The following is a 288,358-nucleotide window of genomic DNA, read 5'->3' as shown; positions in this document are numbered from 1 at the left end:
ACACACTCATCTCCCCGCTACCTTCAGGTAGAAGGTACAGGAGCCTGAAGACTGCTACGACCAGGTTCAAGAATAACTACTTCCCCACAGCCATCAGGCTATTAAACCTGGCTCGGACAAAACTCTGAACATTAATAACCCATTATCTGTTATTTGCACTTTATCAGTTTATTTATTCATGTGTGTATATATATAATCTTTCAAAACTCTTTAGATTCTGGAGTAGTTCCTGAGGATTGGCGGGTAGCAAACGTAACCCCACTTTTTAAGAAGGGAGGGAGAGAGAAAACGGGGAATTACAGACCAGTTAGTCTAACATCGGTAGTGGGGAAACTACTAGAGTCAGTTATTAAAGATGGGATAGCAGCACATTTGGAAAGTGGTGAAATCATTGGACAAAGTCAACATGGATTTACAACAGGTAAATCATGTCTGACGAATCTTATAGAATTTTTCGCGGATGTAACTAGTAGCGTGGATAGGGGAGAACCAGTGGATGTGGTGTATCTGGACTTCCAGAAGGCTTTCGACAAGGTCCCACATAAGAGATTAGTATACAAACTTAAAGCACACGGCATTGGGGGTTCAGTATTGATGTGGATAGAGAACTGGCTGGCAAACAGGAAGCAAAGAGTAGGAGTAAACGGGTCCTTTTCACAATGGCAGGCAGTGACTATTGGGGTACCGCAATGATCTGGATGAGGGAATTGAAGGCAATATCTCCAAGTTTGCGGATGACACTAAGCTGGGGGGCAGTGTTAGCTGTGAGGAGGATGCTAGGAGACTGCAAGGTGACTTGGATAGGCTGGGTGAGTGGGCAAATGTTTGGCAGATGCAGTATAATGTGGATAAATGTGAGGTTATCCATTTTGGTGGCAAAAACAGGAAAGCAGACTATTATCTAAATGGTGGCCGACTAGGAAAAGGGGAGATGCAGCGAGACCTGGGTGTCATGGTACACCAGTCATTGAAAGTAGGCATGCAGGTGCAGCAGGCAGTGAAGAAAGCGAATGGTATGTTAGCTTTCATAGCAAAAGGATTTGAGTATAGGAGCAGGGAGGTTCTACTGCAGTTGTACAGGGTCTTGGTGAGACCACACCTGGAGTATTGCGTACAGTTTTGGTCTCCAAATCTGAGGAAGGACATTATTGCCATAGAGGGAGTGCAGAGAAGGTTCACCAGACTGATTCCAGGTATGTCAGGACTGTCTTATGAAGAAAGACTGGATAGACTTGGTTTATACTCTCTAGAATTTAGGAGATTGAGAGGGGATCTTATAGAAACTTATAAAATTCTTAAGTGGTTGGACAGGCTAGATGCAGGAAGATTGTTCCCGATGTTGGGGAAGTCCAGAACAAGGGGTCACAGTTTAAGGATAAGGGGGAAATCATTTAGGACCGAGATGAGAAAAACATTTTTCACACAGAGAGTGGTGAATCTCTGGAATTCTGGAGTTTAGAAAAATGAGGGGGGATCAGAGGGTATGGAGAGAAGGCAGGTACGGGATACTGAGTTGGATGATTAGCCATGATCATATTGAATGGCGGAGCAGGCTCGAAGGGCCGAATGGCCTACTCCTGCACCTAATTTCTATGTTTCTATGTTTCTATGTTTCTATATAACGGTATATGGACACACTGATCTGTTCTGTAGTCATGCCTACTATGTTCTGTTATGCAGAAGCAAAGCAAGAATTTCATTGTCCTATCAGGGACACATGACAATAAACTCTCTTGAATCTTGAATCATAATGACACCTTTTCCTTTAAATGTCAGTTGTATTAAATATTGGAGCCTGGTCAAAACTTATTTCTCAATCTGCACTATTCTGAGCAACTCAATAAAATGTCTGAAGAAGGGTTCCAACACAAAACATCAGCAATCCATGTTCTCCAGGAATGCTGCCTGACCCGCTGAGTTACTCCAGCATTTTGTGTCTATCTTTGGTATAATCCAGCAGCTGCAGTTCCTTATTATTACTATTGAGAGCAACTTATCTAGTTATTATCACATTGCTATTGTTGGGAGCTTGCTCTGCACAATTGGCAAACATACTCTAAACCTTGACAGTGTTTTGTCAGCTGGAGACCACTTTGGGTTATTGAGGTTGTAAAAGGTATTATATAAACGGAACTCTTTACTTTTTCGGGAAGAGGATGTGGTTGCATTCCAGCTGTCTCAACCAGGATTCAGGGACAGATAGCACGCAGGAATCTTTCGTTGGTATAAAAGATGCCCAAAGTGATTTTTTCCTTTTCTCAGCACAAGCTGACTTGATTCTGCTAGTTGGTGACACGGCATGCAGTTAATACAGAGAAAGTACACAAAGGCATTGCGCTCATCACCACTGGTTAATGAACAGCCTTGTGTTACAAACACCCCACCTTCTATTTTCAGTGAGACCTCTTTGTCATGGTGACTTTCTGCTCCTGATCAGTGTTTACGAACCCAGCTACAGGGGAAAGAGCATCAAGGAGAAGAGACAGAGAAAGTCGTGACACCTATACTGTATAACAGAACCACAGAATAGATTCTCCACATGGAGTTTTGTTGCAAGGTCTCCTTGATCTTTCCACAATGTGAAAGGGTGATTGTGAGAAAAAAAGTAAACATGATATTTGTGGCCAATATTATGTCCACTCTCTATCATTATCCATAGAGGAATCTTCACTGGATCGTGTTGCACCTCAGTTAACGATTACACTTGCATAAATAACTTTAAATGATTTGTTGTGTTTTCCCACCTACAAATATTAATTAAGTCTTTTTTCTATGAAGCGTGTTTGTAAAGTTTAATTCTAGCAGTGATTTTGAAGAAATCAATAGGTTGCCTTGTCCTTGACAATGTCACAGTCATGATTTGTGTCTTATAAGTGATGGTGAGGCTTTGAGGAATCAGGAGAAAACCTTTTCACTGCCGAATGCCGTGCCTCTGTAATGTCCTTGGTGTCATGTTGTTTATGAGGCTGGTCTTTCATGTACCCAGCAAGATGCTCAAATTAATTTCACTGTCTGCCAATACAACAAAAGCTCTAATGTACTGGTCATGGAGCAAGGACTGGTTACAAGTGCTTTCTCAAGTGCCACACAGAGTCATAGATAGAGTCATAGAGTCATATAGTGTTGAAACAGGCCCTTCGGCCCATACTGACCAACATGCCATGAGTCCCACCTGCCTGCATTTGGCCCATTTCCCTCTAAACCTAGCCTATCCATGTACCTGTCTAAATGTTTCTTAAAAGTCATGATAGTACCTGCCACAACTGCCTCCTCCGACAGTTCGTTCCGTAAACCCACCAGGCTTTGTATAAAAAAGTTACCCCTTGGGTTCCTATTAAATCTTTCCCTCCTCACTTTAAACCTATGTCCTCTGGTTCTCGATTCCCCTACTCTGGACAAGAGACTCTGTGCGTTACCCAATCTATTCCTCTCATGATTTTGTACACCTCGAGAAGATCACCCCCTCATCCTCCTGCGTTCCAAGGAATAGAGTCCTAGTCTGCTCAACTGCTCCCGATACCTCAGGACCTTTCCTGGCAACATGCTCATAAATCTTCTCTGCGCCCTTTCTAGCTTGACAACATCATTCCTATAACACGGTGCCCAAAACTGAACACAATACTCTAAATGTGGACTCACCTACGTCTTATATCACTGCAACATGACCTCCCAACTTCTATACTCGGTACTCTGACTGCTAAAGGCCAATGAGCCAAAAGCCTTTTTGACCACCCCATCTACCTGTGACGTCACTTTCAAGGAACTATGTACCTGCACTCCTAGTTCCCTCTGCGCCACAACACTCCCCATTATTCTGAAGAAGGGTGAAGAAGTCTGAAGAAGGGTTTCGGCCCGAAACGTTGCCTATTTCCTTCGCTCCATTGATGCTTCTGCACCCGCTGAGTTTCTCCAGCATTTTTGTGTACTCCCCATTAATATACTGAATTATTATTAGAAAACGAATAGAGTCATTTTAAACACGGTCACTTTAAAAATGACACATTTGACAGATAAATAGGTAATTGCAGCACCTTTAGTAAAAGAGAAATGAAAGTATATGGACAGAAGGATAAAAGGTTTTGGCCAACAAGCTGCAGCAGGCGAGTTGTGTGGATTTGGTAAGAAACATGGAGTCGGAGAAGGATTGAGAGATGGGCAGAATATTAATGCGTTTTGTGAAGGAATTCGAGTGAGGAAGGCTGAGGCTGCTTAAAGCTTTGGCAGTTGTGATGGGGCCACAAGGAGGGAGTGTCCCAACCAGAAAAGGCAGTGGGATCCAGGGCAGGAAGTGAATTTGGAGGAGGAGATGGCGGTGGAGGAGGAAGGGGGGCGGGGTGAGAGAGGCCCCAAGGGCTCTGAAGCCATATGAGGATTTCAAGGCAGCGAGGACAGGGATATAGTATAGTTAAGCACAATCATGGTGGGAGGGAAAGATGGTTTATTGAGACCTTGCAAGAGGGGAGGTTTAAGAAAAGGTCCACAGCTCTACAAATAAAACTGCTGGCTTTAAGTAATCATATTAATTTCAATGAAAGGAAGTCTATCAAAATCCCTGCCTGCTGTAAATAAGCACAAACTATATGTGCATCAGCAACTGCATTTCTGGGGCCTCCCCCTTTTATATTATCAATGTCTCATTAAGTGAATCCATGATTCATGTTGCTGCCTTCCCTGGCAGAGGCTCATACGGCACACAAAATGTTCTCTCCCACCTCAAGGTCAGACAAGCTATCTCGTCTCTTCTAACAACGGTGACTGCTCAGCCTCAAATAAATCAATCCATGACTCCTTCTGCACAGCATGACGCAAACTTCAAATGTAACAACGGGTCTGAGCTGTCTCACAAATGCGGCAACGATGTACCACCTCTCCCAGTTGTGCTTTAAGGTCTGCTCGTTTCAGGTGCTAAATCACCACAGACAACCTTGCTTCTCAGTTTTATAGGGAACAGTAGTCGTTACTGCATTGTCTCCCTGTGCTCTTCAGAGAAGTGCAGTCGATGACAACATTGTGGAAGTTGCAAAGTGGGGAAGTTGGTGATTTCTGACAATTTGAAGAAAGGGCCTCAACATGAAAGGTCAACTGTCCCTTTTCCAAGTTCAGATGTTGGAATTGAACCAGGATATTAAATGCAATGTGTGTGTGTGTTCGAAGCCATAAAAGAGGATTTGGGTTTAGGAGCAAGGAGGTCCTACTGCAGTTGTACAGGGCCCTGGTGAGACCGCACCTGGAGTATTGTGTGCAGCTTTGGTCCCCTAATTTGAGGAAGGACATTATTGCTATTGAGGGAGTGCAGCGTAGGTTCACCAGGTCAATTCCCGGGATGGCGGGACTGACATATGATGAAAGAATGGGTCGACTGGGCTTGTATTCGCTGGAATTTAGCATGAGAGGGGATCTTATAGAAAGATACAAAATTCTTAGAGGATTGAACAGGGTAGATACAGGAAAAATGTTCCCGATGTTGGGGAAGTCCAGAAGCAGGGGGTCACAGTCTAAGAATAAGGCCATTTGTGACTGAGATGAGGAAAAACCTTTTCACCCAGAGAGTTGTGAATCTGTGGAATTCTCTGCCACAGAAGGCAGAGGAGGCCAATTCACTGGATTTCAAGAGAGAGTTAGATTTGGCTTTTGCACCTATTTTCTATGTTTCTAACACCTGTTTCAGACACCGTTAATTTGCTGCATAGCTCAAGTACTTTTGCCTGCAGATTCCATACACGACCCTGACTTTGGCCACTGTTTGACACTTGCACCACCCCACCACTCTGATATTGGTGACCATTCCTTTGGTTGCTGGACCACAATATGTGGAGTGCCCAGAACCCTTGGCACTATTCAAAAAATATCAACAGGTGTTCTCCCAGTTTTCCAACCAAAATCCACCTCAGGTAATACTACTGAAAATACTTCCTTGCTGTGTATAAGTTGGCTGCCAGTTTACACTGTTCCATTGTAACAGTGACTACATTTCACTGTCTTAATCAATTGCTTGTAAAGTGCTTTTGGGCATTCTGAGATCATGAAAGTTGCTATATAAATGCAAGTTCTCGCTTCCATCCAACCATCAAAATATTTGTGTTGGAAAGGCCACATTCCTACTAATTCCAAAATCAGAGCAACAACACAAAATAATTGTGTACACTTCCTCAAGCTCCATAATCTAACCGAAGAGAAGCAGTGAGTGCAATAATTGGGAACAAAGTGAAGATTGTTTTTGTCTTTAACGGAGTTTGGGTAGTTTCATGCCTTGGGCGTGCATTTCAAGGGAAAAGTCATGATGTGTATCAGTATTCCCAAAATACATTACAGGCTAATCACCAATGATCGTCTGGGTAAAGCATTTGCTGCACCTGGTGCAAGGATCCAAGAGAAAATAATTCAGTGGTGGTCCATCATCAGGGAGAATCCAAGATTATCCAAAGGATCAGAGGATTGAAAAATTCATTATCAAATCTGAAACGAAGGAGATTTAAACTGAAATGGGTGAACAGGCATAAACTATTCAGCCCTTTGTGCCTGTTCTGTCATCCAATTATGCCATGACTAAAATGTAATTCCTTTGCATTCATGACTATGTGTGGTTTAGCTTTCCAAATGTAATTTAAATTTAGTAAACAGTCCTTTTTGCTGTGTGAAGAGAAACAAAAAAAAATGTATAATTAATTGGTTTCTGTCGGGGTGGGGGAACAGTTTCATCCTTGTCATCTGAAGGAAAATAAAGGGGCTGGCATAAAAATGCCAGGTTTGCCTTCAATGTACTCGATGCAAAATGATGCAAGAAGCTGGAGTCAGAACAACATAGGAGATCTTGGAGAATTGTGGGCATTTGTGGATTAGGAGCCAATGTCTTGTTAGCAAGAGCAGTGATGATGAATGAACCATGCATAGCCTGGAACACATAATAATTACAATATTGCAGCCATCTCGCCATATTTTCTGCGCTTTGCATTTGCAATGTCATTTGCCGCTGAGCATCAGAATTCTGCCCCCAAAAAAAGGTGCTTTAAGCCGCATTAGCACTGTTTTGCTGAACGGTTTGATTTACTGAGAATAATTGGCAATTTAGTGTATATTTATTTGCATTTAATGCGCTTGCAAAGCTGCAGCAGGTAAGAACTTGATTGTGCGGTCCTGGTGCCTATGACAATTGAACACTCTTATCTTGAGACCCGAACTTCAATCTATCCCTTGGCACCAAGCCACACGTCGCAGAGGAATAGATTGAAGGTCGGGTCACTCTGAGCAATTAAATTTAAAAGAGAAAATTGTCTAGCAATTCTGAATGGACTTTTTTTTCAAAGCCAGATGTATATGAGACTTGCTTGCCTTGACACCAGCTGAAAAACCAGGACATTCCCTCTAATCAGTTAATTAAAATCAATCCTAGCACTTAACAAATAACAGGGATCATCCTGCTAAGCTGGGTAGTCACTAAATCTTGAAGCAACATGAGATGTACAAGTACTGTGTATTGATATGAGCCAGAGTTGGTAATGGTGTTTGTGTTGATCAGCATCTATGCTTAATATTGTTGTCAAGGCAATGGGCGCATATTGAAAATAAGACGACAGTTCCCAATTTACCACACAGAAAACAAACTTCTGGAAACATGTAACTGGCTGCTGCTAAACAGCTCTGTCCGTTACCATGGAGAGCAGTGCTAACTTATTACGGCAAATCTGTTACCTTGAATGCTTCTCTTGAAAAAGGCCTTGCAGCCTTCGCACGACCAGACTCCATAGTGATAGCCTGAGGCGTAATCACTGCACACTGCGCAGTATCGTGTTTCCTTACTGGATTCCAAGGTGCCCGTTGACGGGCTGCTTTGCTCACTGGTGCTGGAGAGATGGTCGTTAGCTCGGCGCCGATTGTCGCTGTTGATTCTGCAAAATCACAAGAGAATAACAAGGGCGGGATGAGAACCAAGCACTGAGAGGCCTTGTGGGAAGAATGGGGTGCACGTGAATTGTACCTGCGGGGCTTCTTCCTCTAGGAACAGGACACTTTCTTGTGTTCTAATTATTTCAGTCAGGCGATTCTACAGTTTCAAAGGACTTTAATAGTGTACCACTGAGGGGATTAGAGAACATAGGAATAGAATTAGGCCATTCGGACCATTGAGTACTCCACCATTCGATCGTGGCTGATCTATTTCTTCCTCTCAACCTCATTCTTGCCATAGAGGGAATACAGAGAAGGTTCACCAGACTGATTCCAGGGATGTCAGGACTTTCATATGAAGAAAGACTGGATAGACTCGGCTTGTACTCGATAGAATTTAGACGATTGAGGGGGGATCTTATAGAAACGTACAAAATTCTTAAGGGGTTGGACAGGCTAGATGCAGGAAGATTATTCCCGATGTTGGGGAAGTCCAGAACAAGGGGTCACAGTTTAAGGATAAGAGGGTAGTCTTTTAGGATCGAGATGAGAAAATCATTTTTTACACAGAGAGTGGTGAATCTGTGGAATTCTCTGCCACAGAAGGTAGTTGAGGCCAGTTCATTGGCTATATTTAAGAGGGAGTTAGATGTGGCCCTTGTGGCTAAAGGGATCAGGGGGTATGGAGAGAAGGCAGGTACAGGATACTGAGTTGGATGATCAGCCATGATCATATTGAATGGCGGTGCAGGCTCGAAGGGCCGAATGGCCTACTCCTGCACCTATTTTCTATGTTTCTATGTATTCTCCTGCCTCCTCCCCATAACCTTTAACACCCTTATACTAATCAAGATTTTATCAATCATAAGTTCATAAGTTCGAGGAGCAGAATTAAACGATTCGGCCCAACGTCTACTCTGCCATTTAATCATGGCTGACCTCTCATTCCCTCTCAATCCCATTCTCCTGCCTTAACCCCATACCCGCTGACACCCTTACTAATCTTCACTTCAAATGTACCCAATAACTTGGCCTCCACCACCGTCAGTGGCAATAAATTCCACAGATTCATCAGTGTCCAGCTGAAGAATTTCCTCCTTATCTCCAGGTACACCCTTTTATTCTGAGGCCGTGCTAGACTCCCCCACCACTGGAAACATCCTCTCCACATCCTCTCTATCAGGGGTCTTTCATTATTCATTAGGTTTAACTGAGATCCCCCCTCAACCTTCTAAACTCCAGTGAGTACAGGCCCATCAAACTCTCCTCATGCGTTTACCCAATTATTGCTTCTTCTCCTCTGTTACCAATTCCCCCCTGCGGACATTGGACTTTGTCTCTGGAACTGTTGTACTATAATGCTGAAAACTATACTCTGAACTCTATATCTTTCCCTATCGTGCTTGAGTTTGGCTTGATTACATTTATATATAGTATATTATCTGATTTCATTGCATAGCATGCAAAACAAAGCTTGTTGCTGTATCTCAATGCAGGTGACAGTAATAAACCTAAATTTAAGCCAGTGGCCAAGAAACACTCTGCAGACACACCAATAAAACAGTCGGTAAACTACTAAACTGTCAGGTAAAAATGAACATACAGAAATACATGAAAGTTATGAGAGAGAGCCTTTTCAAGTTCAATATGTGTGAGCAGTTTAGTCAGTCCCCACCTCCACTCTTTCCCCGTAAGTTTCCTTTACAAGTTTCTTTTTGAAGGTTACCGATGCACCTTCTTCTGCCATGTTGTCAGACAGCTCACTCCAGAACAATGTCTCAATGACTGCTTTTGTTTGCACCAACTGCATGTTTATCAGCAAGAATAAAACAATGCTTCTTGAACTATTTTTACAACACGGATACAGAAGAGTCTGGAAACACAATGTTAGTCACAAACAGAATCAAGTCAAGTCAAGTCAAGTCAAGTCAAGTTTATTCGTCACATACACATACGAGATGTGCAGTGAAATGAAAAGTGGCAATGCTCGCGGACTTTGTGCAAAAAGACAAACAAACAAACAACCAAACAAACTACAAACAGAATGGAACAGAATCACATTATTTTACATATTAAATATTGTGGGCGGAAGGAAAAAGGGAAAAAAACAGCAATTTAAAAAAAAAGCAGTAGAGTGGTACAGTGAAAGTTAGTCCCTGGTGAGATAGAAGTTTACAGTCCTAATGGCCTCTGGGAAGAAACTCCTTCTCATCCTCTCCGTTCTCACAGCATGGCAACGGAGGCGTTTGCCTGACCGTAGCAGCTGGAACAGTCCGTTGCAGGGGTGGAAGGGGTCTCCCATGATTTCCCATGAATCAATCAAGCTTTGAATCTCAGACGTGAGATTTCAGACTTGTGGCCCTACCAACTCTATGTACACTGTCACAATCCCCTCCACTGTCCTACCCCTTACTCTGACCATGGAACCCATCAATTGTTATAATACTAACGAGGGCGGCACGGTGGCGCAGCGGAAGAGTTGCTCCAACACAGTGCCAGAGACCCAGGTTCAATCCTGACTACAGGTGCTGTCTGTACAGCGTTTGTACCTTCTCCCTGTAACCAAATGGGTTTTCTCCAGGTGCTCCAGTTTCCTCCCACACTCCACATGATCAATGTTCAGCATGGAATCAGTGGGCTGAAGGGCCTCTTTCCACACTGTATCACTAATCCAAACTAAACTAAACTTAAAGTGTTGATCAGAAAGGAAAAGGCAGTAATACTACAATTACAAACCAGAAAACACAAGTTGGGCAGACTCGATCCCTCAAAGGAGCACAGGCCAGGCCATCTTCTGGTGCTTGCTCTGAATTGGAGGATGGATAGCATGTACGGAGGAAGAACAGAAAAGGAAAGAGGAGGAAAGAAGGGGAGCGTCCTATATTGTTTGTGTTATAGTAATGATATGGATGCAAGTGTAGGTGGCAGAAGTCACCAAAATTGGTGGTGTAGTGGATATTGAAGAAGGTTAGTCTAAGGTTACCACGGGGTATATTTCAACTTGGAAAGTGGGCGAGTGAATGATAGATGGAGTGTAACTTGGACAAATGCAAGGTAATGCATTTTAGAAAGTTAAATCAGGCCAGAATGTACATGATGAATGGCAGAATCCTGGGGACTATTGATGAACAGAGAGCCTCGGGGTACAAGTACCTAGTTCTCTGACAATGGGAACACAGTTAGACATAGTGGTGAGGAAGGTGTATGGTGTGCTTGCCTTCATCAACTGAGGCACTGGATATCAAAGTTGGAACGTCATGTTGGTCAAAATGTTGGTTAAGCTGAAATTGGAGTATTGTGTGCAGTTCTGGCCACAGCATTGAAGAAAGGACATGGTCTAACTAGAGAGCCTGCAGAAAAGATTCACAAAGATACCTGGATTAGACGTCTTGAATTATGAGGAGAGATTGGATAAGCTGGGAGGTTGAGAGGTGACATGATAGTGGTATGTAAATTTATGAAAGACATGGCTAGGGTAGATAGCCCATGTCTGTTTCACATGGGAGTGGTATCTAAAACACGAGGGCATAGGTTTATGGTGAAAGGGAAGAGTTTTAAAGATCAGAAGGGTAAATTAGTAGTTGATATATGTAATGAATAGTCAGTGGAGGCAGGAACACTAACAACATTTAAGTAACATCTGGGCAGGGAATTGAATGAGCAGGGATTAGAGAGACATGGACTGAATGCAGGAAAGCAAGAATAGTAGAGATAGGCATAATGGTCAGCATGGGCAAAGTGGATCAAAGGACCTGTTGCTACGTTGTATAACTCTATAACGTCTGCCTACTCGGCACTTATCCAGTCTTTCTTTAAATATATTATACATGCATCTCAACCAAACCACGTGCTAGCAAGTTCTACATTCTCACCATTTCTTGGTGAAGAATTTTCTCCGGAATCTTGCACCAGAATTATTGGTGACTGACTTATATTTTAAGCCACCTTGCAATGAACACATGGGAACAAATCCACATATACTTTAGGTAGACAAAAAGTGCTGGAGAAACTCAGCGGGTGAGGCAGCATCTATGGAGCAACGGAAATAGGCAACGTTTCGGGTCGAAACCCTTCCTCAGACTGATGAGGTGGGGGGGGGAGGGGGGGGGGGGGGGGGGGGGGAGAAAGGAAGATGTGACATACATTTTCCAGCATCTGCAGTTCCTTCTTAACCACATATACTTTATCAAACTTATCCATATTTTTACAAAGAGCTATCAAAACAACTTTCAGACGACTCCTTTCTCGAGGAAAAACTATGGATTTCTAATTGATTAGTTAGACCAAAGAGTTACCGTCAGATAGAAAAGTTAGAAGGGACTTTACAACCTTATGGATTAGGAGGGCCAAGGTTTTCTTTTGGGAATTTGTGAGTGTCTTCCTGGTAGACACATGCAGCATGGAAACAGGTCTCACAACCCATCAAGCCTACGCTGACTATCAACCATCCATTGACTCCAATAACATAGTGAACACATTTCATTCTCTCCACATTCCCTTCAACTCCCTCCCCAGGTTCTATCACTACCCACAAGGGGGCAATTTAAATGACCAATTATCCTGCCAACCTGAACATGTATGGCTTGTGGGAGGTAGCAGGAGCATCTGGAGAATATCCATGCAGTCACAGGAGGAAGATGCACACTCCCCATGGACAACACCGGAGGGCAGGATCGAACCGGGCTCGCTGGATCGCTGGGGCACACTCACTCATTGTTTACAGATTCCCCCACCTTGATTCAAGCGCTGACGTCCATTGAGAAGTACTGCAGGAAATGTTATCCTACCAAATCTACGTCCGGGCTATCACGAGAGACTGAGTCTCACAGCCTGAAAACCAACAGCGTCAGTTTGGAAAATGGCAGCAAGAACTCAGAGTTCAGAAGGCAATAAATCTCAGGCAATGAGAGTAGACATAAAGATGGGAAACAGCTGAGGTGCCTATGGGTACCGCAATATCGCCTTTATCCTCTTTCACATTTTTAGACTGAATTTTTAGGTTATTTTTGGTTAGTGATACAGTGGAAACAGGCCCGATACTGCCCATCGAGCACCCATTCACACTAGTTCTATGTTATCCCATTTAAACATCCACTCCCTATACACTAGGGGCAATTTACAAAGCCTACAAAACTGCACATCTTTGGAAGTAAGAGGAAACTCATGCATCACGGGGAAACATGCAAACTCCACACAGACAGCACCCGAGGTTAGGATCGAACCCGGGTCTCTGGTGCTGTGAGTTAGCAGCTATACCAGATGCACCACTTTGGCAACTGTGTGCCTTGCTGAAGGAAACAATGATTGACGTGTGCTGAACTGGTCGTCAGATATCTATGTATGTGAAGACGATAAATACTTGGCTGAGGAACACGATGTCCCTTCAGAGAATGTTGCATTTGAAAAGTTGGAGCTCATGTAGTTAACAGCAGATCGGACAAAGGTCTTCAATAGAAGAAGGGTTCCATTCTGATAAATCAAATAATATTGGTAGGCACGAGAAGTGAAGAATGTAGTGGAATTAAACGTCGAATGAGTCGGACTTACAACCAGAATGGATAGGATATTATCTGAGAAGTGAACATGACTGGTTCTGGACTCGCCCAATGTTGGGGAGGTCATTTAAGACTGAGGTGAGAAAAAACATTTTCACCCAGAGAGTTGTGAATTTATGGAATTCCCTGCCACAGAGGGCAGTGGAGGCCAAATCACTGGATGGATTTAAGAGAGAGTTAGATAGAGCTCTAGGGGCTAGTGGAGTCAAGGGATATGGGGAGAAGGCAGGCACGGGTTATTAATAGGGGACGATCAGCCATGATCACAATGAATGGCGGTGCTGGCTCGAAGGACCGAATGGTCTCCTCCTGCACCTATTTTCTATGTTTCTATGTTTCAATGTAACATGAAAGTGGTAACGAATATGATATTAAAGGACAAGAGAAAGTAAACAAAGTAGAGTCTTAGTGGGATGCAGCACAGAAACAGGCTCTTTGCATCAACCAAATCCGTGTCACTTTTCTTTCTCTCCACATCCACAACGTTCCCTAAGATGCACACACTCAGATGCACATACAACAAAAATCGTCTCTACAGCAACATCACAGTGACCAACGCACGCTGAGAAAACCCACGTGGTCACAGGGAGAACATGCAAACTCCACAGTCAAGGTCAAGATTGAACCGGGGACCCCAGCTTCAATGTGGCAGCTCTAACAGCTCCGTCACTGTGTCACACATAACGACTAATAAAGGAAAGGGACAGCAACGGGAGTTGGATTGGATACGGAGGAATATTAAAGGGATAGGTGACTGAGCAGGAGAATAGTTTACACTGGACTGCTCAATTGTGGAGAGTGAGCAAGAGGGTGGAATTAGAACTGAATGGAATATTAGAAGCTATGTGATATGAAAAGATGAGTGAAATTGGTTTTGATATGGTATTGAAAGTCTGCAATTTGAATAAGTGGCAGTCTGAGATCACTCGACAAGACGCCTGGGCTTCTGTAAGGAGTGAACAAAGAAGGACTCAAATTACATGGAGTATGGGGTTTAAGTAGGTGACTTGGATTAGAGGAAACCATGTCTGGTTCAAGATACCAGCCACGTTGAAGACAATGGCCAGTTCATGATCTGATACATTATAAATGAACAGGCAAAATGTTTCCCTTCAAATCATTGCTTTAACCTATATAGTAATGAGGTGAAAAATGGAGCAGTGTTCTTTAGTCCTTCTGGTTTGTCGACAATGATCAGCTTATGGACTAGATATTATTCAACATCAGACACTGCCCCTAGCTTCTACCTAGTGCTCCTTCATCACGTAATTGCATTTGCACAACTTTCTTCCATACGTACCTTGAGTTAGTAATAATCTACTGGTCCCAGAACTTAAATTAAACAATTGTCACTTGCTGAAGAAGCGTTCAATTGATTCAATGATCTCAAAACCAAAACACTTGCAGAATCAATTTCTATCTATTCCACCCGCGGCACCTTACTGCTACAAGTGTTGGATGTTGGCCGGTTAATTTATTTTTCTCCCTGGCCTTTTGCCACCTTGCTCTCCTGTCCTGAGGATGTTAACCAGTTGTGGAGGAGGCCCAGGGCCATTTCGCAGTACAGACTTCCATTGCCATTAAGCAGGCTCAAGTTGTCGGAAAATGTTTGAATGTCAGACGCCACTTGGCTTTGCATTTCGTGCTTGGGCCTACACCAAAGTGTTCCCGGGCTATTGACCTACATCAGGCGTCAGGCGTCACAAATCTAGTCTGTTCCCACCCCATCATCACACCAAATCATTCCCAGCAGGAGTTGCTGGCTAAAGATTGGGAGATGCTGATTTGGACGAGTATTCACTCCTCCTTCACCCAGTACAGAGGAACTGCTGAGTACAGTCCTGAGTCCATTCCTGAGAACTGTCCGTCAACCAATTTTTCTGTAAATCAGCAACATCCATTTTGTACGACTCCTGTAATTAATTTCATTGACTATATATTCTATGTTCACTCTAACATCACTCCTAAACAAAGTAATGGAACCATGGAATAAAGCATCCAAAAAAAGGCACAAACTGCTGGAGTAAGTCAGCAGGTCAGGCAGCATCTCTGAAGACATGGATAAGTTGTCAAGTCAAGTCAAGTCAAGTCAAGTTTATTCGTCACATACACATACGAGATGTGCAGTGAAATGAAAAGTGGCAATGCTCGCGGACTTTGTGCAAAAAGACAAACAAACAAACAACCAAACAAACTACAAACAGAATGGAACAGAATCACATATTCTTTTACATATTAAATATTGTGGGCGGAAGGAAAAAGGGAAAAAAACAGCAATTTAAAACAGCAATGTAACGTTTCGGGTCGGGACCCTTCTTCAGTCCCAACCCAAAACACCACATGCCATGTTCTCCAAAGATGCTGCCTGACCCATTGAATTCCTCCAACGCCGTGTGTATTTTTTTTTGTGAACCAGCACCTGCAGTTTCTTTTTTCTGGATACTGCATCTAGTTGTCAATTAATACCGTCAAATGTTTGTATGAATATTACTGTCTGGAAACATTCCTTAAAAATATTTATGGGAGAATTTGTGTGAAATTGGTTTTCCGTGAGTCTGGTCTTCCATAACCCGATAGCCTCCGTACTTCCATCTCAAGATGGAACGCTGATGGATCATCGAGAGAAAGGAGTTTGGAGGCTCCCGTGGCTGACTAGCCACAACCACTGCCTGAAGCAGGGCCAACTATAATTTTGTGGTTCCTCAGAACTGGCCCCTCTCTGTTGGCCGTGGGTTGCAGGACACAGCTCAGAATTGCACACGACTTTGGTATGTGTAGAAAAGGATTCAAGCTGACTGGCCTCAACATAAACTTCGGCAGAAGACGATTTATTGTCCGAGCATATTGGATGCAGCTTTTATGATTATTACTGCTAGGCTCAACTGTTGGCCCTCTAGCATTTCATCTCGGTCAATATTTCAGACATCCGTTGTGTGAAAAGCACTCACCCGAATATTCTAATTTTCACCCATACATGTATAAAACAATCTGGGATCTGTGAATAGTGTTTATGAAGTCGGAAGGGAAAATCAGTTTTAACCCCTGGCTGGAGGACTAGTCACCAGAGGCACGGAATGAAAATAATTGGCAGACCAGTCAGAGGGGAGGACATGATCTAGACACCTGCCATCCAATCTCTGGGAGGGGCAAGAGTTGAGGAGGAACGGCAGCCCGCATGAACAATAGGTATTGAAAAGGAGTGAATTAAAAGCAAATGACAAAGCCACAACTCCTACTGATCATGCAACGTCTTTAGGCCTTGTAAAAGGCTCCTGGACTGCGTGCAGGCAAGCTATTACTCATCCCGCGGCGCGGCCTCTCGCGTCCGTGGGTCACAGTTTCGGTTGTGCATACCTTCTCTCTCTCCTCGAGCCCACAAGGGGACTTTCACCCCACCCTCTAAATCGATGGCAGCGTGACCTGAGCGAAACTGCAGGCGATTGCCACCGCTCCCCTCAGCGGCCACTGATGTCACCGTGCCCACAATAGAGGACGCAAAGTGCAGGAGTAACTCAGCGGGACAGGCAGCATCTCTGGAGAACATGGATAGGCGATGTTTCGGGTCGGGAACCTTCTTCAGAAAAAGGATCCATCACCCACATACGTTCCACAGAGATGCTGCCTAACTCGCTGAGTTGCTCTCGCACTCTGTGTCCCTTTGTGCCGAGCACTTTTTGTAAATCAGCATCTGCGGTTCCTTGTTTGTACTTTCTTCCTACGATAGCCCAGTCTGAACGAACCATGGGGCCAGCTGCACATATACCACCCATATCCGACAGGGCGATCTCATATTCCTCCCCTTCCCCCACAGCTCAGTGGCACTCGCCTTTTCAGATACTTATTTCAGTCCTTTCACAAAATTAATCTGCTTCCAGCACCCTTTCAAACAATGGCAACACAATGTCGACCAAATCCTACCCATTTTCTGATTGAGTCCTGGACCTGAAAATTCAGCCGTTTTCCTTTCCACAAGATGCTGCCTGACCTGCCTGAGTGTGTCTTGCATTTGTTTTGCTTTTATTCCCGCTTTTCACCATCTGCACTTCTTTTGATTTATCTCTCCCCTTTGGTACTTTGCACAGAATTCCCCCTTTCTTCTTTATCAACACCTTTTTGTGCACACGGGATATTTATTAACAGAGAAGAAAAAAAAGAATCGTGGCATTGTGCTGTTCACAGAATTGGTATCCAAAGTATTGATTGCACAATCTAAATGAAACACACAGTGACAACAGAAATCCAAGTGAGTGGAGAATAAAGCCTGCCTCAACATGTCGAGAGAAATAGTCATAATAGAAAAACCTGTACCTAATATACTCAGCCTACAAATCATCTCTTGCTGACATTTATGTGGAGGCCAGTGGGCTTGAATCTTTCCCTACTCATAACAGACCAGTGTACGCTCCTGAAATGCCTCTTCTCAACCAGCACATAGGGCTTAGAAACTTTAAACTGTTTCAAACTCCGGAGTGCTGTTGCAAAAATTTACTCTTGAGACGAGACAATTTGATAACACCACCTAAAGTGGGTTTTAACTGACTTTGCACCGATGTGCCTCCATTTGCAGAGAATAAAAGGGTTTTCCTCCCATTAATCCCCCCACCCCACCCCCACGGGTTGCACCATCTTGTAGCTCGACATCTGGGACTGTCAGGAATTTCATTCTTGAGTGGGTTTAGGTTTGATTCGAGTTAATTTGCAGTATTGATGGCATTAAATCTCCAAGATGAATGGATAGACTGACAACGGAGTTATACTCATTCTCCACTTATCAACACAAGGTCTGTGGAAGGCAGGGAGAGCAGAGGGAATTATCCCAGGGATTTGTTTTGTGTGTGTGTGTGTGTGTGTCCCCCAACCCCATCCCCACTTTTCTTGTTAGGGCTGAACTAATTTTGGCAAGGAACCTGAGGCAGACTGAACTTTCTGACGTCTCCAATAGACTAACTGCACGCCCGGTCTTGATCAGAAACATCACTCAGAAAGCCGAATCGAAAGTTATTCAAAGGTCCTGAGTGCATTATCCAGTTTTCGACCGGGGTGCAATTAAGATAAGACCCAAACTCCCCCCCCCAAAAAACACAACGATATGGCAAACAACTTCATCCATCCACACAGTAAAACCCGGGGCACACCCAAAGCTGGAGCGAGCGCCAGGCAAGCTCCTTCGACGCAGGGGGAGCCTGCATAGCCCACATTAAAACCGAGGCAGGGTTAAACGTGGCAAGCTGTGAATGAAATGACAAACACCTCAAAATCGCATCGGCAACCACAGAAAATAAAGGGTGCCATGTCCTCAGAGCCATATTTCAGCATTGCTCCCGGACACACACAGCAGACTTTCAGGCACCGACACTGAATTGAAGGGTGGGGGGGGGGGGGGGGGGGGGGGGGATCATCACCTTTCTTTCTCCCACCACCCCCCACCCCCCACCACCCCCCACCCTCAGTGTGCAGGGGCTGGCGGCTGCGGGGACGGCAAGGGAAAAGCAGGAGGCTTACCTGTAAAAGGTCGAAGGGGGTCCCTCTCGTAGCCCAAAGCTGCTGCAGCTGCTCTGCTCGTTCTCCATGTAGTACGGGACCTGTTGCCCGTGAGCCACGAAGGAGGAGAGCTGGGGAGCCGTCTGCAAGAAGACCAGCGGGCTCGGGGACATGCTGTTGAGGGAGTGAAGACCTCCAATGTTGCTGGAGCCATGCGAGTCGGTGGAGGCTGCATAGCCCAGGCTGGTTGGGTTGTACAAGGTGGCAGCGGCTGCAAACTCATAACCACCCTCCGGGTAATTCATCGTCCCCGCTCGATTTTTTTCCACGTAGATTTCATTCAGAGGTCCATCGCCACTTATAGGCAACTGCAGAGTTTGCCTGCCGAAAGTGTCCAACTCGCTGGTCTGGATCTTCTGAAGCAGAGCAATCGCAGGTGATTTGTGATGGAGCGGGATTGCCATGACCAGCATCCAGAGGAGGAGAGGACAAACAAATGATCGGCGCTGCTCTGGGTGTCACAGGCTGACACCGTCGCCTCTCGGCTCGCTCTTCATATCAATTGACCAACCTAGAGAGGAAGAAAACCTCACAGTCAGGAGAAGACGAGTACTACAGCGCACAGCACGGATGACAGGGCTTCAGAAACACTACGACTGCTCTGCTGCTGTGCGTGAAGAGGAGGAGGATACGAGTGAGAGAGTGCAGGCAGAGGAACACATTCAAACTTCAGACCAAGTCCTTCTCATCTGAACTAATAAGCATTACAAAGGCATTGGCAGCCAGCCAAAAAAAAAGAAGGTCGTCGTACATTGGCACTCGTTTTACCTCTCACCACAGGCTTACACACTTTAAAAGTAATGCTGCACTGATTTAAGTGTTTCACCAAAGATTAAAGGCTGGTTTACGTGTGTGCCTTGGTCAGGCTGCGTTCTGTCGCGATAGCACGAGGGAAAGAGATTGATTCCAGTTTTATTCCATCGCCTCACCTGAAGGTGCAAAAGCCAGGAAAGATGTTCCAACCCCAGCAACCGGATCCCGCCGGATTTCCCGCGCTCTCGCACACACTTATTGTGCTGTGATTTTTTTCCCCTCCCGAGGCAACCGGCCCCACTCGCTCTCAGCACGCCATCCGAGCTACCAGCCGCCCGGTCTTCATGCTGGAAGCAATCAGAGTCAAATCTTCATTTCATTCTTTTCAGGATGCACCCGCGCTGATGTGTTACTACAGTGCGCGCAGAGTGTGATATCTCCCTGGAATTCCTCCCGTTCCTTCAGTCCGGTATACCTGAGCTTTTCCCCGCTATAGTGCACTGTTGGTCTTAATTGTTTGCTTTCATGTTTAACATCTGGGTCAGCCTTAAAGTGGCCGGGGCTTCAATGGTTGATTTATTAATAATGTAATAGCTTCAATAAATCAGCACCAAGAACTGACTACAGAAGATGCCTGCTGTCTAATTTATGCTATAACCCCCCCACATCCCCACCCCGCACATTGCCAGACACCCGTGTCTCACCTCAGTCGCAGGAGAAACTCACGGCCAGTGCCGCACTCACCAGCCAAAGCCCCACTTCCACCAGGTTTAAGGTAAAAGCATATATATTACTGACAGTCAATTGCCACGTATTAAAATGCTTGCTTCCACTTGTGCGAGAGTCACGAACTAAGGGAGGTAGGAAAGTTGAGGAAGTTGTCTCGACCTGAAACGCCACCTATTCCTTTTCTCCAGAAATGCTGCCTGACCTGCTGAGTTAGTCCAGCTTCTTGTGTCGAGCTGGTCATCAGGTGCATGGAAATTCCTTCCCTCAGAGGTTTGCGAATCTCCAGAGGTGGCTTCGCCTGAGGGTGGTGGGGGCCGGTTCATTCAATGTATTTGAGGTGGAGTTAGATTAATGTTTGAAAAGATCAAGGGATTGAGAGGTGGAGGGAACTGGTAGCGAAGTTGGGTTGAGGCCAGCGTACATCAGCTATGACCATATTGAGTGCTTGGGGCAGGCCTGAGGGGCCGAGTGGCCTGCTCCTATTACTACTTTTTTGCGTTTGAACAGCACTATTTGTGACAGAAATTACGAGGCAAAGAAAAGAGTTGGGCTCTGTCTCCGAGATTAAGGGGACAATCCGTCCTGCACTATGTGTAGGAAAGTACAGCAGATGCTGGTTTAAATCAAACATAGACCCGTTTAGGGTCGAGACCCATTCCTTCTCTCCAGAGATGCTGCCTGACCCGCTGAGTTACACCAGCATTTTGTGTCGACCTTCCTACACTATGTTCATTCTGCATTAAAGCAAACATGCTTCCCTTCCGCTAACCTCCCACCAGCATTAATGGTGGACAATTCCCAGATTGCCAAGTGTAGGGGAAATGGAGCGGTGACAAGCCTGGCATTTGGAAGCTCATTTCTGTAAATCTGACCACCCCTTGCAGCACAATATGTCAATGGCAAACAATGTTCTGACATACAACTAGCATGTGCCTAATACTTTCTCTGTAATGTTTTAAGGCACGTTCTCTGATAAAATATGACAGCCACACACTGGGAGAAAGTTGGCCCAAAACTTGGGTAAGGCAGGAGATTTTACGGAGCATTTTACGGATGAGAAAGACGAGTGTTACAATTAACGGGCAAGGCAGCTGATGAAACTAATGACGGAATGAAAGGAAAAAGGGGGTAGAAAAGTGTTTTGAATTGGAAAGGCGTTCAGAGTTCAGAGTTTTGACCACAGGGTTCAGTAGGGCCAGAGGAAGTTACACAGGGGGAGAGGGCTGAGGCATTGGTGGAGACTGAGGAGTTGAGAACCTGCTAACGTCAAGGTGTTCTTGGATCAGGAGCCAACGTCGGCCAGTTGCGCAGGTGGAAGGATTGATCCGAACTTGATCTCCGTCCAAAGCCGCAGAGGCTGAAATGTGAGTGGGGAATAAAAGCCACGCGGAATGCAGGCAATTTTTTTTTTTTAACATATTGCAATTTTGAGCTGCTCTCAATAATTCTAAGCTTTGCAAAGTTAGTGAAAAACCAGAACATGGTCGTGTTTCATTTGGCACGCCAATGAATTAACCATGTAATCGGGTCAGTCAAAGTGCCCTCCAAAGTTCGATGCAACAAGATCCCGTAAAACAGCAAAAACCTGTCAAAATTATTTCAGCAATCTTAAATGAAGTATTAATATTGGCTGGAACAATTCATTAGATCTCTCTCTCATAGAGCCATGAATTTGTGCATTCTCCAGTTTAGCACCTCAAATATAGCAGCTTCTGTTCCCCCATCAACACGGACCATTGTGGCTCCCACTTTTCTTGAGTCGTTGGTGCCGGCTGTGATTTGTTTTGGACCTTTTCATACCCTCCAGTTTCCCTCTCCCCCGACTCTCAGTCCGAAGATGGTTCTCGACCCCAAACGTCACCCATTCCTTTTCTCCAGAGATGCTGCCTGACCCGGTTAGTTACTCCAGCGTTTTAGTGTCTATCTTCATTGCAGAGCGACCATCAGCCTAGATAACCATGCACCAGGTCTCTGATACAGGAAGTTGAACCCACATCCCCCTGACTGAGAGGATAGTGTGTTTACCACCGAGACAAATTAAAGCTTGGACTCACTGAGAAGGAACTATCACAGTTGTCGAGTGAGAATGAAGCATTAGGTATTTTACTCTCTGATATTGTCAAGCTCAATGATCTGGAAATTGTGAAGTATCAGCAAAGATGAGGGTGGCAGATCCTCTCATACATCTACATGTTGGCCAGAGCTGGGGCCTAGCGTTCAGACTGGGGGAGCAGGAGAAAAATTCAAAAATTATGATTGATTCTAAACCAATTTCAAGAGCCAAACGCCAGCTGTGGGGTACTTTGATCTTTCAGAGTTTGGGTGGGGGGGGGGGGGGGGGGGGGGGGGGGATGTAAGACCTAAGATTCGATTTATTTTGGAAGAAGGGGGCGGACAATTTGGAGGCAAGAAGATTGATTACTGGCACCTTGTTGCTTAAATGTTCCTGCATTTCGGAGGGCGAAACCGCAACTGGCACTCCGAAACTCCTGCCAATTCTCCCTTTGTTGTTTTTTCTGTTGCGCTGAGCAAACAATGAACCATTTTTTGGATGTATAAGGCTTTCCTTCTCGACGCAGTTTAACAAGGCAGTTTAACAAGGCTGACCGACCGCAAGATGCTGTTGATCGGAGACAAGTCCGAGAAGAAATTGTATGAAACACACGCCAGCTTTCTCCTCCGTCGCCCCCTCCCCAAACTCAAAGCATCATTAGGGGTGGCACGATAGTGCAGCGGTAGAGTTGTTGCCTTACAGCGCCAGAGACCTGGGTTTGATTCTGACTACGGATGCTGTCTGTATGGAGTTTGTATGTTCTCTCTGTGACTGCGTGGGTTTTCTCCGGGTGCTCCGGTTTCCCCACATACTCCAAAAAGGTACAGATGTGTAGGTTAATTGGCCTTGGTAAAAATTAGTACATTTTCCCTAGTGTGTAGGATAGTGCCTGTGATTGCTGGTTTTGGATGTGGACTCCGTGGCCTGAAGGGCCTGGTTCCATGCTGTATCTCTAAAATCCAAAAGTCCAAATCACCTAGCCATGTTTTCCAGAGATGCTGCCTGACTTGCCTGACTTATTCCAGAACTTTGTGTCCTTTTGTGTATTAACCAGCATCTGCAGTTCCTTATTTCTTGTTCCTTGTTTCTCCAAGTTCACTGCCCATGGCTTGAGATGGAGTCCGAGGGTGACACTTTAGAAACCAAACCAATTGTTTTTCTATCGAGCACAGAGGCACATGAGGTAGGGCAAGGAATGAATTACCAGAACAGAATGGCTGTAACTAACATGAAGTACAGAGCAGGCTGAGATCTATACTGTAGAAAAGAGACTTCAGAGTGCCTTACAAATCATGAAATAATTTAATCAATAAGACATTGGGAAGGTGTTAACACAGAGTCCAATATTTAGAAAGTAAATATAAGGTTGTCATTAATAAATGTAGTAAAGAGTTTGGGACAAACTTCTTGCCTAAAAGAGTGGTGAGAATGTAGAACCTGCTACCACATATAGTGGTTGAGATGAAGAGAATCAACACACTTAAAGGAAAGCTAATTAAGTGAAAGAGAGAGACTGAGTGGCAGAGTGGCACAGCAAGTGGAGTCCCAGCCACAGCCCCAGCGACTTGGGTTCAATCCTGACCTCAGGTATTGTCTGTGTGGAATTCATCATTCCCTTCACACTCCTCAAAGAGGTGTGGATTGGTAGATTGATTGGCCACCATAAATTGCCCCACGTGTACAGAAGTGGTAGAATCTGTGGGGAAGTTGATGAGGTTATTGATTGGTAACTTGATGCGATTATTGACCTGAGGTTGATAAACATAGTGACTGGGTTGCATCCCGTCCCACTTCGACAACTCAAACTTCCCAGGGATGAAGAAGCTTACAAAAAGTGGCGAACACTGCCTGGTCCATCACGGGTACTGACCTCCCCACCAACGATCTATAGGAGGCGCTGTCTGAAAAAGGAAGCCAACATTATCAAGGACTCAGACCACCCTGGTCACACTACCAATTTAACTATTGCCATCGGGAAGAAGGTATAGGAGTCTGAAAACTGTAACGTCCAGGTTCACGAACAGCCTCTTCCCAACTACCACTACCAAATTGAACGCTACAAACTCCAACTAAACTCCGAACTACAAACTGACTTGGTTGCACCAGGGACTTGGGGATTTGTTTTATTTTGCACTTTATTGAGCATTTTTTATCTATTGAACTTAACTTTTGTTTTTCTATATTATCTGTTGAGTACCAAGTTATCTCTCGCATCCAATACAAACGGAAAATAAATTTGTTTTGAAAGATAGAATTATTTTTTTTTTTAAATCATTCACTTAGACATCTCAGTACAAATAACTTGTCAGATATTTTCTAAAAACCTTTTTTGCAGCAGCATTATTACCTTTACTTTATGTCCTTAGAAACAACAGCAAGGTAGCACCCACTCAGCTGCTGTTAATAGCTGAAATGAACAGAAACAAAATACTCCAAGAAATAGTGTGGTTTCACAGCAGAATCAGTCCCAAACGGCCGTACATTAATCAGAAACCAAATGAACTTACAGGAACTTGGACATCTAGTCAGAACTCAAAATGAAAATCAAAGGAGCCCAGTGTGTACTAGTTTCCTGTCCTCACCTCTGTCATTAACCTCTATAGATTTGAAATCCATTTAGTCACAGAAGGCACTCTCTCTTGATTAAAAAAGAATCAGTAGCTTATGAATGTGTTTTTGCAATCTCCACGCTTCATGAAAGAACAATATGCTTTTCACAACCATTGCAGGACACAAAGAATTCTCTGGAGTTCATGTAATCTAATTAAGGTGGGACTGTAGAAAATGCATTTAGAACAGACAGATCCCATCCAAAAGCAAAAAAAGAATGAGGCAGCGATCAGTTTATGTCCTCAGTGTGTCCTCAGCATTGCAGCCAAGAAGGTTCGGAAAAAGATGTATGGGTCCTTGTCAATGTTTCACCCCAGACAGCTGTGTAAGAGGGGACATTTCGCTATGCGTGTTGTTCCCAGGGATGCACATTGAGACAATCATCAGCTGCTGAAGGAAGATCATCACCTCAGTGAAAGATGTACTTTGGCCTTCCTCTGTAAGGAGATGTTTGCAAGTGAAAGCTGCCATATTCCAGGCTGCAGGAGTATGTGTAGCCTCTGCAAAGGCTCTATGGGGGGAAAAAACAAAGTCTATGGTCCAGCTGCCACTACACACAGAGGGGCTGTGCCCCGTGTAACAGCACCTCAAACACTCCACAGTTAGTTAAGGAAGTGGCAGTGAAAGATTCCAATAAAATGCATTGAATTGATGGTACTAAAGGAAGACGTTCATCGATTGTATTCCCTGTGTAAATTATCAATAGGTACTGTATATTCTTGCAATAAACAAAACTTTGAAAGAAACATGCCTAGTGCTGCAGCTTACGTTAGAAGACAGGCCATCACATAGATCCTGCCTCACACCTTCCTTAAGCTACGCACAGACAGTAAGAGAGGGAACTGACAACAGGCCCTCCATCAAGGAACACAGGTTTCCTGTTTGAAGTAGGATCCCAACCTGAAATGTTGTCTGTCCATTCCCTCCCCAGATGCTGTCTGGCCCATTGAATTCCTCCAGCAGTTCATGTTTTGCTGAAGATTCCAGCATCTGCAGTTCCTTGTGTCTCGTTTCTGTCTTCCTGCCGAGACTCGATATTTCCATATGATAGAGAAGGTGGCCATTTGGCCCATTGAGTTCCATTCCAGCTCATGGAGCAATCACACCGTCCCTATTGCTTTATTCCTATACTTCCCTCTGCTTCCCACATTCCTATCAAAGCCCTGCAGATTCCACAGCCCATCTGCATGAGGAGCAATTTACAACCGGTGGCTAAGTCTTCAACTCTCACTTCTTTGAGACGCGGGAGGAAAGCAGAGCACTGAGTCGGTGAACAAGGCTGGCAACTGATGAAGAGGAAGAACCCCCAAAGAACAAAATGGCTGCCGAGATCTCCAAAACACGCAACAAAAAGCAATAGATGTCACCGTCAGACACCGGCAGCTGCCCTTTATCAGTGGATGAAACAACACAAGGAAATCAGGTCTGCAGGCGAAAGAAGTGGTGGCATAAAATAAATGGAGCCAGTTTTACCTCAGCTCCGGGCATTGAACGGCAATGCGACGCTGAGTGCATCACAGTGCGTGGAATTCGGTAGTGATATATAGCCGAACGCAACCAAGCTCTGGGACACTGGAAGCAGCGACTTGTAACAACAGATTGAGGAGTCAACACTGATTGAGAACCAACCTCTCTCCTGGACAACACCACCAGCCTCAAGGCAGTGGCTTTACCACCCTTATCCCAGGGATTGATCATTGCCACCAGATTCAAGAATCACTTCTTAAATGGTCCACCCCCCCCCTTATGCTAGGGTGTAGTCCCAATCTCCCAACCTACCTCATTACAGCCCTTGCACTTTTTTAAATCTGTGCTTTCAATGTAACTGTAAAACTATAAAGCTGTAACATTATATTCTGCACGCTAGTGTACTCTAGAGTCCACTCCAACCATTGAATATCTGTACACACTGCCACTGTCACCTCTACACACTAGGGTCAATTTACAGAAGCCAATTAATCTACAAACCAGCACCTCTTTGGATTGTGGGGGAGAAACCTCAGCATCCGGAGAAAACCCACGCGGTTACAGGGAGAACGTACATACTCTGCACAGACAGAACCTGCAGTCATGGATCAAACCCAGGTCTCTGACGTCGTATGGCAGCAACCCTACTGCTGCGCCACTGTGCCGCACTTAACGCCATTGTATTTTTCTCTTTTCACTTGCACAGTATTTGGCTCGATTGTACTCCTGCATTGTATGATTTGACTGGATAGCATGCAAACATTTTGACTGTATTTCGGTACATGTGACAATAATAAACCACTACCCACAACGTACCTCAGCTCAGCACGAGTGTAACAGTTTCCATGCACTCTGGGCATGCTGGAACAGAGTTACTGACTGAGGAGACTTGAGACTGTTTATTCACAATACAATGGATTTAAAGGTCACATCTATTAATGTGCACCATGTTAAAATCACACGTGATCCTCGGACCTTGAGATACACAGCCATGGTCAAGGCCACCACTGTTTCCAGAAGTGTGGCTTACTACCTCAGCAACTTCTGACAGTCGTCACAATGGTGACCCCAAGGGCCACGGGTCAGTTCCGGCCAGGGGATCCTGCAGCAGGTAGACAGCATCACCGTCGCTGCAGCCAGAGAGGTGGTCACGCAACTGTGCAGCCAATATCCCGTCTGATCGATCTGTGCTGAAATGCGACTGAGGCGGTGAAAAGTGCCAAGCTGTGCACAGTATTGGTACTGGTGTATTAAGGGCCTGTCCCACGAGCATGCGACTGCATGCGGCAAGCGCGACCAAACCAGAAGTGGGGGCTGCACAGAGGTCGAGTGATCCCGTACGAGTTGACGTTTGAGCGAAGTCCACGGGAAGTTCGCGCTAGGCGTACGCCGTCAAGACGCTGCGTACGGCATCGAGACGGTGTGTATGGCGTCGAAACAGTGCATACGCCCGTCGAGGCGCTGCGTACGGCGTCAATGCGGCTGCGGGCCGGCTGGCCGTTGCTGCGCGGGAATATTTGGACAGTGTCAGTTTTTCGGAGCCCCGCGCTATGTCGGGACCAGCTCCGCACAACTCCATACGGCTCTGGCGATCGAAGTGGGACCGGCCCCGCGAGGCCGTACGGTTCAAGCGACCACGTTAGGTCACGCTTGCCGCATGCAGTCGCATGCTCGTTGGACAGGCCCTTTATGATCATGTGTGCCAAAAAACAGCGGAAAAACTCTGCTCACTACCCAGTCAAATCGTAGAGAAAGAGAAAAATACCAAAGTGCACAATATAGTGTAACATCATTAGAGTGCAATGGATACAATGGGGTAAATTCAGAGATCGGCCTGATGATATCGGCCGGGGAGATTGGAAGCTGAGGGTGAAACTGCTGACCCCAAAAATCTATTGTGGAACTGAACCAGATTTCACAGATTGGAGCAGAGACCAAGGTGAACATCAAGAGCTCTTCATCCTCAAAGGTGTTTGGAAAGTTTAAATGGGCTCGAGAGAAATGAGGCAACTGCAAAAAAGCCTGCAGGATTTGCTGCTGCTGCTGCAGTCGAAGAGGGTGGATGTGGAAGAGGAACTCCAAGAAGCAAGGAACGGGAAAGCCTCTCATTTGGTCTCAGAGCCTCCCAGTATCATCTGATCCAGATGAAATGTGTAGAAAAGAACTGCAGATGCTGGTTCTGCAGATGCGGAGACTCTGAAGTCTCCGGTCTGAAGAAAGGTCTCAATCCGAAACGTCACCTATTCCTTTTCTCCTGGGATGCTGTCTGACCCGCTGAGTTACTCCAGCATTTTGTGTCTGTCATCTTATCCAGAATCAGCTCTGTGAAGCAGGATGAGATAAGCATGCAACTATTCTTCCAGAAGGTTCACAGAGGATGCTTTGTGATCACCCCTGAGTGAAGAGGTCTCGCTAGGTTCAGCAAGATCCTCACAACTGAATCTATAAAAGACTGACAAATCCACCTGTACCCAAAACTTCCTGACCTCGATGGTTGCAAACAGCAGCAGGCAGGTGACTCTAGGCTCTGGATAAGCTGAGCAGATCTCCATATTCTTTGGACACAAGTAAAACTCCAGAAGCGACGGCTTAATAACCATGTGTTCAAAAGGGAACTGCAGATGCTGGAATATCGAAGGTACACAAAATTGCTGGGGAAACTCAGCGGGTGCAGCAGCATCTATGGAGCGAAGGAAATAGGCGACGTTTCGGGCCGAAACCCTTCTTCAGACTTAATAACCATGTCTGACAACCTTCCAAGGATGTTCTTGGCTTCGGTCCATTGGGTTGGACTGTCCCCCACCAGCTGTCTCTTGTAGGAACATCTGTGCAGGATAAACACCTTTGACCATGTCCATCAGGCACAGAATGTCATTAGTTTAATTCAGAGATACTGCGTGGAATCACAAGCTTCAGCCCACCAAGTCCACCCTGACCATCAACCACCAATTCACATGTTCTATGTATCTAGAGTTTGAAGAAGTGTCCTGATCTGAAACGTCACCTAGCCACGTTCTCCAGGAATGCTGCCTGACCTGCTGAGTTACTGCAGCATTTAGTGCCTCTCTATGTTATCCCACTTTGTCCCCCAGCCCCGTCACACTAGGGGGCCATTTTACAGAGGCCAATTAACCCGGACACCCGCACGTCTTTGGGAAGGGGGGAGGAAACCAGAGCACCTGGAGGAAACCCACGTGATCACAGGGAGAAGTTGCAAACTCTACACAGACAGCACCCGAGGTCAGGATTGGACCCGGGTTTCTGGCAGCAGCTCTACCCGGACTGCAGATGAAATGGAGATGGCGGATCATGTTGGATGGTTTTCCAAGCAGGTCGTCAAAATCATTGGCAATAAAACTTTGTTATCAGAAGTCTCAAACGCCCATCAAGACCTTAACTGGCCAGTGATGAGACAGGCCCTCCTTGTTAGATCCTTCATGCACAGCTGATATTTCAGTGGCACAACACACTGCCTTCAGGGTGGCTTCTCCTTCTGGATGGTACATATATTTGCCAGAGGATGTCTGGCTTAAAGTGAGAAATATAACAAATGAAAGAAATCATGGTTCATACCGCTGACATGAAAGCTGGCAAAAACATTTTCTCTAATTTCAAGTAACCCCTGCATTCCCTCTCTTCTCTCCCCCCACCCCCACTCTAGCCATCCCACTAGTTGCACTGTTCGCATCCTGTGTCCCTTCATTATCACCTCTTCCCCAGCCAACAATGGGCCATTATGGGCAGCACCCTGACCTGCTCATCTGTGGCCGGCCCTGGTTTGTTCTGGCCTTTTCCATCTTCCCATTCCCCTCCTCACTCCACCCCCACTTTCAGTTTGAAGAAGGGTTCTGACCCGAAACGTCACCCATCCTTTTTTCCAGAGATGCTGCCTGAACCACTGCGTTACTCCAGCACATTGTGTCTATCTTCGGTGTAAATCAGCATCTGCAGTTCCTTCCTTACACTTATAGTGTGATTTGACTGGCCAGCAAACAACACATGCATTTCACTGTATCTCTGTACACGTGATAATAAAGAGACCTTTAAACTGTTGAAAGAAAGCCAGTGATCTTTGTCAAGGTTCATTCCATGCAGCTGTGCCACAAGGACGTGCTCCATGGCCTGTATCTAGAAACACACGCACCAAGGCAAGTATCAATTGTTGCTGGTAGATCCTTGATTCAGTGAGAGACAAACTTAGGTCTACCTGAAACCTGTTGGTCTTCTAGTGCAGGGAGATGTCCGGAAGGGAATGTTGCCAGCTGGCACATTCCAGGGTGTAGGAATATGTGCTGAGGAATTCACTGGAGCACAGCACAGCCACCGGGGTGGCACAGTGGCACAGCGGTGGAGTTGCTGCCTTACAGTGCCAGAGACCCTGGTTCGATCCTGACCACAGTCTGTGCTGTCTGAATGGAGTTTGTATATTCTCCCCTTGACCTGCAAGGGTTTTCTCTGGGTCCTCCGGTTTCCTCCCACACTCCAAAGACACACCGGTTTGTAGGTTAATTGACTTTGGTAAAATTGTAAATTGTCCCTAGTGCATGTGTACGATAGTGTTGGTGTGCTGGTCGGTGCGGATTCGGTGGGCCGAAGGGCCTGTTTCCATGCTGTAACTGAACTTAACTAAACTAAACTAAACTAAATCACAAAGGCCCGATACGGAAGGGCCAGGCAGCCAGTGGCCACTGAGGGGCAAGATCCAGTGAAACAGCCTCTCAAACCCATTGCTGATTCAAGTTCAAGTTCAAGTTCAAGTTCAAGTGAGTTTATTGTCATGTGTCCCTGATAGGACAATGAAATTCTTGCTTTGCTTCAGCACACAGAACATAGTAGGCATTTACTACAAAACAGATCAGTGTGTCCATATACCACAATATAAATATATACACACATGAATAAATAAACTGATAAAGTGCAAATAGCAGATTTGGGCCACCAATAATCATAGTTTTGTCCGAGCCAGGTTTAATATCCTGATGGCTGTGATTGAACGTTTTGAAATGAAAAATGGATGCATAATGTAAATATTATAGCCGATGTACCGACATATGATAGGTACAGTGAATGAAGGCAGCACGCTGTCCTGTATTGTATACTGATATTTCATGAATAGACTATCTTTTTGGAAAAATGTATTTCCCTCTTGGTCTGAATGAGTAATGTGATGCCACAAAACAGGAATCTATACACACCACAGTGACCTGACGGATTTAGCACTGAGTTACAAACTGATAGACCTCTGCCATGGGGCTTGGAAATTTATAAAGTGTGACTAAATAAATTGAGTGTCACTGTTAATTTTAGTTCTGTTGGTTCATTGTTCCCTTCATTTGGATGTTAAGGTTTCCACAACACTATTTCAAAGAAGAGCTGAGGATTTTACCCCTCAGGCCAAGTTTCTGGTAACTGATTTACTGGAGGGATCACATTGGATATGCATAAATTATCCACATTTTAATAGAAGTTGTACTTAGGATTGGCAACTGTCCCGTATTAGCCGGGACACCCCGTATATCGGGCTACATTGATTTGTCCCATACGGGACTGCCCTTGTCCCGTATTTGACTGCTACTAGTATGTAACTAGGATGTAACTAGTAGAGTGGATAAGGGGGAACCAGTGGATGTGTTATATCTGGACAAAAGTTAACGGGTCCATTTCAGAATGGCAGGCAGTGACTAGTGGGGTACCGCAAGGCTCAGTGCTGGGACCCCAGCTATTTACAATATATATTAATGATCTGGATGAGGGAATTGAATGCAACATCTCCAAGTTTGCGGATGACACGAAGCTGGGGGGCAGTGTTAGCTGTGAGGAGGATGCTAGGAGGCTGCAAGGTGATTTGGATTGGTTGGGTGAGTGGGCAAATGCATGGCAGATGCAGTACAATGTGGATAAATGTGAGGTTATCCACTTTGGTGGCAAAAACAGGAAAGTAGACTATTATCTGAATGGTGGCCGATTAGGAAAAGGGGAGATGCAACGAGACCTGGGTGTCATGGTACACCAGTCATTGAAAGTAGGCATGCAGGTGCAGCAGGCAGTGACGAAAGCAAATTATATGTTAGCATTCATAGCAAAAGGATTTGAGTATAAGAGCAGGGAGGTTCTACTGCAGTTGTACAGGGTCTTGGTGAGACCACACCTGGAGTATTGCGTACAGTTTTGGTGTCCTAATCTGAGGAAAGACATTCTTGCCATAGAGGGAGTACAGAGAAGGTTCACCAGACTGATTCCTGGGATGGCAGCACTTTCATATGAAGAAAGACTGGATAGACCCGGCTTGTACTCGCTAGAATTTAGGAGATTGAGGGGGGATCTTATAGAAACGTACAAAATTCTTACGGGGTTGGACAGGCTAGATGCAGGAAGATTATTCCCGATGTTGGGGAAGTCCAGAACAAGGGGTCACAGTTTAAGGATAAGAGGGAAGTCTTTTAGGACCGAGATGAGAAAACATTTTTTACACAGAGAGTGGTGAATCTGTGGAATTCTCTGCTACAGAAGGTAGTTGAGGCCAGTTCATTGGCTATATTTAAGAGGGAGTTAGATGTGGCCCTTGTGGCTAAAGGGATTAGAGGGTATGGAGACAAGGCAGGTATGGGATACTGAGTTGGATGATCAGCCATGATCATATTGAATGGCGGTGCAGGCTCGAAGGGCCGAATGGCCTACTCCTGCACCTATTTTCTATGTTTCTATGTTTACTACTCGGGTCGAGGGGACTGTCGGGTCAGAGCGCCGCGTATGGCCCCACCTCACCCGTCCCGACGTAGTGCAGCCCATGGAGTGCAGCAGCAACAGCGCCTCACCCGTGGGGCACCGTCGGTCACCAGCCCGGCCAGCTGTCCGACCTTCGCTTACCGCCGACATCACCACCTCTCCTTCTCATGGCCGATCATTGGTTCATGAGTTGGATGGGGTGAAGGGCCAAAACTCCTCAGCTGGCCCACCAACTGATTCACCCAGCCACACCCGGGCCAACTCATCATTCACCCAGCCACACCCGGGCCAACTCATCATTCACCCAGCCACGGCCGAGTTGGTCAACGAATTGCCGTCAAAATTTGTCCCTTATTTTGACCTTTTGTCCCTTATTTGGGAGTGAGAAAGTTGGCAACCCTAGCTGCACTTGGTGAAGGCTATTTGACGGTGTCCTGAGGTCAAGGAAGGTGCTATGTAAATGCAAGATATTCCTTGTCGTTTTCTTCCAAAGCTTTTTTTTTACTGAAGTCACATTCCAGAGGATCACACTACTGTTTCATGGAATATTCACAGACGCATATTCCCAAAAGAGCAAGATTGTATCTGAAGGAGTGTGTGTCTCGACCCGAAACGTCACCCATTCCTTCTCTCCAGAGATGCGGCTTGTCCCTGTCACTATTCACTGACATTCTGGGCCAATATGTTTCTCTCAATCACCATTACTAAAATAGATCATCTCACATAGACCTCCCTGTTTTTGCCTCTAGTCAGAATTGGTTATGGTTCAAAAGTACCTCATTCATTGTAAACTGCTCAATGCACAGTGCACTCCGAAAATATTCAGACCCCTTCACTTTTTCCACAAATTGTTACGTTACAGCCTTATTTTAAATTGGATTAAATTCTTTTTTTTTTATCATCAATCTACACACAATACTCCAGAAAGAAGAAGCAAAAACAGGTGTTTAGAATTTTTTTTGCAACGTAATTAAATAATTAAATAACCAAAATATCATATTTACATAAGTATTCAGACCCTTTGCTATGACACTCAAAATTGAGCTTAGGTTCATCCCGTTTCCATTGATTATCCTTGAGATGTTTCTACAACTTGATTGGAGTCCACCAGTGGTAAATTAAATTGATTGGACGCGATTTAGAAAGGCACACACTTGTCTATATAAGGTCCCACAGTTGACAGTGCATGTCAGAGTAAAAACCAAGCCATGAAGATGAAGGAATTATCCGTAGACCTCCGAGAGAGGATTTTGTTGAGACACAGATCTGGGGAATGGTATAAAACAATTTCTGCAGCATTGCAGGTCCCGAAGAGCACAGTGGCCTCCGTCATTCTTAAATGGAAGAACTTCAAATGGAACCTTCAAATGGACTCTTCATTGAGCCGGCTGATCGGCCAAACTGAGCAATTGGGGGAGAAGGGCCGTGGTCAGGGAGGGACCAAGAATCTGATGGGCACTCTGACAGAGCTCCAGAGTGTGGAGATGGGAGAACCTTCCAAAGGACAACTATATCTGCAGCACTCCACCAATCAGGCCTTTCTGGTTTAGTGGCCAGACGGAAGCCACTCCTCAGTAAAAGGCACATGACAGCTCGCTTGAAGTTTGCCAAAAGGCATGAGAAACAAGATTCTCTGGTCTGCTGAAACCAAGATTGAACTCTTTGGCCTGAATGCCAAGCGTCACGTCTGGAGGAAACCAGGCACCACTCATCACCTGGCCAATACCATACCTACAGTGAAGCATGGTGGTGGCAGCATCATGCTATGGGGATGTTGTTCAGCGGCAGGAACTTGGAGACTAGTCAGGATCGAGGGAAAGATGAACGGAGCAAAGTACAGAGAGATCCTTGATGAAAACCTGCTCCAGAGCGTTCTGGACCTCAGACTGGTGCGGAGGTTCACCTTCCAACAGGACAACAACCCTAAGCACACAGCCAAGACAACACAGGAGTGGCTTTGTGACAAGTCTGTGAATGTCCTTGAGTGGCCCAGCCAGTGACCGGACTTGAACCCGATCGAACATCTCTGGAGGGACCTGAAAATGGCTGTGCATCGACGCTCCCCATCCAACCTGACAGAGCTTGAGAGGATCTGCAGAGAAGAATGGGAGAAATTACCCAAATACAGGTGTGCCAAGCTTGTAGCGTCATACCCAAGAAGACTTGAGGCTGTAATCGCTGCCAAAGGTGCCTCAACAAAGTACTGAGTAAAGGGTCTGAATACTTATGTAAATGTGATATTACAGTTATTTCTTTTTAATTACTTTGCAAAAAATTCTAAACACCTGTTTTCGCTTTTTTATTATGGGGTATTGTGTGTAGATTGATGATGAAAAAAAAGAATTTAATCCATTTTAGAATAAGGCTGTAACGTAACAAAATGTGGAAAAAGTGAAGGGGTCTGAATACTTTCTGTAGTGGGTTTTATCTTTTGTGTTCATTAAAGGACTTAACAGGAGGACATTCCAAATGGCAAAGTTCTCCCTAAATAGACAAGGGTGAAAGTTACAGTTGTGGACAACACAGAAAAGACCATTGGTCCTAACTAGTCAAAGTCAGCCGTTGCATGCCACCCCACCCCACTTTGTTGATCTCTTTCAGGTTTATCCCTCAAAATGTTAGAGTCCAGCAGCATGAAGCAGATATCAGCATGCCCACCTCACTACACCCTTCAATTTCCAGCCATTGGTCCCAGTGGCAAGGAAATCAAAAACATTCCAAATTGATGGCAGTGAGAGGGTCCTCTGAGAGGCAACTCTGTTTACTGGAGGATATGATGGGATTAATCAGAGGTTATAATGTCTAGTCAAACTGCAATTCTGAGGATTTCAGTTTTTGGAACATCAGATGTAGTTGGGATCTTATGAACACTGATGCTATGTGTCTTTGCCACACGTTTTAACTATTAGACTCATCATCGAAACGACTATGACTGTCCTCTCCTCTCCAGAGGGTCGTCCACTTGTGGGTCTGCAGATGTCTGTAGAGGCCAATCCGCGATCCACACACCTTGGTGCAACGTGGGCAGTGTTGCATTTGACTAGCGGATCATGGACACACTTTGACCACATCTGAAGAAGTCTGGGTAAGGAGCTGTTCATTGTATATTTGCACCCAAGAATTAGCTCGATCTCTCGACCTTCCAGAGGTGATTGGCACAGCTGGCCCTCCTGACTCTCGCATCTTTCCCGGGACCATTTCCTTTCCTGTTCCCAGCCCTGAAATCACATCCATCCTGCCATCCCCTCCCCCCACCCCTCCCAGCTCTGAGCAATGGCAATATCAGGTGCTAAAATTCAACCCTCACAGCCTGGCACTGGGTTTGACCAGTGGATATGTCACGTTGGGACTCGATCTCTTTTATCCTTGCCTCCGGTTACATAGAAACATAGAAAATAGGTGCAGGAGGAGGCCATTCAGCCCTTCGAGCCAGCACCGCCATTCATAGTGATCATGGCTGATCATCCCCTATCAATAACCCGTGCCTGCCTTCTCCCCATATCCCTTGACTCCACTAGCCCCTAGAGCTCTATATAACTCTCTCTTAAATCCATCCAGTGATTTGGCCTCCACTGCCCTCTGTGGCAGGGAATTCCATAAATTCACAACGCTCTGGGTGAAAAATTTTTTTCTCACCTCAGTCTTAAATGACCTCCCCTTTATTCTAAGACTGTGGCCCCTGGTTCTGGACTTGCCCAACATTGGGAACATTTTTCCTGCATCTAGCTTGTCCAGTCCTTTTATAATTTTATATGTTTCTAGAAGATCACCCCCTCATCCTTCTAAACTCCAGTGAATACAAACCTAGTCTTTTCAATCTTTCCTCATATGACAGTCCCGCCATCCCAGGGATCAATCTTGTAAACCTACGCTGCACTGCCTCAATCACAAGGATGTCCTTCCTCAAATTAGGCCTCTTGGGTTGCATCTAAGCAAAAGTGTTGGGGACTAGAAGAAGGCCACTCGGCCCCTTTAATTGTGCACAGCCATTTACTAAGATCATGGCCACTTGTAACCTCAAGTTAAAACAGGCCACAAAGTTTAACTTTCATGCTTTGCAAGATTTTAATCTGCATTTAACTTTTGTTCAAAGTACAGCCTGAATGTATATACTTAAGCCTTGATTTATAGCGCATGCCGCACGACAATTTATTGAAACGCTTCCCTCCTCAACAGTCGGTGGGTGCCTCTTTAAACTAGTTTTCTTTGGCCTGTCTTTGATTGACACTGAGCTGGACACTTATAAAGTAAATTCACTTTCCCAAGAGGTACAACTGGGTGCATGGGGTTGGATAAAAGCATGCAACTGATGTGCGTAACTGGATGTTCGCTGAGACACGGTTCTATCAGGTTATAAAAGGCCATGTGGGGGCTGGAACCGTGATGGTCTTGCATTGAATCCCACATGCCGTGGATCTGGGCTCAAATCCTGCCAGAGTTAATGATAATAACATCTTCCTTCCTGTGTCCAATCTAGTCTCCTGTGGAAGGTAGACAAAAATGCTGGAGAAACTCAGCGGGTGAGGCAGCATCTCCTGTGGATATTGATTCAACCTAAAAGCCCTTAAATAAACAGAACCTGACTTATAACACAGACTCAAGGTTTGAGACGGAATTCTTAAAGAATCATCATCTCTGACAATTCATCTTAAAGGGGCAGTCTCAGACATTCCATAAGGATGATAGCTGTAAGAAAACAGATGGTGCAGTGTGGACACAAGTCATTTCCTGTTTGTTCAAGTAGAATGGAACAGATTCAATTGTAACATGCAAAAATATATATGTTTGGAAAGGAGAAATCTGTTGGCCAGGAGGATATGACAAATTATTTAGCATTACTAGCAGGCAGCAGCTTGATCCATCATCCAGGACAAAGAACCCTCCACTATCCCAAATATCCACACACACCACAACCTGCACATGGTAGCTACAGTGTGTACCAACTGCAAGATATGGTGCAGCTAGTCATCTGGGCTACTCCGACACCAACTCCCAAACTCTTATCACAAAGAAGGATAAAGCAGCAGGTGCACAGGATCACTACGGTGTTCCAGCAAGAGTGACGGGCGCACTTTGGGAGGTGCAATGTAAGAGGAAAGTGTACAGTTCATGGCAAGACTCCTAACAGAATTGATGTACAGAGGGATCGTGGGGTCCACGTCCACAGCTCCCAGAGAGTGGCCACACAAGCAGATAGACTGGTAAGGAAGATGTTTGGTAGGAATGGAACTACAGATGCTAGTTTATACCGAAGATAGACACAAAATGGTTCACCAGACTGGTTCCTGGGATGTCAGGACTTTCATATGAAGAAAGACTGGATAGACTCGGCTTGTACTCGCTAGAATTTAGAAGATTGAGGGGGGATCTTATAGAAACTTACAAAATTCTTAAGGGGTTGGACAGGCTAGATGCAGGAAGATTGTTCCCGATGTTGGGGAAGTCCAGAACAAGGGGTCACAGTTTAAGGATAAAGGGGAAATCTTTTAGGACTGAGATGAGAAAAACATTTTTCACACAGAGAGTGGTGAATCTCTGGAATTCTCTGCCACAGAATGTAGTTGAGGCAAGTTCATTGGCTATATTTAAGAGGGAGTTAGATGTGGCCCTTGTGGCTAAAGGGATCAGGGGGTATGTAGAGAAGGCAGGTACAGGATACTGAGTTGGATGATCAGCCATGTTCATATTGAATGGCGGTGCCGGCTCGAAGGGCCGAATGGCCTACTCCTGCACCTATTTTCTATGTTTCTATGCTAGAGTACCTCAGCAGGTCAGGCAGCATCTCTGGAGAAAAGGAATAGGTGACATTTTGGGTCGGAACCCTTCTCCAGGCGTTTGGTATGCTTGCCGTCCTCGGTCGGGGCATTGAGTATAAGAGTTAGGAAATTATGTTGCCTTATAAGACTTTGGTTAAGCTGCATTCAGAGGATCGTGTGCAGTTCTGGTCACAGGAGGGATGTGGAGGTAGAAGGGGTTTACCAGGATGCTGTCTGGAATAGAAGGTATTAGCTATAAGGAGAGGTTGATAGGAGACATGATAGAGTATATAAAATTATGAGAGGAAATGGATGGAAATGTCAAAGATTGGAAGACATCGCTTTAAAGTGAAAGGGGCAAGGTTTAAAGGAGGACGTGTTTTTACACAGAGGTGGTGGGTGCCTCGAACGTGCTGCCAGGGATGGTGGTGGAAGCAGATCCGATAGTGGTACCTAAGAGGCTTTTGGATAGGCACATGGAGTGCAGGGAATGGAGGGATATCGATCACGGGCAAGCAGAAGAGATTTGTTAAACTTGGCATCATGTCCGGCGTGAACATTGTGGGCCGAAGGACCTGTTCCTGTGCTATACTGCACCTAGATGATCACCTTCGTGAAGGCCGGAGTGCAGCTGCCAAAAACCACAGCAGACAGGAATCCGTCAGGAATCCTGGCGACTGCGCAGGACTGGCAGCTTTCCGTAGACCTGGTGAAACAGCTGAAGTTCCCACAGCACATTGCCACGACCACCCTGAGGCCAGATATCCTACTGGTCTCAGAGGCGAACAAAAACATCGTCTTGTTGGAACTGACTGTGCCGTGGGAGGACCGTCTGGAGGAGGCCCACGAAAGGAAGATGGCCAAGTATGATGAGCTGGTCATAGACTGCCACAAGCAGGGCTGGAAGGCAAGGTGTATGCCCATCGAGGTTGGCTGCAGAGGTTTTGCAGGGCAATCGCTCTACAAAGCCTTGAGTGCACTGGGCATAAACGGAGTGGAGGGGAGAAAGGCCATCAAGAACACCACAGAGGCAGCGGAGAAGGCCTCGAGATGGCTCTGGATCAGGAGAGAACATCCATGGGGAGGAGCGAATGCCACCTGAACACAAGTCGTGGTCTGATCAACCACGGCTGGGTCGCCTGGGTGAGGGTGTCTGATGTTGAAAGACCCGAAACACCCAATGACCCCAGGTTACATCACTGATGATGTGTTCAGGAGCATCTATCGATGTATTTGTATCAATATGTACAGCATGCAAAATCCCCCTCCCTGACTTGTAAGTATATCACCTGCCTTCGTTGGTGCTGGGTCTTCTAAATCCTGAAACTCCCTCCCCAACTGCACAGTGGGATATTCTGTACTTGTGAAGGTTCAGGAAGGTACCACATTGCTGCTTTCTTTAGGGGGTGGATAATAAATACTGGCCTTGCCAGTGATGGCCATACCTGAAAATGAATTTAAATTAAACTACTGCACTGATACAATTAACTAAATGGTTTTCCTATGTGCTATAATGATCTATTCAAATTGACCTTAGACTAAGATCTAATAGTGCAATCATATCTTCCGCGTAAGGTCCGTTTGAAGAGGAATGAAAAAAACACCATTTGTTGTGGATTTTAAGATCTTAATCTGCTGCATCAGTAGACCCATGACATTATCCTAGATAATGTCATGACATTTGTCTAACTGTAGTCTTGTAGGTCTGTGTCCAAGATGGCTGCCGTGAAGAGAGAGTGGACGCTGGCACGATTTGGTTGCCGCTGCTCTCTCTTCACACTGTGTTTTTGATTTTCTGTTTTTGGATTGAATTCTGTTTTTAATTTGTGTCATTGTGATGTCTTTAATTACTTGTTTTACTCCGATTATATGTTTTTATTCCGATTACTATGTAAGGTGTCCTTGAGATGTATGAAAGGCGCCCATTAAATAAAATTTATTATTATTATTATTATTATTATCCAATTATGAATCAGCTATGATTCTATCACTGGTTTCAAAAACACTCCCTCCAATTAGCTGCTATTTGCCATGCAGTAGTTTCATGCACAGGGAGTTCTGAAGTCAGTATTTATTGCTCATCCCTAACTGCCCTTCAGAAAGTGGTGGTGAGGTATCTTCTTGATCCATCACTTGTGAAGGTTCACACAGAGTGTAGTTGGGCAGGGAATTCCAGGATATTCAATATGGAACAACAAAGTGGTGTTTATGTAGAGTTCCCATTATGGGGAACTCTTATCTTGGGAATAAAAAGTACCAAGGGACTTCACAGAGCTTTAGTTAGAAAAATCGACATTGGATCAAATAAGGAGATGTTAGGAGACTCTACGAAAAGTTTGGTCAGAGAAAGGGTCTTCAAGGATAACGGAGGTGGTGAGTTTTAGAGAGAGGTTTCAAAAGTGAGTAGAAAGGAACCACAGATGCTGGTTTATACTGAAGATAGACGCAAAGCGCTGGAGTGTAGAGGAGAAAGTGCCACACTCTGAGAGGGGAAATTTCTACGCACCTCAGTTTTTAAACAATAGCCCTATTTTATTCAAGCTATATCCCCAAGTTGTTGACTCTTCCTCTCGTGGAAATTAGAGGGCTGTACAACATGGAAACGGCCCCTTCAGGCCAACACATCCATACTGACCAAGTTGCCCAACCGTGTTAGTCCCACTTGGCTGCATCTGGCTTGTTGTATCCCTCCAAACTCTTCCTATATATGTACTTGCCTCGGTGTCTTTTAAATGTCGTAATTGTACCTGCCTGTATCACTTCCTCTGGCATCCTGTATCATATATGCACCACCTTCTGTGGAAAAGGTTTGCCTCTCAGGTCACTTTTCAATCTCATCCTATTCACCTATGCCCTCTAGTTTTAGACTCTGGGTAATAAAATGGTGGCTGGTCACCTTATCTATGACACTCATAATTTTACAAACCTCCATATGGTCTCCCCTCAGCCTCCTACACTCCTGGGGAAAAAAGACCCAATATTCAACCATTCCTTATAACTCAATCCTCCAGACCTGGGAACATCTTTCTACTCAGACCCTCCTCTACTCCCTCTTCACCTATGACTGCACACCTGTACATGGTACTAACACCATCATCAAGTATGCAGATGATACAACGGTGATTGGCCTCATCAGCAACAACGATGAGTCGGCCTACAGGGAGGAGGTCCAGCACTTAGCAGCATGGTGCGCTGACAACAACCTGGCCCTTAACTCCAAGAAGACCAAGGAGCTCATTGTAGACTTCAGGAAGTCCAGGGGCGGCACGCACACCCCCATCCACATTAACGGGACGGAGGTGGAACGTGTTTCTAGCTTCAGGTTCCTGGGAGTCAACATCTCCGATGACCTCTCTTGGACCCACAATACCTCAACTCTGATCAAGAAGGCTCACCAGCGTCTCTTCTTCCTAAGGAGACTGAAGAAGGTCCATCTGTCTCCTCAGATCCTGGTGAACTTCTACCGCTGCACCATCGAGAGCATCCTTACCAACTGCATCACAGTATGGTATGGCAACTGCTCTGTCTCCGACCGGAAGGCATTGCAGAGGGTGGTGAAAATTGCCCAACGCATCACCGGTTCCTCGCTCCCCTCCATTGAGTCTGTCCAAAGCAAGCGTTGTCTGCGGAGGGCGCTCAGCATCGCCAAGGACTGCTCTCACCCCAACCATGGACTGTTTACCCTCCTACCATCCGGGAGGCGCTATAGGTCTCTCCGTTGCCGAACCAGCAGGTCCAGGAACAGCTTCTTCCCGGCGGCTGTCACTCTACTCAACAACGTACCTCGGTGACTGCCAATCACCCCCCCACCCCCCGGACACTTATTATCACTTATTATTATTTATTCAAATCATTTGCTATGTCGCTCTTCCAGGGAGATGCTAAATGCATTTCGTTGTCTCTGTACTGTACACTGACAATGACAATTAAAATTGAATCTGAATCTGAATCTGATCTTTGTAAATCTTTTTTAAACCCTTTTCAGTTTAATAATACCTTTCCTATATCAGGGCATCCAGTGGTAAATGGTACTCCAAATGTGGCCTTAATAACATATTGTCCAGCAATAATATGACACCCCAACTCCTGTAACAATGTCCAGACCTTTGAAGGCAAGCATGCCAAATACCTTCTTCACCACCTGTTCCGCCACTTTCATGGGCTCTCTCTTGTACACTCTCTTGTGCCTAGTATTTACTGCATAAGTCCAGCCCTGCTTCATCATAGCACAATGCAACACCTTTAGGCAAATGCAATACATTTATCTAAATTATACTCCATCTGGCATTCCTTAGACCATTACCCCAGTTGGTCAAGATCTAATTGAGATCTTGGATAACCTTCTTCACTATCTATACCATCAATTTTAGTGTCACTTGCAAACTTAATAACTATGCCACCTACATTGACATCCAAACTGTTCATATAAATAATCAACAGCCGTAGACCCAGCAGTGAGCTCTGTGGAACACAATTTGTGACTGGCTTCCAATTTGAAAAACAACCCTCTACCACCACCCTCTGTCTCCTACTTTCGAGCCAATTGTGTATACAGTTCACCTTGGACCCCAAGTGATCTAACCTTCCAGACCAGACAACCATGCAGTACCTGGTAAAACCCTTGCTAAAGCCCATGTGGACATGGTCTACCACACAACCCTCATCAATCATTTTGGTCACCTCTTCAAAAAAACTCAATTGGTGAGCCACGATTTCCCACACACACAGCCATGCTGACTATCCCTAATCTGTCCTTGCCATCATAAATGGATGTATGCCCTGCATCTCAGAATCCCTTCCTAGAACTTACCCACCACGGATGTCCTGCTCACCTCACCCACCTGTAGTTCCCAGGCTTTTCCTTGTAGCCGAGAGATAACCATATAACCATATAACAATTACAGCACGGAAACAGGCCATCTCGGCCCTACAAGTCTGTGCCGAACAACTTTTTTCCCTTAGTCCCACCTGCCTGCACTCATACCATAACCCTCCATTCCCTTCTCATCCATATGCCTATCCAATTTATTTTTAAATGATACCAACGAACCTGCCGCCACCACTTCCACTGGAAGCTCATTCCACACTGCTACCACTCTCTGAGTAAAGAAGTTCCCCCTCATGTTACCCCTAAACTTCTGTCCCTTAATTCTGAAGTCATGTCCTCTTGTTTGAATCTTCCCTATTCTCAAAGGGAAAAGCTTGATCACATCAACTCTATCCCTCTCATCATTTTAAAGACCTCTATCAAGTCCCCCCTTAACCTTCTGCGCTCCAGAGAATAAAGACCTAACTTATTCAACCTATCTCTGTAACTTAGTTGTTGAAACCCAGGCAACATTCTAGTAAATCTCCTCTGTACTCTCTCTATTTTGTTGACATCCTTCCTATAATTGGGCGACCAAAATTGTACACCATACTCCAGATTTGGTCTCACCAATGCCTTGTACAATTTTAACATTACATCCCAGCTTCTATACTCAGATGGTACAATAATATTAGCCAACCACCAGTCCTCTGGCATTCTCACCCATGGCTGTCAATGATATAAATATTTCTGCCGGGAGCTCCTTCCTAGCTTCCTACAATGTCCTAGGATACACTTGATCAGGTCCAGGAAATTTAACTATCTTTTTAAGACCTTCAGCGCCTCCTCTTCTGTAAGACATCACTATTAACTCTCCTGAGTTTCCCAGCATCTATCTCTTTCTCCACAGTAATATAGACAAGATATATTAATTGAACTCTTCGGCCATCTTGGCTTCACATTGTTGATTGTTATGGGGCCTTATTCTCTCGGTTGCTCATGATGTACTAATAGAATCTCTGTAGATTCTCCTTTTCCTTAATGGCCACACCTACTTCATGTCCCCCTTTTCGCCCTCCTGATCTCCCTTTTAAGTTTCCTTCTATTTCCCCTCTCCTCCTCAAAGGATTCACTTGATCCCAGCTGCCTAAAACCAAAACACGCCTTTTTTTTTTCTTGACCAGGGCCTCAATGTCTCATGTTATCCAGGGTTTTTTTTTTTCCCCTTTTTTATTCCCTTTTTCCTTCCGCCCACAATATTTAATATGTAAAAGATTATGTGATTCTGTTCCATTCTGTTTGTAGTTTGTTTGTTTATTTGTTTTTTTGCACAAAGTCAGCGAGCATTGCCACTTTTAATTTCTCTGCACATCTCGTATGTGTATGTGATGAATAAACTTGACTTGACTTGACTTCTCTCCTCCTGCAATCCTTGACCTTCACACTAACAGGAACCTGCCGGTCCTGAATAGTCGCTGTCTCATGTTTAAAAGCCTCCCACTTGCCGGATGTCTCTTTATCTGGAAACAGCCTCCCCCAATCAACTTTGGAAAGTTCCTGCCTAATACCATAGAAATATGCCCTGCCCCTACTTAGGACTTCAACTCGAGGGCCAGTCCTATCCTTTTCCTCAACGATATAAAAACTAATAGAATTATGGTCCCAAAATGCTACCTCATTTACACCTCAATCACTGACACGTCAGTCATCGACCCTGCTCTCTGTCCTAAGAGGAGGTCAAGGTTTGGTCCCTTCTCTGGTAGAGACATCTACATATTGATTGTGGAAAATGTTCCTGAACATGCGTTAACAAATCCCACATCATCCAAGCCCTGAGTAGAATGGCAGAACCAGTCGATATTTGGAAAATTAAAATCCCTCAATGTGACTACCCTATCATTCCTGCAACTATCTGTGATCTCCTTACATATTTGGTCATCTAATTCCCAATGGAATTTGAGGTGTCTATAGTACAATCCCATCAAAGTCATCAGCCCCTTCCTATTTCTCAGTTCCACCCATATAAACTCATCTGACGATCCCCCTGGAATATCCTCACTAAATACTGCCGTGATGTTCTTCCTGGTCCAAAGCACAACATCTCCTACTCTCCTACCTCTATATCTATCCCTCTGGTTGTATTTGTACCCCAGAACATTGAGCTGCCAGCCCTGTCCCTCACTCAACCACGCTTATGTAATAGCTACAATATACCGTTCCCATATTCCTATCCATGCCCTGGGTTCATCTACCTTCCTTGCCAGGCCTTAAGGCAACATTTAACAAAGGAAGCTGTTGTCTTTAAGATATTTCTGCGTATCCAATCTTGACCTCTTGCACGCACCGCATTTTAATCACTCCACCATTCCACCTAAGGTGTGGAATTCTATTCATAAATCTGATCCCTCCTTGTAGACCTGCCCTAACATTGACGTATGGCTGCTTTCCCAAGACAGCCTGAGGAGGAGATTTTATTACCGATCTGCACAGGTTGACGTCTGTTGACGAGGAAGTCATGGATCAGCTGCAGAGGGAGGTACAGAGGCTCAGGTGTTGGAGATTGGTGATGAGTATGGAGGGGATGATTGTGTTGAGCGCTGAGCTGTAGTCGATGACCAACATCCTGAACTTAATGTTCCTGTTATCCAATGGTCCGTAGCAGCGGTAGAATTGCTGCTCTACAGCACCAGAGACCCGAGTTCGATCCTGACTATGGGTGCTGTCTGTACGGAGTTTGTAGGTTCTCCCTGTGACCGGGTTCTCCGGTTTCCTCCCACACTCCATGGACGTACAGTTTTGTAGGTTAATTTGGCTTTGATAAAAATTGTAAATTGTCCTTAGTGTGTAGGATAGTGTTAGTGCATGGACATCATTGGTCGGCGCGGCCTGAGTGGGCCGAAGGGCCTGTTTTTGCACTGTATTTTTAAACTAAACTAAACTAAAGCAGAGCGGGGAATCGGTGAGATAGCATCTGCTTTTGACCTGTTGTGGCAAAAGGTGAATTGTGAAGCAGTGGACCACCTCAGCGCAAGATCAAGCAGCGTGGTAAAGGCCCAGGTTGGGATAGCCACAAGGGCTTTGTGCATGTTTATTCTCATTATGTATTATTTCTAATTTCCTTACGACATTAAAGGAGGCCAGCTGTCCCCACATGTTGATGCTGGCTCTGAAAGCATCCCCATCAGTTCCATTCTCCATTCATTCTGTCTCCCGCGAACCATCAACCCTCCCCTGGTTGTCTCACCCCCTGCCTCTAGTGCCGACAATTTCTGCTAGTCACTTAACCTACAAGAATGTCCTGCATTATTTCCTCCGAGTTTGTGCAATAAAAATGCACCTGATTTCAATGTGATTCATCCACATTTGTGAAAAACAAGTTCAGCCTGTTGCATCTCATCCATCATCCTTCCCTGACTATGCCTGTGTGTTTTCCAAAGCAGGTAGTCATAGGCAGTCTGGGCTCAGTTAATAATCAACTCAGCAATTAAAACAGAAAATGCTGGAAGCACTCAGAACGTCAGGCAGCATTTGCAGAAAGACAAACAGTTAACATTTCAGGACTCAAACCTTTCCTAAAAACTACGATTAAGAGAAAATCTGATGGTATCACTTTCCCAGCTAGAAGAAAGTTAATGAAAGCTGACACTGGGTCATAAAATGTCAACTGGGTCACTGATGTGCTTGGTAGATTAATCGGACTGGTTTGCTTCATTGTCTGGTCTATGTGATTCCAGTCCCCATTACATTTCCTCGTTGTATTCATATTATTGAAAGTATGAGAGTATAAGAACATTAAAGCCCACTGCCTCCCCACACCAGATCTAGTGTTGAAATGTAATGTAACAAAGCCTAACATTTACAACAACCCAAAGAAACTTTATCGACTATAGTATAATAACTGGGAAAAAATTAATATTAAGATTTTGGAAAGGTCCTATTAAAATGTGGATTGTGGAAATGTCGGAGACCTTACATTTGGAAAGAATCAGACTTGTCTTAATGGACAAACAAGAACTTTTTTTATCAGAATATGGTCTCCATTTATTGACTACTTGAAGGGGCAGACTGGCTCGGCACGTGATCCTGACTGAAACTCGAATTAAGGATCAGATGAAAAGTTATACTTTATAATTTACGAACTTATCTCCAAAGTTGTATTTTTAGTAAATTATTCCATTCTTCTTTATTATACTTTTTTATTTTTTTATTTCTCTTTCTTATTTTCTATCTATATTAAAAAAAAATACTAGAAGCAGAGTTAATATCAATTGATAATATTAGTAATGTAGGAATGATATACATGAAATGTTTTTAATATGATATGTACCTGCCTCTAATAAAAAGATTATTATAAAAAAAAAAAAAAATGTAATGTCCACAACCCTCCATTGACATCGAATTATCATTCAAATCTTGCCCTTCTCAAACAATTGGATTAAATTTGCACTCTTTATGCTAAATTCATGTGACCAGAGCATAATTAGGCCATTCGACCGATCTAGTCAACTCTGCCATTCAACCCCATTCTCCTGCCTTCTCCCTATAACCCCTGACACTCATAGTAATCAAGAATCTATACATCTCTGCCTTAAAAATATCTATTGACTTGGCCTCCAAGTAATAATCTATTCTATAAAATAATAACTATTAAGTAAATAATCCTTAGATTATATGGCCTAACCACTTGGTTTCACTATATCCCTATATCACTGTCTGCACTGACATTCAGATTGACTCAGTCAGTTCCATTCTCAGAGGTTAACCGTAAAATTGTGAGTTCTAAATTACAACAAGGCCCTCAGCAAAACATTTTTGAAAACTGTAAAAAAATATATCATTGTTGTGATATATGCATTGTAGGCAGGGGTGGAATTTATTACCAACTTGAGTCCTTTTTGCCGATCTGAGGGGCTTGCTAAGCCACTTCAGGATCAGCTATAAGCCATCCATTTTGTTGTGGCATGCCGAGGATGGCAGGTTTCCTTTCCTGAAATAACATTAATGAACCAATTTGACTTCTTTTGAAACCTTGCCTTCCTCAAGGTAATATTTACTGGTCTCTTGTGTCTGGACTTCTAAAGTGATTTAGAAAAATTCCAATATACTGGTTGGGGAATTTGGTATTATCAGAGGTGCTGCCAATGGGATAATGCTTCAGTCTGAGACTCCCATCCATCTGCTTAGTTGGCTGTGAAAGAAAGCACAGCATGATTGCAGGAAGAGCAGTGAAGGTGCTCTAGCCAACATTCATCACCAAGTCTATACAATCATAACAAATTAATTGCCCATTTGCGATTTTCTGTTCGGGGGAATATTGCTCTTTGAAAATTGGCTACCGCGCTTCACTAAGAAAGTGACTAAAGTTCAAAAGTAATTTGTTGGCCGACAAACTGAAATATCCAAGGGAAGTGAAAAACACTTTATAAAAGATTCCTCTTCACACACATGCTATCAAATTCCTTCTGCGATTTTAAAAAAAAATTTCAATCTTGGAACGGGTTTTGCTCGTGCTTCATTTTATTTCTCTCTGCGGTAAGAACAGACCATCAGCTTCCCCAGTAGCTGAGTGATCTACAACTTGTAAGTCTCTTTATCTTGAACCCTTTCCAATGTCGAAATGTCTTTTGGTAAGTTCACTGACCTTATCCGGTCATGATACACCATGGGTGGTCTCCCTTAAGATTTTGAACACCAAGATCCCTACTTGTAATGGTACTTTGAAAGTTTGTTTCTCCCATTCCAATTTAATTAAAACTAGAAATCGTTTAACTATTTTTTGAACCACAGAGTATTATATGTTTCAATGAAGCATTTAATTCCCATTGATCAGCCAATTTGTTCAGTCTCAATCGGACTCTTTGAGTTGAAGCAACTGTCCATCAATATTCTCAATATTTGTTCCAACCTTTCCATGGTCCTCCCAATCAAAAGGGTGTCAGATGAGAAGAGGAGGAGTGGGTGGAAGTGGGTGGAGAAATGTATGTATACTGGGGTGGGGTGGCAAGACAAAGAGACGAGAGTTTGGGGTTATTACTTGAAGTTGGAGAATTCAATGTTCATACCAATAAGTGTTAATTCTGGCCAAATTGGAGATGCCAGGATACTAATATTGAGTAAAGGTTTCTGGGCTGCTAGGCCATTTGGTCAGTTTAAATGTGCCTTCTGCAGGAATGGGACAAGCTGCAGAATGGTGCCAGCTTGTCTAGAGCCTAGATAAGAGTTGCAGGAAGAGAATGGAACATCTGCAGTTTCTGACAATTAGGTGTAAATTGCTTGAAATGGATTGGGTGAATGCAAACCAGACATACACATTGTAAATATTGTTGCAAAGCTTTACTTTGCTAGATGTTGATTGGATTAAGTGTTGAGCATTGTCTGGGTTTCTTGAATATCTGAGCAAATATTGCTAAGTTTGCTTCCTTTTAGAAGCTCCGTTTGAATACATTGTATTAGTCATTGTATTATTGGGTTGGGGAAATGTCTATCATGTACTGTGTTAATCAATATCTGTTATTGGACTGTAAAGAGACCACACCCATGTGGTTCGGCCCCTCAAGGTTCGGGGACCTATAAAAGGCCGCTCCCACGAGGTCCGGTGTCGATCTTCTGGGAGAATGCTTAGAACTGTGTGACCTTCTGGAGTGTCTCTGCTTGCACGAGGCTAGGAGGGCTTGGCCAAGCAGATACAAGGATCGAACCCACGGTGGTTAGGTATAGTAGTGGGGAACTGTTAATGTGTTTTTCCAAAATAAAGTTTAGATGCGCAAGTGCTTGACTCAGTATCTTATTGACTGAAACTAGACTGGGGGGAAGCTTAGAACGAGCTATTTACATTGGGGGCTCGTCCGGGATCTCAACGGACCCCCAAACACAAGTTTGCGATTAAGGGTGTTGAACTGTTTCGATCGCAAGTGCAGAAATTGGCGCCACTGTTGATTTTCGGCACTTCGCTAGTCGGAGCAGATCGATGATTCGCGGGCTTGGGAAAGGGTCCTAACGAGATTGTAGAACAGAGTCTAGCAAGCACGGGGGGGTGGATAGCACTCCTTTGGGTTCGAGGCCCATAAAACAAGGGCGAGAGTGACCCAAAAACTTGGTCGTAGTTGGCAGACTGCAGCTGCTTAACAAGAGCCAAACGTGCTTCCAGGGGTGGCCCACTGTCCCAGATTTGGTATCCAATTGGTGGGGTATTGAAATAAGAGTCTGGTTTACGTGCTAAGCGGTGAAGCATTTGACCTGTCATTGCTGGGAGCGCTAATTGGAAAGGTGCGTTCCGAAAATCGGCATCGTCTGCCAGCGCGAAAAGGCTAGGCGCTGACACCTGGTGCCAAGCAGATGTAAAGGAAATCCTTTTGAAGAGGTAAAACTTAGGTTGGTTAGAGGCCACGCCTGTTTGAAGATACCTGAATCCCTCCCTGAAGTGACGGACGAGGAATCTCGTAAAGGCACTGGGCTCGGTGGCTAGAGTATAGATTGGCTGGGAGTACTCTAGTCCATTCAAGATTTCATTGGGCAGTTTAATTTGAATTCGAGAACCTGCGTATGTGGAGGGATACGCACCAAAACTAGTTGGTCCGAGAACGAGTTTAGATTTGCAGAATCAAATTTCCAAATACAGAATTTCACATTGAAGTTCTGCCCGTATGGTAGAATTCAAATTCTCTGTAAATAGAACTTCGGAGTTTGTGCATGTTTGAGATTGATTTCGAATAGCGGCTGATCAACAGTGAATAGCAACCCTCTGATCGATTGTTGATTAGTACCTGATAGTGAAGAGTAACTGAGCGACGGTAACCTGGTTTACTTGGTGAAAAGTACCGGATGTGAGAGGTGCCCCTAATTCTGTAGAACTTAGAGAGGAGGGATAGAGGTCCCCATATAGAAGGACCTAGAGAGAGAGGAGGGATAGAGGTCCCCATATAGAAGTCCAGTCTTAGCAGGGGAAAGTAACATTTTGGAGGAAAAGTATTCCATTTAAGAATTAGTACCCCTCAGCAAAGAGTATCTTCGGTATCAGAGGGAGATGTTCGCTGTTTGATAACAGCGTGACGCGGCATCGAGTGTTTGTAACTGTGCGCTAGCACGTTAAATTATTATTGTAAATTGTAGAAATCCAGCATCGTCTTTTTTAGCATCTCTATTGGATCCAAATTGTATAAATACTTTGTGTACCTAAAAATATTTCGAGTGTGTTAAGATTTAGAGTGTGTTAAGTTCGCGAACCGCTACTTTTTTCCCTTTTTCCTTCCGCCCACAATATTTAATATGTAAAATAATATGTGATTCTGTACCATTCTGTTTGTAGTTTGTTTGTCTTTTTGCACAAAGTCCGCGAACATTGCCACTTTTCATTTCACTGCACATCTCGTAAGTGTATGTGACGAATAGACTTGACTTGACTTGTATTGTCTGTATGACTGTTTAAGGATTTTTGGGTGTTAGATAATTGGAGTAAAAGTGTGTTGAAATTGAATATTTGTATTTGTTTAAATCGGGATTGTAGTATTGTTAGAATCCGGTTCGTGGTGGTTCGATCAGGGTTCGTATTCTTTCGATCGCTGTGTCGGGGGAGGAGTCATTCCGTTGACCGAGTACGCCACGAGGAGGATTTATTAGAGTGTGATTTACCGTCATAATAAGTGGATGCTTGTAGTTTATATTTGGGTATGTCAGCATTTACTTATAATCGGGGGAATAATTTCTTGTTTGATCGTAGTTTTACTTGCGTGGTTCGGGTTTATTTGTCTGTGTGAACTTAAAGTGTTTTGAGTGAGAAAGATTGCTGCTTGGGAGGGATTGCTATTAAGAGCTGGAGCCTTAGTTTAGGAAACCGGAGATTCTTTGTTTAAAGGCTGAGAGTTGAATGAAGTGATTGTGATCTAGCTGATAAGAAAGTTGAGAGAGAGTTTGAATAAGACTGATTATTTCGAATGATTGAATAGGAGCGATTGAGTGGGTGATTGAATAACGGTTGGGAGAGGCTGAGGGTTAAATGAGCTGCGAGAAGGTGTTTGATTGTACTTGAATGTGTTTGATTGTTCCCTGGCGTACTCTGATCTTTGAATGACTGAGGATTGTGGAAATTGTAAGGTTGAAAGTGTGTGGACCTCTGGGAGATAGAAGAATTTGAATAAGAGAGTAGGATTGGTGGAGCACAGGAGTGCGAGGCTGTGGACACTTTGGAGCCATTAGCCACTGATTAAGAACTAGCTTGATAAATTTAGGGATTAAAAGGAGGAGTGAAGGACAGGAATTCTGTTTTGGTTGGTCGGAGGCATGGGAAACAGCATAGACTGAGATATGACAGAAGAGGAAAGGAGCCCATTGCAAATAATGTGTAATTAGTTCCCTCACAAGGCAGGGAAATTAAGAGATTTGTTAAGAGCGCTAAATATGAAATTAGGAAACAAGCTATGGCCGCCAGGGGGCATTAGAACAGTAAAAGGGATAAAATACATAGAACAAATTGTTTGGCAGCATAGTAATAACGAGAGTGCAAAAGAATTAATAGGGCTATGGAGAAAATATTATGAGGAATGGAATAGCTCTAGGGGCTAGTGGAGTCAAGGGATAAGGGGAGAAGGCAGGCACGGGTTATTGATAGGGCACGATCAGCCATGATCACAATGCATTGCGGTGCTGGCTCGAAGGGCCGAATGGCCTCCTCCTGCACCTATTTTCCATGTTTCTATCTATGTTTCTATGCAAGGCAAATAAAGAGGCTAAGAGGATGGCTAGTTGGGAAAAAGTGATCGTTAAACTTGGAATAGAACTGAAAGAAGGTGAAGTAGATCGACCTCCAGGCAGTAGGAAGGACAGGAGTGGAGATGAAGGGAAACACACGGAACAGGGAAGAGTTAGATATCCTGGAAGGAAACTAGTCCCTGTAGATTTAAAGTTTAGGGATCCGATTGTTAGTGCTGACCTCGAGGGGGAAGGAGATGAATATTTGGAAGAATGGACAAATGTTAACGCTAGTGGATGTTCACAGCTCCCACCATGTTCCTCTTGCATTTCCCAGGCTTCACTAGCACCTTGTATGACTTGTGTCTGTAATAAATATTTTAGGTCTGCAGAATCTATCACAGCTCCTACAGATTCTACATTAGAGCAGATTCTACCGATAGCAGTTACTGAGGTGCCAGATTCTTTGACCCTATCCACTCCACCATTAATAGATCGTCCAGTAGCTTATGGCACCCAGAGATGAACGAAGTTTAAAGAAAATGAAGGTATGTTAGATATACTGCAACAGCCAGAGTATTTCTGTGAGCCACAACCTGGACAGATTATACGAGCAGTGAGAAAGAGGAACGATTTATTTGGACAGTATCGTGAACCTCCTAGCGAACGGGAAGCTTCACCCGAGGGTGAGACAGTGATTGAAGATACCGAGATAGATTTTGATGTAACCAAAAGTCTACAATTTGAACAGACATCCCATAGGCAGTTCCCAGTGAGGGAAGGACTGGGAACAGCTGATTCGACCAGTGCAGTAAGTATGAACAATCCCTGTGCCACAGACGTCCATACTCCGACGAAGCCCCATGAAATAATGGCAGTACTAAACAAAGTCCTGATAGAACCAAAGCCTTTAATCGCTCTTTTTGGGGTCACTGGTGAGGAGGTTAGATTAACTGCAGATACACGCCGCAGTATATCGTTTGCTTCTCTTCTGGCTCGGCGAACAATCCTGCTCAGGTGGACGGAACCTACCCCGCCCACTCATACTCAATGGATGACAGATATTATGTCCTGCCTAATGCTCGAGAAAATCAGATACTCACTTCAACATTCAAATGGAAGGTTTCAGAAAGCTTGGGGACCTTTTTTAAATGCATTCCAGACTTTATAAATGCTTGATCATCAAGCACAGTTTAACAGCTTAACAGTCTACCCATTCATTTATCGTGGATTATTGTTGTGACAGGCTGATATTTCCATATGCTCACTGGCAGTGACTGGGGAGGGATTATTTTTGGTATCTCATTTTTCTTTTATTGTTGTTGTCTTGTTATATGTTAGCATAAGTTGTTTTTTATTTATTCTTTTCGTACACTCTGTCTGTAACAAATAGACAACTTTGCACTTTGTTATGTCCTGAAAACTAAATTAAAAAGATTTTGATTTAAAAAAGAAAGAAGTCACCTGCTGCCTTTATGGATTATTTGAGAACCGCAATGCACGTGTATTATGCAGATTCCCGGGATTTATGGGAGACCATACAACAGATAATTATTCCAGCTGAAAATGTTTACTTCCTTTTAGAAGCTCCGTTTGAATACATTGTATTAGTCACTGTATTATTGGGTTGGGGAAATGTCTATCAAGTACTGTGTTAATCAATATCTGTTATTGGACTGTAAAGAGACCACCCCCATGTGGTTCGTCCCCTCAAGGTTCGGGGACCTATAAAAGACCGCTTCCACGAGGTCCTGTGTCGATCTTCTGGGAGAACGCTTGGGACTGCGTGACCTTTTGGAGTGTCTCTGCTTGCATAAGGCTAGGAGGTCTTGGCCAAGCAGATACAAGGATCGAACCCGCTGTGGTTAGGTATAGTAGTGGGGAACTGTTATTGTGTTTTTCCAAAATAAAGTTTAGATGCACAAGTGCTTGACTCAGTATCTTATTGACTGAAACTAGACTGGGGGGGAAGCTTAGAACAAGCTATTTACATAAATTGTAAGCTACCCTAGCAGAATAAGGGGTAGGCCATTCGGAACTGAGAAATCTTTTTCACCCAGAGAATTGTGAACCTGTGGAATTCTCTGCCTCAGAAGGCAGTGGAGGCCAATTCTCTGGATGCTGTCGAGGGAGAGTTAGAGCTCTAAAAGATAGCGGAGTCAGGGAATATGGTGAGAAGGCAGGAACAGGGTACTGATTGTGGATGGTCAACCATGATCACATAAAATGGCGGTGCTGACTCGAAGGGCCGAATGGCCTACTCCTGCGCCTATTGTCTATTGTCTAATATGAGGTGCTGTTCTTCCAGGTTGCATGTGGCCACAGCCTGGCAATGGAGGAGGCCCAGGAGAGGAAGGTCAGTGTGGGGATGTGAAGGGGAGTTGACAAGGTGACCATTTCGCCGAACACTTGTGCTCAGTCCGCCAAGGCTGCTGAGTCTCCCAGTCACTTACCATTTCAATTCCCCTTCCCATTTCCAATGAGAAAGAATTGATTAGTAATCTGGAAACTTCAAGGAAGATTGATCATAAAATGACAAAATTCAATATGAAAATAGGGTCCAAGAAATGAACAAAGTACTCTACAAAGTTATAAGGTGTAAATTGGCAATTGGAAATTGGAAAACCACATTGAAAGGTCTGAGCCAATGAACCATAGCTGGTATTTAAAGATATAATGCATACACCACAGCAAATATATATCCCTTTAAGGCACAAATGTCCTAATAGAAACATAGAAAATAGGTGCATGACTAGGCCATTCGGCCCTTCGAGCCAGCACCGCCATTCAATATGATTATGGCTGATCATCCAAAATCAGTACCCCATTCTGGCTTTTTCCCCATATCCCTTGATTCCCTTAGCCCGAAGAGCTAAATCTAGCGCTCGCTTGAAAACATCCAATGGATTGGCCTCCACTGTCTTCTGTGTCAGAGAATACCACAGATTCACAACTCTCTGGGTGAAAATGTTTTTCCTCATCTTATTTTATATGTTTCTATAAGATGCCCTCTCATCCTAAATTCCAGCGAATACAAGCCCAGTCGACCCATTCTTTCATCATACGTCAGTCCCGCCATCCCGGGAATTAACCTGGTGAACCTACGCTGCACTCTCTCAATAGCATTAATGTCCTTCCTCAAATTAGGAGACCAAAATTGCACACAGTACCCCAGGTGCAGTCTCACCAGGGCCCTGTACAACTGCAGAAGAGCCTCCTTGTTCCTAAACTCAAATCCTCTTGCGATGAAGACAAATTCAACAAAGGAGGACAAAGGTCATTAAGGAAACTAAAACAAGGGTGGAAGAATAATTTAGCAAGTAGAGAATAAAGACAGAAAGTTTCTACAGACATCTGAAAAAGATATGATTAGCAAAAGTTAATATTATGGAGCCTTGTAAAGTTATAGGCAGGAGAAATTATATTGGGAATGCGAAATTGCAAAGAAATTAAGCAAAAAACTAAGCGATGGAGGAAACGCAGCGATAAAAATACTGCCTTACAGTGCCAGAGACCTGGGTTCGATCCTGGCTACCGGTGCTGACTGTACGGAGTTTGTACGTTCTCCCCGTTGGTTTCCCCTGGGTACTGCCATTTCTTCCCACACTCCATTGATGCACAGGTATGTAGGCTAATTGGCTTTGGTAAAAAATTGTAAATTGTCCCTAGTGTGTAGGGTAGTGCTAGTGTGCGGGGTTGCTGGTCGTCACAGACCAGGTGGGCCGAAGGGCCTGTTTTCACGCTGTATCTCTAAACCAAGCTAAACTAAACGGGTCAGGCAGCATCTATGGAGTGAAATGCATAGAAACATAGAAAATAGGTGCAGGAGTAGGCCATTCGGCCCTTCGAGCCTGCACCGCCATTCAATATGATCATGGCTGATCATCCAACTCAGTATCGACATCCAACTCAGAAATGCGACAGATGATATTTCAGCTTGGGACTATTCTTCCGACTCAGTCATCGCCAGACTGAAGCAGGTGCCTCAAATACAAGCATCATCTGTCCACTTCCCTCCACAGATACTGCCTGGCCTGCCTAATTCCTCCAGCAGCTGCTTTGCTCAGATTCCAGCATCTGTAGTCTCTTGCGTTCCCAGCGAAATGAAGCAAGTATTTTGTATCCGACTTCATGAAAGAATACATGAGTAGCTTCTGGGAAATAATGGGGCTCCAGAGGTCCAGTGCGAATGGGGAACTGAAATCAGCAACAGTGAAAAAATAGTATCGGGGAAATTAATGGGACTGAGAGGCAATAAATCCCCAGGACCTGATGACCTGCAGCTGAGGGTTTAAAAGAATGGCTCTGGAGATTGTGAATGCGTTCATTATCAACAATATTTCCCACAGATTGCACCGTAGTAAATGTAACTTTATTATTTAGGAAAGGATGGGGAAAGCAATCAGGGAGTTAGTGTGGAATGAGAACAGGCATTGTCGACATGGATCTATGAAAGGAAACAATGTTTGTCAAATCTGTTAGAGCTTGGTGAAGTTATATCTAGCAGTGTGGATAAGGGGAACCAGTGGATGTGGTGTATTTTGATTTTAAGAAGGTTTTCAATAAGGATCCGTTCGAGATTATTTAGCAAAATTAAAGAACGTGAGATCGGGGAAATTTACTGCTGTGGGCTGAGGACTGGTAAATGAACAGAAAACAGAGAGCAGGAATAAATGGATCCTTTTCAGTCTGGCTGGCTGTGCATGGGATGTCCATGGTTTGAATAAGACCAAGTGTAATATGGTCAAGTTTCCTGATGACACAGAACATGGGGCAGCATGTCATCGAGTCATAGAATGATACAGTGTGGAAACAGGCCCTTCGGCCCAACTTGCCCACACCTGCTAACATGTCCCACCTGCTTGCGCTTGGTCCATATCCCTCAAAACTTGTGTTGTCCATGTACCTGTCTAACAGTTTCTTAAACTTTGGGATAGTCCCAGCCTCAACTACCACCTTTGGCAGTTTGTTCCATACACCATACTCCATACTGTGTTGTGAAGAGGACATGGAGAGACTTCAGGTGATATCTAAAGTCTAAGCAAATGGGCAAGGGCATTACGGATGAAAAATAATTTAAAAAAATGTCAGCATCACTTTGATAGAACAAAATGTGGAGTACATTGTCAAGAGAGAGATTGAAAGATGTTGGCATTGAGAGGGACCTGGCTGCCTTTGTTTTTTTTTGGAATGTTTTTTTGCACTGATGTTGAGGTTATTAAGTAATTGATTTTCTATGTGTATTGTGTTACAGGCCTGTTTTGCTGCTACGAGTAGGAATGTTATTGTCGGTACATATGACAATTAAACACTTAGACAATAGACAATAAACAATAGGTGCAGGAGTAGGCCATTCAGCCCTTTGAGCCAGCACCGCCATTCAATGTGATCATAGCTGATCATCCACAATCAGTACCCCGTTCCTGCCTTCTCCCCATATCCCTTGACTTCGCAATCTTTAAGAGCTCTCTCTAACTCTCTCTTGAAAGCATCCAGAGAACCGGCTTCCACTGCCCTCTGAGACAGAGAATTCCACACTCACAATTCTCTGTGTGAAAAAGTATTTCCTCATCTCCGTTCTAAATGGCTTGCCCCTTTTTCTTAAACTGTGGCCTCTGGTTCTGGACTCCCCCAACATCGGGAACATGTTTCCTGCCTCTAGCATGTCCAAACCCTTAATAATCTTATATGTGTGAAGCTTGACTGTTAGTAGATGAATCATTGAAAGCTAATATGCAAGCATGGGAAGTCAGGAGGAAAGCAAACATGTTGGCCTCCATCACAAGGCAATTTGAATGCCAGAATAAAGATGCCTTATTGCAATTATGCAGGGCATTGTCAACATGGATCTATGAAAGGGAAAATATGGTTGCCATATCTGGTGGGGCTTTTTGAGAGTAGAACTTGAAGCCTGGACAAGGCAAAAACCACTAGTCAGCCATTTGTACTAATTTTGGTATCACTAAATAGTACAAGTGGCTGACTGTGTGCCAGTGATTTCTACTGGCCAGCATTGAGCAAGACTTGAACTGGGATTCTCCTTAAAGATCTTACTCCACTGCTATAATGTCAATTGAACCATTACAGAAATCCATGTACGCCTTGGTACATGGAATACACACGATATACTTTATTGTCACGTGTAGCGATGTACCTAGGCACAGTGAAAATCTTTGCAAATAATCCATTAAAATCATTCTATAGATATACATAATCATAGATACGTACAAAAGTGCAACGATTGCAGTGTAATAGACTTCGCCGAGACAAAACACAAAGTCACCATGTTTTTGGTGCCCACAGATTTTCAAATTTCTTACGAGTGCAGTGTTATCTTGGCCTCATAGGCCCATTGTCCTGGCGGCACCAATCCTCTCCTCCATCCGCCGCCATCTTGAAAAAGGCCCTTTATCCAGCGTCCGCCACTGTCTCTGACTCTAGAGACACCACAGCAGTTGAGTGGAAATGTAAGCTTACATTTTAGGGCCAGCCATTCTATATAGTTAATGTACTGTAAGTGTGCTTACTTATCTAAAACGTACGTATTCAATTATGAATTAAAGCACTCTTAAAATCACAAATCACTTATACTCTGTAAATTAGCCTGATCACATTGCCGACAAGTATACAAAGTGGTAAGGTTCACATGGCTCAGTGTGAGAATGCACCCGATCTCTAGCACTCACTATAAATCAGAAATGGAATTTTGGTGATCACGTACAGTATGGTTAGCAATTAGTTAGCAAGTGATCAATAGATAGATAGACAATAGATGCAGGAGTAGGCCATTCGGTCCTTCGAGCCAGCACCACCATTCAATGAGATCATGGCGGGAGGCGCTACAGGTCTCTCCATTGCCGGACCAGCAGGTTCAGGAACAGCTTCTTCCCTGCGGCTGTTACACTACTTAACTCTGCACCTTGATGATTGCCAGTCACCCCCTCCCCCGCCCCCGCCCCCGCACACTCCTTCCCCCAGAAAAATTGACCTACTGCTACTGTTTGTACATATATATATATTATTTTACTGTTCATTATTCCATGTTCGCTCTTCTGAGTGAGATGCTAACTGCATTTCATTGTCTCTGTACTGTACACTGCACAATGACAATAAAGATTGAATCTGAATATGATCCCTAATCAGTATCAGTAACCTAATGCCAGAGGATGGCCATAATATAATGTTAGTTCTAGTTATGTTATAATATAATGTTCTTGATGTTGGGCACTGCTGATACATGATGCTGTGAGCGTTGGAAAAGGCAAATGATCCCCTCTGTGGTCTGTGTGCTGCGTTTCCCTCTTGTACTTTGCAGTCTTTGTCCCTTTTACTGGACAGTCCTGCATTCTGAGCATTATTTAAAAAAGGCTCATTATTATAGAAATGTGCAGGTTTTTTTTACATTCATGGAAGAGATGTGGACTTTGCATTTAATCGCCCATCCTCAGTTTCCCTTGAAAGTGGCGATGAGCTGCATCTTCACTGCTGCAGTCCTTGAAGTGCGATCTACAGCCAACCCTGATGAATTGTGTCACGTTGATTTCACCTAGGATTCCCTTCCCATTCCTATACTGATCCTCCTGTCCTGGACCTCCTCCATTGCCAGAGTGTGGCCTTACACAAACTGGAGGAACAACCATTGGGTGGGTGGAAATGCCTAATGCTGGCGGTGAGAAGGGGAGTTTATTTACACAGGGAATGGTGAGGCCTGGAACGCCTTGTCAGGGATAGTGGCGGAGCAGATATGATAGTGGCGTGTAAGAGGCTGTTGGGTAGGCACAAGGAAGTGCAAGTAATAGAGGAATATGGATGATGCACAGGCAGATAAAATCAGTTTAAAAACTTGGCATCTTGACACAAACATAGTAGGCCGAAGGGCCCATTCCTGTGCTGTACAGTTCGATGTTCTGTGTTGACCTCATATTTAGCTTGGTTAGCTTGCAACCCAACGGTATGAACATTGAATTCTCCAATTTTAGGTAACGATATAATCCTCCCCTTCTTTCTTCTTCCCCCATATAACATCCCTTCCCCACCACCTCTTCTCCCTCTCTTCCACTGTTTTTCCACTTGGAGTCCCACCTATTTCTCTCCTCCTCCTTCCCTTCCCCCTACATTTCTTCCTCTAGCTTCACAATTTGCAACTCTTCAATCCTTTTGTCTCGCACCTTCTGTATTTTCATCCCTGGCCTTTATCCAATAATCTGCCTATCAAAAAACCCTCCTCACCTGAGTCATCCTTTTACCTCCAAGGCTTTGTCTTGCTCCTCCACCACCCCCTACCCATCCCACCTCTCCCCAGGGAACATGGATAGGCGATGTTTCGGGTTTAGACCCTTCTTCAGACTGATTGTGGGGGTGGGGGGAATACAATCAGTCTGAAGAAGGGTCTCAATCCGAAACATCACCCATTCATGATGCTCCATTCTCCAGAGATGCTGCCTGATTAGATGCTGATTTACTCCGGCACTTTGTGTCTTCTTGGATGGAAATAATGCATCCCATGGGTAGTGTGAATTTCAAGCAAGGGGTCTATCGTGATAGGATCTGTGCATTAAGTTCTATTCAATGTTCAGATTTTATTGGCAGATTTGGCTCTATATGAGATAAATTCATACGGAAATTTCTGCTAATCGAACATGTGAAGAGAAAGAATCATTTTAGACTTTTAATTGTGTTCTCTCAAAAGATTAGCGATCGCATAATGAGGATTTCTCCGAGATCTTCGGTTTCCTCCCACACTCCAAAGGCGTACAGGTTTGTAGGTTAATTGGCTAGGTAAATGTAAAAAATTGTTCTTAGTGGGTGTAGGATAGTGTTAATGTGCGGGGATCGCTGCCGGCGCGGACCCAGTGGGCCGAAGGGCCTGTTTCCGTGCTGTATCTCTAAACTAAACTAAATTAAACTAAACTTAGAGACCAGTCTTTGAGTCTACTTGCCTTTGAGGTGCAGCATGTCAAGAATGTGTGTGAACTACAGAACAACACAAACCTTTGAACTTTTTGATTTTTTCCACCATGGAGAACCCAGCGCTGAAGACCACATTTAAAGGTGCCTCCTGCCCCCAAAACGACCACAAAGCACCAGTTCCAACAATATCGCAGCAGCGTCCAAGATCAACCCCGCTTACACTCGCCACCTGCAGCCAAGATCACAAACATTCTCTGTCCACCATTATACCTCACGGCAACACTCACCTGTTAGCAGTGATTCCCAACCCATTCGGGTTTGCACTTCAAAGGAGGCTGAGTGGGACTTGGCTTGGCACACGAGACGCTTTTACATTCCAGCTGAACAAACAAAACGTACTGGACCCTAACTTCATACGGTGTTTCAGTGTGGAACATAGCGTACTGTACCGCACTGCCGTTTCCTACACAACGCAGCAGACCAAGACTGAGAAGATGGGAGTTCTTTGTGCAAATTCAGTGCTTGCATCTTAGGGAAGGCGCCAATCCAGGGGCAATAATCAATACTGAGATCTCCTTCTGATTTATCTTACCTGTTAAACAGACAAGCGTGGCAGAGATAATTTATTGTCTCGTACAAAATATTCTGTCTAAAACTGTGGCAAGAGAAAAAACATCAAAAATATGCCAAAGCAGAAATAAAGTAAAAACAGAAACAGTCAGCAGGTCAGGCTGCTTCTGTGGAAAGAGAAACGAGGTTAATGTTTCAGGCCTGACGAATGGTCTCTGAACTGAAATATTCCCCCCCCACCACCACAATGGTGGCGCAGCTGGTAGACCCGCTGCCTCACAGCGCCAGAGACCCGGGTTCGATCCCGACCTCGGGTGCTGTCTTTGTGGAGTTTGCTCATTGTCCCTGTTACTGCTCTGGGTTTCCTCTGGGTACTCTGGTTTCCTCCCACATCCCGAAGACGTGCAGGTTTGTGGATTAATTGGCTTCTGTAAATTGCCCCCTAGTGCGTAGGGAGTGGATGCGAAAGTGGGATAACATAGAACTAGTGTGAACGGGTGATCGATTGTCAGCATGGGTTTGGTGGGCCGAAGGGTCTTTTTCCATGCTGCGTCTTTCAATCAATCAATTGAGTCAGTCAGAATCATCTCCTAGTAACATTCATCTGTCAATACCAGCTCTGCAGCGACTGGGAGAAGTCACCAAACCCTTCTTCAGGGGGATGTGCTCTTTTTATCCCTCTTACTCTGTCGTTCTTTAAACTGACAGCTCAAAATGCTGATTGTTGTAGAAATGTGTAAATGGTTGTGGGGTTGAAATGTGCACACGAGTCCAAGTGCAGCCATTACCTGAATGTCACGATTACAAATTGACCAAGATGCTGGTGAATTCAGATCGATGTATTAAACAGCTACAGGTCACTTGTTAAACAGATTGTTATGTTTAGAGAGTAAGTCTCTTATTTCACACCAGCAGTTTTCCTCAGGGCAACTTTCTTCTTAATGAAATCCAGAAAGGCACGTGTAACGCCTTTCACTTTGAGCGATTTTCTCAGTGAAATTTCAAGGTGCAAATTTACATTTGAGTACTCCAGTACTCAAGGTGCAAATTTGCTTCAGCATTGAAGTGTGAATTGAAACGTAACTTTATATCCAGCACTCTAATATTTTGCTGTACCATCGGGAGCTTGTCGTATCTGCTCATTATCTCAACACTAAAATAGTGGACGGTAAGATAGACACAAAACGCTGGAGTAACTCAGCGGGACGGGCAGCATCTCTGGAGAGAAGGAATGGGTGACATTTCGAGTCGAGACCCTTCTTCAGACTGATGTCAGGGGAGTGGGCGGGACAGAGATAGAATGTAGTCGGCGACAGTAAGACTGGTTGGAGAACTGGGAAGGGGGAAGGGATGGAGAGAGAGGGAAAGCAAAGGCTACTTGAAGTTAGAGAAGTCAATGTTCATACCGCTGGGGTGTAAGCTACCCAAGCGAAATATGAGGTGCTGTTCCTCCAATTTACGCTGGGCCTCACTCTGACAACGCAGGAGGCCCAGGACAGAAAGGCCAGTGTGGGAATGTGTTGAGCAACCGGTATAATAGTATACGGTAAAATGAATCACAGCAGCAAAGCTTCGAATTTTGACACAACACTTCATAGTACTGGAGTACTCAAAATGTAGAAACAAGGAACTGCAGATGCTGGTTTACCAAGGAAAGACACAAAGTGCTGGAGTAAATCAGCAGGTCAGGCAGCATCCCTGGGGAAAATGTATACGTGTAGGAAGGAACTGCAGATGCTAGTTTATACCGAAGATAGACACAAATTGCTGGAGTAACTCAGCAGGACAGGCAACATCTCTGCAGAGAAGGAATGGGTAACAATTGTTTGACCCAAAACGTTACCCGTTCCTCCTCTCCAGAGATGCTGCCTGTCCCGCTGAGTTACTCGAACATTTTGGTGACGTTTCAAATCAGAGAAATTAATGTCATATTTAAAGCATGACTTCTCCGATAATCTAACACTATAGGAGCTGCTCTGAAATTTTGATCGGATGTCACTGCAGCAGCTCCTGAAACAAACCCTTCTTCTCTGCACACAAAGGGATGGATCCTGACCCGAAACGTCACCTCTCCATGTTCTCCATGGATGCTGCCTGATCCACTGAGTTACTCCAACATTTTGTGTATTTCTTCAGACTGGAGCAGATAGTCAGACAACCATTTCATGCCACCAGGGACATTCCAAAGCAATATTTAGTGAACGGCTAACGACTTTAGTCTAATCACTGCCGCAGTGCAAGAAACATGACAGCCAATTAGTGCAGATCAAGTTCACACAATCTACACAATTGTTTGATAATGACCAGATAATCTAACTCAGTGACACTGGCTTGTGGATTTATATTGGGCACTGGAAAGAATTACCCTGTCCTTCAGAATAAAATGTTGTGGTACCTTTTGCATCCACTGAGAGGGCAAATGGGAGAGAGATTAATATCATATTTAAAATATGACTTCTCTGATAATCCAACATTATAGGGGCAGCTCTGAAGTTTTGAGCTGATGTCACCACTGCGGCTCAAGAAATGAAGCAGTTCTCAAAAAATTACCTATTAAAGCCCTGTCCCACTGTACGAGTTCATTCAAAGAGTTCTCCCGAGTTTGTCCTGATTCGAACTCGGAGATTTACGGTAATGGCCGCTCGTCGGTACTCAGGGCTCTCGTGGACAATTTCCAACATGTTGAAAAATCTTCACGAGTCTTCCCGTGCTTACCCCGTTTCCCGAGTACCTGCCGTTAGCGTTACGAGCTGCTAAGAGACGTCCCCGAGCTCCGACGTACCCGCTACGTTCATTCTACTTGCTTACCACGAGCTTGATTTTTTTTAAAGTCGGGAGAGCTCTTGAATGAACTCGTACAGTAGGACAGGGCCATTAGATTCAGAGAAGATAAACAATAGCTTTGCTACATTTATTGCTACATTATTGTTGTGCATCTATTGAAAGTGCATCTTTGGATCAGAAATTGGATTAGGGCAGCATGGTGGCCCAGCGGTACAGTTGCTGCCTTACAGCGCCGGAGACCCGGGTTCGATCCTGACTACGGGTGCTGTCTGTACGGAGTTTGTACATTCTCCCCGTGACCTGAGTGGGTTTTCCCAGATGCGCCAGTTTCCTCCCATACTGAAAAGACGTACAGGTGTGTAAGTTAATTGGCTTGGTATAAATGTAAATTGTCCCTAGTGTGTGTAGGATAGTGTTAATGTGCGGGGATCGCTGGTCGGTGCGGACTCGGTGGGACGAAGCGCCTGTTTCCGCGCTGTATCACTAAACTAAACTAAATATTGAACTGGGAATTATCATAAGTAATTGATGATACTAGACAAGGCATAGAAGTCCACAGACCAAGTGTTGGTACATGGGATAAGGATGAATGGGTTATTGACTGTTGCCATGGATATGGGGAGCCAAAGGGCTGTTTGACTCTATATTTAGATGTTTTTAATGTTTCTTCTGCTTTGTAATCCTTGATAGTCAAGGCTATATAGTGAAGATTAATCAAGACATCCTGTGGTTTAGATTATAATCAGGTCAAGAGAATTAACAATCATAGGGATAAGTCTCTAAACATCAGGGAGCTGGTCGAGAACCGCATCCAATAACAATGGCACCAGGGACCAGTCAGCCCATCCCATCCCAGACAACTGTGGCCTCACAGTACCTTCAACTTACAGAATAATGAAAGGCATAGATAGAGTGGATGTTTCCACTGGTGGGAGAGTCCAGGACCAGAGGTCATAGCCTCTGAATTAAATTGCGCTCTTTTAGAAAGGAGGTGAGGAGGAACTTCTTTAGTCAGAGGGTAGTTAATCTGTTGAACGCATTGCCACAGAGGGCAGTGGAGGCCAAGTTAGTGGATATTTTTAAGACAGAGATAGACTAATTCTTGGTTAGAACGGGTGTCATGGGGAGATGGCAGGAAAATGGGATGAGGGGGCAGAGATCAGCCATGATTGAATGACGGAATGGAATTGATGGACCGAATGGCCTAATTCTACTCCATTAACTTGTGAACTCACACCTAATTTCCCTTTGCCTGAACATCCGTGACCCCGAGACAAGGATAACCTCGAGGCAATTTTAAGAAAATGGCTCGCCTCCTTCCATCAGTAGAGAACCACTTTGTGCTGGCAGATCAACAACTTCCACCGACGCAGCCCCTTTGCCCGAATCAAAAGGTTAAGATGGAGGTTTTAGGCGTGGAGTGGGTGTGCGCCTGCATAATTGGCGGGGTGGGGACTCTAATGCCCCTGTCCCACTTAGGAAACCTGATCGGAAACCTCTGGAGACTTTGCGCCCCACCCAAGGTTTCCGTGCGGTTCCCGGAGGTTGCAGGTGGTTGCCAGAGGTTGCAAGTAGTGGAAGCAGGTGGGGAGACTGACAAAAACCTTCGGGAACCACACGGAAACCTTGGGTGGGGCGCAAAGTCTCCAGAGGTTTCCGTTCAGGTTTCCTAAGTGGGACATGGGACATGGGACATTAACAATTAAATATCGGATGGGCTCATGAATTAGCAAGGCATAGTAAACATTGAACCAAGTGATGGTGACACAAGAAACTGCAGATGCTGGAATCTTGCGTCGGACACAAAGTGATCAGGTCACTTAGCAGGTCAGGCAGCATCTCTGGAGGACATAGGATGGGAGACATTGGGGTGGGTGTCGACCTGAAACATTGCCTATCCGTGTTCTTCAGAGATGCTGCCTGACCCTCAGAGTTACTCTGGCCCTTTGTGTTCTAACCACGTGACAGTAATTGGGATTGCTGCCGGTCAGCATGGATGGGGTTCTTTAAATCAGTTGTTCCTGACAACTTTGGATCTCGTTTGCTTTATTTTATGATTTATTTATTCACTGTGCAGCCGTGGTGCAATGTTTATCTTCGAAAATATTACGAACAAAAGTCAAATGTTAGTCAGCAAATTTATTCCAGCATAAGACACAATTCCACTGTCCTGTCCCCACAGCCATACAAGCAGCACTTCTGCAAATCAACAAACGGATAAAATAATATGCATATATAGTTACCGAACATCAGCTTGTGGCTATTTTGTAGAGAAATGTACCTCCTGCGATGGGCTCCCACTTGGAGACTCAGGGTTATGTTGCCCCACCTCTGACATCTCCACTGTGGTCCTTAATTGCTCCAGGTTATATAGGCCCCCTTCCCTTAAATCTCTTTTTAATGATGAATGAAGGGAATTATTATTTTAAGTACGTTGAGTAAATTGTATCCAGATTTCGGGAATGTGCTGAATGTAAGGAATCGGAAAATAAATGTATAATTATCACAATCAAGCGAATAAAAATCAATCATCAAACACAAAATGAAATCTTTATGGGAAGACTAAGTTGACAAGTTTTCCTGTAAGTAAGCCTCTTTAATTACCGATACCTTTTACTTGTTGAGTCTGTGATATTGGATTGCAGTGATTTTGTACGGCAATAAGGAATAAATAAAGTGAGATACACCCCAGAGATTAGAGTTCCTGCTATTACCTTGCGTTTCTGCCAAACTTCTACAGTCATAAAGGAAGATTGGGACCTTTTCACCATCAAGGTTAGAATGTAACGTCGATTTTCTGTCCAAGGTTAGAGGTTTAAACCTGCCTCAAGCAAACAGCATTATTAATATTATTGTTCCAAAACCTTTTCCCCGTCTCGGATTATCGACCTGTCCAAGACCGTCACAAGTCTTAGAAACGTCTCCACATTTTGCTACATCTCCCCCTCTCTAGTCGGTCCTAAGTTGAGATTCCTTAGCCTAAACACTCAGATGAATGGCACAGTGTATTTCTGAGTTACGCCTTGGAACATTTAAAAAGAACAATGGTTTTCGGCATGCCTGATAGCACAATTCTTGAAGTGAATTACTGGGCCTATTTTGTAAGGGAACCAGGGGAAAAAGTACTGGCCATGCATGGAGAATTAAAATAAAAATGTAAACTTGTGATCAAACCACTATTTGGTCCATAATCATCATAATCACCATATCATCAATCTCTCTGGTTTGCTCCTGAGTGCAGTTTCCTTTACACACTTCATTAACTAGCCTACCACCTTCCACTCTGTGTAACACTCTTTCAACCACTTCCCCAAGTGCAAACCCTAATTTGCGCGTTAACAGAGTATCACTGGTAATGTATATCACAGCCTTCAGAAGGGGGGCATCCTCGGGATTTCTGAGTGCTTTGTTGCAGCCCTAGTTATCGACCGAGGAAGACCAAACCATGGACCACTGATGTTCTGCGGCGCATGGCACCCAAGGCTCGGGTGTGTTGGATGAGATCTCTTCTCCACCATCTCCCAACGCCATGGAGGGGATTCAATGGAGGAGTTTTCAATTGGGGGAGATCTTGAGGGAGAGGATTGCCAGGGGATGGTTGTGGGTTAACTAGTTAGTAGAGGAGGGAGGTGGGGTAGCCGGGGAGGTTAGGGAGAGGGGTTGATGGGAGGAGATGGTGCAAAGAGGGCATTCCCCGAGTGGGGTCTTTCTTACAGTCTTGGGCAGACTAGTTGCTGAACCACCTGCAGCCCCGATAGAATATCTTTAATGGATGGGGGGTGTGGCGGGATGATAAATTGTGGGGTGATGAGCAGATGTTGGTGGGAGTGTCAGGTCAGGGTAATGAAGGGGGATCACCAGGTCAATTAGTAATGCTGGGAAGTTAAGGAAGACACCAGCCTGGAGCTGGGTGGTGCCTCCAAATCTCAGCCGGTGGCTCAAGGCAGATGCAGCCTTGTCTGCGTCGCAGAACTACGCACACCGGTTGTGGGGCAAGACTTGCACGCCCATTGCCATTTCCACATTCACTCTGTGCCTCCAGCATTTGTCGCCGTTCACTCACGCAAGTGCCGGCACTGCTCCACACTGGCACTGCATGTTTGCACCGTCCATACTTATTCTGCAGCATTTTATCAAATTCTTTTGAAAGGGCAGCACAGTGGGGAGAGCACACTCAGCGAGAGCGAGTGTCGGAGCTGCAGCCTCACAGCGCCAGGCACCCGGGTTCGATCCCGACCTCAGGTGCTGTCTTTGTGGAGTTTGCACATTTCCCCTATGACCGCGTGGGCTTCCTCCGGATGTTCCTGTTTCCTCCCACATTCCAAAGATCAAGATGTGCAGGTTTCTAGGTTAATTGGCCGCTAGTGTGCAGAATGTGGATGCGACATGGAACTAGTGTGAACAGCAGATTGATGGTCGGCTTGGACACGGTGAGCCAAAGGACCTGTTTCCATGCTGTATCTTTTAATCAATTTAACCAATTGGAAGTACAGTGCATAGACACAAAAAGCTGGAGTAACTCAGCAGGACAGGCAGCATCTCTGGTGAGAAGGAATGGGTGACGTTTGGGGTCGAGACCCTTCTTCAGACTAGTCTAGCTTTTTGTGTCTATCTTCGGTTTAAACCAGCATCTGCAGTTCGTTCCTACACAGAAGTACAGTACATATAGACCACAACAATGCAATTCCTATGTCAATTTTGGTGTTACTTTAAAAGGTTCGTGCATACACGAATGTTGGACATTCCTGCTGCAAACACCATAGTAAAGCAGGTCTAAATGTCTGCCCGGTTTAGTGGGAATTCCTCAGTGGCACTTGAGACACATAGGGCACAGCTTCTCTCTTTCCTTCTTTTCTAACATTATTTCAGTGAGTTTCTCACCGACATTGGTGTTCATAATGTTCATTAGGCCATTCAGTCCACCAGGTCTACCTCTTCCATTCAATCGTGGCTGATCTACCTTTCAATCTCAACCTCATTCTCCTGCCTTCGCCCCCATAACCACTGACACCCGTACGAATGATGATCATTAACCCGGTGATGAGGCAAGTGTCATGTGAGGGCAGAGGACAGAGCTGCAGACAGAAGGGAAGCACGCGATATCTTCAGTGAATACACCTAGCTTTAGATGTTGTCACGTGTACTGAGGTACAGTGAACAGCTTTGTTTTGCACGCCATTGGATCAGATCAGATCATACTGTACATAAATACAATCGAGTCAAACTCAAGTATAATAGGTAGAGTAAAGGGCAGAAAATAATTCTCTGCATCAATTCCACAGACAAAGTCCAAAGTCTGCAACAGGGTCGAGGTGAATTGGACAGTAGCCTAGCTTCTGGAAGGATCGTTAAGAAGGGTGATAACAGAGGGGAAGATGCTGTTCCTAATTCTCTGGATTGAAACTGAAGCCAGAGGGCAGAGAGCCTACACGGTGGCGAGGTGTCGGGAGGGAATTTCAGGCAAAGGAGGCCACACCAGCGGGTTGGTGAAAGGGTGCACAAAAGTTTACCAGCGAGGGAATGGAGAGAGAATTGGTGGCTTACAGAGCTAGTGATTACCTCGATAAAGAGCGGTAACGGGCCAGATGACATTTAAACACAAGGGTGTGCATTTTACGTTGAAGGCTTTGGTTGACATTTATTGATCTCTGGTTGGGGAGCACAATATTTTCATGAAACGTGATGCTGCATTTGGTTCCCTCCCAGTTGGCTGCAGATACCTCTAAAAACTCTAATGGATAAGGAGATACAAGTTTACAGTCAGCTGATCAACTGTATTTAGATTAGTTTATTTTAGTTTAGAAATACAGAGCGGGAATAGGCCCATCGGCCCACTGTGTCTGCGTCGACCAGTACACTAGCACTATCCTACACACTGGGGACAAATTACAATTTTTTTTACCAAAGCCAAACCTTTGGAGTGTGGGGGGAAATCGGAGCACGCAGAGAAAACTCGCGGTCATGGGGGAAAACGTACAAACTCCATACAGACAGCACCCATTGTCAGGATCGAACCCGGGTCTCGGAGCACCAGAGAATGGAGGCCTTAAGGCAGCAACTCTGCCGTTGCAGTATCGTGCAGCCCTGAATTTTACCCAGTAAAGTTCTTGCATTGTATCTACAAACTCAGCCTTTTTTCCTGAGCTTTGCCTATCTGGACAAAATCACAGGATGGAAGGAGGCCATTTAGACAATAGATAATAGACAATACGTGCAGGAGTAGGCCATTCGGCCCTTCGAGCCAGCACCGCCATTCAATGTGATCATGGCTGATCATCCCCAATCAATTCCCCGTTCCTGCCTTCTACCCATATCCCCTGACTCCGCTATTTTCAAGAGCCCTATCTAGCTCTCTTGAAAGCATCCAGAGAACCGGCCTCCACCGCCCACTGAGGCAGAGAATTCCACAGGCTCTGTGAGAAAAAGTATTTCCTCGTCTCCGTTCTAATTTGACCCATCAAGTTCAGGCAAGGTTTGTGCAAGAACGATCCAGCTAGCCCCACTCCTTGCCTCCTTCCTCCAAGCCATGACAATACTTATCTTTCATATACTTATCGACTTCCCTTTTCAATGCCAAGATTGACTTAAGCTTGATCACGCCCCTGACAGTTCAACCCAAACCTTACCAAATGCTGACTAAAAATGATGTTCCTCCTGTTATGCTATTCCCTCTCATTCTCTGTCCTCTGGATATTGGCCCTTCGGGCAACACAGAGCAGTATCTCTCTCGGCTAATCAGGATTTAAAATATCGCCATCAAATCCCCTCAATTTCCAATGTTCCAACAAATCCAGTCTGTCCACAACCAAAGTCCCTAATTCCTTGGGATCAATCCAGTGAAAGTCTTCTGCACCCTTTCCTACTCCTTCACCTCCTTCCCAAAGTGTCGCTGCAGATGGGACACAATTGTCCATTTGAGGTTTTTCCATATAAGGTCCACGCAACCCACGCCTTTATAAATAAAGCCCAGGATTCCACACGCATTTTTATTCTCTTTTCTCAACCGTCACTGCCATTTACGATGATCAATGCACACTGTGGATAGCTCGATTGTAATCATGTATTGCCTTTCCGCTGACTGCAATAAAAGCTTTTCACTATACCTCAGTACACAAGACTATAAACTAGACTTTAATTCTATTGAAATTGTACCCTCTGCTAAAAATTGCCTCTCTTTAATTCTCCAACTTAAATCTAAGGCTTCGAATTTAATTTCACCTGCCATCTATCTGCCCACTCCTACATCTCCTTGAAGTCTATTACCTTTCCTGCAGTTCTTCATATCTCTCCTCACTCCCCTGCAGCCCTACATTCTCCCTCACGTGCCGATCAATCATTTACTTCTTACCTCTTCTAAGGGATAATTTAATCTACCCCAGTTGTTTTGGGATCTGTGAGGAAGCCCTTGTGGTCACAGTGGAATTCTAGCCCTGACTATTGTCAACAGAACTTTCCCCAGCATGGACGTTAAACTGAACAGGCTGCGGTTGCTGGATTTAATATTGCACCTGTTTTTGACCATGCCTGTAACATGGGCATTCACCAGTCTTCAGACACCTCAACGGTAACTGTAGATATTTGGAATGTGAATGTGAATCTGAAGGTTATGGACATGGCCTCTGCTATTTCCTCCCTTAATTCCTTCAGCAATTTGCAGCAGGCGACCTTTCCACTTTAAGAGCAGCTACTCTTTCTGGTACCTTTTCATCAATTTGAGCTCACCAAATATTTCAGCTACTCCTTCCTTTCCTTAGACTCCAGGGACATCTTCGCTTCTGGTGAAAACTAATTAAAATACACAGCAACAGTCCTTCACTCTGCGTCCATGGGGGGATTTCCTTTTGAGTTATAATCGACCTCTCTTTTTATTATGCTTTTACTGGTCACATGCTGATAAAATATTTTTGGGCCCACTCTTATACTTCTCGCCACTCATTTCTCACGTTCTCTCCTGAACTCCCTTATTTCCTTCTTTTACCCACTTCCTTTCTCAATTGCCTATAAATAGTCTCACATGTGCCATCTGCCTGACATCTGCCATAATACCTTTTTTATAGCTCTGTTTAACACTCAATAATTTTTAGTGATCCGGTCTTCAATTTCCCTGTGTTCACAGAATTATGCCTCAATTTCAGTAGGAACGTATCTGCTTTAAATTACAGATTTGCCTGGCAAACTATGATCCAGTTTACCCGAGTCAGATATGCTCTCCTACCTTCGAAACTGGTTTATCCACAAGGTGATTTTTACCTTGGAGATGTGTAGGAAGGAACTGCAGATACTGGTTTATACCGAAGATAAGACACAAAATGCTGGAGTAACTCAGCGGGAAAGGTAGCAACTCTGAGAGAAGGAACGGGTGACTTTCGGGTCAAGACCCTTCTTCAGACTGAAAGTGAAGGGAGTGGGAGACACAGAGATAAGGGAAGGTAGCGTGTGAAAGCAAGACATCAAAAGAGATGAAATTCAAGGAAGATGGAGAATAGATCATTGTTAGCTCGGAGAAAGTGACAACAAAGCAAACAGAGATCAAATATAATCAGGGAGACAGTTAGACTGGTTGGAGAATTGGGAAGGGGGATGGATGGAGAGAGAGGGTGTAAGCTGCACAAGTGAAATATGAGGTGCTGTTTCTCCAATTTGCACTAGGCCTCACACTGACAATAGAGGAGGCCCAGGACAGAAAGGTCAGTGTGGGAATGGGAAGGGGAGTTAAAGTGTTTAGCAACCAGGAAATCAGGTAGTTTTTGCAGGACTGAGCGGAGGTGTTCAGCGAAACGATCGCCGAGCCTGCGCTTGGTCTCGCCGATATATAGGAGTCCACACATGCAACAGCGGATACAGTAGATGAGGTTGAGGGGGTGCAAGTGAACCTCCGCCTCACCAGAAAAGACTGTTGGGACGGAGTCGAGGGAGGAGGTATAGGGAAAGGCGTCGCATCTTTTGCGGTTGCAAGGGAAAGTACCTGGGGAGGGGTGGTTTGGGTGTGAAGGGATTAGTTAACCCAGGAGTTGCGGTGGGAGTGGTCTCTGCGGCAAGTGGAAAGGGGCGGAGATGGGAAGATGTGGCTAGTGGTGGGATCCCGTGGGGGGTGACGAAAGCGTCGGCGGATTATGTGCTGTAAATGACGGCTGATGGGGTGAAAAGTGAAGACTAGGGGGTCTCAGGCCCTGTTGCGACTGGGGGAAGGGGGAGCAAGAGCGGAGCTGCACAATGTCGAGGAGACCATAGTGAGGAACAGTTGTTCCTCCAGTTTGCATGTGGCCTCACCCGTACAATGGAGCAGGCCCAGGACCGAATGTTTGATCTCGCCATTGTAAATGAGGGCACATCGAGAGCACTGAATGCAGTATATGGGGTTTTAGAGGGAACCTATGTCTCACCTGCCAGTGTTGTTGGGGTCACTGGATGGATGTGAGAGAGGAGGTGTAGGGACAACTCATGTGGTGTACCGGAGGAAAGTACCTGGTCGGAGTGGATGGGGAGATTTGTTGGGAAGGGATCAGTGAGCCAAGGAGTTGTAGAGGGAATGGTCTCTGCGAAAAGCAATGTGGTGGGAAGAGGTGACTGGTGGTGGGATCACATTGGCTAAACGTCAAAGAATGATGCGTTGGTAGAAATGCCAAAGAATTATGTATTCCATCAGGGGGGAGAGGGAACCACAATAGAACTGCCGGACACAGAGGTGACGTGGGTGAGAAATCCATCAACGACAGCAGGGTTAATTTCAAAAGAGGACAAATATCCCAGAGTGGGGCATCCTTACCTTGGGCGTAGATGCAACGGAGACAAAGAATTTGAGAATAGGGGATGGCGTCTTCGCCAGAGGCAGGGTGGGAGGAGGGTCAGTCCAGATAACTGTGTGAGTCAGTGGGTTTATAGCAGACATCAGTCTATAGTCTGTCCCTGTGATTAAGACAGAGAGGTCAAGAAAGGGGAGAGAGAGAGAGGTGTCAGGGATAATCAAAGTGAATTTGAGGGAAGGGTGTAAGTTGATGGTAAAAAAGGTGATGAAATTGACGAGTTCTGCAAGGAGGCAGCCCCAATGCAGTCATCGTTGCAGTGGAGAAAGAGTACCTTTGGAACAAGGACCGTTGGACGTAACCAACAAAGAGGCAGGCACAGCTGGGGCCCATGCGAGTGCCCATGACCACACCTTTACGTTGAATAAAGTGAGAGGAGTCAAAAGGGGAATTTGTTGAGGATGAGGACAATTTGTTCACTTCTGCTGTGATCTCCCACCTGAATCTTTCTCCTTTCTGCTCAGACTTTGCCAACATCTCCGTGGGGATGGAGCTGTGGAGAGGAGGGATGGCCCTTTAGAAAGGGAAGGAGGAAAGTGAATTCATCCGCCACGTTTGAGCATCTTGTGCCTCACAGGGAATCATTTGAAAGGCATTCATTCACTGACTACTGACAGCAGCTAATTTCCACATGTCAACAGCTTGCAAACAGTAAAGAAGTGAACGGTTCTACTGATCTACTCGAGGGATAGTTATTGATCTGGAAAGTCCTCCTGTTCTTCAGAAGAATGTCAGACAACCTCTACGTCCTTTGTGGAGAGCAAACTGTGCATTAATTTAATATCTCGTTAGACAGAATGAAACTCCAGCACCTCAGCAACCTCCGAGTTCGGCACCTGGGAGCTTCAGTCTAGATCAAGGGTTCCCAACCTGGGGTAAATTTACCTGCCTCCCACCTGCATCTCTACCCCAGGGGGTCAATTTCGCCGACCCAGAGGGTAAATTTAATGATTCTGGATTTGTACATATTTTTTTCTCATTGGCAGACTGTATTTGGTTCTGGTATATCTGTTCATCATTAGTTGTTCATAAATAAGCGAAATAACATTGTAATGTGCTATTAAAATTGCCATGGGTAACCGGGACGAAAAAGGTTGGGAACCCCTGGTCTAGATGGTGTGCTCAAGCCTCAGGAGTGGGACTTGAACTCACAACCTTCTGAATACCACCAACATCAGCACAGTCTGTCTCAGACTAGCAGGCCATCCCAAGAACTTCGGAAAGGTGACAATATTTTGAAATAATTACTATGATTGCTATTCAGACTCTGCACACTACCATTCCAATGTTGATGATAACTCAGATGGTGAAAGCTTCTCATGATGAGGCGCTCTTCAGTCTCCTTGGTGGCATTGGTGTCATTCGCATGGGGCCTGGGTGGTTCAGATCAGCAGCCAATCTTTGCCTGGCCTCGCGTCCTGCTGCATAGCCTTGGTTTAGCTTGTCCATGGAGTTCTCGAGCTGCAGTGCAGTCACTGCTGAAGAATGGTGAGCTTGGGCAAGCATCTCAAGGCGTTTTATTATCTCATAGTCAGGAAGTGCAAGAGCATGAACGTTCAAGCCCAGTATCCGTGAGACAACGTCCCTGAAATTCACCAGCTGAAACAACAAGCGCGCAATGTTACATAGATTATCTGCTTCACACACTCATGCACTCACAAGGTCTAAAAGACAGTCTTTTACCCAGAGTAGAGGAATCAAGAACCAGGATTAAGGTGAAAGGGAAAAGATTTAATAGGAACCTGAAGGGTGATTTTTTTCACTCAGAGGGTGGTGTGTGGATGGAATGAGTTGCCAAAAGAGCATTCAGACATTTAGACAGGTTCAGATGGATATGGGCCAAACATAGGTAGGGGGACTAGTCGAGATGGGACATGTTGGTCGGTGCGGGCAAGTTGGGCCGAAGGCCCCGTTTCCATGCTCTATGCCTCAGAGAGATAGTTGAGGCAGATACTATAATAGCATTAAAAACACATTTAGACAGGTACAAGGACAGGAAAGGTTTAGAGAGATATGGGTTAAACATGGGCAAATGGGATTAGCTTAGATGGGGCAACTTGGTCAGCATAGATCAGTTGGGCCGAAGGGTCTGGATTCCGTGCGACATGACCCTAAGAGTTCCTTTTTATAGCCCATTAAAAATAGGGTTAGTTTCCATTGGAATCAACGGGTTAAAAAGATGACATGAGAATGGAATGTCTCAAAACCTTCGACTCCAGGGAAAGAATTGTATTGTGTAGAATTTTTCACGGATTCTGGATGATCCAAAGCACATCACAGCCAATGAAATACTTCAGACGTGTGATCATTATGGCAGTGTGTGAAATACAGCAGTAAACGTGTGCTAAGGAAGTTCGCAGGGATAGCAATACAACAATGAGCACAGTTTATTTAAGTGAGGTTGATTAAGGGAGTGGCGCAGCAGTAGAGCTGCTACCTCACAGCGCCAGAGACCCAGGTTCAATCCTGACTATGGGTGCTGTCTGTGCAGAATTTGTACATTCTCCCTGTGACCGTGTGGGTTTTCATCGGGTGTTCCGGCTCCCTCCAACATAATCATAATAGTAATTTATTAGCCCAGTACGTTTTGCAACATACGAGGAATTTGGTTTGCCGTACAGTCATAACAAATAAGCAACAAGACACACAACTACATAAAAATTAACATAAACATCCACCACAGCGGCTCCTCCACAATCCCCACCGTGATGGAAGGCAATAAAGTCTTATCTTCTTTCTTCCTTTCCTCCCGCAGTCGGGGGAGTCGAACCATCCGCAGCCGGCGATCGATCTCCCTCGTCGGGGCAGTCTAAGCTCCTGCATCGGGGCGGTCGAAACTCCTGCGGCTTGGAGTTCCCGAAATCAGTCCCTAACCAGAGACGGCGAGCTTCACGATGTTACTGTCCGCAGCTCCCGCAGGTTGGAGCACCAGTTATGTCTGCCGTTGGTACTCGGGTCATTAAATGTTGCAATTTTTCTTCTCCCGACTATCTTTTTACTCGTGGACATTTTTATCGTGCTGGAAAAAACGTCCCGACTTACCTGATGCCCCGAGTACCTACGGCTGACATAACGAGCCGCTACGATATATCTACGGACTCCTAAGGCCTCCTACGGACTCATACGATAATTTTCCGATTTTGAATTATGGGGAAAACTCGGGAGAATTCATGAGCAGCTCGGGAAAGTGGGACAGGCCATTTAGTATGTCTGTCTAGATTTCACAACCTGTGGGGATTTAAAAAAAAGAGGTGATGGGGTATGTGAGGGGAGTACAAGCAGCAATTTCATATATGGAGTGGGGAAACAAGATTTGGTACAAAAGTGCTGATCAGAGAACCTTTTATAACAAGAGGAATCGAATATAGGAGCAAAGAGGTCCTTCTGCAGTCGTACAGAGCCCTAGTGAGACCACACCTGGTGTATTGTGTGCAGTGTTGGTCCCCTAATTTGAGGAAGAACATTCTTGCTATTGAGGGAGTGCGGGGTAGGTTTACAAGGTTAATTCCCGGGAAGGCAGGACTGTCATATGCTGAGAGAATGGAGCGGCTGTGCTTGTACACTCTGGAGTTTAGAAGGATGAGAGGCTATCCCATTGAAACATATAAGATTGTTAAGGGTTTGGACACGCTAGAGGCAGGAAACATGTTCCCGGTGTTGGGGGAGTCCAGAACCAGGGGCCACAGTTTAAGAATAACGAGTAAGCCATTTAGAACGGAGACGAGGAAACACTTTTTCTCACAGAGAGTGGTGAGTCTGTGGAATTCTCTGCCTCAGAGGGTGGTGGAGGCCGGTTCTCTGGATGCTTTCAAGAGAGAGCTAGATAGGGCTCTTAAAAATAGCGGAGTCAGGGGATATGAGGAGAAGGCAGGAACGGAGTATACTGATTGGGGATGATCAGCCATGATCACATTGAATGGTGGTGTTGGCTTGAAGGGCCGATGGCCTACTCCTGCACCTATTGTCAGACTCACTTCAAGATGGTTCCCCCTCCCCTCTCTCTATCTCTCTCACTCTCTCTCTCTCAATAATTAGTTACAGCAGGAGTCAGCGTGTGAGAGCAGTGTCCAAAAGGTGTGAAAGGCGCAATGTATTTTCTAATTAATAAATATGATCAATTCTTCAACTTGTCACACTCTTTAGAACTGACGGTGACTGAGGAACACAAAGATCCCTGAAGGAACACTTGATGTACCTCAAGCTTTTATTTTCTATGCATCTTGCACCTTTTCTGAATGATTTAGTTTTCCCCGTTTGTACTTGAGCTTTCACAGATACATGGAAAAGGACAAGGTGCATTCAGAGTCGTTCACACATCTGATTGTACGGCCTTCGGGAGAGCTGAACACCTGCTGCGGGCACACACGGGCCAGCATACGCACACACACACACAACACACGCAAACACACACAGGCACGCGCACACACACGCACGGGCGCGCATACACGCGTGCACATACGCATGCGCACACACACAGTCATACATGCACCATCTTGTCACAAAATGGCTCAGACAAACATGCTCAATTATACATGCATATACACTCACGGGGCTAATAGTGAGAATAACCCACGACTAATGCATTTTATTCTGGACTAGAGGATTCAGAATTTGGTACAGAATAGTTATTCTACAAAATGCCAGGCCAGTTCCTTGAAGGTGGAATCTCATATAGATAGGGTGGTAAAGAAAGCTTTTGGTATGCTAGCCTTTATAAATCAGAACATTGAGTATAGAAGCTGGGATGTAATGTTAAAATTGTTCAAGGCATTGGTGAGACCAAATCTGGAGTATGGTGTACAATTTTGGCCGCCCAATTATAGGAAGGATGTCAACAAAATAGAGAGAGTACAGAGGAGATTTACTAGAATGTTGCCCGGGTTTCAACAACTAAGTTACAGAGAAAGGTTGAATAAGTTAGGTCTTTATTCTCTGGAGCGCAGAAGGTTAAGGGAGGACTTGATAGAGGTCTTTAAAATGATGAGAGGGATAGACAGAGTTGATGTGGACAAGCTTTTCCCTTTGAGAATAGGGAAGATTCAAACAAGAGGACATGACTTCAGAATTAAGGGACAGAAGTTTAGGGGTAACGTGAGGGGGAACTTCTTTACGCAGAGAGTGGTAGCGGTGTGGAATGAGCTTCCAGTGGAAGTGGTGGAGGCAGGTTCGTTGGTATCATTTAAAAATAAATTGGATAGGCATATGGATGAGAAGGGAATGGAGGGTTATGGTATGAGTGCAGGCAGGTGGGACTAAGGGAAAAAAGTTGTTCGGCACGGACTTGTAGGGCCGAGATGGCCTGTTTCCGTGCTGTAATTGTTATATGGTTATATGGTTAGATGTAGAGGCACAAGGAACCGCAGATCCCGGTTTAACCTATGCATGGCCAAGTTATGAGTGAAAAATCGAAAATGGCGCATTACAAAGAGCGGTATGTTTACCTGCTGAGATGTCAGTGCCTGCTTCTGTGTCTAGGGACCGTTTCTTCTCAGCATGTTATCAGGCATCTGAACCATCCTACCGCAACTAGAGAGCAGTCCTGAACTACTATCTACCTCATCGGTGACCCTCAGACTATCTTTGATCGGACTTTACTGACTTTATCTTGCACTAAACGTTATTCCCTCATCATGTATCTGTACACTGTGAATGTCTCGATTGTAATCATGTATAGTCTTCCTGCTGACTGGTTAGCATGCAACAAAAGCTTTTCAGTGTACCTCGGTACCATATAACCATATAACAATTACAGCACGGAAACAGGCCATCTCGGCCCTTCTAGTCCGTGCCGAACACTTACTCTCCCCTAGTCCCATCTACCTGCACTCAGACCGTAACCCTCCATTCCTTTTCCATCCATGTACCTATCCAATTTATTTTTAAATGATAAAATCGAACCTGCCTAAACCACTTCCACTGGAAGCTCATTCCACACCGCTACCACTCTCTGAGTAAAGAAGTTCCCCCTCATGTTACCCCTAAACTTCTGTCCCTTAATTCTCAAATCATGTCCCCTTGTTTGAATCTTCCTTACTCTCAATTGAAAAAGCTTATCCACATCAACTCTGTCTATCCCTCTCATAACTTTAAAGACCTCTATCAAGTCCCCCCCTTAACCTTCTGCGCTCCAAAGAATAAAGACCTATCTTGTTCAACCTTTCTCTGTAACTTAGGTGCTGACACTTAGGTACACGTGACAATAAACTAAACGGAACTAAACTGAGTACCTGAATCATTGGACTGTGATTCATCACTCCTTCTAAAGCAAGCTCTGGCCTGAGGAATACACCAATTAGGTTAAGGAGCTGAACCAGAGCCAGTTTGTTCGTTCATCTGGCGATTGTCCTCATTCACCTCCTCTCACCTGCTGATCCCATAACCTGTTTGCATCTATGACTGCCCACTGAGGCTTTTCCCTGGGGGCCTCATGGCCATCCACCCAGTAACCGATGCTGTCCTGACCTGGATGTCTACCCTCGATCTACAACTTTAGGCTGACCACCCTCATTTTCACTCCTTCCAGTGGCTGGCCATAGGTCTCCCAGCTCTGCCTCAGGCTCAGAAAATCTCTCACAATTCCCGCCAATTCTACGGAATCACGCTGTGGATCCCTTTTATTAGGTGCAAAGTAAGTTGAACGAGGCACACCTATAGAGTAGCCAGCTCCACAGTAACAAAGGCCAAAGATCTTGCAGTAAAACACTCCCTCTTCTGGGCAAGCGGAACAGTAAATCTATAACCGGCTTGAAGCAACTTTTTCAGTGTGCATTCTTCCATTAATTTGACATGTTCCCCAACTCTTCTTATACCTCTATCTCAGGGGGCATACTCAGACCAATATCCGCTGGGAGCCTACTGAGTCTCTCAGCTAACGTGACCACTCTTCCCCTCATGCCATTTTGGTAAGGGTTCAAATCCATTCTCCCAATTTCTCTCTGTTGTGTCCGTTCATGACCTAGATCAGCCATGATTGAATGGCAGAGTAGACTTGGTGGGCCAAATGGCTTAGTTCTGCTCCTTTCTTTTATGGTCACAAATGGTCACAGGGCAAAGAAGCAAACTGCACTCCAATGCCACCTTCTGTACCAGTGCTCCCAATGCATCTTCCACTGGTACTCCTAATATGCTTAACCCTGACCGAGTATCTCCCTCTCATTCCTTCACACACTGCCTATTCCTTGCAGTCCTCGTTCAAGGCCACCAAGTCCACCATCTCCAGAGTGATCCACCAAAAGCATCTCCCATTCCCCTTTCAATGATCCAAAGATTTACCCCTGCAGAATATCACCATTCACTCTGGAAGCATAACCACAAATATCCCATATCCATTCTGACGTCCGAACATGATCCAACATGAGCCTGAGGAACTGCACTTCATCCATTGTTTAGACATCTCATACCTCAAGAATTTCTGATCACAACCCACATCTGTTTCTGCATAGCACCTGTCGGTATTGATTCTGCTGATCCTATTTTTACTTCCATTGACTCGGGCAATGTTCTTTTTCTTGTGTCATTACCATTCTCTATTAGGCTTGCATCTTCAATGTGCTTGTCATTTAATCTCCTGACTTCCAACCTATTTCAGACATCCCAGCAACTTTGATACAGTTCCCCTTCAATGTCAGTTTGCATAATGGTCATGAAGTCACACAGTGCGGAATCAAACCCTTCACCCTACTAAACGTGCACTGACAATCAAACACACTGGTCGTATTATATTAGTTCCATATTCTCATCGAGTTCTACCACTTTTCCATACACTGGATGGAATTTATAGTGGCCAAATAATCTGCCAGCCCACATATCTGTGGGATGTTGGAGGTAACTGGAGCACCTGGGCCTTACTTGATTAGTAAAGGTGTCAAAGGTTATGGGGACAAGGTGGGAGAATGGGGTTGAGAGGGAAAGATAGATCAGCCACGATTGAATGGCAGAGTAGACTTGGCGGGCCAAATGGCCTAATTCTGCTAACTTTGTCTTATGGTCACAAAGGGTCAAAGGGAAACGATGCAAATTTCACTCAGACGGCACTGGAGGTCATGAGAGAACCCAGGTCACTCAAGCTAATGAGGCAGTAGTTCTACAAGCAGTGACACTATGTTGCCCAGATGTCCAGGTCTCCGATTGCAGGGCCTGTGGCTTTAACACCGTGAAGCAGCGGTCTCCGGTAAAAAGCGGCCGATCCGGGAGCTCCATGTTCCGACCCGTCCCAACGCCGGAGTTTCGATCATCCCGATGAGAGGGCTTGAATAGCGGACTGTCAGCAACGGCCCCGTTCAAAGGGCCCGGAGGAAGGAGGAGGAAGATGACTGAATATTATTGCCTTCCATCACAGTGAGGAATGTTGATTCCACTGTGGTGGATGTTTAGGTTCAACTTTATTTTATGTGCTGTGTGTATTTTTGCTTTTTACTTAGTTTGGCTGTATGGTAACTCAAATTTCACTGTACCTTAATTGGTACATGTGGCAATTAAATTGAATCTTGAATCTTGAAAATTAAGCTTCCTCACTCAGAAGCGAGAGTGCTGAAACTGAGCACCATTTATACCCAGATAGAACATAGAACAGTACAGCACAGTCTCAGGCCCTTCATCCCACCGAACGTGATGCCAATCTAAATTAATCTTACTTGCCTGCAGATGGTCCACATCCCTCTATTCCCACTGTCCACGTGCCTGTCTAAATGCTCCTTTCAACATTGCTGTCTTATCTGTTCACACCACCACCCCTGGCAACACACTTTCCAGGTTCCTAAAACTATCTGTATAAAAACTTTCTTTCAGCCACATCCCTCTCACCTTAAACCTATGCCCTCTTGTCTATGACATTTTAACCCTGGGGAAAAAACTCCTATTGGGCCTGTCCCACTTAGGCGACTCTTTAGGCGACTGCCAGGGATGAGTTTTAATGGACTTCACCTACGGCAACACCTACGTCAACCTACGGCAACACCTACGTCAACACCTACGTCAACCTACGACAGCAAAAATTGTCGCCACTGTCGCCATAAAATTTTCAACATGTTGAAAATTTTGCAGCAGTCACCTGTAGTCGCCGAAAAAAATGGCCTAAGTGGGACAGGGCCTTAACTATCCAAATGATGCCTCATTCTTTCATATATTTTACTCATGTCACCTCTCAGCCTGCAAAGCTCCAGAGAACACAATCCAACTTTTCCTTCCAGCTAATACCCTCTGATCCAGGCAGCATTCTGTTAAACATGACTTGCAAACTTTTATATTCAACACCTCCAACCGATGAAGGCACGCATGCCACACTCCTTCTTTGACACCCTATCCACTTTTGTTACCACTTTCAGGGAGCCATGCACGCCAAGATCCCATTGTAAATTAATGCTGCTAAGGATTCCGTATTTGCTTTACCTTTTCCTCTTCCAATTGAACATGCAAAAAGCAACACCTCAAACATGTCCAGATTAAACTCCATCTGCCATTTGTCTGCCCAAATTTCCATCTGATCTCCAAATGAGAGTAATGGATACCGTAATTGCACAGAGTCTTTTACCCAGAGCAGGGAATCAAGAACCAGAAGCCATTTAAGTTGAGGGGGAAAGGTTTTAATAGGAACCTGAGAGGCAACCTATTTTTAAACAAAGGGTAGTGGGTGTATGGAACGAGCTGCCGGAGGAGGTAGTTGACGTATATACTATCACAACATTTATGAAACATTTAGACAGGTAAATGGACAGAATAGGTTTAGAGGGATATGGGCCAAAGGCAGACAGATGGGATAGTGTAGACGGGGTGTGTTGGTCGGTGTGGGCAAGTTGGGCCAAAGGGCCTGTTTCCACTCTATGACTATGATCTATATCCTGCTGTATTATTTGAGAATCTATCTGGCTATCTACTACTACACCAATTTTCATGCCAATATGGATTTACCCTCAAAGAGTCACTGCCAATCTACTTTCTCCAGTTCCTGTCTTATAGTGTTATAAAGGAGCTGTTCCACTTGGGCGACCTAATCTGCGAGTTCTGGCGAGTTTGCCCTCAACTCATACTCGCAGCATGGTCGACACGAGGTCGTCGGAGGTCTTTGTAACTCTCCTTCATGCTCGAGAGTAGTCCCCGTGTACTCGAGGCCTCAGCTAGGTCGCGGCGTATTTTTCAACATGTTGAAAAATGCCCGCGAGTAAAAAAAGGTCACCATTGAAAAAAAATCGATACTTTTTTTACTCGTAGGTTTAGTCGTAGTAGGTCGGCAATTTAGTCGTAGGTAATCAAGGGTAGTCGCAGGTAGTCAAAGGTAGTCGTAGATAGTCTTCATCATAGTCGAAGGGAGGTCGAAAGGAGGTCAAAGGAAATCAAAGGAGGTCGTCTTCACTCTCCACTATTCGGTGTCCAATTTTCCCGAAGTTAGTCATACCCAGTCGAAGCTAGTCTTCAACACAGTCGAAGGAGGTCTTCAACATTGTCGAAGGAGGTCTTCAACATTCAAACTCTCCTAAACTCTTCTAAACTTGCCAATTAGGTCGCCCAAGTGGGTCAGCCCCTTAAGTAGCCTCCCCCCCGTAAATTCATGTTGCAGGAGCAGAATTTGGCCATTCGGCCCATCAAGTTAACTCCACCATTCAATCATGGCTGATCCATCTTTCCAGCACAACCCCATTCTCCTGCCTTCTCCCCATAACCCCTGGCATCCTTACTATTCAAGAATCTGTCAATCTCCGCCTTAAAAATGTCCGATGACTTGGCCTCCACAGCCGTCTGTGGCAATGAATTCCACAGAATCACCACCCTCTGACTAAAGAGGCCCGAGTTTGGCACTTTCACCCGAGTACCAGTCTTATCCTTACACATAACTATCTGTTGCATTAGAAGAGTTTACTCAGTACTGCCCGATACGGTCAACGTTTCACCCCTTGATCTCGCCACTCTTCAACATGACCAGGACAAGAATGAATATTCCTACCTGTCTCTCCCTTTGGGCCAATTCTTCCAGGGTTTGTTTTAGAGTCTTAAGCTCACTGCTAACAGCCTCCAATATGTTCCGGGCTCGGTCTTTTTCCTCCCTGGCCTCAAACTCGGTGAAACTCAGCTCTGACTTGGTGTTGCCGAGCTTTGCTGTGGCCTCATGTTTTAACTTCTCCAGCTTCTTCACAGATTTATTCAGATCCCCGATTGTTTTGTTTTGCTCCAGCGTTTTAATCTGCAGACACATCGGAGAAGGATTCAGTTACTGCTGAGTGAGACGGAGCACACTTTACAGAAAATTCAGCACCAGGAAGGACAAGTATTTCATTCATAGGGGGTAGGATTATGAAGATTAATTAGTAAATTTGCAGATGACACAAAAATTTGAAGCATTGCAGTGAGGACGATTAACATCGGCTGCAGCAATGAACATTGAGCAGTGCAGCATAGGAACATGCCCTTCTGCCTATCATGTCTCTTCTGACCATGATGCCAATTTAATCTAATCCCATCTGCCTGCACTTGGTCCCAACCCCTTCATCTCCTGCCTGTTCGTGTTCACTTTTTAAACGTTGCGGTCTGAAATATACAGCGTGTTGGATTTATGCAATCTTTAGAATAACACGCTTGTTCATTTAATACTATAGCCTGATTGACGTGCTTGTATTTTTTAAATAGCGCGCTCAAATCTACACCGCATAGATGTTTAATTTACACGTCTTTGTGACTCGCGCTGCTTTCAAGAACATTCCCTCTGTGTGGAACACGAGGTGCCTGTATCAGCAGGTACACAAAAATGCTGGAGAAACTCAACGGGTGCAGCAGCATCTATGGAGCGAAGGAGATGGGCAACGTTTCGGGCCGAAACCCTTCTTCAGACTGTATCAGCAAAGCATTGAAAAGATTGAAAGTTGCACAAAGCAATGGCAGGTGGAATTTAATCCGGACCCGTGTAAATTGATGCATTTTGAAAGGTGATAGGAGCAGAATTAGGCCATAAGCTATGATCAGCAGATGTTACTTTGTGTATTTTATGTTTATGAAGCCATGAAGAAATTGGCACTCTCCCTTTCCCTCGACTCTCCGGTCTTTGGGACTGAACTCGCCAGCTTCCCAGACTCCCCCCTGCAGGTCATAAGGAGTAGAAGAAGAATTAGACCATTCGGCCCATCAAATCTACTCTGCCATTCAATCATGGCTGATGTATATCACCCTCCTAACCCCATTCTCCTGCCTTCTCCCCATAACCCCTGACACCAACCCAAGGTCAAGGCTCGGACATACACAGTACTAGTTAGATTCCCTATGGAGTATTGCGTAACAGAGGGATTTTGGAATATAGTCCGTAGATCTCCGACGGTGTCGGAACAGGTGGATGGAGAGGTGAAGAAGGCCTATGGGATGCTTGCCTTCATCTGTCGAGGTGAATATTCCACATCTGGAATATTCTGTGTGGTTCTGAAGCATGTAAAAGAAACACCAGTGGCAGGAATAACTTTGCTTTCTTGTCACTGTGCCCACTTGATTTAAACAACAAATACAAACCAAAGGGCTGGGCCAAAGTGGAGCTGCACTTAAAGAGATCATGAGATGTATTAAGCGCAACAATACTTCTCCAATCTATATTTTGTTTGCAAAGGCAACTCCACTGAAATTCATAATTTTACATTTTGTTGAATCGTTGGGCCTTTCTTCCAACACCTTGCCCACCAACAACTTGGCTTGCTGTTCCGAGTAAAAAGTAACATTGATTAGTGTTGAATTCCGCTTAGGCCTACGCGATCTGCTGTTTGCTAAACACTTTAACTCCCCCTCCCATTCTGACCTTCCTGCCCTGGGCCTCCTCCACTGTCAGAGTGAGGCCCAACGCAAATTGGAGGAACAGCACCTCATATTTCGCTTGGGCGGCTTACAACCCAGCGGTATGAATATTGACTTCTCTAACTTCAGGTAACCCTTGCTTCCCCTCTTGTTCCGTCCCTGTCCCTCCCCCACCCTAGTTCTCAGTCTAGTTTCACCGTCCTCCTGATTAATTTTACTGTTTGTATGCCTCGTTGTCACCTTCCCCTCAGCCAACAATGAACCATTCTATATTTTCTTGATTTAGGAAAGAACTGCAGATGCTGGTTTAAATCGAAGGTAGACACAAAATGCTGGAGTAACTCAGCGGGACAGGCAGCAACTCTGGAAAAAAGGAATGGGTGACGTTTCGGGTCGAGACCCTTCTTCAGACATCACCCATTCCTTCTCTCCAGAGATGCTGCCTTTCCCGCTGAGTAACTCCAGCATTTTGTGTCTACCTACATTTCCTTGATCATCGGCCTGCTTTAATCTGTCTTCTTCACATCTTACCCTTCCATATCTCTAGTTTCCCTCTCCCCCGACTCTCAGTCTAAAGGGTATCAACCCAAAACGTCACCTGTCCCACTGAGTTATTCCAGCATTTTGTGAATATCTTCAGAGTAAAGGATCACTTTAGTTTGTATTTTCTTATGATACAGTAAGAGGCCTTTTCACACATCAAGTCCATGCTGGCCCTCAGAGTGATCCCATTTTGTTGAATCGTTGGGCCTTTCTTCCAACACCTTGCCCACCAACAGTAACATTGAGTGTGAAAGACTGTGAGGCAGTAACCCCAGAATCTGAACATTGGTTGATAGTAGCAGGGTTAGCATTCTCAGAATTACCTTGAGCTCATGAGTGTCAGACAGCTTTGCTCGCAGGTCCATGCTGTAGCAGTGTGCTGACTGCAGCTCCTTCTCAAGTCGTTCCACTTTTTTCTGCAGTTTCCTCACAGTAAAGTTAGCTTCATCCCTCTCCACTGCCAGTGCAGTTTGGGTCTGTTTCTCCACATCCAGTTGGGTAACTTTTTTCCTCAGCAGGTCCATGTGCAGCTCTTTGCTCTCCAACCTCTCTTTCTGTGCTTTAAGCTGGAAGAGTGAAAATAATTTGTCTCAGTTTAGTTTAATTTAGAGATACAGCACGGAAACAGGCCCTTCGGCCCACCGAGTTCGCACCGTCCCGCGATCCCTGCACACTAGCACTATCCTACACACACCAGGGCAATTTACAATTATATCCAGCCAATTAGCCCACCAACCTGTACGTCTTTGGAGTGTGGGAGGAAACCAGACCTCCCAGAGAAAACCCACACAGGTCACGGAGAGAACGTACAAACTCCGTATAGACAGCACCCGTAGTCAGGATAGAACAATGGTCTCTTGTAACAATTCTACTACTGCGCCACCATTCTCCTCTCCCTTCTTCAGTCTTCTAGACACAAAATGCTGGAGTAACTCAGCGGGCCTGGTAGTGTCTCTGGAGAAAAGGAATAGGCGACATTCTGGGTTAGAACCCTTCTTCCGATCCAAAACGTTACCTATTCCTTTTCTCCAGAGATGCTGCCTGACCCACGGAGCTACTCCAGCATTTTTGTGTCTATCTTCGGTATAAACCAGTCTCTGCAGTTCCTTCCTACACGTTCAGTCTTTTAGATGTCTGCCTGGCTCGGTGGTGGCACTATAGCTGGAGTCAGGTGGTTGTGGGTTGAAGATCCACTCCAGAAGACCACAGCTCTTAATCCAGGATGAGACTTGCGGTGCAGTATCGAGGGAGCGCCATGGCCGTCCTAAGGGGGGGTGCGTTGGGTGCGACCGCACCCCCCCCCCTTTTTTCCCCAGAGTAAGAAAAAATCCCAGGGTGTGGGCCCACGCCACCCCCGTTGGGCCCACACCATCCCCGCAGGGCCCACGCCACCCCCGCAGGGCCCACGCCACCCCCGCTGGCCCCCGCCACCCCCGCTGGGCCCATGCCACCCTCACTGACCCCCGCAGGGCCCACGCCATCCCCACAGGGCCCACGCCCCCCCCCCCCGCTGGGCCCACGCCAACCCCGATGGCCCCCGCCACCCCCGTTGGGCCCACGCCACCCCCGCTGGGCCCATGCCACCCCAGCTGACCCCCGCTGGGCCAACGCCACCCCCGCTGTCCCGCGCCACTCCCGCTGACCCCCGCTGGGCCCACGCCACCCCTGCTGGACCACGCCACCCCCGCTGGGCCCGCGCCACTTTCATCTTCGCCCCCCCCACCAGAAAGAGGGGGGGTGGATGTGGGAGGGGGAGAGAGAGAGGGGAAGGGAGGGGTGAGAGAGAGATGGGGGAGGGAAGAGGGAAAGGGGGATTATCTTTAGTGAGATTGCAAAATTAAGGTAGGTTTTAGAGCTATTATATTTTCTCCTCCATATGAATAATTTTAAACAATATCAAATAATATCAAACAATTGGAACTGCTTTCTTTTCCTTGATAACAATACTGAAAAATATGAATTCCATAGTTTGTGACATAAATATACATTTTAATGGGATCATTATATACAGATGTAACATTTCCATTTCAAGATCGGGGGGTTGGGGGCAAATATGCGTCAAGCCGATAGCCTAATCGTTAAAGAGTTAAAGATAACCTAATCGATAAAGAGCTGAGAAGAGGAATCAGAGCTGCCAAGGAAAGGTACTCTGAGAAGTTGAGGAGCAAGTTCTCAGCTAGTTACTCTTCTTCAGTTTGGAAGGGCATGCAAGAAATCACCAGCTATAAGAGGAAACCCCCTGCTCTTTGGACAATCGTCAGCTGACGAACAACCTGAATGAGTTTTACTGCAGGTTTGAAAATCAGAAACGTAACCCTGGTACCCCCTCCCCAACAAACACAGCCAGACCCCAGTCTGCAAAGAATGGACCCTGCACCCTCTCCTTCCCATTCACCACTTAACACCTACTTAAGGCCTCCAGTATGAAAAGAGTGGACCCTTTCCCACCCCAACCAACACTTCACACCCAATTACTCATTTTTAACCAGTCCCTGCAAAGATGTACTGTCCCTGCCTGCTTCAAAGTCTCCACTATTGTCCCTGTACCCAAAAAGGTAAGGATTACTGGTCTTAATGACTACAGGCTTGTCGCACTGACCTCTGTAGTCATGAAGACCATTGAAAGGCTTGTGCTGGTCAAGCTGAAAAATATCACAATCCCTCAACTGGACCATCTGCATTTTGCATATTGGGCCATAGATCTGTGGATGACATAGTCAATCTGGGCCTGCACTTCATCCTCCAGCACCTAGACCGCCAGGGGACCTATGCGAGGATTTTGTTTGTTGATTTTAGCTCTGCATTCAACACCATTGTGCCAGAGCTACTATGCACCAAACTTTCTGAGTTGACTGTGCCTGAACCCCTCTGTCGGTGGATCACCAGCTTTCTGACAGACAGGAAGCAGCATGTGAGACGGGAAAGCATATCTCTGACCCACAAACGCTCAGCATAGGAGCATCGCAAGATGCGTACTCTCCCCTCTCCTCTACTCTCGCCACACCAATGACTGCACCTCCACTGACTCTTCTGTCAAGCTTCTCAAGTTTGCGGACGACACAACCCTGATTGGACTGATCCAGGATGGGGATCTCTGTACTCTTTTCAGTTTGACATCTTTCCTATAACATGGTGCCCAGAACTGAACACAATATTCTAAATGCGGTCTCACCAACGTCTTATACAACTGCAACATGACCTCCCAACTTCTATACTCAATACTCTGACTGATGAAGACCAAAGTGCCAAAATACGTTTTGACCACCTGATATACCTGCGACACGACCTTCAAGGAACCATGCAACCATCAACCATTCCTCTGCCCACCTGGCTAATTGATCCAGATCCTGCTGCAATCTTTCACAACCATCTTCACTATATGCAAAACCACTCACTTCTGAATCATCAGCAAACTTGCTAATCTTGCCCTGTTCTGTGACGTTTCACAGAGTGCTGGTATAACTCAGCGGGTCAGGCTGAGTATAGAGGTTGGGAGGTCATGTTGCAGTTGCATAAGAAGGTGGTGAGGCCGCATTCAGAGTATTGTATTCAGTTCTGGGCACCATGTTATAGGAAAGATATCATCAAACTGGAAAGGGTACAGTGAAGATTTACGAGGATGTTGCCAGGACTAGAGGGCCAGAGCTATAGGGAGAGGTTGAGTAGGCTGGGACTCTATTTCATGGAGCACAGGAGGATGAGGGATGATCTAATAGAGGTGTATAAAATCATGATTTGAATAGATATGGTTGAGTCTTTTGCCCAGAGTAGGTGAATCGAGGAGCAGAGGACATAAGTTTAAGGTGAAGGGCAAAAGATTTAATAGGAATCTGAGGGGTATGTTTTTCACACAAAGGGTGGTAGGTGTATGGAACAAGCTGCCAGAGGAGGTAGTTGAGGCGGGGACTATCGCAACATTTAAGAAACAGTTAGACAGATACATGGATAGGACTGGTTCGGAGGGATATGGATCAAACGTGGGCAGGTGGGACTAGTGCAGATGGGACATGCTGGGCCGAAGGGCCTGTTTCCACACTGTATCACTCTATGACTATCTTTCCCTCTCAAACACATTCTCCTGCCTTCTCCCCATTACCTCTGACACCCGTATCAATCAAGAATCTATCAATCTCCTCCTGAAAAATGTCCATTGACTTGACCTCCACAGCTGGCTGTGGCAATGAATTCCACAGTTCACCACCCTCTGACTTAAGAAATTCCTGCTCATCTCCTTCCTAAAGGAATGTCTTTTAATTCTGAGGCTGTGGCCACTGGTCCTAGACTCTCCCACTAGTGGAAACATCCTCTCCACATCCACTCCATCCAGGTTTTTACCAGGCTGGGACAGACGGCAACAGCTTCACACCGTGTCCCAAAGCTTGTGTCCTGTCCTGCATCACCCAAGGCAGCAGAGATGTTATAGGAGAGGGCAAGCACCGTAATAAAGTAGCTCACGATGGTTTGGGTAACATTCAGGAATGTCTATGCATGCCACATCATGAATATTACTGAAGAAGAGTCTTGACCCGAAATATAATCTATATATTTTCTCCAGAGATTCTGCCTGACTCACTGAGTTACTCCAGCACTCTGTGACATGTCATCTATCCATGTTCTCCAGAGATGCTGCCTGACCCGCCGGGTTACTCCCGCACTCTGTGAAATGTTGCCTATTCATATTCTCCGCAGATGCTGCCTGACCCACTGAGTTACTCCAGCACTTTGTTTCTATTTTCCCTTCACCCATCTGCCCAAGCCCACTCTCCCCCCTCCTTTCCTATGTTCCTTTCCACCCATAAACCTCTCTCTGCCTTTACATTTCACTCCTCTTTCAAATCTGCTCTACTTATCTACATGCATTTTTCTTCTTAACTTTTTAGTCATAGAATGATGCAGTGTGGAAACCCAACTTGCCCACACCGACCAACATGTCCCATCTAAACTAGTCCCACTCACACGCGTTTGGCCCATATCCATCTAAACCTGTCCTATCCATGTACGTGTCCAAACGTCTCTTAAACATTAGGATAGTCCCAGCCTCAACCTCCTCTGGCAGCTTGTTATATACATACACCCAGCACCCTTAGTGTGAAAAAGCTACCTCAGATTCCTGTTAATTTCTGAAATATTGGTCATAAATTTGGTGCAAAAATGCTCCAAAATAAGGCTCAGAATGCATCAGAGAGCATCTAAAACCCCAGAGCTTCCAGGGCCCTTAAGCAGGCCCTGGACCCTGGTATCGAGGAACTTCACGCTTCGCGCTTGTGATGTGCGCAGCGCACACACTATTTCACATTAATTTTTTTGTAATCCTGTCATGCCACCCCCCTTTGTGGAAAGCTTCATATGGGCCTGAGCACTGTGCTGTTGTTTGTAAGAGATGGCCACAAAGTCTGCCGAGTCTGGTAGCACAGCACCAGCGTTTGGGATCCGCACGTTAGTGTGAAAATTGCAGTGTGCTGCACATGTGCACATTTACCACGAGAGTCGCTCCAACCAACGTATTGCAGAAGATGCCAGTGCATCCTGTTTGCCGGAAGAATGCACGACTGGCAGGTCAGAGGTCCCTCGGGGGCAAGATTAAGGTGGTGCCAGCCCTGCCAATTCAACAATGCAGCTAACACCATCCCCCGCACAGCGAATCTGGCATTTAATAGCAGAGAAGGACCAAACACCCTGCCTCTGATTCATTTCTATTGAAAGCTTTTTTTAAATAATTTATTCTCCAGTAGCGCAAGGTTTCTTTAGACTGGAGAGGTTTTCAAGTGCACAGTGAATGGAATACTGGGGACTCAAGGCTTTTGTAACAGCTGGTCATGCCTTGACCTGGGTGATTTATACATTCACAAGTTCCAGGAGTAGAATTAGGCCATTCGGCCCTTCGGGTCTACTCTGCCATTCAAACATGGCTGCTCTGTCTTTCCCTCTCAACCCCCATTCTACTGCCTTCTCCCAATAATCCCCAACACCCTAATGCCCCTGTCCCACTTAGGAAACCTGAACGGAAACCTCTGGAGACTTTGCGCCCCACATAAGGTTTCCATGCGGTTCCCGGAGGTTGCAGGTGGTTGCCGGAGGTTGCAGGTAGTGGAAGCAGGTAGGGAGACTGACAAAAACCTCCAGGAACCGCACAGAAACCTTGGGTGGGGCGCAAAGTCTCCAGAGGTTTCCGTTCAGGTTTCCTAAGTGGGACAGGGGCATTAGTAATCAAGAATCTGTCAATCCCCACCTTAAAATTATCCGATGACTTGGCCTCCACAGCCATCAGTCAGAAGGGCAATCAGAAGGGATTCCAGTCTTCTCAATGTGTAGGAAGCAACTGCAGATGCCGGTTTAAATCGAAGATAGACACAAAAAGCCGGAGTAACTCAGCGGGACAGGCAGCATCTCTGGAGAGTAGGAATGGGTGATGTTTCGGGTCGAGACCCGAAACGTCACCCATTCCTTCTCTCCAGAGATGCTGCCTGTTCAACTGAGTTACTCCAGCTTTTTGTGTCTATCTCCAATCTTTTCAAGGTTCAATACACACTGCACCTTACTAGTTAATGAACAGTATCCAGGCAGCGGGTATTATACATTCATTTAGTGACATTCAATGTTACCAACAATGTTGTGGTCTCCATGACAGACTGTACACTGCAGCACCCAGGAACCAAAAGGTATCATCGAGGTCACAAAATCTGTCCCCCTGCCTGGCTCCACACATGTGGGAAAGGAGTTGCTCACCACTACCGCGTGGGAAGTGTGGATTCCAGGCTCGGCCCAAAGGTCCTGTGAAGGAAAATGATTTGGGAAGAAAGTCCACGATAGAGTTGGACTTGGGAAGGGTCGTGATCATTGAGATGATTGGCCTGCCTTTGATATATCGAACCACGCTCCATTTCCCATGCTTTGCAGTTAATTGGAGAAGAAAAATAAGATTACGTTGAAAGAGTCAATAATCACATATCTCAGATTAATCTACCTTCCTTCTCAGGTTGTATGTTAGAGTCTTGTTTTCAACAATGGCTTCACTCTCCATTTTAACCAGCTGATCGGCTCGAGCAAAAATCGCGTCGAGTTGCATATCGAACCCAATCTCTGACGTCATCTGATGCAGCTTCATTTTCTCTGCTATTTGCTCCAGAAACTTCAGATACTTAAGAGAAAGCAGATAATATTTTAAAAATCTCTTTGTACACATTATAATGTTCTTGCAAACCAATTTAACCACCTAATGTGCTAAGATACGCCATCTCTGAATTAATTCAGGGTGCACGATTCAACAAGGACACCCAAATGGCATCAGAAACATTTTTAGCACAGTTTAGTTTAGTATAGTTTGGAGGTACAGCATGGAAACAGGGCCTTCAGGCCACCGAGTCTGCTCTGACCAGCGATCCCCAAACACTAACACTACCCGACACACGCTAGAGACAATTTTCAGTTTTTACCAAAGCCAATTAACCCACAAACCTGTTTGTCTTTGGAGTGAGAGAGAAAACTGGAGCACCCAGAGAAAACCCACGCAGGTCATGGGGAGAACGCACAAACTCTGTACAGACAAGCATCTGTAGTCAGGATCGAACCCTGGTCGCTGGCACTGTAAGGCAGCCACTCTACCACCTCACCACCAAGCCATCATAATATTGAATCATGAATTATCCACAACACAGTCTCCTATCTAGCATCTTTTCCACTTCCATGAGTTCATAGTCTAGGTCATCTAATCTAATCTAGTCTGGCCATCTAGGTGAGAATAAGGCTTGTTTTATTTCTGAGTCCTGGCCATCTAGTAAAGGTAGCACCCTTCTTGTTGGACATCATCAATAGGAAATGGCTCCATTGGTCAAGCATCAATATATACATGAGAAAACTCCTCCTGCCTGCGGCCACAGAGTTTCTTCATTCAGAGCAAAACTAGCCTCTGAGAGCAGCAGGAACAGGATAAGGGCTGCGAGCAGTTGAACAATGGGGGAATATTTGGGCATATTGTTCATTAAGTAAAGTACTGCACAAACTGTTTTGCAGTAACCAGTGGACTGGATCTATGGCATCTTGCAAGGCACAAACTGTTGTGGAACACTGTGTATACTGCTGGGGTGGAAGATTGCAACCTTCACGTGGTCCGCCCTGTTTCGACTAATGCAATCAACTCGACGTGCACAAACGGAAGATCAAATAGAACAAGTTGTCCTACAACTTTAGGCTGTGCACGCCATACGCAAGAAGAAGAAGAAGAAGAAGAAGTAGAAGAAAAAGAAGAAGAAGACGAAGTGTATACTGCTCCAACCTACAATTAATGCTTCCCTCTCCCCTCATGGTAAAATAAGTGATGTTCTAACATGAAAGGTGGCACAGTGGCACAACTGGTAGAGCTGCTGCCTCACAGCTCCAACGAACTATGTTCAAGTCTGACTACAAGCTACAAGCTAGACTACAGGTGCTGCAGTATCTGTGGGTTTTCCCATTCCCCATGTGAAACGCATGGCTTTCCTGTTGTTTTATTGAGCCTTGGAGACATGTAGAACAGAACATACCATGACACCCACCAAGTCCCGCCAGTCAACAACCACAGATTTACACTAATCTTACGAGGTGCTTGAGGAGTATAAAGAATGTAAAAAGAATCTTAAGAAAGAAATTAGAAAAGCTAAAAGAAGATATGAGGTTGCTTTGGCAAGTAAGGTAAAAGTAAATCCGAAGGGTTTCTACCGCTATATTAATAGCAAAAGGATAACGAGGGATAAAATTGGTCCATTAGAGAGTCAGAGTGGCCAACTATCTGCAGAGCCAAAAGAGATGGGGGAGATATTGAACAGTTTCTTTTCTTCGGTATTCACCAAGGAGAAGGATATTGAATTATGTGAGGTAAGGGAAACAAGTAGAGTAGCTATGGAAACTATGAGGATCAAAGAAGAGGAAGTACTGACACTTTTGAGAAATATAAAAGTGGATAAGTCTCCAGGTCCGGACAGGATATTCCCTAGGACATTGAGGGAAGTTAGTGTAGAAATAGCAGGGGCTATGGCAGAAATATTTCAAATGTCATTAGAAACGGGAATAGTGCCGGAGGATTGGCGTACTGCACATGTTGTTCCATTGTTTAAAAAGGGGTCAAAGAGTAAACCTAGCAATTATAGACCTGTTAGTTTGACGTCAGTGGTGGGCAAATTAATGGAAAGAATACTTAGAGATAATATATATAAGCATCTGGATAAACAGGGTCTGATTAGGAACAGTCAACATGGATTTGTGCCTGGAAGGTCATGTTTAACTAATCTTCTTGAATTTTTTGAAGATGTTACTCGGGAAATTGATGAGGGTAAAGCAGTGGATGTTGTGTATATGGACTTCAGTAAGGCCTTTGACAAGGTTCCTCATGGAAGGTTGGTTAAGAAGGTTCAATGGTTGGGTATTAATGGTGGAGTAGCAAGATGGATTCAACAGTGGCTGAATGGGAGATGCCAGAGAGTAATGGTGGATGGTTGTTTGTCAGGTTGGAGGCCAGTGACGAGTGGGGTGCCACAGGGATCTGTGTTGGGTCCACTGTTGTTTGTCATGTACATCAATGATCTGGACGATGGCGTGGTAAATTGGATTAGTAAGTATGCAGATGATACTAAGATAGGTGGGGTTGTGGGTAATGAAGTAGAGTTTCAAAGTCTACAGAGAGATTTATGCCAGTTGGAAGAGTGGGCTGAAAGATGGCAGATGGAGTTTAATGCTGATAAGTGTGAGGTGCTACATCTTGGCAGGACAAATCAAAATAGGACGTACATGGTAAATGGTAGGGAATTGAAGAATGTAGGTGAACAGAGGGATCTGGGAATAACTGTGCACAGTTCCCTGAAAGTGGAATCTCATGTAGATAGGGTGGTAAAGAAAGCTTTTGGTGTGCTGGCCTTTATAAATCAGAGCATTGAGTATAGAAGTTGGGATGTAATGTTAAAATTGTACAAGGCATTGGTGAGGCCAATTCTGGAGTATGGTGTACAATTTTGGTCGCCTAATTATAGGAACGATGTCAACAAAATAGAGAGAGTACAGAGGAGATTTACTAGAATGTTGCCTGGGTTTCAGCAACTAAGTTACAGAGAAAGGTTGAACAAGTTAGGGCTTTATTCTTTGGAGCGCAGAAGGTTAAGGGGGGACTTGATAGAGGTTTTTAAAATGATGAGAGGGATAGACAGAGTTGACGTGGAAAAGCTTTTCCCACTGAGAGTAGGGAAGATTCAAACAAGGGGACATGACTTGAGAATTAAGGGACTGAAGTTTAGGGGTAACATGAGGGGGAACTTCTTTACTCAGAGAGTGGTAGCTGTGTGGAATGAGCTTCCAGTGAAGGTGGTGGAGGCAGGTTCGTTTTTATCATTTAAAAATAAATTGGATAGTTATATGGATGGGAAAGGAATGGAGGGTTATGGTCTGAGCGCAGGTATATGGGACTAGGGGAGATTATGTGTTCGGCACGGACTAGAAGGGTCGAGATGGCCTGTTTCCGTGCTGTAATTGTTATATGGTTATTATATGGTTAATGGCCTCCTTCTATGTCATAAGGAAACAGTTTAAGAATAAGAAGTAAGCCATTTAGAACAGAGACGAGGAAACACTTTTTCTCACAGAGAGTGGTGAGTCTGTGGAATTCTCTGCCTCAGAGGGCGGTGGAGGCAGGTTCTCTGGAAGCTTTCAAGAGGGAGCTAGATAGGGCTCTTAAAAATAGCAGAGTCAGGGGATATAGGGAGAAGGCAGGAACGGGGTACTGATTGGGGATGATCAGCCATGATCACATTGAATGGCGGTGCCGCCTCGAAGGGCCAAATGGCCTACTCCTGCACCTATTGTCTTTTGTCTACATTGAAATATGGGAACAGGTTACAGATAACATTTTTAAGAAGTAAAATAGTTTGAATTGTTTGTTCACATCAAACAGGACAAGATGTAAACCTTATCATTTAACGTTATGCCAGCCGTTTTGATGCTGAACCACTGCAGTAAATAACGTTGATCTGAGTCCACCCCTTACTTTCTGTTTGTCCTGGCTCAGAGCATCACGAAACACGTCCCCATCCAGCAGGCGTCCCTCCAGGTACTGCACTCGGTCCTGCAGCTCCGACAGCCTTTGCTCGGCCTTGGTGGAGCGCTGCACTGCTGCTTGGTGCAGGTCCACCTGCCTCTCCAGTTGCACTGTCAGCTTGCTCCCGTTCTCTTCCAGCTGCGACACGGCCTGGCAAGGACGACAAGAGCACGTTAACATTAAAGCAGATGCTGGTTTAAATAGAAACATAGAAAAATAGGTGCAGGAGTAGGCCATTCGGCCCATCGAGCCAGCACCACCATTCAATATGATCATTGCTGATCATCTAAAATCAGTACCCCGTTCCTGCGTTTTCCCCATATCTCTTGATTCCTAGCGGGACAGGCAGCAACTCTGGATAGAAGGCATGGGTGACGTTCCAATGGTTGTAAGCTGCTTACAACCCAGCGGTATGAATATCGACTTCTCCAACCCTTTCTTTCCCTCTCTCTCTATCCCTCCCCCATCCTAGTTCTCCGACCAGTCTGACTGTCTTCCTGGTTAAATCTTACCATTGAATGCTTCATTGTCACAATCCCTAAGCTAACAATTTCCTTATCTTTGTCCCCTTTGATGTCTCCTTTTCACATCTTACCCTTCCATATCTCCATGTCTCCCTCTCCCCTGACTCTCAGACTGAAGAAGGGTCTCGACCCAAAACATCACACATTCTTTCTATCCAGAGATGCTCCTGCATTTACTCCAGCATTTTGTGTCTATCTTCAGGGAGACAGAAATGTTGGGCTGGAGTTTCAGTCAGATCAGCCGTGGTCTTACTAAATGGTGGAGAAGGCTCAAGTGGCTGATCCCTGCTCTAAATTTGTATTGAAATCAACTTAGGGAACTATGGAGATGCTCAATCATTCAATTTGAAATAGTGAGATGTAATAAAGCAAAGTAATTATTGTCATGTTTCCCACGCCAGGCATAGAATTTAGATACAAAGAACTGCAGATGCGGGTTTACGCAAAATATCACAAAGTGCTGAAGTAACTCAGCGGGTCAGGCAGCATCTCTGGACAACATGGAACGGTGATGTTTCGGGTTGGGACCCTTCTTCATACTGAAGGAAGGTCCCAACCAAAAACGTCACCTACCCATGTTCTCCAGAGATGCTGCTGATACGTTCATAGAAACATCGAAAATAGGTGCAGGAGTAGGCCATTCGGCCCTTCGAGCCTGCACCGCCATTCAATATGATCATGGCTGGTCATCCAACTCAGTATCCTGTACCTGCCTTCTCTCCATACCCCCTTGCAGAATGCCTTGCAGAATGCGCAACTCACCACCAAAACCTCAGGGATACGTAATAAGAAATTTATATGGGGGTAAAAGATAAATAAATATTTTTTTTACGACGCTGATGATGTGGCTTCACATTGTAAAAAATGAGGATATTGATCGTTTTCTTGGAACGCAACCCCGTTTCGTGACACTGGGGTCACCTGTGGTCATGTCTGTGCGTGGTATCCAGGCTCATCTCCCATACCAACCACTTTCTAATCCATATCAAATGGAAACATGGAGCTTAAGATCATCAGGCACAGGAGCCCCTTGGCTCTCCATTCAATTGGATCATGGACTAGAATTTACTTCCCACATTTACCTACCACAAACGTATAGCCTTTCCTCTGACTGGATAGTAGGCAACAGAAAGCTTTTCACTTCACCTCAGTACACATGACAATAAACAACACTAAACTAAAACTAAAAAGCTACTCGAACCATTGAAGCTACAATTACTGCCAGAGCAGTCCCATCAATCTCATTCTCCATACTTATTTCCCTGCAAACTACTATCTCTTAGCTGCTCGTCACTTCACTATCCCCCCCCCCCCCCCCCTCCCGCTACCCAATTCTCCTGCCATCCGCCATTTAAGGGTGGGACTAGTGTAGCTGGGACATGTCGGCCGGTGTGGGCAAGTTGGGCCGAAGGGCCTGTTTCCACTCTGTATCACTCTATATGACATTATGAATGAATGAATGAATGAATGAATGAATGAATGAATGAATGAATACGTTTATTGTCATTGCACAATACTGTGCAACAAAATTCCATTACATCTCCTCCAGTTAAAAAAAAAATACAAACACGACAACCATTAACACATATGTACACTTATTAGTAAAAAATAAATAGGTATTTTAAAAGAATTTAAAAGAATTTTGCGGCATTTCTTGGAATTACATTTTGCTTCCCCAGCATTCTCTGTTGGAATTTAGCTCTTTTATCGTACATGGGTAGAAACTATTCTTTAGTCTACCGGTCGGTGCGAGCCTTAAACCAAGACTTGACAGTATTGTAACATGTAAAATTCATCTACATTTCAATCTCAGTCAGAAATACAACGGTTTGTTATTTACTCAGAAAGCCACTGGGTTCCACTAACCTTACAGTACGTTCTGTGAATCCATGCTTTTTAAAGTTACAACAAATCAAACTGCATCCTATGACTTTACATATATTTGTAAATAATATTTACAGAAATAATAATATTCTCAAATGCAACATCTTGCTTGCAGCAGCAGCACCACAGGCACTTAGACTCACACAACACACTATTATACTGTTGACATTAATTGATTGCTTTGTCCTTGTTGAGCAAGGTCGTGATTACCCTTAAACTACCTAATAAATCTTTGTGACCACAGCCCTTTTGGGGCAGCTTCATATGAACTGAAGATTAGTCCAGGACTGTTGCTGGTTATCTCAGTCTTGCAGATTACTGCTCAATGCTACAATACAAAGTCGCACCCAGATTCCAAACTGGAAATGGAGTCATCATCTACTTTTCCTTCAGCCCGTGGGTGCAGGAAATCTATCTACATCTCCCAAAGTGCAGGTAATGATGGACTCCTTATGCCCCTGTCCCACTTAGGAAACCTGAACGGAAACCTCTGGAGACCTTGCGCCACACCCATGGTTTCCGTGAGGTTCCCGGCGGTTCCCGGAGGTTCCGGTCACTCTCCATGAGCTTCGACCCAAACGGCAACCTATTTTTAGCCGAGGCCGGTTTTGTTTTTTTGAAATAATCGCAGGAACATAGAAGAAGCCTTGACTACGCGGAAACCACTTTCCACCATTAGGGAGAGTGAGCGGAACCTCCGGGAACCTCACGGAAACCTTGGGTGGGGAGCAAGGTCTCCAGAGGTTTCCGTTCAGGTTTCCCAAGTGGGACAGGGGCATAACAGATACCTTTCTGGCAACCTATTGCCAGGAGCATCTGACTCTGACCGTGGAGGACCTTGATGGACCCTGTACAATATGGAGCCTGCCTCTTGCATGAGCTGTTCTTCATTGGCCATCCCAACTAATCACCCCTCTCAGGAGGTTACATTCTGCACTCTGGTATTTTTTGCTCTTTGCTCCATCTGTTGTACTTGAGTATGTCTCGATTGCATTTGTGGATAGTATTATCTGAATTAATTGGCTAGCACGCAAACAAAAACCTTTCACTGCACCTCGGTATGCCTGACAATAATAAACCAATACCAGAAGGGTCTCGACCCCGAAAGGTTACCTATCCCTTTTCTCCGGAGGTGCTGCCTGACCCGCTGAGTTGCTCCAGCTTTTTGTGTCTAATTTCGGTTTAAACCAGCATCTGCAGCTCCTTCCTACTCCAATCCATCAGTGCCTGGGTACCCCTGGAGAGGGAACACAATGCGTCCACTGTTATGCTTCAAGCCTCTGCACCTAAGGGGCCAGCCTGCTTTGCTGAAACACGAGGACAAGATTTTTATTTAACTTTTGTTTTTCCCCAGTTCATTTTGATAATGCTATTTTGGAATCAAAAAACATTTAAAAGGGGTCTTCGCTTTAAAGACCAAAATAAATGCCAGTTGATAAAAGTGCAGTGAAATGGATTAAATAAAACCAGAAATACAAGCCAAATGTAGGCAGGCTCTCCTTATTTTACCCTTCAAGCCCAGTATTATTGGTGTGAAGCTGCACTACACCCTGCTATGGACAATACACCCTTCCACTAAGGCGAGCTGTGGTCTGCTGGAGTCATGGCGCATCAGTAAAAAGAAAAGGCAGGTTAATGGTTCAGGTGTGTACTTGTCATTAGACCGATAGCTGTAAGTGAACCACTATTTCAGAAATAAAGAACAAAATTGAAGACTCAATATACACTGACTCCCTCTCATTGATGGGTCTGCGGATTCCCTCCTCACCTGCCTGGCATTGTTTAATTTAGAGATAATAATAATAATAATAAATTTTATTTATGGGCGCCTTTCAAGAGTCTCAAGGACACCTTACAAAAATTTAGCAAGTAGAGGAAAAACATGTAAGCGGAATGAAATAAATAGTAGAGACATGACTAGTACACAAATTAAAGACAGAATTCAATTCAAAACACAATATGAAGCAATTCAAGCACAGATGAAAAGGGAGGGGGACGTGGGGCTAAGGCTAAAGATACAGCATGGAAACAGGCATTTCGGCCCACAAGTCCATACCGACCACTGATCACATTATAGGTTCATAAGACAGAGGAGCAGAATTAGGCCATTCGGCCCATCAAGTCTACTCCGCCATTCAATCAGGGCTGATCCAATTTCCCCTCTGTACCCCTTTCTCCTACCTTCTCCCCATGACCTTTGACGCCCTTACTAATCAAGAGCCAATCGATCTCCGCTTTAAAAATAAGTTCTACATTCAGTCTGAAGAGCCCATTCCATCTCTCCAGAGATGCTGCCTGTCCCCCTGAGTTACTCCAGCATTTTGTGCCTAAATATAAGTTCTCCCACTTTCTCATTGACTCCCTACACACTAGGGGCAATTTTACAGTGGCCATTAACCTACAAACCCACACCACATAGGCTGTGGAGGCTAAATCATTGGGTGTGTTTAAAGCGGAGATTGATAGATTCTTGATTAGTACGGGTGTCAGGGGTAATGGTGAGAAGGCAGGAGAATGGGGCTGGGAGGGAAAGATAGATCAGCCATGACTGAATGGCGGAGCAGACTCCATGGGCCAAATGGCTTAATTCTGCGCCCGAGTCTTATGATCTTGTGAAACTGGAGCACGTGGAGGTAACTCACGCAGTCACGGGGTGAACGTGCAAACTCCACACAGACAGCACCTGATGTGCTTTATCCATTTCATCAGCAGCAATTCCTATGCAACTTTCAGGCTTGAGTTCTGACCAAGAATAAACAACGCAATGTGTATTTCCACCATTTCAACTTTAATTTAAGGTTTATATTATTGCACTGCAGTTTTTTTCCCCTTTTCTTTAAAAAAAACATTGCTGTGGAATGTTTTAATGGTTTTTATGAGCACTTAAGCACTGTCTGCCTAAACTGGGGGCCTGACCAGATAACAACCCACATCTGGGGCACTCCCACATGCAAAGTACTGAATAAACAATTTCAGCCCTCTCCAAACATTGCATCATTGTCACAAAATAATGTGGTTTGTTTTCCTTTCAGTGAACCCCTCAAGGCTGCTGATACCAGATCAGCAGTAAAGATTTAATAAAATGATAATCTGGGAATAACTTCCAGCACAAGCGATAGAGTTCCAGTGGTAGAGTTGCTGCCTTGCAGCATTTGCAGCGTTAAGAGACCTGGCTTGATCCCGACTACGGGCGCTCTCTGTACCGAGTTTGTACGTTCTCCCCATGACCGAGTGAGTTTTCATAAGGTCATAAGGAATAGGTGTAGAATTAGACCATTCGGCCCATCAAGTCTACTCCGACATTCAATCATGACTGATCTATCTCTTCCTCCTAACCCCATTCTCCAGCCTTCTCCCCATAACCTCTGACACCTGTACTAATCAAGAATCTATCTATCTCTGCCTTAAAAATAGCCACGGACTTGGCCTCCATAGCCTTCTGTGGCAAAGAATTCCACAGATTCACCACCCTCTGACTAAAGAAATTCCTCCTCATCTACTTCCAAAAAGAATGTCTTTTAATTCGGACCAGATTTATTTTCTCTGAGACATTCAGTTTCCTCCTACACTCCAAAGACGTACAGGTTTGTAGGTTGTGTACGAAAGAACTGCAGATGCTGGTTTACCTCAAAGATAGACACAAAATGCTGGAGTAACTCAGCGGGACAGGCAGCATCTCCGGAGAGAAGGAATGGGTGACGTTTCGGGTCGAGACCCTTCTTCAGACTGATTTTGTGTCTATGTTAGGTTTGTAGGTTAATTTGTTTGGTATAAGTGTAAATTGTCCCTGGTGTGTATAGAATAGTGTTAATGTGCTGGGATCGCTGGTCGGCACGGACTCGGTGGGCCGAATGGCCTGTTTCTGTGCTGTAAACTAAACCAAACCAAACAAGCTGATGCAGCAGGGAGTTATGGCAACTGTCCCTCGCTCATTTACTTGGTAATTTACTGGTGTTGGATTGATTTTGTGGACAAGGTTTTATGATTGGGCCCTAGGGAGTGTGTGTCCAGACATCCACCATCAATATCAGTGGGAACAGGATCACTGCCTCCTGCAGGAAAAACAGAACCTACAGGTTGACTCACGAGTGCGACCACTGCTCTCCAGTGACATATAAAACAGAAAACATTACAAGCAGTTCAGGGAGCATCTGTGGGAAGAGTAATGCCCCTGTCCCACTTAGGAAACCTGAACAGAAAGCTCTGGAGACTTTGTGCCCCACCCAAGGTTTCCGTGCGGTTCCCGGAGGTTTTTGTCAATCTCCCTACCTGCTTCCACTACCTGCAACCTCCGGCAACCACCTGCAACCTCCGGGAACCGCACGGAAACCTTGGGTGGGACGCAATGTCTCCAGAGGTTTCCGTTCAGGTTTCCTAAGTGGGACAGGGGCAAAACTGATTACCATTAAAGTCATGTTCCTAAGTTCTAGGACCAGAATTAGGCCATTGGGCCCATCTTTTCCGCCATTCAATCGCGACTGATCTCTCTTATGCTCAACCTCATTCTCTTGCCTTCTCCCCATAACCTATGACACTAATCAAGAATCTATCTATCTTCACCTTAGAAAATGTCCATTGACTTGGCCCCCACATCTGTCTGTCTGTAGGAATGAACTCCATAGATTCACCACCCTCCGACTAAAGAAATTGCTCCTCGCATCCTTTCTGAAGGTACGTCCTTATATTCGGAGGTTATGGCCTCTGCTCCTGGACTCTCCCACTAGTGGATGCGTCCTCTTCGCATCCACTCTATCCAGGCCCATCAGATCCCTTCCCAGGGATTATACACTTGGACACCCATTATACCCACTGTTAATCAATCCATGGTATACTCTTGCGCACAATGGGTTAAGTCACTGATGCCTGAGATTAGCGATGCCACACCTGCTCCGGACAAAATAAAACACGGTGGTGTCCATCAGGAGCTAGCAACAGATTGCTGATTCTTGTGCAATCTGATGAGCTCAGTACATTTACAAGCTCCGCTGCTTCACATGTGTCTGATGATAATAATTCACTTAAAGGAATGTTGTGTATAGGGGAGAGTGAGAGCGCACATGCAACATATTAGAAGAGTTCATTGTCTACATGATTTGCAGCAGAAGGGATCAAGTCATTTAAGGTGAGCAGCCACATAGACTGCCTATTCAAAAGGATGGAGATCGATACGGGAGGTGATGAAAGTAAGTTCAGTCGTCAGGATAATCAGGAGCACAGCAGGGAGCGAGGCAGGACTGACAATAGACAATAGGTGCAGGAGTAGGCCATTCAGCCCTTCGAGCCAGCACCACCATTCAATGTGATCATGGCTGATCATCCCCAATCAGTATCCGTTCCTGCCTTCTTCCCATATACCCTGACTCCGCTATCGTTAAGAGCCCTATCTAGCTCTCTCTTGAAAGCATCCAGCGAACCAGCCTCCACCGCCCTCTGAGGCAGATAATTCCACAGACTCACAACTGTCTGTGAGAAAAAGTGTTTCCTCGTCTCTTATTCTTAAACTGTGGCCCCTGGTTCTGGACTCCCCCAACATCAGGAACATGTTGTTTAAGAAGGAACTGCAGATGCTCGAAAATCGAAGGTACACAAAAAAGCTGGAGAAACTCAGCGGCTGCAGCAGCATCTATGGAGCGAAGGAAATAGGCAACGTTTCGGGCCGAAACACTTCACAAAAAAGCTGGAGAAACTCAGCTGCTGCAGCAGCACACTAAAAAGCTGGAGGAACTCAGCGTCGCCTATTTCATTCGCTCCATAAATGCTCCTGCACCCGCTGAGTTTCTCCAGCTTTTTTGTGTACCATCGGGAACTAACTTAACATAATTTAACATAAAACATAAAAATGTCCCCCCACAATGGTTCCCACTGTGAGGGAAGGCAACAGAGTCCAGTCCTCATCCTCTTGTTCACCTATTGGAATCACTCTTTACAAATTCCAGCACTAAACACTTAAAGTAGATTATAAATGCAGGAACATTGATGACTGTAGATCCCCCTGCTTTTATGCAGGTTTGACTGGCTCACAGACAAAGATAACACTTGGTCATTGTTGTATTGCCAGGGAGATAGTTTGGGGACAGGTTTGTCAAATGTTTGTTATAAGTGAAACCCTGACTGTCTGACTAACAATAAAAAAAGATAGACATAAAATGTAGCTCAGTGGGACAATACAAGAACACTGCTACCTAGTGGCTGAATCTCCTACTGCTTTGTCATTGGATCAATACTCCATGGGTAGATCCAGTCCCCCAATAGTCATTCACAACCTCACTATCCTCCATTAGTTTAGTTTAGTTCAGTTTAGAGATACAGTGCGGAAACAGGCCCTTCGGCCCACCGAGTCCGCGCCGACCTGCGATCCCTGCGCATTAACACCATAACATACTAGGGCCAATTCACACTTATACCAAGTACACAAACTCAAGCCAATTAACCTACAAACCCGTACGTCTTTGGAGTGTGGGAGAAAACCAAAGATTTCGGAGAAAACCCACGAGGTCACGGGGAGCCTGTACAAACAGCCAGCACCTGTAGTCAGGATCGACCGGCATCTCTGATGCTGCAAGCGCTGTAAGGCAGCAACTCTACCGCTGCACCACTGTGTCGCCAAAGTGGCAGTCAAGCTGTGCGCAAACACTGCACACAGGTTCTACAAACAGCACAGAAACTATAAGCAGTATTTCTATTTCTAATTTTTGTAGTAAGGAAATGGTAAAGAAGACACTGGGGAGAACCCACCGGCAGAGGCCAAGGTTCTTTTTATACCGATATACGAAGGCATCAATCTGAAAGATGGCAGCTCTGTCAATGCACCTCTCCCTTAGCACTGCACTGAGCCCACTGTATCGAATCTGGAGATGCCTAAAGAAACATTGATTCATGACTAACGCTGACTGGACATTGATATACTATGGCTTTTCCAATACTGTCAATCATGGATTAGTAGCAGGTCTTTTGCCCGAATTAAGATGATATGGACAAAAGCCTACTTCTGGGCTTGAGCACTAAATCTAGCCTGATATCCAGTAAAATATCTAGACATATTATTATGATTTCCAGGGATCTGGGTCCAACCCTGACTTCGGATGCTGTTTGTGTGGAGTTTGCAAGTTCTCCCCATGATTGTGTGGGTTTCCCCTGCAGGTTCTACTTTCCTCACACATCCCAAAGGCACGTTGTTAAAGTAATTGTCCTGTATAAATTACCCCGTGGTAACTTGGGTACGTGGCAAAAAGAACCAAGGGGATAGGTAGGTGTGAGAGAGGAGTACAGGGAAATAATCAGGTTTTGAGACTAATAGGATTGTTCTTCCAGAACCCGGCATGGATATGTTGGGACAAACGGTTGCTTCTGTGTTAGAACAGAGTCATTTCTACACTGTTTCCTCTTCTCTACTTGGCAACATTATTTACTTTGATTTAATGTTGTTATAGGGCCCAATTTCTAGCTGAGTGACTTTAGACTTTAGAGATACAGCGCGGAAGCAGACACTTCGACCCACTGAATCCGCGCTGACCAGCGATATGTTAGAACTATCCTACACAATAGGGACAATTTACAATTTTACCGAAGCCAATTAATCTACAAAAAGATGCTGTCTGGGCTGCCACGTGACCATCTAGAGGCTAACCATAAGACACACACCCAGGTCTGATCACCCTGCGGTGGGCCTGCCTCGACTGAGGGTGTCTTGTGATAAAAGGCCGAAACACCCAGTGACGTTGAGGTACACAACTGAAGATGTGTCTGATTGGTAGCAAAATCACCTAGTGGTCATCCCCAAGAATACCAAATGTCAATTGTAGTGAAAAACCTTAGGGATTGTAACATCCAGTCCTACTAATCAATCAGTGCGTTTTTGGAGTGTGAGAGGAAACTGGTGCACCCGGAGAAAACCTCCGTGGTCACAGGGAGACCGTACAAACTCTGTACAGACAGCACCCCTAGTCCGGATTGAACCCGGGTCTCTGACGCTGTAAGGCAGCAGCTATACCGCTGCGCCACTGTGGTTAGTGGTTGACAGTTGTCTCTTTAGCCCCCAGGTTATGCTAACTATACACATTATGTGAGATCCCCTCAGGACTGAGTTTGATAGATAGGCATCAAAATTCCTTTGCATAATGCTACACCTTCCTAAGATATCCATGGACATGTACATGGATACCACAGCTTTAGAGGGGTATGGGCAAACATGGGCAGGTGGGACTAGTGTAGATGGGGCATCTAGGTCAGCATGGGCAAGTTGGGCCAAATGGCCTGTTTCAGTGTTGCATGGCTTTGGCCTTTACACCAAATCTCTTTCATACTCATTTTGTGGGGAATAGAAACATAGAAAATAGGTGCAGGAGTAGGCCATTCGGCCCTTCGAGCCTGCACCGCCATTCAATATGATCATGGCTGATCATCCAACCCAGTATCCTGTACCTGCCTTCTCTCCATACCCCCTGATCCCTTTAGCCACAAGGGCCACATCTAACTCCCTCTTAAATATAGCCAATGAACTGGCGTCAACTACCTTCTGTGGCAGAGAATTCCAGAGATTCACCACTCTCTGTGTGAAAAATGTTTTTCTCATCTCGGTCCTAAAAGATTTCCCCCTTATCCTTAAACTGTGACCCCTTGTTCTGGACTTCCCCAACATCGGGAACAATCTTCCTGCATCTAGCCTGTCCAACCCCTTAAGAATGTTGTAAGTTTCTATAAGATCCCCCCTCAATCTTCTAAATTCTAGCGAGTACAAACGAGTCTATCCAGTCTTTCTTCATATGAAAGTCCTGACATCACAGGAATCAGTCTGGTGAACCTTCTCTGTACTCCCTCTATTTAAACACATTGATTTGTCAATCCCCTGAATACAAATGATCGAAACTTTGGCCCAAAACTTAACACGGTTATCCCCAGAGTATTCTGTGTGCTGCCTGGACTGGCTACCGTGGAAATATCACTCATACAGGGCTCCTTCCTAAATCAACAGTACCAACTGGGTAAAGTCCAAGAGAACTCTTGGAGTTGATGTATTGCATTGTTCACGGACGCACTACACAGCTGACCCAGAGGCAGTGACAGTGTTCTGTCACTCTCCACATCTGCAGCATTATAAAGCACTGGAGGGCAGCGGTAAAACTACTGCCTTACAGCGCCAGAGACCTGGGTTCGATCCTGACTATGAGTGCTGTCTGTACGGAGTTTGCACATTCTCCCCGTGACCTGCGTGGGTTTTCCCCGAGATATTCGGTTTCCTCCCACACTCCAAAGATGCACAGGTTTGTAGGTTTATTGGCTTGGTGTAAATGTATAAATGTAAAATTGTCCCGAGTGTGTGCAGGGAGATGTTAATGCACAAGGTTTAGCTGGTCGGCACGGTCTCGGTGGGCCGAAGGGCCTGTTTCTGCGCTGTATCTCATAACTAAACTAAGCTACACCAAACCAGGTGCTCAGCACTGTAGAGGGACATTTTACATTAGGTGGTCCCTGATAATTGCCCTTGAAATACTGCTGCCATGGAAATGTAAATCTGCCTGAGATGTTGCTGCCACCTCCCTGCTCATTGCTGCTTCTTAGCATCACCACCACTTAGCTTTAGCTATCACACTTTGCATAAGGTGCCAGTATCTCCCGAGGCTCTACTTTGCTGACACTGAGCCAGGGTGACACTCAGATAAGCTTCATCCGATGACGAATTTCAAGTAAGATTCAGTTTCGAGTAGCAAAGTATTTTCATAATTGGCAGCGGGGAAAATGCAAAAACGTCAGTAGCCAGTTAATCCACATTAAGATTGATGCTGAAAGCACTGAGCTCTCCGTAAGTAAGAGCGAACTGGAGGGGTTTCAAAAGACTATCAAAGGGTGAGATCAGCTATCTTTAATTACCCTAGTGGAATGACTTGGTGTACAACGAATATTGAGTGTAAAAAGAACAAAACCTGCTAGAACGTGACAACATTTCGCCGCAGGATGTTCAGCTCTCATTACAGTAACAGTACAGATGCACGCAAGGCAATTATAGGAGTGATATCAAAATGTATTCACACGGACAAAGCAACTTTGACATTATGAACATCAGTATCCTGTGCTCTGTGTCCGTGGTTTATATATATCACAGCTTCTTCTTCTTCTTGCGTATGGCGTGCACAGCCTAAAGTTGTAAGACAACTTGTTCTATCTGATCTTATTTGATTGTGCACGCCAGGTTGATTGCATTTGTCGAAGCAGGGCTGACCAGGGGAAGATTGCAATCTCCCACCCCTGTATCACAGCTAAGGTGCAGATATAATCACCATCAGGACACAGTAACAGGAGTTGGCTGGGACAGTCCAGTTCCAAATGCTGCCTCTCCATTTTGTGGGGCATTGGGCCGGGGATTCCATGAGTCAATGGGGATGTTGCATCTTTTTTCCAAAGGAACCATTGAGAACATATCCTTTCCTCAGCCCCTTGACCCTTGCATTACATCCAGAGAGTTATATGTTTGAGTGTTTGTTGGCGTTTGCCCAGCACTCCAAACCCATCCACACCATCTATCTGCTCTGAAAATCAGTCTCCAGTTTTGATCCTTCCACTGTGTTACTGCTGATCAATGTCCTGCCCTCAGTGAATGTCAAGTCAAGTTGCGTTTATTGACGTATGTAGAAACAAACAACTGTAGATGCTGTTGGCTTATACCAAAGATAGACACAATAGACAATAGGTGCAGGAGTAGGCCATTCGGCCCTTCAAGCCAGCACCACCATTCAATGTGATCATGGCTGAACATCCCCAATCAGTACCCCGTTCCTGCCTTCTCCCCATATCCCCTGACTCTGCTATTTTTAAAGAGCCCTATCTAGCTCTCTCTTGAAAGCATCCAGAGAACCTGCCTCCACCGCCCTCTGAGGCAGAGAATTCCACAGACTCACAACTCTCTGTGAGAAAAAGTGTTTCCTCGTCTCCGTTCTAAATGGCTTACTCCTTATTCTTAAAGCTGTGGTCCCTGGTTCTGGACTCCCCCAACATCGGGAACATGTTTCCTGCCTTTTCATGTTTGAGCAACTCAGTGGGTCAGGCAGCATCTGTGGAGAAAAAGGGCGGGTTGTGGCGGCACCTGGTGGCAAGCCAAGGGCACAACGAACCATCGGCGTCTTGGTGTGGGAGGCTTTAGTCGCGGGGTTGGTATCTGAGTTGGTATTTCAGGCAGGGCAAGCCCGTGACCTTGGAGGAGTAGGGAGCTGTATTGGAGAGAATAAACACGTCTAGTGCACACAACTCGTGTTCGATTAGTTTTTGGCTGGACTTCTTCTCGTCCCCGCCACTGGGTGATGGTTGCAGAACTTTCGTCGGAGAGAGGAAGCGAACCTTCAAAGAGGGTCTGAAGAAAGGTCCCTGCCCGAAACATTACCCATCCTTCTTCGTTGCTTATTTCCTTCGCTCCATAGATGCTGCTGCACCTGCTGAGTTTCTCCAGCATTTTTGTGTACCTTCGATTTTCCAGCATCTGCAGTTCCTTCTTAAACACCCACCCTTTTTCTCCAAGAATGCTGCCTGACCTGCTGAGTTACTCCAGCACTTTGTGTCTATCTTAATGCCATATACACAAGTTCCATAGGGTACAGGTACAAGAAAAATCTTGCATGTACCAGCATCACCAGCACATAAACCTGCACACAGAAGACTGCACTCAAAAACATAAATCATACATAATTTATATATAAATTGCACATAAACTCTACAACACAGTGAAAAGAAAAAGACTGCAAAAGAAAAGACATCAGTGCAGAAATACAAAATTTGCACAGGTAGGAAACGTACTCATCAGTGGTGACGTTATAGGAACATATAAATAAAACTATAGAATAGTTGAAGAAATATTAGGATGCCAAAATGGGATCTGTCTGTACAATGAATTAAGCTGGGCTGACGACCATTGTTCAAGTGAGTTTACTGTCATGTGTCCCTGATAGAACAATGAAATTCTTGCTTTGCTTCAGCACACAGAACATAGTAGGCATTTACTACAAAACAGATCAGTGTGTCCATATACTATTGTATAAATATATACACACATGACTGATTAAAGTGCAAATAACAGATAATGGGTTATTAATAATCAGAGTTTAATAACATCACCATTGCTGGTCCATTAACATCTTGTGCTGACAACTCTCGAGGATAATGTAGCTTGAGTTTAAACCAAAGCTTTACTGAACACTTTTTTTCAGTGCCAGAGGGTGATCCTGAGCTTCCTGTCATTTTAATCCTCCATCCCAACTCTGTCTGTGACCGCCACAATGTTAGAATGATGCTCAACATAAACCCAAGGAACAGCACCTCATCTTCCCATCTGCCACATTACGGTCAACATGGGTTTCAATCATTTCAGATAATCAACCTTTCAAGTTTGCATCAGAACTGGCCACTATTGAGGAACGGTCAATGGCATGAAACATTGATTTTGATTCCCCTGTGGCACTGTGATAGAGTTGATGCCTTGCAGCACCAGAGATCCAGGTTTGACTATGGGTGCTGTCTTGATGGAGTTTGCACGTTTTCCCCGTGACCGGTTGGCTTTTCTCCGAGTGCTCTGGTTTCCTCCCACGTTCCAAAGACATGCAGGTTTGTAGGTGAATTGGCTTCTGTAAATTGTCTGCAATCTTCTCTTCACCCTTCTCTACAACTAAAAAAATATTATGTTTCTAAATGTTCTCCATTCAGGTCGTCAACTGAAAACATTCATTCTGTTTGGATAGTATGCTAAACAAAGCTTAGGTTAGAGATACAATGCTGAAACAGGCCCTAGTTCTATCCTACACACTAGGGACAATTTACAGAAGCCAATTAACCTATAAATCTGTACGTCTGTGGAACGTGGGTGGAAACCGGAGCACCTGGGGGAAACCCACGCGGTCAGAGGGAGAACATACAAACTCCGTACAGACAGCACCCGTACTCAGGATCGAACCCGGGTATCTGACACTGTAAGGTAGCAACTTTACCTAAAGCTTTTCATTGTACCTCAGTAGATGTGACAATAATCTTCTTTCGCATCCATCATCTGTTTCAAATGTTCGGCCAGGCTCTTGCACAGTGGACAGCCTTCTCGTTTGCCACCACACTAGACCTTCCAGGCAGCATTGTTCACCAAGAAGTGGGCATCTTAGTAGGAGTGGCATGGATTGTACCGATGTTCAACATTCACATTCTGTGTCTGCCGCATCTGCTTAGCCCCATTTGCTCATATTGGTCTTGCATCAGCCCATCCCAGTACAAATATTGAGGGACTTCCAGGTCCTCCACTCACACCTGTGACCAGGTGGTGGCCGTTCCTTGGTTGGGATTGGCATCTTTACAATGGCATGGTGGTTTTCACTGCGTTGTGCCAATAATAAACCTAAACCTAATAAACCTAAACTTAATTCTGTGTCTTTCTCTACGCATGCTGCTAAGACTACTGAATATGTCCAGCATTCACCATTTTTTAGATTAGACAAGAACACTAAATTTGAGACATTGATGTATTAGAAACATAGAAACATAGAAAATAGGTGCAGGAGTAGGCCATTCGGCCCTTCGAGCCTGCACCGCCATTCAATATAATCATGGCTGATCATCCAACTCAGTATCCTGTACCTGCCTTCTCTCCATACCCCCTGATCCCTTTAGCCACAAGGGCCACATCTAACTCCCTCTTAAATATAGCCAATGAACAGGCCTCAACTACCTTCTGTGGCAGAGAATTCCACAGATTCACCACTCTCTGTGTGAAAAATGTTTTTCTCATCTTGGTCCTAAAAGATTTCCCCCTTATCCTTAAACTGTGACCCCTTGTTCTGGACTTCCCCAACATCGGGAACAATCTTCCTGCATCTAGCCTGTCCAACCCCTTAAGAATGTTGTAAGTTTCTATAAGATCCCCCCTCAATCTTCTAAATTCTAGCGAGTACAAGCCGAGTCTATCCAGTCTTTCTTCATATGAAAGTCCTGCCATCCCAGGAATCAGTCTGGTGAACCTTCTCTGTACTCCCTCTATGGCAAGAATGTCTTTCCTCAGATTAGGAGACCAAAACTGTACGCAATACTCCAGGTGTGGTCTCACCAAGACCCTGTACAACTGCAGTAGAACCTCCCTGCTCCTATACTCAAATCCTTTTGCTATGAATGCTAACATACCATTCGCTTTCTTCACTGCCTGCTGCACCTGAAGAAGGGTTTCGGCCCGAAAAGTCGCCTATTTCCTTCGCTCCATAGATGCTGCTGCACCCGCTGAGTTTCCCCAGCAATTTTGTGTACCTTGCCTACTTTCAATGACTGGTGTACCATGACACCCAGGTCTCGCTGCATCTCCCCTTTTCCTATTGGGAGTCAAATGAGAAGAGGAGAGAGGGGCAGGTTAAATAACAGGTGCCAGGACTTTGGGTGCAGATTACTGAGAGTATGTGACTGACCAGCAGTTACTCAGTGGAAGAAACAAGCCTGGAATCTGGTCTTCAGAGGAGATAGATCGAGGTAAGCTGGGTTTACAGCACTGGGTTACCACCATCAAACACTCAGCCGCACAACTTCCAAAGGCAATTTCTACCTTATATGAGAATATGGCTTTATTTTACGGTTGTTAACCCTTCGACCGTTCTCTGCCGTGGGCAGAAGTTACTTACCATCCTCATGTTTTCTTCGCTGTCACAAAGTTGACAGATTCTTTCCCGGATCGCTTCTTCAGTGGGCTGAACGACTACATTTGCTTTGTTGAGCAGAGAGGCCAGCTGATGTTTGAATGCATCCAAATGGCCTTTAACTGCTTTGGCATCCGACACACTGGTCAGCAGGCCTCCATCCAGCTCCTTGCAACGTTGCTCCCACCGTATTAACTCTAGCTTCGAAGATTCGCAAGCTCGGTGTTTTGCATCCAGCCTGTCCTGCAAGATCCTGTTTCCTCTTTCAACGAGCTGCCTATCATTCCTGGTGTTCTCTATTTCCTGAGAGAAAATAATCAGAAATAAATATATTAATAGCAATCGCCACGGCGCACTCGGGTGACTACGTGGCAATGCAGTAGATCCAACTGCTGCCTCACAGTTACAGGAAGCTTGAGGGGGGATCTTGTAGAAACTTACAAAATTCTTAAGGGGTTGGACAGGCTAGATGCAGGAAGATTATTCCCAATGTTGGGGAAGTCCAGAACAAGGGGTCACAGTTTAAGGATAAGAGGGAAGTCTGTTAGGACCGAGATGAGAAAATCATTTTTTACACAGAGAGTGGTGAATCTGTGGAATTCTCTGCCACAGAAGGTAGTTGAGGCCAGTTCATTGGCTATATTTAAGAGGGAGTTAGATGTGGCCCTTGTGGCTAAAGGGATCAGGAGGTATGGAGAGAAGGCAGGTATGGGATACTGAGTTGGATGATCAGCCATGATCATATTGAATGACGGTGCAGGCTCGAAGGGCTGAATGGCCTACTCCTGCACCTATTTTCTGTTTCTATGTTTCTATGACCCCAGGTTTAACCCTGATCTCCGGTCCTCAGACCGACTTAAGAACATTCTCGTGAGGGAAGGAGTGCAGCCAGGTAGTTGTGCATGTAGGCACAAATGGCGTGGGTAAGAAGAGGAAGGAGTTTCTGCAACGCGTGCAGAGAACTGGGTAGGAGGCTGAAAAGCAGGACTTCTAGGGTGGTTATCTCTGGGTTGCTTCCGGTACCTCGTTCTAGTGAGGGGAGGAACAGGGAGATAGGGGATCTGAATGTGTGGCTGAGGAGTTGGTGCAGGGGGCAGGGATTTAGATTTCTAGATCACTGGGATCTCTTCTGGGGCAGGGGTGGGTGACCTGCACAAAGGGGACGAGTTGCACCTTAATTGGAGGGGGACGACATTCTGGCAGGCAGGTTTGCTAGTGCTACATGGGTGGGTTTAAAGTAAACAGTGGGGGAGGGTGGAGTCAACAACGTGGAAGCGTATGCGTGCAGTTAACGGGAAAGAGAGTGTTGGAAAGGTCACGTTTAAACTAACAGCGCAGGGGGTAGGGAACCAATGCAAGGAGACAGCGGGGCATACTGTAAAAGGAGGGAAAGGTAGAAGGGAGATAAGAAAAACACACCTGAAAGCTTTGTGCCTTAATGCCAGGAGCGTTCGTAATAAGGTGGATGAATTGAATGTGCAGTTAGTAGTTAAGGAATATGATATAGTTGGAATTACAGAGACATGGCTCCAGGGTGACCAAGACTGGGAGCTAAACATGCAGGGGTATTCGATATTTAGGAAGGATAGACAGAAAGGAAGAAGAAGTAGGGTGGCATTGCTGATTAAAGAGGAGGTTAATGCAACAGCAAGGAGAGACATCAGCTTAATAGCTGTAGAATTGGTAAGGGTAGAACTGCGAAATAGCCAAGGGCAGAACACGCTTGTCGGAGTTGTATGAAGACCACCAAGCAGCAGGTTGGGGATGGCATCAAGCAGGAAATTAGGGATGTGTGTAACAAAGGTACAGCAGTTATCATAGGTGACTTTAGTGACATATAGATTGGGCCAACCTAATTGGTAGCAGTGCTGAAGAGGAAGATTTCCTGGAATGTATACGGGATGGTTTTTAAACCAATATGTAGGAGAACCAACTGGAGGACAGGCCATTTTAGACTGGGTATTTGTGTAATGAGGAAGGGTTAGTTAGCGATCTTGTTGTGCAAAGCCCCTTGGTCAACAGTGACCATAATATAGTGGAATTCTGCATTAGGATGGAAAGTGACACGGTTAATTCAGAGACTAGGGTCCTGAACTAACAGAAAGGAGACTTTGAAGGTGAATTGGCTAGGATAGACTGGCAAATTATACTTAAAGGGTTGATGGTGAAGATGCAATGGCAAAGATTTAAAGACCGCATGGATGAACTCCAAAAATTGTTCATCCCCATCTGGCTGATAAAATAAAACGGGGAAGACAGCTCAACCGTGGCTAACGAGGGAAGTAAACGATCCAAGGAAATCCAATCCAAATCCAAGGAAAAGGCATATAAATTGGCCAGAGGAAGCAGCAAACCGGAGGACTGGGAGAAATTTAGAACACAACAGAGGAGGACAAAGGGGTTAATTACGAGGGGGGGAAAGAGCAAAGAGCTTGTGGGGAATATAAAAACTTCCACTAAAAGCTTCTTTAGATATGTAAAAAGGAAAAAATTAGTTAAGACAAATTTAGGTCCCTTACAATCAGAGACAGGTGAATTTATAATGGGAAACAAAGAAATGGCAGAACAGTTAAATGAGTACTTTGGTTCTGTCTTCACTAAGGAAGACGCAAACAATCTCCCAGAAATACTCAGGGACCGAGGATCTAGTGGGAGGGCGGAACTGAAGGGAATCCACATTAGTCAGGAAATGGTGTTTGTAAACTGTTGGGACTGAAGGCAGATAAATCCCCTGGGCCTCATGGTCTGCATCCCAGAGTACTCAGTGAGGTGGCCCTAGAAATCTTGGATGCATTGGTGATCATTTTCCAATGTTCTCTCGATTCTGGATCAGTTCCTGTGGACTGGAAGGTAGCCAATGTAACCTCATTTTTGAAGAAAGGAGGGAGAGAGAAAACGGGAGATTATAGACCAGTTAGCCTTACATCGGTGGTGGGGAAGATGCTCGAGTCGATTGTTAAAGATGTTATAGCAGCACATTTGGAAAGCAGTGACAGGATCGGTCAAAGTCAGCATGGATTTATGAAGGAGAAATCATGCTTGGTTAATCTTCTGGAATGTTTTGAGGATGTAACAAGTATAACAGATAAGTGAGGGCCAGTGGATGTGGTGGATCTGGACTTTCAAAAAGCCTTTGACAAGGTCCCACACAAGAGATTAGTGTGTAAAATTAGAGCACATGGTATTGGGGGTAGGGTATTGACATTGATAGAGAACTGGTTGGCAGACAGGAAGCAAAGAGTAGGAATTAACGGGTCCTTTTCAGAATGGCAGCCAGTGACTAGTGGGGTGCTGGGACCACAGTTATTTATAATATATATTAACGATTTAGACGAAGGAATTAAATGTGACGGATTTGCAGATGACACAAAACTGGGTGGCAGTGTGAGCTGCGATGAGGATAATATGAGGCTGCAGGGTGACTTGGATAGGTTGGGTGAGTGGACAGAAGCATGGCAGATGCAATATAATGTGGATAAATGTGAGGTTATCCACTTTGGTGGCAAGAACAGGAAGGTAGATTATTATCGGAATCGTGTCAGATTAGGTGCAACGAGACCTGGGCGTGCTTGTACATCAGTAACTGAAAGTAAGCATGCAGATACAGCAGGCAGTGAAGCTAATGGCATGTTGGCCTTCATTGCGGGAGGATTTGAGTTTAGAAGCAAAGAGGTCCTACTGCAGTTGTACAGGGCCCTGGTGAGACCGCACCTGGAGTATTGTGTGCAATTTAGGTCTCCTAATCTGAGGAAGGACATTATTGCTATTGAGGGAGTGCAGCATAGGTTCACCAGGTTAATTCCCGGGATGGCGAGACCGACATATGATAAAAGAATGGGTTGACTGGGCTTGTGATCACTGGAATTTAGAAGGATGAGAGGGTATCTTATAGAAACATATAACATTCTTAAAGGATTGGACAGGCTAGATGCAGGAAAATTGTTCCCGATGTTGGGGGAGTCCAGAACCAGGGGTCACAATTTAAGAATAAGGGTTAGGCCATTTAGGACTGAGATGAGGAAACATTTCTTTACCCAGAGTTGTGAATCTGTGGAGTTCTCTGCCACAGAAGGCAGTGTAGACCAATTTACTGGATGTTTTCAAGAGAGATTTAGATCTAGCTCTTAGGGCTAAAGGAATCAAGGGATATGGGGGAAGAAAAGCAGGAACGGGGTATGGATTTTAGATGATCAGCCATGATCATATTGAATGGCGGTGCTGGCTCGAGGGGCCGAATGGCCTACTCCTGCACTTATTTTTCTCTGTTTTCTATGTCCTGAGTTTTCTATGCTGTCTTTATATCGATTTATTATTGTCACATGTACCAAGATGTAGTGAAAAGGTTTGTTTGCCTGCTTTCCAGTCAAATTCCCACTGTGCATGAGTACAATCAAGCTCTTCACAAGTTCAACAGGTAATGCAAAGAGGAAAATAACCAGAGTGCAGAATATAGTATTACAGCAATACAGCATTACGGTTACAGAGAAAGTGAATGTTTAAAAAATGCAAGTCTTCCAATGAGGTAGCTTGGAAGATCAGGACTACACACCCTTAGCTCATGGTAGGTTCTTTTCAGTGGTACGATGACAGCAGGTAGAGGCTGCACCTGAATCTGGCGGGATCAGGCTCTTGTATCTTCTGCTGGACAAGAAAGGGGAGAAGAGGGAATGATCCGGGTTCAATGGGCCCTGATTATGTTGGCTGCTTTCCCAAGGCAACGTGCAGTGTAGGTGGAGTCGATGGAGAGGAGGCTGACTTGTGTGATTGATCGAGCTGCATCCACAGCTTTCTGCAATGCCTTGCCGACTTGGGCAGAGCATATAAGAGTACAGATGTACAGGTATGTATAAATGGCAAGTGCTCTGCCCACGACCGCACATGGGGGAGGGCTTCTCATGTTTCTTTTACCCATGCTATTATCCAGGCTAATTCATCAGAATCAAGATAAGCTTCTGCCTACCTTACGAAGGGTCTCAAATTCCTGTGCGTAAGATGCCACAGCTTTCTGCTCCCTCCCCAGCTCAGACACGAGTCTCATGATGGTTTCTCGGCTTGCCTTCGACTCCATGTCATGGGCACTAATGGCCTCCTCAAGGTTCGTAATCTGGGAACTTTTCCTGCTGCTTCCCTGGTAAAACTCTCCGATCTAAGCGGGGGGGGGAAGAAAAAATACTAACTCTGTAACGCCTTTGAAATTTCAAACAAACAGTTTTAAGAAATCAGACTGAAATACACGATATGGTTTTAGAAAATATACAGCAGGCACATTTTACTTTTAGCTGGTCGGGGTTTTTTAAAATCAGCTAAAATGTAGATGCAGGCTGAACATGGCATTAACTGCGGTCACTGGGGTTTTGATGAATGATCTTACAAGGACTGGTGGTGGGGGAGTCCGCAGCACACGCTGTACACCTCTGCCTGTGGTTGTGCAACATGTAGTAATGCTATGCCTCTCGATTGAAGCTCCTGCCTCCACTAACCGACGATGCGGTCTCCCTGGCCCTCTTATTTACAGCCAGATAGGGATGGAGACATGGGAGTGTGACTGCCGTGGGAGAAAACTGGAAATCCAGCGCTGTGGGAGGCGGCGCAGCCATAAAGTTGCTGCCTCACAGCGCCAGGGATCCGGGTTCGATCCTGACTACGGGTGCTATCTGTACGGAGTTTGTACATTCTCCCCGTGACCTGCATGAGTTTTCTCCGAGTGCTCCGGTTTCCTCCGACACTCTGAAGACGTCCTGTTCTGTAGGTTAATTGACTAGGTAAAATTGTAAATTGTCCCTAGTTTGTGTAGGATAGTGCTAGTGTAGAGACCACTGGTCGGTGCGGACTCGGTGAGCCGAAGGGCCTGTTTCCACGCTGTATCTCTAAACTAAACTGAAGAACCTCTTTAACAATTATTTTCTTCACTGTTTCCAGGTGGTTGCTGGACTGGAGAAGCAGCAGCAGATGCCTTGCACAGGCTCTTTGGAGTAGTCAGTGGCAACAGAGAAAGGGAGGGGTGTTGGAGGGAAGGGGGAGTCAGAATGACAATCTGTAAGGAGGCAAGGCCGGAAGTGATTGTAAAATTGGGGAGATGGTTAGGGGTGGTGTTGGGGGGTGGCGGGGGGGGGGGGGTTGGTGGTCAAATGTTCTATCACAAAGGAAGGCTTTTGTTAGGGTTAAGATTCCTTCCTCTGTCCCTTGAACTTTCTCCGACTAGTTTACTTAAGTTTAGTTGATTGTCACGTGTATTGAGGTACAGTGAAAAGCTTTTTTGTCGTGTGTTATCCAGTCAGTGGAAAGACTATACATGATTACAATCAAGCTGTCCAGAGTGTACAGATACAGGATAAAGGGAATAACGGTTAGTACAAGATAAAGTCCAAAGAAAGATAGTCCGGGGGTCTTCAATGAGGTAGATGGTAGCTCAGAACCGCTCTCTAGTTGGTGATAGAACTAAAGAAATAGGAGCAGAAATAGTTAGACAGTCCCTTATGCTAAAACCTAATTCTCAATCTCAGGGCCACTTTCCTGCACAAATCCCGTACCTCTTGATTCCCTGGACACCAAAAATCTGTTGGTTGCTGTCTTGAATATTCTCAGAAATTGAGCCTCCGCCACTCTCTTGGTTAGGATATTCCGAAAATTCACCCCCTCATGTGAAGAAATGTCTTTTCACTTGTGCCCTGATGGGCAAACCGTTTAGTTTGAGACTCCGTCATCCTAGTTCCAAACTCTATGGCCAGGGGAAACACTATCCTTGCTTTGATTTAGTCAACCACTCTAGGAACACATGCATTTCAGTGATCAGCAGTCCAGAGATCCAAGCTTAAATCCCACCATGATCGTTGGAAAATTTAACTAAAATGAATAAAATGGGATTTAGTTTTCATTAATAATAATGACTCCAGAATTAAAGGATTGTCATTACAAACCCTTCTGGTTCATTAATGTTCTTCAGGGGAGGAAATCTATCATCCTTGCCCTATCTGCTTATACATGACTTCTAAGCTACCAACGTGGTTGGCTCTTAAATGGCCTGAGAAGGGAATAAGGGATAGCTTTGGGAATAGCTCATGGGATAAGGGATGGCCTTTGCAGTGACGCTCTGATCCCAAAAATTAAACGGTCACAAAAAAAATTGGAAGTGACGATTTGGCATTAAATATTTGGGTAATTTGAAGCTTAACATGTGGTAAAGTATAATATTTAGAGTCATAGAGCGATACAGCATGGAAACGGGCCCTTCGGCCCAATTTTCCCACACCGGCCAACATGTCCCAGCTACACTAGTCCCATCTGGCCGCGTTTGGCCATTATCCCTCCTATCCATGTACCTCTTTAGCTGTTTTGTAAACGTTGGGATAGTCCTTGCCTCAACTACCTTCTACGGCAGATTGTTCCATACATCCAGCGCCCTTTGTGTGAAAAGGTTACCTGTTAAATCTTTTCCCTTTCACCCTAAACCTATGTCCTCTGGTCCTCGATTCACCTACTCTGGGCAAGAGACTCTGTGCATCTACCTGATCTATTCCTCTCATGATTTTATACACCTCTATAAGATTTGTAGGAGGATTTGATGACTTGGGACGCCTTTATTTCCAAAGTTTTGAGCTCCGAGTTTTATATGTTTGGGGGAAATCAAGCCTTGTAAACATGATGTCCATATTAGGCAACTACGTGGATGGGAGAAGGTGAATTAGATGGAATTTTTGGCCTTCTCTCATCTAGCATTTCCTGCGTTCCTATGATCTGGACTGAGTTACCTCATTTGAGCCAGGATTGCAACAGATCCAGTGCAAGGCTTGTAAGTGGGAAAGGGGAGTCTGCCAAGATATCCGAGGAAGACTGGAACACGCTGACCCCAGAAAAAAATATCAATTGAGAGACAAAAACCTGGCAAGCAAGATAAAGGAAACTTTAAAACAAAGGTAGAGTGACTTATCCCAGATGGTGTTACATCCCCTAATATGGTCACAGTCCTCTTCACACATGTTATCCTATGCCTGACCTCTACGTTGTTGGCCTGAGATGACTTGTCAGGGCTTAGGCCATCGGAGAAAGAATTGTGTACCAAGGTCGCCCATTTTCAATTTGGTGAGGAATCATCGACTTCTGAGAGTGTTAAAAGTTGGTCAATAATTTAAATAAACCAATTAGTGTTAAAAATATGAATAATTGGACAACCTGAATGAAACAACATTGTATAATGAAGAGTACTTCGTGAGCCCAATACCAGTTTTCTTCATAGATGTGTAGGAAGGAACTGTAGATGCACCGAAGATAGACACAAAATGCTGGAGTAACTCAGCGGGACAGGCAGCATCTCTGGGGGGGGGGGGGGAGGAATGGGTGACATTTCGGGTCGAGACCCTTCTCCAGGCTTTGAACTTTTTCAAAAGTTGGCCAATAATTTTCCAAATTTGTAGGTTAATTAGGTAGGGTAGGGTGATTGCTGGTTTGTGCAGACTCAGTGGGCCAAGTTCAACACCATACCTCTAAAACTAAAACTAAACTAAAAACTAAAATGTTGTTAAAATTTATTGTTGACAAATGCTTCGGCCAAGAAAGCACACCAACAACTCTTCTTTCTCAGAAGGACAAGGATAGTCTCCAATGACTTACTAGTTTGTACATAAAGAATAGAAAGCATCCTATCAGATTTGTCATCACGCAATAACTTGTCACCATCTGCACTTCACACTGCATAGGGAAAACATCCTACATAATCAAGGTCCATTTACACCATGGTCACTTTCTCTTCTCCCCTCTCCCTTCAGGTATTAGTTACAGATGCCTGAAAGCACATGCCACTAGATTCAAGAACAGCTTCTTCCACACTGCTATCAGACTCTTGAATAGACTTGTCAGATGCTGAGGATGAATTCCTAATCTTCCAGTCTACCTCATTGCAGCCGCTGCACTTTCTCTGTAGCTGTACACTATATTCCGCTTTATGTTTATTTTATCTTTTGCATGACCTGATGGACTCACCTATGGTGTGATTTGCCTAGATAGCACGCAAAACATAGATTTTAACATGCCTCTGTACACGTGACAATAACAACATATCAATACCATTACCTTATGTGTTTAACCAAGCTTGTCCTATAGGTTATGGGATTTTAACTAATCCAATGTGGCCAAATTTCAGCTGCCTAGGTTATAGGTTCTGGAATCCCCTCCTTAAATCCAATAAAGGTTTAACCCTAATGCCCCTGTCCCACTTAGGAAACCTGAACGGAAAACTCTGGATACTTTGCGCCCCGCCCAAGGTTTCCGTGCGGTTCCTGGAGGTTTTTGTCAGTCTCCCTACCTGCTTTCACTACCTGCAACCTCCGGCAACCACCTGCAACCTCCGGGAACCGCACGGAAACCTTGGGTGGGGCGCAAAGTCTCCAGAGGTTACCGTTCAGGTTTCCTAAGTGGGACAGGGGCATTACTCTGCCATTAAACCCTGAGACAGGGTGGTGTTGCTGAGGTTTAGTGAACTGCCCTCCACCTTCGAGATGAACCTTGGTAACTGTCCCCGTTCCCTCCCAACCCCATTCTCCTGCCTTCTCCCGAGCCAAAGCATTGCTTCTGCATCCGTCACTGACCACATCTCCTCTGGAGATCTACCCTGCGCACCCTCCAGTCTCACCCTATACCAGTCTGCTCCTATCTACTTCCCAAGAACCATAAACAAGGCTGGCCTGGTAGACTGGTCATTTCGGCCAGTTCTAATCCAGCAGAACTAATATCTTTTGAGAATCTGAGTCTCTTGCCCAGAGTAGGGGAATCGAGAACCAAAGGACATAGGGTTCAGGTGAGGGGACAAACATTTAAAAGGAACCTGAGGGTGACTTTTTCAAGCAAAGGGTGGTCGGTGTATGGAGTTAGGAGGAGTGCATGAGGAGGTAGTTGAGGCAGGTATTATTGCAACATTTAAGAATCATTTAGACAGGTACATGGATAGGACAGGTTTAAATATGGGCCAAATATAGGCAGGTGAGACTAGTGTAGATGGGACATGTTGGCCGGTGTGGGCAAGTTGGGCCGAAGGGCCTGTTTCCACGTTGTAAGACTCTATGACTCTAAATAATTCCTTCTACTTTCATTGTCACTGCCGTCTCTGGAATGACACTGATGCCTTCTATACCGACACTTCCAAATTACTTTACAATGCAGCCACTTCATTGGGATGACAGGACCATTCCATTCCCTCCACTTACCCTTCCCTTCCTGTCACTCCCAGAACCAGGATTTGACATGGGTCCATAAGGTCATAAGGAATAGGAGTAGCATTAGGCCATTCGGCCCATCAAGTCTACTCCGCCATTCAATCATGGCTGATCTATCTCTCCCTCCTAACCCCATTCTCCTGCCTTCTTCCCATAACCTCTGACGCCTGTACTAATCAAGAATCTATCTATAGAAACATAGAAATTAGGTGCAGGAGTAGGCCATTCGGCCCTTCGAGCCTGCACCGCCATTCAATATGATCATGGCTGATCATCCAACTCAGTATCCCGTACCTGCCTTCTCTCCATACCCTCTGATCCCCTTAGCCACAAGGGCCACATCTAACTCCCTCTTAAATATAGCCAATGAACTGGCCTCGACTACCCTCTGTGGCAGAGAGTTCCAGAGATTCACCACTCTGTGTGTGAAAAAAGTTCTTCTCATCTCGGTTTTAAAGGATTTCCCCCTTATCCTTAAGCTGTGACCCCTTGTCCTGGACTTCCCCAACATCGGGAGCAATCTTCCTGCATCTAGCCTGTCCAACCCCTTAAGAATTTTGTAAGTTTCTATAAGATCCCCTCTCAATCTCCTAAATTCTAGAGAGTATAAACCAAGTCTATCCAGTCTTTCTTCATAAGACAGTCCTGACATCCCAGGAATCAGTCTGGTGAACCTTCTCTGCACTCCCTCTATGGCAATAATGTCCTTCCTCAGATTTGGAGACCAAAACTGTACGCAATACTCCAGGTGTGGTCTCACCAAGACCCTGTACAACTGCAGTAGAACCTCCCTGCTCCTATACTCAAATCCTTTTGCTATGAAAGCTAACATACCATTCGCTTTCTTCACTGCCTGCTGCACCTGCATGCCTACTTTCAATGACTGGTGTACCATGACACCCAGGTCTCGCTGCATCTCCCCTTTTCCTAGTCGACCACCATTTAGATAATAGTCTGCTTTCCTGTTTTTGCCACCAAAATGGATAACCTCACATTTATCCACATTATATTGCATCAGCCAAACATTTGCCCACTCACCCAACCTATCCAAGTCACCTTGCAGTCTACTAGCATCCTCCTCACAGCTAACCCTGCCCCCCAGCTTAGTGTCATCCGCAAACTTGGAGATATTGCCTTCAATTCCCTCATCCAGATCATTAATATATATTGTAAATAGCTGGGGTCCCAGCACTGAGCCTTGCGGTACCCCACTAGTCACTGCCTGCCATTGTGAAAAGGACCCATTTACTCCTACTCTTTGCTTCCTGTTTGCCAGCCAGTTCTCTATCCACATCAATACTGAACCCCCAATGCCGTGTGCTTTAAGTTTGTATACTAATCTCTTATGTGGGACCTTGTCGAAAGCCTTCTGGAAGTCCAGATACACCACATCCACTGGTTCTCCCCTATCCACGCTACTAGTTACATCCTCGAAGAATTCTATAAGATTCGTCAGACATGATTTACCTTTTGTAAATCCATGCTGACTTTGTCCAATGATTTCACCACTTTCCAAATGTGCTGCTATCCCATCTTTAATAACTGATTCTAGCAGTTTCCCCACTACCGATGTTAGACTAACTGGTCTGTAATTCCCCGTTTTCTCTCTCCCTCCCTTCTTAAAAAGTGGGGTTACGTTTGCTACCCGCCAATCCTCAGGAACTACTCCAGAATCTAAAGAGTTTTGAAAGATTATTACTAATGCATCCACTATTTCTGGAGCTACTTCCATAAGTACTCTGGGATGCAGCCTATCTGGCCCTGGGGATTTATCGGCCTTTAATCCATTCAATTTACCCAACACCACTTCCCGGCTAACCTGGATTTCACTCAATTCCTCCAACTCCTTTGACCCACGGTCCCCTGCTATTTCCGGCAGATTATTTATGTCTTCCTTAGTGAAGACGGAACCAAAGTAGTTATTCAATTGTTCCGCCATATCCTTGTTCCCCAAGATCAACTCACCTGTTTCTGACTGCAAGGGACCTACATTTGTTTTAACTAATCTCTTTCTTTTCACATATCTATCCCTGAAAGGATCATCATTTGCCAATGAAGCCACTTCCAGGGTGATATCAAATACCAAATAAATCTTCCATCCCCATTACTTTTGGCATTTTGTGACACTACTTCAATCCCCCCCCCCCCCCCCCCCCCCCCCAACTCCTATCTCCTCATCCTCATCCTCTCCCCTTCCCGTGGCATCTTCCCATGCAAGGGCAAGAGATGTAACAATTATATTTTTAACTGCCCGCTCTCAAGAGTTGCTGAACCCTCCTCCTAGGTTACCACTGCCATTTAATTGTACCTCCACATTTAGTGCATTTCTTGCAATGTTTTCTCCTTTATTTTAGGATGCTAAATACAGATTGGGTAACTGCTTTGTCGAACAAATCCATTCTATGTGCCAAGTCGATCCTGGAGTGTCCGTCAACTTCCGTCACATTCCCACTCCGACCTCCCTGTTACCAGCGAATAATGAATTTAAAAATAGGCTTGAAGCACAGTATCTTATCTTTTGATCAATCTTTGGGATTTAGCCTGAACGTTGGAGATTTACAGGTCTCAAGGCCATTTGGGTTTCTTGTTCAGTCCAGCCAAACAACAACTATGCAGATAGTATTCCACTTTCCAGATCTCAGTCCATAACCCTGTAAGTTAAAGTGTGCATCCTAGCAATATCTACACATGCAGTGAATCACTGCCTCTATCTCCTTAACAGGTATCAAATTGAAGGCCCCATCACCAACCTCTGGCAGGGAAACGCTTTCTCCAATTCCATAGCGACCTCTTTACCATTTACCTTAGAATCATGTCCATCATTTATTGACTTAAGTGTGGAGAGAAAAATGGTTCTTCCAATCCGGGACCCTCAAAATGTTATATTCCTCAATTAAATCTGTCCCTCAGTTTCTTCTGTTCCAAAGGAAAGAAGGTTAACCAGTGTCTTCTCATGGAAAGAGGAAAGGAGGGTTGCTGGTAGGCCAGGCATCTTCTACTAATGGAAATGGACAGTTGACATACTGGATCGAGATCTTTTACATGGACTGAAAGATTAGAGGGGAAATAGCCAGCATGACAAGGTGGGAGAGAGGGGGGAGGAAGAGGGATGGGGGAAATGAGGCAAGAGCTAGCAAGTGATAGGTGGATACGTGTGAAGGGGTTATATGGGGGATAACTGGGGGTGGGAAGGGAGGAGTTGGAGACAAGTGGAGGACAAAAGGCTGCAGATTCTGGAATCTAATGGGAAAAGAAGGTAAAGAGTGGACCTGAATAAGAGGGAATAGCAGAACATGGGGAGATGAGGTGTGAAAATCAAGGAGGGGTGGTAAGGGGATCGATTGTGAGGTATGTGTGGATGATGGGCAGATGGAGTGAGAGTGGAGGAAAGAAAGGTGTGTGTGAGAGGATGAGGGTGGATATAAGAAGAGAGAAAGGGACAGAGGGGGTGTGGGTTACCTGTGGGGCTCTATTTCCCCACAGGTCTTGGAATCCTATCATCTGTAAAGCATTCCCTTGACTTAATTGCTTTCATCAAATCTTTCAATTCACATTCTTCTGAGTTGAATCACATTTGCTGTACATTTGTCTATCTGATGAATCCAATGACGTGGCTAATTTCTGCATCCTGGGCAATTTTCTTAGTTATGGCTTCCACTCTTACATACAAGATTAAGTCAACGATGCATATCACAAGGAGCAAGGAAACCAGCACTAATCCATGAGCAATCCAAAAGGTTGGATAGTGGCAAAGCTGGTAGAGCCACTGCCTCACAGCGCCAGAGGCCCGTGTTCGGTCCTGACCTTGGGTGCTATCTCTCTGTGTGGAATTTTCACATTCTCCCTGTGACCACGTTGGTTTCCTCCGGCGCTCTGGTTTCCTCCCATGTCCCAAAGACATGCAGGTTTGGAGATTAATTGGCCCTCTGTAAAATTGAAACCCTAGTGTGTCGGGAGTGGATAAGAGAGTGGGATAACATAGAGATAGTGTGAACAGCTGATCGATGGTCGGCATGGACTCGGTGAGCCGAGGGACCTGTTTCTGTGATGTAGCTCCCAACAACTGCAAAGACGCACAGGTTTGTAGGCTAATTAGCTTGGTAGAATTGTAAATTGTCCCTAGTGTGTGTACCGGGATTGCTGGTTGGCTCTGACTCGGTGGGCCTGTTTCCGCGCTGTACCCCTAAACTAAACTAAACTAAAACCAGTTTTCAGTTTCTGAAACATCATCCATCATCCCATGCTTCCTACCACTAAGCTAATTTTGAATCAGCTTGCCACTTCCCTTTGGAGCTCATGGGATTTCACTTCTCTGATCGATCGGCAATGTGTGACTGTCATAAATCCTGCTATAATCCATGTCAAACACACCATCTGGATCAAACCTAGTTATTTCCTCAATAAATTCAACAGCCAGACATCCCTTGAAAATTGATGCTATCATTCTGACTATCCTTGATTTAGCTGCGCCTTTCTAAACGCTGATTTATTTTCTCCCTCGCCTTCTCTCCCATTAATTTTCCCACCACAAATGTTAGGCTAACTTCCTTTCACTTGGTCGATAAATTTTGTTTTCACTTTTTTTTTTTAAATAAGGAAAATAAGAAAACAGTAGGCTTCCCGTTTTTATTGTATCACAGTTATGGACAAGGACCACTGGAGAACAATGTACAGACACGCTGCACTTTCTTCCTCTTCTCTAAACAAGAGCCTGACGAAACAAACCACCTATTATTTCCCCACTTCTCTGTTATTCTCAATCAATAGTCATACTGTTCCTAAACACTATCTTTTGATGTAAAGTAACCATTAGGGATAACAATGCATTGTCCACCATAGGGAGGCAATTTCAGTAATTGAACTGGTGACAGGGTGGTGCAGTGGTAGAACTGCTGCCTTACAGCGGCAGAGTTCCAGGTTCGATCTGGACTAGGATTTTGTCTGTATGGAGTTTGCACATTCTCCCTGGGTGCTCTGGGGGGGTGTAGGGTAGAGGGGGTGTAGAGGAGGGGGGGTGTAGGGGGAGGGGAGGTGTAGGGGAGGGGGGGGGTGTAGGGGAGGGGAGGTGTAGGGGAGGGGGGGGTGTAGGGGAGGGGAGGTGTAGGGGAGGTGTAGGGGAGGGGGGTGGAGGGGAGGGGGGGTGTAGGGGAGGGGGGGGGGAGGGGAGGGGGAGGTGTAGGGGAGGGGGGTGTAGGGGAGGTGTAGGGGAGGGTAGGTGTAGGGGAGGTGTAGGGGAGGTGTAGGGGAGGGGGGTGTAGGGGAGGGGGGTGTAGGGGAGGTGTAGGGGAGGGGGGTGTAGGGGAGGTGTAGGGGAGGGGGGTGTAGGGGAGGTGTAGGGGAGGGGGGTGTAGGGGAGGTGTAGGGGAGGGGGGTGTAAGGGAGGGGGGGTGTAGGGGGGGTGTAGGGGAGGGGGGGGTGTAGGGGAGGGGGGGGTGTAGGGGAGGGGAGGTGTAGGGGAGGGGGGGTGTAGGGGAGGGGAGGTGTAGGGGAGGGGGGATGTAGGGGTGCAGGGGAGGGGGGTGTAGGGGGGGGGGGGGGGTGTAGGGGAGGGGAGTGTAGGGGAGGGTGGGTGTAGAGGAGTGGGGTGTAGGGGAGGGAGGGTGTAGGGGAGGGGGGTGTAGGGGAGGGAGGGTGTAGGGGTGTAGGGGAGGGAGGGTGTAGGGGTGTAGGGGAGGGGGGTGTAGGGAGGGGGGTGTAGGGGAGGGGGGGGGGTTGTAGGGAGGGGGTGTAGGGGAGGGGGGATGTAGGGGTGCAGGGAGGGGGGTGTAGGGGGGGAGGGGGGTGTAGGGGAGGGGGGTGTAGGGGAGGGGGGTGTAGGGAGGGTGGGTGTAGGGGAGGGAGGGTGTAGGGGAGGGGGGGTAGGGGAGGGGGGTGTAGGGGAGGAGGGGTGTAGGGGAGGGGGGTGTAGGGGAGGGGGGTGTAGGGGAGGGGGGTGTAGGGGAGGAGGGGTGTAGGGGAGGGGGGGTGTAGGGGAGGGGGGTGTAGGGGAGGGGGGGTGTAGGGGAGGAGGGGTGTAGGGGAGGGGGGTGTAGGGGAGGGGGGGTGTAGGGGAGGAGGGGTGTAGGGGAGGGGGGTGTAGGGGAGGAGGGGTGTAGGGGAGGGGGGTGTAGGGGAGGGGGGTGTAGGGGAGGGGGGGTGTGAGCTCACTGGTTCCCGGCCCCCGGCTCCGACCACCGGCTCCAGACCAGGCTCCGGACTCACTCAGCGGCTTCCGTCCCAGACGCCCGCGAACACAGCCCACACTTCGCCCCTTCAGCTTTATACTCGGCGCCAGTGATTGACAGTTGGCGGGGGCGCCGCCGTCCCGGTGAGTAACAGATCAACAACTTTTCTAATATTTCACCAATCGGAACAAAACTTGGTGCGCTTGGAGCAGAGGAGAACGGTGAGTAAGGTGGTAAAAAAATCCTAGCGATATAGGGTACCGTTTTTGCGCAAATTTTAAAACAATGCAAACCGAAAGAGGACAAGATGCGAGTTTTAGTAATAGTATAATTCTATTCCCATTTACGCCTTCTCATGAGCCCTACTCTTTCTTATTACTATCCATTTATAACCCACAATCCTAATATGTCCTCTTTTAGCAGCAGCTTATTTGTTCTTAACACCCCACCCCATTTCCCCAGTCTCTGCCCTTCTTAAAAAACATCATCAAATACCAAGTGATAACTTTTTGTCTTGCCACATATGCTGTAAATTGCAGGATTTTCTAATGAAAACCTGTGCCTTCAATGAGTAAATTATATTGTTCCAAATGTTTGTTCTTGGCCTTTGACTGTCCATTAGGCCCGGCTTGTGAAGAATCGTTAAACTTCTAAAATAATCTTGCATCACTTGTTAAAGGGTAACAAGTTAAGACTCTTGCTTTGTTTACACTGCTACATTATTCAGTTGCTATTTTTTAACCCCTTGGAGTCAGAGTCATACAGTGTGGAAACAGACCCTTTGGCCCAACTTGCCCACACTGACCAACATGTCCCATCTACACTAGACCCACCTGTCTGCATTTGGCCCGTATCCCTCTAAACCTGTCCTATCCATGTACCTGTCCAAATGTTTCTTAAAAGTTGCAATACGAACTGCCTCAACTACCTCCTCCGGCAGCTCATTCCATACACCCATCCCCCTCTGTGTGAAAAAGTTATCCCTTAGGTTCCTATTAAATCTTTCCCCCTTCGTCTTAAACCTACAGTCTGTCCTCTGGTTCTCGATTCCCCTACTCTGGGCAAGAGACTATGTGTGTCTACCCCAGCATTTCTCAACCGGGGTTCCCCGGAACGCTAGGGCTCTGCGGGGTCACTAGGGGTTCCGAGAGATATAGTGATAAGTAGGCTAATCATATGTAAATGCGATTGTGAGTCATTTATGTGTTTAATCTCATATTCGTAATTTTATTATACATGTACGACATATTTAACGACGTCTATTTAGCAACATCATATTTAACGACGTCTATACGGCGCCAGTGTGAAACAACCATTAATGAGCTGAGCACCGGCTCCCCTCAAGGCTGTGTGCTCAGCCCGCTGTTGTTCACATTGCTCACACATGACTGTGCTGCCAGATTCAGGGACAATAAGATCATAAAATTTGCGGATGACACAACAGTGATGGGACTCATCAGCAGAGATGACGAATCAATGTACAGGGAGGAAGTAAAACAACTAGTGGACTGGTGCGGCAAAAATAATCTAGAATTAAATGTCGACAAAACGAAGGAGATGGTTGTCGACTTCAGGAGGGCGCAGCCAAAGCATACACCCCTCAACATCAGTGGCATCACAGTGGAGAGAGTGGAGAGCATAAAGTTCCTCGGTGTGCAAATTACAGACAGTCTCACCTGGTCCAGGAACACCACTGGGACCGTCAAACGGGCCCATCAGCGACTGCACTTCCTGAGGAAACTAAAACAGGCCTCACTCCCCACCAACATCCTCAGGACTTTCTACAGGGGTACGGTGGAGTCTGTACCCGCGTACTGCATAAATACGTGGTACTCCACCTGCAACTGCTCGGACAGGAAGGCTCTGCAGAGGGTAGTGAGGGGAGCAGAGAGGATCATTGGCGTCTCCCTACCCTCGGTACAAGAACTGTTCCAGAGCCGCTGTCTGAAAAAAGCTCAGAGAATTGCTAAGGACAAACTGCACCCCCTCCACACATATCTGGATCTCCTGCCATCAGGCAAGAGATATCGCAGCATCAAAGCCCGGACTACAAGACTGCTAAACAGCTTCCTACCACAGGCTGTGAGGCTGCTAAACAATCACTCTGTACTCACAGTCACCTGATTCTGCGGCTTGGCACGGCCACTTTAATAACTGGCACTGGCCACTCAAATCAGCTGTCCCGGACATTTTTATGATTGGTTTTACTGTATTCTAACGTTGTTGTTTTACCTGCTTTTAACTATTTATACTGTTCCATCAGGGACTGGATTGTTTTTAGTGTTATTATGTGTGGAATGTTTTAAATTTCATGTGCGGTGCTCCGGTATTCCCTGGGAAACGTCTTCTCATTTTGCACTGTACAGCTGTTGCTTGCAAGATGACAATAAAGGTTGATTGATTGTGTTCAAAAGGGAACTGCAGATGCTGGAATATCGAAGGTACACAAAATTGCTGGGGAAACTCAGCGGGTGCAGCAGCATCTATGGAGCGAAGGAAATAGGCGACGTTTCGGGCCGAAACCCTTCTTCAGACTGATGGGGGGTGGGAGAAAGAAGGAAAAGGGGAGGAGGGGTAGGAGCCCGAGGGCGGGCGGATGGGAGGGTGGGAGGAGACAGCTAGAGGGTTAAGGAAGGGGAGGAGACAGCAATTTTGCTAGCCCTTGCTGTCTCCTCCCCTTCCTTAACCCTCTAGCTGTCTCCTCCCACCCTCCCATCCGCCCGCCCTCGGGCTCCTCCCCCTCCTCCCCTTTTCCTTCTTTCTCCCACCCCCCATCAGTCTGAAGAAGGGTTTCGGCCCGAAACGTCGCCTATTTCCTTCGCTCCATAGATGCTGCTGCACCCGCTGAGTTTCCCCAGCAATTTTGTGTACCTAAGGTTGATTGATTGATGGTCAGTGGACAGGAGCTGTACGTGAAAGATTTGTGTATCATCATGTGACTCACTCGAGTACAGACGCATGCAGGGACTCCTGGCGTGCAGGTACAGTCCCTCATTCACCCACGTTATTTAGTCATTTTTACCCATCATTTAGGGATGCTATATGAATTTTAAAAAAATTAAGTATGTTTATGTTTATTTTTGTTAGTTTATCAAAAATGTATTTATCTATGTTTTTGTTAGTTTATGAAAAGTTTATGTGTGTTGTTTTCTCTCTTTCTCTCTCTCCCTCTCTCTCTCTTTCCTCCAAGGTTAGTTCTGTTTGCCTTTATTTGCTTCAGTTTTGAACAAGCAGTTTAATTTCAGGTTTTTTTTGCATTGTCAATAAACTTGAGAAAAACACACGTTATATTTAGCTTAAACCAGTTAGCAGAAAAATATATTATGTTTGCCTTATGAACTTTACGTTTATGAAAGAGAAAGAAAGAGATTAATAAGGATATATAATAATTTTTATGTAGGGGTTCCCTGAGATGAAAATTATTTCAAGGTCAAAAGGTTGAGAAACGCTGGTCTACCCGATCTATTCCTCTCATGATTTCGTACACCTCTTTAAGATCAGACAATTCGAATTCTGACTCCTGAGAGAGTTTGACTAACTATTAATAGAGATATTGGTTCATTGAATTGAAATGCCATTGAGATACCTGTGACACAAGGAAATCCAGATCTGCTCCTCCACAATCCATATTAACGGCATGGGTGAGCTTCATCAGAAACTCATCATACTGTTTCACTCTCCTGTGGTCCTGTTGCTTGACTTCGTCCTGCTCTGTCAGTAGTATTCTTGTCAGGAAAGACACAAGAAAAGCTGGAATGTTAATGTCTTCATGATTAAAATTAATTCTTTAGCCATCTAACTATAATTATGCTAGCATTATATATAATTCTAATTCAGGTTAAAATTCCTGAAGAAGGGTCCCAATCCAAAATGTCCTTTGTCCGTTTCCATAGACGCTGTCTGTGATCTGCTGAGTTCCTCCAGCTCTTATTGATTGAATATGACAATATGATCACATGCAATCTATTTCGCATACACCCTCAAAACATTCATTATTTTCTCTTTATAACAAACAATATGGTCACATTCTTCCTTTCTTTGCCCTCCTCTTTCATTCTCTCTTCCCATCTTCTTCTTCGTTCAATATTCCTCCTGCATTTCTATCTTTTAATTCTTCCCTATTCTTCTTCTGCTACTTTCTTCCACTTCTTGCTTATCCGGCGGCTGCTGCTGGATAGCCTGCCATGGCAGGGCAGGCAGTGGTGAATTCGGAGCTAACGTTGTCCTCAATCGTTTCACTTACTTTTACGCTTGCTGCTACTTCTAAACCTTGGTGCATCGTATCTTCTATCATCTCACTTGGACGCCAACTCTTCCCTTCGTATCATTCCCATTAATGTTCACCCACGTCACTTTAGCTTCCCCCTTTCCTTATCAATATTCTACTCAACCCTGTTCCCCACTAACCCCTCCTCATTCACCTCATGCGAGGTGTGAGTTTTAAAACTTCAAATGCAAATATAGAGTAATGCCCCTGTCCCACTTAGGAAACCTGAACGGAAACCTCTGGAGACTTTGCGCCCCACCCAAGAGTGCGGTTCCCGGAGGTTGCAGGTGGTTGCCGGAGGTTGCAGGTAGTGGAAGCAGGTAGGGAGACTGACAAAAACCTCCGGGAACAGCACGGAAACCTTGGGTGGGGCTCAAAGTCCCCAGAGGTTTCCGTTCAGGTCTCCTAAGTGGGACAGGGGCATTACACAGTGTCACAGCTATTCGTGCTGCAACCCCAGATCTCCAGTGACCCACGTTTGATCCTGACCTCTGGTGTTCTTTGTGCACAATTGACATGTTCTCCCTGTGACAGCTTGGGGTTAACCTGGGTGCTCCATCTTCCATCCTCATCCCAAACATTGTGAGGGTTCAAAAGTTAATTGGCCACTGTAAATTGTGTGTGTGTGTGTTATGATCCGAGAGAAGTAGATGAGAATAAAAAAGGGTTCCATGTAGGATTGGTGTAAATGGTAGCTTGATGGTAGGTTGCTACAAACTGTATCTGTGTCGTATGACTCTATGCTTTTATATCTCTATTCACACACTCATCTTATTTCCCCACTTTCTCTCTCTCTTGCTTTCCTCCCTCCCTTCCATTAGACTTCGCAATGATCAATGCAGCTTAAATATTCCGTGAAATCAGGAGGGATCCATAAACCAGTGCAGTGTTCCCAAAAGAAAGTCACTTTAAAGGAAGAGAGAGAAAAAACAAAACGTCAATGGTTTTGTGATATCACTACCACACAACCAACTCAAGCCACCAAGAGCATCAAGCCTACGGTGAAGAGATATGAAGCTTACCTGCATTTATACAAACTGTTCAGTGACATTTTATCATGAATATAATTGTGCGCTGCAGACATTAACTGTAGGGGTAATAGGTCTCAGGAAGGCCATCAGCATCCACAAAGACTCCTCACACCCTGGTAATGGACTGTTCGAACTCCTACCTTCCGGCAGACGTTACAAGGCCTTCTACGCCCGCACCTCCAGACTCAGGAACAGCTTCATCCCCAGAGCTATAGCTGCTCTGAACCGGTCCTGCTGAGTGCCCCCCCACCCCCATGAACTATCTCCCTCGGATGGTCACGCCACACATCGACCCAGCACAGACACATTTGCACTTTAGACTGTTTTGACTGTTTTACTGTTCTTTTTATAAATCATGTTTCTCGGGGTATCTAAATCTAAATGTTATTAGTTGTTTAAGTTATGACATCGGATGGAAGCTGCATACCAAATCTCGTTGCGCATATGTGCAATGACATTAAAAATATTATTATTATTATTATATTGACGCAGTAGTTTATGTTCATAAGTGCTAGGAGCAGAATTAGGCCATTTGACCCACCATGTCACTCCACCATTCAATCATGGCTGATCTATCTCTCTTCACTCCGTTCTCCTGCCTTCTCCCCACAACCCCTGACACCCATCAGTAGTAAATGCTACAACCCGACAACTATGGCTGTCCATATTTGAGCCAGACCTCTCTTATTGTGCTGAGTTTGCATATTCTCCCAGGTGCCTCTATTTCCTTCCAGACCCCAAGGAACATAGAACTTAGTACAGTACAGTACATGGACAGGCCCTTCGGCCCATCATGCCTATGCCGAATATGATGCCAATATCATCTATTATCTACCTGCGCACATTCCACATCCCTCCATTCCCTATCTATCCAAAACCCTCTTAAATCCCACTGTAATGTCTGCCTCAACCACCCCCACCACAACCACTCACCACTGTTTGTGCAAAAAAAACTTGCCCCACACGTCTCCTTTAACCTTTACCCCTCTCAGCTTAAGGCTATGCCCTCTAGAATTTAATACTTTCCATCCTGGAAAAAAGGTTCTGACTGTTTACCCAATCTATGCCTCTCATCAATTTTATCTACATAGAAACATAGAAAAGGTGCAGGAGTAGGCCATTCAGCCCTTCGAGCCAGCACCACCATTCAATGAGATCACGGCTGATCATCCAATCAGTAGGTGGAGAATGACAGATTCTTGATTAGTACGGGTGTCAGGGGTTATGGGGAGAAGGCAGGAGAATGGGGTTGAGAGGGAGAGATAGATCAGCCGTGATTGAATGGCGGAATAGTCTTGATGGGCCGAATGGCCTAATTCTGCTCCTCTCACTTATGAACTTGTGGAAGTGAACTGAGGACATGTGGAGTTTGCACTAGTTTGCACGGGCACCCTCAATGCGAATCAAAGGCCATTAATTTGCTGCCATAAACACAATCGACATAGCAATTTAAAACGCTGGCTGGTCAGAGCAGTTCTCTTTCCTCCCAAAACATTGTTATATAAACGGTGAGTCACTCCACATAAGCAGCAGGACAGACACGCTGAGATTATATCACGTAACTGGGCAGATGGCAGATCAAATGCTTACCTTCATTTTTATTCCACTGAGGGATACTAAATGACATTTATAGGGCCGATGTACTCTGGTGTTACTAACCACCCCCCTCTGCAGGCACCGAGCAGTTCAAAGTCAGACGTGGAAAATCGACTCTCTTGAACGAACGCACGCATACCTGAGTTTGCGGCTGGATGTAAACAAGGCTTGGGGGAGTCAGAGGGATTCATTATTAAAGAGGATAGTCAACTGGTGGCAAAGTGCAGCTGCTTCAAATCCGTCGCTAGCAAGGAGCAGTGAGCCTCTCAAAGTTAGTTTCGTTTGGAGGCACTGCATGGAATCAGGCCCTTCGGCCCACCGAGCCACAGCCACAGACGGCCGTGGAGGACAAATCAATGGATATTTTTGAAGGTGGAAATTGATAGATTCTTAATTAGTACGGGGTGTCAGGGGGTGGTGAATCTGTGGAATTCTTTCCCACCGAAGGCTGTGGAGGCCAAGTCAGTGGATATCTTTCACACAGAGATAGATAGATTCTTGATTAGTATTGGTGTCAGAGGTTATGGGCAGAAGGCACGTGAATGGGGTTAGGAGGGAGAGATAGATCAGGCATGATTGAATGGCAGAGTGGATCACTTACTTTTACGCTTGCTGCTACTTCTAAACCTTGGTGCATCGTATCTTCTATCATCTCACTTGGACGCCAACTCTTCCCTTCGTATCATTCCCATTAATGTTCACCCACGTCACTTTAGCTTCCCCCTTTCCTTATCAATATTCTACTCAACCCTGTTCCCCACTAACCCCTCCTCATTCACCTCATGCGAGGTGTGAGTTTTAAAACTTCAAATGCAAATATAGAGTAATGCCCCTGTCCCACTTAGGAAACCTGAACGGAAACCTCTGGAGACTTTGCGCCCCACCCAAGGTTTCCGTGCGGTTCCTGGAGGTTGCAGGTAGTGGAAGCAGGTAGGGAGACTGATAAAAACCTCCGGGAACAGCACGGAAACCTTGGGTGGGGCTCAAAGTCCCCAGAGGTTTCCGTTCAGGTCTCCTAAGTGGGACAGGGGCATTACACAGTGTCACAGCTATTCGTGCTGCAACCCCAGATCTCCAGTGACCCACGTTTGATCCTGACCTCTGGTGTTCTTTGTGCACAATTGACATGTTCTCCCTGTGACAGCTTGGGGTTAACCTGGGTGCTCCATCTTCCATCCTCATCCCAAACATTGTGAGGGTTCAAAAGTTAATTGGCCACTGTAAATTGTGTGTGTGTGTGTGTTATGATCCGAGAGAAGTAGATGAGAATAAAAAAGGGTTCCATGTAGGATTGGTGTAAATGGTAGCTTGATGGTAGGTTGCTACAAACTGTATCTGTGTCGTATGACTCTATGCTTTTATATCTCTATTCACACACTCATCTTATTTCCCCACTTTCTCTCTCTCTCTTGCTCTTTCCTCCCTCCCTTCCATTAGACTTCACAATAATCAGTTTGGTTTCTTGAAAATAAATCTTTTTTTTCAAAGAACCATGTTCCCTGTCTCTCTCCTTCACAGACCCGTAATTAGAATACTGAGTGTCACAGCTCAAAAACAGGCCCTTTGGCCCGAAACGTTGCCTATTTCCTTCGCTCCATAGATGCTGCTGCACCCGCTGAGTTTCTCCAGCATATTTGTGTACCAGGGAATGCAAGGATATGGATTATGTACAGAATAGTGAAAGGTTTGGATAGAGTGGATGTGGAGAGGATGTTTCCACTAGTGGGAGAGTCTAGGACTAGAGGTCGTATCATCAGAATTAAAGGATGTTCTTTTTGGAAGGAAATGAGGAGGAATTAATTTAGTCAGGGGGTGGTGAATCTGTAGAATTCTTTGCCACAGAAGGCTGTGGAGGCAAAGTCAGTTGATATATTTAAGGCAGAGATAGATAGATTTTTGGTTAGTATGGGTGTACTATGGGGAGAAGGCAGGAGAATGTGGTTAGGAGGGCGAGATAGATCAGCCATGATTGAATGGCGGAGTAGACTTGATGGGCCGAATGGCCTAATTCTATCCTATCTCTTATGATTTTATGAGCCGGCAGATAAGAATTGGTCTTGACATCATGTTCGGCACAGGCATTATGTGCCAAAAGGCCTGTTCTTGTGCTGTATTGTTCTATGTTCTATGTATAGGCAGGGAGTGGTGTCCTTTGTTTTAATGATCCAAGGTACTAACCTGAGTTTCTTCTCCAACTCTGTATTCCTCTGCTGGAGATCCCTGTTCTCATTCTGCAAACCTTGCAGAGTTAATTCTGCTCGAGTCTTTGATGTGAGAAGTGCTCCGGATTCTTCCTCGGATTCCAGGATCCTTCCCCTCAAGCAAACAATTAGAGATGCCTGTCTTGTGTTGTCTGCCTTGTAGCTTTCAATCTCTGCCTTCAGTTCCTGGATGTAGCCCTCTCGGGACGAAAGACTCATGCAAGTATCTGTAAGCTGGAGGGAAGATTTGTCAACACCCAGATTGACAAGGAGTTAATGATCTGTTTTGATTTAAAACGATAGCCAAAGTAAAGACAGCCATTCTATGCCAGCCAAGATCATGTTTAAACCAGTTGGTTCTCTGGAAATCTAATTAAATGTAAAGATGTCACATAAAATTAATCGTGACTTTCCAATCTTCCCAATTATGCTCGACGTGAGATGGATCCAGTGATTGATGAGGTCAGTAGACTAGGTCAGGCAACAGACAGGGGAAAAAATTGCTCTCAGGCAGAATAATGGGTGGTATTTGTCCTGAGACAGGAGACTATCAGAACATCAACATTTCACACAGCAGAAGATGAAGGGCAGTCATAGGCTCTTGAAGAGCTGCTCAAATTTCAAACTAGTAACCGTGATGGAAACATGATTACATTAAGTCCACTGCTGGCAACACAACACTCCATGGGACTTGATATTTTAAAAGCTCAGAGTTTTAAAGGAGTGAGAGAGAGCTCTGTAACAAGAAGGCTGCATAACACCAGCAGTGATAAATGAACTTGTCTGGAAGAATTAGTGTGAATGGTGATCAGAGACAATAATGTGGGTGGTTCATGGATCCTTGAAAGGCACAATACTATTGGCCTGTGCTTTAATCGAAACATAAGGAAATTGCGACAAATTTAGTGAAATAACATGAGGGATTTTATTCTTAATGTAAATCAAATTGGTAGAAGTAATTTGGAAAAGCAGATCATTAAAAGAATTTGAGACAGTTTTTTCCCGCAATACACCATGAAATTAACTATTGTATGTAACGAGAGATGATTTATTCATGTCCTGATGAGGGGATTTACAATGGACAAGTGGTAATAAAATTCACAGAGAGGAGGAAAAGAGGGGAAAACAATAAAGGAACTTTTTGAACTAAAGTGAGTATTGCTTATGAAATGTGTAGGAAATGAACTGCAGATGCTGGTTTAAACCGAAGATAGACACAAAAAGCTGGAGTAACTCAGCGGATCAGGCAGCATTTCTGGAGAAAGGAATAGGTGACGTTTCGGGTCGCAAAGAAGGGTCTCGACCCAAAACATCACCTATTCCTTTTCCCCAGAGATGCTGTCTGACCCGCTGAGTTACTCCAGCTTTTTGTGTCTATCTTCATTGCTTGTGAAATGCTTTATTTTACAGAGTAACAAAGCGATTAACGTTTAATCATTTAACTTTATATGAACATCAGGCAGAAAAAAACTCTCCCTTGTGTTTCTGATTACCTCAGCCTGACTGCTCTTGTATTTGATCTGCAAGGCAGCCAGCTCAGAGCGAGCAGTTTCAGATGCCACCCGATGGTGATTCAGTTCTTCACGTGAAGCAGGAAATTCCACCAAAGGCTCAAACGTCCCCTAAAGAATGAAGTAAAGCACAGCTCGTGAGCGGCAGCACAGTGGCAACAAGTGCTCACACCTACAGAACAGTCGTGCCCCTACTCCAATAGATCTGGTCCCAATTCTGTCCCAATCATAATGTGCTCTACAGCCAAGCTCCCTGCTTGACTGTGTTACTCAGTCTGCCTCGACCTACCTAGTCTCCCAGTTGCTAAACACTTTAACTCCCTTTCCCATTCCCACACTGACCTTTCTGTCCTGGGCCTCCTCCACTGTCGGAGTGAGGCCCAACGCAAATTGGAGGAACAGCACCTCATATTTCGCTTGGACAGCTTACAAGCCAGCAGTATGTACATTGACTTCTCTAACTTCAAGTAACCCTTACTTTAACGCTCTCTCCATCCCTCCCCCATCCTAGTTCTCCAACCAGTTTGACTGTCCTCCTGATTAAATTTTACTTTGTATGCCTCGTTGTCAACTTCCCCAAGCTAACAATGATATATTCTACATTTTCCTTGATTTAGTCGCCTTTGATCTCTCGTTTTCACCCTCCATTTCGTTTCCCTCTCCCCTGACTCTCAGTCCGAAGAAGGGTCTCCACCCGAAACGTCACCCATTCCTTCTCTCCAGAGATGCTGCCTGTCCGACCGAGTTACTCCAGCATTTTGTGTCTATCTTACTAGTCTCAGTGTTCAGTAGCCTCCAAAATGGGCTCATCCCTTACCAGTTCGATAATAGAATCCTGATCTCCAGAGATGCTGCTTGACCCACTAAGGTTATCCAGCACTTTGTGTCATTTTTTAACTAATAGCTTTGCAAGTTTAAAACTTAGTTGCATTTTTTGAGGGTTGGACACAGTTTCAGTCAAAGATCATATCCGCTCTATGATCTTTGGTTTCAGTCATATTATAGACACAAAATGATGGAGTAACTCAGCGGAAAAGGCAGCATCTCTGGATAGAAGGAATGGGTGATGTTTCGGGTCGAGACCCTTCTTCAGATGGAGAGTCAGGGGAGAGGGAGACACAGAAATATGGAAATGAGAGATCACTTCCTACACATTCAGTCATATATTAGGCAAGGCAAACATATTTGTATGGGCAATATCAGAACTGAGATATACCAATTTGAAAGAATGAGCAGACTTGCATGCAGTACATGAAAGAGTTGACTGAAAAGTAATCTAAAAGGTTTTTTTTTAACTTTGAGGATGATTAAGTGGGTGGCGGGCCTGGAAATTACCAGGAGTTATAAATGTAAAATAGTCTTTAATTTATGCATAAAGAATTCAGGACTCTTTAATCCAGTAAGTGCTGAGAATGTGGAAGCTGCTGCGACCTGACGTGGCTGCAGTGAATCATACAGCCTTTTGCAAGTAGGCCCAAACTAACCCAACAGCGAGGCAGCAGTTGGTGCTGCTGCCTCGCAGCTCCAGCGACACAGGTTCAATCCTGACCTTGGGTGTGGTCTGCAAGCTGAGGACTCTTTGATTTACGGACTCTTCCCAGGGACACATTCAGAGACTGACATCGAGTGCTGCTGGAAGGTCATCAATGGACGTTCTTTGGTCTGCCCGAGCGTTGTTGACCACCCAGCGGAGCGAAATGTCCGTCGGGGAATGTTGCCGACTGGCCCGCTGCAGACTGCAGGAGTACGTGCTGAGGGACGCACTGAAGCTCGGTGCAGCCAACGCCAAGGCTCGGTGGGGGACGACCACAGTCTAAGTTCCTTCCACTGCTGGACATGGGGGGCAGGGTGTGGTGGAGACACCCCTCAAAACAAGGGAAGGGATCCCACACCAGTGGGCCACATGAGTAGCAAGGGTGTGGGGTAAAATTGTGAATTGGGGAAACTATTGAATGTATGTATAGCCTCTGAGAATGTCGAATGGAGTTTTGTATGGATCATTTATTGTCTATATTTATTTCTCGAATAAAGTCTATTTTGAATGTTTTATTTTTTTTGTAAATGTCCACTCTTTAACTCATCCTCAACTTTAACTTATTTAAATTTAACTTACCTCTAACTTTAGTTTATGTTTTTTTTTTTTAATTCCCAAAGTAAATGGCAATAGAATTAAAGGGAGATCGGATAGTGAGAGAATATTTGTGGGGAAGTAAGTGGATGAATGGAACTGATGGAATTGCTCACCTGGGAGCTGCCACGCACCCAAAGGGGCCAAATGGCCTCTCTCTCTCTAGTGCAATAAATAGACCATTAAGAGCCACTTGCATGGGCTTCCTGTGCGGTCCTCATCACTCTCATTCCTTGTGCAGTCCAATGGCAAGGGCCAAATTCCTTCTGTTTCCCAGTAGTTTCTCTGGGAAGTCTACTCACTGAAACCTTGCCAGTTATTCCTGGCATGTGTTCAGGAAGTTCATCCACTTCAATGAGGAGAAACAGCTCCAATAAGTTTGAGGTAATTTAGATTTTCTGAGTTGATAATTTAATTGTATTTGTAATTGTATTGTAATTTAATTGTCACTTAGTATTTTAAGTTGTTTTTTTTACCATTTTAAATTGTTTTTAAGATTCTTAATACATTTTTAATTGCCTGCTTAAATTGATAAATATTGTAAATGTTTGAATATGTCAAGATACATTCAAAGTCTTTTGACAGCAAGAATAGAAACACAAGAGACTGCACTTGCTGGAACCTTTAGTTAAAAACAAAGTGCTGGAGGAACTCGGTGAATCAGGCAGAGTCTGTGGAGGGATTGGTTTGATTGTGTTTCGGGTCAGTATCCTTCAGGTCGAAGGTAGAGACAAAATGCTGGAGTAACTCAGCGGGACAGGCAGCATCTCTGGAGAGAAGGAATGGGTAACTTTTCGAGTCGAGACCCTTCTTCAGACTGATGAATATGCTGCCTGTCCCACTGAGTTACTCTAGCATTTTGTGTCTTCCTTCGATTTAAACCAGCATCTGCAGTTCTTTCCTACACACTCCATCAGACCGAGGCAGACTCATCAGTCTGAAGAAAAGGCCTGACCATAATTGTCATTTGTTCCTTGCCTCCGCAGATGCTGCCTGACCTGCTGAATTCCTCTAGCACTTTGTGGGGGGGGGGACCTCATTGAAACATACAGAATAGTAAAAAGCTTGGGTAGAGAGGATATGAAGAGGATGTTTCAACTAGTAGGAGAGTCTAGGACTAGAAGTCAGCCACAGAATTAAAGGACCTTCTTTTAGGAAGGAGATGAGGAAAACATTGTGGAATTCTTTGCTTCGGAAGGCTGTAGATGCCAAGTCAGTGAATATTTTTAAGGTAGAGGTAGATTTTTGATTAGTACAGGTGTCAGAGGTTATGGGAACAAGGCAGGAGAATGGGGTTAGGAGATATAGATCAGCCATGATTGAATGATGGAGTAGACTTGATGGGCCAAATGGCCTACTTCTACTCCTATCACTTGACCTTAAGATCCGCTTTTCGAAAACACTTTGTATTTGTAACACTAATAATTACTGTTAGTATTATAAGCGGACAAACACATGGGATGTCCATATTATTTTCCTCTTAGTGTTTTGTTAAATGTGCATGTGATATCCTTGCTGAAACCACAGTGCATTCTCCCACCACTGCGTTGAAAGTTCATCTGCCGATACCATGAGCAACCACAATACGCACCTTGTGAGTCTCCATTCGGCTCCGACTCCTGCAGTGAGACAAGAAAAGGTGTGAACACAGGCTACATAACTGGCACAAAGTCCAAACAATGGCTGGATGGCAAAATCATGACTTGAAAGATTGATCTTTTACAAAGCCTTTTTGAAAGAACTATAACGAGTGATTAGCAGGTCATCAATAAATAAAAATCCTGAAACTGAGGTCCAACAAACCCTATGGAGCATGGCATGCAGGACAGATGTGGTCAAGAGTGTTTTATTGTCATATGTCCCAGACAGAACAAATAAATTATTACTTGCAGCAGCACAACAGAATATGTAAACATAGAACTTTGCAAATAATATAATAAATAAAAGAAAAAGTTACATATACGCACACACACACACATAACCATATATATAATAACCATATAACAATTACAGCACGGAAACAGGCCATCTCGGCCCTTCTAGTCCGTGCCGAACACTTATTCTCCCCTAGTCCCATAAACCTGCACTCAGACCATAACCCTCCATTCCTTTCCCGTCCATATAACTATCCAATTTATTTTTAAATGATAAAATCGAACCTGCCTCCACCACCTTCCACTGGAAGCTCATTCCACACAGCTACCACTCTCTGAGTAAAGAAGTTCCCCCTCATGTTACCCCTAAACTTTTGTCCCTTAATTCTCAAGTCATGTCCTCTTGTTTGAATCTTCCCTACTCTCAGTGGGAAAAGCTTATCCACGTCAACTCTGTCTATCCCTCTCATCATTTTAAAGACCTCTATCAAGTCTCCCCTTAACCTTCTGCGCTCCAAACAATAAAGACCTAACTTGTTCAACCTTTCTCTGTAACTTAGTTGCTGAAACCCAGGCAACATTCTAGTAAATCTCCTCTGTACTCTCGCTATTTTGTTGACATCCTTCCTATAATTAGGCGACCAAAATTGTACACCATACTCCAGAATTGGCCTCACCAATGCCGTGTACAATTTTCACATTACATCCCAACTTCTATACTCAATGCTCTGATTTATAAAGGCTAGCACACCAAAAGCTTTTTTTACCACCCAATCTACATGAGATTCCACCTTCAGAGTACTGTGCACAGTTATTCCTAGATCCCTCTGTTCAACTGCATTCCTCAATTCACTACCATTTACCATGTACGTCCTATTTTGATTTGTCCTGCCAAGATGTAGCACCTCACACTTATCAGCATTAAACTCCATCTGCCATCTTTCAGCCCACTCTTCCAAATGGCCTAAATCTCTCTGTAGACTTTGAAAATCTACTTCATTATCCACAACACCACCTATTTTAGTATCATCTGCATACTTACTAATCCAATTTACCACACCATCATCCAGATCATTGATGTACATGACAAACAGTGGACCCAACACAGATCCCTGTGGCACCCCACTAGTCACTGGCCTCCAACCTGACAAACAGCCATCCACCATTACTCTCTGCATCTCCCATTCAGCCACTGTTGAATCCGTCTTGCTACTCCACCATTAATACCCAACAATTGAACCTTCTTAACCAACCTTCCATGAGGAACCTTGTCAAAGGCCTTACTGAAGTCCATATATATACAACATCCACTGCTTTACCCTCATCAATTTCCCGAGTAACCTCTTCAAAAAATTCAAGAAGATTAGTCAAACATGACCTTCCAGGCACAAATCCATGTTGTCTGTTCCTAATCAGACCCTGTTTATCCAGATGCATATATATATCATCTCTAAGTATCCTTTCCATTAATTTGCCCACCACTGACGTCAAACTAACAGGTCTATAATTGCTAGGTTTACTCTTAGAACCCTTTTTAAACAATGGAACAACATGCGCAGTATGCCAATCCTCCGGCACTATTCCCATTTCTAATGACATTTGAAATATTTCTGTCATAGCCCCTGCTATTTCTACACTAACTTCCCTCAATGTCCTAGGGAATATCCTGTCAGGACCTGGAGACTTATCCACTTTTATATTTTTCAAAAGTGTCAGTATTTCCTCTTCTTTGAATCTCATAGTTTCCATAGCTACTCTACTTGTTTCCCTTACCTCACAATTCAATATCCTTCTCCTTGGTGAATACCGAAGAAAAAAAATTGTTCAATGTCTCCCCCATCTCTTTTGGCTCTGCAGATAGCTGTCCACTCTAATGGACCAATTTTATCCCTCGTTATCCTTTTGCTATTAATATAGCTGTGGAAACCCTTTGGATTTACTTTCACCTTACTTGCCAAAGCAACCTCATATCTTCTTTTAGCTTTTCTAATTTCTTTCTTAAGATTCTTTTTACATTCTTTATACTCCTCAAGCACATCATTTACTCCATGCTGCCTATAATTATTGTAGATCTCTCTCTTTTTCCGAACCAAGTGTCCAATTTCCCATGGCTCTTTCCAATTTTTAATATTTCCTTTCAACCGAACAGGGACATAAGATTCTGTACTCTTAAAATTTCACCTTTAAATGTCCTCCATTTCTCTTCCACATCTTTCCCATAAAACAAAATGTCCCAATTCACTCCTTTTAAATCATTTCGCATCTCCTCAAAGTTAGCCTCTCCAATCAAAAATCTCAACACTAGGTCCAGTTTTGACCCTCTCCATAATTATATTGAAACTAATGGTATTGTGATCACTGGACCCGAAGTGTTCCCCAACACATACCTCCGCCACCTGGCCCGTCTCATTTCCTAACAGGAGGTCCAGCACTGCCCCTTCTCTATGTATTGCTGCAAAAAACTATCCTGCACACATTTTACAAACTCCAAACCATCCAGCCCATTTACAGAATGTGTTTCCCAGTCTATGTGTGGAAAATTGAAATCTCCCACAATCACTACCTTGTGCTTACTATTAATATCTGCGATCTCCTTACATATTTGCTCTTCCAATTCTCGCTCCCCATTTGGCGGTCTATACTACACCACTATAAGTGTTGCTATTCCCATTTCTCAGTTCCACCCAAATAGCCTCCCTAGACGAGCCCTCTAATCTATCCTGCCAAAGCACTGCTGTAATATCTTCCCTGATAAGCAATGCAACACCTCCACCTCTTGCCCCTACAATTCTATCACACCTGAAGCAACAAAATCCTGTAATATTTAGTTTCCAATCACAGCCCTCCTGCAACCATGTTTCACTGATCGCCACAACATCATACTTCCAGGTGTCAATCCAGGCTCTAAGCTCATCCACCTTTCTTACAATGCTCCTAGCATTAAAATATACACATTTAAGAAACCCACCCCCTCTTATTCTGTTTATTATCTTTTTCTTCTTACATATACATAATATATACACATAAAAGCAACAAACAAACAATAATGCAAAAATACAAAAGTAACTAACCAAAGGAAATCCATTGCTCAACCTATCACCAACCTATCCATCCATCTTATAACCGAGTGACCTGGCCGGCCATCTGTCTAATTGGAGACCCTCGAACAATCTTTAATCGGTCTTTACTGGACTTCATCTAGCACTAAATGTTATTCACTTTAGCCTGTATCTGAACACTGTGGACTGCTGGAACATAATCATGCGTTGTCTTACCGCTGATTGGATGAGACGCAACAAAAAACTTTTCTCTGTACCTTGGTACACGTGAAAATTAAAAAAATAAACTAAAGCTCCCAGCTCACAATCTCAAACTTTAATGGGCCATTGCATCGCTCATCATAAGTTAACCCACTCATTCTTGGGATCATTCCTGTAAACCTCCTCTGGACCCTCTCCAGAGCCGGCATCCTTCCTCAGATATGGTGCCCAAATTTGCTCACAATTGGGTTTCATTTTAAATGCATAAAAAGTTAAAACCTTTTGCATATGACGACAAAGGAAGCGACAGGCGAGGAGCAAGGCCGGTAGCAGAAGGAACTAGGGTCTGGCTTACTGCGTCCTCAAGGTTGGCTGTGGGAGGCAACCCGGGGGCACAAAGGTGGACGGGCAAGGAGAGTGATGAAACATCCAAGAAAGGCGATGGCTTGAGGCCCGCGGCAGGCTGGGGTTTGCCTGGATCGGGCACCGTTCATGAAAACTAGAGTAGGGACTGGATTTTGAAAATGTACCCGAACATCCACCACTTCTCTGCTGTTGTAAGAAATACCTCCTGAACCATGCCGCCTTGCCCTAATATCCTGGAGTATTTGTTCCATGCTGAGGTTTTCTATTCTCGGGCACCACAAGCCCCTATGAATCTACAATGTGCGACGGGGAACTTTTCACCAACTCTGAAGTTTTTACATTCACAAAGTGATTACTTACAGAGTGCAATGTGTTTATTCACTTGCTTCAATGGTTGCATTATCATAAACTTTCCTGGCCAAGCAATAAATGAAAACTTCATAAACTCAGTTACCAAAACTCAGCATCAGAAAAAGCTGGCTACACATAAAAATTAAGCGTGCACATAAAAATTATCACATAAAGAAATTGATATTGCAGTTGAAATTAACCACATAACATTTCCACGTGGTTGAATCGTTGCTTCTTTTGTCCAGTTTTATAACCAGAATGATGTCCATCTTCTTTGGAGCTTTTCATTGTGTTATAATTCTGCGAGCAATTTAGTTAAAAAGAAAAATAAAGTTCACACATATTTTGTGCGCAATGCAACTGAATGTATCAGAAAAAAGGATACAAGGTTAGAGCAAAGCATAACCCAGAAATCAATTTTGGTTCGGAATACTTGCCGATATGATTGGTAGCATATGTTCTCAGACCACGTTTGCCTCTTACATTCTTTTGATGATGTTCCTCGTAATGTGAATGTGATAGCTGTGAACCATCCCGTGGAATTAAATCAATTCGGTTTGATCCCATTCGGAATTTTACTTTTCTGCGCAACCCTGCCCATTGTATATTTTTATTGTCCCATCCCTGAGGGAATTATCTGTTTAAATTGAACCCAGCAGTTGTCAAATCATTGTGGCACTGGACCAAAGTAACCTTAGAAACTGTGGTGAAGATCCGAGAATGGGGTGGAGGTGCATCGCAGAAATTACGTGTCACAATCATTGGGGTTAGATCAGGGGCTCATTGATCATTGACAAATGCTTCAGCATTCGGCCACTGGTTGGATAATTAGTGGGTCACCATTGTGCCAGACGATGTGCTGAAGCAAGTATTCAGCAAGGTCTGAAGAAGGGTTCCGACCGAAAACGTCACCTATTCCTTTTCTCCAGAGATGCTGCCTGACCCGCTGAGTTACTCCAGCCTTTTGTGTCTAACTTCACCAAGGATGCCAGTTTCATAAGTTCATCCTTCACCAGGGTCTCATCCATACCTCGTAACACTGCTCTCTCTCCCCATCCCCGCACTCGCAACAAGGGCAGAGTCCCTCTGGTCCTCACCTTTCACCCCACCAGCCGGCAAATACAACACATAATCCTCCGCCATTTCCGCCACCTCCAACGTGACCCCACCACTCGCCACATCTTCCCATCTCCCCCCATGTCTGCCTTCCGCAAAGACCGCTCCCTCCGCAACTCCCTCGTCAATTCTTCCCTTCCCTCCCACACCACCCCCTCCCTGGGCACTTTCCGTTGCAACCGCAAGAAATGCAACACCTGTCCCTTCACCTCCCCCCTCGACTCCATTCAAGGACCCAAGCAGTCGTTCCAGGTGCGACAAAGGTTCACCTGTATCTCCTCCAACCTCATCTACTGCATCCGCTGCTCTAGATGTCAGCTGATTTACATCGGGGAGACTAAGCGGAGGTTGGGCGATCGTTTCGCCGAACACCTCCGCTCAGTCCGCAATAACCAACCTGACCTCCCGGTGGCTCAGACACTTCAACTCCCCCTCCCATTCCCAATCCGACCTCTCTGTCCTGGGTCTCCTCCATTGCCAGAGTGAGCAACAGCGGAAATTGGAGGAACAGCACCTCATATTCCGTCTGGGGACCTTGCGTCCGGATGGCATTAACATTGAATTCTCCCAATTTTGCTAGTCCTTGCTGTCTCCTCCCCTTCCTCAACCCTCTAGCTGTCTCCTCCCACCCTCCCATCCGCCCGCCCTCGGGCTCCTCCTCCTCCCCTTTTCCTTCCTTCTCCCCCCCCCCCCCCCCACCCCCCATCAGTCTGAAGAAGGGTTTCGGCCCGAAACGTCGCCTATTTCCTTCGCTCCATAGATGCTGCTGCACCCGCTGAGTTTCTCCAGCAATTTTGTGTACTTTCATAAGTTCATTGATCAGTTTATCACCATAATAATTTTCCCAAAGTTTTAAGAACCTATGACTAATGAGTATCCATCCCACTACCATTTCAAAATGGTTCAAAACTCTAAACAAATACATCACAGGGTGGGATCCCATTTATATTATTGATTATATTACTTTAAATTAAATTCAAAAGACAAAGGATTAGTTGGGACTCAGATTAGGTGGATTAGCTGTAATTAAGTGAAATGGATAATAGAACAGCGTTACTTGAATATCATTAGCTTGAGACAATGGCCTCATTTAAACATTGAAGCGACATTCGACCATGTAATTCTGCAGGAGCCCGATACATTTTTCATCTTACAAGGAGTGGTTTAGGAAGGTTCAGGTTTGAGTTGTGCTAAAACTGTTGCTTTAGTCATAGTTTATTCTCAGGGGTGATGAATTTGTGGAATTGTCTTCCCCAGAGGGTTGAGGCGTCCAGATCATCGGGTTATTTGAAAAGCAGGTAGATTAATTTATAAAAGGTTGGGAATTGAGGGCAATGGGGAACTGGCACTGAAGAGGAGTCGTGGTCTGGGGAAGTATTGATCGTATTGAACGGAGGGGCAGGTTTGAAATCCCGGTGGCCTCCTCCAGCTCCTATTTTGTTGTGTTCTTGTAAAATGTATTTAAACTAAACTGTTGCAATAAGTTAATTATTCATTACATGCTGCGTATTTGCATCATTTGAACTGTCTGTATTGGTGGTCTATGTTTGTTTGCCCTTGAGAGTGACGAGTCCTCTTCGTCAACTGCTACAGTCCCGTAGGGAAGGCAGGACCGTTTTGCTATTAACCATGGAGTTTCACAATTCCAACAAGCACGAAAGGAGAAATGTGTCCATTTTGTGTCCGGGTGGCTTTGGGAGAACTTGAAGGTAACGTTGTAGGGAGGAACTGCAGATGCTGGTTTACACGGAGGATAGACACAAAATGCTGGAGTAACTCAGCGGGTCAGGCAGCATCTCTAGAGAAAACGAATAGGTGAGTCGAGCCTTCTTCAGACCAAAGAAAGTAATGGTAAGTAATCAGGGAAAGTATTGGTGTTTCCTTGTCCTGATAGCAATGGAAACTCTGGGGTTGGCCTTGCTTCACTGGACCCCAATCCAACCATCTTCCAATAAAACTGTACGATTGTTACTGTCATCAGGTCACACACAGGAGTTGTACAAAATCATGAGAGGAATAGATTGGGCAAATGTTTAGTCTCTTGCCTAAAGTAGGGGAATCAAGAACCACAAGACATAGGTTTAAGGTGATGGGGGAAAGATTTAATAAGAACCTGTGGGGTCACTTTTTTACACAATGGGTGGTGGGTATATGGAACGAGCTAGTAGTATGGAATGAGGAGGTAGTTGAGGCAGGTACTATCGCAACATTTGAGAAACATTTGGATAGGTACAGAAATAGGTTAGGTTTAGAGGGATATTGGCCAAACGCAGGCAGTTGGGACTAGTGTAGATGGGACATGTTGGTCGGTGTGGGCAAGTTGGGCTGGAGGGCCTGTTACCATGCTGTATAACTCTATGACTACCATTATTATCAAGAGTTATTCAACGCTGAAGGTAAGCTTCTGATTGGTTTGCTTATGGAAATTATAATTTTGATTTTCCAAACCTGAAATTTATAAATTATTTTGTATTTTTTGAAACATCAATGTATTTTCAGAAACGACATTTTAATGTGGACAATTATCCCCACAGATGCATAATATTACGTAACAAATAATTGGTACCATGTCCAACACGTTATTGCATCTCTGCAAGTTACAGTATAGTACAGGCTGCAGTTCAACAGAATAATTATATCAATCGTATTCCATGTTACTACAGAGAGAAACAACGCAATCATATCCTCAAAAAACAATCTAATGAGAACTAAACCATATCACTCACACACGCAGACACAACACACACTCGCACATACAGACAGGCACACACACACACAAACAGACAGGCACACACACACAGACACACATCTTCACAAAGCATTCTGCTCATAATGCTTGCAGTATCAACTATATTGTGTCATTCTGTCACTGACCCACAGCACAAGTTGATGGTCCAACTTAAGTTCCTCTTAGGCACACTGCAGTTCAGAATTGAGGAGTGTTTAAGAAGGAACTGCAGATGCTGAAAAATCAAAGGTACACAAAAATACTGGAGAAACTCAGCGGGTGCAGCAGCATCTATGGAGCGAAGGAAATAGGCAACGTTTTGCTCCATAGATGCTGCTGCACCCGCTGAGTTCGCCAGCATTTTTGTGTACCTTCAGAATTGAGGAGTGCTGTTTCCAGATTTGTGTTGACAGAGGTCTGATATGCCTCGTTAGGTTGATGCAGCAGATCGAGTGACATGATTTAAACAAGAACAGGGAATTCTGTCGTCATCTGAAACTGCTTAACCAGACATTCATTTAATATGCTGTTTGTGGGACTTGACCGTGTACAATTGGTTGCTGTTTACATATATAGCAACCGGGAGCACATTTCAAAAGTAACTATAACAACAACTTCTATTTAAGTAATGCAATAACTTGTCATGAAGAGCTTTGCGATACGCATAATATTCAAGTTCTTCGCAAGCATTACGCATAGTTTGAAAGGAATATAACTTTCAAAGATTGAGGTTTGACTGTGGCATTATGGAAATACACATATTCCAGTTGTGGGATCACACCAATGTTAGAATATGCAGCCTGCTACACAAAAACCATCGATTCAAACAAACCTGGCAATTTTGTTTCAATCTGTTCAGGCCTTCTACATTATAAAAGTAAAACAACTTACAGGTTATTAAAATATCATTAACACCAAAATACTTCAGAGGAGGAAACAGACAAAAGTTAACATCAAAATCACAGATATATTAGAAGGAGCACCATGTATTTGATCTAAGGGGCTGATTTTTAAATGGTTTATGATTTCACGGTAAATGTTTTTTTTTACAAATCTAACTCTCCAAATAGAACTACAAATAATTCTGCACAGATAGACTTCTGTACATGAATATGGAATATATATATATATATATATATACTATATCCTTTGAATATGTAATATTCTTACCTATTTCTGATATATTAAGGAAAATGCCCATCGCAGCCCACACTTCAGGCAACCCATAATAATCTCGCCACATGATGGGTGTCCTGCTGAAATTTGGCCAAACAAAACCACACATCCCAACAATGCAGAGCTTCATATTTTTTAAGGCACGAGGGCTTTCGGTAACCAACAAGGATAAGCATCTTAATTTAGTGATCAGACAAGGAACCGTTTGCGGGCTCAGAATACAAGATGTCAGTCCAGGCTTAGAGGCTCCACATTGATCCTTTGACTCCAAGGTGCAAGTTCCACCTCTGAGACTTCAGCCCATAGTTTAAGGCTAGTTTTGTTTTTTGTTTAGTTTATTGTCACGTGTACCACACAGAGTTGTGAATCTGGGGAATTCTCTGCCACAGAAGGCAGTGGAGACCAATTCACTGGATGTTTTCAAGAGAGAGTTAGATATAGCTCTTAGGGCTAACAGAATCAAGGGACATGGGGAGAAAGCAGGAACGGGGTACTGATTTTGGATGATAAGCCATCATATTGAATGATGGAGCTGGCTCGAAGGGCCGAATGGCCTTCTCCTGCACTTATTTTCTATGTTTCTATGTACCGAGGTACAGTGAAAAGCTTTTTGTTGTGTTCAAACCAGTCGGCACAATCGATCCATTTACAGTGTATAGATACATGATAAAGGAATAGCGTTTAGTGTAAGTGGCTGACAATCTGGTGGCAATCTGCTAATTAAACCCCTCTTTAACCATATATCATTTTAAAGGCTTTGTCCCATCCCCACCTGCTTTTTCCAGCTCTCTCCCCCCCTAATCCAATCAGCCTGAACAAGGATCTTGAAACAAAACATCGCCCGTGCATTTCCTCCACTGAACTCCTCCGGCACTTTGTGTTTTGCTCAAGATTCCAGCATTTGTAGTTCCTTGTACCACCAATCTAGTGGCATAGGGAGTGTTGATGTGATTTGGATAAGACCCCGTTTTTGACTTTGTCTGTTATCTCAGGCGGTTGCAAGAACATTTTCAGATCACAGATTCGACGACGAGAATAGGAATTTTCCCCAGGTCGAGGCCAAGATTTCTCTGGCAACCAACATCATTAGTTGGACTGGCTTATCACTGTGCTGTCTGCAGAGCAGAGCTATGTGGATTCCTTAACTCCCACATTACAGTAACATTAAAAAATAATATTGGGCAGTGGGGAAAAAAACTCCAGATGCTGAAAACAAAGTCAAAGTCGTTTATTCGTCACATACACATACAAGATGTGCAGTGAAATGAAAAGTGGCAATGCTCGCGGATTGTGCAAAAAAAACTACAAAACAGAATGGAACAGAAACACATATTCACATATTGCATATTTTGTGTGAAAACGTGAAATAAACTGATGGAAACACTCAGCAAGTCAGGCAGCATCTGTGGAAAGAGTTAATATTTTAAGTCAGAACTGGGGTAAGTGAGAAAACAAGTTAGTTTTAAGTTTCAGAGATGGTGGGAAATGGATGGAGAGGGTAAAGGGAATATCTCTGTTAAGGTGAGGGTGGGATATTGAGGTGATCCTCGTGCTTAAGGAGCTGTCCGGTTGATAAATTAATGGGGGTACTCAGTCATAGAATCATACAGCACAGAAACAGGCCCTTCGGCCCAACTCATCCCAGCATTACCAAGATGCCCCATGTAAGTTAGTCCCATTTGCCCGCAATTGGCCTATATCATATCGTATACCTATTAAAAGTCTGATCTTGTATGTGTATTTATTTATTTGTGTGTGTGTGTGTATGTGTGTGTGTGTGTGTGTGTGTGTGTGTGTGTGTGTGTGTGTGTGTGTGTGTGTGTTTGTGTATAATCACATCTTCTCCAAAAAACGACACGCTAACGGTAAATTTTTTACATATTCCGGTAAAGATTTTCCATTGGGGGAGCAGACCCAACGGGTCTGCACTTGGTCTTGTCCCCCTTAAAACTTCTTGTTTATAAACCTGTCCAAATATCTTTTCAATGTTGATGGAGAGAAAACAAACAAAAGCTGTGAAATGCAGGTCAGAGCTACTGCGGAAACGTGAAATAAGAATGGAGAATGTTGGAAATGCCCAACAAATCAGGCAGTGTCTGTGGAGATAGAAAACCTGAGTTGCTGTTACAGCTGGATAGCCTTGCAGGAGAATTGGTTAGTACAAACAGAAATAGAATAAGTTCTCTAAAATTGTTGAACCCCAAAGAATGCAACTGCACCAAGATGGAAAATGAGATGCTGTTCTTCAACCTCAGATTGAGCTTCATAGGAATAGTGCCATAAGGATTGCTGATTTCAGTTCATGACGTGGATAGATCTACATCTCCGAATACAGATTTGAAACATTCTCTTTTAAGGGGCCTTCTCTTCTATTTCTACTTTCCACTTTTTCTTTTTTCTTTTTCTTTTTTTTTAAATATATACACACTTCACATTTTTCTACTCTCTACCATCTATTTTTCCACTTTTTCCCCTTTCTATTGTTTTCTTTTTCTTGACTTGAAATTAAAAAAAAAAAAAGGAATAGTGCAGGAAGTCCCAGACAGATATATCAGTGGGATTGGGATGGAATTTTAAAGTCACGGGCAACTGGAAGCTGATGGTCAGACTGAACAGAAGTGGTCCACGGAACAATCGCCCAATGGTTTCTCCATTAAAAATAACTTCACTGGCATGACACAAACACGGTCTTTTTACCTTTAACTTTGTGTGATCATGAAAATAGACAATGTGGTCAAATAAATGCACATATATAATGTGGTGTTGGTACTATACTCTTACCTCCCAGTAGTCAGGGTGGCAATTATCTCTTCCTTCTCGGTCAGTTGCCGCTTCATTGCATTGAGTTGCTCTTGAAGCTGAAACATTAATCAGGTAGTTATTCAGGTGAAAAGTTCATCTTTCACAGTTTAATGAATAACTCCTGTTTCGTGATCACAAAAACATATGTGATCTCAGGTTAAATCAGTTAAGATGAATTTGATTTGTGTACCAAAGTAATTGTTCTATTACCCAGTATGCAGGAATGTTTGCACTTTACATCAGGGAATGGGGCATTACTGATCCATCTGAATTATAGTCTAATCTCCTTTAATCATGCCAAAATTAAAATAAAGATTATAATGATGCTCCAGCCTGAGGCAAAAATAGCCTGCACTAAGTAGTTGAATTGTGCTCCAGTACAATTACCGTCTTTATATAATCTCCTTTACACAGTGTCAAGATACCCCATGCTTGATTAAGATCAGTTTGTAAGGGAAATGTACTATTTACGTGATGATCTTTGTGTATAAAATCATGAGGAATAGGCCGGGTAGATGCACAGAGTCTCTTGCCCAGAGTATGTGAATCGAGGACCAGGGGACATAGGTTTATGGTGAAGCAAAAAAAAATGTAATATGGATCTAAGGGGTAACTTTTCCACACAAAGGGTGATGGGTGTGTGGAATAAGCTGCCATTGGAGATAGTTGAGGCTGGGACAATCCCAACGTTTAAGAAACAGTTAGATAGGTACGTGGATACGACAGGTTTGGAGGGATATGGACCAAACGTAGGCAGGTAGGACTAGAGTAGCTGGACACGTTGGCCGGTGTGGGCAAGTTGGGCCGAAGGGCCTGTTTCCATGCTTTATCACCATATGACTATGAAAATACCCCAACTGAGCTAAATAGACAATTCAAATAACTTCTTATACAGCTTCATATGCTTAAATACATGTTCATAATACTTTAATATTAAACCCAAGTAAACTTATACCAAAGGTCTTTCAAAGTTTACTGAACACAAACCCTTATTCTCATAATGGCAGATGGCACAATGGGCTAAGTGTTCGGCTGGCAACCGGAAAGTAGCCGGTTCGAATCCCGCTTGGAGTGCATACTGTCGTTGTGTCCTTGGGCAAGACACTTCACCCACCTTTGCCTGTGTGTGAATGTGTGTAAATGTGTGTGAGTGATTGGTGGTGGTCGGAGGGGCCGTAGGCGCAGATTGGCAGCCACGCTTCCGTCAGTCTGCCCCAGGGCAGCTGTGGCTACAGAAGTAGCTTACCACCACCGAGTGTGACTGAGGAGTGAATGAATAATGCGATGTAAAGCACCTTGAGTATTAGAAAGGCGCTATATAAATCCCATCCATTATTATTATTATTCTAAAAACTCTCCGAAAATATTGCCTAAAATCGCTTCAAGTGGACAAATCATATTACATTTTCTTTAAGGATCAATTTATCATTCATGTGTTCATTTTATATTTTAATTCTGCTTTAATTTAATATTTTATTCTGCTGTTTTGCTGTTCCAAGCCTTTCTACTTTCCTTCCTTTAACTTTGCTGCAGATTTTCTATATATCCCACTATATGTTTTTCACATTGTTGGTCATGGATTTGAGTTTCATTTTGATGCTCCAAATTATCCAAGCAAGTCCAATTATCGTAGCTTTGCTTTTACTTTTTATGAGAATGTGATAAGTCTGTGATCCAAGCAATTCCAGGGTGAATGGTTCTCTGGGGGTCATTTTGATTTTATCATCAGTCAGACTCATAGAGAGTCGATGACTCTAATTGCTGTGTGCAAATTGGATGCAGCATTGTTACAAAAGCAAGTGTAAAATCCTATTGCCAGATTAACCATCTTCATACTTTCCCAGTGTTGATTTCAATTAAAAAGTCTAACGAGAATTAAAAATATAGGTGACCTATTCAGAACTTGGAGCAAGTTCCATCTATTCCTGGCTTATCTGCATTAGAAGAAACAAAAGATGTTGGGGTCACCTCTCCCATCACATAACCTAGTGATATACATATTTTTCTAAATACCCAAGTACTTGTGCACACGCCTTTTCCCCGCAATACCTAGGATGCACATGTGCACCCCTGCAAAAGCTGGCAAGTGTAATGTCCTGCATATGTCCCTCCTTAATACCTCCACCCTTCTGGTCTACATCCCTTGAATCAATCTCAATTTTGAAATTTATAATAAATCTACCTGAAATGGGGTTTTTGGGGTGGGGGGGGGGAGGGAAATATTCTTGATTTCCATTATCATTTTGTGAAAAACTTATCTTTCAGATATTATATTGAGTTGCCCCACTCAAATTTTAAGTTTACACTGGTGTTCCGAATTTTGTACCAGAGGAAAGAAAATAACCTTTAATCATCCCGATTAAAGTTGTCCCGCAGCTTTCTATTTTCCAGGCAATACAAGTCCATGCACCTGTTCTGACAGATTAACTCTTTCAGCTCTTTCAGAATGGAACTCAGATCTGTGTAACTATAACAGATCTTGCAACCCTTCATATTTCAGCCTTTTTGTCATGTGCCAATATTTTATTATTTTATGTGCTATTTTACTAACTTTTATTCTTTTCTACACAGGGATCTCGGGGTCTTTCTGCATATCCAGTTTTTAGCTTTCTAGCCATTCATAAAATATTTTGATCTAACATTCTGAGGTGCGAACTGTATGTCCCCACTCCCAAGTTCAGCTCTATCTGCCACAATTAGCCCATGTTAATAAATCAATGTCTATTTATAACTTTTTGCCAAGTTGCAAAGCTGTTCATTATTCCTATTAATCGAAGTTCTGGCATTATTTACTATGCGGGATAATGTCAGCAGCAAACTTATATTATCTCAATTCTTTCATTTAAGTTATTTCACAACCATTATGAATACTTGAAGTCCCCACATAGACCATCTTAAGCCGGAAAGGGTGCAGAGATTTACGAGGATATTGCCAGGAATCAAGGGCCTGAGCTACAGGAAGAGGTTCTGATAGTACCTGCCAGAGGAGGTAGTTGAGGCAGGTACTATTAGAACCGTTACAATCATCTGGACATGTATGTGGATAGGATAGGTATAAAGGGGTAAGGGCCAAACGCAGGTTGGTTGGACTAGTGAGGCATGTTGGTTGCTGTAGGCAAGTTGGGGCAAAGTCAGAATGCTTTATTGTCATTGCATGTGTCACATACAACGAGATTACTGTGTCTCTCCATTTAAAAGAACTTCAAACATTCACATACTCATACTTTTTACACTCCCTCCCTCCCCAAACCCACCCATGGATTCACATTTACATAAATTAACACTGTCTCCCACCCCCCCTCCTTCCCCATAACCCGCTCCCGAGACAGAGTTCAGTTCCAAGATTGCTGATGGGTAAAAGCTGTTCTTGAGTCTGGCAGTGCGTGACTTTAGCGACCTGTACCTTTTTCCTGAGGGCAGCAGTGTGAAAAGGTGGTGACAAGGATGTATAATGTCTTTCACGATATTACAGGTCCTGCTGCGGCATCTGGAGTGGTAAATGTCCTCCAGAGGGGGCAGGGGGAGTCCAATGATACCCTGGGCAGTTTTTATCACCCTCTGGAGAGCTGCTCTGTCAGCTGCTGAACAGTTCCCAAACCAGGCAGTTATGCAGTAAGTCAGTATGCTTTCTACCGAACAGCGGTAGAAAGACTCCAGCAGTTTAGCAGACAGATGGGCCTTCCTCAGTGTTCTGAGGAAGTAAAGTCTCTGTTGCGCCTTTTTTACAACTATAGCAGAGTTCACAGACCATTTAAGATCCTCACTGATGTTGATCCCCAGAAATTTAAAACTAGGCACCCTCTCCACCTCCTCGCCCCCTATCTCCAGTGGCCTGAGCTCCGCTCTATGTCGCCTGAAATCAGTGATGATCTCCTTTGTCTTTTTAGTGTTCAGAGAGATTGTTGTGAGCACACCACTCAGAAAGTCTGTGCACCTCCTCTCTATAGGCGACCTCGTTCCCATTTGAGATGAGCCCCACCACGGTTGTATCGTCCGCAAATGTTATGATCCTATTTGCGGGGTGATGGGGCAAGCAGTCATGTGTGTATAGGGCGTAGAGGAGCGGACTGAGCACACAGCCATGCGGTGCTCCTGTGCTGAGGGTCAGGGATGTCGAGGTGTAGGGTCCAAGTCTCACCGTCTGTGGGCGTTCACTGAGAAAGTCCAATATCCACCGACACAGTTGGTGCCCGTTTCCATGCTGTATGACTCATGGATGACACCATGTGTCACATTATGCCAACTGGCTTACACGCTCTGTTTAATTCCTCATCAATTTCCTATCTGAGCATCGAGGTTGTCCCCAAATCTGTACTCTCATTTTTGTTACCAGCATCTTATATGGAACCTCCGTGAAGCCCATATAAATAATACCCGTACAGCTAATCCTAAAATCCTGGTCCTCACATTTCACCCCAAACAGATTCCGCACCCAATATATCATTCTCCAACATTTCCATCACCTTCAACGTGATCCCAACAGCGGTTACATTCCCATCTCCACCCCTTTCCACCTTCCCCAGGGAATGCTCCCTCCGCAACTCCTCAGTTCACTCATCTGCCTCTGCAGGTACATTCCCCTGCAATCACAGGAGATGTAACACCATCAAGCTGTCAAACAAAAAACCCTCATCCACCTATCACTTCCCATAGTGAGAAGGCCCTGACACGAAATGTCACCTGTGTAAGTTTTCCAGAGATACTACCTGACTCCAGCACTTTGTCTTTATTTGTGTCACGGGTTTAGGTTTACATTTATTAGTGTTATGTGTACTGAGGTACAGTGAACTGTTTTGTTTGCATGCTATCTAAACATATCAGATAATGCTATACATAAATACAATCAAGCCAAACCCAAGTACAATTGAGTTCTGAGGGAGCAGGTCTACCAACTGTGTTACTGTGCAGCCTATTTATTTATATTTTTTGATTCTGTAAAGTTTCAGGCAGCACAGTGGCGCAGCGTCAGAGATCCGGGTTCGATCTCGACTGTGAGTGCTGTCTGTCCGGAGTTTGTCATTTCTCCCCATGACCACGTGGGTTTTCTCCAAGATCTTCGATTTCCTCTCACTCCAAAGACGTACCGGTTTGTAGGTTAATTGGCTTGGTATAAGTGTAAAATTATCCCAAGTGTGTGTAGGATAGTGTTAATGTGCGGGGATCGTCGGTCAGTTCGGACTCGGTGGGCCGAAGGGCCTGTTTCCACGCTATATCTCTAAACTAAACAAAATTATCCCTTACCGATTACTCTTGTTCCTCAAACAAATACAAACTCAATACACACATCACAAAACCAATCCCGAGATTGTGAAACACTCTCTCTGAAGGACGTTAACCATACAAGTTCTTAGGGAGATCAGACACCATAATGTTCACTCCTGATGGGATCTGAACTAGAGTTCCTTAGTTTAGTTTTAATTTAAAGATACAGCATGAAAACCGGCCGTTCGGCCCATCAAGTCCATGCTGACCATAGTTCATCCATTTACACTTGTGTGTTATGGCATTCCCTACAAACTAGGGGGCAATTTCCAGAGGGCATTTAACCTACAAACCTGCACGTCTTTGGGAAATGGGAGGAAACCAGACTACCCTAAGGAAGCCCACACGGTTGCAGGGAGAATGGGCAAACTCCATACAGACATCACCCGTGGTCAGGGATCTAACTTGGGTCTCTGGCTCTGTGAGGTAGCAGCTCTCCCAGCTGTTCTCTGTGCTGTGCTGTTCTCTGGGGTAGGCCCACAGAATATCCACAACACTGTTTCACCCACTGTACAAATTCCATTAGGTTGAAGGAAATGTGACTCCTCACCTGTCCGAGGCTACATGTGACTCCAGACCCACATCATGTGGCTGGCTCTTAACTGCACTGGGAAATGTAAGGGGCCCAATAGCCATCTCAGCTCACGGGGTAGCAAATGGTGAATTGAACGTTAATGGACTAGTAAATTATTTTTAAAGTTAGCATGAGGTTACCATGTAGGTGGGCAGAGCCAGACATAAGGTCACGCCCCTCATTTTCCAAGCGGTCTTCCTGCCCCGGTAACTCTGGTGCCGAGCTGGGATACAGGTGGCTTTGCTAACTTACCTCGGGCACATAGCGACCGGCGGCCGAGGAACCGGTCCATGCGAGTGAGCGCAGCGCACGGTTACTGTTGACATCGATCAGCTCCGGGACCGGGGAGCCCGAATCTGCTCCTCTGCAGTTGGACATCAGGGACCTGCGTTGCTCCCGGGTGCTGCGGATCCCGGTGGCCTGAAGGCACAGACTGAAGACAGAAGCCGAACCCGCCCAGCTCCACTGTTAGCAGGGTTTCTCCGGGCAACGCTGTGTAACAGGAGCTGAAGGAGGGGCGAGGAAACGATGGAGCGTTCACGAAGGGCTGGGATTCATTCACGAGAAGTGGAAAGTGGCTAGAAAGCTGAAGCTAATGGGGAATGTTGAATGTACGCTTGCAGGATGCAGAATTATATATATTTTTTTAATTAGTTGCCGGAATAGGCCTTCAGCCTGCATGGTCAATCTAGATAGGCACAAAGTGCTGGAGTAATTCAGCGGGTCAGGCAGGCTGAATCTCTGGAGAAATGGGATAGGTGACGTTTCGGGTCGAGAGTCAGCGGAAAGAGAACTGAGAGATATGAAAAGGTACATTGAACAAATTAACGAAGGATATGCAAAAAGACAGATCAACGCCAGCAACGATAATCAAGGAAAAGTGGAGCTCACAATTGTTAGCTGTGGGGAGAAAGATATGCAAAGACAACCAGATCAAAGACAGCAATGATGATCAAGGAAAGGTGGAGCCTACAATGGTCCATTGTTGGCTGTGGGGGTCATTCAATGTGATCTTCCAAAGTCAGTCCCCTGCTTCATCTAGACTACGTTCAAACTAGATTTTGTCGACTAGAGTAGGCTCCAGAGGTGATTGTCTAGTCCCATTTAGGAAAAGTGTTTTTGGGCAGTCAGTGTTTTCATATCGAGCGTCACAGACCTGGAACACGATACCAAGCGTCATATGGGATCTGCCATCTCATTTACCAAACATCTAAAAACATGGTTACTGGAAAATCAATACTGCACTCATAATCTATCTTAAAATTATTCACCGCTATCTGGTCTGTCATAAGCAGCATTGTTTGTCTGTTTGTTTATTGTACTCTTTATTGTTATTTTTATTTTATTTTTTTCTTATTGTGTTGTGATGTGTTTAACTTGTTTATTTAACATCAACCTGCCAAAGGGACTAAAGATGGAAATTAGCTACTGACTATAATCTTGCATATTTACTTGTAAATGTTTATTAATATGCACTGTCCCTGTTTAAAATAAACATAATAATAATAATAATCTATGCCCCATATCCTTTCAACGTTTTGAAAAAATTTCACTCCTTCCTGAGTGCATTTAATGATTTGGCTTCAACTGCTTTCTATGGTAGAGAATTCCTCAAGCTCACCGTTCTCTGGGAGGAGAAATGTCTCGTCTCTGTCTTAAATGGCTTTCCCTTTTCCTTAGATTGTAAATGCTGCTTTGAACAAACGAAACATCCTTCCTGAACCCAATCTGCGCAGTTCCATCGTAATTTTATATGCTTCCATGAGATTCTTTCTTTTTGTAAACTCCTATGAATATAAAACTAATTGATCCAATCTCTCTCCCTGCATTAATCCTGCCATTGCACATGAAGCTAACACCACACAGGAATTACCACCTGCTGTCCAGTTGAACCCACATATATTATTAGACAGGAATACTTGGGACTTTTCCCAGAACTGTCAATATATGTCCTTCTGTCAACCTGTTTAAACAGATGACCTGTTGGCTAAAACCTGGCTATAGAATCCTGTAAATCCTATACACAAATGGGCAGCACAATAATGTAGCTGATCAAGCTGCTTCCTCAAAGGCAGAGACCAGGGTGTAATCCCGACATCAGGTCATCAGGTGTTGTCTGTGTGGAATTTGCATTTTCTCCTTGAGTTTTGCACGAGTTGTCCTTGTGCTCCAGTTTCCTCCCACAACCCAAACCCAGGTTTGTAGGTCAATTGGCCTCTATAAATTGCCCCGAGTGTGCAACGAATGGATCCGAAAGTGGGATAACAAGGAAATAGTGGGAACGGATGATTGATGGTCGGCATGGACTCAGTGGGTCAAAGAGCCCGTTTCCATGCTGTACCTCTAAACAAATCAATTCAAATGGCCTGCTGCCTTTTTATAAATGCAGACTCTCCTTTTTCAAGGTGGTTGTCTCAAACTACTCTGCTAATACCCAACGGCATTGTGAATGAAGAGGATTAGATGGGATAATGAACCACTCAATGGTTTCCTTAACTCTTCATGAAGTTTGATCAGACACATTAGTTTGCCAAAGGGCCCAACTGAATAGAACAGGTAATCTAGCTCAGAGGTTTTGTGCTGATTGGGGTAGTGTCCTTATAATTTATCAACCTGCTAAATGTAACACTAATCTACAGAGGCTTGCTCTACAGATTAGCAAATCTTTTTGTATAAACACAATAGTACGAATGCACATTAGCTATATACACCCTACATATCATGGTGAAATACTATACATATCCATAACCATTAAAACATAAACCTGGAATTCATTATATCGTCATGAAAACAGGGCAATAAACAGAAAACTACAGGTCAGTCAGTTTAACCTTGGTCATGAAGCTTTTAGAAACAATAACCAGGGAAAGCATTGATATGGATGGAGAAGCTTACATTGATAAACCCGGCACCTGCATAGATTTGTTTAAACATGTTTTACAATGTGAATTGTTTGATGGGTTTAGAGAGAAGGCTCATGAAAGCGGTGCAGTAGGTTTCATCTACACCGACTTTCAGAAGGCATTCTACACAGTCCCACACAAAAGGCTGATGAACAAAATTAAGCTTTGTGGAATTATAAAGCCATTAGTAGCATGGATAGGAAATCAGTTCAAAAAGGCAGAAAACAAAGGGCAGTGGTAAACGTTCAAGAAGGAACTGCAGGTGCTGGAAAATCGAAGGTAGACAAAACCCTGAAGAAGGGTTTGAAGAAGGGTTTCGGCCCGAAACGTTGCCCATTTCCTTCGCTCCATAGATGCAGCCTCACTGGCTGAGTTTCTCCAGCATTTTTGTCTACCCGGGCAGTGGTAAACAGTTATTTGCCAGGCTGGAGATGGTAGACTGTGGTATTCCCCTGAGGTTAGTTTAAACTACCTCATACATTTCTACTATCGTGAAGGTGATTCTTGCTATTTTTGCCTATTATAGAAAAGACCTGGTATGGATTTTTTTCCCATTCTATTTATAAAATTCCTCATACGTTGATAGCAATCTGATAAAATAAATGAATTGAAAACAAAACTAGCAACCATTTTAATCACGAGTGAACATGTATTTTGTAATTTAAGCAACCGGTAATTGATATTTCAGTGACCCATTGTATCTTATTGTATCAATATCAATGTAACATTTCACTCAAGTACATAAAGATTTAAAAATGCATTTATGCATATTTGTTTTTTGGTGCATTTTACCACAAATATTCCCAAGGGTATTTCCCATTAAGACGTTACATTATAGTAACCTCAAACCAAACATGCTTAAGACCAGCAAGTATATTGTAAACAATCAAACAGCATACCCAACTAGACAGACCGAGAGATGTACCATGGAAGATTGTTATTTTCTGAGTGGGCTGTTGAACTGAATAACGGCATAGTGCCCTGTGGTCATCCAGTCAGGCTCGGAAGCCGCCAGTTGCTCGCCTAGTCCAGGCTTTAAGCCAACCTGAACATCAGCTTTTAGAGTTCGCAAGCTGCACAGTGGTGCTGGCTGAAACCCACGCAGAGCAGTTTCAAAAGGAACTGAATAGTTCCACCTCCTGTCCCCGGTCAGCTTTCTATAATTCAAGTCTCCCTTAAAAAATATTAAATTTGATTTCTGCAGTTCAGCATACAAATCATTTGCAACTAGGGACATGTCACAAAACTCATGGGGGAAGGTCCAGAATGGATGGTCCTGGTAAATCCAAACACCTTTTGTCACATTATTTTCCCATGCAACACCACAACAGGACATCTGCAGGTGGCAGGATGTCTTCATCTGCTTCAATGTCCAGTCAAAATCTGTTTTAGTTGTGTCAGAAACATACCAGGGTATGCTCTTCCCATGAAAATGAATTTCATCGGCAAGCTGCGAGGTGATGAGAAAGTCTGCCAGGATCAAGTCAGCCACCAGCTCAAATCCAGAGTTGTCAAGGACAATATCTACTCGGGTGCAAGCTGTTTCTGAGGTGCCCTTTCGCTTACTATTAATGAGGCAGCACCAAACAGATTCAAAGTCATCTACCAAAATTAGAGGCTTCAAAGAGTCCAGAGTAGTTAGTGGATTCAATTTCTGTGAGTTTGCCACACCAGCAGAAATGGAAAGGTCACATCTGTTTCCCCATAGAGAAACCTGGAATTTAAAAAAAAACAAACTATGAAGATTATCTTTACACATCGCAGGAAATTACAATGTCGACAAAGTAAACCGAATGAAGACCAAAACCTTATTTTCCACATTAAAACATGTTTACTCCTGGACAAAGACAATGAAAACATAAATTACAAGACAGAAAACCACAAGACATTCTTTGTGAGATGATCTGGAATTTAAAAAATTGTACAATTTAAAAAATGTTGGCAGCCACATTTTTTTCATTACCTTAAATGTTTTAATCAGTTAATATTTAAGAATAACTAACATTGATTAGCGCGGCTGTACCACTAAATTTATAAACGATTGACTTGTGAATCATAGATTGACTTGTGAATCACAAGATGCAGAATTCAGATACGACAAACTCCTCCAGCTCCTCTTTTAAAAACAACTGACACAGAGATTGGACACCTGAAAAGAATATTTGTTGAAAAACTACCCTCCCCAATGATAAAATTCCCAAGTGACTAAAATTCCACCAATCTGACTCCTGAAATTAATAAATCACTCTTTTGTGTTTAACAGAGTACACCTAAAAACTTTTAAAGAATGTACGTGAGAACATTGAAGTGAGAATTTTCAATGGTCTATCTTTAAAAGTTATCGAGTTTGTAAGGCACAATATTATTTAATAGATACAAATGAAGCAGATGCCAGAATCTTGAGTAAAAAAACAACCCTCTGACTAAAGAAGTTCTTCCTCACCTCCTTTCTAAAAGAGCGCCCTTTAATTCTGAGACTATGACCTCTGGTCCGAGACTCTCTCACAAGTGGAAACATCCTTTCCACATCCACTCTATCTATGCCTTTCATTATTCTGTACGTTTCAATGAGGTCCCCCCTAAACCTTCTAAACTCCAGCAAGTAGAAGCCCAATGCTGTTAAGCGCTCATCATATGCTTACCCACTCATTCCTGGAATCATTCTTGTAAACTTCCTCCTGACCCTCTCCAGAAGCAGCACATCCTTCCCAGAAAAGTGGCCCAAATTTGTTCACATTACTCCAAATGTGGCCTGACCAGCGCCTTAGAGCCTCAGCATTACATCTCTGCTTTGTTATTCCAGTCCTCTTGATATAAATGCTAGCAGTGAATTTGCCTTTCTTTCTACCGAGTCGACTTGCAAATTAACTTTTTGGGAGCCCTGCACCAGCTCTCACAAGTCACTTGCGATTTCTGGATTCTCTCCCCATTCATAAAATAAAATAATCTACGCCTTTATTCTTATTGCATGACGTCCTGCAGAGTCCTTGCTTCCTCTACACTGCCTGCTCATCCACCTATCTTAGCATCATCTGCAAACGTGGCCACAAAGCCTTCAATCCCCATATCCAAATCATTAATATACAACATGAAGAGTAGCGGCCCCAGCACCGACCCTTGCAGAACTCCACTAGTCACTCGGTCGCCTTTTATTGCAACTCTTTCCCACAAACGAATCCACCACATAGCGCTGTAACTCATGGAACTGATGGTAAATGATAAACTTAATGAAGAAATTGGCTGAACATGACATCATCTAGATACACATGGGCAAATACCCAAAACATTGGCATGTGACTGATGCTGAACAGCATGGACCCCTTCTGGATTCACAATATTTTAAAATGCTCATCATAATTTGTTTAGAAATTTCAGTCGACTCCAAAAAAGAACAATGGCCTGAGGGCCAGTCAGCATTTGTTAAACTAGTGACAATTCTACAAAATACTAAGTAGATTTTTAAAATTTAAAATACAAACTGCATTAGATTTCTGGTGCAATGTCTTTTAATTGATATTACTAAGAGCACAATAACTTGCAAGTTACACTGATAAAAACTAAATTCTCCAGTTATTGATGCTTGGGTCAATGTACTCCTATTTATGTCAAATGGGTAAAATTCAGAGGCTACTCAGGTTGGGATGTTTCATATTAAAATCATCCATTAGATACAGAATGAAAATATCCTAATATTTTTCTTTATTTTACTTTTCTGATCTGGCAATACCAGAAACAGTGGTACAATTAATTATTGGATGATACAGCAGTATTTCCAGAGTCGTATAAAACATTAACCATATAACAAATGTACATAACGAAAATTAGTTTAAAAAATGTAAGGTTACCTGCAGGAGCCGCTGTAACTCAGCTTTGAGTTCTGTTTCTTTAAAGCATTTTACGTTCTCATTTACATTCTGAAGGTGGGTGGAGATAGCAATAATAGCTTGCTGTGACTCCATGAAACCTTGAGTCTTTGCTTCATTAAATACATCAAAATCGCACATCGGGGGACTGCAATGTAAAACGAGAAATGTAACCATTCACTCACTTCTAAAAGTCAGTAGATAGCTTGGTATTTGATATTGCCATAATATTGTTCATTTACATTCAACAACAAAAAAAACACCAAAGTCAGTTTTTAAAGAAGAATATATAGGATAGGTCTTTAAAGGCAAGGAAAAAAGATTATAAAATAACAAAACGCTGGAGTAACTCAGCGGGTCAGGCAGCATCTGTGGAAGAGATAGACAGACAAATCCTCGGTGAGGACCCTTCTTCAGGCTGTTGCTGTTGGGAGTGAGGGACGGTCGCTGGTAAAGAGTGGTAGAGTAAATCCTGGAAAGTGATAGGGGAATACAGGTGAGATGGGGTGACAGCAGATGGGTGGAGCTAGTGACAAAGGCCAATGGTGAAATAGAGTCAAAAGGGTGCCATATAAAGGAGAAAAATTGAATGAAATGTAAACCTAGAGGGAGAGATACGGGTTTCAAGAGATGGGGGGGGGAGGGAAGAAAGAGAGGGGATGAAAGGGAAATGGGGGACTCAAGAGATGAGAGGAGTGGAAGATGAGGAATGGAGGAGGGGAATGGAACTGGGTGATGCAGATGGTGGTGGGAGATTGAAGAAACGTGTACAGGAGGGGTAGGGGATGTTACTCCAAATTTGTGAATTCAACGTTCATACCATTGGATTTTAGGATACCCACGTGGAATATGAGGTGCTGTTCTTCCAGTTTGCATGTGGCCTCACTCAGGCAGTGAAAATGTCCTATGCAGGGTTTCCAGGAGGGATGGCAGGTATTGGCGTAGAACATTTAAAGAGGTATTTTCACAACTTATAGCCTAGCAAATTAAAAATGCAGAATTCAGATACGACAAGGTGTGTGCGGATGCAAAATATATAAGAAATGCAGAATTTTCACGCTGTCAGTCTTAAGATGATGTTGTAAAAAAAGGTCATAAAAAGGATTTTAACAGTGAGCCTTCTGATTTAGAGGATGTTTTGTTGCATTGATCACAAAGAGCCAGATTCATTTAGTACCTATCACATCCTTGGGACATCCCAAACTTCCTTTCAAATAAGCAATTATCAAGGATTTTATGAAGATTTGCCACTGCCACACAACAGGAAGCATATACAAGTAGATGGAACAGGACATCCTGGGGTCATAGGGAAGATTATATAATACACAAAGCAATGATAGATGAAATGTAATACAGGTAATGTTATTATGTGCAGGTAGGAGAAGAATACACACACACGCAGCGTCAAAATTAAAACAGTAAAAAGAAACACGTAAATAAAATTACGAAAGATTTTTGCAAATTCACCATATACATCCCCAATAGGGTATCGAAAACAAGAGCACGTGGGTTTAAGATGAAGGAGTTTTAAAGAGGGATTATTGGAATGTCTTTTACACAAATGCAAAGAACAGTTGATATCTAGAAAGATCAGTCAGAGGAGGAGCTGTAATCAGATGCAATTACCACTGATAGATAGAGAAGGAATGGGTGATGCTTGGGGCCCGACCCTTCTTTTGTGTCTATCTTCAGTTTAAACGAGCATCTGCAGTTCCTTCCTACCACTGTTAGGAGGCATTTGGACAAATGCTAAAATAGGCAAGGCACAGAATTATACAGAACTAATGTGGGCAAATGGGTTCAGTGTAGATGGGCTTGTTTCTGCACTGTACAACTCTATGACAAGTTCATTCAACTAAATCTATAGTCTGCTCACAATTTAGTTCAATACAAATGTATCATCCAATGAGATTTTGTTTCATTTTTGTAATTAATTAATTGCTTCACCCACTTGAGCAACAATGCTTCATGGATCCTACGGTACATGTAACACTCCACATACAACCAGGGTGCTTTAAACCAACTGGTGTTTTCCTCAGAGCCCAGTCGAGCCTGTTGTTGTTCTAGATATTTATTCCACTGGGCAGCATCTGGAAATCCATCTGTAAGAGGTAGTACTGGCTTGTCAGTTTGCAGCTCATTTCTTAACTTGGACAGGAGACCAATGGCTGTTTTTTCTGCCTCAACACCTTCCTGAAAAAAAAAAAATCACAGCATCAGATCTTACATTCACAGTTCACAGCATGCTATTCTCTGCATGTGAAAGTTTTCTGCAGCTAGATCTGCAAGAAATTATTTCCGAAATTGGCCTAGACCCTTCCATGCATTATTTTCCCTTAGCCCAGTTGATGTTTGGCTGGCATCAGTCATATACCTAATGACATATTCACAGTGGCTATTTCCATAATTACCAAACTAAATTGGTGCATTAGTGCAACCTCTGGCTTTCATCTGGCAAAGAGGCAAGAACAAGTCTCTAATGTAATAGCAATGCTTCACTGACTACTTCTGACAGACACATTTTTCAATGTACAAATCATATGTACAAGCATAACTACATGTTCATCGATGATCATAACTAATTATGTTATGCACCACTGCCAGATGCCACAATTTCTGCGAGACTGCTTAACCTGTACCTTGCAATGGCACGGGACTCAATCAACATAGATTTGTAAAGCAATGGGACAACATTGCTTGTAATGGGAATGTTAATGAACATTCTGTATTTATATGTTTCTATTAGTAAATATAACCATATAACAATTACAGCACGGAAACAGGCCATCTCGGCCCTACAAGTCCGTGCCGAACAATTATTTTCCCTTAGTCCCACCTGCCTGCACTCATACCATAACCCTCCATTCCCTTCTCATCCATATGCCTATCCAATTTATTTTTAAATGATACCAACGAACCTGCCTCCACCACTTCCACTGGAAGCTCATTCCACAATGCTACCACTCTCTGAGTAAAGAAGTTCCCCCTCATGTTACCCCTAAACTTCTGTCCCTTAATTCTGAAGTCATGTCCTCTTGTTTGAATCTTCCCTATTCTCAAAGGGAAAAGCTTGTCCACATCAACTCTGTCTATCCCTCTCATCATTTTAAAGACCTCTATCAAGTCCCCCCTTAACCTTCTGCGCTCCAGAGAATAAAGACCTAACTTATTCAACCTTACTCTGTAACTTAATTGTTGAAACCCAGGCAACATTCTAGTAAATCTCCTCTGTACTCTCTCTATTTTGTTGACATCCTTCCTATAATTGGGCGACCAAAATTGTACACCATACTCCAGATTTGGTCTCACCAATGCCTTGTACAATTTTAACATTACATCCCAGCTTCTATACTCAATGCTCTGATTTATAAAGGCTAGCATACCAAAAGCTTTCTTTACCACCCTATCTATATGAGATTCCACCTTCAAGGAACTATGCACGGTTATTCCCAGATCCCTCTGTTCAACTGCATTCTTCAATTCCCTACCATTTACCATGTACGTCCTATTTTGATTTGTCCTGCCAAGGTGTAGCACCTCACATTTATCAGCATTAAACTCCATCTGCCATCTTTCAGCCCATTCTTCCAAATGGCCTAAATCACTCTGTAGACTTTGGAAATCCTCTTCATTTTCCACAACACCCCCTATCTTGGTATCATCTGCATACTTACTAATCCAATTTACCACACCTTCATCCAGATCATTGATGTACATGACAAACATCAAAGGACCCAACACAGATCCGAGGCATCCCACTAGTCACCTGCCTCAAACCCGACAAACAGCCATCCACCATTACCCTCTGGCGTCTCCCATTCAGCCACTGTTGAATCCATCTTGCTACTCCTGCATTTATACCCAACAGTTGAACCTTCTTAACCAACCTTCCATGAGGAACCTTGTCAAAGGCCTTACTAAAGTCCATATAGACAACATCCACTGCTTTACCCTCGTCAATTTCCCTAGTAACCTCTTCAAAAAATTCAAGAAGATTAGTCAAACATGACCTTCCAGGCACAAATCCATGTTGACTGTTCCTAATCAGACCCTGTTTATCCAGATGCTTATATATATTATCTCTAAGTATCTTTTCCATTAATTTGCCCACCACTGAAGTCAAACTAACAGGTCTATAATTGCTAGGTTTACTCTTAGAACCCTTTTTAAACAATGGAACAACATGCGCAGTACGCCAATCCTCGGGGACTATTCCTGTTTCTAATGACATTTGAAATATTTCTGTCATAGCCCCGGCTATTTCTACACTAACTTCCCTCAATGTCCTAGGGAATATCCTGTCAGGACCTGGAGACTTATCCACTTTTATATTTTTCAAAAGTGTCAGTACTTCTTTTACTTTGAAACTCATAGTATCCATAGCTACTCTACTAGTTTCCCTTGCCTCACATAATTTAATATCCTTCTCCTTGGTGAATACCGAAGAATAGAAATTGTTCAATATCTCCCCCATCACTTTTGGCTCTGCAGATAGCTGTCCACTCTGTCCCTCCAATGGACCAATTTTATCCCTCGTTATCCTTTTGCTATTAATATAGCTGTAGAAACCCTTTGGATTTACTTTCACCTTACTTGCCAAAGCAACCTCATGTCTTCTTTTAGCTTTTCTAATTTCTTTCTTAAGATTCTTTTTCCATTCCTTATACTCCTCAAGCACCTCATTTACTTCATGCTGCCTATAATTATTGTAGATCTCCCTCTTTTTCCAAACAAGATGTCCAATTTCCCTTGAAAACCAGGGCTCTTTCCAAATTTTACTGTTTCCTTTCAACCGAACAGGAACATAAAGATTCTGTACTCTTAAAATTTCCCCTTTAAATGTCCTCCATTTCTCTTCTACATCCTTCCCATAAAACAAAATGTCCCAGTTCACTCCTTTTAAATCATTTCGCATCTCATCAAAGTTAGTCTTTCTCCAATCAAAAATCTCGACCCTAGGTCCAGTTCTGACCCTCTCCATAATTATATTGAAACTAATGGTATTGTGATCACTGGACCCGAAGTGCTCCCCAACGCATACATCCGCCACCTGTCCCGTCTCATTTCCTAACAGGAGGTCCAGCACTGCCCCTCCTCTAGTAGGTACCTCTATGTATTGCTGCAAAAAACTATCCTGCACACATTTTACAAACTCCAAACCATCCAGCCCATTTACAGAATGTGTTTCCCAGTCTATGTGTGGAAAGTTGAAATCTCCCACAATCACTACCTTGTGCTTACTACTAATAAACTGTTTTTATATGAAAGAAAAGGTTGAGGGTGAGTATCACCTTTTCCCTTGTGTTTCCATCATTTCCAAAGCAACCTTTTCGGCAGCTGACCTATAGCTGCTTGAAAATGAGGTTCTTTTAGGCCTGATGCCTTGTATCTGAAGATCATTTACATTGTGATTCAATGCAATAACTGAATTCAATACCCCAGAGAGCAAGTCATGGACATTTCCAGTGATCTAAGCTATTGAATATGCAGAAATTGTCTCCAGCTGCTGCAGCTTGAGCTCCAGTTTTACTGTGGTGCATAGATGAGGCTGAAACGCATATGTGAGGCTGAGGACATCATGGATAGCAGATCTGGAGCGTGCTAACAGAGAGAGAATGAATAAACTGCTGGAGCAGCATGAAGGTGGTTCACAGATCCACTCATTTCATTTCTCATTAATAGAATTTCCTTTTTGGGTATTGGTGAAGGCCATGGTTCCTTTGGAGAGGAGTATAGGGAGGTTTCACGGCAGTCGGGTCACGACCCATGACCCGTACTGTTGCTACGCTACTCCAAATGGATTACACGCGATGAACTGCAGGTAGGCACTTACCATTGTTTCCAGCGTAGCGGGCCCGTTAAAACCCACTGAAATTGTCATTTTTTGCGCTGTAAATAATTATGCAAATCGGGATAAGCGTGTGAGACATTTAGCATACTTCAGAATTCCAAAAGTGAGGAGAAATGACGGTAGATAAAAACGAGAGCTGAAGGGACAACAACAGACAGAGTGCTTGGTCGTTTGCTCACTGCATTTCATCAACAGTAAGGCATTATTTGTGTTTTTTCTTGATTCCTTTGGCATCTACAAAGTTTCAGAAGTGATAAATCTGGCTGTAATTTTTTTTAAATCGCTATGGTTCTCGTGGGTTTTTACATACAAAATGAAAACGCATCTGAAGAAATATTTACAGCCAGATTTATCACTTCTGAGAATTTTTAGATACCAAAGGAATCAAGAAAAAACACAAATAATGCCTTACTTGATGAAATGCAGTGAACAAACGCGATAATTTCCAATATTTTCAATGTTTACCAAGCACTTTAGCTGCTGTAGTCCCTTCAGTTCTCGCTTCTCTATACCTTCATTTCGCTTCACGTTTGGAATTCTAAAGTTGGGTACATGTCTCTCACACTTACCCCGACTCCCACAATTTTTTTCAGCGCAAAAATTCAACATTTTGGCGGTTTTTAACAGGTAGGAAAGTACGCGCTTCTAGCATTAATAACATATTTTGTGTGAAATATGTGACGGACGGAGAAGTGACGGATGTCTTCCAGTTGGATTTAGCGGCTCCGTGCGTCGAGCCCTATGACCCAGTGACCTTTCGTGCAACCCCCCTATAGCACAGCAGTTATAGTCAGCTGAACCAAAGAGAGGAAGAGTGGGAGAATAATATTATGAAGAGATTTGATAACTAGGTCAGGCAGGTGCATATGTGGCCGTAAGCCTGGTTTCAGGATGGTATGTTTTTTCCCTGGTGCCAAATCCAGGATGATACTCAATGGCAGCAGAGCAGTCAGAGTGAGAGGGTCCATATTAGCATAAACAACATACATGGTAGATGGAAAGAGGGATAAGGTGCTGCAGATTTCAGTTTTGCTGGGAATAACTTGAAAAAGCAAAATCTTAAAAGTCATACTCAGATTTACTCCCAATGCCACATTGTCACTGAGGAAGTTTTAAAGATTTAAACTTTACAAAAATTAATTCAGCTGAAATTAAAGGCAGGCTATTACTTTTCTCCTAATTAATTGCAAAGCCAGCAGAAGCTCTAACCCTTGCTATTATTACACTAACAAAGCTAACAAGATGTTGATCTACCTTTTTCTAATAACAAGCGAGATAACAAGCACAACTTCATGAATGTCTCCTCTAAAATATAAACATTAAAAGGATGGTCAGACACTCTCGGCTCGCACCCTTGCTCTATAAGTTTATAATGTGTGTCATTAGTAAAAAAAACAAGATGCTTGATCTGCAGAAAAATAGCCTCATATAACCATATATGGCTAACCCTTCCTCTCTCGTTAGAACCTGTCAATCTTAAGAAGATGGCAATCTTAAGAAGTTGTCAATGTTAAGAAGCAAGAGGCTGTACTATGCTCTGTAGATGTTGCTGAATGGCTGATTATTGGAGTATAAATACATGTACTTAATCACTGCCCCTTTGTGTGGGGATTAGAACTCTGTATAGTCTGTAATCTACATACTGTAAGAGTCCTACCACACCCGCCTGACGAAATAAAGATTGTATTGCTTGATTACTGATTGTTTGTGTTTATGTCTAAGAACATTGAACCACAACAGTCACGATTACTGCAATGGGAAAGTGGGGCAAATAAATGCATGGCTGGAGAGATGGCACAGAAGGGACCTACACAGGTTAGATATGTTACATCATGACAGTAATAGGACCAGTGTCCTCACAGGGGGTTTGGTGGTGCTCTGAGAGATTGTGTGAACCAGCTTGGCAAGAGGATGGGTACTTGAGAGGATTGTTATGAGAGTGAAAAAATGTAAGTGAAAATTAAAATTGTTTGAAAAATATTAAAAGTAATTGCCAGAAACAAAAGGTAAACAGCAAATAGGGTCATAGGACAGATAAATATTAAACGGCAAAATTCAGAGACATGTCCAAATGCACACCTCATCTGTAAGAACATGGATGTATTGACATAGTCATTAATTGGTATGCTTTATTTGCCATAACGGAAATGTGGCTACAAAGTGACCAAATCTGGGAACTAAATATTCCATGCGATTCCACATTTAGAAAGGGCAAGCAAAAGGAAAAGGACATGGAGTAAGCCTGTTAACAAGGGAAGACATTCGTACTGTAGTTAGACAAGATCGCAGCTGGACAGATTATGGTAGAAAATTGAAAGGCTTGGGTGGAGTTAAGAAGGAGCAATGGGAAGAAAACATTGGAGAGGGTTGTTCAAAGGAGTCCAAATAATCACACAGTTGTAGGACGTAATTAAAATAAAGTTAACTCAAGTATTACAGTAATCAGGAGGAATGTAATCGACATGTAGACGAGACAAATCAAAATATTACCAACAATATGAAAATATAAATTGGGAGCAGCAGTCAATCACTTGGTTGCTTCAGTCTGACATTTAATGAGTTCATGGCCGATCTCCTTATTCATCAGTAATCTACAGCACCCTCCATAATGTTTGGGACAAAGACCCATCATTTATTTATTTGCCTCTGTACTCCACAATTTGAGATTTGTAATAGAAAAAAAATCACATGTGGTTAAAGTGCACATTGTCAGATTTTAATAAAGGCAATTTTTATACATTTTGGTTTCACCATGTAGAAATTACAGCAGTGTTTATACAGTGCACTATGTAATGAGACAGGATTAATTAATATTCTTGTTGTAAAGGGATTGCAGGTACAATAACAACATTTAAAAGATATTTGGACAAGTACAAATACAGGACAGGTTTAGAGGGATATGGGCCAAATGCAGGCAAACAGGTCTAGCTTCGATGAGGCATCTTAGTTCACACGGGTAAGTTGGGCTGAAGGACCTGCTTCCATGCAGTAGACCCCAGGACCACTAAAACTACAGAAAATGGCATGACAATTGTCAGAGATTGACAAGCAACTAAGAAGTATCAATTGTAACAAATACACATTCCATTAAAGCTCCAATCATGAATTTCAGGAGAAATTAGAGATGGTATTAAGAAAATGGCATAATGCTGCTCATAAAAAAGGAGCAAGTTTGCAAATTGGGACTCTCTTAGTATTTAAGAAAGGATACACAAGAAATGAATAAAAGAGGAAATTAAATATAAAAGCAAACGTGTGATAAATATTAGAACAATTGGTAATCACCAGGCATGACAAGTGGGAGAAAACTGGATTCACCACAGCCTCCCTGTGGTTGAAAAATGTTATAAAACATTGAATTTTTCTGCCATTGTCCAATTCAAACCCCCCCGATTTAAATCTGACAATGGCAGACACGTTCAATGTTTTATGACTTTCTTCATGAAAGAAGATATAAAATATCTGCCAGAAATAGATGAAACCAAGGTTACAACAAGAGTGAACTGAAAAAAGTCTTAGTTCTTAAAAAAGCTTAAGAGAAGTTGGTGAGACTAAAAGCTAATAACTTGCAATGACCTACATCACAGAGTTTTGAAAGAGATGGCTTCAGAGATAGTGGGTGAAGTGGTTATAATCTTTCCAAATTCTATTCATTCTGGAATTGTTCCTGTGGATTGGAGGATAGCAAATGCGACTGTACTATAAAAGAGGAGGGACAAAAATAGGTAACTACTGATATATTAACCTAACATCAATAGAAGGGAAAATGCCAGATGTAATAACACACTGAAAATAATAATAAAATTGAATAGAGTCAGCGTTGATTTATGAAAGGAAAATCATGCTTGGCTAACGTATCGGAATGTGACCTGCAGAACAACTAAGAACATGTATTTCGATTTTCAGGTTTTCAATAGGAACAGCACACACGACATTGGGGATAATAAAATAGCATGGAAAGACAGTTAATGAACCAAAAGCAAAAAGTAGGAATAAATGGATCTTTCTTTAGCTGGGAACCCATGACTAGAGGATACCACAAGGATTAATACAAGAATATTATTATTCACAATCTACATCAACAATTTGGTTGAGGAGACTAAATGCAACAATTCCAAGTTTCCGAATGGCACAAAACTAAGTGGGATTTTGAGAAGTGGTGTAGTTTAACAAGACTTCAAGGGAATATACATAAGCTGGGTGAGTGGGCAACCAGGATGAAAAGGGGGAAAATGTAAGATTATCCACATTGGCTGAAAAATCGGAAATGTTAAGTGTTTTTTTTAAACGGTAAATCTGGGAAATGCTGTTGTTCAAAGAGACCTTCATGCTTTTGTACACCATTCACTGAAAGTTAATATGTAGGTACGGGGACAATGTGGAAAGCAAATAGCATTTTGGCTTTAGACTTTAGAGATACAGCATGGTAACAGGCCCTTCAGCCCAATGACTCCAGGCTGACCAGCAATCACTAACACTATCCTACGCACTTGACAATTTACAATTTTCCCAAAGGCAATTAACCTACAAACTGTACGTCTTTGGAGGAAACTGAAGCACCCGCAGAAAACCCACGCAGTCACAGCGAGAATGTACAAACTTTGTACAGAGAGCACCCATAATCAAGATTGAACCCAGGTCTTGTAAGGCAGCAACTCTACTGCTGCGCCACTGTACTGCCCCCTCCTTTCTTTTATTGAAAGAAGTTTGAGTACAAGAGCAAAAGTATCTTAATACAATTATTGTATGAAGGGCTTTGGCGAGGCCACACCTGGAATATTATGTTCAATTTTAGTCCTTACCTTAAAAAAAGATATACTTGTTATCAATTAAATGCAGCAAAGCAGATTGCAATGTCAGGTCTGTCACAAGATCAAATTTATTAGGCTAAACCTCTATTCGCTGGAATTTAGAAGAATACATTTCTCATTAAAATATACAAAATTCATAGAGGGCCTTTTTATATGATAGAAATGGGGAGCATGATTCCTCAGGCTTATAGAATCTGGAATTAGAGGTCACAATGTGTCCACTTAGGACTGAAATTAGAAGAATTTTCTACACTCCAAAGGTAGTAAATAGTTGGAGTAAACTACTTGAAAGTTTCAATCATTGATTACAAGCAAAGCTGCCTTAGACATGGGAGTAACTAATGCTGGACATGAGTAATTAATGGATAAGGAGACGAGGAGAGATGAAAATGGTGTTTGAGGTAGAACATAAACAATGGAATAGGAATACTTTATTGTCACATGTGACTAGGCAATGAAATTCTTTGCTTGCATACACAATGTATACAAATAGCGGCCACCTACGGCGCTGGCAGTTAGCCAATGATCAGCCAATGATTTCACTGAACAGACTCAAATGGCTGAGCAGCCTACTTCGTTCTTATTTCATACGTTCTTTTTCAACTTGACTATGTTATACATTATTAGCATCTTTCCCTTCCTCATGAATTTCAATCCCCTTAGGATCAGGTGAATATTTCAGACTTTTTATGATTTTTGTACCTGTGTAATAACTCTGATTGAGCATTGTCACATAAATATACATTTTCAAAACACAGCTCTCCAGAAATATCTCGACCAACATTTTCGTTATTGCTTTCAAACCCTTCCACAATTTTCCCCTTTCAATCTCTGTAATCTCCTCTACGCTTTTAATCATTGTATGTTTTCATGATTTGAATTCAAACCACTGAACATTCCTGCATTGCTCCATCTTTGGTGGTTATAACAACTGGCAAGATCCAAAATACGTCATCCTTTCTTTGTCTTTAAGATATAGTGCATTTAGAAAGTATTCAGACCCCGTCACTTTTTCCACATTTTGTTACGTTACAGCTTTATTCTAAAATGGATTTTTTTTAAATTGTAATCATCAATCTACACACAATGCCCCATAATAAAAAGCAAAAACAAGTGTTTAGAAATGTTTGCAAAGTAATTAAAAAAGAAATAACTGAAATATCTTTACATAAGTATTCAGACCCTTGACTCAGTACTTTGTTGAGGCACCTTTGACAGCGATTACAACCTCAAGTTTTCTTGGGTATGACGCTACCAGCTTGGCACGATTGTATTTGGGTAATTTCTCCCATTCTTCTCTGCAGATCCTCGCAAGCTCTGTCAGGTTGGATGGGGAGCGTCGATGCACAGCTAGTTTCAGATCCCTCCAGAGATGTTCGATCGGATACATGTCCGGTTTCTGGCTGGGCCACTCAAGGAAATTCACAGACTTGTAACAAAGCCACTCATGCATTGTCTTGGCTGTGTGCTTAGGGTCGTTATCCTGTTGGAAGGTGAACCTCTGCCCCAGTCTGAGGTCCAGAACACTCTGGAGCAGGTTCTCTCTGTACTTTGCTCCATTCTTCTTTCCCTCCATCTTTACTAGTCTCCCAGTTGCTGCCGCTGAAAAACATCCCCACAGCATGATGCTGCCACCACCATGCTTCACCGTAGGTATGGTATTGGCCAGGTGATGAGCGGTGCCTGGTTTCCTCCAGATGTGACGCTTGGCATTCAGGCCAGAGTTCAATCTTGGTTTCATCAGACCAGAGAATCGTGCTTCTCATGATCTGAGAGTCCTTTAAGTGCCTTTTGGCAAACTCCAAGCGGGCTGTCTCCTGATTAGTGGAGTGCTGCAGATATAGTTGTCCTTCTGGAAGGTTCTCCCATCTCCACAAAGGAACTGGAGCTCTGTCAGAGTGACCATCGGGTTCTTGGTCACCTCCTTGACCAAGGCCCTTCTCCCTGATTGCTCAGTTTGGCCGGGCGGCCAGTTCTATGAAGAGTCCTGGTGGTTCCATTTGAAGTTCTTCCATTTAAGAATGACGGAGCCCACTGTGTTCTTCAGGACCTACAATGCTGCAGAAATTGTTTTATACCCTTCCTCAGATCTGTGTCTCAACACAATCCTGTCTCGGAGGTCTACAGACAATTCCTTTGTCTTCATGACTTGGTTTTTGCTCTGACATGCACTGTCAACTGTGAGACCTTATATAGACAAGTGTGTGCCTTTCCAAATCTTGTCCAATCAATTTAATTTACCACTGGTGGACTCCAATCAAGTTGTAAAAACATCTCAAGGGTAATCAATGGAAACAGGATGAACCTAAGCTCAATTTTGAGTCATAGCAAAGGGTCTGAATATTTATGTAAATGTGATATTTCAGTTATTTATTTTTAATTACTTTGCAAAAATTTCTAAACACCTGTTTTTGCTTCTTCATTCTGGGGTATTTTGTAGATTGAATAAAAAAATGAATTTAATCAATTTTAAAATAAGGCTGTTACGTAGCAAAATGTGGAAAAAGTGAAGGGGCCTGAATACTTTCTGAATGCACTGTACTTCTTAAATCTACTCAGGCCAAGCTTTGTTTTGATTGTTCTGATATCTCCAACTCCTTTGAGTACATCTTCTTTTTTTTTTGACACTCCTATGAAAGTCTGGTTAAATTCTGCTTGAAAATTCCTGCAAGGTGCTTGAAACGTTCAGATACATTAAAGGATGTTACAACCTTTTGTTGCTTACTTTAGGGGGAAAGGTATAAGTCTTTAGAGTAGGATGGAAATATCAACATGGACACATAGCCTGTTAATGCAATGTAATCTCTTTATGTAATCTTATAAACGAGTTAAACTCAACAAGTTCATCTGAAAGCGTCACAATCTGACATGGATAGAAAATTGTTTGGCAGACAGGAAACAGAGAGTAGTGATTAACAGATCTCTTTCAGAATGGCAGACAGTGACTAGTGTGGTGCCGCAAGGCTCGGTGTTGGAACTGCAGCTATTTACAATATACATTCATGATTTAGATGAAGGAATTATAAAGTAACATTAGCAAATTTGAAGATGACACCAAGCTGGGTGGCAGTGTGAACTGTGAAGAGGAGGTTCTACTGCAGTTGTACAGGGTCTTGGTGAGACCACACCTGGAGTATTGCGTACAGTTTTGGTCTCCTAATCTGAGGAAATACATTCTTGCCATAGAGGGATTACAGAGAAGGTTCACCAGACTGATTCCTGGGATGTCAGGACTTTCATATGAAGAAAGACTGGATAGACTCGGTTTGTACTCGCTAGAATTTAGAAGATTGAGGGGGGATCTTATAGAAACTTACAAAATTCTTAAGGGGTTGGACAGGCTAGATGCAGGAAGATTGTTTCCGATGTTGGGGAAGTCCAGAACAAGGGGTCACAGTTTAAGGATAAGGGGGAAATTTTTTAGGACCGAGATGAGGAAAACATTTTTCACACAGAGTGGTGAATCTCTGGAATTCTCTGCCACAGAAGGTAGTTGAGGCCAGTTCGTTGGCTATATTTAAGAGGGAGTTAGATGTGGCCCTTGTGGCTAAAGGGATCAGGGGGTATGGAGAGAAGGCAGGTACAGGATACTGAGTTGGATGATCAGCCATGATCATATTGAATGGCAGTGCAGGCTCGAAGGGCCGAATGTCCTACTCCTGCACCTATTTTCTATGTTTCTATGTTTCTATGATCTTATAGAAACATATAAAATTATTATGGGATTGGGCACGCTAGATGCAGGAAACATGTTCCTGATATTGGGGAGTCCAGGGGCCATAGTTTAAAAATAAGGGATAGGCCATTTAGAACCGAGATGATGAAAAACCTTTTCACACAGAGTTGTGAATTTGTGGAATTCTCTGCCTCAGAAGGCAGTGGAGGCCAAATGCACAGGATGCATTCAAAGGAGAGTTACATAGAGCTCTTAGGGCTAGCGGAATCGAGGGGTATGGGGAGAAGGCAGAAACGGGGTACTGATTGTGGATGATCAGCCATGATCACATTGAATGGCGGTGCTGGCTTGAAGGGCCGAATGGCCTACTCGTGCACCTATTGTCTATGTATATAATCTGAAAGATCATACAATCTCAAGAGGAAGTCATTCTTTTCTTCAGCACCATGTTGTCTGAAAGTTATTCAATTAATTCTACTTTCATTTTCTCTGCTGCAGTACATTTCTTAAAAGTAAATTTCAAAATCAAATCTTCCACTTTACTAAGCAATGCTTGCTAGACCATAACAAATTGCTGCTAAATAAATTTCCAATCTTCACCCTGGATTTCATGCAAATTATTTCACTATTTTTCCTCTGGTTACTAATTCACATTCCAACAGAAACAGTTTGTACCTCTCTATATAAGAAAAAGCTTCATAATGTTGCTCACCTCAATAACATTTCTCTGCAGTCGCCCTTCCTTTGCTCGTTTCTCCTTCTTCTAGGAGAATAATTGCAGTTTCTCTAATTGATCCACATAACCGTAGTCCCTTAGCCCTGCTGTCATTCTGGCAAATTTGTTTTGAACTCTTCCCAAAATTAGATCAGAACTATTTAAGTTACAGTTCAAACTCCACATCTGCCACTTTAAACTCACCTGTCCATATTGCGCGAAGAATGTATCCGTATGTCGATGTAATGTATCAACGGCCTTAGCCACTATATGTGGCAACCTTTCTGTAATGGTTAAGTATGCAAAAGACCTGAAAAGAAAAGGATTGTACATTAGCAGGAATTTAAAAAAAAAAGTAATATAAAAGTAATATAATTTAGTGCAGGATAAGATTTGCAGAGAAAGCCTCCTGAAATCTTAACATGCATGTTACTTTACTGGCAAATCAGGTGGCACTCGGGGATGAAGGGATCACTGTGTGATAGTAAACAGCAGGTGTGGAATCTATTGATGCGATGTATCATTAATCACTGCATACTAAAGTTAATTAAAGTATCACTAGAGTTAAGTTGAGTTTATTGTCACATACATGAGGAGAGTGAGGTATAGGTACAATGAAAAGCTTGCTTGCAGCAGCATCATGGGCACATAGACTCATAAATTACACATACAATTTACAGGACAATGAAAAGAAAGACAGCGCAAAAAAAAAGCAAGACATTAACGCAGATGCACAACCAGTAAACAAGTCCATGGTACTGCAAGAGATGGTCCATGGTATTCCATTGCTAAAGTTGATTTAGGGTTGTGCAGGTTGGTTCAGAAATTTGACAGTGGTCGGATAATAGCTGTTCCTGAACCTGGTGGTGTGGGACTTCAGGTGCTGTAGTTCTGTTGCTATTTCCAACCTTTCTTCAGCATCAGTCATTCGCCCCTCCTCATCTGGATTCACTTATTGCTTGCCAGTTACACCACCCCTCTTTCTCACATCTTTCTGCTGGCTATCTCCCCTCTATTCTTTCAGACCAGATAAAATAAAGGACCCCGTCCCAATATATCAACTGTCCATTCCCTAGACAGATGCTGCCCGAGTTCCTCCAGCAGATTGTTGCTCCTATTTCAGTAATAGCAATATCACTCAGAGAGTTAATGGGATATCATATACATTTTCACACAAAGGGTGGTGGATGCATGGCAGAGGAGGTAGTTGAGGCAGGAACTACCCCAACATTTAATAAGCAGCTAGACAGGTACATGGATAGGTCAGGTTTGGAGGGATATGGACCAAATGCTGGCAGGTGGGACTAGTGTAGCTGGGACATGTTGGCCGGTGTGGCCAAGTTGGGCCAAAGGGCTGTTTCCACGCTGTATCACTATGACTATTAGGAGGTAGTGGCCTGAACTAGGAACAATTCCATTCCCCAACACTAGCATTTGTCATCATGTTAAACAATATTTCCATTAATTTCTCTACAATTTCATTTCACTGGACTTTCTAAAACCACTTAGTATATTTACAGTACTCTAAATGTTTTAGTTGCATTTCCTGATTGTACTAAAGATTAAGATTATAATTTCCTAATAGCTTGCTTCACCTGTGAAGTGTGCGCATGTGCGGGGCCTTTCCAGTGCATGTGCGGGGTCTCGGGTCGGCGAGGCCTGTGGAATCAGCGACATTTTCCAGATGCTTTGAAGTTATATATTACGGAAATGAGTTGCTTAAAGCTTAAATAAAGTTGAAGTAAATTACGAGTAGCGTAAAAGTTTCATTTGTCTCACAACAATTTAAGCAACTCAATCTGAGAAGTTAAGCAGTGTGACATCGAGATGGAGAAAAGATTGAAACCACAATGCTTGGATCTGGATCCCAATTCACCTACTGCTGCAAAGGAATGGAAGCACTGGCTTCGTACACTAAATAACTTTGATGAGTGTGGCGACGGTGCACCAGGCAGATTGAGGACATTAATAAGCTCTGTCTCTTATGATGTATATGATTACGTAGAGGAATGTACAACTTATGATTCTGTTATTGATGTACTAAGCAGACTCTTCGTTAAGACACCCAATGTAATATTTGCTCGACACCTCCTTGCTACTCGGAAACAAAAATCTGGTGAGTCACTTGATGAATTTTTACAAGAACTTCAAAGATTTAGTAAAGACTGTGCCTTCAAAGCAGTTGGTTGGTTTGGCATCGCCTATTATACGACAGAGACTATTAGAAAACAAAACCTTGGATCTACAGTCGGCTTACAATCAAGCTTACTCATTTGACTTGGCTCAGAAAAATTCAGATGCTTATGGCTCATCTAATGTGTATTCTGATGCAACTACCCTGTACTACAAAAGAATCTCACCCAAGTACTAATATGGAGCAAGCTGAAACAATTTCTACTGATAAATGTGCCCTTGCTGCAGCATATACTTATTCAAAAAGGAAGTGTTACTTTTGCAGGGGTAATATTCATAATAGAGAGATATGTCCTGCTCGAGAGGCAACTTGTAATAGTTGTGGCAAGAAGGGACATTATTCTAGAGTATGCAAGTCCAAAGCAACTACTAAAGGTGTGACTGCTGCCATGTATATGCCTTCTTTATGTGCAATTACAGCTGCATTTCCTCAGAGCTTGTCTCATGCAGCTACAACGGTATCCATCAATGGCCATACACTTAATGTACTACTTGATTTTGGCAGTTCAGAAAGTTTTATAAGTGAACAAGTTGTGTCTCTAACTATAATTTCTTCAAATAGAGAAATCTCGATGCGATGGCTCTGACAACTGTCAATACTCAAATTATTGGATCTTGTATTGTAGACTTTATTCTGAACAAAACTAGTTATAAATCTGTATGTCTTGGTATTTTGAAAAATTTGTGTTGCGATTCTAGGTCAGGATTTTCAGAAACAGCACAGATCACTTCAAATAATGTATGAAGGAACTATGCCTGATCTTGTATTGTCAAAGCCACCAGTATTGTGTGTTTTTTCTGCTGCATCTGTTGAATGTCCTTCATTATTCACTAATTTATCCCCTAAGTGCAAGCCAAATGCTACAAAATCAAGACATTTTAGTAAAGATGACAGAAACTTTATCGACACAGAAGTAACTAATCTTTTACGAGAAGGTATCATAGAACCCAGCTCTTCCCTTTGGAGGGCACAAGTTGTCGTGGTTAAGGACCCCTTGGAGAGACAAAGAAAGAGACTCTGCATTGATTACTCTCAAACTATAAACCAGTTCACGGAGCTTGATGCATATCCATTACCTCGTATAGAAGAGATTATCAATACATTAGCTAAGTATAAGATATTCTCTACTTTTGACCTAAAAAGTGCTTACTACCAAATTCCTTTGAAAGAATCAGAGAAGAAATGCACTGCGTTTGAAGCAAATGGGAAATTATACCGCTATTGCAGTTCCTTTTGGTGTAACTAATGGTGTGGCTGTTTTTCAGAGAGGGATGGACAAACTTGTTGAACAAGAAAACCTTAAAGATACTTTCCCTTATCTTGATAATATAACTATTGCAGAGAAAGACCAAGCTGAACATGACGAAAATGTACAACGGTTTTTAGAAGTTGTACATTCTAAAAATCTAACATTAAATGAGGCAAAGTCAATAACATCAGTGTCATCAATTAATATTCTTGGTTATTGGGTTGGAAATGATTTAATCAAGCCTGATCCAGAAAGACTCCGCCCACTCCAAGAGATACCTGTTCCAGCTATATTAAACTCTCTACGAATGGTTCTTGGTATGTTTGCATATTATGCTAAATTGATACCAAATCTTTCTGACAAAATTCAACCTCTGATGAGAGCAAAATCTTTCCCCCTTGACTCTACGGCAATTGGTGCCTTTACTTCTTTAAAGAAACAATTAGAATCTGCAACATTACATTTGTTGTTGAATGTGATGCCTCTGATTTAACAGTATCAGCAACATTAAATCAAGGACGACGACCAGTGGCTTTCATGTCTCGTACTCTCCAAGGTAGTGAATTGCACTACCCACCCGTCGAAAAGGAAGCTCCAGCAATTATTGAAGCAGTGAGAAAATTGAGTCATTTCCTTGCTTGCCAGCGCTTCACTTTGATAACAGATCAGCATTCAGTAGCTTTTATGCTGGATAATCGGAAACGAACGAAGATGAAAAACAGTAAAATTCACGAATGGAGGATTGAATTATCTGCATATAGTTATTCAATTGAGTACCGCCCTGGTAAGGATAATGTTGCTCCGGATACATTAACTCGAGCAGTTTGTGCCTCTGTTCTTTCTTCTACACTCACTGATCTTCACAATGGGCTCTGTCATGCTGGAGTCACTCGTTTGTTACACTATGTTCGTTCCAAAAAAGTATCTTTCTCTACAGAAGATGTGAAGATGACGTGTGCTTCATATAGAATCTGTGCTGAATTAAAATCAAGGTTCTTCCGTCCTGAAGAAGGAAGATTGATCAAAGCTACTCAACCTATGGAACGTTTGAGTATTGACTTCAAAGGTCCTTTACCATCCTCCTCTCGAAATGTTTATATACTTAGCATAGTTGATGAATATTCAAGGTTTCCATTTGTCTTTCCTTGTCCAAATATGTCAGCTGCTACGGTTATCAAATGTTTAGATCAACTGTTTTCATTCTGTGGATTTCCAAGTTACATACATTCTGATAGGGGCACCTCATTCATGTCAAAAGATTTAAAAGACTACCTTTCTAATAGAGGAATTGCAACAAGTAAAACAATACCATAACATCCTATTGGAAATGGTCAGATTGAGAGGTATAACGGAATCATTTGGAAAGCAGTGAAACTGGCCTTAAAGTCAAATGACATACCAGATCAGCAGTGGGAGTGTGTTCTACCAGATGCATTACACTCCATCAGATCTCTACTGTCAACTGCTACCAATACTGCACCGCATGAGCGGTTCTTTAACTTCAAACGGCGTTCTTCTAGTGGTACTTCTCTGCCATCATGGTTGACTAGCCCTGGGCCTGTGTTGATCGTCGGTATGTCTGATCAAATAAGAATGAGTCTTTTGTTGATGGTTGAACTGACTGATGTTAATCCTTCTAATGCAACTATCAAGTATCAGGATGGACGTCAGTCAACTCACTTCGTGACCTTGCACCATGTCCGTCTTCTCCATCACTTCTTGATAATATTAATCGAGAACTTCCTTCAACACTCCCATCATCCCCTATGAAAACTTCTATAAGTAATTCTAAAATTGAAAATGTAAATAACAATACGAGTGAAGTTGATGACCAAGCAATATATGTACCACCAGCTATTGAAACACCATTATCTCCTGACGCTCCAGTGCTGCGATGGTCATCAAGACATATTAAACCTCCTGATCGTCTCAACTTATAAATAGGAGGGGAGAATGATGTGTGTGCATGTGCGGGGCCTTTTCAGAGTGTGAGCATATGCGGGGTCTTTCCAGAGTGTGCGCATGTGCGGGGTCTCGGGTCGGCGAGGCCTGCGGAATCAGCGATATTTTCCAGATGCTTTGAAGTTATGTATTACGGAAATGAGTTGCTTAAAGCTTAAATAAAGTTTAAGTAAATTACGAGTAGCGTAAATGTTTCATTTGCCTCACAACAACCTGTATGTTAGCTTACATTGACGTGTACATAGACAGTTAGTGCCCTCCATAATGTTTGGGACAAAGACCCATCATTTATTTATTTGCCTCTGTACTCCCCAATTTGAGATTTGTAATAGATAAAAACACATGCTGTTAAAGTGCACTTTGTCAGATTTTCTCGACCCGAAACGTCACCTATTCCTTCGTTTCATCGATGCTCCCTCACCCGCTGAGTTTCTCCAGCATTTTTGTCTACCTCAGATTTTACCGTCTCCAGTACGGTAATTGACCGTCTCCAGTACGAGGTTGGTATTGATGGCACTGCCCCGAGCTGGTTCATCTCCTACCTCAAAGATAGGAGTTTCTCTACTAACATAGGCAACTCTTTCTCCTCCCCAGCTAGCCTCTGCTGTGGGGTTCCACACGGTTCCATCCTTGGACGTATTCTCTACTCCCTGTATATGCTCCCCTTAGGCAAAGTCATTCAAAGGCACGGCATTTCCTTCCATTGCTATGCAGACGATACACAACTCTATCTCCCCCTGAAGCCCAAAAAACAATCAAATCTACTTAACCTTATCCACTGCCTCGAGGATATAAAGTTTTGGATGGCCCAGAACTTCCTCCAACTAAACGAGAGTAAGTCTGAGGTCATCCTTCTCGGCCCCTCGGACTCAATCAAAACGTTGGCAGGCAACCTTGGAAGCCTTACCCCATTACTCAAAACTCACGTCAGAAACCTTGGCGTGATATTTGACTCAGCATTGAAATTTGGCAAACAAGTCAATGCCGTGATAAAAGCTAGCTTCTTCCAGCTTCGGACGATTGCTAAAATAAAACAATTCCTCCAGTTTGATGACCTCGAAAAGATCATCCACACATTTATCTCCTCCCACCTCGATTACTGCAACTCCCTTTACACTGGCATCAGCCAATCTTCCCTGTCCCGCCTGCAACTGGTCCAAAACCCCGCAGCAAGACTCCTGACGGGCACCCGAAAAAGGGACCACATCACCCCGATTCTGGCCTCTCTCCACTGGCTCCCTGTGCGGTTCCGAATAAATTTCAAGATCCTTCTTTATGTTTACTAAGCCCTTAACGGGCTTGCCCCCACCTACATCAAAAGTCTGCTTACACACACAACCTCCAGGTCCCTCAGATCGTCCGACTTGGGGTTACTGAACATCCCGTGGTTTAAGCATAAGCTCAGGGGCGACCGCGCCTTTGTGGTTGCAGCTCCGAGACTGTGGAACAGCATTCCTCTTCCCATCAGAACTGCCCCCTCCATCGACTCTATTAAGTCGAGACTAAAAACTCATCTTTACTCTCAAGCCTTTCTTGACGGCCTGAGGGAGGGCTATATGTATGTATGTACTTAATCTATGAACCATTGCTGTATAACATTAGTATCTCCACCAATGTAAAGCACTTTGGTCAACGGGAGCTGTTTTTTAAATGTGCTATAGAAATAAAAGCGATTTGACGATTTGCCTTCAACATGCCCAGGCCATAACACCCCAACCACCTAATACTGTAACATCACCAAATCCAGAATTAAGCCACTTGCAGTCAAATTATTTACAAAATCTGAATAGCTTAGGCCCTTGCACCAATAAGATAGTTTCAGGTCAATGAACTTTCAAAAATGTTTTTTTACAGGACAATATTGTTATTTTTTGTATATGCAAGACTTGTATTTAAGAATACAGGTTGTTATTATTTCCTGTATTTAAGAATGCAGGAAAGTTCGAGAAGGAATAAGAGAGTAAGGTCAAGGCCAATTGTGAGCGGTGTGAGAGGGGAGGTGAATACCGAAGTCAAAGTGTTGTATATGAATACACGAAGTATAAGAAATAAAGTGGATGAGCTTGAGGCTCAATTAGAAATTGGCAACTATATGATGTTGAGGGAATTACAGAGACATGGCTGCAAGAGGGCCAGGGCTGGGAACTGAATATTCAAGGGTATACCTATCGAAAAGACAGACAGGTGGGCAGATGGGGTGGGGTAGCTCTGTTGGCAAGGGATGAAATTCAGTCCCTTGCAAGGGGTGACATTGGAACAGGAGATGTGGAGTGAATATGGATAGAACTAAGGAATTGTAAGGATGAAAAGACCCTAATGGGACATCTACAGGCCCCCAAACAGTAGCCTGGATATAGGGTGCAAGTTAAAATTGGCATATCATAAATGTAATGCTACGGATGTTATGGGAGATTTCAACATGCAGGTAGACTGGGAAAATCAGGTACTGGTACAGAGCAACAGAAAATAACTAAAAAGGCAATACGGGGAGAAAAGATGAGGTACAAAGGTAAGCTAGCCAAGAATATAAAGGAGGATAGTGAAAGCTTCTTTAGGTATGTGAAGAGAAAAAATTAGTTAAGACCAAAGACTGAAAAAGGTGAATTTATTAGGGGGAACAGGAAATAGCTGATGAGTTGAACAGGAACTTTGGATCCGTCTTCACCAAGGAGGACACAAACAATCTTCCTGATGTACTAGTGGCCAGAGGATCTGGGGTAGCGGAGGAACTGAAGGAAATCCACATTAGACATGAAAAGGTGATGACTGATGGGACTAAAGGCTGATAAATCCCCAGGGCCTGATGGTCTGCATCCCAGGAAGTGGCTCTAGAAATCGTGGACATATTGGTGTTCATTTTTCAATGTTCTATAGATTCAGGATCAGTTCCTGTGGATTGGAGGGTAGCTAATGTTATCCCACTTTTTAAAAAAGGTGGGAGAGAGAAAACAGGGAATTATAGACCAGTTCACCTGACATCGGTGGTGGGGAAGATGCTGGAGCCAATCATAAAAGATGAAATAACGGCACATTTAGATAGCAGTAACAGGACTGGTCCAAGTCAGCATGGATTTATGAGGGGGAAATCATGCTTGACTAATCTTCTGGAATGTTTTGAGGATGTAACAAGGAAAATTGACAAGGGGGAGCCAGTGGATGTCGTGTACCTGGACTGTCAGAAAGCATTTGATAAGGTCCCACATAGGAGGTTAGGAATGCTGACATGGATATAAAATTAGTAGGCAAACAGGAAACAAAGAGTAGGGATTAACGGGTCCCTTTCAGAATGGCAGGCAGTGACTAGTGGGGTACTGCAAGGCTTGGTGCTGGGACCACAGCTATTTACAATATACATCAATGATTTAGGTGAAGGGATTCAAAGTAACATTAGCAAATTTGCAGATGACACAAAGCTTGGTGGCAGTGTGAACTGTGAGGAGGATGCTATGAGAATTCAGGGTGACTTGGACAGGTTGGGTGAGTGGGCAGATGCAGTTTAATGGGGATAAATGTGAGGTTATCCACTTTGGTAGCAAAAACAGGAAGGCAGATTATGATCTAAATGGTGTCAAGTTGAGAAAAGGGGAAGTACAATGGGATTTGGGGGGGGGGGGGTCCTTGTTCATCAGTCAATGAAAGTAAGCATGCAGGTACAGCAGGCAGTGAAGAAAGCGAATGGCATATTGGCCTTCAAAACAAGAGGAGTTGAGTATAGGAGCAAAGAGGTCCTTCTGCAGTTGTACAAGGACCTAGTGAGACCACGCCTGGAGTATGTGTGCAGTTTTGGTCCCTTAATTTGATAAAGGACATTCTTGCTATTGAAGGAGTGCAGAGTAGGTTCACAAGGTTAATTCCCGGGATGGCGGCACTGTCATATGCTGAGAGAATGGAGCGGCTGGGCTTGTATATTCTGGAATTTAGGATGAGAGGGAATCTTATTGAAACATATAAGATTATTAAGGGTTTGGACACAGTAGAGGCAGAAAACATGTTCCCGATGTTGGGGGAGTCCAGAACCAGTTTAAGAATAAGGGATAAGGCATTTAGTACGGAGATGAGGAAACACTTTTTCACACAGAGAGTTGTGAGTCTGTGGAATTCTCTGCCTCAGAGGGCGGTGGAGGCCCGTTCTCTGGATACTTTCACGAGAGAGCTTGATAGGACTCATAAAAATAGCCCAGTCAGGGGATATGGGGAGAAGGCAGGAACAGGATACTGATTGTGGATGATCAGCTATGATCACATTGAATGGTGGTGCTGGCTCGAACGGCCTACTCCTGCACCTATTGTCTATTGTGGAATGTGAAGGCATGAATCTCAGTTGGCATCATTCATGCCTCCTCAGATTGAGATGTTACCATTGCAGAAATGTAAGCTTTTCAGATTAGAATTAAAGAAGTTCCACATTAATTGGAGGTGCCATTTGTGATAGATGATGAGCAAAGGCAACAGTTCAGCAAGGTGTAATTATAGGGATTTCTCTTGAATGCTTTAAAAAAAATAAGCGAGAAAAACGCAAGGAATTCCGAAAAACGCAAGGAATCGTGGGATTTGTCAAAGGTCACACGCGATAAACATTCTCGCCAAGTGTGCTGCTGCATGTATACAGACCTGCGTTTTATCCGTAGTCAGGATCGAACCGGGGTCTCCGGCACTGCAAGCGCTGTTGAATTGCTACTGGACCGTCCCCTCCCGAGTGTCCCAACCCTGTCCGGGGGCGGCCAGTGATGTCCGGGGTGACCCTGGACTGACGGGACATCAGCCCGGAGCTGTGGCGGCCTATGCTTACAGCCAGCACAGAGAAGAAGTGCCAACTCCAGCTCAACACTGCCTGTCCCGCCGAGTTAACCGAAGGCCCTGGACACAAAAATTCTAACCATCATTTTTAATAATGCTTTTTCTATTGGAATATATTCACTACTCTTGTTAGATTGATCAAGAACATTCAAAACTAGCTTTTGGACTGACAGGACACTGGCCCGGAGCAGTGGAGTTAGCGCTTCTTCTCCGCACTGGCTGTAAGCCTGGGCCACCACTGCTCCGGGCCGGTGTCCAATACAATTATTGAAAAGTATATTTTTGCTCTGTCCTACCTATGCTAGTAGAGTATCTATTTCAACACAAAATCTAAATTCAGGAGTGCCAATAAAAAGTTGTATTTGTGATTTAGCCTGAAAGATGAGAGTACACTTTGGAAACATAATCTCACAGAGTAAAAGGATGAAGGTCACAAGTTTCTTCTTTTAACTCAAAAACAGAACCATATCCAACTCTACCTCCCATTATGATGGAAACTTTCCAAGAATTTCACCAACTACTTTCTTGGAAAATAATTTCTTCATCCTATATTCCTTTTTTTTTAAACCATAGATGTTTTAAAGAGATCACTTCAACACAGTTGGCACCAAAAACAACCCTGCTGAAAAGTTAACAATGAACAAAATACATTCATTTATTCTTACTGATTTAATCATTACTAACATTCAGTAAACAAAAGTAGCAATCATTTCAAGAGCGAAGGGAGAGAACATTCCTGCCCATTTGTAACTTAATTATCACAGGAAACATGATAAGTAATACAATCACTTTTGACTTTCTCGTGGTACCAATTTTTATGACATTAAAGGTCAACATAAATATAAATGGTAGATTGTATACTATTAACACCACATAGCGGAAAAAGAAAAATGAATAAGTCATGCAGTGGATGTAGTGTACATGGACTTCAGTAATGCTTTTGACAAAGTCTCACAAGATTCGCAAGGTTAAGTCACAAGAAATCTCAGGCACATTAGCAACTGGGTCCAAAATTGCAGAAACAAGGTACTGCAGATGCTGATTTACAAAAAAAAATACACACACACACAAAGTGCTGGAGTAACTCAAATGGTCAGGCAGCATTTCTGGGGATAGACACAAAGTACTGGAGGACCTCAATGTGTCAGGCAGCATCTCTGGAGAAGGGTGACGTTTCGGGTCGAGACCCTTCTTCAGACTTCATCTCGGGGGATGTGTATAACTGTAGATGCTGGTGTAGACCGAAGATAGACACAAAGTGCTGGAGGAAGATGGGTCTCGACCCGAAACGTCACCCTTTCCTTCTCTCCAGATATGCTGCCTGCCCCGCTAAGTTACTCCAACACTTCATCTCTGGGGAGATGGATAGGCGACATTTCGGTTCGGACCCACCTTCAGACTGAAGAAATCTGAAGATATCGTTGCTGGATGAAATTGATTTTCATTTGGACCCGAGCAAAGCACTGAAATGTGTTTTCCTTGTGGGAAGTCATGTCACGCCGATAGGCATGGGGAGGATTTTTGAAGCATTAGATTAGTTCTGACCATGACGGCCAGCTGAAGCCGCAGAGCACCGCGGCTCTACCCGAGACATGCCCACATGCAATCCCGTTAAACTACACACCCAGTGTACTTTCCCGAAAGTGAGTCGGGTACCTCCGACCGAACCTCTTTCTCCTCTTCTCCTCCTTCTTCTTCTTGTTCTTGTTCAGCGGCAAACGCCGCTTCTCCCATTTGCCGCGCCGCCATCTTGCTCTCGACTGGCGGGCCGGGGGGGTGGAACCATAAGCCGGAAGTGACGGATGGGGTCGCGCGCTCAGGGCGGGCGGCGGGAGGAGCAAAGAGAGACCCAGAGGCCGGAAGTGACGGCTGGGGTCGCGCGCTCAGGGCGGGCGGCGAACGCCCGGGAAACTCGGTCTAACGGTAGTAGAGCGCGCTGACGACGAGGAGGCGCCCGGGGGCTGTGGGCGCTGTTACTGTCACTGACGGTGTCAGGGGAAGGCCATGGGGTCTGGCCAACCGTCCTGCTGCTAAGGTGCGTGACCTTGGGGGGGAAAAACCTGCACCACCACCACAGCACGCGTGTCCAGCATCAGTTGGGTCTGAAGAAGGGTCTCGACCTCGAAACGTCACCCATTCCTTCTCTCCAGAGATGTGACTGACCCGCTGAGTTACCCCAGCATTTTGTGTCGATCCGAGACTGTAACTTGCATTGAAACCTCCGCGACTGAGCTTTTACCTTTATCCACCCAACTATAGTTACCCAACCAGATGCAACTAAATTTAAAGTAGCTCTTTCTTCCCAATAACCCTTTCTGGCTTAAGCCCTCCCTTCACCACCTCCAGTTTAAATTCCATTTGGAATATTTTGGAGGACCAAGAACCAAGAATCCCCCCCCCCCCCCAACCCCAGTGCGTGCTCCACAGGGAGCTGTCAAATGAAGCATTTGCACCACGGCGGGGGTGTCACACTGTCAGACTCATCGGAGGACCCAGCAGTACAGTAAGTGCAGTACAGCAAAGCTGCGCTTGTCATGCTTCATTATAGGGAGGTTGCATGGCAGTCCAGGTCACGACCCGTGACCCCTACTGTTGCCCCGCAACGTCAACTGGAGTACACGCGATGAACTACAGGTAAGCACTTAGCATGGCTTCCAATGTAACGGACCTGTTAAAAAACGCTGAAATGGTCAATTTTTGCGCTGTAAATAATTGTGGAGATCGGGGTAAACGTGAGAGACATCTGTCCTACTTCAGAATTCCAAGAGTGAGGAGAAATGATGGTAGAGAGAAGCGACAGTTGAAGGGACAACAACAGCTAAAGTGGTTGGCGAACATTGGCCGTGCAGATATCAAGATTGAAAATATTGGGAATTATCGTGTTTGCTCACTGCATTTCATCAAAAGTAAGGCATTATTTGTGTTTTTTCTTGATACCTAAAAATCTGTCTGTAAAATTTTAAAATTGCCCATGGTTCTCGTCGATATCTGCACGGCCAATGTTCACCAACCACTTTAGCTGTTGTTGTCCCTTCAACTGTCGCTTCTCTCTACCATCATTTCTCCTCACTTTTGGAATTCTGAAGTAGGATAGATGTTTCTCACGGTTACCCCAATCTCCACAATTATTTACAGCGCAAAAATTGACCATTTCGGCGGTTTTTAACAGGTAAGAAAGTATGCGTTTCGTGTATTAACAGTGTATGCCAGAAGCTGCCATGTCCTCCACATGGATTGAGCTGCTCCGTGCGTCACGCCCTTTGACCCGATGGCCTTACGTGCAACCCCCCTATAATGCTGCAGTTGTGTCCACTGCTAACAGTATATTGCAATGCAGCTGGATTGCTCTTTGCAACAAAAAGTTTTTCACAATGACACAAATGCTGGAGTAACTCAGCGGGACAGGCAATAGATAATAGGTGCAGGAGTAGGCCATTCGGCCCTTCGAGGAGCCAGCATCGCCATTCATGGCACCTAATTTCTATGTTTCTATCATCCCCAATCAGTACCCCGTTCCTGCCTTCTCCCCATATCCCCTGACACCGCTATCTTTAAGAGCCCTATCTAGCTCTCTATTGAAAGTATCCAGAGAACCGGCCTCCACCGCCTCTGAGGCAGAGAACTCCACAGACTCACAACTCTGTGAAAAAGTGTTTCCTTGTCTCAGTTCTAAATGGCTTACCCCTTATTCTTAAACTGTGGCCCCTGGTTCAGGACTCCCCCAACATCAGGAACAGGTTTACTGCCTCTAGCATGTCCAAACCCTTAATAATCTTATATGTTTCAATAAGATATCCTCTCATCCTTCTAAACTCCAGAGTATACAAGGGTCAATGGAGAGAAGGAATGGATAACGTTTCCGGTCGAGACCCATCTTCGGACCCTGAAGAAGACTTTCTGAAGAAGGGTCTCGACCCGAAATGTCACCCATTCCTTCTCTCCAGAGATGCTGCCTGTCCTGCTGCGTTACTCCAGCATTTCGTGTCTACCTTCGATTTAAATTGTCATCTGAAGTTCTTTCCTACATAGCTTTTCACAGTACCTCGGTACACGTGACAATAATAAACAAAACACTAGAGTGCAATGCCTTAGGATTGCCCTCTGCTAACTCTAGAGTGCAATGCAGCAGGATTGTCCACTGCCATTACTAGAGTGCTATTGGTCAGGATAGCCCCCTGCTTACACCAGAGTGCAGTGTAGCAGGATGCCTTCTGCAAACATGAGTGCAGAGCTGTAGGATTGTCCACTGCTGGCACTACATTGCAATGCAGCAAGATTAAATTTATGAGAGTCAGCGTGGAAACGCCCTGTGGCGCGTTGACCAGCTATCACTCTGTACACTAGCACTATCCTGCACACTAGGGACAATTTACAGTTTTACAGAAGCCAATTAACCTATAAACCTGTACGCACCTGGAGAAAACATAGAAATATGGAAAAATGGTGCATGATACATAGACAATAGGTGCAGGAGTAGGCCATTCGCACCTTCGAGCCAGCACCGCCATTCAATGTGATCATGGCTGTACATCCAGAATCAGTACCCCATTCGTGCCTTCTCCCCATACCCCTTGATTCCGCTTGCCCTAAGAGCTGTATCTAACTCTCTTTTGAATGCATTCAGTGAATCAGCCTCCACTGCCTTCTGAGGCAGAGAATTCCACAAATTTACAATTCTCTGTGTGAAAAAGTTTTTCCTCATCTCCGTTCTAAATGGCCTACCCCTTATTCTTAAACTGTGGCCCATGGTTCTGGACTCCCTGAACATCAGGAGCATGTTTCCTGCATCTAGCGTGTCCAATCCCTTAATAATTTTATATGTTTCTATGATACCCTCTCATCCTTAAGAACTTAAAGAACTTCAACAGCGCAAAGTACAAAAATAATTAGAACATTTAAAACGGCTTGGTACAACAGGAAAGAGTGGCAATGCGGTTGTATTTCAACAAATAGACTGTTTTGTTTCCCGTGCCTGTTATTTTCTCTATCTAGTGGAACTGTAAGGGTAGCAGGTATGGGTACAGTGATTTAAATAATTTTCCTAATGCTTTAAACAAGCACGAGAGATCTGCTGCACATTATGAAAGCCAAATAGCATGGAAGACATTTGGGTCTAATAATAATAATAATGTCTTTATTGTCATTGCACAGAGGTACAATGAGATTTGGAATGCAACTTCCATCCAATGTAATAACTTAATTAGCTAAAAATTTAGACACCCAGAGAAACAAGATTTAAAAAACACAGTTAAAGCAGTATAAAGTGCAAATATATATGTGCCGGGTTGATGTGCGACGTGACCATCCGAGGGAGACAGTTCATGGGGGGGCACTTAGCTGGACCGGTTCAGAGCAGCTATAGCTCTGGGGATGAAGCTGTTCCTCAATCTGGAGGTGCGGGCGTAGAAGGCCTTGTAACGTCTGTCGGATGGTAGAAGTTCGAACAGACTATTGCAAGGGTGTGGGGAGTCTTTATGAATGCTGATGGCCTTCCTGAGGCACCGGATCAACACGGATCGACTTGCTTATAGATAAGCAGAAGCAACTTAGCATTGATATTCACAATGAAAAAGTTAAGGAGAACAGAGAGATACTAAAAAAGTTAATATGTGCTACTTGCTTTTTGATCAGACAAGAACTTGCTTTTCGTGGTGATAATGAAAACAAAGAATCGCTAAATCGTGGAAACAATTGAGTTACTGAAATATACAGCAAAATTTGATGAAAAATTGGCACGTCATTTACAGAGTTCATCTGTTTTTTCTGGAATTTCTAACAAGATTCAAAATGACTTGATTGAAGCAGTAGGCACAGTTGTAGAAAATAATATTAAAGAAGAGATCGCAAAAGCCCCATTCATTGCATTAGAAGTGGATGAATCCACTTATATTTCAAATACAGCTCAGTGCTCCACAGTATTATGGTATATATTGGATTCTGAAATTAAAGAAGCATTCATAGGCTTTGACAAACTTAAGGACAGAACTGCTACTAATGTAACAGAATGTATATTCAATAACTTACACAAATATACTTGTGCTGAGAAACTTGTAGCACAGACATACGATGGAGCAATGGTAATGGCTTACTTACTTATTGCCTATTATGCCTCCTGGCATGTAGGGCAGCAACGAAGGTCCTCCACTCCTGTCTGTTCTGGGCTAGCTTCTGGACACTACCCCAGGTCAGGTCCATTGTTTTCATTTCCTCCTCTACAGTTCGTCGCCAGGTGTTTTTGGGTCTCCTTCTTTTCCCTTCCGGTGTCCAGTGCAGGGCTATTCTTGGGATGCTGTCTGGTTCTCTTCACCATTGACATTCATCCTAGCATCTGTCGATAGCCCTGGAAGTCCATCACACCCAGTAGTGTTGATTCCTTCAGTTGCTGTTTCTGTAACATATTTATTTTACGAGACAGGGTTGTTAGCCCTGTGCTCAACCCCTAACCTGGAGGACCAGTGGATCGCTCTTCATCTCGCCTCTACCCTTCGACCTGTCCAGCATGGGAGACCCTAAAGGAGACGAATCTCCCGCTGGCATAGCTCTAGGGGTCACTGAGACACACAAGCTCCCCGACCACGACAAGGTTGCAATCCATCGGGTAGCAATGGTAATGGCATCAAACTTAAATGGTGTTCAAGCTAAAGTATGAGAAAAGGCACCATCAGCTTTATTTACCCACTGCTATGCTCATAAGTTGAATCTTGTTCTGTCTCAGTCAGCTAAATTCATACCTGAATGTACAGGCCTTTTCAAGACCATTGACGCTCTTGCCTCATTTTTTAGTCATTCTACAAAACAAACGCAATTTCTTGATGGAAATAGTGCAGAAACTCATTCTAAAGGCAACACCAACCAGATGGACTTCAAACTCAAAGCAAATCCAAACTATTTTGCAATACCATGGAGACCTCTGTAAACATTTTGACAGCATTAACAGCAATCCTTTATTGTGGGATCCTGAAACTTTGGTGAGGAGCAATGGGTTTTATGCTTGGCTAACGAAAGATTCTACATACTTTCTTCACGTGGTTTATAATTAAATTTTCATTAAAACGGACACTCTCTACAACATTTTGCAAGCTAAAATGAAAGATATGCATAGAAATATAGAAAATAGGTGCAGGAGTAGGCCATTCGGCCCTTTGAGCCTGCACCGCCATTCAATATGATCATGGCTGATCATCCAAATCAATATCCCTTACCTGCCTTCTCTCCATACCCCCTGATCCCTTTAGCCACAAGGGCCACATCTAACTCGCTCTTAAACCTAGCCAATGAACTGGCCTCAACTACCTTCTGTGGCAGAGAATTCCACAGATTCACCACTCTCTGTGTAAAAAATGATTTTCTCATCTCGGTCCTAAAAGACTTCCCTCTTATCCCTAAACTGTGTCCTCTTGTTCTGGACTTCCCCAACATCGGGAATAATCTTTCTGCATCTAGCCTGTCCAACCCCTTAAGAATTTTGTAAGTTTCTATAAGATCCCCCCTCAATCTTCTAAATTCTAGTGTGTACAAGCCGAGTCTATCCAGTCTTTCTTCATATGAAAGTCCTGCCATCCCAGGAATCAGTCTGGTGAACCTTCTCTGTACTCCCTCTATGGCAAGAATGTCTTTCCTCAGATTAGGAGACCAAAACTGTACGCAATACCCCAGATGTGGTCTCACCAAGACCCTGTACAACTGCAGTAGAACCTCCCTGCTCTTATACTCAAATCCTTTTGCTATGAAATTCCTTATTGCATTGAAAGAATCAATGAAACAATACATTCGCTTGAGGATCTGCGCCAATATTTTGATGACATTCATGAAACGTTTGAAGAATATTGCAAAGAAAATGACCTGACTGAATCAAAATCTTGTTCAAAACGCCCAATTAAAGAAGAGTGAGCACGAATATTTGATCTGATATTGGTTGATATATTGAAGCATATGGAAGCAAGATACAGCGACTTCAAAAATTTACAATTCATTTCCTTAGTTGATGGAAACAAGTTTCAAAAACTTGCTTGTCAAATTGATCAGGAGGCAATACAAAGTTTAGAAAGAAACTACGGTAACTTCTTTGATGTCATAAGACTGAAAGCGGATCTAGCTGGAATTTATAATGCACAATTGTTTTGGGATAAATCATTTAAAGATTGACTTGTTTTTATATTTCAAAATGGGTAATGGGTAGTATAGAAGCTGGGATGTAATGTTAAAATTGTACAAGGCATTGGTGAGACCAAATCTGGAGTATGGTGTACATTTTGGTCGCCCAATATATAGGAAGGATGTCAACAAAATAGAGAGAGTACAGAGGAGATTTACTAGAATGTTGCCTGGGTTTCAACAACTAAGTTACCGAGATAGGTTGAATAAGTTAGGTCTTTATTCTCTGGAGCGCAGAAGGTTAAGGGGGGACTTGATAGAGGTCTTTAAAATGATGAGAGGGATAGACAGAGTTGATGTGATCAAGCTTTTCCCTTTGAGAATAGGGAAGATTCAAACAAGAGGACATGACTTCAGAATTAAGGGACAGAAGTTTAGGGGTAACATGAGGGGGAACTTCTTTACTCAGAGAGGTAGCGGTGTGGAATGAGCTTCCAGTGGAAGTGGTGGCGGCAGGTTCGTTGGTATCATTTAAAAATAAATTGGATAGGCATATGGATGAGAAGGGAATGGAGGGTTATGGTATGAGTGCAGGCAGGTGGGACTAAGGGAAAAAAGTTGTTCGGCACGGACTTGTAGGGCCGAGATGGCCTGTTTCCGTGCTGTAATTGTTATATGGTTATATGGGCTGGAACAAACGTTCCCTGAAGCCGTGAAGCTGCTACAATTAATTTTAACAATTCCTGCTGCAAGTTTCTGTTGAGAGATCATTTTCAGCTTGGAAAAGAATTAAAAGCTTCACCAGGAATAGAATGTCCAATGAAAGGCTTTCATCACTTGCTTTAATTTCTATCGAAAAGGAAAGATTTACTCAGATGGAGCAAAGTCCCACTGCTAGTTTCTATGAAAAAGTTATGGATATTTTTGCTGCAAACAAAGAGAGAAGAATGGATTTTGTGTACAAATAATATTGTACGTAAATTTCTTTGAGCTATATGTTTTTAAATACTTTATTAAGAGATAGGACCTATTGAAGACAAATTTCTTGATAAAAGTTGAGTGAACAATCTGCGCATGCGCGGTTTCCATGATTTATTTTTTTTAAAGCCGACTGACAGCTCACCGGGGAGAGAACCATCAGCGCATGCCCGGTTTTCAAGATTAAAAAAAAAGCCGACTGGCAGTTCACCAGGGAGAGAACAATCTGCGCATGCCCGGTTTTCAAGATTTTTTTACAGCCAACTGACATAGAAACAAGGTGCAGGAGTAGGCCATTCGGCCCTTCGTGCCTGCACCACCATTCAATATGATCATGGCTGATCATCCAACTCAGTATCCTGTACCTGCCTTCTCTCCATACCCCCTGATCCCTTTAGCCACAAGGGCCATATCTAACTCCCTCTTAAATATGGCCAATGAACTGGCCTCAACTACCTTCTGTGGCAGAGAATTCCAGAGATTCACCACTCTCTGTGTGAGAAATGATTTTCTCATTTCGGTCCTAAAGGATTTCCCCTTTATCCTTAAACTGTGACCCCTTGTCCTGGACTTCCCCAACATCGGGAACAATCTTCCTGCATCTAGCCTGTCCAACCCCTTAAGAATTTTGTAAGTTTCTATAAGATCCCCCCCTCAATCTTCTAAATTCTAGCGAGTACAAGCCGAGTCTATCCAGTCTTTTTTCATATGAAAGTCCTGACATCCCAGGAATCAGTCTGGTGAACCATCTCTGTACTCCCTCTATGGCAAGAATGTCTTTCCTCAGATTTGGAGACCAAAACTGTACACAGTACTCCAGGTGTGGTCTCACCAATACTCTGTACAACTGCAGTAGAACCTCCCTGCTCCTATACTCAAATCCTTTTGCTATGAATGCTAACACACCATTCGCTTTCTTCACTGCCTGCTGCACCTCGCTCGCTGGGGAGAGAACAATCTGCGCATGCGCGGTTTCCACGTTTTTTAAAAAAAGCCGACTGACAGCTCGCCGGGGAGAGAATAATCTGCATGGGCGGTTTTCAAGATTTTTAAAAGTCACTGCCTACCCTGACTAATTACTCAGGGCACATGCCTGTCCTAAGGGGATTGAAATTCATGAGGAAGGGAAAGATGCTGATGATGTATTACATAGTCAAGTTGAAAATGAACATATGAAATAAGAACGAAGTAGGCTGCTCAGCCATTTGAGTCTGTTCAGTGAGAGCATTGGCTGATCATTGGCTAACTGTCAGCGCCGTAGATGCCCGCTATTTGTATACACTGTGTATGCAAGCAAAGAATTTCATTGCCTAGTCACATGTGACAATAAAGTATTCCTATTCCATTGTTTTATGTTCTACCTCAAACACCATTTTCATCTCTCCTCGTCTCCTTATCCAATAATTACTCTCATGTCTAGCATTAGTTACTCCCATGTCTAAGGCAGGTTTGCTTGTAATCAATGATTGAAACTTTCGAGTAGAGTACTCCAACTATTCACTTCCTTCTGAGTGTAGAAAATTCTTCTCATTTCAGTCCTAAGAACATCATATTTTGAGACTGTGATTAGTAAAGGAAAAAATTGAATATAAAAGCAAAATTGTGATAAATATAAGAATAATTGGTAATCACTGCACCAGGCATGACTTGGGAGAAAACTGGATTTACCACAGCCCCCCTGTGGCAGAAGAAAGTCATAAAACATTGGTTGTTTTTGCCATTGTTCAATTTAAATCCCCCCGATTTAAATCTGATAATAGCAGAAAAATTCAATGTTTTATGACTTTCTTCATGAAGGAAGATATAAAATATCTGCAGAAATAGCTGAAACCAAGGTTACAGCAAGTGTGAACAACTGAAAAAAATTAGTCTTAGTTTTTAAAAAAGCTCAAGAGAAGTTGGTGAGACTAAAAGCTAATAACTCGCAATGACCTACATCACAGAGTTTTGAAAGAGATGGCTTCAGAGATAGTGGGTGGAATAGTTATAATCTTTCCAAATTCTATTCATTCTGGAATTGTTCTTGTGGATAAATCAACTTTTGCTCATCAACGTTTGACCACTCAAATCAGTGTTCATGCTGAACACATGCAGAGTCATCAATTCGTCTGCTGTGGGTACATTATTCGGCTTTGGTAACAAATTCAATATCTTGGTCGACCTGCTTTTTCTGTTTGTATCAGAACTGACCAGTTCTGCCTTAAGATGTACAGTTGTACAGGGCCTTGGTGAGACCACACCTGGAGCATTGCATACAGTTTTGGTCTCCTAATCTGAGGGAGGACAGAGAAGGTTCACCAGACTGATTCCTGGGATGTCAGGACTTTCATATGAAGAAAGACTGGATAGACTCGGCTTGTACTCGCTGGAATTTAGAAGATTGAGGGGGGATCTTGTAGAAACTTACAAAATTCTTAAGGGGTTGGACAGGCTAGATGCAAGAAGATTGTTCCCGATGTTGGGGAAGTCCAGAACAAGGGGTCACAGTTTAAGGATAAGGGGGAAGTCTTTCAGGACAGAAATGAGAGAAAAAAATGTTCACACAGAGAGTGGTGAATCTGTGGAATTCTCTGCCACAGAAAGTAGTTGAGGCCAGTTCATTGGCTATATTTAAGAGGGAGTTAGATGTGGCCCTTGTGGCTAAAGGGATCAGGGGGTATGGAGAGAAGGCAGGTACAGGATACTGAGTTGGATGATCAGCCATGATCATATTGAATGGCGGTGCAGGCTCGAAGGGCCGAATGGCCTACTCCTGCACCTATTTTCTATGTTTCTATGTAAGATTGTCTATCCGTAATAATAATCCTATCTCACAAGAGATTTTCAATTGTCTGGACATTTCTGGCATTTCCTTTTCAGCACCAACTGTTATTAGCATCAGTCTTGAGTGTTGGATTCGGTTCTCTTCAGCGCAATTGTGCATCATTCCTGTAATATTTTCTTCACTGCTAAATGTTGGGAGTGTTGCAATTTACCTTTGAAATGCAGACCATAGCAACTGTCACTCTTAAGACTCTTAGGTTTAGGACTGCAGAAGTGTTGTCCTTTTACTATCTTCATGGCTTTGCTGATGGGATACCATATTCAATGCAGTACCTCAGGAGTGTTCAGTACCTTACTGTACAGTAAGATTGTTCAGTGCAACATTGTGAGCATTCTGTGCTGTCAGGCCTATCAATGCAACATCTTGGTTGCTATGTTGTAAAGCCCTTGCAAGCCAAGCCTCTTGTCAATGTTCAGTGAAATAGTGTGGTGAGAGAATATAGAAGAGTACAGCACCAAAACAGGCTGATGAAGCTGAAATAGCTTTTTCAAGGCCCTTCGACCAACGACGTCTGTGCTGAACATGATACCTACTTAAATGATTCCCTTCTGCCTGCACATGTTTTATGTCCCTCCAACCCTGAATATTCATGTGCCTATCTAAAAGTCTCTTAAACACCACAATCGTATTTTTGTATTGCCTGCAAACCTAAACCAACCCATCTATATTTTTATCCAAGTATATATCACAAAAAACAGAAGTCCCAGCACTGAACCTTGCAGAACACCACTGGTCACAGACCTCAGTCAGAATAACACCCTTCTACCACTATCCCGGCATGTATGGGCAAGCCAGTTCTGAATTCAAACTACCAAGTCACATTGGATCCCATGATCTTAATCTTCTGGATCAGCCTACAATGAGGGTCTTTAGCAAATGCCTTGCTAATGTCCATGTGGACAACATCCACTGTTCTCCAATCATCAAACACCTTTGTCATCTCAAAAAACTCAATCGGTTTTATACGACATGATGTGCCTCCTCTGACCCTTCTACTTTAGTTTAGGTACAATGCAAAGCTTTTTTGTTGTGTGTTTGTCTGTCCAAAAAATAATATACATGATTACAATCAAACCATCCACAGTGTACAGATACAGGATAAAGGGAATAATGTTTAGTGCAAGATTAAAGATAGTCTGAGGGAGTCCAATGAGGTAGATGGTGGGTCAGGACGGCTCTCTAGATGGTGATAGGATGTTTCCGTTTCCTGATAACAGCTGGGAAGAACTGTCCCTGAATCTGGAGGTATTCATTTTCATACTTCTGTACCTCTTGCCTGATGAGAGAGGGAAGAAGAGGGAGTGTCTGGGGTGAGACTCATCCTTGAATATGCTGTTGGCCTAGCCGAGATAGCATGAAGTGTCGATGGAGTCCATGCAAGGGATGTTGGTTTGTGTGATGGTCTGGGCTGCATCTAAAATTCTCTGCAATTTTCTGCAGCCTTGGATGGGGTTGTTCTCAAACCATGCTGAGATGCATCCCAATAAAATGCTTTCTACGGTGCATCTGTAGAAGTTGCTGAGAGTTATGGGGGTCATGCCAAACTTTCATAGCCTTCTAAGTGAAGTAAAAGTATGCTTTTGTGGCCATTGCTTCGATATGGGTGGTCCAGTACAAGTTGCTGGTGATATTTATTCCTAGGAACTTGAATTCAATTTGAAACCTAAACTATCTTCTTCATCAAGTGAAGGCACATCATGATAATTGGTAGTGTACTTGATGGTCTTTGCCTATTCAAAATGTGTCCTATATCTAATAAATACACTGTATTCAATTTTAACTGCATGCACAACACTAGAAGAAATGCAAACATGAATATGCCAAAGAGCCTATCAAATCTTAGATGTGGAAATGAGGAACTGCAGACGTTGGTTTACACAAAGGACACAAAATGCTAGAATAACTTAGCGGATCGGGCAGCATGTCTGGAGAACACGAATAGGATGACGTTTCTTCAAACTGGTTGTAATGGGGGGTGGGGGGGGGAAGGGGAGGGAGGGAAAGAGGAGAGGCAATACAAAGTGTGTCAGGTAATAGGTGGACAAAGGCAGGGCAGGGTTTTGAAGGGCAGATAGTTGGAACAAAAGCCAGAGATTAAAGTAGAATATGTGAGACGGAAGACTGAAGAGTTCCAAATTTTGACGCTAGAGGAGGCAGAGGGGAGAAATAGGTGCTAGTCGGACGTGGGGGAGAGGGGGGAAATTGTTGGAGGTTATCTAAAATTGGAGAATTCGATGTTCATACCGTTGGGTTGTAAGCTACCCAAGCAGAATATAAGGTGCTGCTCCTCCAGTTTGCGGGTAGCCTCATTCTGGCAAAGGAGGAGTCCCAGGACCTAAAGGTCAGTATGGGAATGGTAAGGGCAGTTAAAATGTTTAGCATCCAGTAGGCCTTGGCTGACTGAGCACAACGGTCACCGAGTCCAAGCTTGGTCTTGCTGATGTACAGGAGGGCACATCATGAACACCGGATGCAGTAGATGAGGTTAGAGGAGGTGCAGGTGAACCTCTGTTTCACCTGGAAGGACTGCTGGGGTCCCTGGATGGAGGCGAGGGAGGAGGTATAGGGACAGGTGTTACATCTCCTGCAGTTGCAGGGGAAAGTAAGTGGGGATGGGGTGGTTTAGGTGATAAGGGATGAGTTGACCAAGGAGTTGCAGAGGGAGAGGTGTCTGCAGAAGGCGGAAAGGGGTCGAGATGGGAAGATGTGACTCATCGGGAATCACGTTGAAATGTCGGATGATGTGTTGAATGCTGTGGCTGGTGGGGAAAGGTACTGTCTGGGGGGGGGGGACGGACAGCGAGAGCAGAACCTCCATTCACAGAAGAGATGCAGTTGAGGGATCTATCTATGACAGAAGGGGGGAAACCACATTTATTAAAGAAAGAGGACTTGGATGTCCTAGAATGGAAAGCCGCATCTTGAGAGCAGATGCAGTGACGACAGAGGTATTGAGAGTAGGGAATAGTGTCTATGCAAGAGGCAGGGCGATTAGGAAGTGTAGCCCAGATAACTGTAGGAGTCTGTAGATTTATAGTAGATGTCAGTCGATAGTCTGTCCCCTGTGATTGAGACAGAGATTAAGAAAGGGAAGAGAGGGGTCAGAGATAATCCAGGTGAGTTTCAGTTCAAGAAAGTTACATACTTCAATGAGAATATTTGTTATTTCTCAATTTCAGATAATTTGGAGCCATTTGACAATCTCGTGGGATTGCCCTTTCACAAGAATAAATCTATCGATTCTTCTTCAAAATTCCTCTTAAGTCAATTAGATTCTTCCAGAGGTAAGATGTCCGGAACTGCATGATTCTGGACTTCCTATCAATTCCTAGCAGAACCACTGTTCTGGTTGCAATAAAGCTAATAGACCATTTACCTGATTGTTATTTTTTTTATTTGTGTATACAATATCCAATATTTTCTAGCCTTAATAAAACTGTTCAAAATGAATGATATCACACTCACAAATGATACTCCATCAGCCACCACTTTGCACAATCATCTAACTAATGTTATTTTGCAATTTGGATCAGGTTTTCACAGCTTGCTCCTCACCTATTTTTATATTGTCACAAACTTGGATATAACACACATGATCCTTTAACTATGTTGTTGATGATGCCCAGCACTGTTACTGTAGCATTCCAGATTACATCCTGATCTATTAAAAGTGACCCTTTCATCCCTTATTGTTCTGGGAATGGATCCAATGCTCTGTCGATGCCTCAAACCCACATATCTTAATTTTGTCCAGCACTATTGAATGCTTTTGAAAATTCAACCCTATCTTATTTGCTGCTTTCTCCCTTATCTATCCGCGTTGATCTATTGATCGAGTTGGTTAAAAAATACACTCAGTATTCGAAAGAAATAATTGTCACCATGTCCATCCAATTAAGAATCTTAATTGAATTTTCAAGTGCAATTTCACTTTCACAAAACTAAATCAAATGTTTTTTCAAGTGTTAACACATTATAAATAAATGCCGGTGCTTTCCTGCCTTTGCTGCAGATTCCGTATTTTCTGCCTTCCTACATTTTTGAATAGATGGATATATTTGCAGTTTGGGAAATCTATTCAAGAATTCTGGAACATCAAAACCAAAGTGTCCATAGTGTCCTATGTAATCTCTTTAAAATACCAGCCCAGGTGATTTATGGACCTTTAGTCCCATTGCTATCCAATATATAACATAATAATGTATATTTGTTGAGAATTACAAACATTTTAAAAAGATAAGCTATTGCTTCTGGACAATTATGCAATAAAACAACATTTTTCACAATGTTGGTACATATGCCAATAATAAACCAAGTAGCAATATTATTTCTAATCTTAATTTAGTTAACTCTTTCCTTTTACCTCTGCAAAGTTTTTTTATAAATGTGAGACTTTTTAAATTTTAACATATCACTTTTCAACTATTATTAGCACTTTTCCCCAAAGGAAGCTTAACAGAATTAGTCATTAACTCTTTCTTGCTCATTATATTTTATGAATTGACGTGTTCAGCAGTTGGTTCCTTGTAATATTCGTTTTGCTTGATTTGAAGATAAAAATTGCCTCAAGATCATTGCCTTTCTCATGTTTTTTGGCCCCCTCATTTTTTAATTCTCTTTCTAACATTGTCAGGGGCCTGTTAAATTAGTCCTACTAATGTTTTCCAACTTCTGTTATTCTTAACTCTATCCTTATAGATAGGTTTTCTAGGTTAAGATCTTTCCTCAGTTCCATGTTTATCATCCTTTTTTTATCAGAACTCTCATATTAATTTATATTTTAATCATCTATTATAAAAATCAAAGAATGTAGTTTATTTTATGTCCTGTTCATTACTGAAGAAAATACAATTTATCCCTGATTGTTAATGCAATTGTTGCTGTTATGTTCCCTTGTGATTTTAGCAAAATCACCTGTTTGCTCTAAGACTAATAACAGATTGTTTAGTTTAGTGCCAAAGTAGTTTAGCGATACAGGATGGAATCAGGCTCTTTGCTGCACCAATTCTACACTGACCATTGATCGCCCGTTCACACTAGCCCTAGGTTCTCCCATTTTTGTATCCACTCCCTACTTACTAGGGGCAATTTACAGAGGCCAATTAACCTACAAGCCTGTACATTTCAGGGATGTGGGAGGAAACTGGAGCACAAGGAAGAAATTCATGTGACCACTGGAAGATAATGCAAAATCCACACATCACCCAAGGTTAGGATCAACCCGCAGTCTCTAGGGCTGTGAGGCAGCAGCTCTGCTGCCCTGTTTCTTCAGACAAAAATATACCAATGTCTAAATGCTCTCTCAATATACTATAAATTACTATTCTACTCAATTCAGTGTGACTTTGATCCCAACCTTGTTTATTAGAGTCCATTGTAATGGATCAACTTCCTCTTTTATCTTTATTATATCTGTGATCCAAAATATCCCCCCTACCAATTTTTCTCTTTTAACTCCTTTCTACTCCTCCCCAAACTCAATCAATTTCAAACATAACTTTGGAATTAGCTCATTTTCATTTTAACCACAAATAATCTTAAACTGTGCGTGACTGCATTTCGTTTAACCTTTTTTGAACTCTGACTTTCACAAGATTTGTTCTCCGTTCATTTTGCAGTGTATGTGAATTTATTTATAGTGTGTTACTTCTGTGTTTAGAAAAGTGATTACAACATTTTAATAATTGACACATTGGACATTTTAGAAATGTTTTTATAAAGAAGCATGAAAGATGATGTTCTGAGTTCATGGAATTTATTGATAATTCTTCATAAATCAAGTCACATTGAGAATAAAGATTTTACACAAAATAATAATCTTACTCTAATGGCTGCAAAAAGAACTCCAAATCGAATATTTTATTAAATGCCAGTGGTTATATAATAATGAGGAAATAAAGAAAGCATTTCAGTATTCTTTTGAGAGCACACTTAGAACATCAAACATAGAACAGTACAGCAATGGAACTGGTCCTTCGGCCCACCATGACTTTGCCAAGCATGATACTAAAATAAACTAATCTCTCCCTGCATGTGATCGGAATCTCTCCATTCTCTGCATATCCATCTGCTTATCTAAAAGCCTCTTAAATGGTGCTGTTGTATCTGCCTCCACCATCATCCCTGGCAGTGTGTTCCAGGCACCCATCACCCTCTGTGTAAAGAAAAACTTCCTTAATTTAATGCGCCTGGTGATTAGCAACTCAAAGTAATGTATTGATTTGGATCAGTGGCCAAAGTTTCTTCAATATGTCGCCTAATTTGAAGAAGATTTTCTTTTTATAGGATGGATAAGTGATTAGTGTGTATGCAAAGGAAGTAGTCTATTATGATGAATAGAAAATTTCAAAATAAATGTTCTTCTGTCTTTAGATTGCTCATCCATCTACAATGGCTGTAAGATTGATTAATCCCGTGAAACAATCTCAGTCCTTCATAAAAAGAACTTGCTATTTGAGCTCGTCTCTTAGATGTGTTCAGCAATCCAGGATCGGGCACCTCAGCTGCTATCAGAGAAATTTTGTGTGCAGCCCATTGAAAAACAGAGGCAGAAGATCACCGGACTATTGTTCCACAGCATGCCAAATAATAAGAAAAGAGACCATTTCTGCACAAATGATACATCTTCAATCCTTGTACTGTACACAGTTTGAAAGCATAAAGAAAAGAGTTTATTCCACTGCAACAGGTGAAAGTAAAGTGGCTTTGAAACCAAAAGTACAGACAGCCAAAAGGCCACTTAAGGGGCCTCGGACCAAACAGCCATCAAGGACCAATCTGCCAAGAATTGCAGATGTACAGGTAAACAAAATGTTTTAGGTTTTATTTGCAAGCTGCATTTTATAGTTTGTCTTAAATCCCTCAAACAATAATTCCAATCTTTTGACTTTTAGTCTGATTTTTGGTTTCCAATTCTTCTGTACATGGGAGTGTGTCACCAATTCTGACACAAGGTGGCGTATTTCTCTGCACCAAACACATTTCCACATTGAGATCAGAAGAAGACTGGTACTTCTTTAAAAGTGTCAATGACAGTTCAGATGTCCAATGCTCACAAAGTTGTGTTTATGTAAATGGGTCCACAAAATCGTAGAAATGTATCGCATGAGAGACTGTTCACCTAATTGTGTCTATGTGAACAGTGGCCATATTGAAGAATGTATCTGTCTTGTAGTTGAACTGACAAGTGACAGGATTTAGGTCCGGACATATGAAGAACCATTACTAAAAAGACTTGGCACGGTAGAATAGCTGCCTTACAGAACTGAAGAACCGGGTTCAATCAACACTATGAATTTGTACATTCTCCCCGTGACCATGTGGGTTTCCTCCGAGATCTTCGGTTTCCTCCCACACTCCAAAGATGTACAGGTTTGTAGGTTAATTGGCTTGGTACAAATGTAAAAATAATATGTCCCCAGTGTGTTTAAGAAAGAACTGCAGATGCTGGAAAAATCGAAGGTAGACAAAAATGCTGGAGAATCTCGGGGTGAGGCAGCATCTATGGAGCGACGGAATAGGCGACGTTTCAAGTCGAGACCCTTCTTCAGACTGATGTGGGGGGGGGGGGGCGGGAAAAAGAAAGGAAGAGGCGGAGACAGTAGGCTGTGGGAGAGGTAGGAAGGGGAGGGGGAGGAGGGAGAAAGCGAGGACTACCTGAAATTGGAGAAGTCAATGTTCATACCGCTGGGGTGTAAACTACCCAAGCCAAAAATAAATGTCTTCATCCACTAGACAGAGGGCTCTCTGTGATGTGCTCAGCTTGTGCGAAAAAAGAAAAATGCAATTGCGGCAGTGAGGTGGCACCTCCCTGGGTAGACACCTCCCCTGGGTTTACAGCCAATGGTTAACTTGACCTTTTGGTGCTTCTGCAGGCAGAGTTTTCACATCAGGTGCTGGCAAGTACCTTTGTGTCCAAGGAAAATGTGGTCAATACTAGAATTGGTGACCACCTTTATGAGTGGCTCTAAACATGACCTTTGTTCCCACATTTTTTGCCTCTATACTCTTCCATGTTTGCACAGGCAATGCACCCATAATCTTCCAGTTAACTGCATGTTATTGCATAAATACAACAGCAGATGATTTGGCATCTAGTGTCAATTGCACCAGCAATATCTACTGTGATTTTTTTCTCTCTCACTGCAGACATCATTACTATATAATAAATGCAGCATCACATGAAGTAGCATAACAAAGTATGGTAAATGATTCTGCCAATGGTGTATAAACAAATAAAACATATACCAACTTTATTTCTACAGATTCAATATTGCTGGTTCTCTCTTTCACTTCTTACAGCCTTTTTGAAAGAAACACTTGAAAACACTTAACCCAGAATAGTATTCCGTGCTTGTTTTGAAACAGTTAGATGAATCAAAGCCACATGTTGTTATATCCTGAGGAAAGGGCAATTCTATTTGGTCTGTTTATTGTCCTAGTGTTTGTTGGTACATTCCCCACAAGCTGTTCATCCTCTGATTGACATGCTGACAATTGTAGAGGCAGATCTAACTTTCAGAGAATGGTAGGTCTGGCTACCTACTGCAAGTTTGCAAGCTGCAAGTTTCTTTGGTTATTACTAAATGTATGCAATAATACACAAGACCAGTTTATAGTTAAATTTTATAATATTCTACAGAAACCGACTAGTATTTCTTATCAGAAATATTTATTTAAATCATTTTCATTTTGAGGGGAACATTTTATTTTAGTCAGAATCTTTGGAAGACAGGAGTTTGTACAATTATGAAATTGAAGTTGATTAATTTAATTTGAAGAGTTCTATAAAATAATGCATTTTTAATTCCTTGGAGTATTGAAAGAGACTATAAAACCTATTATCAGGTCTTTGTAAAAGTACTCCACTACCCTTCACCCTTAGTTCTACGGTATTTTTGCTTCTTAAGTATTATTCCAATGCCATCTTATAAAGAATTGTAACTTGTACCACCTTATGAGGCAGCGTGTTCTCAACATTTTTGTTATTTTTTATTTTTAAACTAATTTGCCTTAAATCTACTGTTTACTGATCCTTCGATTAATGAAAATAGGATTTTTGTATTCTTTCAATAGACAATAGGTGCAGGAGTAGGCCATTCGGCCCTTCGAGCCAGTGCTTCGATCAATGGGATGATCATGGCTGATCATCCCCAATCAGTACCCCGTTCCTGCCTTCTCCCCATATCCCCTGACTCCGCTATTTTTAAGAGCCCTATCTAGCTCTCTCTTGAAAGCATCCAGAACACCGCCCTCTGAGGCAGAGAATTCCGCAGACTCACCACTCTCTGTGAGAAAAAGTGTTTCCTCATCTAAATGGCTTACTCCTTATTCTTAATCTGTGGCCCCTGGTTCTGGACTCCCCCAACATCAGGAACATGTTTCCTGCCTCTAGCGTGTCCAAACCCTTAATAATCTTATATGTTCCCATAAGATCCCCTCTTATCTTCTAAATATCACTGCAGCTGCTCCAGCAGGTAGGTAGGTGTGTGTGTGTGTGTGTGTGTGTGTGTGTGTGTGTGTGTGTGTGTGTGTGTGTGTGTGTGTGTGTGTGTGTGTGTGTGTGTGTGTGTGTGTGTGTGTGTCACATGTACATACACGCACAGGAAATTCATTGATGTTTGTGATGGTTGCGTTTGGCAGTGATTGATGACTCAGATGGTTTGCCAAGGAAGATCCATGAGCTAGCGGAGGTGAGTTGCTGCAGGGAGGTGGGTGCCAGGACTCAATTGGGGCAGAGAGTACCCATTGACAATTTCTGGAATGGCATGATTCAACCATGAAATTGTGTTTCACTAAGATACTGCTTCTCCTTAGAGAACAGCTGGGGAAATGACTCTTTGCAATCAACTTTCTGGACACACAAACCTTGGTTACTTATTTGTAATTCTGTTTATCAGATAGATTGGCAGCATTCTTTATATGCAAATAATTTTGCTCTTTGTTCTAATGTAACGCTTTGATTGTTTGGTTCTGCTCGACTGCGTGATTTGCAGTGGATGATTAAGATGCAGCTATATTTTGTTTATTTCTTCCTGCCAAAAAAATCCTCCTTTATCTCTTCCTTCCATGAAATGTACTTTCATCCTATTCTCTCACGTCCCACAATGGATTTGCATCTAATTTTGTATGTCTGAATTGAACCAGAATGTTTTTGGCAAGCAATTGAACAGATGATCTTTTGCACTGTTCCCTGGCTGTCTCATTCCATCTGCAATGCCCGAGGTAAACATTAAATTGCTTGATAAGGATTCCCATTGGCATCATTCAGTCGTCAGATTACCCCTGAGGTGTAATAGGTTCGGCAAGGAACAACTGAATTAAGTAAATACCGAATTTCTATTTATTGCAATTTGGTATAAAGCATTAAATATTACTTTTTGAAGCCTAACTTGTCAGTCAGTTGCAAAGGAATGAGGCTTACCAAATCCTTGATGAGATCTTTCCATCTAGCTTAAATGGATTCAATGCCAAGAACTACTTACGTTCTGGCATATTTTCAATCAAGCACCATTGACTTCCAGCACAAGGATATCATCAAGTGAACAGAGCATCTTATCAGATTGCTGAGACCTCACTGCAAAGTGGGAAATAAAAGTGGGAATAAACAATTTTTTTTTAATGATTTATGTTTGGAAACAAAATGGGCATTTGTATGGGTTGAGGTAAAAGCTGAAATTTGTATATGAACTTAAAAAAACTATTTTTTACCCTGAATAGAGGAACTGGCTCGTCATTCTTACAGTTTTTTGGAAGCATGGAGGTTGATCAGCAAGAAGGATGGCTTAAAAATTCACCAAATAATATATATTTTTAAAATATAAAATGCCTGATACATGCTTGTGCTTTGTACAATGATTGTTGTAAAATGTTGCACATGTTGATTCACTTAAGAGTATTGATATCACGAGCATTGATTACCACAGATCACCTTATTGAGGAGAGCAACAATGACACTACTGGTTTTTCCTGTATATGTGCAGATGGTTACCATCAATTTTACAAAATAACGATTTCAATTGGTTTTGCTGTTACAAGTGTAAATTCTAGGCCCTTGGGTCTCATTTTAGGTTTTTTTAATCTAATCGATTACTCTTGCTTGGTTTATGCTCACTGTTCAAAGCACACAACTTCCTTTCATCCACAACTGCTTTTTTAGAATTTTATAAACTTAGGTATTATTCTCATCTAAAGTCTCAATGTATTTCCAAATTTTGATTCCACCCTGGTCCAAGTCTTGTCTACAGTGGGTGTTGGAATTTTGCAGACAGTCTCACTTCAGGTTATTATGAAATAATTGTATTTATTTTCCCGAAGAAGAGTAAGAACAATCAAATAAATCATGCAGTAAAGCTATCTGACAAGAGCAACAAAAATGTTCTATGAAAGAGGTTACTTGTTTCTTAAGATTTTGGATAAGAAGGATGACACAGGAGTTCTATGTTGTTGATTGTATTTTTGCTGAAATAGATCTTTGATTTGTTCGGTGTTATCATAATAGGCGTTCTTGTAAAGGTAGAGAGGTTAATGCAACTAGGAAGCAGTATTTCATTGTTATGTATTTGAAATAGAAGAATATTGAATGCTCCAGAGTTTCCTTTCACCTTCACTGCCCCACTTACTGTTGGGCCAGAGTACTTCCAGTGAAAAGTTTATCAGTTCTAGGAGCAGAATAAGGCTATTCGGCCCATCAAGTCCACTCCGCCATTCAATAATGGCTGATCTATCACTCCCTCTCATCCCCATTCTCCTGCCTTTGCCCCATAACCCCTGACACCATTACTAATCAAATATCTCAATCTCTTTGTCCCAAAACTCTCCTCTGGCAATGAACCCTTCCAATGGCTTAAGTCTAGGTATTATAGACAATAGGTGCAGGAGTAGGCCATTCGGCCCTTTGAGCCAGCACCGCCATTCAATGTGATCATGGCTGATCATCCACAATCAGTACCCCATTCCTGCCTTCTCCCCACATCCCTTGACTCCGCAATCTGTAAGAGCTCTGTCTAGCTCTCTCTTGAAAGCATCCAGAGAACCAGCCCCCACCGCCCTCTGAGGCAGAGAATTCCACAGACTCTCAACTCTCTGTGTGAAAAAGTTTTTCCTCATCTCCGTTTTAATTGGCTTACCCCTTATTCTTAAACTGTGGGGCCTGGTTCTGTTCTAAAATTCTAAAAAATATAACAGTAGCTTGTCTTCTCACTGAGTCTATTCATGTAGACTTTAATTTCATTCCCTGCCAGATATTTCCCAACATCTTTTCACTGACATAAATTGTTTTAGCAACATATTTACTATACGGAGGATGGGGAGATATATTCTTGTGATCTAAAAGTCTTACTTCACATACAGTAATTGCATATCCTTCCTTTTCAGTCTATGCTGGCTATTTGAAACGCATAAATAACTTTTGGCACATTAAACGCTTAGATCACATGTTCCTCAAAAATCTCAATGTAATCTGATGAAAACAAATCTTTTTTTTTAAACAAGGAACTGCACATGCTGATTTACAAAAAAGACACAAAATGTTGGAGTAATTCTGCGAGTCAGGCAGCATCTCTGGAAACATGGATAGGTGATGTTTCGGGCAGAACCCTTCTTCAGACTTATTTTGGTGGGGAGAAAGCTGGAAGAGAGGAGGGGGCGGGCCAAACACTGCCGATTGATAGGTGGATACAGATGAGGATAGGCAAATGATTGGACAAAGATGAAAATACAAAAGGTGTGACATATAGATAGAAGAGGTTCGATTGTGAAGCCAGATGAAGGAATACAGGTGGAAGCAGAGGTGGAAGGGGAGAAATAGTTGTGTAACGTCAGCTATCCATGTTCTCCGGCGATGCTGCTTAACCAGCTGAGTTACTCCAGCACTTTGTGTCTTTTCTTGTTCTAGAACATACAACATAAGAACAGGCCAAAATCATCACACCTACCTGCACATATGCCATTCCTTCTCTTCAGAGATGCTGCCTGTCCCACTGAGTTACTCCAGTATTTTGTGTCTCTCTTTGGTTTAAACCAGCAGTTCTTTCCTACATATATCCCTTCATTCCCTGTATATCCATACTATCCAATTTTTTTTTTAATGCCACTAACATGGAAGCCATCTGATGGGGTAAATGAAAAAAACACAGACTTAAAAATTAGATCACAAGCCTACTTTACTTCAAGACTATGCATAAGAAAATATACTTAGTGTGGTCTGGAATGTGATAACGATTACTTCTGTGGTATTTTGTGCCTCTCTGGAAATTCAAACAGGAAGTAGCTGGCATGAATCGATATATAGGAATCCTTTTGAGCACCATGTGCTCAAAACATTAGCTCAGTTTTCCTTCCACAGATTGCTACCTGACTCGCTGAGTGTTTCTAGCATTTTCTGTTTTGTTTTACATCAAAACAATATTGCATATCTTTTTATCCTTCATTCCTATATCTATCCCACAATACCATAATTTGTGTTCCTCCAACCCACCAATCACTTCCCACAATGGCCCAAGATTTGGCCTTGTCCCCTCCCCAGTCACTAACTACTCCCTAAATTTCCAGATTGACCCATGCCCCAGCATGTGCAGAACTGTAAGATCTTACCTTAATTCCTTTGATTCACATTGGGAAATTAAACTTGAACTTCTTCATGTTCACTAAACTAGAACTGCATGTTCTTTACTATGCAGAGAAAGTTTTATTTGAGGTAAGTACTTTGTTGGATGAACTGTTTTACTCTGTATCTCTACTTGATTTAATAGGATTTGCTGAAATGCACAGCCTTCGCCACAGCAGATCAGTATCATCTGGAGAATCTTTGCAGTGATCTGATGTCAAGTGGTTATCATGAAATAACAGACTTGCCCAGAGGTGAGTTACCAATACTGTATATTAGAGATACAAATGCTTGTAATAATCACATTAGAATCGACTTACTAAGCAATTTCATCACATTGCAATGACTCTCACCTTGTAAGATTTGAAGGATAAATGAGTTAAACTATGGGACAAATGATATTGACAATGGGCAGCAAATGGCTGTAAACTTAGGATATATCAACAAATGGATGCTACCACATTATATGGCACTGTTCAGTCTCACTGGGATTTTGTACATCATGAATTCCTTATTCATAGAAATGGCAATTCTTAGCTTGGAGAATACAGAAATTATTTAAAACCATTCTATTTATGTTTTATTGATTTAATACATTTGTGCTTAAACTTATTTTCTTTTTGTAAAATATGTTTTTAATTATTTGCATCTCTTTTCATACTTTTGAATGTCATGAAAATAACAAGCCTTCTAGGTTTCAAAGGAGCAAGGCTTCCACCTCCAGCCTTGTCTCCTCTCACAGGCTTTAGGGTGTTCTGGAAACATGGCCACATGGCCATGGCCCTCCTTATGCTTGCTTGCCATTGAGACAGTAGATGGAGAGGTTCAGCAATATCGGCCTTCCACATCCAGTCCAGGTAAGTGTGGCAAAATTGGACCCCAGTTCATGATTTCAGGTGTGGGCTGTACTCGCTGTGATGTAACACACTATAGCAGCCCTTGTCTTGCTGGCATGGAACAACTCACAGTCTGTTGGATATATTTCACCATCCTTTAGCTTGCACTTGTATTGGATGTACTCTCTAAATGGTGTTGAATGTGGGACCTTGTGAGGTTTGTGAACAGTAGGACAAATTCTCTCTCCTTAACCGGAGGTTTCAGGATTTGGAGCTAAAAGCAATGATGGGAAAGAGTTAACGTGAGTTTTAAGGGTATTGTAACTGGTTAATGGTTAGTGGATCCCTCACGTTAAGGTTTTCAATGTTTTCAGTGTGCAATTTGTCCTCAGTGCATCCACTTCCAGGTTTAAAGGAGGTTTTTTGGTGCCAACAAGGTACCTACTTGCTGAAGTCTATGATTTAATTATTGTAGATGAATATTTAATGATGTACTGTAAGTAACATTCTTGGAGATGTTGATGAGGTCTTTTCAATTAAACACATGTTTTCTAAGATGGGAATAGGGTGAGTTTGATGCAGCAGTTAAGGTAGGTTCTTTAAACTTATAAAATCCCCTTTGGAATAAAATGTGATCGTTTTGTTTACAGCTAGCATCTCAGTTGCCGTTGGCAAATGGATGGCTTGTGTTTACGCAGTTTCTTTTCAGCATGCAAAGTTCCAAGATCAGGATTGTAGGTGTATTGAATGAGTTTGTAGACACATCAGAAAAGAAAAATCATTAACATCCACAGGAGCAGTGACCTGTTGTGATGGGATCAGAATGCACAAGTGAACAGAGGAGGTTGTAAGAAGTGCTACTCTAGTCTCTGTTTACCACCAGGAGATGTCATGTCAGATGAGGGCGATTGGTAAAGGAGATTGTATGAAGAATACCAAATGAGATAGACCAAGTTGGAAGGGGTGCATACGAATCTCTGCCTTGCTTGTTAGGGATTTTAGGTCCCTAGATGATGGTAAGAGAGGGGGAGTAAGGACAAGACCAGGAGGGAGGAGTGACCAGGGAGTCACGGAGAGAGAGTGGTTCTGGCGGAAAGCAGAAAGAGGTGGGGAGAAGGCAGGATGTGACTGGTGCTGAGGTCCTGGCAGATGATGACGTGCTGGATATAGAGACTAGTGGAATGACAGGTGAGAATCAAGTAAACTAAGTCTGTTTTTGTCAGGTGGAAAGGGGGATCTGGTGAGAGAAGATTTCCGGGAAATGGAGAAAATACGTGAGGGATCCATTAACTATGGTAGAGGGGTAGCTGCATTTCCTGAAAAAGGAGGACATTTCAGAAGTGCTAGAACAGATGGCCTGATTTTCAGGAAAGAAGAGGTAGAGATGGAGAATCTTTATGAGAGTGATGGTGCCCCTACATGGTGGGACGAAGTTTAATCAAAGAAGTAGTGCGAGTGCAAAAGGGTGCAACTTATATTGTATCTTTTTCACATAAACTGCTGAACTATTTACATACTGAGGGCAGCGTGCAATTTTATCTAGTTACCAAAGAAAATATGGAAAAGTTTGATTGAAAGATTTTTTTTATCATTTATCTAATGATTATTGAATTGATATGGGAAATGAGGTCTGAAATCTAATTTTAACAAAACTAAATACTTGAGATACTTGGCAGGCAGATAGTAACTGGAGGAGTAAAAGGCAAATTGATGAAAATAATGCAGTCTTGAAAATCAAGCATTATTCATATCTTGCTCCTCTATTTGAAAATTGATCATGTTACTAACAGAATGAAGGTGCCTTCATGTTTTCACTTGTTTCAACAAAGAATATTATCTGTTAACATTTTTTTTGCTTGTCCGGTATGTTTTTTGCAAATTTAATTTATTTCTCTATGTTTATTCCTTAGATGCCTCAAATGTCTTGGTAATTGGAACTGAGATGCTGGCCAAGCCCAATGATTATGGATTAATTTTCCTGTTCAGGTACGTTTGCATGGAACTTCTGCATTGGGAAACAAGGAACTGCAGATGCTGGTTTACAAAAAAATGACAAAGAGCTGGAGTAACTCAACCGGTCAGGCAGCAGACCTACAAAAGAACTAGTACTGTATCAACCTTTTTTTTCATTAAACTGATAACCATTCAACAAATTCCATTTTATAATGCATTTTTTCAATCATTTTCATTATTCTATCATTTGCAACTGTTTAATTATGTGGAGGCTGAACTAATAATAAATGAAAACAAGAGCTTTTAGATAGGTTTTAGTTAATTAAATAACAAATAACTGTATTAAAAATAACTCCGTATTTGACTCATAATATAAGAATTGATTTTGGTTCTCGATTTTAAATATATTTAAGCATCAAAAATTAAAAAAAAGTTTTTTAGTTTCTGAAGTAAAAGACGTGTTCTTGAGCTGATAAGAAGTAGAATGCAAAAGCAATTATCTTTATTATATTTATAATGTAGAAACAGGGCTCAGACCGTGATATGCCGTGATTTATGCTGCAAGTTATCTGCCTCTAACCTTCATCTAACCTAATTATGACCTGGTATTCCTTTCTCCAGTTGTTTCTCAAGCTTCCCCTTAAATGCATCCAAGTTATTTGTGTCAATTCCATGTGGGATTTGCTTCCACATTCAACTACTCTCAATGAATGAAGAAATTTCTCCTGAATTTCCTATTTAATTTAATAGGTATTACCTTTAATACTTGACCCCCACTGTTTCTTGTCTTAACCACACAAGAAACTACCCCATCAAATTATTTTAATTAGACTATATTAGATTGTACTGGATCTACTTTCTACCGAAGAGGGCTTCAACCCTATCTGTCTTTCCAGTATGCAACCATCCAGCTCTATCATTGGTTTTCTGCAAGCACATTTCTAGAGCAGTCATGGCTCTGGATCAGTGAACTGCTCTGAGATTTGGTAAAAGCTTATGTTTCAATTATTTAATCATTAGAATTAATTTCAGTCTGTCAATGATCTCATTAGGTCATTGGCTTTTTGTTGAATATATGACATCAAGGACTGACTTGGTACAAATTTGTATTAAAACAGAACAACTTCAATGTCTGCCACTAAATACATTTCAAGTTCAGTGGTTTTATATGGTGGATACACAAATCCCCTATTTTAATGTTATCCATCCTGTGGGGACAGGTCTTCCTGAGGTCTATTGGATGTGCATACTGTCCATTTCAATGCTTCTTAGAGTTCAGTGGACTGCAAAGTGGTGGTTAGTCCAAACCAGTCTTCTGCATCTCCTTGGTAGGTATAATTAGATTTGGAGATATAGAAACTGAAAGAACCAAAATGGATGGTACACAAAATTGCTGGGGAAACTCAGCGGGTGCAGCAGCATCTATGGAGCGAAGGAAATAGGCGACGTTTCGGGCCGAAACCCTTCTTCAGACTGATGGGGGGTGCGGAAAGAAAGAAGGAAAAAGGGAGGAGGAGGAGGAGCCCGAGGGCGGGCGGATGGGAGGGTGGGAGGAGACAGCTAGAGGGTTAAGGAAGGGGAGGAGACAGCACGGGCTAGCCAAATTGGGAGAATTCAATGTTAATGCCATAAGGACGCAAGGACCCCAGACGGAATATGAGGTGCTGTTCCTCCAATTTCCGCTGTTGCTCACTCTGGCAATGGAGGAGACCCAGGACAGAGAGGTCGGATTGGGAATGGGAGGGGGAGTTGAAGTGCTGAGCCACCGGGAGGTCAGGTAGGTTATTGCGGACTGAGCGGAGGTGTTCGGCGAAACGATCGCCCAAATTATTTCAATGTGGGTAGAAAGAGGAGGGAAGTGTGCATCTGGTTTCCCTGATGAGTTCATCAGAAAATCTGTATGTGATTTGTGCCAAGGCACAGCTGACGGGATTCATTGCAGTAGGGGAACGATCCCACAACAGTAAGCGAGAACAGAACTTTGGCTTTGAAAACCTTCCTAAGACCAAAGAATAAGCTAATTCTCAAAGCAAATGTTTACTGTCAGATTTTTTTTTGGAGAACTTAAAAGACAGAATCTATTTGTTATTATCTGATTATAAATAAAAACCTGAATCCAAATCAATTAAAGTGTCACTGTCACAGTACCTCCCTTCAGCGGAAATGCTAATTATTCTATTACCGCAAATTGATTTCTCAAATGCTTTCTCACTTTTAAAACATCCAGTAAATCTAAAATTTCTCTCTTAGTCAGTGGTCAGTACCCTTATTGTATTTTATTCCCAAAACTCCACAGATTCTCTGCTTCCTCTGTTACCGGCACCCAGAGCTCAAACCCCTCATCCTCTATCAGTTTCTGATGAGTATTCACCTTGCCCTATCCGAAAGTACGTCCCTAGGCCTATGTCTCAACTTTAGCCCTAAATCTGGTGATTTTTCACTTCATCAATACGTAGAAGTTGTTTCTTATTGCAAAAATAAAATGAAGAACCCCGTGATTTGTTTTTTTTTAATGTATTAATTATTTGGGTAAAATCAATTGGTCTTTTTCATTTTGTAGATTCTTTCAGTCATGAGCCTGAGAAATTATATTTTGTCCAATTTAATATTTGGCTGTTAAAAGATAACAGATGGTCCTCTCTGGGACCTTCTGCAACACTAACAAATTTATTTCTTGCACATACAGGGAGGGCTCCGTTGTCTTTTGGAATGTGGAAGATAAAACAGTAAGTCATTCTGCCATATCAAGGGTATAACTTTAGTGGGCTTATGCACTATTTATCTGTGTTTATCTTAGCCCCCAATTTGGTATGAAACATTTGTCTTCAGTTCAGCCTGTGAGACTTGCTCCCCAGCAGTGACATAAAATCCTGGCCCACGTGCAGTTTCAGTCTTTGAGTCATGCTGTCTCCTGGTGTATCTGACAGCTCTGATTCTGCCAGACAGTGGGGAGTATTTGTCAGTTTTTTAATCACATCATCTTGCAAACCTGGGGACCTGCTACCCACTGGTATCATGCTGTTAATTCTTTTGATGTCAGCAGTTTTCAGTATTTTACATTTAAAATGTACATTATTACAGTGATGGATTTAATTATTTACAAGCTTTTTAATTATGCAAATGTTAATTTCACCAGAAGTGGCTTCATCGTAAATAAAAAGTTTTAAATAAATAAAGCTAACTGTTCAACTAAGCTTTTTTTTAAACTGGTTATAATGATACAATTATTTCCCATACCTGTGCATCACTCAAGATATCACTCAAGGTAAAGATGCAGTCATTTATTAATTGAATGATGAGTTGCAGCAATGTATTCTTTGCTTAATAACTCTAAACAGGTTTAGATTTTCTAATTGCACACATTGAGTGAGGATGATAAACCACTAGTCTGTCCAAATCAGTAAAATTATGCTGAGTGGAAATTCTTGGTTGCAGTGATTTTCCACAAATCTAAATAATTCATATAATATTTTGTTATTTATCTGTTGTTTTTGTATGCTGAATTATTTTTATATATGCTGATTATGAAAGAAAACATGCTATTTTTACCAAATTTCATTTGTCATGGCCTCCAATGCCCTGTCCATAGGTGAAACGCACCATGCAGATCTTAGAGCCACATGAGATCCAGCCATATGAAATTGCTTTGGTGCATTGGGAAAATGAGGAAGTTAACTATCGGATTTCAGAGTAAGCGCATGTTACTATTTATATTGATTAGACTGCTTCCAATGTGCATATGAAATTTGAAACCCTATGATGGAAATACTTATATTCTAAAAAAATCAACATGTTATACTTAATGTCCCACATTCATGTCTGCAGACATTTCACTTGGAGCCTTGAAAAGGGTTGCTCGGTCAGACAGGAGTCTCTAAAGTGTTTTAATCAGAGTGCTATTATGTCAGTAGGATCTCAGTGCTTTTAAGTAAATGTAGAAGTGCTTCTGGAACTGCAGCCCAGCTACTCTAACTTGCTATCTAAGTCACAAAGCTTCTGATTGTGTACTGGTGCATGTGAAGGTTAGATCAAGTGCAAGTACTACTTCAGGTAGTCTATCTCCAAGGCATGCCCTACAGGTCCAGGTCTTTAAACTAAGGTGGAACATTGAAAGAAGGACATTGGAAAGGCTAGCCAAGCACAGATATTTCCCAAACCCTTGTAGTAGATCAAGCTGATTAATTGGGAAAGAGAAATGAGAAGGGCTTTCATAAGAAACCCATATCTTCATAGGATCATTAACAAGTGGAATGTAGATCATTTTGTGGGTATGCAGTGATACCCTGTGAGCTTGTTTGCATGCTATTGTGCAGCCATGATGGAAATTATATGGATTTCTATGGCAATATTTAGATGTTGGGTGGGTGCTGCTCCTTTAGTTCCGGGGGTGGGGGGGGGGGGGGGTTAGTGGCATCTGCTGAGTTGTTGGAGAGGACGGGCAATAAGCTTTCCACAAAGTTGATGCTGTAATCCTCCATAATATTGATGACAGGTTTCTAGCGGGCATCCCAGAACATCATGCCAATTGTAGTCTTCACTTCAATCTTCTGCAACACCATTTGCATGCAGTCACGGCTCTGCTTTGAACTGACTCTTACACTACCCTTGCACTTGCCTGCATCAGCCTACCGAGGCTGGTGCCTTGTCATGTGCATACCTCACCTCCAAACTGCTCTCTAATTGTCTGAGGTGTAAATGTTAGACATGGTGGGGAATAGATTTGGAATCGGGTGACGATGTGCCTTTGTCATCACTCTGTTCCTTTGTTGTCTGAACAGGTTGTAGTTCCTGGCTGGCTGAGAGGTAAAAGCCAACGGTAAAAAATTGATAATGGAAAGATATGGTCGGATTGATGATGGTGGTTGGAGCATTTTTACATTGTCGTCAGCCTGGGAATTAGAGGAAGTTATGGAAAGAGGAGTGGCGGGTCCTTGCACACTGATCACTACATGGGCTTCTCAGTGAGGTCAGGATAGATGGAAGATGGGGGCTCCACGGCTTTAGAGGCCAAGCAGAAGACCTCTGTTCTGTATGTTTTAGGGCACGCACTGGGTAGCATGTCAGCACCAAGAGACAAGAGAAAGCACCAGGCTGCGTACTTCTCTCAGTGTCTTGGCAAGAAATTTGAGGGTTTAGCCTGGAAAGTAGAGGAAGCAAGGGTGAGGAAGAAAGCCAGGGAACCGAAGGGGAAGGGAAGACAAAGAGTAAAGGGGAAGGGGGACGAGCACAGTGTGAGGCTGGGACACCCAGTTGAAACTCTCTGTGAACTTTCCTCCTAATCCACTGCCTACACAGCAAATTCTTGTGACATGCAGTTGCTGGTTTCTGCTGAAGTATCACATATGATTCTGTTTTCATTACGAGAAAACAAAACGAAAATATTATCATGCGTATCAAAATTTATTTTCAAATAAATATGGTTGTGAAACTCCTCTGAAGTTGACCAAGAGGGGCACATTTCCTAGGACCTGTGATTGTGAGCATTTATTTGATTTCCTGCTCCACGGGGCTACAGAACAAGATCTATTAATAGGCCACAGATGATTTTAGGAATTTCCATTCGACAACTATCACTAATGATCCACAGGTAAATAATTCAAATTCTTTTACCTCTCAGAAGAAATGCAGCACCTTTACTGAATTTGTTCCAGCATTGTTACAGGCAATGGTTTTTCCACCACAGGGTGACTCAAATTAAAAATCGGCGATACAGATGGCATAGCCATCCATGAGCAATTTTCATTCCCTTGGATCAAAAATAAACTACTGATTGTTTTAATAGAGCAGTGGGGTCAAGGAAAGAGCGTTCACGTCGCGGCTCTGTTTCCACCAATCTTTCCACCACCACGCACAAGAAACGCAAGGCACAAGTGTATGCAGATGCCGAGAAGTGTGTTCAGCTCTAGCTGAACAATTTCTAATCTTGTGATCTTGTGACTCGATAAGAAGAACAGAGCAGCAGGGTACAGTTTCTGCTCAAGAATTAGTTTTATAGTTTGCTGCTTTAGGTATTTTCATTGTTGCCCTTGTTATATTTCTGGTCTGCCAGCAGTTAGGAGTCATCTTCCAGTTACAAAGGGTGGATAATCAGCTTGAATTTTAATTTCCTTTGACATTGACAGACGAGTTAGCCTAAACTCGAATGAATAGGGAACCTCCTCACCAACAGATCGGATTAAAATGTATTTGTCTCAGTTGCTGTTGTGTTTCATAGCAGGGACTTCTCTTTCCCAACGTCCTCTCTCAGAAATAACCCTGATGTCTGCTCACTTTATGCTCTGCATGATACAAGTGGAAGGAAATGACTTATTCCCTTCACTCTTTCCACTTGTATCTTGTAAATTCTCTGGGTACTAGAGAGTCTGACACTTTACATTGTGGAAGGAAATATGGTGTTTGGATTAAGGAAGAATTTCCTTGCACTGAAGATAGACACAAAATGCTGGAGTAATTCAGCGGGTCAGGCAATATCTCTGGAGAAAAGGAATAGGCGATGTTTCAGGTTGGAACTCTTCAGGAGGAGGAGGAGCCATCTTGGTGAACGGCTGCTAGCCGCCGTCCGTTTTAATTCGTTTTTTTAATAGTTTTTAGTGAGTCCTGTTTTTTGTTTGATGGGGATATGGACTTTTTAATGTGGGGGGTAGGTGTAAACTTTATTTCTAGGTCCCTACCTGGTCGGTGTGGCAGCTTTTTCTCCGGGCTGCCCGTCGACCCGTCCTCGTGGCCTACCAGCGGGCTTGGAGCGCCGTTTCCTGGCGGGGACCGCCCAGCACCTCGGCTTCGGTGGCGGCACAGCGCTGGAGTGCTATCGCGGAGCGGTGTGGAGCGGGCGATGCCTTGCCTGGGTCGCCGCGCTGGAGCGAAGCGCTGGAGCTCTGGTGAGCTGGACCGCCGAGAGCAACATCTCCGGGTTGCGGGTCTGCGGAGAGGCGGCGCCGACTTTATCATCGGGAGCCTGGGAGCTCCAAACCGGCGCGGCCTTGTCGGCTTCGGCAGCCGCGGTCTTCAACCAGGAAGCGGCCGTTCCAGGTGGCCCAGCCGCCGAGAGGACTCTCCCGACGCCGGGGCATGACCACCCGGTGAGAACGGCCAGGAACATCGGGCCTCCGTAGAGGCAATTTCGGTGGCCTCAATAGGCCTGACTTCGGGGTGAACTTGGGGTTGGGGACTGGACATTGTGCCTTCCCCCACAGTGGTAACCACTGTGGGGGGATGATTTTTTTTGTCTAATGTAATCCAGTAAGTCTGTGTCCAAGATGGCTGCCGTGAAGAGAGAGTGGACGCTGGCGCGCTTTGGCAGCCGCTGCTCTCTCTTCACACTGTGTTTTTGATTTTCTGTTTTTGGATTGAATTCTGTTTTTAATTTGTGTCTCTGTGATGTCTTTATTACTTATTTTATTCTGATTATATGTTTTTATTCCTATTAATCCATGTAAGGTGTCCTTGAGATGTCTGAAAGGCGTCCCATTAAATAAAACTTATTATTATTATTATTCTTCAAACCTCTTCAGAAGCCTGACGCGAAACGTCGCCTATTCCTTTTCTCCAGAAATGCTGCCTGACCCACTGAGTTACTCCAGCATTTTGTGTCTATCTTCAGTAAAAACCAGCATTTGCAGTTCCTTCCTACACGTTTCCTTGCACTTGTAAGAATGATTTTTTCCAAATTCCATATTGCCCATGTTAATAATTTAGTAAGAGCAATATCATAAAGCAACCTGTTGTGTTCATAAACTAATAAATAACCCATAAATGATCATCGGGACTGGAATTGTAGGTGAACAAAGAAAATATTATGGATGAACAGGCTTCTTGGGATTAGAACACGAGTCATACAGCATGAAACAGGCTCTGCAGCCCAAACTCATCCATGCCATCCAGGATGTTGCATGCAAGCTAGTCCTATTTGCCCATAATTGGCCCATATCCCTCAACCTTTCCTGTGCTTGTACCTGCCCAAGCGTCTTTTAAATGCCGTGATTGTTCCTGCCTCAATTCCATCTCTGGCAGCTCGATCCATACATCCCCCACCCTCTGAATGAAAAGGCTGCCATTCTGGCTCCTATTAATTCCCCAGTCATCTCTTCCCTCTAGTTCTTAATTCCCCAATCCTGGGTAAAATACTCTATCTATTCACCCAATCTATTCCCTTCTTGTTTTTATACACCTCTATAAGATCACCCCTCTGCCTCCTGAGCTCCAAGGAATAAAGTCTTAGCCTGCCCAATCTCTCCCAATAGCTCAGGCTCTGAAGTCCTGGCAACATCCTCGTAAATCTTCTCTGCACTCTTTTCTGCTTAATGGTATATTTCCTGTAGCAAGGCAACCAAAACTGAACATAACACTCCAAGTGCGGCTTCACCAATGTCTGATATAACTGTAACATAATGTCCCAACTTCTACAATCAATTCCCTGATTGATTAAGACCATCATGTAAATAGATGCCTTCACCATTCACTGTGAAGTTCCTGCCCTAATTTGACTGACCAAAATGCAACATCCACACTTTTCTGAATTTAATTTCCAGTAGCAGTTCCTCAGTTCACTTGAGTCCCTCAGTTCACTTGGCTAGTTGATCAAGCACCTATTATAATTTTTGATAACCATCTTCACTGTCATCTTAACTTCATCAACCTCACCACCAATTTTCATCCTGCACTCAAATTTACTTGGACCATCACCGACACCTCCCTCCATTTTCTTGATCTCACAGTCTCCATCACTGACGTCTATTACAAACCCACTGAATCCCACAACTATCTCGACTACACTTCTTCCCACCCTGCAAAGACTCTATCCCCTACTCCCAATTCCTCCGTCTACACCGCATCTGCGCCCAAGATGAGGTGTTCCATACTAGAACATCCGAGATGTCCTCATTCTTTAGGGAACGGGGGTTCCCCTCTCCCATCATAAATGAGGCCCTCACTCGTGTCTCCTCAGTACCCCGCTGCTCAGCCCTTGCTCCCCCTCGTCACAACAGAGTCAGAGTCCCCTAGTCCTTACCTTCCACCCCATCAGCTGTCGCATACAACACATAATCCTCCAAAATTTCCACCACCTCCAACGGGATCCCACCAATTGCCACATTTTCCCATCTCCACCCCCTTCCACCTTCCACAGAGACTGTTCCCTCTGCAACTCCCTGGTTAACTCATCCCTTTCCACACAAACCAGCTCCTCCTGGGGTACCTTCCCCTGCAACCGCAGAAGATGCAATACCTGTCGCTATACCTCCCTCGACTTTGCCCACGAACCCCAACTGTCCTTTCAGGTTAGGCAGAAGTTCACTTGCACCTCCTCCAACCTCATCTACTGTATCCGTTGTTCAAGATGTGGACTCGTATATATCGGCGAGACCAAACGCAGACTGGGCGATTGTTTCGCAGAACACCTTCGCTCAGCCCGCATGAACCAACTTGATCTCCCGGTTGCTGGACACTTTAATTCTCCTTCCCATTCCCACACAGATCTTTCCGTCCTCGGTCTCCTCCATTGTCAGAGTGAGGCTAAAAGCAAATTGGAGGAACAGCATCTCATATTTCGCTTGGGCAGCTTGCAGCCCAGTGGTATGATTATTGATTTCACTCACTTCAGGTAGCCCCAGCATTCCCTCTCTCTCTATCCCTCCCCCAACCAAGTCGCACTAGCTTCTCATTTTCACCCTACAAAATGCTTACAGTGGCCTGTTTCCTTTATCATCGCTACATTTTTGCATCTTTCATTCATTGTTCTTTATCTCTCCACATCACCGTCTATATCTTTTGTTTTCCTTATCCCTAACCAGTCTGAAGAAGGGTCTTGACTCAAAACGTCACCCATTCCTTCTCTCCAGAGATGCTGCCTGTCCTGCTGAGTTACTCCAGCTTTTTGTGTCCATCTTCACTGTCTACAATACTACCTATTTCAGTATCATCTGCAAACTCACTAACCATGCCTTGAATAATCTCATCCAAATCGTTGATATCGATGACAGACAGCAATGGGCCCAACTGAAGCATTTGAGGCATACCACTCGTCACAGCCTCCAGCCGGATTAAACAACTCTCCATCTCTACCCTGTGCTGCCTACCATGAAGACAATTCTGTATCAGTTAACTAGTTCTCCCTGGATCCTATACAATCTAACCTTCCAGAACAGACCACCTTGGAGAATCTTATCAAATGCCTTTCTTAAGTCCATGTAGACTACCTCATCAACATTTTTGGCTATTTCATCAAAGAACTCAATAAAATTTGTGAGTCACAATCTCTCACACACAAAACATGCTGACTATCCAAAACCAACTGGTATCTTTCCAAATGCATGCATAGCTTAGCCATCAGAGGCCTCTCCAGTAAATGTCTTTGCGTAGATGTTAGGCTTACTGGTCTATAGATCCAATGTTTTCTTTGCAGCCCTTCTTCAATAGAGGCAAACAGTAACCACCCAGCATCTTACCCATGTCTAACGATGATTCGTTTATTTCAATCACAATTCCTGCAATTTTTTTCTCTTGCTTCCCACAGTTTCCTTGGATATATTTGATCAGGCCCAGGAGATTTATCTACCTTCATACGTCTTAGGATATCCAGCACCTCCTTGACTATAATAGTTACACACTGAGGTTGGAAATTAAAATATTAAAGTTCATTAAGATCAATCACATTAGTATGAGGGGGTGGTGAATTGGCTAAAGTATGTTAGGAAATTAGATTTAAGTTTGCTGGTAGATATAAAAATGACAGGCACTTTAAAATATTTCATCTTTCAAAATATATAGGATTGAAGAATTATAACTGGGGAAAGTGATCCATCCTTGGATAACTAAAGAGGTTAAATAGTATTAGATTAAAAGGAGCCTGTTACTTTGTGAATCATAATAACCCCAAGGACTGGTAGAGTTTTACAAACCAAAAAGGATAACCTAAAAGCTGCAAAAATGGTTAAAGCTTCTACAACTATGTGAAACTGGAAGAGAGTAGCAAAACAAGTGTTCATATTCTGGATCCGAGCCAGTTATTTGGAGGTAGTAAATGTTACACTAATATCATAATATGATGAAACAGTCAAATGGTGTTTGAAAGATTTTGACAAGTTTTTTTGAGAATGTAATTAATTAATGGTAGCTCTAGGAATTCAGTATATGCAGTGCATATAGTTTTGAAAATGCAGTTACTGTGCCCTCCATAATGTTTGGGACAAAGACCCTTCATTTATTTATTTGCCTCTGTATTCCACAATTTGCGATTTGTAATTGAAAAAAAATCACATGTGTTTAATCATAATCATAATCATACTTTATTAGCCAAGTATGTTTTGCAACATATGAGAATTTTGATTTGCCATACAGTCATACAAATAAAAAGCAACAGGACACACAAAATACATTTTAACATAAACATTCACCACAGTGACTCCTCCACACTCCTCACTGTGATGGAAGGCGAAAAAAGTTCAATCTCTTCCCTTCTTTGTTCTCCTGCGGACCATCAGTCCAGGGTTGTCGGTTAACCCGGCGGGCCAGGCAGAGTTGAGCTGGAGTTAGCACTTCTTCTCCACGCTGGCTGTAAGCCTTTAGCCGCCACTGCTCCGGGCCGGTGTTCCGTCAGTCCAGGGCTGTCTGTTAACCCGGCTGGACAGGCAGAGTTGAGCTGGAGTTAGCGCTTCTTCTCTGTGCTGGCTGTAAGCCTGTGACCACCACTTCCAGGCCTGTGTTCCGTCAGTCCAGGGTCACCCCGGACAGGGAGGGGACGGTCCAGTAACAATTTAACAGCACTTGCAGCGCCGGAGACCCGGGTTCGATCCTGACTATAGATCGAAACGCAGGTCTGTATACACGCAGCAGCTGAGCTGCCGAGAATGTTTATCGCAAATGACCTATGACCTGGGCATGTGCAGTCATAATACCAAACTCGCTTATTGCTCAGGTGTATTTAATTGCCTTCTTATGGCAGGTATAAGAGAGCTCTCAGCACCTAGTCTTTCCACCAGTCTTTCCATCACCTTTGGAAACTTTTATTGCTGTTTATCAACATGAGGACCAAAGTTGTGCCAATGAAAGTCAAATAAGCCATTATGAGACAGAAACAAGAATAAAACTATTAGAAACATCAGCCAAACCTTAGGCTTAACAAAATCAACTGTTTGGTACATCATTAAGAAGAAAGAACGCACTGGTGAGCTTACTAATCACAAAGGGCGAAGGAAGACCTCCATAGCTGATGACAGAAGAATTCTCTCTATAATAAAGAAAAATCCCCAAACAAGTGTCCAACAGATCAGAAACACTCTTCAGAAGTTAGATGTGAATTTGTCACTGCCCGCTGAAGACTTCATGAACAGAAATACAGAGGCTACACTGCAAGATGCCAACCACTGGTTAGCTGCAAAAATAGGATGGCCAGGTTACAGTTTGCCAAGAAGTACTTAAAAGAGCAATCACAGTTCTGGAAAAAGGTCTTGTGGACAGATGAGACGAAGATTAACTTGTATCAGAGTGATGACAAGAGCAAAGTATGGAGGCGAGAAGGAACTGCCCAAGATCCAAAGCATACCACGTCATCTGTGAAACACGGTGATGGGGGTGTTATGGCCTGGACATGTATGGCTGCTGAAGGTACTGGCTCACTTATCTTCATTGATGATACAACTGCTGATGGTAGTAGCATAATTAATTCTGAAGTATATAGACACATCCTATCTGCTCAAGTTCAAACAAATGCCTCAAAACTCATTGGACAGCGGTTCATTCTGCAGTAAGCCAATGATCCTGAACATACTGCTAAAGCAACAAAGGAGTTTTTCAAAGCTAAAAAATTGTCAATTCTTGAGTGGCCAAGTCAATCACCGATTTGAACCCAATTGAGCATGCCTTTTAAATGCTGAAGAGAAAACTGAAGGGGACTAGCCCCCAAAACAAGCATAAGCTAAAGATGGGTGCAATACAGGCCTGGCATAGCATCGCCAGAGAAGACACCCAACAACTGGTAATGTCCATGAATCGCAGACTTCAAGCAGTTATTGCATGCAAAGGATATGCAACAAAATACTAAACATGACTACTTTCATTTACCTGACATTGCTGTGTGCCGAACATTATGGTGCCCTGAAATGGGGGGACTTTGTAAAAACACTGCTGTAATTTCTACATGGTGAAACCACAATGTAAAAAATCTGACAATGTGCACTTTAACCACGTGTGATTTTTTTCTCTATTACAAATTTCAAATTGTGGAGTACAGAGGCAAATAAATAAATGATGGGTCTTTGTCCCAAACATTATGGAGGGCACTGTAATTTGCATAAAACAAAACTCACAGGGTTGGTATTTATTTTATTTAGCGAATGCAAAGTCCTTTAGCCAAGCAGTTGCCTCTTGATCTGCTGTATGAAGGGTGACAAGTCCTCCTTTGAGTCTTTGTTGAGGGCATGCTTCAATGAGGTGTTGCATTGTTTGCTGCTCTCCACAAGCACACCATGGGGTTGGACTGCTGCCCCATTTGTGAAGGCTGGCCAAGCAGGGGCCATGTCCAGTCCTGAATCTATTCAGCGTCGTCCACTGCTTCCTTGGGAGATTGGTGCCAGGGACCGGTAGGGTGGGGTCTGACACCAGATGTTTATTTGGGACGTCCTTGGACTCCCATTCCCTTTTCCAAGCTGATTGGATGGTGAAATCAGCTGGTGGTGGGTTCTTCCAAATTGGTCGTCTAGATGGAAGTCGAGCAGTGGGTGGGTTGAAGATGTCCATGTGAATTGGCAGATGAGGGGAGTTTTTGGTCTTTTGGAGCATCCTTTGAGTGAGGACTACTCGCCGGATGTGTGGATGGGGCTATGTTGGATAGGACAGGGAGCCAGGGGAGTGGTGTTGAGCGGATTGTTCCTGTGATGATCCTCATTGTTGAGTTCAATTGGGTATCCACATGGTGTGTGTGGGATGACCTGGACCAAACAGGGGCACAATATTCGGCTGAAGAAAATGCAAGGGCTAGTGCTGACATGCGCAGTGTGGGGGCTGCTGCCCCCCACTTTGAGCCAGCAAGCTTACTGAGGAGATTGTTTCTGGACTTCACCTTAGCTGCTGTTCTTTTAAGATGTTCCTTGAAGGATAGGGTCCTGTCAAGGGTCACTCCGAGGTAGGTTGGAGTGGGGGCATACTTCAGTTTGGTCCTGCTCAGATAGATGTTTGGTTCTCTTGTGGCTTCTGCATTATGGAGGTGGAACACACTGGAGACCGTTTTTGCTGGGCTTGGTTTTAGGTTGGTATTAAGAAACTATTCGTGATATAGAGAATTGGTTAAATGACAGAAAGTATTGTTGGAAATGTTGGAGTTTGGCAGGCTGATTCGTGTGGATGACTTGGATATATTACAGCCAGTTCTTCAATCTAACTTTACTGATAGTGTAAAGCCGGATGGAAATATGAGAGAGATGATTCTGCAAAGTGATTAAACGAGTGGGCAGAAACATGGCAGGCAAAGTATATTGTGAGAAAATAGAGATTATTCACCCTGATGACGAAATATAGAAACATTATTAAATGGTGAGAAATTAATAAATTAAGTACAGAGAAATCTGGGTGTGCTGGTGTAAAAAGTGCTGGAAGATTATGAGCAAATACAATACGCAATGAATTAGGCACGTGATAATGGCCAATATTATGGTGTATGTTAAGAGTATCAGAGTAAGAAAGATTTGCCATGCACAGCTTTAGTGAGATTACAGTGCAGGGAGTGTGTGTTTTTTTGTCCCCACATGTACGAAATGTACTTGATTTGGAAGTGGTGCAGCACAGACTGATTCTCGGCATTGGGGGTGAGAGGTTGAAATACGAGGAGAGAGTAATTTACACTTAGAGAGTTTAGGATTATCAGACATGATCTCATTGAGATAATGTTTTGTGAGGGAGATTTAGAGCGTAGATTTTGAGTGACAGTTTCCATTGGCTGGGGGGTCCAGAACGAGGGGAAAGATCTCTAGGTAAGAGATCACAGTTTAACATTGAGATGAGAAATTTCTTTACTCAGTGGGTTAATAACATTTGGTATGTGTTATACAGACTGCTATGTTTTTGCAATCACAGAGCATATTTGAGGGTATCAATGGGACTTTGGACAATAAAGAAATCAATTATTATACAGGCAGAGCAGGGATGTTATGAAAAAAGTGGATCCGCATGATCTTATTGAAAGTCAGATCAGTATTAGGCATTATCCTAATTTCTTTAGACACAAAAAGTTGGAGTAACTCAACGGGACAGGTGGCATCTACGGAGAGAAGGAATGAGTGACTTTTGGGTTGAGACCCATTATAAGACTGGTCTTTTGGACTTCCCTTATGAAAGTTCCACTGGCTATAGTTTGTTATTTTTTTGGCTGTGGACATGAGAACAGATTATTTTGGTCCAAGAATAGTTTCCAAAGCCACTCGGGGGAAAACACACACTTACACATGCCAGCATATATTGCAAGTGACAGGAAAATTAATGATGTTGATGGTGAAGAGAATGATCTTAAGCAGAACTCTAATCTCAATCCTTCCTCAGCAACGATCGTCAATGAAATTGGTTACACTGTGTACTTCAATTTTGCACTATTATGGTCCGGTTACCTGTGTTACTTTTTATTAATTTATTGTATTATTGAATATTTGGTTTATTGCATTAATGGGCCTCTGGAGCAGCAGCAAGTAAAAAAAATCATTATTCTGTTCCCAGTACATTTGACAATTAAACATTGATATTGAGATTGCTAAGATTGGTGGACCAATACCAGATGGAATTTGATATCGATAAGTGCCAGGGAGGACTAATAATTGACATGCGCAGTAAATAATAGGGCCCTAGAGAGTACTAACAGAACAGAAGAACCAGGAGTACAATTACAAGGATCCCTCAAGGTGTTTGTTATTCCAGAGCGTGGGCGAGCTTTAAAGGCATGACAGGTAGATAAGTTGTTGATGGAGTACAGGATACTTGCTTTCATCAGTTGGGCCATAATGTATTAGGGGGGCGGTGCAGTGGTAAAGTTGCTGCATTACAGCGCCAGAGACCTGGGTTTGATCCTGACTACAAATGCTGTCTACGGAGTTTGTACATGCTCCCTGTAACCCTGTGAGTTTTTTCCAGGTGCTCCGGTTTCCTTCCACATTCCAAAAGATGTGTAGGTTTGTATGTTAATTGGCTATTGTAAATTGTCCCTAGTGTCGGATAGAACCAGCGTAGGGGTGATTATTGGTTGGCGCAGACTCAGTGGGGCAAAGGGCCTGTTTCCACGCCATGCCTCTAAAGTTGAAACTAAAGCAGGGAGGTTATGGTATAACTATATTAAACATTTTTATGCTATAGCTGGATTAGTGTGTGGAATGTTGATTCCAGCACCATAGGATCAAAATAGCACTGGAGAGGATGCAGATACGATTCACCAGGGTGTTACCTGTGATGGAGTGTTGGGAAGACTGGGTTTATTGTTCCCGGCGTATTGGAGTCTGAAGGGTCACTTCGTAGCTGTGCTACATTCTGGGGGGCATATAATAGGGTAGTCAGTTGGAAACTTTAGAAACCTAGCAGAGATGTATAAGCAATCAGAGATTTAGAGGGACTCCAAGGAAGAACTTTGTCACCCAGAGAGGGTTTGGAATCTGGAATGCACTACCTGAGTTGGTAGTGGAGGCAGGTACTGTCACAATGTACAAGTATCGAGATGAGCACTTGAATCTCAAAGGCATGAAAAGCCCTGGTTCAAGTGCTGCAAAATGGGATTAGTGTAAATTTGTGTAACCATGTTTAGCATGGACAAAAGTTTAGAAAATAAGCAAGTAATATTATTACTGACCACATTTATTTATTTTCTATAGTGGACACTCAAAGCTGCAACGAGGAGAGATTTTATTGAATTCCAATCTTGAACCTGATGAATCTATTTTGGAAAAGTTTGCATTTTCAAATGCACTTTCCTTGTCAGGTGAGATGTATACCTTTTTGATTCTGTGATCCTTGTATATTAGAGGTTATTATAAATATGATAAACCTTTCACAATGCATGAAGTGCTTTTACATTTTCAATCCTTTTTCACACTAAAATGCCTCTGAACTATTTATTGTGGCGATCATTTTCAGAATACATATTTAGCATTCCCCTCAAAGATTATGTCATTTCTAAAATGAGACATATTATTTGCCCTTTTTAATGTTTAGAGAGAATCCAGAACAACAGTAAATTAACTGGATCCTTTACAATCAGTCTCAGTAACTAAGGTATAAAGGGGAAGCTGTTGGGAACAGTTTCACTGTTGTGAAACGGGGTTAAGATCATGAATTTCTTGGTGTTTCTTCAGAATTGGGGCAATCATATAGTTAATGCACAGTTTGGCATTGGAATCATATGGGCTAGTGGGGTTATGCCTTACTAGTTTTTCTTCCCACAAAAACATTAATAAACCAATCATGTTAACAAAAATCTTGCAGCCACTAGGGCTGCCCACAGTTTATCAGATTTGTGAATTTGGTTTCACCTCTTGCCATTTTGCATCTTTAAATACATTCTTCTAATTTAAAAAAAATAGGCAAGTATAGTGCATAGTATGATAAAATGTTGATGCTGCTCTAGTACAACATAAATGTCAAGTTCAGTTCACCATCAGTAATCCACAAGATTATGGTATGCAGATTACTGAAATAATTTACACTTTTTAAAGTTTGTCTTTATATTTTTTGTAGTGAAGCTTGCCATTTGGGAGGTGTCCCTAGATAACTTTGTTGAATCCATTCAGTTTATTCCTGAGGTGAGTAATGTAACAGTTCTCAGCTTTAGATTGAAGCACTACATCATGGATTCACATAAAATGAGCATGGATGGTAGATATTGAGCAATAACATGGGTGTCACAGTCTGCCCTCTCCTCATTCTCATCCACTTCACCTCCCAGTACTTTTCCACCGGTCCCTCCTTCTCCTCACCTGCCTGCCTGCCAGCCAGCCACTCCCCTCTCATCAGCCCAACTCTCCTCACCTGTTGCACTCAGTTGCCTCTGATCACCAATTAACCCGGTATATAGACTCTCCTCACCGTTCACACAGTGCCAGATTGTTCTCAGCATTCATGCAAGACTCTCTAGCGATTTCCTGACTGCCTACACGGATTCGAACCTGCCTGCCCCTCTTCGGAACCCTCGCTCAATCCTGAGCCTCTGAGTACGGTGTACCCATTCCTGTGTTACTACTCTGTGTTACAGTATCGTAATAAAGTTCATTACCAACTATACCTGCCTGATTCTGTGCTGCTATTGGGTCCAAGCTATACCCGTTACAATGGGATAATATTAATACTTGAAGGTGGAAATGTTTTAAGAGATCTTCTAATATATAGGACGTCCTGATATTTTTGCATTTTATCTTTTATTCCACTCTTCAGATGCTAAAAGCTGGAAAACAAGTGAAACTTTCCCGATCTGAAGTCATGCAGAAAATTGGTGAATTATTTGCCTTGAGGTAATAATCTTTAAAATGTCTATTTTAATCAGTAAATAATTAAAGGCTACACAAAACTCTGGAACAACTTATGGTGAGATGTATCCACAATTTCATGAATTTCAAAATTAGATACAAGGATATTTAACAGATGCCTTTCAAGAATCCATAAAAATTATACCTATTAGCATTGCCTTGTCCAAAAATTTCATCATTTTAATCAAGCATGGCTTATCCAATATATCCACGCCGACACCGTCTGGTCACTGAACACCTTTGAGATATACACTCTCGCTGTCCTTTATTCATCTTATAGCTGCCTGACAAAAGATATTTGGTTAGCTAGTCTATGATTCCCTGCTGACCTCTTCTGCATTTCATCGGGATGGAATACAGTATTTCTGTCCTCGTGAGCTGTTCTGGTCCAGCAGTACTTGGAAAAGTATACTTTAATGTGTAGTGTTCTCTTCTCTTTCCAGGAAGGAAACCATTTGGTATGAGGGACTTGTCTTCAACAGTTATTTTATTCACTATTAGTTAGATTGATTTTGCTGAGTGCCCATTCCACCTTAATTTCCTAGGAACATCTGGTGTGTTATCCTCTTATCTCTGAAAGCAATGGCACAAGGTGACTGATTGGCATATTCATCAGGTCTTTATTTTCAGTTGCAATATCAGAGTTGCAATTTTTCAAGAGGTCCATACTTTATCCTGAATGCCTATGATGTCCTAATAAAATGGTACTTTTTATTTTTAATGATGCTTTGCTAGTTGCTGTAACGTATGCAGGTGGGCACATTTTTATTTGAAGCTCATTGCTTTTTCACCTTTTGGTATTCTTTGCATCTTTTTTTTCAGTTGCCAGGATCTGTTAACATTTTTCTCTTTTACTTTCGTGCTTCTATATTTCTTTATTCTTCTGCATCTTTGTTTTTTGAAAAGTATGCTTTTACCCTGTAGGTATAAACCTATTCAGTATCTCCCAATGTTGCTCTTTTGAGCACGTTGCACTCATCTTCTGCTGCAAAGATATAAAGAAAACAAATCAACTATTTGTTGTCACATGCGCATGTTCGGTGAGGTACAGGTACAATCTTGCAGCAGCATCATAGGCACATCGACTCAGACAACACATAAGTTGCACATGACAGCGAAAAGAATAAGATTACAATAACAAGACATTACTGCAAAAACAATGTTAGAAACCAAGTCCATGGTAATGCAAGACGTGATCTGTAATGGTCCTTTGCTGAGGTAGGATTAGGGCCATATACCCTATGAAAGTAGTTGTTATACCTACGAAAGTATTTGATCCTGAATCTGATTGAGTGGGACTTCAAGTTTCTGTACCTCCTGCCCAAAGGTAGATGTGATAGAGGGGTAGAGCCTGGATGGTAGGACTCCTTGATGATCGATAGTCAGTTACTGCCACATGTTGTTCTGCACAGTTTTGCTGAAAACTGTAATTTTATTTGTTGCTTTAATTTGCTCCCTTTAGGACATTATGTTGAGATTGATTATATTAAGATCATTATTAGATAAGGTTAACAGACTCATAGAGTGATACAGTGTGGAAACAGGCCCTTTGGCCCAACTTCCCACATCGGCCAACATGTCCCAGCTACACGTCCCACCTGCCCGCACTTGGCCATATCCCTCCAAACCTGTCCTATCAATTTACCTGTCTAACTGTTTCTTAAACGTTGGGATAGTCCCAGCCTCAACTACTGTACCTCCTCTCTGGCAGCTTGTTCCATACACCCACCACCCGTTGTGTGAAAAAGTTACCCCTCAGATTCCTATTAAATCTTTTCCCCTTCGCCTTGCACCTATGTCCTCTGGTCCTCGATTCCCTACTCTGGGCAAGAGTCTCTGTGCATCTACCCGATTTATTCCTCTCATGATTTTGTACACCTCTATAAGATCACCCCTCATCCTTCTGCGCTTCAAGGAATAGAAACCCAGCCTACTCAACCTCTCCCTATAGCTCACACCCTCTAGTCCTGGCAACATCCTCGTAAATCTTTCCTGAACCATTTTTTAAGCAACCCTTTCAAGATTTTCAAGCTTAACAATATCTTTCCTATAACATGGTGATATCTTTCCTATAACGGTGAATTTGTTCCTATAACATGGTGTTTCTTACAACATACTGTTAGGCTATTAACTAAATCTCGATTATTGTTTAGTGTAATGTGATCCCTTGTTGGAGAATAGTGTTTATGCATACCTACATTTCATGCCTGCCAGCAGGATGTCATGTGCTTAAAACTCCCATTACACCCTTAATTTTGCTTTTATTTCCTAGTGCTATTTGCAGACTTCCTTTATTTCTCTTTGAATAGAAACTATCTGCTGCAAACTCAACAGCAAACGATTAAACATTTTATTGTCACATAATTTTATAGAAATATGCAACGGGTTCCAACATTCAGCTAGAAATAACCAATGTCGAGCTGGGTTCATTTCAAGCATGCAGGTACAGCAGACAGTGAAGAAAGTTAGTGGCTTGTTGGCCTTCATTGTGAGATAATTTGAATTTAGGAGCAAGGAGGTCCTACTGCAGTTGTACAGGGCCCTGGTGAGACTGCACCTGGAGTATTGTGTGCAATTTTGGTATCCTAATTTGAGGAAGGACATTATTGCTATTGAGGGAGTGCAGTGTAGGCTCACCACGTTAATTCCCGGGATGGCAGGACTGACATATGATGAAAGAATGGGTCGACTGGGCTTGTATTCACTAGAATTTTGAAGGATGAGAGGGAATCTTATAAAAACATATAAAATTCTTAAAGGATTGGACACGCTAGATGCAGGAAAAATGTTCCCGATGTTGGGGGCGTCCACAACCAGGGGACACAGTATAAGAATAAGGGGTAGGCCATTTGGGACTGAGATGAGGAAAAACATCTTCACCCAGAGAGTTGTGAATCTGTGGAATTCGCTGCCACAGAAGACAGTGGAGGTCAATTTACTGGATGTTTTCAAGAGAGAGTTAGATTTGGATATTACGGCTAAAGGAATCAAGGGATATGGGGGGAAAATAGAACGGGTACTGATTTTAGATGATCAGCTATGATCATATTGAATGGTGTTGATGGCTTGAAGGGCCGAATGGCCTACTCCTGCACTTATTTTTCTATGTTTAATGGCATTGAAGCTTTGCACCCTTTCACTGAAAATATTAGCTGTTTCCTTAATGATACCTATTACTGAATTTAGCTTGTAAAATCTCGTGAATATTATTATCGCATTCCTCTTTCTTCAAATTATTCTAAATGCAAGATTTTCATAATTGCACAATAAATAAGAATTAAGCAAGATACAGAATAACTTCACCGGCATGTTTAAAGAGATGGAAAAAAAGTGTACGTAATATGTTATTTTATAAGATTTTCATGTTTATTTTCTGGCGGTCTCCAATTGCTTTACAGCCAATTAAATTATTTGAAATGCAGTCGCTTTTGTAAGGTTGGAAATGTGTTATAGAGATTTTGAATTCAGCAAGCTATCGGTATAAAATCTGTTTAAGAAATTAAAATTGAGGGATAAATACTCATAGAGCTATATAACATTGAAATGGGCCCATCTCACATTGTTCATGCTGACTAAATTGGCATACCAAGCGAGTCCCATTTGTCTGCATTTGGCCCTCAGTGCTTTAAACCATCAGAATAACTGATACTATCAGTATATCAGTAACTCCCCTGCTCTTTGAAATAGTACTATTAAATCTTTTAGTTTCACTTGGGAGAGCTGACATGGCCTTGGTGTACTTCTCGTTAAAAAGTTCAGCTCCTTTTGAGAGTGCAACACTCCGTCACTTATTACACTGGTGTGTTAGTCTGGATCTATGATCTGAATCCACAAACTTATTCAGGGAAGTATGCCACGATCACAGCTGCCGTTCACAACTGTGTGGTTACCTGTATGTGGCATTCAGGTTTTTTTTTTTGAGTGTCTCCACACTTGCAGTTGATTTACTACAGCAGGTTTTCTACCCTGATGCCAGTGGATTTATCAGAGTTTCCAGTCTGGAAATGCCAAAGATCTGCCCCGGCACAGCCTTGCAGCAGCAGTAGCTTCTACTGCTCTGCTGACAGGTACCCCAGTGCTGCCTGGCAGCCTCCACATGGAGTCCACGGGGGCAGCGTGAGCCTCTGCAGGCCTCCCACTTCTCAGGCTTGGAAATCTGCCCACTTATGCGTTGAAGTTAAAATGGAAAGTCAGTGGTCAGAGCCAGGACTTACCAACGCGAGCCTGGCCGACTTAGGGGCTGTGGTTGCGGTGCGGCACAACCTCCGACCCGACTTTGGAGGCTCGGCCGCGGGCCAGTGGGCCAGTGGACGACATCATCGGGATCTCGAGTTCTGTTTTCCGGAGCTCCCGCAACTACAGCTGCGTCCGCTGGACTGGAGGACGGCAGCTTCGGCAGCTTCGACCGCCCCGGGCCGCGGAGTTTGAACCGGCCCGTTTGCGGAGCTCGGATTCAGCCTGCGGGACTTACCTACCATCACCCGGCGGGGTCATAACATCGGAGGCTTGGATTGCCTCAGCGCAGAGGGAAAGCAAGGAGGGAAGAGACAATGACTTTGGGACTTTAAACTGTGTTGAGTGCTTGTTATTTATTCTATGTTATGACTGCAGGCTAAACCATATTGTTTGTTTTGTTTTTGTCTTTTGTTTTTACCTTGTTTGGGATGTGTTTATCTTGTGTGGGACTAAAGATGGAAATTAGCCACTGGCTACAATCTTGCATATTACATGCAAATGTTTTATTAATATGCACTGTCCCTAATAAAATCAATTCAAAATCAATTCAATTCAAAGAGAGAAAGATCAGTAGAGCTTTTTATGTCATCGGTTATTTTGGATTGTTTTTAAGTGAGTATTATGTGTGTGTTTAGTCTAATAAAACTTAATGTTTGCCACAAAACATTCAGTAACATTGATTGTATTAACAGCTGTTGAGCCTGAGGATGGGACCTCACGAGTTGCAAAAGCTGTTCTGCTAGTTTGCACTGAAAAGGCTGTTCACCGCACTATACCACGCGGATTTGCTGAGAGTATAGATCCCAGTGTAAAACAGCTTCCTCGTCCAATTTGGCGGAAACAAACAATGAGCCTCGGGGGAGACTTTTGTCTGTCGTGAGACACTGATATTCTCATTGTTCCTCGTATTATGTGTGGCACAGTGGAGCAGCTGGTAGTGTGGCTGCCTCACAGTGCCAGAGACCCGGATTCCATCCTGACCTCGGGTGCTGTCTGTGTAGAGTTTGCACATTCTCCCTGTGACCACATTGGTTTCCTTTGGGTGCTCCGGTTTTCTCCCACATCCCAAGGACATGCAGGTTTGTAGATTAATTGGCCTCTCTTTAACAAACTTGTCCCAAGTGTGGAGGGAGTGGATAAGAAGGTGGGATAATATAGAACAATTATGAACAGTTGGCCAGTGGTTGGCATGGTCTCAGTGGACCAAAGGGCCTGTTTCTATGCTGTATCTCTGAAAACTGAAATGAAGAAATAAATTGATTATAAAAGTAATTTCACTTTGACCCAAACCCAGGCTTTGGGGATGTTAAAAGTCCAGCCTGTTATACTATTTATGACAGCTACCTGTTATCCATTCAGCTAAAATGTAGAAACAAGGAGATAAATTCTCTAATTTTAGGAAACTTCTACTTACACCCTACCCCTCTCTCCCCTTGCAACCTTCATATACCCAAGTCACATTACCAGTCCCACAGTTCTCCAAATTACTTTCCTCGTCAGATCACACCTATTCTAACTAACAATGGGTTTACCAGGCACTGCCCTGCCTGAGGTCATTTGTGGCCAGCCCAAATTGGTCCTGGTCTTTTCTCGCCTCCAGCTCTTCACCTGCCCCCACCCTCTACTTTCAGTCTGTAGAAGGGTCCCTTCCCGAGACGTCGCCCATCATTTTTCTCCAGAGATGCTGCCTGACCCATTGAGTACTCCAGCAATTTATGTCTATCCATTCAGCTAAGCTTGAGTGCCAACAATAATAGAAATGACTGTTGTGTTTTCAGAGAGGAGAAAACTACAATATGCAGAAGTGTTACGAGAACATTTAAGTACATTTTATGAAGGAGAGCATAGTTTATTTCACATTTTTCTTTGCATATCTTCTTATGGATAACTACAGGATTGCTTTGCAAATATTAATGTAATAAGTCAGTGGCGCACTCAGCTCTGATCTATCTGGTATACATTTATCCCCTTACAGACATCGTATCAATTTGAGTTCAGATCTCCTGATGACACCTGACTTTTACTGGGACAGAATACACCTGGAACAACTATATGACAAAACCTGCCAGTTTCTGAACATCAACCGACGTGTAAAGGTGTGTGTTGACCTAAGAAATGAGAAGCTAATTCCCATCACTTTTTGTGGTTATGTTAAAAGAATAGTTAACACTGCTGCCAATTAGAATGCTCCAATGATAGAGAAGGCAAGTCAGAAGTGGAGCAATGTCATAGTTGTAATTCTCTGACCAACTCTTCTTGTAACTTCTACGTACAGTAAGAATGATAATGAACATAGACAGTACTCAAAAAGGAGCAACTAAGTTCTGGATAATACTGCACATTGCTCTTTTAAATTAAGATTTCATCTCCTGTCCCATCCAAGCAGAAGCAAAATGCAAAATTAACAATCATTTCTACAGTCTAGAAAAATAATAAAAGAAAATCATCCAGTTGTTTTAACCCCTACTGTAGCATCACTTTTATTTCACACACTAGTGATTCTTATCACCTTCTTAAGTGAAAGTACGATTTGGTTTCCTGTTAAGCACAGTTTTCTGCTGCAGAATGGCATAATTTTGAATATGTTGTTCCAAGTCAGGTCCTTGTTGCAGATAGAGGTGGTTTGCATTAAAATGTGGAGCCTGAGGTGAAAGGACAAGCAAATGATCAAAACAGCAAAAGAAAAACCATTAAATAAAATTGTGGTAGACCTTCAATCTCGGCTTAACTTCTCTGCTCAATCCATCTGGGCCTTGATCTTTAGAGTCCAAAGCTATTGATATTAACCCTGAATATATTTAGTGAATAGTATACATAGTCCTCCAGTGTACAGAATTCCAACGATTCACAAACTCAATGATTAAATCTACATCCAGCCCAATCCTTTCCCTAACTCTGATAACACCTGTGCTAGCTGAGCACTGAAGACCATAATTGACAGTGGCATGTAGTTCTGTGGCATGTAGTGAGCAAACTAACAAGAAGGATAAGCCTACTCGATCTTGTCCTTGTTGTTCTACTTTGAAAGTAGCATCTGTTCGAGATAGCATTGGTATAAATAGCACCCCTAAGCCATGGAGACAAAGTGAAGACACTGTCCATGTTGTGTAGCAGTGCAAACATGCTAACTGTGGTGGGTTCAGTACCTAGCAACTCAAAACTGGGCATCCAGGAGACATCAGCAGCAGCAGGAATACATACCACCACTATCAATAAGTTTGTCCCCTGGCATATCCCTCACTCCACCATTACTATCAAGCCAGGTGATCAAACCTGCTATAAGGAACACACAAGGGCATGCTTGGGACAACTGTAGGCACACCTGAAAATTAGGTGCTGGTCCACTGGGATTGCAGCACAAGTCCAGTATATGCTATACAACAAATGGATCACGCAACCAGTAGAGTTGAGTGGTCTCACAACAATGGATCAGGTCAAAGCTCACACAAAGGGTGGTGGGTGTATGGAACAAGCTGCCAGAGGGGTTACAAGCTGTCAGTAGTTGAGGCTGGGACTATCTCATCGTTTTAGAAATAGTTAGATAGGTACATGGATAGGACAGGTTTGGAGGGATATGGACCAAAGACAATAGGTGCAGGAGTAGGCCATTTGGCCCTTCGAGCCAGCACTGCCATTCAATGTGATCATGGCTGATCATCCCCAATCAGTACCCCGTTCCTGCCTTTTCCCCATATCTCCTGACTCCGCTATCTTTAAGAGCCCTATCCAGCTCTCTTTTGAAAGCAACCAGAGAACCTGCCTCCACCGCCCTCTGAAGCAGAGAATTCCACACACTCGCAACTCTCTGTGAGAAAAAGTGTTTCCTCGTTTCCGTTCTAAATGGCTTACCCCTTATTCTTAAACTGTGGCCCCTGGTTCTGGACTCTCCCAACATCGGGAACATGTTTCCTGCCTCCAGCGTGCCCCAACCCTTGACAATCTTATATGTTTCAATAAGATTCCCTTTCATCCTTCTAAACTTCAGAGTGTACAAGCCCAGCTGCTTCATTCTCTCAGCATATGACAGTCCCGCCATCCCGGAAATTAACCTTGTAAACCTACGCTGCACTCCCTCAATAGCAAGAATGTCCTTCCTCAAATTAGGGGACCAAAACTGCACACAATACTCCAGGTGTGGTCTCACTAGGGCTCTGTACAACTGCAGAAGGACCTCTTTGCTCCTATACTCGACTCCTATTGTTATAAAGGCCAACATACCATTCGCTTTCTTCACTGCCTGCTGTACCTGCATGCTTACTTTCATAGACTGGTGAACAAGGACCCTCAGATCCCGCTGTACTTCCCCTTTTCCCAACTTGACGCCATTAAGATAGTAATCTGCCTTCCTGTTTTTGCTACCAAAGTGGATAACCTCACATTTCTCCACATTAAACGTCATCTGCCATGCATCCGCCCACTCCCCCAACCTGTCCATGTCACCCTGCATTCTCATAGCATCCTCCTCACAGTTCACACTGCCACCCAGCTTTGTGTCATCTGCAAATTTGCTAATGTTACTTTGTATCCCTTCATCCAAATCATTGATGTATATTGTAAATAGCTGCGGTCCCAGCACCGAGCCTTGCGGTACCCCACTAGTCACTGCCTGCCTTTCTGAAAGGGACCCGTTAATCCCCACTCTCTGTTTCCTGTCTGCCAACCAATTTTCTATCCATGTCAGCACTCCACCCCCAATACCATGTGCCCTAATTTTCCCCACTAATCTCCTATGTGGGACCTTATCAAATGCTTTCTGAAAGTCCAGGTACACTACATCCACTGGCTCTCCCTTGTCCATTTTCCTAGTTACAGCTTCAAAAATTCCAGAAGATTAGTCAAGCATGATTTCCCCTTCGTAAATCTATGCTGACTCGGACCGATCCTGTTACGGCTATCAAAATGTGCGGCTATTTCATCTTTTATAATTGACTCCAGCATCTTCCCCACCACCGATGTCAGGCTAACTGGTCTATAATTCCCTGTTTTCTCTCTCCCGCCTTTCTGAAAAAGTGGGATAACATTAGCTACCCTCCAATCCACAGGACCAAGTGCAGGCAGGTGGGACTAGTGTAGCTGGGACATGTTGGCCAGTGTAGACAATTTGGGCCGAAGGGCCTGTTTCCACACTGTATCAGACTCTATGATTCTGCAGTCCAACCATAGCTAATGGCAGTGAACACGTCTAATGAGATGAAGCACCAAGAACATCTCCATGATCGTCAACAGTGGAACTAAGGCTCTGAATGCTAAAGACAAGGCTGAAGTTCGCAGCCATGTTCAGCTGGACGTAGTCCAACTCAGCTTCCTCCTGAAATCCTAGCGAGGCTCCTGCCTGTTCCATTCACTCCGTGTGATCTCAAGAAACTGCTGAGAGCACTTGATGCAGAAAACGCAGTTGGGCAGGACAGCATTACAGCTGTTGTACTGAAAGTCTTTGCATTGAAACACACCGCAACCCTACCCAAGCTATTCCAATAGAATTACAACACAGACTCCCAATGGAGAGAGAACCAGAATTACAATTTAATATGGTAACCTTTATCAGAACTGACAAATTATAGGTTTAAGATTTTTTTAAAGAGCAGAAGAAAAGAAGGGAGAAAGAAAGTGTAGATTAGTTTCTGCATGACAACCAATCATAATAGACTAGCATCACTAACCCCACCTTACTGTACCATTTATATTAACACCTACTTCCTATACTGCTCAGTTCTGGAAGCGGTCGGGATGCTCTGACAACTAACAACCTACTGTACCGTTATAGCTTGGATAAAGATTAAAGATGATCTTGGATCTTATATTGTGTGACTCCCTTGTTTACAGAAAGAAAGGGGAAGAACTGTGTTGGTTCGGAGAATAAGCATGGCTAAATGTTAAGAGAGACAACGGCACATGTTTGAGGGTTTTAAAGAGATAAGAGAATAATTACAAGGATTTTAATTGTTCTGGCATTTGACTCATTTAAGTTAGAAACATTTATTTTTGATATCTTTATGTTATGTTTTATGTTTTGTATTCCACTTGCTGGAAAGGCAGGTTGGATTTTTTTTTCCTGGGCAAGATTAAACAAAACTCCGTGTTGTGGAATGCTGTCTTTGTCTTCCAGTGTTCTGTCCAGTGCTTCCCCTGTAATGTTAAATGTTACATTGCTTTATCCTGATTTAAAAAATAAACAAATTGGAACTCTGTCTGAGCTCAGTAGGCAGGTCAGACTGTTATAGTTTACTCGTGATTGAATTTAATGACAGCATTAGGAAACAAGCAGGCTGACCTCTGTTACCAATTATGCAATACTTGTATATAGATAAATAAATGGAACCTAAAGGTGATAATTCTGATAACCTGTAACTTAGAATTTTGAAAGAAGTGGCTATGGACATAGTAGATGCACCAATCTCAGCCAGGAACCTGCTGCCTTTGTAAATCCTCCTGCAATGTATCTATCTGCACAAGACCATGCTTGCATGCAATTGTACGTAAAATGAGTTAAAGAATGGATGGGCTAGATTTTACCGAGCCTGTCCTGTTGCTGCTCAGTTCCTCTACTGTCCTGTATAGATCTGCTGTAAAACCCATATTGCTGACTGAAAACATCCTGGAGCTGATTGGCAAGGTTCAGGAACCGTGCTAGTCAGGTGAAGGGCCAGATAAACCTTGCTGACCAAACTCTTGAGAAACTTGCATTCGGTCCTTGATGTTCAGAGCTTTTAAAACTCTTATAGTTGAAATCAACTTTTTTTAAATTGTCACCTAAAAACACTTTCTGGTGATTATTTAGGTTTGTATGTAAAACATGTAACGTATTATTTTTGTCACAATATTAAAACTTCTCTGGGATAGGTCTGGTTGAAGGATCCTGTGTCAAGTCCTGTTCTAGGTTTTGTCGTCACTTTACCAATACAAGTGCTGGGAAACTCTAGCAGATTCCTGCTCATTTCCAGAGTACAATGGCAAAGTGCGTTAGATTCAGTGTTAAGAATTTTCCAGTAAGTTTGAGGTGTGTGAGTTTGAATATATTTGCACCAAAGTTCTGAATCAACTTACATTTGTGAAGATAAATGCTGGCAGTCGCAGTGGAATTGCCAGCAAGATTCAGCCAATGTATATGAAATAATGCCAGGCTACAGTCTGAGAAAGGATCCCAATCTGAGACATCACCTGTCTATGTTCTCCTGGCCCGCTGAGTTCTTCAGCACCATGTCTTAATTTACTCTTAGACTTACTGTGCTGAATTGTAACTGTAATGCACTTTGGATGGATGAATATATTATTTACAATGCCAAAGTATTGAAATAAAAGACAAAACATTCTGGAAAAACTCAGGAGGTCAAGCAGCACCTGTGGCAAGAGAAACAGTTAACATTTCAAGTTAAAGACTCTTCATTAGAATTGCTCTGATGAAAGGTCTTCCACCTGAAACGTTAACTGTTTCTGTTTCCACGTGGCGCTGTCTGACCACCTGAGTTTTTCTGTGTTTATGTCAGATTTCCACCATTTGCTGTTCTTATTGATGTGTAATATTTTTTAATTCTGCAGGTGATTAATGAAAAGCTACAACATTGTACAGAACTAACAGACTTGATGCGAAACCACTTAAGTGAGAAGCATGGACTGCGGCTCGAGTGGATGATAGTGATCCTCATTTCTATTGAAGTAAGTGATGTAACTACTGGGACTGGACCGATTATTTCAGTCGCTCAGGCTGTAAAATATTCAGATATCAGCAACAAGTCCAAGTGATTCATTTACCAGAGAACCATACGCAACTGCTGAAAACTGCTAAAGATACAGTTGCTGTTTTTCTTTCTCCAGTGAGGTTAGTACTGGACAGTGGAAAACTTTGACCCTTGACTCCAGTGTCAGTAGCAAGTAATGATACTTTGCGAGTGTAGTACAAGCCAAACAGAGTTCTTTACAATCTGACCCTACAGCAAACCTTTGCACCATATTCTCACCACGCCCTCAGATGAAGGAATGTGAATGTTCTGTTTCCCACACCAGCTCTCTCCAGCAGTTTGAATTAGTGCCAAATTCTCAGCAGACCCAGGTTTGAGATGGGCCAAACACATTTCATATAATCCTTTACAGTGACTTTGTTACAGTTTACAGAATCAGTAAAAGGGTGCATTTTAATTCCATTATTCTGAGCCTAATGCTAAACATTTTGCATTTTGCTTAAAGAACTCGTTACATCTTCAGACTATTTTGTGCTATCAGGTTGCAAATCTGCCATTCACTCTAACTATTATAAAGACTGATAATCCTTAAACTCATTTACATGTGCATGTAATTGTGTAACAACAACAAATTGTGTTACAGATTTTTACATGTAGCATTGAATTCCCCTTCCAATCGGTTTTGTTGCTGTCAAAAAGAAAACATTGTCAAAATCAAAATACTAGATGCTCTTTGCTCTTATAGCATACTTCCTAATTCAGATTTTCTATGGGGGGGGGGGGGGGGGGGGGGGGGGGAGTAGTACTATAGCCTGAAGGAGGCCATGGTAAATCCACCAAAAAAAATCTATAAATAGTTCTTCAAAAGAGGCATAAATCTGGTAAAGGCCTAGTGTTGATATCAGAATCACAGATTATGTAAATGAGCAGCTGAAGTCAATGCACTCACAATCTTCTAGCCATTAAAATTGATTCTTTAGACTATTTCATATAATCAATGAAATAAGAATTACATTGTTCTATCTGGGACATAAAACACTCTTGACTATTGTGATTTAAATGTAATCCATGCAAGCACAATTTTAATGTTAGTAGTCACAGTAAATTTAAAAACTTGGGCTAAATTTCTCATAGATTGAATCTCAACATGAAGTAATGAAAGAATGAAGAAATATAAACAGTGATTCACAGTTTCAATGGGGAGTTACCGTACTTAGTGGTCAGTGAATTGAAGAGTATAGAATTTATCTGATCGTTTCTCCTTTTAAGTATGGTATTCTCACTGGGAGGTTGGAAATTACTGCAATAATCTGATATTTTAATTACTGTATTGGATTAGATTGCCACAGTCAGTTCAGCAAAAATCAAGGAGAGCAGAAATGGAGGTCCTTTCCTACTTTATTTTGCAGGACTTGCAGTGTTTACATATTCTGTTGTGCTGCAGCAAGTAAGATTTCATTGTTTTACCTGGGACATATGACAATAAAACATGCCTGACTCTTGAAATAAAGACAATTTTAATGTGGAAGGTGTGAAGCCCATGGAATGGGCTTCTGGGTAGGATGACAAATGGATCCTATAATGAGATCTCAGTTGTAGGGAAAGTTTGGGCAGGCCAGGACATTGTGGGCACAGGAGGCTGAAGCGTGATCTTTTCAAGGTATACAAAATCACGAGGAGAATAGCTAGAGTAAATACACAGTCATTTATCTAGAGTTGGGGAATCAAGATTCAAAGGACTTTGGTTTAAGGTGAGTGGGAACATTTGGACAGGTACATGGATAGGAAAGGTTTAGGGAGGTATGGGCCAAACACGGGCAGGTGGGACTAGCATAGATGGAGCATCTTGGTCAGCATGGGAATGTTGGAAGGGGCTGTTTCCATACTCAATGACCCCTTATCTATCTTGTGTAATGATTTGCACAAAAGTCAAGTCAAGAAGTTTATTCGTCACATACACATACGAGATGTGCAGTGAAATGAAAAGTGGCAATGCTCGCGGACTTTGTGCAAAAAGACAAACAAACCAACAACCAAACAAACTATAAACACAATCACATATTCTTTTACATATTAAATATTGTGGGCAGAAGGAAAAAACGTTCAGTAAAGTTAGTCCCTGGTGAGCTAGGAGTTTACAGTCCGAATGGTCTCTGGGAAGAAACTCCTTCTCTACCTCTCCGTTCTCACAGCATGGCAACAGAGGCATTTGCCTGACCGTAGCAGCTGGAACAGTCCGTTGCAGGGGTGGAAGGGGTCTCCCATGATTTTATTGGCTCTGGAGTTGCACCTCCTGATGTATAGTTCCTGCAGGGGGGCGAGTGAAGTTCCCATGGTGCGTTCGGCCGAACGCACTACTCTCTGCAGAGCCTTCTTGTCCTGGGCAGAGCAATTCCCAAACCAGATGGTAATATTTCCAGACAAGATGCTTTCCACAGCCGCTGAGTAGAAGCACTGGAGGATCCTCGGAGACACTCTGAATTTCCTCAATTGCCTGAGGTGGTAAAGGCGCTGCCTTGCCTTACTCACGAGTGCTGCAGCATGTGATGTCCATGTCATATCCTCAGAGATGTGGACTCCCAGATATTTGAAACAGCTCACCCTATCCACAGTATCCCCATTTATCCTCAATGGTGTGTACGTCCTCGGATGATGTGCCCTCCTAAAGTCCACGATCAGCTCTTTAGTTTTTTTGATGTTCAAGAGGAGGCTGTTGTCCTGGCACCAGAGTGCTAGATCAGCCACCTCCCCCTGGTAGGCCTTCTCATCGTTGTCTGAGATCAGGCCCACCACCACAGTGTCATCAGCAAACTTAATTATTGAGTTGGAGCTGAACCTAGCCACACAGTCATGTGTGTATAGGGAGTACAATAAGGGGCTGAGGACGCAACCCTGGGGCGATCCTGTGCTCAGGGTGAGGGACTTCGATGTATTCCCTCCCATCTTGACTACCTGGGGCCTGGCACACAGGGAGGTGTTGCGCCCTAATTCCAGTAGCTTCTCGGCCAGTCTGGTGGGGACTATTGTGTTGAAGGCTGAACTGAAGTCTATGAACAGCATCCTCACGTAGCCCCCCCTTCTGGCTGTCAAGATGAGAGAGAGAGCGGTGTGCAAAACCTGGGAGACCGCATCGTCCGTGGATCTGTTCGAACGGTATGCGAACTGCAACGGGTCCATGTTGCGAGGGAGGAAGACGCAGTGTCATGATTTTATAGGATAAAATAACATTTTGAATTACTCAATACATCCAATCTTTTTTCATCAGGTATTATTTGAACTTGCACGTGTTATGTTCTAAAGCTGATTGGAGCGAGTGTGGAAGACCGAGGCCAGAGAGACTATGACATCAAGTGGGGCATGCAGAGTATCCTCCTAAAGCCCTCTGTACTCGTTTCTAGATCCCTGAGGATTGTCTACATTTTCTGCAGTTCAGTTCTCATCAGAACTATGCTGTTTATTCTCACAGCCACACAGCATTTATAATTGGTTTTAACATTCTGTTAATGGCACATTTGATTTTGTTTCAATGTGGAATGTCTATATATGATGGGAAAAATTGAGGAAAACTACTGTAATCATTATTTCTCTTTGAAATCATGCTGGAACCAAGACTGAATAAATTTGAATTTATAGTAGCTGCTCACTTCAAATGTTTGAGACTGGGGTATAATGGAAGAAATGCATTTCTGGGTGTACTGCAGCTGTGAAAGCAGGCTAGCTAATATATTCTAGACCATGCCCGGGGGCAGATGTCCATGTTATAGAAGATCTCGGAACGCTGCTACTACACTCAGAGCTGACATAAGTGTTGTTCACGTCATTTAACAAGTATTTGAATAGTTTAAATCATTAGTAAAATCACTGGGAAGAAATCCTGAATCAACATGAATTATTTATTATGACAAAAAATATATTATTTCAGAATTGAAACTGTTTAAATAAAAATACTAATTTGTCATACTTCAAACTGGGATGTGATAATCTGTACACATCACAGGATATTTGAACACGTTTAACTTGTTTATTTATAATACTTCCTGTAATAGAATTGCTATCAAAACCAAGGACACGTGTTCCAATGCAAACAGCTTTTAGCTTGAATAGATTCTGAAAAATGTTTTCCTCTGAAGCAGAAGAATCTGTTAACTTCATTTATTCTTTGTCCATAAACAAAGTTGAACGCTTAATAACTGCCAGCTGTTATTACGCCTGAGGAACAGAAACATTTAAAATCAAAGGGCAGGGTCATTTCTATACGAATTGGAACCTATTGTTTTCTCTTAATCTGAACTACCAGATAAACTTTTTTTTCCATGAAAAATAAATGATTGAATTAAGCTAGACTATTTTCTACGCAACTATTCTTGAAGCACCATTCATGACCCAACACACTTGTAATAAACAAAAACATAGCATGCTTACAACTGCAGAGTTGCTCGACAATTTTTGATGAACATGTTTGGTGCGTATAATCATGACTTTTAAGATAGACTGTGAGTAGCTCTTTAAATGATGCATTAGCCAAAAGCCATTAAACAAAACCACTGTAAGTCACATGCAACTGTGAGGCATCATTGATTTTCAGAACATTGGATCAGAACTTATTTTCTGCATTGGATTTCTTTTTAGGTACTTGCACATTTTTTGGAAGTACAAAATAAAAATCAAGAAATTTGCATCATGTTCCCATTGCCTTCCATAAAATTTCAGTTTAGAGGGATCTGGGCCAAATGCAGACAAGTGGGACTAGTATAGATGGGGGCACCTTGGACGGCATTGGCTAGCTAGGCCAAAGGACCTGTTTCCGTGCAAAGCCTGATCTTCCCCCCCACACTAAATTCCAAACAAATAGTTCACTAATGAAAGCAAAACATCAGGGAAGCATTATATATTTGCAGTAAAATTCAGGTAGACAGTGGCAGCAGCCTGTCAGCAGCGCGTTAGTTTTTTCAACTTCTTTTATTTTTTTAAAGTATGTTTTAAAGTGTGTTTTTGATGTTTCTCGGTGTGTTTTGTGTGGGGGGTGGTGTGGGGGAAACCGTTTCAGCCGCCTCCTCCACGGAGAGGCGACTTTTTCCAGGTCGCCTCCCCCGTGGCCTAACAGCAAGGATAGGCACGGCATTTCCCGGAGACGCGCCCGGGGCTTCAGCGGCGGGCGCAGCGTGGACTCTCGGCGTGGAGCGGGTGAGCCCTCGCTGGGGCTCGCTGGAGGGAAGCGCTCCGTTTCGCTGGCCCGGGGCAGCCGGCAGCCTGAAGCTCCGGTCTGCACAGCTCCAGCTGGCGCGGCGTCTACAGCCCGGGATCCCTCGTGGGGGACCCGGGGGAAGAAGAAGCCATCACTGCCGGCCCGCGGCCAACTTCTACCGCGGGTCCGGCATGGACTTACCATCACCCCTGGAGGGGAGCTTCGACCACCGGCCCTGCAGTCTACGGTGCTTCTGGCTGCGGCGTGGCTGGGCCTTTAAATCTTAGACCGCCGGCCTGCGGCCTACACCAGCCTGAAGCCGCGGTCTCCGGTGGGGAAGAGCCGATCCTGGACTTACCTTGCCTTTGACTTTGTCCCTTACCATCTGGACGCCCGCAGCAACGGCTGCGGAGGGTGGAGGTCCCGACCACGGGGGAAGATGGAGGAGGTCTGGCCAATTTCTGTGCCTTCCACCACAGTGATGAATGCTGTGGTGGATGTTTGTGTTACATTTTTATTGTGGTGTGTTCTTTATTATTGTACCGCTGCTGACAACCCAAAATTCCACCGACCCTGATTGTGTGGCAATAAATTCTATCAATTCAAAATACAGGAAAAAAAATACAGCCCCCCCCATACCATTTGCCTTCCAAATTGCCCGCTCCACCTGTGTGTGAACTTTAGGTAATTTGTGTACATGGATTCACAAGTCCCTCTTAACTCTGACACCTTTGAAACTATCACCATCTGATTTTCTACCAAAGTGAATAACCTCATGCGTTTCCACATTGTACCAATCTATATCTTCCCAAAACATCTTTGCATTCTCCTTACAGCCCACACTGCCAACCAGCTTTATATCATCTGCAACCTTGGAAAAAATACTCATTACCCATCATCCAGATCATTGAAACAAGTTGGGAAATGTCCCCCCTCCCCATAGTTGAGGCAAACCAACATAAAAATCCATGCCAATAAATTACCCCGAATGCCACATGCTCTAATTCTATTTAGGCAACTAGCATAGCAATGTATCATATATATATGTTTATCTAAAACTGTAATATATCCATCTACTGTTTATCCTTCTTACAAGCTCAAACTTCTAACAAATTTGTCAAACGTAATTTTCCTTTCATAAATCTACATCTGATTCTTGTCCAGACTTCTTTAAGCCTTGTGTGCTGGGCTTCATGTCAATAGTTTTGCAATAATACAATTTCTCATCAGTATCTGGTTCAAAGAATAATTTTGTCTGTCGCAGCCAGAATCCAGAGACCACACAATGGAGTCAAGTCATTCCAAATCTGATAGATACTGCTGGGAGCCAGTACATAGCTGCCTCTCTGGACTCTATCTACAGTTCCAGAAGAAGATCTATTGCACTCATGTATGGTATGATTTGACTGGGTAGTATGAAGTACCATATCTCTGTACACGTGACAATAAATAAACTAATTAAACTATCCCATTCATTCAGCCTTGTAACATAATAATCAGAATTTAAGGGAACACCTGGAATTTGCTCTGCTTAAATGAGATTCTGCTTGTTGGCCACTGGAGGTTTGGCAGAAATCCCAGTTCAGTAATCTGTCTGGGCTCCTGGCCAAAGTTGCCGTGGATAATTGGAAAACTAACCTCGTCCCATGTCTACGCAATTCTTCGTGCACCTGTTCTTCCACTGACAGACGTCGTTTGTGCCCTGGCAGTATTTCAAATTAATGTTTACACTCGTATGAAAATCTGAGCCACAGTATACTAGTTCATCTCTCTGACTTTTAACCTCCAATAGATTAAATGGAGAAAAATAAAATCTATCACACATACTTTAATTGCTCTCGTGGATCTGCTCCTACGCAAATATTGGCAGGAATATGAGAAAATAAAGCAGGTCAAGGTAATTCCATGTGCAACTCATCCAAGTCCTCCCTCTTATGTTCAGCCTTGATATCAGTAGAAGGTAGTTAGGACCAGGAGTATAGTCATACAGCTGTGTACATGTTTTTGTTTGCACGGATGCCTTGATCCAGGATGCAACATTGCAATATGGAGTCTTTCAAAGGTACAAAATTGATCTAAATATAGTTCTAAATTTAGCAATCCCTGGCTGATCATAGCAAGCATGAACCTTAGAATTCACTGCTCTTACTTGTATCCAGTGTCATGGTATCTAATCTTGAATGTGTGTTAGTGTATAATCACATCTTCGCGAAAAAACAACAATAACAGTAAAATGTTTACATATTCCGGTAGACATTTTTCCCGTGGAGTCCAAAATCGCCTTATCTGAATATGTCATGCTTTATTTCTCGAGTTACTACTGAAAACGTTAAAAAATCTGACAAAACTTTGAATTTAAAAACGACTTTCACTGAATCCTTTCAAGCTTGACAATGTCTTTCCTATAACATGGTGCCCAGAACTGAACACAATATTCTAAATATTGTCTCATTAATGTCTTATACAACTGCAACATGACCTCCCAACTTTCTATACTCAATACTCTGACTAATGAAGGCCAAAATACCAAAAGCCTTTTTGACCACCTTATCCATCTGCGACTCAACCTGCAAGGAACCATGCATGTACTCCTAGATCCCTCTGCTCTACAACACTATCCAGAGGCCAACCCTTAACTGTGTAGGTTCTGCCCTTATTCAAAGTACCAAAATGCAGCACCTTACACTTCTCTGTATTAAATTCCATCAACCGTTCATAGACAATAGGTGCAGGAGTAGGCCATTCGGCCCTTCGAGCCAGCACCGCCATTCATGGCTGATCATCCACAATCAGTACCCCGTTCCTGCCTTCTCCCCATACCCCATGACTCCGCTATCTTTAAGAGCTCCATCTAACTCTTGAAAGCAGCCAGAGAATCGGCCTCCACTGCCTTCTGAGGCAGAGAATTCCACAGACTCACAACTCGCTGTGTGAAAAAGGATTTCCTCATCTCTGTTCTAAATGGCTTACCCCTTATTATTGAACAGTGGCCCCCTGGTTCTGGACTCCCCCAACATTGGGAACATGTTTCCTGCCTCTAACATGTCCAAACACTTAATAATCTTATATGTTTCAATAAGATACCCTCTCATCCTTCTAAATTACAGAGTATACAAGTCCAGCCGCTGCATTCTATCAACATATGATCGTCCAGCCATCCCAGGAATTAACCATGTGAACCTACGCTGCGCTCCCTCAATAGCAAGAATGTCCTTCCTTAAATTTGGAGACCAAAACTGCACACAATACTCCAGGTGTGGTCTCACTGGGGCCCTGTACAACAGCCTCTTTACTCCTATACTCAACTCCTCTTGTTATGAAGGCCAACATGCCATTTGCTTTCTTCACTGCCTGCTGTACCTGCATGCTTACTTTCAGTGACTGATGAAAGACCCCAGATCCTGTTGCACTTCCCCTTTTCCCAACTTGACACAATTTAGATAATAAATGCTCATCTGGCCAATCGATCCAGATCCTGTTGCAATCTTTCACAACCATCTTCACTATCTCCAAAACCATTCACTTTTGTATCATCAGCAAACTTGATCATCTTGCCCTGTATGTTCTCATCCAAATCATTGGTGTAGATGACAAACAGAAACGGGCCCAGCACAAGAATAAGAGTGCCTTCCCACAAAAAGATGAAAAAACATTCCATTTATATAACTGGGAAAAGTCCATGGATTAGGAAGGGAAATGAAAGCTATTTGCTCACTTTGCATGTGCTTTTAATTTGCACTGATTACGGTTCGTCAGTGAGGGGGCTGTAATTAGCCACACACACACATGTTGCGCAGTCACTTTGAGGAATTCGCAGTCAGATGTCACTGGAGTTGTTCCTTAAAGTTTAATGTAACTGAATTGGATACAAGTGGAAGTTTTAAAATAGCATATTATTATTTTAATAATGTGAGACTTTCTTGGAAAACAAAGCATTTCTTAACAGCATAAAGAAGGCAATTTGTAATTGAAAATCGAGAAATGTTCTTGGAAAACCTTTTCATCTCTAGGAATGCTTCATGTTTGAGTGAGGGGTGACATTACTGCAAGAAATAAGTTCAGTTTCAAATTTGTGGCATCAACACTTCATCAGAGCCAAACAATTCATAGAACATAGAATGGTACAAATCGGAAACAGGCCCTTCAGCCTACAATGCCAAGACCAACTCTTATCTGCCTGCATGTAATCCATATCCCTCCATTCCCTATACAGTATATCCATATGCCTATCCAAAAGCCTCTTAAAAATGTCACTATCATATCTGCCTCAACCACCACCCTTGGCATCAGGTTTCAGGTACTGACCTGTGTTAAAAACCTGCCATGCACATCACCTTTAAACTTTCCCCTTCTCACGTTAAAGCTGAGCTCTCTAGAGGTTGATTTGTACATCCTGGGGAAAGGGTTCTGACTGCTTTTTACAATTTTAGGCCTCCCACAATCTTCTGCGTTCCAGAGAAAACAGTGCAAGTCTGCCAACTGCTCCCAAGAGCTAATACCCCCCTAATACAGGCATCATTCAGGTGAACATCCTCCCCCTTTCCAAAACCTCCCCATCCTTCTGGTAATGGTCTTTCTTGCCCTTCCACTGCTTTAGGCGGATTCTTTTGTAGGCAAACATATGGTTTCCCTCTGTACTTCTGTGAAGAGATAACAGAAGCTACCTCAGGGGCAGTAATACCGACTGCTTGTTCCTCCCACTGCTACCAGACTTCTACACCCGGCTGTCTAATCTTGCAAATGCCTGTCCCCAGTACATGTCTTCAGCATTGTGACCTGATGTAGCCTGATCCCACATCCTTGCCTTTATCCAGTGTGAATCGAGTCGGTTGGAATAGTGACGGTGGAATCTCAGGTGGGAACAACATCATCATTAATGCGTCAGCCCTTTCCCTGGCGCAGGGTTTCTGAAGCCTCCTCCCCATTCTTTGTTTAATTATCCTCTCGCATTCATGGCAAGATTGAACAGAACTGCAGAGCCCTGACTTCATCCAATGCACGTGGGATTACTTGAGTCAGTCTATTGTATGCTCTGCTGAGTTCTTCCAGGACTTTACTTTTTAAGTAGTCAAGATTCCAGTATCTGCAGTATTTCCATTCCAGGTTCTAACTTAGTCAGCTTGCTCTAAACTTCGCCAATGAATCAACACTCTTGCTTAAAGAGGACAATATGGTCTCCCCAAAGCACTTCATAACTGAAGCATAACTTCCCTACTTGTGTATCAACTTCTCCCTTCAATAAACAACATTGTTAGCTTAGAGAGACACAAAAAGCTGGAGTAACTCAGAGGGTCTGGAGAGAAGGAATAGGCGACGTTTCAGGTCGACACCCTTCTTCGGACTGAGTGTCAGGGGAGAGGGAAACAAGAGATATAGAAGGTGCATGAAACAAATGAATAAAAGATATCCAGAAATCAACGATGACCAAGGAAAGGACAAGACCACAATGGTCCATTGATGGCTGTGGAGAAGCACCTATTCATTTTCTCCAAAGATACTGCCTGTCCTGTTGAGTTATTCCAGCTTTTTGTGTCTATCTTTGGTGTAAACCAGCATCTGCAGTTCCTTCCTATACAATATTGTTAGGTTTCCTCATTACTGGCTGTATCTGAATACTGATCTTTAGTGAGTCATGTACCAGGATTCCAGGCCATTCTGCACCCTCTCACAATTTAGATATATAATGCTTTCTTCATTATTCATTATTAAACACATTCACAGTTTCCCTCATTAAACTCCATTTTCCAGATCTTTATCACTTTATCCAATTTTTTTAGAGATACAGCATGGAAACAGTCCCTTCCACGGTGGGTCCACGCCACGCCAAACATCAATCACCCGTACACTAGTTCTATCCTACACACTAGGGGCAATTTACAAAAGCCAATTAACCTACAAACCTGTACGTCTTTGGAATGTGGGAGGAAACCGGAGCACCCAGAGGAAACCCAGAAGACATAGGGAGAATGTACAAACTCCATACAGCCAGCACCCAACGTCAGGATCGAACCCAGGTCTCTGGTGCTGTGAGGCAGCAACTCTACCACGGCATCATTGTGTCGCCCCCTACGCCACCGTGCTGCCCTATCCCTTCTTGTGTCCTTCTCTGTAAAGGGTCTGTCCCACTTGGGCGACCTAATCCGCGGTTTCTGGCGAGTTTTCCCTCGACTCATTTACGCAGCATGGTCGACGCGAGGTCGTAGGGGGTCTCCGTAACTCTCCTTCATGCTCGAGAGTGGTCTCCACGCACTCGAGGCCTCAGCTAGGTCGCGGCGTTTTTCTCAATATGTTAATAAATGCCTGCGTGTAAAAAAAGGTCGCCATGGAAAAAATCAATACTTTTTTTACTTGTAGGTTTAGTCGTAGTAGGTCGTCATGTTAGTCGTAAGTAATCCAGGGTTGTCGAAGGTAGTCGTAGATAGTCTTCATCATAGTCGAAGGGAGGTCGAAGGAAATCGAAGGAGGTCGTCTTCACTCTCCACTATTCGGTGTCCAATTTTCCCGAAGTTAGTCGTAGCTAGTCGAAGTTAGTCTTCAACATAGTCGAAGGAGGTCGAAGGAGGTCTTCTACATAGTTGAAGGAGGTCTTCAACATGACATTTTTTCAAACTCTTCTAAACTCGCTAATTCGCTAATTAGGTTGCCCAAGTGGGACAGCCCTTTGACAATAGCTATCCTTCCTAGTTATCCTTACAGGAGTCATGATAGGCCAAATAGGCACACTGAATACTTCCTTTCTTAGCCGAAACACAGAATATATTAAGACTATGAGCAGGAATGCTGTGCTGTAACTGTATACAACTTTAATTAGACCACAGCAGGAGTACTGTGTATAGTTCCAGTTACCGGAAGGACGTGACTGCACTGGACAGGGTGGTGAGGAGATATACGAGGATGTTGCCAAGACTATAAAGTTGGGACTTCGAGGAAAGATTGGATAGGCCAGGTGCAACCCCTTTGGAACAGAGATTGGGGGGAGACTTATTTAAAGTACGTAACATTATTAGACATGACAGCGTGGTACAGGGTGCGATGAGATATACGAGGATGTTGCCAAGACTATAAAGTTGGGACTTCGAGGAAAGTTTGCATAAGCCAGGAGCAAACCCCTTGGAACAGAGACTGGGGAAAGACCTATTTAAAGCACGTAATATTATTAGGTGATGAGATTAATAGAAAGTACATATTTCTCCTCTGCAGAACAGTCAGAGCCCAGCAGAACCAGTGTGGGCTCAACCTTTTGGTTGCTGGCTTTGTTTTGTTATTTTCATAGCTTTCATTCATTTGTTCTTTATACCATTTCATACCTCTAGTTTCCCTCTTCCCTGACTCTGTCTGAAGAAGGGTCTCCACCCGAAATATCACCCATTCCTCTCTAGCGATGCCGCCTGACCTGCTGAGTTACTCGAGCATTTTGTGTCTATTTTAGGGATAAACTTAAAGTGATTGAAAGCATAGAAATAGGCCCTTTAACTCACTGAGTGGGTGGTTGTAGGTAGTTGCAGATTCAGTGAGTTAGCCTGCAACCAGCCATTTATACCAATCCTACATTAATCCTAAATTCTCATCCATTTACCCCCCACCCCGGATTCTGTGCTCTTCCACACAGTGGGGGCTATTTACAAACCGGGCGCACCCGGAGTAAACCCACGCGGTCACAGGGAGAACGTACAAACTCCACACAGGCAGCACCCAAGGTCAGGATCAAAGATACTTCTATGATCTTTGGTCAGGATCAAACCCGGGTCTCTGGCACTGTGAGGCAGCAACTCTACCAGGGGGTGGTAAGTGTTTGAACTTGTTGCCTGAGATGGGGGAGGGAGACAAATTCACTGCAATTAGTTGGTGGGGACGCTGCGAGTCGGCTGCCTTGCCAGCAGCGTGTTCGTTATTTCGCCTTTCTTTGGGTTTTTTTGGTGTGTCCAAATGTTTGTTTTAGTGTCTCTCTGTATGTCCTATGTGGGGATTGGTGGGGGGGGAAAGGGGGATAACCACTTTTGGTCGCCTTCTCGACGGAGAAGCAACTTTTTCCATGTCGCCTCCCTCGTGGCCCAATAGCATGGATTGGAGCGGCCTTTCCCGGAGTCAGGACCAGAGATACAGTAGCGGGCGCAGCGTGGACTTTTTCCATCGCGGAGCGGGCGAACCCTTGACGGGGGTCGCCAGAGAGGTGTGCTCCGATCGCTGGCCTGGTGACTTTGACATCATGGGGCTTTGGTATGTGGAGCATCTAGCCGCGGGCGTGGCGTGGACTTACAGACCGGAGTCTGGGATCCCCTGCCGGGGATCGCCGGAGAAGAGCTCCGACCGCCAGCCTGCGGCCTATAACATCTTGAAGCCACGGTCTCCAGTGAAAAAGTGATGATTCGGGCACTACAAGCCGCGGAGTGTGTTCCACTGTCCCGACGTCGGAGTTTGGATAATCCCTATGACTACGGAGCATTGATGGCCCCGACCACGGGTGAACAAAGGTGGAGGACTGGCTGAACTTTCTTGCCTTCCACCACAGTGAAGAATGCTGTGGTGGATGTTTGTGGTAAATCTTATTGTGTATTGTGTCTTTTTAAGCGTATCGCTGCTGGCAAATTCATTTCACTGCACCTTCGGGAGCATGTGACAAATAAAATTGACTTTGACTTTGACTTTGCAGCGTTTGAATGTGTTTCTTCAACGCTGTTCCCGCGGTGCTCCCTCAGCGCTGTTCCCCCTGTGTCGCTAGCAGTATCCCTGCAGAATGGCAGGCACTGTGTTGTAATCACAGTGGGGCTCGACACCTCCACATCAGCAGCTAACTATACTGGGAGCTGGTCTGGCCACCATGCCCCATCTACACCACCCACCTCCCCGCATTTGGCCCATAGTCCTATCCTATCCTCCCCCGCGTTTTAGTCCTATCCTATCCTCGTCTTTATCCAAATGTCTTTTAAACTTTGTGCCTCCTCCTCTGGCAGTTCCATACACCCACCACGTTTCATTTAAGAAAGTTGCCCTTCAAACATAGAAACATAGAAAATAGGTGCAGGAGTAGGCCATTCAGCCCTTCGAGCCTGCACCACCATTCAATATGATCGTGGCTGATCATCCAACTCAGTATCCTGTACCTGCCTTCTCTCGATACCCCCTGATCTAGCCACAAGGGCCACATCTAACTCCCTCTTAAATATAGCCAATGAACTGGCCTCAACTACCTTCTGTGGTAAGGAATTCCACAGATTCACCACTCTCCGTGTGAAAAATGTTTTTCTCATCTCGATTTCCCCCTTATCCTTAAACTGTGACCCCTTGTTCTGGACCTCCCCAACATCGGGAACAATCTTCCTGCATCTAGCCTGTCCAACCCCTTAAGAATTTTGTAAGTTTCTATAAGATCCCCCCTCAATCTTCTTCAAGTTTCTATTAAATCTTTCCCCCCTCACCATGAACCCCCTGTCCTCGTGTTCTTGATTCCCTCACTCAGGGTAAAAGACTCTGTGCATTAACCTTATCTAATCCCTCATAATCTTATACCACTCCAAAAGATCACATCTCGTCCTCTTGTGCTCGAAGGAATAAAGTCCTAGCCTCCTCACACTCTCTATAGCTCAGGCCCTCGAATCCTGGCAACATCCTCATAAATCTTTGATACACCCTTTCCAGCTTAAACAACATCTTTCCTATAACAGAGAGTCCAAAACTGAACACAATACTCCAAATGTGGCCTCACCAATGTATTGTACATCTGTAACATAACCTCCCAACTTCTATACACAAGACTCGGATTTATAAAAGCCAATGTGTCGAAAGCTTTCTTGACGACCCTATGAACCTGTGGCGCCACTTTCAAGGAGCTATGTACCTGCGCTCCTAGATCCCTCTCTCTAGAACACTCTCCAGAGCCACGCCATTCGCTGTGTAGGTCCTGATCTGGTTTGGCTTCCCAAAATGCAACACCTTGCATTTATCTGTATTAAAGTGTAACATTCCGCAGCCCACCCGATCAACAGATCAACTTCCTGTTGCAATTTTTGATAAACTTCACTATCTGCGATTTATCTAGTTTTGTGTCATCTGTAAACTTACTAATCATGCCATGTACGTTAGCATCCAAATCATTGATGTAAACCACAAACAGCAAAGGGCCCAGCACTGATCCGTGAGGCGCACCATTAGTCACAGGCCTCCAGTCCGATAAACAACCCTCCACTATCACCCTCTGCTTCCTTCCACAAAGCCAATTCTCTATCCAGTCTGCAAGCTTTCCCTGGATTCCATGCGATTCTAACCTTCCAGAGCAGCCTACCATGTGGAACCAGTGAAGTAAGTCACCTTCATGTTATTGGAGTAGAATTAGGCTATTCGGCCCATCAAGTCCACTCCGCCATTCAATCATAGCTGATCTCTGCCTCCTAATCCCATTTTCCTGCCTTCTCCCCATAACCCTTGACACCTGTTCTAATCAAGAATTTGTCTATCTCTGCCTTAAAAATATCCACTGTTGGCCTCCACAGCCCTCTGTGGCAATGAGTTCCACAGATTAACTACCCTCTGACTAAAGAAGTTCCTCCTCACCTCCTTTCTAAAAGAGCACCCTTTAATTCTGAGGCTACGACTTCTGGTCCTAGACTCTCCCACCAGTGGAAACATCCTTTCCGCATCCACTCTATTTATGCCTTTCATGCCTAAACAAGACCACCTTTTGCTGGATGATCTGGGCAAGTCCTGGTCACAGACAAAATGGGGTGGACACATGTGTCTCATTGTATTATTTTGTGAAGGTGATCGTCCTGCATCCAACAGGGCTTCAGACGGTGACCAGACCCCCAGAACGTGCAGGTGAAAGTATCTCTCTTCAAATACTTCTATAATTACGTGAAATCTCCGTTCTGGTTTTTAGCCTCTACTCAGGTCTCACATCATCTCAAACCCATCAATAAATCTCCCTCAACTTAGTCATACAGCATGGAAATAGATTGTTTGGCCCAACTCATCCAAGATGCCCCATCTAAACTAGTCCCATTTAACGTCATAGAGTCATATAGCATGGAAACAGGCCCTTCAGCCCAACTTGCCCATGCCAACCTAGATGCCCATCTCATTTACCTGTGTTTGGCACATATCTCTCTAAATCTTTCCTATTCATGTATTTGTCCAAGTGTCCAAATAAATTTGAACTTGAACTTTTAAATGCTTTATAGTATCTGCTTCAACAACCTCCTTTGGCAGCTAATTCCATATCTTTCTGAATGAAAACCCACAATACCACAATGGAATATAACATGACCATCCACCACAGTGGAATCAACATTCTTCACTGTGGTGGAAGGCAATAACATTCAGTCAGTCCTCCTCCTTTGTTCATCCGTGTTCGGGGCCATGAACCCTCCGTAGTCGCTGCTACGGACGGCCCGATGTACAGGCCCTCTCGTCAGGATGCTCGAAACTCCGACATCAGGACGGTTGAAACTCCGACGTCGGGACGGACGGACACTCCGAGGCTTGTAGGTCCCGAATTGGCTGCTTCCCACTGGAGACCGCGGCTTCACAATGTTACAGGCCGCAGGCTGGCGGTCGGAGCTCTTCTTCGGCGATCCCCAGCCAGGGATCCCAGACGCCGCGATGGAAAGTCCACGCCACGCCCGCGGCTAGAAGCTCCGCAGACCGTGGCTTCAGGATGTTATAGCCCGCGGGCTAGCGATCGGAGCACTTCTTCTGGCGATCCCCGGCAAGGGATCGCCTGGCTCTGCAATGGAAAGTCCGCGCTGCTGAAGCTATGGGCCCAACTCCGGGAGAGGCCGCACCAATCCAAGCTGTTAGGCTGCGAGGAAGGCGAAGATGTGACATGAAGAAAAGTCACATCTCCTTCGAGGCAAGCGACCGAAAAACAGTTTCCCCCTATTCCCCGCCACCAACCCCACATTAAAACACACTCTTACACATACTAAAAAAAAGTAAAAAGGACGAACAGCTGCTGGCGAGGCTGCCGGCTCACAGCGCCACCCGATGGACCTGAGGAGGTTTACAAGAATAATCCCAGGAATGAGTAGGTTAATCTACTGTATGATGAGTGTTTATCGACACTGGGCCTGTACTGGCTGGAGTTTAGAAGAATGAGGGGGTACCTCAATGAAACATACAGAATAGTGAAAGGCTTGGAATAGATTGGATGTGAAGAGAATGTCTCCACTAGTGGGACTAAAGGTCATTGCCTCTGAATGAAGGGACGTTCTTTTAGGAAGGAGATGAGGAGACATTTCTTAGTCAGAGGGTGGTGAATCCGTGGAATTCTTTTCCACAAAAGGCTGTGGAGGCCGTCAGGGGATATTTTCAAGGCAGAGATAGATAGGGTCTTGATTAGTACAGTTGTCAGATGTTATGGGGAGAAGGCAGGAGAATGAGGTTATGAGGGAGGGATAGATCAGCCATGATTGAGTGACGGAGTTGACTTGATGGGCTGAATGGCCTAATTATATTCTGCCTCTCCCGGCCTATTCATCCCACTAGTTCCGCTGTTTGTATCCTTGTATCCCTTCGTTATCACTTCTTCCCCCAGCTAACAATGGGCCATTACGGGCTCCATCCTTGTTTGGTCATCTGTTGCCGGCCCTGCTTTGTTCTGTCGTTTTCTTACCTCCAGTTCCTTCCCCTCTATTGTCAGTCTGCAGAACCACATGCACACAATTCTTTCGTCAAAAGAGCCCTTCTGAATTCTGAAGAAGGGTCGCGACCCGAAATGCCACCCATCCTTTTTCTCCAGAGATGCTGCCTGACCCGCTGAGTTACTCCAGCACTTGGTGTCTGTCTCGGTATATACCAGCATCTGCTGTTCCTTTCTACATAAATCTCTTCAATATATGGACCTTATTTTCAGGGATCGGTTGCTAAGTCAGAGCAGATGCCATGTTCTGGCTTTGAAACAGGGACAGATGTATGTAAATAGCTACAACTGCTGGACCGAGGGAAGAATTTGCAGCTCACTTGGACCCTCCCACAATTGCAGATATTTTTGCCTCATACAAACCATCAAGAATTTTAATGACCACTACCGCCTTTTAATAGATCAGAAGTCAGATGTGTACACTCATTCAATTTGCAATCGGATTAGAGCCCTATCAAATGTTGACTCCTTGGAACTCCATAGTAAATCAAAGCACACCATTAGCATTTTTTATTGTTTGGTTGACCTGCACTCCCGCATCATAAATTTGGGCCCCATATTTCAGAGGATATACTAGCGTTGGAGTTAGTCTAGAGGAGGTTCACAAGACTACAAGAGGACATGGTTCAGAATTAAGTGACAGAAGTTTAGGGGTAACATGAGGGGGAACTTCTTTACTCAGAGACTGGTAGCTGTGTGGAATGAGCTTCCAGTGGAAGTGATGGAGGCAGGTTCGATTTTATCATTTAAAAATAAATTGGATAGGTATATGGATGGGAAAGGAATGGAGGGTTATGGTCTGAGTGCAGGTAGATGGGACTAAGGGAAAATAAGTGTTCGGCACGGACTAGAATGGCCGAGATGGCCTGTTTCCGTGCTGTAATTGTTATATGGTTATATGGTTATTATATGACTAATTGCCGGTATGATAGGGTTAACCTGTCACAAATGATTGAAAACATTATCTCTCTGTTCTTTGGAGTTTAGGAGACTGAGGGGCGATCTTATTGAAACATATAAGGACCTGAGGGAGGCTGTATGTTAAGATGTTTCCACCACTTGTGGGAAAGTGTCAAGCAAGGGGGTATAGTTACAATTTTAGGGGCATCCATTTAAAAGTGCAGTGCATGGGAATTCATTCTTACATAGAACATAGAACACAGGAACGGCCCTTCTGCCCACAGTGTCTGTGTCGAACATGATGCTTAGACCAACTTTTATCGACCTGCGCATATCCATATTCATACGACTATGAGACATAAGTGGGGCAGGTTCAAGTGACCTGGTGGCCAAATCTTGCTTTGATTTTTTGCCTGGTTGAGACTAGAATATTGAGGCAGCCTCAGGACATAGAAGCATAGAAAATAGGTGCAGGAGTAGGCCATTTGGCCCTTCGAGCCTGCACCGCCATTCAATATGATCATGACTGACACTGCACATAGAAGGGAAATCAAGGAAAAGGAAAGGGTTCTGAGGAGATTTATCAACGTTATACAGGGATGTGGGACTTCTTATAGCAGACGATTCTGAGGAAGCTGGTAACAATGGTCTATTCTACATTCTCCTTGATCTGCATCTCTTTTGATCTCTTACACTTCCTTATCTCTGTATCTCCCCATCCTCTTCCCCTGACTCTCCGTCTGAAGAAGGGTCTCGACCCGAAACGTCACCCATTCCATCTATCCGGAGATGCTGCCTGTCCCGCTGAGTCACTCCAGCATTTTGTGTCTATCTGAGGAAGCAGGTATTGTTCTTCCCGTGGCAAAGCAGGTGAAAGGGAGATTCGATGGAGCTGTTCACCATTATGACCGGCCAATGTTGGAGAAAATGCCCCCAGTGGGAGTTCTGCGACGAATGCAGTCCATCACATTAATACTTAATGGGAGCCTTTTACACATCAACCATTTAAGTTCTAACACGTCAAAATGTTGGCTCCTTGCGGGAACATTTTCCACATCTGCCCTCCAGCATTTGGCTGAAATGATGATGGCTGAGACATGGCAGTGGATGCAGCAGCTGAGGGCTTCACTATCAATCGCCATCCTGTCCTCCACCTCAATTCACTTGCAGCTTCATTACTAATGACTGGTTAGGAATCAGACCCAAGAACTCCTGCCACGAGAGGACTACTAGTCCCTTCACTGCCCTTAACCACCCAGGCTAACCATCAGGTCACTCACTAGTGGTTCATTTTTATGACTAACATCTTCCACGCAGGTAGGGAGTTGAATCTAATCCCCTCACCGCGGCCACAGATGATTTAATTTCAACTCCTCGGCTCCTTCTGTGGGCTGCAAGTGTGACGCCTCAGATCCATGGCCGTGCTTCAAACTTCCTCTCACATCCCCTGCTGCCAAAAGCCAGGCTGCGTGGAAGTTACTAGTCATCGCTCAAATCCGGGCAGAAGTGCCCAGATTTAGCAGCAACGTTTGGACAAGCAGCTCTGCCAGCTGTTGAATTGGCACGGAGTTGAATGAGCGCAGTTCCGGTGAGAGAGGGACAGATTGCTGTGGTATTTTGGCTTTGCCAAAGAACAATCTTAAACAGCGAAAGCTTGACAATCACTCAAACCCCAAAATAGCTGTGGTAATAATCTGGTTTACATGTTGGTGCAGTTGTGTGTATTTTTATAACAGCATTTACAGAATAAGACTTTAACATCTGCCAATGGAGAAACCTAAATTAAGAAGAAAGTCATAGTTCTAGAGTCATAGTGTGGAAACAGGCCCATCAGCCCAACTTGCCCACATTGGCCAACATGTCCCAGCTGCACTAGTCCCACCTGCCTGAGCTTGGTCCATATCCCTCCAAACTTGTCCTACCCATGTACCTGTCTAACTGTTTCTTAAACGTTGGGATAGTTCAGTTCAGTTTTATTTGTCATATGTAGGTTAACACAGGGTCAACGGTACACTGAAATGTTTTTGACAAGACAACGGGTCACCTCAGCAATGATATTACATTGATAGTCCCAGCCTCAACTACCTCCTCTGGCAGCTTGTTCCATACACCCACCACTCTTTGTGTGAAAAAGTTACCCCTCGGATTCCTATTAAATCTTTTCCCCTTCACCTTGAACCTATGTCCTCTGGTCCTCGATTCCCCTACTCTGGGCAAGAGACTCTGCGCATCTATTCCTCTCATGATTTTGTATACCTCTAGAAGGTCACCCCTCACCTGCCCTACAGGGAGAGCCCCAGCCTACTCAATATCTCCCTGTAGCTCACACCATCTAGTCCTGGCAACATCCTCGTAAATCTTCTCTGAACCCTTTCAAGCTTGACAATATCCTTCCTATAACATGGTGCCTAGAACCGAACACAATATCCTAAATGTGGTCTCACCAACGTCTTATACAACTGCAACATGACCTCCCAACTTCTATACTCAATACTCTGACTGATGAAGGCCAATGTGCCAAATGCCTTTTTGACCACCTTATCTACCTGTGACTCGACCTTCAAGGAATCATGCATCTGCACTCCTAGATCCCTCTGCTCTACAACACTCCCCAGAGGCCTACCATTCACTGTGTAGGTCCTGCCCTGGTTAGACTTCCCAAAATGCAACACCTCCCACTTCTCTGTATTAAACCTTTTCGGCACTGTGGCGCAGCGGTAGAGTTGCTGCCTTACAGCGAATGCAGCGCCGGAGATCTGGGTTCAATCCTGACTACGGGTGCTGTCTGTACGGAGTTTGTACATTCTCCCCGTGACCTGTGTGGGTTTTCTCCGAGATCTTCGGTTTCCTCCCACACTCCAAAGATATACAGGTATGCAGGTTAATTGGCTTGAGAAATGTAAACATTGTTCCTAGTGTGTAGGATAGTTTTAATATGCAGGAATCACTGGTCGGCCGGTGGGCCGAAGGGCCTGTTTCCGCGCTGTATCTCTAAACTAAACTAAACTAAATTCCATCAACCATTCCTCAGCCTACGTGGTCAATTGATCCAGATCCTGCAATCTTTCACAACCATCTTCACTGTCTGCAAAACCACCCACTTTTGTATGATCAGCAAACTTGCTAATCTTGTCCTGTATGTTCTTATCCAAATCATTGATGTGGATAACAAACAGTAATGGGTCCAGTACCGAACCCTGGGGCACGCCACTAGTCACAATCTGCTGGGAATGTATAGCAAGAAGATGAATGCTGTGGATGGCGATATTGGATGCAAAATTCACTAGCCCTTGGAAACAGTTTTGGAGGCAGTGATGTACAATAATGGTAACACCAGATTTACACTGCTTACTCAGCCTACTCTGCTAGTTATGCTGCACCTAGATCATAGAGAAAGAGACATGGAAACAGGTCCCTTTGGCCCATCAAGTCTGCACTGACCATCATCAACCAGCCATTTACTAATCCCTCATTAATTCCATATTCTCATAAATTTCCCCTCAGATCCTCCCCCTCTCCTACTCATTTGGGGTAATTTATAGCAGCCAATTAACCTACAAACCCACATGTCTTTGGGGTGTGGGAGAAAACCGGAGCACCTGGAGGAAACCCATGTGGTCACAGGAAGAACGTGCAAACACCACACAGACAGCCCCCCCTTCCCCGCCCCACCCGCAATTCTACCACTCACTTTCATACACAAGGGGCAATTTACAGCAGCCAATTAACCTACCATCTCAAAGCCTTTGGGATGTGGAATCAAATCCAAGGGAAGAACATGCAAACTCCACACGGTCAGGATTGAACCCGTGTCTCGGGCGCTGTAACGCAGCTGTTTTATCCGCTGCGCCACCGTGCCGGGCTCTTCACTGGCTCCCTCACTGAGCAAAGGGGCCCATTTTTGTTAGCAGCTAACCCAAGTCAAATCACCTCTTAAAGTGGAGTTGCCTTGTGGCTGCTGCCGGGTGTGGGCTTGCATTCCAGAGCTGAAGAAGGCCTGGGAGGCAGATGTGGATTCTTGGCCGGGGCGGGGACAAGGAGGGATGCTTTGTTTCTGCAGGGATCAAGAATGTCCTTACTCGGAAACCAGGAGGAGCTTGCAGGTCAATGGCTGGACAAGGCCAGAGGAAGTAACTCATTGATCTCACCCAAGTGGTTAACGAATTAACCTTCAAAGCCATCTCCCGGCCATTACATCAGTCACCATTGCTACTATTCATCAGACCCCATCACTCAGCCACTCAGAGTCTCCACCAACCATTAAACCTCCTACCCCCGTACCACGTCTCTTGCACGCATTTATTTGTGACCAGCCCGCCACCAAAACACTCTTCATGACACTACCTAACAAATTTCCCCTCGCTTGCAATAAAAAGTGGAGCTGTGTGTGGAATTTGCACATTCTCCCTGTGATCGCGTGGGCTTCTTCCGTGTGCTCTGGTTTCCTCCTAAATCATAATGAAGTGTGGCTTTGTAGGTTAATAAGCCACTGTAAACCGTCTCTAGTGTGTAGGGAATGTGTGCGGAAGTGGGATAACATGGAACTATTAAGAATGGGTGATCGTAGGTCAGTGTGGACTCAGTGGGCTGAAGGGCCTGTTTCCACAATGTATCTTTCAACCAATCAATCAATCCTTAACCTTTGCTGCTTTAAGAAGAATTCCATTATTAATAAGATCAACATTTCTAGTTTGGTTCCAACGTGAATGGTCAGTTGATCTACGTTACTGCCACTACACCTTATCATAATAAAAATCTGGCTTCAATGTTTAGAGCTGCAGTCTGATTGAAAGTGCAGAATTCGAATCGTGTTGGCCAGGGTTCATTCCTGCAGGGCTGCAGGCAGCAGGACTTGGAGGGGAAATATCTTCTGCTGATGAGTTGGGCATCTTGTGGAAAACAGACCAGGAAATCTGGCAGATGATTACTGCGTCTGTGCACCACGCAGCAATCCAACTGCGAGGGATAGGCCAGTGGGATTCAGCTGAGCAGCTTGCTGCATGGAATGCCAGCTATGTGAGAAAGCTGTTTGAGGTATTCTTGCTGACCTTGTTTCAAAGCCGTTCTTTACATTGGTTTTCTTTTTGGATGCTGAAAATAATTTTCATGTATAGTCATAGAGTCAGACAGTGTGGGAATCAGGCCCTTCGGCCGAACTTGCCCATGACGACCAACATGCCCCATCTATACTAGTCCCACCTACCTGCATTTGGCACATATCCCTCTAAACCTTTCCTATATAGGTACTTGTCTAAATGTTTTTTAAAGGTTGTGATAGTATCTGCTTCAACTACCTCCTCTGGCAGCCTGTTCCATATACCCGCTAATCTTTGTGTAAAAAATTGCCCCTCATTAAATATTTCTCCCTTCACCTTTGGGCGGCACGGGTGGCGTAGCTAGAGGCCTGGGATCGATCCTGACCACGGGTGGTGTCTGTATGGAGTTTGTACGTTCTCCCCGTGACCTGCGTGGGTTTTCTCCGAGATCTTCAGTGTCCTTCCACATTCCAAAGACGTACAGGTTTGTAATTGTCTTGATATAAATGTAAATTGCCCCTAGTGTGGTGGGTTAGTGTAAGTGTACAGGGATCACTGATCATGGGCCGAAGGCCCTGTTTCCGTGCTGTATCTCTAAACTCAACTAAATTAAACCTATATTTCCTCCTATATGATCATCCCCATCCTCCTGTCCTCCAAGATGCACCAGGAGATGGTGATTCTCCTCAAAAAATTATTGCTGTGGGACAATAAATAGCCACGTTCAATATTGTTATTTAGCGCCTAGCTTTTCAGCTTTCCTTATTGTCTATAATATGCACAGTAACAGTCGTCAAGTTGAGTTTAGGCACAAATATGGTGAGGTACAGGTAAAATTATAACCTTGCTTGCAGCAGCATCAGAGGCACATCGACTCAAGACAAGACACAAAAACATAAATTATACATAAATAACTCATAAATTCTACAGCACAGACACAGCAAAGGGAAAAAAATGCAAGACATCAGTGCAAAGCGCAATCATAGAAAAAGCAAACCCAGACATGTGTAAAGTTCCCTGTTGCACGATAGGAAGAGTGACCCCAGTTTCTTCACAACTGATTCTTCACATTAACAGTCAATGTCCCCGAAATGAAGGTCAGAGACAGAAATTCCACTGCAATTTAACAGCGGGATTAAAGATAAAAGGGTTAATTAATAATGCCACTGCAGGGAGTAACTTAAAACAAAATGTTTTAACTCAGAAACATATCACATTACTGGGATTTTGTTGTACAAATTCATCCACACAGACTTCGACAGTAATTAAAGATTCAGTTGGAAAGAGCATTTAAACATTTATTTTTATTGAATTTACAACACATATACCGGCCATTCATCACACGGCTCTATTCCAGATAGTCAGCGTGGCTTTGTGCGGGTGGGGAGGCAGGGTCGTGTCTTACAAACTTTATTCAATTTTTTGAGCCATTTACGAAGATGTTTGCTAAGGTAGGGCAGTGAATTTTGTCTACATGGGTTATAGTAAAGCATTCAACAAGGTCCCTACTAATAGCCTGACCCAGCAGATTAAGGCACATAGGATCTATGGAGATTTGGTAGATTGGATTCAAAATTGGTTTGGCCATAAAAGACAGCAGGCAATGGTGGAGGGGTATTATTGTGACTAGAGATCTGTCGCCAATGGTTTTCCTCAGGAATCAGTGCTGGGACCTCTGATGTTTGCGACATATATAAATGATAGATTCAAATCTATAGGTGGCCTGATTAGTAAGTTTGCAGACAACCCCAAAAAAATGTAAGAGTTCTGGACCATGAATTTGAGTTTAGTTTATCGTCATGTGTACTGAGGTACTGTGAACATTTTTTGATGTGTGCTAACCAGTCAGTGGAAAAACAATACATGTTTACAAAATTGACAATATCCCCAATGGTTTAGTCTGTACAACCCTTCGGGATAGAGAATTTCAGAGACTCATTACTCTCTGCAAAATCTTATTATACCCTCAATACCTGATGAGGAAGGGTGTCAAAGGATACGGTAGGATATAGATCAGTATGAAATAGAGTTGGAGAAATGACATGTGGAGTTTAATCTGGACAAGTGTGAGGTGTTGCATTTTGGGAGGTCAAATATAAGAAAGGAAAGTATACAGTAAATGCCAGGATCCTTAAGAGCACAAATGTGCGGAGGGATCATGAGGTGCAAATCCATCAATCTATATATCTCTATACCTATAAAAGTCTGATATTGTGAGTGTGTGTCTGTCTGCATTCATTGTACCTTCCTCAAAACGCTATGTGCTAACGCTTAAATTTTAATATATTCTTACTCACATTTTCCCCCTCATCAGGTTCACTTCAGATTTCATGCTGTTTCAAGTTATTTGCGATTAAAGTTTTAAATAAAGCCAAAAACTCTAAGAGCCTTTTTCCAGCAGCTTCAAATGATGATGTCACAATGCCACTCACAGTGCACCAATCACAATGGGCACTCAAGCTGCCGAGTGCCACAATGACATCACAATGGGACGTTGCCAACGGTAACCGCAGCTGAAGGAGAGGTTTCCAAACTCAGGCCCAGTCAGAGGGGGGGCAACGAGTGGCATTTTGCATGAGCCTCATACATGCCTGTCTGCTTCAACTCTTGGTTTGGGAGCCTCTAAAATTGAAATTGACCTGGGCCTCAGCTCATCTATGAGAGGGCCTGGCCAAACGGAGGGAGAGGGAGAGGGAGAGGGAGAGAGGGAGCGAGGGAGAGGGAGAGGGGGAGGGGGAGAGGGAGAGGGAGAGAGATGCACAGGTACGGTTCATGGGCTCGCCAGCCTCCTGTATTTTCTGCGGTGAGGTAGAGACCATGGTCCACGTATATGGAGTGTGTGAGGTTGCTGCCCCTGTACAAATATCGGAAGGGGCTGCTCCTCAAGTTCTGCTTGCATTTTAGTCCCATGATCCTGGTATTTGGACACAAGGAGTGGTGAGGGCTGATCGGGGGGGGGTTCGCCCTGTCGGTTTGCTCCTGGACCTGGCCTAGATGCCCATTCGTGTTTGTGTGTGTGTGTGTGTCTGCATTCATTGCCTCCATAAATTCTATAATTTTCCTTCCGGGGGGGGGGTGGGGGGGGGGGGGGTGGGGGGGGGGGGGGGGTGGTGGGGGGGGGGGGGTGATGGACCAATGGGTCTAGTCTATCCATACCATTACTAAAACTCTCATCTTGACCACATCTGGTCTGCTTTGTACCACATTTCGCTAGGATTACTCGCCACCTTACTCACCGTTCTCCTTCGCTCCAAGCGCACCAAGTTTTGTTCCGATCGGTGGAAGATTACAAAAGTTATGAAGGTTTAAAAAATTGTGATATCAGCAGATTAGTCTTCTTGCCTGTCAGTCACCATGAAGGTAACGCCCCTTCCGGCACCTGCTGGAGAATAAAGACCCGGAGGCGGGGCTGAGTCCGTGAGCACGTCCAGAAGCTGCCCATCCACAAGCCGCCGAGAATAAAGCTGAAGCAGCGGTGTGGACTGTGTTCCGCAGGCGGGGGCGGGCTGTGTTCGTGGGCAGGGGCTGTGAGCATAACAGGCGCTGGGGACTGAGCAGCTGAGTGAGTCCGGAGCCGGGTCCTGGAGCCAGGAGTGCGGTCGGAGCCGGAGATCAGTAAGCCCACACACCCCCCTCCCCTCCCTTCCCCTACACCCCCCTCCCCTACACCACTCCCTCCCCTACACCATCCCTCCCCCTCCCCTGGCTGCAGGACGCCTCACGCCTGAAGCCGTCCCCATACCCCGGCTACAGAACGCTCCCGCCATTGCGTTGGGAGAACAGGTGAGTGGTGGAATATTGCATTGGGGAATGGTTTGCGTTGGGGGACCAGGCCTCCTGAGTGACTGGGACCTAACGGGTCCCACTTAGTCTAGTATATTACTAAAACTCTCATCTTTATCTGTAAATGTGCTCCCGGAACTACGCCGAAACGGTACACGATAGCTCTAAAATTTTACACCACCTTACTCACAATTGTTCTGGGGTGGTTTGTATCAAGTTTCTTATAGATCGATGTTATATTTTACACGTTTTTCACATTTTCAACTTTACAAAATCCTGTTTGAGAAAGAACAATGCGGCTGTAAAGTGGCTGCAGCCCTTTTTAACAAGTTTGTGTTCACAAAATGAATTTTGATTGTCGGATGTCTGCAGCCCAATTGTTTGCCACGCCTTTTTGGACAAGTTTGTGTTCACAAAATGCATTTTGGTTGTCGGATGTCTGCAGCACAATTGTTTGCCTCGCCTTTTTTTAACAAGTTTGTGTTCACAAAATGAATTTTGGTTGTTGGGTGTCTGCAGCCCAATTGTTTGCCTTGGCTTGGCTTTTAAAATCGTTGCAACAGTTGGATGCCTGGCCAAGCATCCATACGGCCCACAATGTCTATGCTAGCCCTCTGGAAACCAGTACCTTTGGCCTGCAACACCCATACTAGCGCAACAGACAGCCCCCCCCCCCCCCCCCCCCACCACCACCACTGGTGAGCAGTATTGGAATTGGTGGAGAGGTGGAATATTGCGTTGGTGACCAACCCTCCCGTGTGATGCTGGGACCCAACGGATCCCACTTAGTCTAGTATTTTACTAAAACTCTCATCTCGTTTGTTTCTATGCATGTGAGTGAGCGTGCGTGTCTGTAAAAAACGGTACACGATTGTCAAAAATAATATTTTCCATGCGGGGGGGGGGGGGTTGGATTGTGGGGGTTGGAATACAGGACGTGTCTGCACTTGGTCTCTTAAAGCTCCCTTAAAGTGGTAACACAGTGTAGATAGGGTGGTAAAGAAGGTGCACGGCAAGCTTGCATTCATTCATGAGGATGCTGATGACCTAAAGTTATGTAGCAGCAATATAAATCTTTGATGTGAGGGGTAATTTTGTTTCTCAGTGTGGTAGGTGCCTGAAACGAGCTGCGAATGGAAGTGTGGAGGCGATAGAAGCATTTAAGAGGCATTTAGACAGATACATGAACAGGCAGGGAATGAAGGGATGTAGACTGCGTGCAGGTAAATGGGATTCAATTGGCATCACGGTTGGCAGTCATGGTGGGCCTGTTCCCGTGCTATATTGTTTTATGGTCTATGGTGAACATGTTTCACACAAGCCACTTTCTGCCTTATCATATTTTCCATTCACTTCCCTCAGTGTCCAGGTGTGATGTGATTAGTAGCACACTCATTTCTGGATCAACAGGTTGGGGGTGAGGGACTACTGTCCCAGCATGGTAAAGTGTTCATGGAGGCAACGTCTTCCAGATATTGTTTTAAACTGGGGACCCTGCACTCTCAGATGGACATAAAAGATCCCATGCCACCGTTTTGAAGAAGTGCAGGGATCCCCCCCCCCCCCCCCCCCCCCTCCCCACCCCGCAGTTTTCTGGATAAAACTCACCTCTCAGCCAACTTAACACATATTGTACAGCCTTCATTGCGAGAGAATTCGAGTTTAGGAGCAAGAAGGTCCTGATGCAGTTGTACAGGGCCCTGGTGAGACCCACCTGGAGTATTGTGTGCAATTTATGTCCCCTAATTTCAGGAAGGATATTATTGCTATTGAGTGAGTGCAGCGTAGGCTCACCAGGTTAATTCCCGGTATGGAAGGATCGACATATGATGAAAGAATGGGTCGACTGGGCTTGAAGGATGAGAGGGCATCTTATGGAAACATATAAAATTCTTAAAGGATTGGACAGGAAAAATGGTCCCGATGTTGGGAGTCCAGAACCAGGGGTCAAAGTTTAAGAATAAGGGGTAGGCCATTTAGGACTGAGATGAGGAAAAACTTCTTAACGCAGTGAGTTCTACCGGTGTACCATCGAGAGCATCCTGACCGCCTGCTTCACGGTATGGTACAGCAGCTGCACTGTTGCGGACAGGAAGGCACTACAACGGGTGGTGAAAACCGCGCAGCACATCATCGGTGCCCCGCTCCCTGCCATGGATGCCCTCCACCGAAAACGGTGTCTGAAACGAGCTGGGAAGATCATTAAAGACCCCTCCCACCCCAACCATGGACTGTTTGCCCTCCTCCCATCAGGGAGGCGGTACAGGAGCCTCAGGTCTCGTACCAGTAGGATGAGGAACAGCTTCTACAATCATACCGTCGCATTGCTGAACTCGGAGTCCCGCCGATAGATTCCTCCGGTCCCTCCGTCCCCATTGTTTAATTATTCTGTATTTTTTATTATTCTGTATCTTCTTTTTTTATTTTTTTAAATTTCTATATTGCACTACTACGGACTGACGCAAAACTGCATTTCGTTGTACCCATACTCAGTATTTGTGCAATGACATTAAAGTTGAATTGAATTGTGAATCTGGGGAATTCTCTGCCACAGAAGGCAGTGGAGGCCAATTCACTGGATATTTTCAAGAGTTTGATTTAGATCTTAGGGCTAAAGGAATCAAGGGATATGGGGAAAAAGCAGGAATGAAGTATTGTTTTAGATGATCAGCCATGATCATATTGATTGGCAGTGCTGGCTCGAAAGGCCAAATGGCCTACTCCTGCACCTTTTTTTCTATATCAGATAACCTGGGCATTATCACTTTCCTATGTGTACCATCCAGCTGTTGTGCTTACTATGATTAAACCATGTCATTTTTTGGCTATAAAACTCTATGGGCTGTCCTGAAAGAAATGTGAAATATGAAAAATGCAAAATAAGCGCACAGTGGTGCAAACTTGTACATCTAATAATGGCTTCAGTAAAGTTTTGACAAAAAGATCTGAAACGTTAACTGTTTCTCATCCCACAGATGCTGCCTTACCTGGTAGTGTTTCCAACATTTGCGGTTTTAGTATTTTGTTTAATTTGTTTTAAAGATACAGCGTGAAAACAGGCCATTTGGCCCACCAAGCCCACAGTAGCCAATTAACCTGCACATCTTTGGAATGTGGAAGGAATCACCGGAGAAAGGGGTGGCACGGTGGTGCAGCGGTAGAGTTGCTGCCTTACAGCGCCAGAGACCCAGGTTCGACCCTGACTACAGTGCTGTCTGTGCTGACTGCACGGTCTCCCCATGACCTGTGTGAGTTTTCTGAGATCTTGGGTTTCCTCCCACATGCCAAAGACTTGGTATAATTGTAAATTGTCCCTGAGGTGTAGGATAGTCTTAGTGTGCGGGGATCGCTGGTCGCTGCGGACTCAGTGGGCCGGAGGGCTTGTTACCGCGTTGTAGCACTAAACCAAACAAACCTGAATTTGACTGCATCAATGATCATCCAATCCTATAATTAAGAGTTTGTAGGTTTTTCCAATGGGTATAGGGAGGGAGTTTGAGGGGAGAATGGACATTGGTCAATCAAGGAGGTAGAATGGAGGAAATTAGCTGTCATAATTCCTGCAACAGCGAATGCATTTCAAAAAGGACCCCACCGTCTGCCAAGTACTTTGGAACATCAATATATAGTATATACAGAAAGGGGAAAATTAAGAGCTGTAGGTAATGCTTGGTGTGACTTTGATCCAGTATCAACCAGACAACGTCACCTGAACAAAAAAAACAAACTGCTGGAAGAACTCAGTCGTCAGGCACCATCCATGGAGAGAAATGTCGAACAACGTGAAGAACCTTCCTCACTTGTTTTCTGGTCAAGAAACCATCATTTGCAATCTCTTGTGTCAGCCAATGTCATTTGGTTGGAATTGACTGCTATACTTTTCCAGTGCTTCTTACACCATTTCAGTGTGATTCACCCCTGAGTCTTTATCACAAAGTTTCATTCACCCTCGACTAAATTTTCTTATGTTTTTTGGTAATTTGTCTTATTCTCCCTCGTGTATAATTTTATATATAATTTATTTTGTCACATGAGGAGAAAACATAAATTAACTAATTTCGTAAGCATTTATTGTATTCAACTTTTTGAACATCCTAAAAAAATGTAAAGAAAACTAGGAGTGGAAAAAAAACATTTAATGATCACTGGAGTTGGAAAATGATTCTATTAGAATGATAAAAAACTATTCCAATGTCTAAACACAGAGCTTCAGCCTCATCCTACCCCTTTCAGGCTTTGATTACGGCAGTTTTTTCTTGGAAAACTAGCTCAACCATGGAGTATGTGATTTAATATATTAGTATCCAACTAATATAACTTTCTATAACTCACAATACCACCAAATATTAACTTGCCATATTCGGTATACTTCTCTCCAGAAGCTGGCTCTTCCAAATCCAGATATATTTTAAAAGTTGTGCATGTGTACTGTCATGTATATGTCACATGCATGCTCAAAACATCA

The 288,358-nt window shown here is 43.7% G+C and overlaps 4 protein-coding genes and 1 long non-coding RNA gene across 8 annotated transcripts in view; 1 reads left to right on the top strand and 4 right to left on the bottom strand.

Annotated features, from left to right (window-relative positions):
- Positions 1 to 19,686, bottom strand: part of esr1 (estrogen receptor 1) — a 141,451-nt gene extending 121,765 nt beyond the window's left edge. For both annotated transcript variants that reach the window (XM_033026167.1, XM_033026168.1), the window contains exons 1-2: positions 18,942 to 19,686; positions 7,690 to 7,886 (exon numbers count right to left, since the gene is read on the bottom strand). In XM_033026167.1, the coding sequence (XP_032882058.1) occupies positions 7,690 to 7,886; positions 18,942 to 19,393 (649 nt within the window). In that variant the 5' untranslated portion in view covers positions 19,394 to 19,686. The remainder of the gene's footprint in view (positions 1 to 7,689; positions 7,887 to 18,941) is intronic.
- Positions 19,687 to 75,121: 55,435 nt separating this feature from the next.
- On the bottom strand, positions 75,122 to 166,291 carry ccdc170 (coiled-coil domain containing 170). The gene is made up of 13 exons (XM_033026151.1): positions 165,902 to 166,291; positions 159,793 to 159,869; positions 147,732 to 147,759; positions 143,995 to 144,123; positions 142,479 to 142,735; positions 136,993 to 137,131; positions 121,998 to 122,183; positions 117,023 to 117,340; positions 99,940 to 100,140; positions 95,899 to 96,072; positions 89,258 to 89,500; positions 86,569 to 86,805; positions 75,122 to 77,231 (listed from the first exon to the last, which is right to left on the bottom strand). The coding sequence occupies exons 1-13, from the start codon at positions 166,025 to 166,027 to the stop codon at positions 76,950 to 76,952; spliced, it is 2,397 nt and encodes a 798-aa protein (XP_032882042.1). The 5' UTR covers positions 166,028 to 166,291; the 3' UTR covers positions 75,122 to 76,949.
- Positions 166,292 to 169,169: 2,878 nt separating this feature from the next.
- Positions 169,170 to 199,462, bottom strand: armt1 (acidic residue methyltransferase 1). The gene is made up of 5 exons (XM_033026146.1): positions 199,295 to 199,462; positions 187,673 to 187,778; positions 174,367 to 174,608; positions 172,398 to 172,563; positions 169,170 to 170,266 (listed from the first exon to the last, which is right to left on the bottom strand). Exons 1-5 carry the CDS (start codon positions 199,417 to 199,419, stop codon positions 169,490 to 169,492), a joined length of 1,416 nt encoding a protein of 471 aa, XP_032882037.1. The 5' UTR covers positions 199,420 to 199,462; the 3' UTR covers positions 169,170 to 169,489.
- A 66-nt stretch (positions 199,463 to 199,528) lies between these two features.
- Positions 199,529 to 260,698, top strand: rmnd1 (required for meiotic nuclear division 1 homolog). Of its 3 annotated transcripts, none has more exons than XM_033026147.1 (13): positions 199,529 to 199,705; positions 212,746 to 212,850; positions 215,939 to 216,367; positions 223,318 to 223,426; positions 225,919 to 225,994; positions 228,648 to 228,687; positions 229,551 to 229,651; positions 242,797 to 242,903; positions 243,659 to 243,723; positions 244,352 to 244,428; positions 250,655 to 250,775; positions 256,216 to 256,332; positions 259,621 to 260,698. In XM_033026147.1, exons 3-13 carry the CDS (start codon positions 215,957 to 215,959, stop codon positions 259,651 to 259,653), a joined length of 1,257 nt encoding a protein of 418 aa, XP_032882038.1. In that variant the 5' UTR covers positions 199,529 to 199,705; positions 212,746 to 212,850; positions 215,939 to 215,956; the 3' UTR covers positions 259,654 to 260,698. The 3 variants fall into 3 exon arrangements, with proteins under 3 accessions (XP_032882038.1, XP_032882040.1, XP_032882039.1); XM_033026148.1 differs by lacking the exon at positions 199,529 to 199,705 and adding an exon at positions 200,018 to 200,304; XM_033026149.1 differs by lacking the exon at positions 212,746 to 212,850.
- Positions 250,373 to 274,900, bottom strand: LOC116976341. The gene is made up of 3 exons (XR_004412933.1): positions 274,780 to 274,900; positions 252,824 to 252,828; positions 250,373 to 250,382 (listed from the first exon to the last, which is right to left on the bottom strand). It is a non-coding gene; the product is annotated as an uncharacterized LOC116976341 (long non-coding RNA).
- Between the last annotated feature and the right edge of the window lie 13,458 nt (positions 274,901 to 288,358).

This window comes from Amblyraja radiata, chromosome 8 (genome assembly GCF_010909765.2).
Source record: "Amblyraja radiata isolate CabotCenter1 chromosome 8, sAmbRad1.1.pri, whole genome shotgun sequence".
NCBI classification, from domain to species: Eukaryota; Metazoa; Chordata; class Chondrichthyes; order Rajiformes; family Rajidae; genus Amblyraja; species Amblyraja radiata.
The sequence above is the reverse complement of the archived record's forward strand: the minus strand, read 5'-3'. Positions and strand labels throughout refer to the sequence as shown.

Excerpts from the sequence above, each read along its gene's own strand:
- armt1 (XM_033026146.1), bottom strand. The coding sequence starts at position 199,419 with ATGGCGGCGCGGCAAATGGGAGAAGCGGCGTTTGCCGCTGAACAAGAA. Across the intron at positions 187,779-199,294 it reads CTTTCGGGAAAGTACACTGG|GTCTTTTGCATACTTAACCA; the intron begins GTGTGTAGTTTA and ends TTTTCTTTTCAG. Across the intron at positions 172,564-174,366 it reads CATGAAGCATTGTTGCTCAA|TCCCCCGATGTGCGATTTTG; the intron begins GTGGGTGAAGCA and ends TTTACATTGCAG.
- ccdc170 (XM_033026151.1), bottom strand. The coding sequence starts at position 166,027 with ATGTCCAACTGCAGAGGAGCAGATTCGGGCTCCCCGGTCCCGGAGCTG. Across the intron at positions 137,132-142,478 it reads GAGTTGGAGAAGAAACTCAG|AATACTACTGACAGAGCAGG; the intron begins GTTAGTACCTTG and ends TTTCCTGACAAG. Across the intron at positions 122,184-136,992 it reads TGGATTTCCTTGTGTCACAG|ATCGGAGAGTTTTACCAGGG; the intron begins GTATCTCAATGG and ends CCCCCCGCTTAG.
- rmnd1 (XM_033026149.1), top strand. The coding sequence starts at position 215,957 with ATGGCTGTAAGATTGATTAATCCCGTGAAACAATCTCAGTCCTTCATA. Across the intron at positions 225,995-228,647 it reads GGATTAATTTTCCTGTTCAG|GGAGGGCTCCGTTGTCTTTT; the intron begins GTACGTTTGCAT and ends TTGCACATACAG. Across the intron at positions 256,333-259,620 it reads TGATCCTCATTTCTATTGAA|GTATTATTTGAACTTGCACG; the intron begins GTAAGTGATGTA and ends TTTTTTCATCAG.